The 288,358-nt window shown below is 37.7% G+C and overlaps 1 protein-coding gene across 6 annotated transcripts; it reads left to right on the top strand.

Moving 5' to 3' along the window:
* Nucleotides 1–58,117: 58,117 nt before the first annotated feature.
* Nucleotides 58,118–199,447, top strand: CCDC91 (coiled-coil domain containing 91). Of its 6 annotated transcripts, none has more exons than XM_052690544.1 (14): nt 58,118–58,174; nt 79,681–79,730; nt 86,336–86,397; nt 86,991–87,069; nt 90,237–90,406; nt 92,531–92,719; nt 95,257–95,361; nt 124,080–124,157; nt 136,669–136,776; nt 149,999–150,091; nt 150,271–150,339; nt 151,514–151,690; nt 166,526–166,639; nt 197,952–199,447. In XM_052690544.1, the coding sequence occupies exons 3-14, from the start codon at nt 86,368–86,370 to the stop codon at nt 198,072–198,074; spliced, it is 1,335 nt and encodes a 444-aa protein (XP_052546504.1). In that variant the 5' UTR covers nt 58,118–58,174; nt 79,681–79,730; nt 86,336–86,367; the 3' UTR covers nt 198,075–199,447. The 6 variants fall into 6 exon arrangements, with proteins under 6 accessions (XP_052546504.1, XP_052546509.1, XP_052546505.1 ...); XM_052690545.1 differs by lacking the exon at nt 58,118–58,174 and adding an exon at nt 58,199–62,331; XM_052690546.1 differs by lacking the exon at nt 58,118–58,174 and adding an exon at nt 73,480–78,451.
* Nucleotides 199,448–288,358: the final 88,911 nt, after the last annotated feature.

Below are 288,358 nucleotides of genomic sequence, written 5' to 3'. Positions count from 1 at the left end.
AGTTTGCTGGGTAATCAATGGCTATTTGATTGTGCTTTCACCAGTCAAAGAAGATTTTCAAAGGCCTAGGTGTGCTAGATATCTATGTATGAAATCCAGTTTTGATTTGTCTCTATAAACATCTCAATGTATCTCCGGTTAGTCCTTAGGGCATTGATGCCTGAGGTAATGTCTGGATTTGATGCCCCTCCTCTTTATTGCTGCCTCACACAAAAGATTCTTGGCTCAGTAGGGAGTCTAGTCCCTCACCTTCATAATTTTTTTTATTCTTGAGCAAGCATAATGAACACCACCAACATACATGCACAAGGAGCTGATGTAAATATTTCTGAGGTGATCTTCTGGCACCTCAGAGAAGAAAGAGCCTTTGGGTACCTCACAAAATTCCAGTGTTCTAAGAAGTAGCATGCTGCTTAGACTACCCTGTAACTGTGTTTAAAACATGTTTCACATCCATAAAGGACTTAATCAGCTCTCTGAAAACAGTAAAAACATGTTGATTTGTATTAATGTGTGAGATATTTCACAGTAGAAATCACAGCGAGACAGTGGAGCAAATTTTATCTGTCTAGTCTAAGACAGCTCTGAAGTAGTGTCTCTTGGTAAATACTGGGTAAATTTTGAAAAACCATCACTGAGCACAGTACAGTTGATTTGATGCTACCAGCCTTCTGTAGGATCCTGTGAAGGGTAAGGAAGACCAGTATTCTCTAACCCATTCACATATATAATTTCAGCTGAAATACAATTCAGTTTTTTTTTTCTTTCTCTTGTTTTGTTCTCTTGTTCTCAAAGGCAAATATATGGACAGACAAATTTTCCTTCCAGGTGATGAGAAAGGTTAAATAACTATCATCATATGGTACCAAATCTTTCCTTTTTTGGTCAATATACAGGTTGGATTGCTTTGTTACATCAGCAACTTGCAAGCCTGGCTCTTTAATTTGTGCTGTACCTCCATAAGCATCAGGCTCTGTAAATCTACAAGGTGGTGACTGACACTTGGGCATGTCATGCTAATTAAGTGATTGTTCTTCTAGTAGGGAGAGGTTTGATTGTTTCTGAAGAATCTAGTCAGTCCTTCTGTTGTAACAAACAGTGCCCAGTCTTGCACACTTATGTTGTAATATCTTATCATCACCCTCTCATTAATGCATAAAAATCACAGAACGTAGTAAGTTTTACTGGGCTTCTGTTGTGTAACTAAACATTGACAAGCAGAAGAAGGGCATTTCATCACCATTCCTTAAGGAGAGTAGCAGAGAGGAAATGCTATTGAGATAGTTGAATTTGAGCCATCTCTCCAGACAAAGTCTCCTCTGTTTTACATAAGGTAGAATATAAAAGTTTAACTACTTCAGTGAATAAGTGAATGTTAGATATGTAAAAGACAAAGTGTAGTGTTTAATAACCAACAGTTAGCTGCTATCTAATCTCATAACAAAAGTCTCAAGACTACATTGTGAGCCACAGAAATGTTGAAATTTGCTTCAGCACTAAAAAAATAGCAAAGAAGCTTACTGGACATCCTCAAGTCCAGTGCAGTAGTGTTTCCTGCTTGACAGAGATTAGGAAAGCTGCAAGTTTGCTTAAGTGTATAACTGAAAGGGATGATATTTGAGGAGTTAAAATGCACAGAGTACATTCACAGCTGATGAAAGATCTGATCTCTTTCTTCTTGAAGTCTGTAGAATTCCCCATTGTTCTGAGTGTAAGCAGAATTTGGCCATAACTATTAAAGCAATATGGAGACATTTAGGAGCCACAAGATATCTTGGTGTAAGACATTCTTTATTATCATAATTATTGTATTGCTTAAATGGCTTAAACTAAATAGTATTTGCTCTTACAAAATGTGTTTTTCTTTGGAAATGTTTATATTGTCATCTAGATAGGGATTTGCAACAAAGATCTGTCCCACAACTGGTAATGTTTCTTAGACTTAACAATACTTCATTGTGCAGTGTCAGTAGATAAAGCTGATCATAACTGTATGCATAATGAAGTAAGAAATACTGTATGTTGAACTGTACATTATTGAAATACATTGTAGCCACTTTCATCGTGCATTATTTCAAATAAATAAAGTACTGTTAGTTTCAGCTGTAAGCCCACAGTGTGTTTCCACAAATGAAGCAAGAATTTTCAGAATGCAAATGACTAAACCTGAACCCCCTAGTTGCAGTCTACAATGGCTGTGTCAATAAAGAGTCCTTGGCACCTCTATATTGGGTGTTGACCTGCAACAGAAACTGAACAAGATTTAATATAGTATATGACTGGCCTACAAGCAAATTATTAATCTGTTCTAATTTTACTAGATTCTGTTCTAATTTAACTAGAAAATATGTTTTCATGAAAGAGAATTTTGTGGAACACATGACATTGCCTTTGTAGCAGTTTCATAAGATCAGATTAATTCCAATTATTTGTGGAACTGCTTACCTGTAACTCATCAAAGAGTTGATGTGAACCTGTGAATTTCTGCAATTATACAGGGAATGCTGTTAAAACTGGTCTTGACTGAATTTACAGAAACTTTGTAGGCTTTCTTAAAAACTCTAGTGAGATGTCCAAATTAAAAGAATGGTAATCTGAATTGCTGAATTCATAGCAGTCTCTTTCACTATATGCTACATGCTAGCTCTACTGAGAATTAAATTATTCTGAAAGTCTGAAGAAACTTCCTTTGCACATGTCATTTAAGCTGTGGACATTCTCATAGGTAACTATTAAGTCTGATGCAGTCTCTCCACTTACCTATTATATTAGAGCTGAGAAGAAGGAGTAGCCCCTTTGCTGTTTGAATTTGCAGAGTACATGAAAACTAGGATCTTGGAAGTGCAGAAGCTGCCTCCAGCTCTTTTGAAACTCACTGAAGAAATGGAAGAGGTAGCTGTGCCTGTCACTAGTGGTTGTTCATTTCAGAAAAGAAGGACCTGCCAAGCAGGGAATGCTTCTAGGATCATCCACTCTTAAGGGAAATAATTTGATATTGATGAATTTATGAATTTCAGTTTTCCAATATTAAACAAACAAAAAATACAAACAAACAAAAGAAAAAAAAACAAAGAAAACCTCACCCAAACCAAAATGCAAGCAAAATTACAGTTCTAACTGCACAATAGAAAATTCATGTTTAAAACTTTCAAATAAGACATAAATTCCTTAATATTCATACTCTACGTAAGTAAGAAGTAGAAAGCAGATAAATAAGTTTTTATCCACCTTTCAGCAAGTTGAACACACAGCTGAACCATGGATCTTCCTTCCATTACACATGATTAGGACTTGCAGGAAGGTATATCTAAAAAAATCTCAGTGACAATATACCCAACAGTTTTGTGTGTGGCAGTGTGATGTGCTGTCAAGCATGTTTTCTGAGCTGGAGAAGGCAGTGAGAAGCAAATTCTTTTGTCCTGTTTTATTAAAGTACAATTCAATTCACTGCAAAGGTTTTTTGAAACAGGAGAAATTTCGATGGAGGAAGCATGAAACTCTAGCAAGAGTAGTGCAGTTCACCTATGTAGCACTGTTATGGCAGTGGAGGAGGAATACAGAGAAGGCTTGGGGAAATTTGGTGAAGAGGAAGAGAAGTAGGACAAAAATATAAAGACTCCAGAAGTTAGGCAGAACCTGCCAGCCTAAGACCAGAGATACTCACATAATAATTACAGTAAAATGGGCTGGCAATGCTCAGCTACAATGCCTCTGGTGTGAGTGTACCTCTGGATTTATATCCATATCTGCAAAAAATTGAATCATAACCACTAAAGACACAGTGAACACCAGCTTTTTGGTAGCATCATGAACAAACTAACTTCTCTTTTTGCGTGCAAAAGGGTGGAGTCCTCAGAAGAAACCATAGCAGCACAGCATCTGAGATTCTTATATCTCTTTTTGGACTTCTGTAAAACTTTAAGCTTCTTTGGTGTGCTTTCTTAGATCAAGTATCCTTTTGCAGTATCCTGAGACAAAAAGAACACTGCAAATACTGCAAGATGGGTACCCAGTGGGACTTCTTACAAAGGGCTATTCGGCTTTTCTAGCAGTTGAAGACAAGGTAGACTACTGAGTATGAATGCTAGGTGGTCTTTGTTTTGTGTATTGCCAGGACTTACAGGACATCAGGTATTCATAGGAGCGACTCAACTCTGATGCAGTGATGTTGTGCCTGAGGCTCTCTGAAAGACAGAAGTCGCCCAAGGCAGTCTAAAAACATTTAAACAGGCAATTCTAGCAGATCAAGTCAGATACTGACACAATATTCAGGCCAGAAATCAAAACCATGCCAACAAATTAGATGGTTCAGAGTACAGCAAGGAGAACAATGAATGTTAAATAGAAAGGATCTCACATTGCTCAGTTTAACAAAAAGAATAATAGAGACTTTGTTAGCAGGTTATATGTATCTGCACAAAGACAGTTTCTAATAAAGAAATCATGCTCCTGAAGATAACATTTTAATTTGATGTATGTTAATATGATTTCAGACTAGAAATAGATCATGAATTTTAGGAAGACTGTATCAAAGACTTTTGTGGATGGAATTATGTATATCATCCAAGTAAGTCAAAAGTCCTTAAGTTAAAAAACAGAGAGATGAATATTACTGTCTCATTCCTCATTTCACTTGACTATTTGAAATACCAAGACTGTAACATTTCTTTCTCATTATCCTCTGAAGTTCAATACAAATAAGTGAAATATGTTTGCTAAACTTGTCTGAATACATACATTCACATAAGTATTGCTACTAATGGGAAGAGAATGCCTTTTCCTTAAAAGTTTCCTTCACTATACCCTCTGTTGGGAATTTAAGACCCTACCAAAAAAAAAAAAAAAAAAAAAAAAAAGTCTGATTTATAAGAGAAGATGATTGCTTTACAGTATGAAGCTGAAAGCTACAGTTCAGTAAAACAAGTTGGTCATTCTCGGAATAAGACTGTTACAGTTACAAACTGTAAAAAACTCCAGTAGCACTGGTCTTACAGTTATTAGTTTTTACAGGTATTATTCACCAGTGATCAAAAGAGATACTTACATGATGCCAACATTTCCACTAATTTGAAGGTTAACACAAAATTTTTGGTTATTAGGAATTATTTCAAAGGGCTTGCATTTTGCAACAGTGAAATATTATGCTCCTAGATGACTTACGATAGCTTTTTCTGTCAGTGGTTATTAATTTTAAGAAAGTTACAAAGTCAAAATATATTTTGTCCCATATATTTTTTCAGTGCATACTGAGATAAAATACTGAAGCATTTTGAAGTACTGTATTTCTTTCTTGGAGGAGATCTGATAGCATAATAGTATTTTTTATCAAATACTCTCTTTGTCTGGAAACTCCTGTTAACTTTTGTCTCTGTACTTTCTCCGTGGAGCCATATGAAGAACATTTGACTGCCAGCATAGATCTTGTTGTAGGACTGGGATCTTGATTTAGCTACTTGCATTGACTTTTTCACTAAAATTGAGGATTACTATTTCAAGTTTTGGAGTTTTCGAATTCCTCTCCAGTGTAAGACCAATTAATTGGTATATTAGTTTGTAATCAGTTCAGATAAGTTAGTTACAAGATTTCCCCAGAAGAAAGATTGTAAGCAGAAGCAAAAAAATATCTTTACCATTCCTTTACAGCTTTTGAAGACTTATCATGTGGAATATAATGAAAACTAAACAGTAGTTTTCTCTCTGAGCATCTAAACTGATTACGCTGACATACAGAATCAAATGTTGTGACTGTTACTGCTTTGAAGGCAACCCTACCTACAGCAAGGGAGTTGGAACTAGATGGTTTTTAAGGACCTTTCCAGGCTAAATCATTCCATAAGTCTATGAATCAATGACATGGAGATGACTATATATTGTATAGAATATAGGACGCTGTTATATAACAGTTGTTCTCTATGTGCTTGTAGCTGGAGAACGAACCATAGCCTTTGCAAGTAGTTAACTGATGCCAGGCAAGCTGGTGATCTTTCAATCTATATAATCTCTTTTAGTAAAAATAAGTAGAATTACCAGACTGAATTTTCACTGGTATAGATGACAGTTAATGCACACTGAGTTTAGTATAAAGAATAAACATGCAGATGAAAAGTAGTGCCAAAATAACTCAACCTAGGAAATGAACAAATAAATAATACGCAATATATTTCCTTTAATCTAATTCTGATTCAGATTGCCTTCCTATGAGAGACAAGTCCCAAATAAGCAAAATCCATGCCATATACAATAAACACGTGGAAGAAAAATCTATCTCAACTGAAGAAATCTCACTCTATGCTGAAGGCTGAATAAATAATGTCTCAATTATACCTATTAGCGAAAAAGGAGAAAGCAAATTGCCAGACAATTTTAAAAATTATCCTCACACCTTAAATTATTTTGTTGTTTTAGCTCTACAAAGGAGAAATTAGCTTAGAAATTTTGTGTGTAGTGAAATACAATGAAAAAATTTAAAGTGACTTTTTCAGACATCTTATGGCATGCTGTAAAACTGTGTGGCAATACAATTTGAGACAATTTCTATTGTTTTATATACGAAAATGAAATCTAGTGGTTCTTCATCTGTTAAGTCACAATAAGAATAGTAAGATCTTCGTAGAGGTGCATACAATCCTTGAAGACTTATGTATTTCCACTGCATTAACCAAAGATATTTTGGATCTGTGATATTTTGTGATTCCTACAAAAATACAGCTTAGTAAACAACATTGCAGAATTATGAATTCTGCTTTGACCTCTTTATTCTATCCATCTTCCTATTACTTGTGTATACCCTGTCTCTCTCTCTTTTTTTTATTTTTAATTTTCTGAGGTATATGCAAGATCCACTGCAATTTAAATAGATTAGGGGGGTTGGGAATTGTACCTCTTCAAAAGAGCTGAATGTTTTCTAGCAAGATTAAGGAACCTTCCTTACCCCATGAGGGTATATCAAAGAAACATAAGAATGGCCATGTAGTCAAGATTTCAAGCCAGAAGCTTCTGAAATGCTAAGATGAAAAAAAGCAGAGTTCAGTGTCAGAGCTGCTGTCACTGGAGAGGCTATTTGGCATTTGTTTCATTGCATTTTTTTACTAGAAGAATGGTATTTATTGTTCTATCTTCATCCATGCAAGAACAAATAAACTCTCACATTTTTTTTAAAAAAACAACAACATCCTAATGCTTCTATTATTCAGAGTATGATTGAAAATTGTCCGCAAGGATAAATCTGGACTTAGAGAGGTGCTTTCTGTGGGTTCCAAAAATGGCAATTTACATATGATTGATTTATAATTGTGGAACAGGCATTTTTCAGCCAATGGTTTGAATAGTAGTTTTTTGTTTTTTGTTTCTTTGTTTGTTTCGGGGCGGGGGGGGGAGGGGGGGGGGAGGAGCTGGAAACATAGAATCATAGAATCTAAAGTCACCAAGGTTGGACAAGACTTCCAGTATCATCCAATCCAACCATTTACTTACCACTCTATGTAACAGTACTAAATTATGTCCTTTAGTACCACATCTAAATGTTTCTTGAGCACTTTCAGGAACAGTGACTCAATCACCTCCCTGGGCAGCCCATTCTAGTGTCTGATCACTCTTTCAGAGCAGAAATTTTTCCTAATAACCAATCTGAACCTCCCCTGGTGCAACTTGAGGCCATTCCCTCCCATCCTTACTGCTAGCTATCCAGGAAAAGATGCCGAACCCTCACCTTGCCACAGTTTTTCTTCAGGTAGTTGTAGAGAGCTGTAGTATCTTCTCTGAATCTTTTTCACACTAAACAATCCCAGTTTCCTCATCAATTCTTCATAAGACTTGTGCACCAGACCCCTCACCAGCTTTACTACCCTTCTCTGGACATGTTTCACAGCCATGATGACTTTCTTGCAGTGAGGGGTCCAAAACTGAACACAGTACTTGAGGTGTAGCCTTGTCAAAGCTGAGTACAGGGGAACTATCACTTCCCTGCTCCTAGTGGCAACACTATTTCTGATTCAGGATGCCACTGGCCTTCTTGGCTATCTGGGCACACTGCTGGCTCATTTTTAGCCAAGTGTTGACCAACACCCCCAAGTTCTTCTGTCTTAAATTCAGTAGCTCTAAGCTCTTTGCCTTGTTTCAGAACACCATGTTAGCACAGCCCAGACACTGGCTACAGGAAAAATGACCCCTCCATTTCCTTATGTATGTAAGCATTGCAGAGTTCTGACAAATATTCAAAAGTAAAGATGACACTGAGTTTCCATCTTGGTGTACAGGTAGAAGAGTAAAGAGAAAAGTAGACTGTACTGGCACTTGGCTTCAGAAAACTCAAGATGCTGGTGGAGTTGCCTGCCTACCTCATCACAAAGAGTTGAAGGCAAGAAAGAATTTCACAGATGTATCTAGGGATAAAAAAAATCATTTTTATTGCAGTACATTGTCCAGAGAAAAAAGAACAGCTGTTTGAAAGTGATGAGAACTAAGGAATGGTAGAAATAGTCCCAGAAGAGGTAGCTTAGTAGAGAAAGGCCAGGCGAGGTATTCACAAGCACATCATAAATTGTGAAGCCATGTAACAAATATTATTTAGTGCAAGGTTCTGCATTTTACCTTATGATTTTAAGCTTATTGTAAGGATAACACCATCCATACATTTATACATATGCCATATATAATATTTACACAGACATAAAATATTTCTGTAAATAGGGCCATATTTATACATTAAATATCCTGCTGTGTTTTGAAATACTCCTGACTTTTTTTGGTATTATTAGTATAAAGGTAACTGCGGAATGAATAAATGTTTCTTGGCACTGGAATATCTTTTTCTGTTTACAACTTTTGCACATTTGTACAAGCCAGCTGGTATAAAGTTTAAAAGGAAATTGTATCAATGACTGGTAAAATCAAAACAGATGGTCATTACATTTATCCAAGATAAAATTAACTGAATCTGTCATATTTTGTGGTCAGATCTTCTAACATCTGCAGAACAAAGCAAATGCACTTAATTTATTACAGCCTTTGGTTTATAGGTCAGATATGACCTCTCAGGGCTAATGTGTTTGTATTCAGAAAGCTTTGAGTAAGTTTGAAAACAAAAAAGGTGAAAATGTTTACTTTTCTGTTCTGAGATAATCATCCTTCCTGAGTTTCAGTTATTCTCATTTAAGGTATACTTGGATGGTATACGCAGACTCAGCACAAAGAAATCATATACAGCTGGAGGGGGGAAAGGGAGCTCATGCAGGCAGTTAATGAATTTAACTGTTACTTTCTGAGACTGAAGAGGAACTTCTGTCTTGAACAGAACTGTCTCACAAGAAAGACATGATTATGATTGTCCAGTTCAAAAGGGGTGTCTGTCTTTATCACTGTACAGTTTGGCTTAATTGAAGAAATTGATTTTCCTGCCATACAAGAGAAAAGTATGCTAGTAGGTCTATAGGAATGACTACTCCTAGTTACTCTTCACGTCTCAATTAAAGAGGCTGTTTTTTGGCCAGTTTAGGTCAGCTGTCCTATTACTGTCCCCTCCCAGCTCCTTTGGCCCTCCCAGCCTCCTTACTGACAGGTCAGTATGAGAAACTGAAAACTGATAATTCATTGGCTCTGTATAGCCCTGCTCAGCAACAACTAGAATATCTGTGTGCTATCAACGTTGCTTTTCTTCTAAGGCCAAAACGTGTAATCATAACAGACACTATGAAAACAGTCAACTCTGTCCCAGCTAAAACCAGGACAGAGGCTTTCCATACAGCCACAACAGCTTTATTAGTAAACTGCAGCAGAAAAGACTGGATATATACATCAAGGCAGGTAAAAATCTACCTGGATTGCTATGCTCAAAGGCCAGCAGTGAGAGGTTTCAAGATTCAGCTTGTGATTGGTCCCCGAACTGAAACTCTTCAACACCTTTAATCAACTACCAGGTTGACAGAAAGTCCACTAGTGACTCCAAACTAGAGGGATGGGTAGCCTGGGTCAGCAGTGTGTCCTTATGATGATGAAAGCTAAAGACATTCATGGTTGTACTAGCAGTAGCGCAGCCAGTCAATCAATTGAGGTGATTCCTCCCATCTACCTAGCAGTTATGGGGTGGCTTCAGCAGTTTAGTTTCATGTTATGGACTTCCCATGCAAGAAGGGTGTTGACACACTGAAGTGACTCGATGGAGCATGTTATAGATGAGAGAGGCTATGACAACTGGATTTGTTCAATTTGCAGAGGAAAAGGCAAAGTGAGGGATGGGAGAGAATCTTATTATCTTAAAATCCCAAAAGGAATATAGAGAAAATGGAACTATACTTCTCTCAAATTTGCACAGTGAAATGAACACAAGCAACAAATAGAAGTTGAAACAATAGGGATTCTGGTTAGACTTAAAGCAAATATTTGCACATACAAGTGAAGCAACAGTGGAAAAGGTACTCAAAGAGTCTGCTGAGAACTTTTAGAGACTTTCTTTATTACTGCTTTCACAGTTCAAACATCATCACTTTTGGATAGGGCAAATGGAAGTCATGAGATTAGAAGTCATGCACCATCAGCATCCTAGAAATTGAAGACATGACTCCTTTATTCAGAGGTTTCTGACTAAGTAAAGATTGTAACTATACCAACACTTTAGCAGTCTTACAGTTTACATAGGTTTTGCCATACAGAGAAAACAAGACAGTTCAAGCACGGGGCCCAGGAAAACCTCATGAGGTTCATGAAAACCAAATGTGAAGTCTTGTACCTGGGATGTGGCAATTCCCACTGTCAATAAAAACTGGGGATGAAAGGGTAGAACACAGCCCTGCCAAAAAGGACTAGAGTGTACTGGTGGATGGCAAGCTGGACATGAGCCAGCAGTGTGCCCTTGCATTCCAGAAAGTCAGTCATATCCTGAGCTGCATCAAAAGGAACCTGGCCAGCAGGTTGAAAGAGGTGATCCTGCCCCTCTATTCTGCTCTGATGATCCTTTTATTTATGATACAGACTATCTTGAACTAGAACTTGAACAGTCTCTTGCAGGCTAATAAATGGTTGTGAAGCAGTGAATGGTATAAGAATGGAAATATTCAAAGCAGAGCTGAAAGATCTCTGCCATTCTAATAACTGTAATAATTCATCATTTTCTAGTAGGAACCTTTAAAAGCTGGTTTTAGATTCATTCCCTCCATTCCCATCTTAAGTGGGATCCAGTGATCCCACTGATGGTTTCTAAAAATTACATTACTTTTTTGTACCAGGCTGTCCAAATTTAAATACTTCAGATCTCTTCTTTAGGGGTGCAGTGCTCAATGCTTTTTTCACAAGCTTCTAGAAAGCTTACTCCAGCCAAATGTCTGTATTTATTTACCTGCCTTAGTAAAGAAGAGTCAATTGTAATCTTTCATAAAGTAATTCCTTCAAATGTCACATAGACCAGATTGATTTAGCTGTTTTAGGGGAAGTTATGAGGTTGCTGTAGGAGGTTTAATCATTGGATCATAGAATCCTTAAAGCTGGAGGGACTTTTAAAGTTTATCTAGTCCAAATCCCCTGCAATGAACAGGACAGTCATGGCTAGATCAGATTGCTCTGAGCCTGGTCTAACTTGGCCTTGAAAGTCTCCAGGGATAAGACATTTACCACATCTCTGGGCAACCTGTTCTGGAGCCTCACCTGCATTAAAAAATACTTATTCTTTATGTTCAAAATAAATATATCCTCTTAAAGTTTGAAACCAATTTCATTTGTCTTATCGTCACAGACCTCGCTAAATAGTCTGTCCCCTTCTTTCATTCTCTTCTCCAGGCTGTCCTCACAATGGAGGTCTTCTATCCCTTGGATCATTTTTCTGGCCCTCCTCTGGTTGTGATCCAGCAGGTCCATGTGTCTCCTGTTCTGAGAACTCCACATCTGGATGCAGTACTCCAGATGAGGCTTCATCAGCACAAAGTAGAGGGACAAGATCACCTCCTTTGACCTGCTGGCCACACATCTTCTGATGTAGCCAGCACATTGCTGGCTCATGTCCAGCTTGCCACCCACTAGTACCCCCAAGTCCTTGCGGCAGGGCTGTGCTCAATCCTTTCACGCCCCAGCTTGTATTGCTAGTGGGGGGTTCTCTTGACCCAGGTGAAAGACTGTGCACTTGAATCTGTTGAAACTCGTGAGGTTCACCAGGGGCCACTGTTAAAGCCTGTCTAGATCCTTCTGGATGGCATCCTCTCCCTCAGGGATGTCAACTACATCCTGTCCCTCAGGGGCATGACTGCTTGGTGTCATCTGTAAACTTGCTGAGGGTGCGCTCAACCTTCTGTCAGTGTCATTGTTGAAGATATTAAAGAGCATCAGTCCCAGTACTGACCCCTCAGAACACCACTCATTACCAGTCTCCATCCAGAAATTGATCCACTAACCATCACTCTCTGGATTTGATCCTGCAGACAGTTCTTCATCTACTGAACAGTCTACCCATCAAATCTATATATTTTCAATTTGGAGAGAAGGATCTTGTGGATTAACATTTCAAAGACCTTACTGAAGTCCAGGTAGATGACATCAGTGGCTCTTCCCTTGTCCATTGACATAGTTACACCATCATAGAAGGCCACTAGTTTTGTCAAGCAGAATATACCCTTGGTGAAACCATGCTGGTTCTCCTATATCACTTTCCTATAATCATTGTAAGGCTGTTTTTTGGGGAGTTCATCTCTCAGGAGAAAGACAGAGAGAGTCAGAAGAAAGGTCCCTCTGACCATGTGCACCTTTTGAGTCAGTTTGCAGAACTAGTTCCATTACATTTTGGCAAATATAAATCCTGCCCAGAAAAGGTAGATCATTCTACCAGTAATTCCTGTCTCTGCCTGAAAACTTGGGAAGAAATCTCCTCGTAAGGCAGCCTGGCTCTACTGGAATCATCTGAGCAGCTTTTGCTACTATTGTGCATTTTTGCTTTGTCATCATGTGCAGGAATTTTGAGAAATAAAATGTTTGTTTATAATATGGAACTTAGTGATTTAACTGTACTACCAGGTCTGCTTAAGGTTATTTAACCTCATTCAAACTCTGTGATTAAATAGCATCAAACTAACCACAGAGATTTTCAGGACCAAGATCCAGGCATAAATATTTAACATGTATCCAATTTTTTGTCTTGCCTTGTGTTAATTTAAATCTATAAAATATCTTTCTTGAGGTAACAGTTGCTAAATGGGTAGTACAGTTTACCTTTGTGGCTGGCATGAGGTTTTGAAGCATTACAAACCATTTTATTTTAGGATGCATAAACTACAAACTACTGTCAATAGTGCAAAAACAATTATAACTAGATTTGCATGTTCATGTTAATATCATTATAGCATGACTTCAGATTAAATCTAAAAGTACTGATATATATAAATTCATTTTATACAGAATCCTTAATAGATACTTCCATAAAATTAACTGCCAAGAGTCAATGGAGTGATTTAATTAAAGGTAATTTTATTGTGTCAAGAATGCTATATGCTACAGTTTGAGAAGGAATGGAAGAGTATCATTTGTTGCATGAGAAGAAAGAACATCTTCTGTTTGCAAAGCTGTAGTTACTCCTACAAGATGAAAAGCTGGACTTCTACCACAGTTTCTGGAGGTATTATATCTCAATCCTGGCTTCCCCCAGTTGGAATGAACATAAAATTTTTTGGATATGAGTGTGCCTCATTTCTCCCTAAGTCTATGTGGTTAGAAGATCACATTTCAAGATACAGTAAGGAAAATTTTCCAGTGTTGCCTTTTGAACTGGCATTTTTATAAACTCTGGACTGTACCTTGAAACTGGCAATGCTCCAGTTCACCCCACATCCAGGTACAGAAAGTCATGCTTACTAAGTTGTTGCAGTCAAGTTATATAAGTGCTTGACTGATATGTACTTACTGTAAACAATTTGACTCTACTAAGGCAGGTAAATATTAGAAAATGATGAATTATTACAGTTGTCAGAATGGCAGAAAGCTTTGAATATTTCCATTCTCATATTATTCACTGCTTCACAACCATTTGTGAGCCTGCAAGAGATTGTTCAAGTTCTAGTTCAAGATAGTGTATACCATAAATAAAAGGATCCTTGCCAAAGTCAGACTGTTTATCCACAGGCAACCTTAGAGAAAACGGCAATTTAATGAGCAAAGGGAACAAATGATCCTTTACTCATCGGGTGTGGTCTGTCATAGCATTTCACTTGCAGTGTGAAAGTAACAGTATGCTGCTACTCTGTGTCACAGCTCCTGGGAACAAATTTATACACTCACTAGGAATTCATTAGGAATTCTCAGATTTTTATATTTCACTGGAGCTCAGCTTTGTTTATGTTTAGAAGAAATGCTGGAAATATTAGCATTTGAGTTGCCACTCACTCCTCCATGGAAAGGGTAGCTCTGCTGAAGGATTCTCCCTAAGGCACACTGAGGCACAATTGCACTGTTCTTCTACTCAGAGGGCATTTGCCATGCAAGAAAAATGTAACCTGAGCCACGAGCCTCTGCTGTGCCAGACTTGTTCAGCCCAGTGTTAACGAAACTGCTTCTATCACTGCAAATAGAGTGCTCTCCCAAGCTTCCTGGCAAACACACAGTAGTGGTTTGAAATACTAAAGCCATTGTGTGCTGGTGTCATCAGAAAAGAGGGAATGAGAAATAAGTCACGAAAGGAAGAAGAACCATTACTTCACAATATTTAGGTTCAGAGTCAAGGCAGAAATGGGAAATGTAGCAACTGAAGCAGGAATCAGAGAGTAAAGAAGTCTGGTGTAAAATGACAGTCTGACAGTCTCAAAGTAGAGGAGGAGCAAAGAGCTCCAGATGGAGGCTCAAAGCATCAGCTAGCTAGGGAACAATGTGGACTGCTCCAGAGATTACCTGTGGTTAGGCTGTGGTTACCATAGCTCACGCCGTTCTTTGATCCTGTCTAATGAGCCCCAGCTAGTGAGAACTGATGCCAAACTCAAAATACTTGAAAATAAACCAGAGTAGAGCAGACTCCTCGTTTAAGGACAGATCTTAATCCAGCAATTGAGGTAAAATGCAGAATCTGAGAGATTGGATCAATAACTAGAAAGTTGCAGTGTGCTCTAGCACAGTATTCTGTGCAAGTATTTTGCTATTCTTTTTCTCCAGTAAGATCATATATTGAAGAGAATGTTAATACTCGTTCAATACTCTCTATCCAGGAGGTCATGGAGAGGATTTTGTTTCTTTCTATGGATGTTGGATTTGGCTCATAAAATCTCTAGGTTCTTGGTTTGATAGATTAATGTGAATTCTGGGTTATGATGTATGCTAGCTTTTGTGAAAAGAAATGCAGTATCATAAGACATCTCACTTACTTAGGAGGACTCATTGCCTTACTTATCCTGCGGGTACATCTTCTACTCTGGCACACTAACTGCTGTTGTTTTCCCTTTGGAAGTCTTCAGAAATGGAATGAAAGGAAATTAGCCTGTCTAAACAGGGTGAATTACACTGTCTAAACAGGGTAGTTTTATTGTGATGAATTAGGGTGGGGCCTTAATTTTTCCTTTGAGAAATCTTTGATCTGGTTTTAAATCTTAGCTGTCCTTAAAGGAAACATAAAGAGAAATGGAGTCTTTGCCAGGTATTTGGGAGTGGGATAATACCTGTGCTTTAAGTTGCTTGCTTACTTCCAGTAAGCTTAGTGATGAGTTATTGTCTTCAGGCTCCTGAGAACTTTTGTAACATTCCATGAGGGGGAAGAAAAGGGAGTAAAAATAGTACAGATCAGCACTTTAGGCCATGTTGTAAACTCTGTAGTAACTTGGACTGTTGCATTTACAATTAAGTTCTACCAGATGGCACATACAGAATGAATCATATGCCTGAGTCAGGATATCCTTCTGACTGCAGTGAGCTCAGGGCAAGAAGAGGCAAAGGGATTGAGTGCTCTGTTGATTCCTTCACCAGGAAGTCAAATCAAAGACCTGCCTACTGCTTACCTTTTCTCCATTTTGCCACAGCTCACTCCAATCTAAAAGCTTAGTATCTCTTTGTATATATATACTTCAAAGTGTATAATGAGTATGATATATACTTAGGTAACAATATGCAAACATAAGCATATACTTACATATACAATAGATACACACTAAATTACACGGTTTCAACGCTGTTCGTGTATGTCAGATGTGTGACTTATGTTATAAGGCACATCAATCGCCATATGACTGCAAGGGGATGAATTGTCATCACTGCAAGTCAGTTGCAGGTGAAAGCTACCCCTTCCATCTCTCAAAATCATATGTCACAAGATGGTAGCAAGGAAAACAAGGTTCAGCAAGATTTTATGAAAACACATTGTCAACCTTCTGCTGACATTCTTGTTATACTCCAGTGACTAGCATCACTGATGAGTCATTAAGAAATAGGGTGTACACACTATGTATAAACATCCATCTATCATGGCTTTGTAGGAGGAAAATATACTTCTGCCTTTGATTCTGCTGTCTTGGAACAGTACCTCTCCCTGTTTACTTCTTTGACATCTGCAGAGTCTAGCTGCATGTAGAGTTTAGCAAATCACAGAACCACAGAATCACCCGGGTTGGAAGGGACCTCAAGGATCATGAAGCTCCAACCCCCCTGCCTAGCAGGGCCACCAAAAAAGCAAAAAAACAATGCACAGTTCAGTCTAGTGCTTTTCCCATGGGTTCTTTTCACTTTTTCTCTTTATGAATTATAACTGACAACTTCTTCCATGACTAAATGTTTTTAGCATTCCAGCCATCTCATTCAGCTTATTCCTATAGGTCTTGTTGAGACAAGAGTGTGAAGAAAAACACACTTCTTATGGGTGAGTGAATGCTTCAGAAATAAGTAGTAGAATGTAAGAAATATTTTTTAATTCTTCCCTGTTTTCTGTCCTGATTAGAGAGTTCTGTTGCATAGACAGCAGTTATCTCCTACCAAAGGATAGTACATTAATGTTCAAGAGTAAGGTTTTTTTTGTTTTGTTTTGGTTTGTTATGTTGTTTTTTTTTTTTTTTTTTTTTTCTGCTGGTAGATTACATGTGAAATATTATTTTGAAAACACAAACTTCTAAAGTTCACATCAAACTTAAAAGAAATAATGGGGACAGTGAGACTTTTTGTCTCTAGCTGAGAAAAAAGCACTGGGGTGAAAAACTGAGGCTGTGTTCTTAGCAAAAGTACATCATAAGTCCTCTGAAAGGGTTCTGCCTCTTCTCCTCTCCTACTACCAGCTGCTGTAGGATGATGGTAGCAATGGGCAGAGATGTTTTCACATGGAAAATGAAAAAGTAGTTCAGAGAATTCAGTGAGCTCAGCTTATACTCTGGTATACTCTCAGTAAGATGTGTGTGATGCCATTTTGTAATTTTGCAAAGTTAGTCTAGCCTAGTGACAACTGTTTCTTTTATTATATATATGCAATGTTTCTATTCAGCATTGCTCTCTGTCAGATATAATCACTCTTTCCTTTTGAGGGACTGCTTTCTGAAAGAACCTGAAGTATTTATTCTCCAGGCTAAGAAATATCGCTGCACTGAAAGAGATCTAGGATAAGTGTTTTACTCTGAAAGAAAAATTCATTTGAACATTAATACCTGGAACTAGGCTAGCAGAAATGGAGGTAAACAGCATACTGGAATTATTTATCAACATCTTCACTTCCTGTCTTACAAGAAGACAGAAAGCTTGACGCACGTCCCTCGCTGCAATTGCAGTGCTGGGTTGGGGATTCCCTCTCATATAATCACATAATTATCATTACCTAATCCATTTTAATTAGCCTTTGGACATTCATTTTAAAACCTTGTTTCTTTCCAATGCAATGAGGTCATGCAAGTGACACTGTTCTTTCTCTTTTGTGTCCCTCTGAAGGCTCACCAACTCCCACACTGAGGATTATCAACTACTGAGGATGGAATAATTCTCAAAAAAACCAAGCCAAAACAAAAGAAAACAACAACAACAACAAAAAACCAACCCCGAAGTGGTTAACAATAATATCTTGTACACTAACTTCTAAAATAAAAAAATTATCCCAAAATTGGAAGTCAGTGCTTGAGTGGATTAGATTCAGATGCAAGTCTTTATAGAAGCTCAATAATATTCAGTTCTGTAGCAATGGAAATAATATTAAATTTCTGTACCAACAGAAAAACAGGACAGTTAAGGAGAAAAACAAGAAGGCAGGAAATCTTCTGAGGGTAGAAGTCAGTAGGGGTGAAGGTAGCAAACAAGATAAGAATCTAGGGCAAGGTTTTGCTAAGGTTTGATATATTGGTTTTATTTGTACAGACACTCTGATTTTGTGTCAGAATGACCTAGGATTACAGAGACTTTTCCATCTATGTACTAAGGGGCTATATTTCATGCAATTTTTATGCATCAGGATTCTTATACCTCATTTCTCTACCTCCTTCCACATAAATTTAGCCTTATGCAAATAATCCTTGATATTTCTGGATTGCTCTGTATTTTCAAAGGTCTGACAATCAACTAATCATAAAAATAAAGTAATTACCTTTCGTAGTTTTTCTAGAGCCTTGGTCAGAAGAATATCCTAGTAAATTTCATGTATCTGGCATAATTAAATCCAGCATCAAACACATTCCTTTTCAGTTTTGATTCAAAAATCAAATCAGATTCTGATTTCTGAATATGAATAAGAAGTTGATTCCATAATCTTGGAGCACAAATTTGAAAGGCTCCAGCCTTCAAATGTTTTCAATTTATTTTTAGAGTAAGCTAATAAATTGGACTCTGACCTCGAAGTATAACTGAAAACACAAAATGGAAGTTAACTGTGAGGATGTTGTGGAGTAATGTGAATAACCAGGTAGGTAAATGAAATAACTCAAAAAATGATCAGTGCACAATAAAACTGTTACACAGTGAAAAGTTTTTTGCTTCTGTTTTGATAAAGGAACATGTGAGAACAAGTTTCAAGATTGATGAAAAAATTATCAGTATATTGGTATATTTGTGATTTTGGTACATTTGTGATTTCATTTTCAGTCAGTATAAATATATTACCTGTGAATTTTCAAATGGAATATGTAGAGTTGCAATCAGACATTCAACTCAAAACTTCAATCGTGTCTATTTACCACACTTATATAACCCTTACCTTACCAGAGCAAAATATCTCTCTCTTCACAATGTCATTGCTTTTTGGCAGTACGCATATTTTTGAATGAATATTTTCAAGGATAAAGGACAGGAATAGTAAAAATTCATCAAAAATACCTGATGAACACCTTGACAACTCACTAAGAATTGCCATCAAACCAGGATGATGCTTTAGTCTAGTTAGTTTCACAGAAACAGGATTGAATATCCCTCTAGTTCTATATTTTGCTGCTCTGTTTCTTTTGTGTTTTGGTAAAAAATATATATGTATTAGAAGTTTTGTTACTTATATGTGTTAACTATATTATATATATGAAGAGGCCAGGACATTCCTTTCCACTTAATGAAGCCTAGGCAAGCCGAAAGCTTGGATACCCACGGGCTGTAGTATTGTATCAGTAAAAGAGACAAAATGTTGCAGGATGTCAGTTGCAAGAATTTCCTTAAATTAACACACAAATACATGAGCTTGAACTCTAAATGCTACTGATAACGTCTTTGTCAAGTGGTCACAAACAATGGAAAAGGATTGTCTGGCAACTGCTCTTCACATACATCTTCACATACATGAGCAGATCGTTCAGAAGGTAGGGACTGATAAGGTAATGTTCACAATGCTGTAAGCAAAGAGCAAGTTCGCAACAGCCTGAATAGCCTCAACGTCCATAAGTCTTGTGCGTTGTGATGAGATGGATCCCAGAGTCCTGAGAGAATTGGCTGATGTAGTTAAAAATCCACTCTCAAAGACATTTTGAAATATCGAATCATGGTAGTCAGGTGAAGTACCTTCTAACTAGAAAAAAGGCAATGTCACACTCATTTTTAAGAAAGATAGAAAAGGTGACCCAGGGAACTACTGACTTGTCAGCCCCGCATCTGTTCAAGGAAAGACTGCGGAGCAGTCCTGTTCCTGTTCATTTCAGGGCAGTGGGATTAAATGACCTTTAAAGGTCCCTTCCAACTCAAATGATTCTATGATTCTATTAATAGCTTTTTGTTTAGCCTTTTTGCAAACATCTGGTACACAAACAAAACATAGGAAGGGCAAAAAAACTTCTACCAGTAGTTTTAACTATTTGGATAGATGTGTGCTACCATTTCCATAACTTCTGGGGTTTGTACTTGTTCAATTTCCAGAGGAGCTGAGCTTTGTAGAACCAGATGTCAGGGTTTGTATGCATTTCAAAAATTTCTAGGAAAACACACACCTTCATGCAAAGCTCTTGTGTACTTCATAACCCCATTTCCTCTAAAATGATCTAGGATGACAGGTATTCAGGATAACTCAAAGCTCTGTTGAGATTAGGCAAGCAACAGCTGGGCACACGGAACACAGAACAATTCATTTTACATAGGTCACAGAATCACAATCCAAATGACAGCAAGCATTAAAAAAAGTGCAGCAAAAAAGTAGCAACACGAGTAAAACAGGTATATGGTTTGTGCGTGGTTTTGCTTTATAATGCAAGAAAGGACCACCTGAGAAGATATGGGTGGTATTTGACTCTTCTGTGAAATCAAGTGTATCTGTCAGTTAAAATTATGATGCTCTAGCAAAGCCATTTGAGGATTAAAATTTAAACCTGTATCTGTGCTTGACCACCTGGTCTTCCTGATCAGGCGGCCTGTAGCAGACCCCTACTATGATGTCTCCTTCTCCTGCCTTTCCTTTAACAACAAGCCATAACCTGTCTTTCAGCTATCCCAGGTGGAGCTCCATAGACTCCAGGTAGTCCCCTGCCAGGGTGGGGGCAACAGCTCCTCCTCTTCTTCCCTGCCTGTCTTTCCAAAAGAGTTTATAACCATCTATTCCTACATTCTAGTCATGAGAATCATCCCCCATGTCTCAGTAAAGCCAGTGACATCATAGTCCTGTGGGCATACACATGCTTGCAACTTCTCCTGCTTGTTCCCCATGCTACATGAATTGGTGTACAGGCACTTGAATTGGGCTCCCATTGAGGATGATTTACCTTAAGTGCTGTCTTACTGGTCTGTGATCATATTCCATGGCCATGAAGTTGGATGGTTTGAGGATCCCCTCCTTTGGCAATTCTAGTTTAAAAGCCCTTATGATTTCATTGGAAAGCTTGCTGTCAAAGATAGTCTTCTCCTTGTCTGACAGATGAACTCCATCCTCCCCCAGAAGACCAGTTTTTTCAAAATTATTTCCATGACAGAAGTAGTCAAAGCCCTGTTCCCAACACCACTTCCTTAGTCATTTGTTGATTTTTTAAAATTCTGTCTGTCCTTTCCCTCCCTATTCCCCTAATCTGGAGGATTGATGAGAAGACCACTACTATCCTTCAACATAGTCACCACCAATTCATGCAGATGAGCTGATCAAGATGCTATTCATTTTGTGGTGTGACAGCTGTGCATGGTCATTCAGAATATGGCTTGTCTTTCACATTATTGCCACCATTGCTGGAATGAAACATGCACCACCTCACTATACTAATATTCACTGTTTGGTCTCCCTAAACATTCAGCAAGTATTAATGAATATCAACGGATGCCATTTTTTCCGCATTTTCAGTTTCACAGCTTTGCTTCATACACTCTTCCATGCCCACCTAGGAATTTGAGTCACCATCCCTGAGGGTATCCAGGAGACGCTTAAGTGTTGTATTAAGGGATGTGATTTAGTTGGGAAATATTAGTGGCAGGTGGTCAGTTGGACCAGATGATCTTGCAGGTTTTTTCTAACCTTGGTGATTCAATGATTCTATATCAGATGCCATTTTGTCAGATTGCCCCTCTGCTGTCATCTGTCATACAGCAAAAAAATGTAATGGAATACTGGTAGGAAGGTTCTACCTCTACTTCCATACCACCAACATCCACCTCTGACATCATGGGCCAATATAGTAACATAGGACACTTACTTTTGGAGCATCTATCATAGAATATGTATTTAGAGTACTGATTTTAGTTTTCTTAGTTTATTCAAACGAATTACTGTTACTGTTATTACGAGCAGAGCTTTTCAGTCTCTGTGATCAGTATTAAGAAGTACCTAGTGTGCAGATTAATACTGTCGTGTATCTATTCATTAACTGAAATAGAGAGCACACAGACTAGATGAAGTACTTCTGTAGCTGACACATACTTGAAGCTGTGTTGAGGTTAAAAGGTTTCAGTTTAAGAAGTGAGGAAACAAAACAGAATGAGAAAAAATCTCAGTATTTCCGCTAACCTCTTTACTACCTTTAAAACTAGGTTGAGAACTCTTTTACAGTTATCATTGCCATTTTGGCATGCAGATACATACCAGAAAGAAGTGGATTTCTGAGGATAAGGGGTCTACAAAAGCTGTATTTTTTTTTCCCTTCCTTTTTTTATCTTTAACATATCAGTAGCTGCAGATCTGCAAAATACAAAACCTAAAGGTAAAAGGCAGTAATATTTCAAGAGTCTGAATAGTACAGTAACGTTTGCATTTTTTTTTTTCTCTTTTATAAGATCCTAATCTCCTGAAAGATGCCATAGAACCAAATCATCAGTGGAAATTAGCCTAGTTTTTCTACTCTCATTTATAAGATTTCCTACAATTCGACCACCCAGTTAGAAGGAGACTACTTTCTGTACTGTAATCCCTGATTCCAGAACAGTATAATGTCTCTGCTTTTTAAAACCATTGCTTCCATCTACTCCTCACATATGTTAATAAAACACTTCTTGACATAGAAATTCATTCCTCACTTCTGACACTAAAACAGAAAAGCAAAAAAAGCTCAGTAACTAACAATTTTCCTTACCTCATTTATTTTTAAAGCATTTTATAGAAGCTAATAGAGTGTTATGTGTTTTATCCAAATTTCAGTGACTTAAGTGAAAAAACTCCCATCATTTCAATGACTTCAATGAGTTTTTTGGACGTTACATGAATAACATAAATCTGGACTGCTTTCATTCAGAGAGTGTTTTCAGACTTTATACTTTACTTTTTCCAATATCTCTTCTGTTATTTGTTTCTCTTTCATATCGAATTTTCAAATTTACATTCTGATCCAAATCAGAATGAAGTTAAACAGCTTTGTTCATTTAATAGAACAGTCAGTTTGTTTAAATAGATGTCTAAATCTTGGACTACCTTTATTTCTAGCTCTGTAATCTACACATCAGATGTTGGCAGAATAAAAGTTATTGCTCTGCAATTTCCCTGTTTTTGTAAGATGTACTTCATGCATGAATGAAAATCAGATTTTTTATATTGTGTATGTATATAATTTTTATATAGAAATGTGTGTGTGTATGATTACATTAAAAAAATAAACACTTACACTGAGAATAAGTGTAGCCTTCTACCGAGACCGTATATGAGCAGCCCACAGTGAGCTGGAACCCAAACCTCCATCACTTGAACTGGCTCCCTTTCACCTGCATGGAGTATCTATGTAGTCAAGCTGTCAGTAGATAAAATTGCACTTTCAACAGAACGCTAATTCAAAATCATATCCTTTCCATGTTGTCTTTTGATTTTTAAACATGGGCAGTCTGATAGTAGTGAAATGCTTTCAATTTCAGCTCTACTTGTATAGGAGAACATGTACAAAAGATCCCTAAATCTTGAGGTGCACAATATGCCCACACTTATCCATCAGAGAATATAAGTGCACGATCATGATTTGCTTGTACACATTAAAATTTAGTCAATTCTCAATAATCTGTTAGAGCAGAGTCATTAACTAAAATATTAGCTGAGACACAACCAAATAACTGACATCATCTTTGTTACGTAACTGAGAAAAATCAGAAATAGAAATAAAAATACATTTCTGATATCAGCTGATGAAAAACGCTTTTATTTGTTTGTTTGTTTGTTTGTATTTAAATGGAAACTATTCAGCTATTACATAACCTGATATAGGTGCCTACTTCAGGATAGATCAGATGGAAATAACACTGGTTGACTGCAGACAACATGCTCTGAATTGAAGTCTTGAAAGAACCACAGAAACACAGAATCACAGAGTGGCCCGGATTGGAATGGACCTCAAGGATCATGAAGCTCCAACTTTCCCACCACAGGCAGGATCACCAATCTCCACATTTAATACTGGACCAGGCTGTCCAGGGCCCCATCTAGGCCTTGAACACTTCCAGGGACAGGGCATCCACAGCCTCTCTGGGCAGCCTATTCCAGCACCTCACCACTCTCATAGTAAAGAACTTCCCCCTGACATCCAACCTAAATCTTCCCTCCTTCAACTTAAAATCTTTTCCCCTTTTCCTGCTGTTATCTACCCTTTCAGGGAGTTACTCCCCTCCTGTTTACAGGCTCTCTTTAGGTACTGAAAGGCTGCAATGATGTCACCCTGCAGCCTTCTCTTATCCAGAGATAACAAGCCCAGCTCCCTCAGTCTGTCTTTGTAGGGGAGGTGCTCCAGCCTCTGATCATCTTTGTGGCCCTCTTCTTGACTCTCTGTAACAGCCCTCTGTTATTTTTGTACTGGGGGCTCCAGACCTGGACGCAGGACTCCAGATGGGGCCTCACAAGAGCAGAGTAGAGGGGAACAATCACCTCCCTGTCCCTGCTGGCCACCCCTCTTCTGATGGAGCCCAGGATACCATTTGCTTTCCAAGCTGCAAGAGCACACTGCTGGTTCATGTTAAGTTTTTCATCCATCAAGACCCCCAGGTCCTTCTCTGCAGGGCTGCTCTCAAGATCTGCTTCTACCAGTCTGTATGGATGCCTGGGATTCCTCCTGCCCAAGTGCAAAACCTTGCACATTGCTGTGTTGAACCTCATTAGATTCACCTGGGCCCACCTTTCAAGTCTGTTGAGGACCCTCTGAATGGCATCCTTTCCTTTCACTGGGTCAACCACACCACTATGGGAGTACAGAATCAAAATATATTATATGTTGTATATATCATCTGAAGCTGCTACAGTACTGACACTAGAAAAACCTCTAAGAGCCTCCAGTGGATTGGGTCCCTGAGAACAGCTTCAGTGCATTGGAGAAATCCAGTAACAAAAGGCTCTTACACAAATGTTATTATTATCTTCTCCATGCTCTTATTTGATTACTTTCTGGCGACAGTTTTCTCCTTTCCAGCACTTATCACTTTACCTTCCAGTCTTTACAACCTGCTTGCCTTTTGGCAGTGGCAGAGGCTGCTGTAGATGAAAAACAGGCATTGGAAATACTTAGCCGTATATGGTATCCTTTGTGTGATGGTCATGATGTTTACTATACCTCTGATGTAGCTGTGCAGAACTGATGTAAATGCAGTCACTCCTGGTTTATCTGATTGTTTGTGAAGCTTGTGTAAGTATCTGTGAAAGTGAATGGTCATAAAAGAATAAGGTGAACAGGATTTATTTCCCTGCTTCAGTATTATACCAGTATAATACCTCTGAAATCAGTGGCAGAACTGTAGCATGAAGCTGTAATAAGCTGTGGGGAATGAAATCCGGTTTTGTTGCCTCTGAGGATTTTCTGAGTCTGTCTGATATAGCATGAGTCAAAAATATTTTGCTATTCACTGCTTTTTCTAATTATCAGATTTGTCTACAGTCCATTTTGTGGTGTTGGCCAGGCATTTGATCTGAGTCAAATTTTCCATACAACCCACAATGCTTTATGTTTCAGTATTTTTTTTCCTGCCATAAAACCAGAACAGAAAAGCAGGCTAAGCATGTGCAAACCTGCCTGAAGAAAAGCCTTGTTTTTCCTTTCCTTTACCACTTTTTTTTTTTCCCCATTTATAAGTAGCATAGAATTAGTATTCGTTTTTATAAGAAGGTGCTCATCTGATATTGTTTTGAGAGCACTAGTTCCGGCATCCCTATACTGCTGGGATACGTCTATGAAGAGATTTAGGGTTGAAAATGATCTCTTCTTGCATGAAAGCATAAGAAACTGGAATGAATAAATAACAAATCCTCCAACTTCATCACTAAGTGGTATCAACACTTGGCCTACTTGCATTCTTCCCTTAACGTACTTGTTGCTGGCATTGTTTCCCTGCACATCCAAGTGCTCTGAGGGAGCATGTTCAGTACTAACATTTATGTGATGTTTCACATGCAAACTGCCAATCACTGCCAAACTGCCAAAACATAAATCTGAATTTGTCAGAAGAAGGGAGTTGCCTGGTCAGGTCGACAAGGCAATTTCACTGAATTTTCTGAGAAGAGTGTATATGTAAGATGCATCATTACAAGCATTGATTTGGACAAGACTATTTCTCACTGAAGAGTATAGCTCTAACTATGTAGCTTCTACACTTGCTATGTTCTCTTGCTTGCTGAAGGCACATAACAAAAACTTACTTTGGTTTGCAAGTCATGGTTGAAGAAACTTCATCAGTTAAACTAGCTTTTGGAGGAAAAAAGTAAAATAAAATAAAAGAGAATGATCTGTTCTCTATATATTATGTGAAAGAATTATTTGCCTTACCAGATAATTCCCATTGGCACTGGATTTGAACATCAGAAATTACTAGCAGTTTAGCTTCACATCCACTCTTCAAAACTGTATTTTCCTGCAATTTCAAACTCATAATGAACAAAAGAATCCAGCAGCTGCTGTTTGCTCATCAGTTACTTTTATTTTTTTCGCGTATGTGTTATATTGTGTGTCTTCATTTTCTTATCCATAGTCAATGACAGCAAAATAAACCCAACGTTTCTGAAATCGAAAAAAAACATTAAGCTTCTTGTTCAGGTGGAACATCATTTGAGTGTTATATCTGACCTTAAATGCTCTGTTTTAGTTTTACACTTTTGAACTAAAATCTTTTTTTTTTTTTTTTTTTTCCCTGACTGATGTCAGCCGAAAGAAAGCTCCAAGTAAAACACCCTTTACAGTGTGCTATTTTAGGGCTGAGGCCATTCTTTCTCTCTTCATCTTTCCGTTTTCCTGATGCAAACATCAGTCTGGCCTTGGACTCACCTCAGAGACATTATAAAACAAAAAACAAAACAAAACAAAGTCAAAACAGAGGGACTCCTCAAACGTCAAAACTTTGCCTGCAGACTAGGATCAGAACCCGTCCTCTGAAATAGCTATTCTGATTCCCAAGCTTTGAAAAATTGGAATCAGCTAAAGTCTGGTGGCAGATACATATATCTTTTTATTATTATTATTTTTTAAATTGTGCTTATAACTCAGTCTGGCAGGGAAGAACGCTAGAAAAGTAGCACTGCAGGAAGTAGCTCAGTAAGTTTTGGCAAATGCCTTCAAAGAATAACTGTTCTTCCAAGTTTGATCTCTACATACACAAGCAAACACTTATTAGTGCATTGCTTTATCTAGGACATTTCTGATGAGCACAGAATGTATTTTGGGGCTTCTATCAAACTCTGTGGGTTTTTTTGTGTATTGCAACATGTAATCTCCCATGCTAGGTTTTTACACTACTTTACAGTTGGCTTCATCAAAATGCCAGAAGGTCATATTACTTGTCCAAGATCATCAAATGACTAAATGGAAGAAGTGAAAACTGAACTCAGAGGACCGCCCTTCTTTCTAGCTATTGTTTTAGGGATTTAGCCTACACAGTTTCCCTAGTATTCTGCATGTTCCTTTAAGCTTGCTAGGAGCCTTACCTGATAGGGATATTGGAGAAGGATTCAATACATGTATATGTAAATGTAAATGTTTACAGTGATATATAATGTCAAGATAGAAAAAACATTGAAAAGCATGATTTAGTACCTTTGTATTAAAAATTCACTTTGGGCCTGTTGTTCAGAAATAAGAGGATGTGAGAATACTCTTCTTTTTTTGTCTGCTTTTACAAGATTAATAAAACTAATCTTCCATCTAATTTCACACTTGTACTGGACACATGTATTAAAAGTTCAATGAGCTCGATATTTTTGACTGTTTTGCTGGTGTCCTCTGGATACAGAGGAAATCCAAATTTCGTGAGCAGGTATTTATTTACCACTTTCTTATTCATGAAGACTGAGAGTTTGAGATGTCATGAAGCGCTCAGTCCATCACAGAACAAGCAAGAAAAGCTTTCATCTAAAATTTCATTGAAACTTGTTCTCTATCTAATTGTGAAAGCCATGTAAAAATGAGAAATTACCTCATTCTAAAGAACACAATAATCTAGGGTAACAGTTTGGAAATGAAGAGTTAAGAAGCAGCTATTTATTGTTATATTTCATTAATGAACAATAATAGTCACTGACACATGAGAAACTGTGCAATAGAACAAAACTGTAGCAAGGTCTACAAGGACATCCATTTTGAGGTGGCTAACTAGCAAGAAAACAAGATTTTTACAGCACTGCAAGTTGCTACTATAATTTCATTTCTTATAATGGCACACTTGGAATTCTTCTCAATGTAATCACTAAGTATCTCCCTGGCTTGCCAATTTGCATAAACTATCCTAATAGTCATTATGTCATGTGGTTTAGAGAACTATGTCTCCTGTCTGAGGTTCTGCCTATTTCATTTCAGACATCCCTCTGCAAAATCAAGTCCATCTATTACAATAAGCCTCTTCCTTGTGGAAACCTCAGTGAGAATCTTGTAAGACTGGGCTTTCCACTGCCATTTCCAGAACTTCAAGTTTTTTTTGCCTTGGCTTCTTTTTAGTTTCTGAAAAAGGTATGGATCAGTTTTCTGAGCCATTTTACTCCTTCATTTACTTCCATAAGAAGTACTCTCATCTGCCAATGGTGGTAATCAACTTCTGAAGACCTAATCAGCATTTTTGTTACCTTAGGCTCTCCTTGTTGTACAGTGAGAGATAGAGGAAGACTGTACAAAGAGCATTTCAAAATATTTTGTGGAATTAAGGTGCTTACTTGTCAGCCAGGAAAGGGATTTGCTGCACGTTGTGTGAGTACTCTAGTTCTATGAAAATACAATAGGTAAGTTGCCAGTAGCTTGTGTTTAGAATTTTATAGTACCATTAAAATGTACATAAATTGTTTCCTTCAATATATGTCAGTTCTTAGTACATAACATGCCCTTTCAGCAGCACCCTGCTTCCCACATTTCCATACAGAATCTCTACCATTTCCTCTTCACTGAAAATCTCCACAAAAACTCTTCCAGCTTCATCTGTAAATCAGATATGCCTAAAGGGCTATACGCAAAGCATCAGTGAAGATAAGACTTGCAGAAAATTGTGTTGTAAATTATTTGATCCGCATTGCCTATGGATCAAAATATGTGTCCGGAAATTGTGCATGAATACAGTGTGCAAAGTCTCACTGTCAAAAATGAACAGGATCACAGGTGGCTCTACCAGGCAACACTGTACTCGCTGATGGCTCTTTGTCAGAGTCACAGGGTACAGCCTGTTATGTGATGTCAGTCCATGAAAGAGAAAAAAAATGAGGGTACTTGCTGTCATGGACGCTTAGCTAGGGAGCAGCCCCTCAGCCTTCAGTAATACAGATCCTGATTTTTTGTTCATTCACTCTGCCACTTTTTAATCCTTCTGTCTTTTTAGCAGGTGGGTGGACTGAGAGACACTTGACTGACTGTCTGCTTGGTACAAATATTTATTTTTAAATGAGACTTTGGTAAACTCAAAAGATGCATTCAATTGATCTTCTTGAGTACATGAAAGTGAAAGTAACTCTTGTTTAGAGATGGTATTCCCAGGACAATCAAGTAAGAGGTTGTTAGAGTAGCCGAAAAACAGCTAATATGGAAGAGCTGGGCTGACTTCCTTGCAGAGGTTTCCAAGGTTTACTGTCAGACAGCGCAACAGTATTTATCCATTCATGGCTTTATTTCACTTGTTTAGGTTCTACATCTTGATAGTTCTGGAAAAATGTTTTGGTAGCCAAAAGTCTGTACTTAATTAGACATGCAATAATAGCAGACAGAAAGTCTGTTTCCTCACAGAGATACTATGGTTTATATGTACATTCAGCCCTAATATGAGCAAGTCTACTATTATTTTCTAATCCCTCATGTTTGAGATGCTTTGAGTAACATGAACGCTTTTTTTTTTTTTTTAAATAGTTTATTTCTGATTTTATTCTGTTTAAAAGTATATAAACATTACAATGTTTACTGCATGCAGACTTCAGAACAAAATCTGATAATAACTCCATAGCAGTGCTCCCACCCTAAATTTCATCAGTATTCCAAGTGGTAGTTTTATTTCTTTGCTACTTGGGGTTAGTCCAAATGTTAAATAGTTGGAAGTACTATTTCTTGTATCACCTAAGCTTCCAGAAGCCAACTTTGAGATATCTGAGCCAAAAGGAGGCTAGGTCTGGAAAGAGATGTTGATTCTCCTCACTAATTGAAAAGTTGTGTGGGAATAGTAAAATTTGTACCTTAAAAAAGAATTTTAGATTACATTAGGACTCCAAATAAGTGTCAAAAAAACTGAAATTTATAAAGGACTTCATAATTGCTTTTTCAGCTGTCCAAAAGCATTTAAATCCTAGGTGATGGGTGGGCATAAAACATTCACCTCTTCCAAAACAAAGGAGAAAATTGCAGTGGGTTATAAACTAGCACTACTTAATACAAATTTAATGTTACTTAAGGTATACAGCATGACAACTATAAATTACTCACTCACCCTTGTGTTATTGATACGTACTTTTTTTTTTTTTTTCCCCCTGAATAGGAACGTTTACCTTTGGCTAATTATTAGAATATATTTTGTTATGTATTTGAATATTCCAAACTAGTTTAAAAACGTTTCTTCTTATTCCAAAGTCTCTGCACTCTTCTGTGAATGTTTTCCGCATGTAACATTCCCTCTCCTTTTAGTCTTTACTCTGATACTATATCACTTCATTTTCTACTGTTCCAATTTCATGCTTTCTGCTACAAAATTGAGATACAGCAAGTAACATATTCCATGATCATAATGAAGGGAAACAAGGGCTTAATGAAAACTTTGAAGATGAGTCCAGTCTTGACAGTATTGGAGCAGGAACTATTGAAAACCTGATCTGTGCCAGGTGTTGTGGAAAGAAAGATGAGTCTTTTATCCAGTTGTCATACCACATCACTCCTATAAACATATCTGAATTAGATCTGCATGTTAAAAAGAAAGAAACAACCCTCTGAAATCATTGCACTGCATTGCTTGTAGTTTATATTAACAACAATTTCCAAGCCTTCCTCAAGCTAAAATCTCCTATGCAGTATTTTCTACCTGATATCTTTCCCTCGGGTATGTCCAAAAGAAATTGTGCGAAATATATGAAACTGCTTTCTTCATTCCATGTATAAATAAACCAGTATGTTCATTTGCCAGCAGGCATGGGCTGGCTGGATCTGGTGTATTCATATGGCTCTAAAGCAGCCAGGACCCAGAGAAGGCGTGTTCTTGGCTGCTCCTCAAGTCATCCTTTTCATTAGGATAGCCAGTTAGACTAGACAAATAGTTAGTGAAAGAGATATAACCTTGTTTCTCTTTTCATCTTATGACTGCCTGATGTGGCTAAGGGGAAATCTAAATCAGATATGGAGTGGAAAGGGATATAAAGGATCTGTATAAGAATAAGTTCAAGTTTCATCTCATCTGTCAGGGGATATTTTTCTTATCAAACTCTCTTGAAGTGAGTGCCACAAAATTCTCAGAGAGAATTCTTGTGCTAAAAATACATTTCTTTAGTAAGGGAAAAAATAATTAAGCTGATTTGCTAAGTTGTATTCATGTATAATGGCAACTAGTGCTTTAAGTAGTGAAGTACTCACTGATGGTGAGCTAGCTCTCTACTGGGCTGCAGATAGTTTGGCAATGTTTGCGATGAGTAAAGCTTTTTCTTCATATTCATTTTGGCTCCAGTAGGGGGGTCTAAGGATACTTTCAGTATTACAGAAAGCATGGGAATTTTCTTGACTGTTCCTACTTTCAGACTTTCTTTTTCCAGAAAAAAAGAGCTGATTTTTGTTGATGGCACATAAAAATATAATCACTACCATGTCTGACCACCCTTGATGCCCTTCTATTCTTTCATAATAAAAAAGGAAGGATAGGAGAAAAGCGGGATTTTCAGTCAAATTGATTTTCATAAAGAAAAAATGTAGATATCAAAACACCAATGGGTTCTGAGGTTTTTGATAATGATAACAGATTGATGATTCTTTTCTCCCAAAATAGGCATGCTCTAAAGATTATTTTTTCATTTTGCGTATCATAAGCTGCTCTGAGAGACCTACCTCTGTGGTATGTGTAAATTCTAGTCTGTTCTTTGCTACAGGGGAGAAAGGTAACATGAAAAAAAGCAAACCTAGTGGTAAGGTTATTGGAAAGCAGATTCCTGTTTAAACAGGCTAGAGATTAATAAGATAGATTTCTAGTGACTAGATTCATCCCTGGCTTTTGTCTCCCTTTAGTGTAAAATAGAACACAGATAGTTTGATAGGAGAAACTCTGGCAAAGGTGAATTCTAATGATGAAACGATGGAGTCAGAACAGTCTTCTACCATAGACTGGATGCCTGAGTAGTGAAGTACAGAAGAGTGTTGATTAAGATGACTCTCAAACTTCCCAAAGGCTGGCAACAACAGCTAGAGTATCATTCCAAAAACATACAACAGAATCAGGACAGATATTTCTCTTTTCTGCACAAACTTCTTCAAAACATAATCATCCTCTCTGATACAGGAATATTCCACTTTAATTCTTCTTTGTTAGGTTATATGAATGTCACATGCTTGCTATGTTTGCAAAGCAGAAGACTTAAACTATCGATTACACATATTTCTTAAGATTGATTTTTTTTTTTCTAGAAATTTCCACATTTCACAGACCTGGGAAATTGAAAACTTTCTTTTAACAAAAATGCCATTACAAACAATTTACAAAAGTAATTACTACCTGTCAGCATCTGTTCTTTAAAAAAAGAAAAAAAATCTGGCAAAGTTGGTTACGTCTTTTTTAAAAAAATAAGATGTAGATTGATTCTTTCCAATTAAATATAATATACAGTAATTGCAGGAATGCAAGAACGCAGACTGCACAATAGTCTTTCCTAAGGATACTTTCAGGTTCCAAGGTAAAGCACTAATATGTTCAAAGCACTAGCTTGCAGCATTTCAAAGCCAAATCGTTATGCAATTTTTAAAGCTATAAGTAAAAGGGATTTAAAATGCATTAATGTATTTTATGGAGAAAAAAACCCATACATTTATTATAGATAGTGTGCCAAAGCAATGTAAGGAGAGGTAATTATCAAGTAACTCAGAATCCATTTTCACTGGGGAAAAGAGTACACATGGAATGCTTTGGCTTAACTGTCAAGTGACATATTAGGTAAAATTTTTTTTTGTTGATAGATATTTTTAATGTGAAGGGGAGGATATTACTCTAACCAAGACACTTCTGTGAGCAAAAGAGCCATCTTGTGCTGTGGATCAAAATGATTCAGCATTGATATGGAGTACAGAAGACATTTCTTCCTTGTTCTGTATGCATGAGTTTTTGCCTGAGTACATGGCAAAAATATATACCACACCAAACCCTAAGATTTCCATTAGCCTTCTTTAAAGTTGTTTAGTTACCCAAATATTCATAGAGACATGCCGGGGAGTACCAAGATATCTAACTCCCATTGAACTGAAGAGTTGGAATTCCCCTTAAAGAGCAGTGGAAATGAGAAACTTCCTAATGCCCTTTTATTCACACTGAGCTATATTTTATTTTGTAGTAGTTTGCTGGACTTCTTAGCATAAGGTTTATAGAACATAGTCTAGAAAAGGAAGAATGAATAATTAGTAAAGATCTTTCCTGCTCCTTGACCTATAATATTAAGCTCTGTAAGAACATTTATTCTACTGCATGATTCTCATATATTATCACAATTGGTAAGTATTAGACAGGTTAATAGCTAAGGAATATATTTTAAGAAGTACAAATTTCTCAAATTTCTTGGGAATGCAGATGTGAAATTTTAGTGGAAAATAGTTTTTGCATAATTATTTCCAAACAAACCTGTATGACTGTCTTTGAGATATTTCTGTATTTCTGCTTCTAATATTAGATGAAACCAGAAAGCAGACATGTTCACAAAAATAGGGATTAACAAGAAAAATATGGAAATTAATTGCTCAGAGTTCATGAGAGAGATGAGGTTATGTTCAAATCTCAGGACTATTGGTTGATATTCAAATTACAAGTCAAATTTAACGCATGTGACTCTCAGAATTTTTAATAATTGAGTAAAAATATTAGTTTGCTCAGAGGAAAGCTGTAAATTTTTATGCCATTAAGAGAAAGCTATTGATTTCAAAAAAATCTGAGCAATTTGTATGAGTTACAGCTCAAAATTTCACAAAGTTTACAACTTTTTGGGCTCAGATTTCAGTCACTAGCATGGTTTTTTTTATAGACGTGCATCCAGTAGCTTGCTACTGTAATGTAATCAGAGACTTCTGTTTTCATAAAATATAGTGAAAATATCATCTGAAACAGATACACAAGTTGTAACAGACTCCCTTAGGAAGATAAAACTTGTACGCTTAAAGCAAAAGCTAACTTAAAGTGATGTCCAATTTGCCTATTTATTGCAAGGATGTTTTTTGGGCTAGTATTAAACAGCCCTGACTGATGACCTGTCTAATTCATTTGGTGCAAACACTTTCTTTCAACATCAGATGTGGAATTTTTTAACCATCCACTTACTTGAGAGACAATTTTTTTGTGGCCTGTACAGACAACCCTGCTTTTTAATTATGCTAAAGTTTTTCTGCATCTGCAAGACAATGCATAACAGCATATGATGATGAGAGCACTGATTAAACTTGAAACAAATAATGTTCTCAGAATTGGTTCTAAGGGCTTTTTGGCTCTCCTTTCAAGCCTAATTTGCCAAAAAGCAATTACCAGGGAGCTGCAAAAAACTCACCTTCTGGATTTTAACTTTGTTTTCTTCTCTAATATGTTAGGAATCTGAGCATGCTGCCTCCTGCATCTTATTGGTTAAATATATGCTGGGATATCAGAAAAAGAGACCATGAATGATACAAATCTTACTCACTAGAAGTTGTATGTGAAACTTCTACAGAACCAAATGGTGCCAAAGCTGAATTTATTAATTGCCTTATTTATATCTCACACACTAGGAAAAATACTGTAATTGGGATGGATTATGTAGAACATGAGGAATTAAATAATGAATGCAATAATTAAGGAAAACATCTGTCACAGGTTGTGAGGACCTGCCTCAGTGGCTTACTTGCCACAGGCATCCAGAACATGAACACTATCATTCACACACTGCACCACAATATCTTAAAAACATTTGTGAGTATTTGTGCAGATAAGCAGGAAAGGAGACTGGTGACTTCAGTTCCACAGTTCATCCTGTCTGAGTTTTGCATGTTAAGAGGATTTCTGTGTCCCTGTCAGTGAGCCATCTTTTGTCAGCACTAATCAGACCTGGAAACAATGAAAAGTATATAAGTATGTCAAGACTTGCCTAGGTATCTGATGCAATCTAAATTTGAGACAGTAACGTAGCATTACCTAATGTGTCTAAACAAATGTCCCATAACCCGCATTTTTATGCTGGGGAACTGCTGATTTCAGTACCCATGCATTACATACACCTATTTGTTTCCAGGTGATTGATACTCCAGAAAATGAAGGGCTTTTTAAACTGATGTATTTAATATACAGCATCTTTCTACTGAGATTATTTTCTTGAATGTTTAGTGGTGTTCCAGCAAAAGTGAACATGCTCTGAAGTTCAAAGCATGAACTTAAGCAGAGTGGGGATGAAACTTGCACTGGTGTGATCCTTTGCATTGCAAAAGTTCTCTTTCAGGTTTTAGCATATGTAAGAATCTAATCTTTATTTTGAGTATTGGTTGAGAAAAGTTCAAGATGTCTGAAAACAGAATAAAAGTAATAAAGTATGTTACATCTTTTGATTACTTTAAAAATTGATATTTTAATTTTATTTTAAATGGGAGTCTTGATTAGCAGATTAAAAACAATAACAAAAAACCACCACTGATAACAACACCAAAAAAAGCCCCAACAAAAACAAACACTGGAGATACATGGCTGTTCAAATGAAATACTTCAGCTTTTACCGACCCTTTTTTAAAATGCTTATTAAAGACCTACATTTTGTAACATTCCTAACTGGAACACAGGTGCAGTATTAAAAATGAAACAAATAAGAACAACAATAAAAAATCCCTGACAAATTAGATTTTTGGTCAGAGAGACAAGAAGCAGAGAAAATAGTGTGTGCGCATATTGCAATTATATTATCAAGGTTTTCTGTAATGTTGTTATAGGCTGTTCCAAGTTGCCATGTATAAAAACAAACCAGGCTCATTTCAAGCTCAAAAATGAGAGAATGTAGGGAAATACAATCAGTGCAGCTGTAGCAACAATACTATTGTTAAAGTACCGGGAAATTTCAGAAACAGTGAGTAAGAACTTGAGAAGGAAATAGTCATAGACAAAAACATTGCTAGAAAACATGAAAGAAACTCTTTTTTTCCCATCCCACCTTGTCCCATCCCATCCCCTCCCTGCCCTCTGAAAAGATTATTCATGGAAGGGGAAAAAAGGGTGAGGCTGTGGGTGGTGTCCTACATAAGGCCATAACACAGTAAAAAAAATATGCATTCTTTTTTCTTTTGGAAGAAGATGAGGAAAAAAAGTGAGTCTAGAATTTCTTTTGGAACAGATACTGTACTTTCAGGTGCTATCTGTGTGTTGTTTGAAAGAAGACTGTGCTAAACAAAAATAAAAGAGAAAGGAGAGTCATCAATCTCTGTAGTCATTGATTACAGATTACATAGGTGTTCCCAAGCTAATTTTAAACTATCTAGCTGTAAGAACTACACGCATTTTTGTTGCTGTGTAACATGAGGCAACAAAAATTACAACAAATGCTAATGTATTCTGCTTCTCAATGACTAAGCTACAGATGCCTTATTCAAAAAATAAAAAAGGCCACTGAGTCAACACCTGTATTCTACAGTAGTTTTCATTCACTTTGCTTTGACTCTAACAACTTCAGAGGGATTGCTCCTTCTGGATATCACTGTAAAAGATCAGATTCAAAGTCTGTTCCCCTGCCAAAAGCATTCTCAAAATAAATTAATAGTGCAGCTTCCCTCAGCATAGCAGAGGCTAGGCTCACATGTATTAAACAGCTTCCACGAGTAACTCAGTGATGACCTAGATGAAATCAAAGGAGACGAAGCTTGACTGGTGTATTATCTAGATTTACGTAAAATAAAAGACTATTTTCCCTTTTCAGGGAGATTTACATAACATGAATAGTGAGCACATGAAATGTGAGAGGCAGATGTTTCTTGATATGATCAAAACTACAGGCATACGAAAAGATTTTCAGTCTTGCCAGTTAAATTGGTTGGATTGTACACTTTGGTTTAAAACATTTCTAGATTGTTGCTCAAAAAAAAAGGCAGTGTTGCTATCCTGCTCTGCCAAGACAAGAGAGAGATATTTTATCATTTCCTCAGAAGTTTGGACTTAATTAAACAGCACAGTAACTCTCACATTTTTTTGGGAAAAAAAAATGGTTACTGTGAACTGGCAGTAAATATATGATGTACTGGTAATTATTTGTATGACATTAGGTTATTCTCTATGTGATTTACTTATAAAGTAAGTATAGCTATCAAAGTTATTGAGCAAATGTGCATACTGATGACTGACAATGAAATTTTATGAGAAAAAAATTGACTGTTTCTTCAGACCATTTTAATACAATGCTGGACAATGCTAGACAGACTTTTGAGTTGAGATGTGCAATGTACTGGAAGCTAAAAGACTGGAAATAGCTGAGTGATGTAGGAAGGAAAATGAATTCTCCATACAGAGTAATCTGTCTCTTAGCATTTAAGAACCTACCATCAAACTTTTCTAGCATTACACCTTTTGGAAGATCAGGTTACCTTCCCCTGTTCCCACCAGCAGTTAATTTACAAAATCCATTAAAATAATCAGCCCTTTGTGATCATGCTTTCTTTTAACTACCTTCATTATGTTCTCTGTCTTCTCCCTGCCAACAATATTTCCCAGCCCCCAGACTTACAAAACTGGCAGCAGAGAGGCTAGGTCAGCTGTGAGAGGATTTCCACAGAATCAATTAAAGTCTTTCTGGCAGCAGGAAGGTAGACTCTGTGGGATGTAGTAGGACTCACTTCACACAGAGCTTTGACCTCATCCAATTGCTAAAAGTGTTCGTTAACCTCCAGCCCATCAGCTCCACTGCTGCTACCACCCAGAACTTCTGGACAAACCAATCCCAGATAGACCAGGTGTGCAGCAAGGGTTTTTATCTTCCCTTCAATCCCAGAAACTGGTCAGGGTTCAGTGGGATTCTAAAGCAACAATTAATGTTATTAATTTTTCTGACATGAATACATGTGGCAAAGGCCAAACATTGCATCAGTACAGTTATTGCCAACTACTAAAAGGAAATAAATCAAGTGCAAATTACTAGCGTCCCAAAATTTTTTCTGAATTAAATTTGTGCATTTTGGGAGTTCTGAGAAAGCACTTGAGAGAAGTCAGATGGATTTTGAACAAGGATATTTTAGTTGATATACTTTATTTGGACTTATAAAAGTGCTATTGACTGCATTCCTTACAAGAGGCTAGGAAGGAAACTAACAAGTTGTCAAGAGGCAGGTGCAGTTGTTTTGTGGATCACCAGATGGCTAAGAAAATACAGAATGGTCAGTTTTCAACATGGCGGTGGTTAGCAGGAGAACACTGTAAGACTTTAAGAACTTCCCTGCATTTATTAATGTTTTAGGAAGGGCTTAAACAGTGTGATGACAAATTTGCTATGGAACTATTTTATTAATGAGGAACTATTTATTTAACTGAGCAATAATTTAAGTTAGTCAAGATAAACTTAGGTAATTAGGCAGCACAATGGCAGAGGAAGTTCATAATGGAAAGATCAAAATAAGGTGTGTTTGAAGGATATTACTAATACACATTGTTGGTTTTAGAATAAACAGTAACCACCCAAGAAAATGACCCGTGTGACACTGTGGAAGACTTAATAAAAACATCTGCTTTGTGGAAAATAAAAAATGAACAAAATATTACAGTGAATAAAGGAAGGGGTAGGGTACTGCTGAACTCGCTCTGACCAGGCCTGACCAGGATGTACAGTAAATCAGTGCACTTTCCCACCATTCCTGGGATGAGCTGGCTGATTCCTCGGTAGGGAGATAGGGAGGTAGGGAAAGTGTCAATTACCTCTGACACTGCTTTCCATTATCCTCAGCTTTCTTCAGTAGGCCTTCTTGTTGCAGAGAATTAGCTACTGAAGCACTTCTGCTGCTCAAAAGAAACTGAGTACCACTGAAGCCCAATAACATGTAGCAGTTTAACAATATATAGCATTTCAAAACTAATGATTGACACTACATACAATAATCAAAGGAAATCAAGTAAGAAGAACTGTTCAGTTAAACAGTGTTGAAGTTGGTGTAAATAAAATAACTATTGCTCCTAATAATAGAGTCCAACGTTTCCTTTGTGTTTAACTTATTGAATGAAACTGTGATTAAAAACTATTTAGGCTCTAGAGCTAGGACAATGTATTATTTTGTAATGAATAAAGATTTACCATGGGGCGGCATAGCTTCCTTGTTTCTAAAAGTCTGCATAAAATACCATCAAGCACCCACAATAATTAATCACCGGGTTTTATGTGTGGGAGTTCTTTCCAACTCTGTATAAACATAATCGCATAACAGCAAAATATGCCATTGACTCCAATGTAGCACACTATTATTCAGAATGTAACATCTTATTCTCTTTGCAGTAAAATGATACAGGGTGGAGACTTGAAGAACTAATAGAACCAGCTTTGCTCAAACTTATAGCATGAGGCAGAAATCAAGCTTTTCTTTATCTATCCAGATTATATCTAGTTGAGAATGCATTCTTATTACATTATATAATCTGCTTCACAGTGCTGAAATGTAGTAAAACAAGAAAGCAGATGATGAAAATGAATAATGGTAATAATAAAACTCTAAGATTATCTATTTACAGATCTTCTGGAATATATATATGAGTTGCACTGGAAAGTAAACCAATGGCCAGATTTTTGTAATGTCCTGCGACCACTAGTCACACAAATCAGGTTCAGGTACTTGAAGAGAGAGAGTAAGATGTTTGGAAATATTTTCTCCTTTAAGGAAGGAAAAACAGAGAGAAGACCGGAGGATGTTTGAATACATCTGGTGGAGAAGAACAGGGATAAAATTGTAAAAGCTTGGAGCAGGAAGAAGAATTGAGTTGGTCTTTGACGGGAAGAGATACTGGGATATATATTGGTGAAGTCCAGAGAAGCAATTGCTAGGAAGCCATTTGTGTCAACTTGGAACTGTAGCTGCCTGCATTTACAATGAAAGTACATAGCAGGAGGACTTTGCTCCCAGACTGCAGCAGGCAGATAAGCAAGAGTGAAGGGAAAGACAACAAGGCAACTGTCAGGTAAATATCAGCTAAATCTTTCAGTAGCCATACAAAGAAACTAAGTTCAGAATAAAGAATTCCAGGAGAAGATAAAGAGACTGGGACTAGAAATGCAGAATGCAGTTCTGAATGGAAGTAAAAATTACTGGTATCATGTTATTCCTTTGCTATAAAAATGTATTATTTATGGTTGTGCTGATTTACCTAGACAATGGCCAGTTTCTATACAATCAGTCAGTGTCAGCATACATAGGACAATGAGGTGGAGTGGATTTTGATACTGACATTTCACATTTTGCCAGAATATAGCACCTTTCTCTTTCCAATTCATGTCTTAAAACATGGAAAATAAAAACACAAAACATTACATTAGAATTAGGAATTATGATTCATTAAGTCAAATGTTAATAGCTTTGGAAATTCAAAACTAGAATTTTTTATGCAACCTTAGTTTGGCCACGCATACAGGCATAATATCTTCTTTTAACTACATGGTCACAGAGTAATTTATAAACAAGATCCCAATTTTTTCAGTACAATGAAGGAAATCTTAGCTGTAGCAGAAGTCCAAGACAAAAGAAGTCATAAGGCTGTGAATACAAAGTAAGAGAAAGAATGTTCTTCACAACTAACAGATCCTGACCCATAGGATTCCATTCTGGACTCCACTACTCTGTAAGAGAGATCTGAGAACAGAACAATAACTTGAACCAGTCTTTTCCTAGAGAATCAGTAAGAACATGCTCAATTTTCTAGGTGTCTGCTTTAGACCTGATTTACAGAAATGGCTACAACTCAGAGCACTGTTTGATATGTAAGGGAATTGTGCTTTGACCACATGAAATGATAGATAATTCCATACATTCTGAAAAGATCTGCTTCAAGGTATATAAAGTCTGACTCATGATTGGTGAAAACTTTTGTCCTCACTATCTTTATATTTCTGTTGCCTAACTATAATACAGTGTTCTCTGAAATTATTTTTTTGAAATAGTATCACTAACATTTGTGATGCATTCATAAACTGTAGACATGAATATCAATGAAAAAGCCAGAGAGTAAAGGACAGTTCTGCTTCTGTACCACAGGCTGAGAAGCCTGCATTAAAAAGGATGTGTTTGTTAACTGAAGATTGTTCACATGGTGTATCCACCGGGGCAGAGATTTCCCTGGAGAAATTGAAAAAATAATATGGTCTCTAATAACACGATCTCAAAAAATCCAGAAAAGGTAAACCACAATTGTCACATTCCTAACTTTGAATTCTGGATGATTTTGCAATCCTACATGATCTTTTAAACCTTTTAACTCCGTCTGTGTGGGATATATGTAATAGCTGGTTTGGTAACAAAGAGCAATGCCATTTGATGCTAACTGACTTGATTATCAACTGATAATAATATTCTGTGTTTCATTACAATCACACAGGCACATGTGATAGAAATAGTTCTTGAAGATTTAGTTATCTCTGAGCTCCTTGGCCCTCCTCAGTCTTTCTATTTACATGGTTATGGAACTGAAATTGCAGTGTTTCCACTGATATGAAAATGTGCCATGACTTCTCTTCCAAGCTTTCACATCACATAGCAGTGATTATTACCTTTGAATCGCTACTTTCTGTCTTAATTTGCTTTTCCCAGAGTGTCGTGTGAGAAATTTTCTTCATTCTCCTTTAGGCACTGTGATAAACAATGACACTGGAGATATGTCTTGTCTCCTTCCCTGTTCGGTGTGTGAGATTACTGGGTGAGTGGGAGTAATATGATTCACGTATTGTTTCCAGGATGGTATCATACTTCTATCACTCTTCTAACAATCAGTGCAGTAGTATCTTGCCAAAAATCAGGGGAAACTGAAGAAGGATGAAATCTTGCTGATTCATCCATTGCAACTGGGATTAAACTGATGATGGCCTGATTGGGGATGATCACTGAATTGTAAAACCACTAAATCCTTCATTGTTACACTATTTCTCATGTTAGCAAATCTGTGCTTACATTAGATATCAGCTGTTCTCCTATCATGTAGAAGAAGCTACTGAATGTGCTATTTGTACTGTGCTTGAAGGATTACCTTGACATTTTTCCTGTTTCCTGTTTCTTGTACTTTGAGACTGGGTTAACTGAAAGTGAATTATGCAGTTTACAATCCAAATTCCTACAAAACACAGTAAGCCAAAAGAGTGGCTCTTCTCAGTAGCAGTCACAGCCCCTGCTGTTCCTTGCCTGTTGAATGACTCCTAACTTGAATATAAGAAATCAGATTTTGCTGTAAGATACTATCAGTAGTGAGTTCTGAGTGACTAGCTTCTTGTGGTCTTTCTTTGTGCCAAGACACCAAATACAGTGTCAGTGAAAAGAATCAAATTAATTCCTTCTTGAAAGACAGAAGATTAACCTCAGAGTCTCCTCTAATAGCATGCTTCAGCTTTGGAATGACCCATTTTCTCTTCCACTGACTTACACTGAAAGGTAGAAGTAATATTTAGCTGGCTGCTACAGGAGTGAAATTTTGAATGAGATTTGGAACTAGACTTTTATTTGTATGATATATGGCAGGAATATTCAGATACTTCAAAATTTTTGTCTTCTGCTTTCCTGTAAGTCTTATTAAAAACAAATGTTAAAGATACTTATGACACAAAAACTTCTGGCCTCTGTAACGGTATGAGAATCTTCAGGCAATGGAAAGTGCAAAAACATTTTCATATTCCAACTCCATGTGGGAAAAAAAAAGGAAAGATCCAATGCAGGTTTTTTTTTTTTTTTTTTTTTTTTCTCTCTCTCTTGTCATTTCTTCCTTTGGGTCAACAAAACCATATAGAGAGAATGAGAACCTCCAGTTTTCATTTCACCACTTTAGGGGCAATGTACTGATTTTTATAAAACTGTTACATCCCTTCAATGTCGGTTTCCAAAATATTGGAGAACTAGATTTATCATGGCTGACTAGTGCAGCATGGTAATTTTAATCAGGATTAAAGTCTCTATTGAATATATAGTTTTGATGATCTGCTCTGAAATTTTGGACTAATACAAGGAAGGCTAGCAGGTAATAATACAGTTTTGGCTTACAGCTGATGAAACTGCATATCATTTTGAACTTAGCAATGTTCATTACACTTAATGAGCACAATATTTAATTATCTAAACATTTAATCATCCTTCCTATCCTTTTTTTTTTCTTTTCTTTTTTTTTTTTTTTTAGTATTTTTTTCCACTGTGATTATAAGGTGAGAATATATTTTATTGTTCCTGAATAAGCTGTCTCAGCTGTATTTCCTTTAATGACATGAATTAGTTATTATAAACCTAAAGTTAACCTGATACAAAGAGGTAAGTACAGATTTGTCACTTCCTGTATGTGTTGTATAAATGAACAGAGACTAGATGATCTGAGGTAAACTGAACAAGTTTGATCATGTAAGACTTTATGCAACTGAGAGTTAAAAGAAAAAACATGATTTTATTTCTAAAAATCTTCAGAAATTGCACTAGTCTTAGAATTGATTTTTCACTACCTAAGTTCATATAATGTGAAACAGTATGAAATGATCTGCTATGCGGTTAGACTTGATGAGCCTTAAGATCTTTTCCAACCTATAGCATAGCAATGCTATAATTCTATGTTAGAAATTTAAATAGTACTTATCTAGATCTCTCAAAAAATCACTGGAAAAAGCGAAAGAAGAGCCAGAATGAAAGGAGATTTTACGAACAAGTCATGCTTGATAAACAGTTTGCAATTAGTTACCAGACAATTCTTAATTTAGAATCATAGAATCATAGATTTTTTTTTAATTGGAAGAGACCTTTAGCAGTCATCTAGTCCAACTCCCCTGCAATGGACAAGGAAATCTACAGTTAGATCAGGTTGCTCAGAGCCTGATCCATCCTGACCTTGAATGTCTCCACGCATGGGGCTTCCACTGCCTCTCCAGGTAATCTGTTTCAGTGCCATACCACCCTTATTGTAAAAAATACCTTCCTTATATCCAGTCAGAAGTCTCCCCCTCTTTGAGTTTGAAGGCATTTTCCCATTATATATCACAATAGACCCGGCTAAAGAGTCGCAGAACCATACTAATTGGAAGGGAGCCTGTCCCGTTTTTTCTTATATAATCCCTTTAGATACTGAAAGGCCACTTACAGGTCTCCCGAAGGACTTCTCCGTTGTGAACAGCCACAGCTCCCTCAGCCTATCCTCACACAGAACGTTTCATCCCTTGGATCATTTTTGTGGCTTTCCTCTGGATACATTGCAAAAGATCAGTGTCTCTCATGTACTGAGGACACCACATATGAACACAGTACTCCAGGTGAGGTCTTACCAGTGCAGAGTAAAGATGCAGGATCACCTGCTAGACATTCTGGCCACACTTTTTTTGATGCAGTCCAGGATATGGTTGGCATTCTAGGCTGCAAGGGTACATTGCTGGCACATTCAGCTTGCCGTCTACCATTTTCAGGATCCATATAGATAAAAAAAATGTCTAATAGAACTACCATTTTGATTGTTGTTCTCCCTTAAACTCACATGTGAATACTCCTGTCTGAGCTAATGTGTAGACCATGTCCATATCTGACCACAGCAATGAATTATTTTCAACAAAGCACACATGATCAGAGGTTAAAGTTTTACTAAGGAATCCATCTGTGCATAGAATAAATACATTAAAGGAAATGTAGATTTGTAAACTCATTCTTCAGTTATGCTAAAACCTAACAAGTCAGCATTCTAGTATATAGGAATCTTAACTCTTCATCTGAAAATTACTGACTGCAGTTTCTTAACTTGCAGGAGGTTTTGAGAACAGTTTTAAAAAGGATCAGATTCTGTCGTGGTGAACTTTATTGAAGAAAAAATCTGCAATCTGTATCTAAGCAATTTCCTGTTATTATCATAATCCTACTTAATTCATATCTCAAATGTACTAGCATGAATATTTTCTGATCAACAAGTGGTTTATCAGAGATTATCATGTATCAAATTAAACTGGAAGACTCAGGAATAGAGAAACTACATTAAGCCAACAATACTTGGTTTCCTTTTTCAACAAGATTTTCAATCATTCATTCCTGATCAGCAGCTAATACTCCCAGCTGCTCCAAACCTTCACATTTGTCTGTTTAGAAATCACAGAACTGATACCTAGATCATTGACATTGCTGGCTTTTGGATCACGTCCTACATATGAAGGAAGTATGTTTAAACAGTTGCTAGTACTATTAACAGGACTGGATAATGCCTGTATGATAGGCAAAGAAGTTTAATTGACATGCTATTAAATGTTGACTTCTATATAATACTTAATACTTAATGGCTGCTTCCACCATTTTCAATTCTGTATCAACCTTTTCTCCTTTTAATGTTCTGTTATTTGACATACAGAATAAAGTCCACATAGTGTTCATACAAGACTCAAACAGATTTTCTGCTGCTTCTGTTTTCATTTTATTTGGATTTATTTTTCTAAACCACGTTACTGTATACCTTGCCAGTGTAACTCATCAGGAAATAATGTATTAATTCAAACAGTGTTTGTTTGGAGGAAAACTCTGATAGCTTTCAGCTGGCTAAACACTCTTAGATAGCATCCTGTTGGTTTCTAAAACAGAAGTGAAATACTGGTATGCTTAGAAAATGACAGCTTTGAAGCAATATCCTTAGAACCTACAAATACTTACAGTCCAATAGTACTTACTGTTAGCTTTTTCTCAGAAGTTGTCAAGTGCTAGAGTTCATGCAGTTCATGTATATAGTTCAATTAAAACCTAAACTATTGCAGACAAATCTTGCATTCTTGAGCTCTGTAGAATCCATTCAAACACATCTTCTACATGATAACAAGATGGGCAAACTAGATAGTTCTGTGGCAAACTAAATCTATCAGTGTTTATTTTTGCAGAAATTCGTTGCCAAAAGTTGTTTCTTCACACATCAAAAATACATGGAATTTGATAACAAAACTATGAAAGATTGTACAGAAAAGGAAAATGCAAATCAGATTTGTTTTTACAGCATTTTTAAAAAGCCTGATTACTTTGTTTTCCAAGGGAAATAAATAGCTAACTGTGCCATATCTAAATATGAATGAAATTTATTGTGCTTCTAAAATGAACTTGAAATCTTAGTGGTCAAATGTAATGATTCATAACCATGCTTTCATAGTCTTTTTCTCTTTTAATACTCCCTGAAAGACTTACACAAGCAATCAAGGAAATTAATTACATACATATGAATGTTAAATGCATTATAAGTACAAGAATGCCTCTGTAGTGTAATGGCCTTTCACTTCCCTTTAAAAAAAATTACTTTCATTCTCTCTGAAAGTAATGTCAGCTATTTATTTCCATGGAAACTACAGCACTACTTGATAGAACAAATTCTGAGCCATAAAACATGATTTTTTGACATAACTACCACAATTAGCTATGCATTTTTGCCAGCAGTGCTGCACTTGTAAAAATCTGCCTGGCCATCCAGAATGTGGCTTGTTTTTCATATTTTGTCACTGCTGCTGAAGTGCACCATCCACCACCTCAGTACGCTAGCATACAGTCTGGTCTCCATAAACATTCAGCAAGCACCAATGAATGTCAGTGGGTGCCATTTTTTCTGCATGGAGGAATTCAATTACACACCTTTGTTTCATACATATTTCTATGCTAGACAACACTTTGTCAGACTGCCTCTCTGCTGCCATCTGTTGTATGGCAAGAAAATGCAATGGAATATTGATGGCAAGGTTCAATCTCTACTGCCATGTCATCAACATCCATAAAACCTTCCCTCCAATATTCCCTTATATTTTGCTGCCATGTGACTGATGGCAGCAGAGGAGTGGTCTGACAAAATGGTGTCTGACATGGAAGTGTGTGTGAAGCAAAAGGATATTTGAATTCCTCCACACAGAAAAAATGGCATCCACTGATATTCACTGACACTTGCTGAATGTTTATGGAGACCAAACCATGTATGCTAGCACAATGAGGTGGAAGATGATGCACTAACCCACTACATGAAATGGGTTAGTAAATAACAATATATGCAGAAGGGATCTATATGGGCCTAAGTGAAAAGTAGAATGTCTGGAAATAATTAAAGGAAGAAAGTCTTTTCCTCTAGCCAGTTAACCAACACAGAAGGAAGGCCACAGAGGGAATATGACTCTGAGCTGGATGCAACAGGAGAATACAACTAGATGTTTGAAAAATGAAGAATTTGTCGGCAAACGTACAAAATCTCAACCAGCCCTGCAGGGACACACTAGCCTGTTTCATGAGGAATAGACTGGATGTGATCTATGTGATGTAATCCTTGAACACTTTTGATTCAGTTCCACAACTGCAAGTGAAATAGGCAAGTTAGGCCACAGCTGTCATTATACATTCAATGTGTGAGGCCATTGGGCAGGGGCCTTAGCCTGCCAGCCAGGAAACTGATTTTGGAAATTCCCTTCCCACAGATGTGTATACATATTCCAGTTGCAGACTATTACTGAAAAAGTTGTATATCACCTCTATAAAATCTGGCTGACTACGCAGGCATAGTGTAGTAAATTTGCAATGTTAGGTGGAGGATAGGTGGAGGGTCTGTCATGAAAAAGTACAGCACATACAGGAAATCCAATCTCTTACAGTGAAAATTCTCTAACTGCTTAACCCTAGGATGAGTATAAAGATAAGATAGTAAGGCAGCCTTTACACACTTTCAGAGGTTGTACTTGTCCAGATCTGTAAGATCTCTGAGGAACAATCAAAATTTGAACATATTAGAAGGGTAAAGTACAGGAGAGCAGATACCATATTACAGAAAATAAATTTATTAAAACTATCTGACGAAAATTCCTCTCACATGTTTTTGTTAATTTTCTTGACATGTACCAGAAAATTAAAATAAATCAGTCAATGGGGAATAAAGAATTAATAAAAATAGGAATGAAATTTTGTTTTATAGAAAAGAAGTTATACAGTATAGAAAAATGCTAATAAAGTTATCAGAATTTTAACATATACTTATTTGTTAGTTCAAATTAGATTTATCCACTCCATACCTATGGAATGTGGAAATGTAGGTAGTGGCAAGTCTTACAGCGTGTGAGGTCAGTCTTGCCCCCAGACACTTTTGTATGTGTCATTTATCTGTTAAAATGCTAGCCAACACTTGCTGATTTTAGAAAGTATGTGCGTACAGCTGTGGACAAGATTGAACAGAGACTTTTCAGCTTGAAATTTCTTCATACAAATGCAAATACTTTTTGCAATCTGATACTAGTTAACAATAGAGTCATTCATTCATTCTCACTATAACAAATGAGTAAAAATCCCCTTCTTTTAGCAATACACAGACATTTGATAGTAACTAAATATCTGTGGTGATTATGTGTTACAAGATCTGATTCTGTTGTACTTAAGTTCTGTTTTCATCTCAGCTATAGGCTACAAAACAACTATGTTCTATTACTCGCTTAGGGGCATTGGAAGAAGAAATCTTCCATCCACAACTGCAATAAAAAAGGTGAATTTGATTTGAGGAAATGAAGAAAACTTCAGGGTTGGCCTTACTTAGCTCATGTTTATTATTAAAAGAAAAGTATCTACTAAATGTCAGTAGTGGCAGATATCTTAATCTTGTTATTGTTGGAGTTCACTATTATATGAAACTTTCCAATTATTTCATTAATCTGAATTAATTCAATCAAAATTGTATAAAAGTCTCTATTAGTCTGCTGGCTATATTCTTGATAATGCAGCCCAGTATGATAGGCCTTCTATTTCACAATAACGTACTTATTGAAGACTTATGTCAAGAAGTAAGAGATGCAAAAATATGTTATTGGTTTTATTAATTATTATTCTATTCCTTTCAGACAACTAGCTGTTTATAGTCCCTATCAAATATTAGACATCTTGAGAAAAAAAAAAAACCTCGGAAGATCTTGAAAGGATTTAAAACTATCAGTCATAAACTCTGCTATAATCTTTAAATTACTTTCTGAAAATTCTCAGCACAAGTTGCAAAGATATTTTGTCGAGCTGTTTAAGGACCTATCTGCAACATCCACAGAAGTGCGGTTTGGCAAAACCACATCCGTTAGTGCTGATATTTCAGGGATTTTATTTTGGACTAGCTATATATGGTCTTATAGATTGAACACCCCTTAACAGCTGGTGTATATTATGTGCACTCCTGACAGCATCTTCCAATTTAGTTCCTTTCAAAAGGAATTTAGCTCATGTATTCCAAGACTATTCCGTGATCTGAAGCTTTTTTTAAGTGAAGACAATTGAGAGATTCACTTCAAAAGCACATACCTGATCTAAACTAAAATACTAATGCGGACACACCTATGGTATCCTTAGATACATGAGGAAATGGAAGACACATAATCATGATCAGTGTTGGAAGCAAACCCCATATCTTGAAATATGTTCCATGAGACTCATTAGGGCCTAAAACATATGAATAGGGGCTCAGATGTTTGTATGGAAGATCATAACGACTTTTGTCCCCAGGAAAGGACTGCTTTTTGTTGACATAAGAACTCTAAAATTCTATCTCAGAGAGGGTGCAGGAAGAAAGAAATTGTGGACATCAGTGATCCAAATAGGAATGTGGTGAATCTAAATGTGTTTAAATATAAAGTACCATGACTACTGAACAAGATGCCAAAAGGATCAGTATTTCAGCCAGTTAATATACAATCCGCAAATGTTGGCAGAATGATTGTTGACAGAAGTATTAGTATTCTAGAAGTGTCTTGCATATACTAGCACTAAAGTTAAGAGCACTGACTCCCTTGAAGCAATCTGACATTGGGTAGCCTTAGATGTGGTTTTGTACAAGATACAGAAGCACTTCAATATTTATGCGAACACAAGGAGAGTCTTACTGAGGTTCTCAGCCTGCTTTAGCATTCTAGAATTCTGGAGGGTGTCAGTGTTTTTGCTATTACTTGTGCCTCATGCATTTATATAGTTTATTAGCTAGCCAATACAGAAGCATACTTCTCTGGAAATATCTGGTTATGGAGATAAAAAATGTTGATTAAGAGTGAAATCAAACAACAAAAAAGAGCACAGATCCTAAATGAGCTGTAAGCAATTAAAAGAATCATGAAACCCAAGGAAAATTGAGGAGCTGCTGTTCCATATGTGTATGAGAAATAACGGGGGAAAAGCACAGCAAACAAGTTTGCCCCTAGATTCCAACTGTTGTGTAGTATGAAGAAAACTGCATAGATGTTGCCAATCAATTTCGCTGTTTCAGAAAGTGATTACTGTCCTTGAACAATGTTCCACTTGCCTTTCTCTCTGATCCCTGCGCAGCAATATCCTCTCTCCCTTCCCGCTGCTTCCGTCCTATCTTGCTTCTCTATACTTCATTAGGAAGAACATTCCACAACAACCACAGATGGAAAAATCTTTGGTTATGTGGCAATCCTGTAAAATTACTGTGATTTGACAAAAGACGTTTCAGATGGGTCTCTCTTTGTTCTCCTTGGTAACTAGTAGATTGTATTGGTCTTAGATTATATTAGCAGAACTGTGAGAATGCAGTTCAGTTCATTATGCTTGCTGCAGTGCTCTACCTCAGTTGCTTTATGAATTTTATCTCCTCTGATGCATCTGTTTTAACAGCTTGTCTGATTTCTGCTCTTTGAGACTATAAAGCTGGTGGTTATAAAAGGCCTGCCAGTCTGACTTAGGTGCCACGGAAGATTATGGGGGTTTATTTTGACTGCCATCAACACAGCATGTACAGGACAAGTAGTGGATGACTAACTTGATATCTTCCTATGATGACCTGCAAGATGACCTGCCCAGTGGACAAAGAAAAGGCTGGGATGTTGTTTAGTCAGACTTCAGCAAGGCATTTGATAATGTTTTCTTTACCATTCTCCTGGAGAAACTGGTGCTCATGGCTTGGATGGATGTACTGTTTGTCAAGTAGAAAACTGGCTGGATGGCTGGGCCCAAAGTGTTGTTGTGAATGGAGTTAAATCTAGATGGCAGTTAGTGCTCCGCAGGGCTCAGTACTGGGACCAGTTTTGCTTAATATCTTTACTATAAATATTGATGAGAAGATTAAGTGTACCCTTGGTAAGATTGCAGATAACACCAAGTTGTTAGGGGTGATGATCTATTTGAGGGTAGGAAGGCTTTGCAGAAGGATCTGGATAGTCTCGATTGATGGGTTGCATCCAAGTGTATGGCATTCAATGAGGCTAAGTGCTAGGTGCTGCACTTGTGTCACAATAACTTCATGCAGTGGTAAAAGACGGGAGGAGTGGTTAGAAAACTGCATGGTGGAAAAGGACCTGGAAGTGATGGTTGGCAGCTGGCCAAACATGAGCCAGAAGCGTGCCCAGGTGGTCAAGAAGACCAAGAGCATGTTGACCTGCATCAGAAATAGTGTGGACAGCAGGACAAGTAAAGTGATTGTTGCCTTGTGAATCAAAATAGTGAGGCCAAACAAGTATTGGTGCTTAATACTATGCTCGGTTTTGGGTCACTCACTACAAGAAAGATACCGAATTCCTGGAACATATTCAGAGAAAACCAACAAAGCTGGTGAAGGGATGAGAATGCAGGATATTTCAGGACTGGCTGAAGGAATTGAGGTTATTTGGTCTAGAGAATAGGATGCTCGCAAAAAGGAAGTTTATTTCACAATGGGAATACTATCACTGGGCTGTAAGATCTTTAGAAGGGATAGGCAGAACAGGAATTGTGGGGAGTTACTCTCTATGTTAAGAAGAGGAGACACTGTGAAGAGCAGCCTCTAAAAACAGCCATAATTAGGCTGAGAGTTTCTGGGTAAAAATTAGGGACTGGATAAGTTAATAATATCTGGTGGTGGTTGCGATCTATTCCATGGTGCCCAATTAAGGGGAGCTTGTTGACAAGGCATTCTTGCTTCTGCTACAAGTGGTGTTATTCTTGCAAGCTCTCATCGTGATGGGGGATTTCAACCATCCAGTTGTCTGTTGGAAAAAAAAAAAAAAAAAAAAAAAAAACGCGATGGGCTGCAAGAAATCCAGGAAACTACAAGACTCTGTCGAGGATAAATTCCTGATCCTGGTATTGGACAAATCAAACAGCAGTGAAGTATTACTGGACCAAGAGTTCACAAATGAAGAAGAGCTCATTCAAGAAGTTAAAATTGGAGGCAGTTTGGACTGTAGGAACCATGCCCCGTCTGAGTTTATGATCTCAAGGAACATGGCCCAAGCAAAAATCAGTCCCTGAAATTCAGAGGAGAGAAATTCCACCTGTTTAAGGACTTACGGGATGAGGTCTCCCAGGAAAACATCCTTATGGACATACGAACAGAACAGAACTGACAGCTCCTTAAGGACATCTTTCTGAGATCACCAGAGCTTTCTATCCCACAGCACAAGAAATCAGAGGCAGGAAACCAGCATGACTGAACAAGGACCTGATGGTTAAACCAGTAGATAAAAAGAAAATACACAGATAGCAGAAGCAGGGATGACTGTCCTGGGAAAAATACAGGGATGCTATTCAGACATGCAGAGATGGGATCGGGAAAGCAAAAACAGAGATGGAATTGAATTTGGTGAGGGATGTGAAAAATAACAACGGTTCTACAGGTGCATTGGTCAGAAGAGAAAAGCAAGGAAGAGAGTATTCTAGACCATCTAGTATTATCTGGCTCTTCTCTGTTACTTGGAAGTACACACTCTTCCCCCATCATGTCTATTTTAAAGCACTGGTTATCAGCCAAGGTAAAGCCCTACCTTTCAAATATTGGTGGCCTGTGTAGAGGTACTAGAAGGAAATTATTCAGTAATTCAGTATCACTAAATAAATCATTAATATTTAACTGCTCTCCAGTTCCTAGAGAAGCCTCTACAAGACCTAATTAATGAGATAAATCCAGTAGTACTTAAAAATCTGTGTCCTTTTGCATGTATTTATTAAATACTGAAATAAACGTATGAAACCAACCACAAAGCAAAACGTTAGGAAGGTGACCTAAAAACCTTCAGAAGACTACTGTATGATTGAATTTACCTTCAAAAAGATTGACTTCAAGAAATCAGGGTTTAGTGCTTAACTTTATAAATTTTAGCAATGTTGTTGAGATGGTACTGATTATTTTAGAAATGAAATGATGTTTCGGAATGACCCATAGATGTTTTGAATACTGATGTTCGAAGAAATCCAAGTGGAAAAACAGAATTATTTTCAAACGGCTACAATTTTGTCCTCAGAAACTATTTGTTTTGGACACAGTTCAGCGTTCTTGAACTTGGTGTGGAGAAAATTTATAGTTCTTGTTTGTTCACTCTTAAATCCTAGAAAGATGTATGTACATTAGCCACCATCAGATGAACACAGACATAGTTCTTGTTGACAATATCTGACTGGTTTAAAATGCTTGCAAGTATGGTTGTAATGGCTTTAAAAATGACTTGGACATTTCCCTCAGAGCTTAAACAAACTCCCAGCACTTGTGCAGTTTACCATGATTAACTAGGTGATTTCTTTGTGCAACATTGTTTTCTCTAGAATCTGTATGAACTCAAATATTTATTCATTTTAACATTAAATGAGGGAAAATAAAATACAGTAGGAAAATATCACTTCAACTGAGAGTACTGAACATAAATTGCTCTCACAAATGTAGGCAAAAAGTGATTTTAAAAGACCAGTATGAGAATCAAAAATCCGTCTGCAATACTTTAAAGGATTTCACAAAGAAGTCTCCAGCATAGCACTGCTGCATATATGAAGGCTTTTAACATACACATAAACGTGGGAAAAGGTAGTTGAAAAATAGATCACCAACTCTAAATTCAAAAAGACGATTTACAACGCAGTATGGATAAATATTTACCCCACCCTCCAAAACAAAAATAAAACAAAACAACCTTCCCTCTTCACCCCCCTAAAAAAATCCATCCTACACGTAGCACATTTGTAGAAACATTTCATATTTCATAAAACTCTAGGGGGAAATGCAGTTTGAAGTTGAAAACAGATATCAAATACAACCAGTCTTTTAATAACTGCTATCTTCAATCAGTTGAAAATATAAGCCTCCTGTATAGCTCCTATATTTTTATTAGTTTAAAAAGTTTTAATAAGTATATAGCTTGCAGTGTATTTTGTTTCCAGTTTCTTCTTTCCTTGATTAATTTAGATTTACTATGTTATTCTGTTCAGGCTTAGTGAATGAGTCTGAAAGTGAGGCAACTCAAGTTTCTCATTTCATTTTTGTCTCGTAGTCTGTTAGTTTCCCAAAGCTTTTGAAGAATGTCAACAAATTTTGCTGAAGATCTGTCTGAATCAGGATATCCAACAAATGGTAGAGTTACATACCAAGAAAAAAACTGTTCTATTTCCTTGGAGTACATTAGGGTAGGAAACATTCTTAAACTATACAGGACATTAATATCTCAGGAGATTTTAAAAGTTAACTTGGAACAGGTCAGCTGAATTAAAGGCTGAAATAAATTCACCAATAGCAGTGTATTTCCATGGCTAGTGTGGCAACACAGCAAGGAAGAGGATAATCAGAACAAAACCACATCAGACCCCATGAAAACCATAAAATACAGGCATTTGGAAAATTATAGACTTAAAGGACTTTCCCACTTTACTTGGGGAGGGAAAAAAAAAACAACAACAACAATCCAACAAACAATAAAATACAGAGGCTTGTGTTACACTAAGCTAAACTGCACAGAATTGATATTGAAATTGATTTTTGTATAGTGTAAACATTATTGTACATGAAAAAAAACAACACTTTAACATTTGATTTACTTTTTGAGCTGTTTTAGAGTACTGGGAATGCTTTCTTCTTCTGCGATAATGATACATAAATTAAGAATAGAAGACTTGCATACTGTTTAAAGAAACCATTGAGCATTTTAAATCAAGGAAAGACGAATTCAATAGTTTATTAATTTGTTTTCTAGATTAATATAGTTTACTATGCATACTCAAGTTTTATGGAAATTAAAACAGTCTCAGAATATTAGGCACTATTTGCATTGTAAGCTTTTAGGAACTCCACAAGATACCATGATCTTAATGAGCATCTACCTAATGAAATTAAAATCTTATTTTAGTTATCTTCTTCAGTTACTTAGAAAATGGCAAGAGTGGCGTCATTATCTCAGCACTGAGAAAATTCAGTAAATGTCATGTTTAATTGATACATTTTAGATCATTAAAACATTATTGAAAAATACTGTGCTGACAACACAATTTCTCCTCAAAACAGCGAAGAAATAATGGGAGCAAATTAGCAGAAGTGTGTAAGTAATCTGGTATAAACACCAGATCATGGTCCATGCCGGAATGGAAGATAAATTTTCAGACTCTCAGTCAGCCAACAATAAATGAATTATGAAGGCTAACAAACCATCCTGTTTCAAATGCCTGTACGTAGCTAGTAAGCTTTGCAACAGTGAGTTTATATTCATGTGATGAGGAATATAAAGAAAGGTAGAACTAGAAGGACAAAAACTTCTTTTGCCAAACACCTCTTACTTCCCTTTCTTTGAGAGGTTCCTGATCTTTTCCAGTCTTCTTTAAGAGCAACTGCTTGAGTCTGACATCACAGAAACCAATGGTGAAAATAAAATAATTGCAGTGTAAGCAGAGAAGACTTGCCTTGGCCTCTGTTCAAGGCCTCGAGAAGCCTAATTCTGGCTGTAATAATTTTGCCTTCCATCTTCCAGTGGTGTATACTTCCAGTGGCCAGCAGGTCAAAGGAGATGATCCTCCCCCTCTGCTCTGTCTAGGTGAGGCCACATCTGGAATACTGGGTGCAGTTCTGAGTTCTTCAGTTCAAGAAAGACAGGAAATTTCTAGAGAGAGTCCAGTGAAAGGCCCCGAAGATGCTGAAGGGCCTGAAGCATCTCCTGTATGAGAAAAGGCTGAGAGACCTGCATTTGTTCAGCCTGCAAAAGAGAAAGCTGAAAGAGGATCTTATCATGCTTATAACTATTTATAAGTTAAAAAAATTAAATACGTGAAGGGCAGAAGTGGATGTGGGTAGCTTTTTCAGTAGTGCCTAGTGATAGGACAAGGAGCAACACGTACAAACTGGAACACAGGAAGTTCCAAGAGAACATGAGAAAAAACTTCTTTACTGTGAAAGTGACAACAGAGCACTGGAACAGGCTGCCCAAGGAGGCTGTGTGGTCTCCTTCTATGAAGATATTCAAAACCTGCCTGAATGCTTTCCTGTGCAACCTGCTTTAGAGATCTAGTTTTAGCAGGGGGTTGGCATAGATGATCTCTAGATGTCCCTTCCAACTCCTACAATTCTGTGATTATCTAATATTAATAATTGCTTTAATCCTAATAATAATAGAAAATCAAAATAAATTTGATTTTTTTCTCTTCTAATAAACACTGATACTGAAAATATAAGAGACATCTGCTAATGTTTACTATTTTTTAAACTTGGAAAAAGTAATAACGATAAAAATACAATTAGCACTTCTACAAATTTTCAAAGTAGATAAAATAGGCTAATTTTGAAGGGATTTTTTCCCTTACATAAAAAGTATAAGGTATATTATACATTAATTCTCACAACCCAAAAGATACAGCTTTACTATAAAAACACAGGGAAAATGCAATTAACTAATTTGACTTGGTAAGAGCTAACATCTCATTGCTTTTTGTCCAGAACATTCAAAAACAGTATGGCAAATACTAAAAACGAAAAGGAACATGTCACAGAGAGGCAAGATAGAATATCTAAGCTTTTCTGCATAAGAGTCATTAATGGAATTTGGCATTAATCCATACAAAGAGAATAATACCTTGACAATCAAAAAAGTGCGATTTTCAATTTACTGAGAAAGTATGAGTAGGTGTTCTGTCCCAAAAAGAGCATATTTGAACACCATTTCAGAAAGAATGTCCTGAAGCCCTAGGAACCTGATTTTGCACATTTAGTGCTGTAGAAATCAGTAAGATGACTACTCAAGAACTTCTTGAACACCCAAATACTAGTGTAGACTATTCAGCTCCAGCTGTGGTGTCCCTGTTTATTGCAGGGGAGTTAGACTAGATAGCCCTCAGAGATCCCTTCCAACCCCAAGAATTCTATGATCCTATAATTCTATGAAAAGATTCTTTTATGAATTTTTCTCTCCTACTTTCATGAACAAACTCTACAATTTGATTTATATTTGCATTGATCTTTAGCTGGGGACAATACTGTATTGGAAGATTAACTAATGCAGACAACAAGAATCCTTAGAACTGCTGATTTATTCCGTTGAAGACAAACGATACTAACTTGGTACTAAAACTTGAGATCACCTCACAGGGTGAGCAAACATGCTGCAACTAAAGAATCAAAAGCCAAGAGTAAAGAATATATCCGGGAGCCAGGAATACCCTGTGAGCACAGTTCCCAGCACAAGTATATTTCCACACCACATACACGCGCCGGCAAAGGACCACCACGCACACAACTGATCTCACGGCCCATCGCGCCCTTTATAGCCGCCGTGCCCCGCCCCGGCAGTGCGCTGACTTCCCCGCGTGCTCGCTCCGGCACCCAATCACAGACCGTCGGCGCCGAGCACGCGCGCTTATGTGCGCGATGCGGAGAAGGGGGCGGGCTGGAGAGGCGGGCCGGGGGCGAGCGTGAAATCCGTATCCGGGTGAGGCCGCGGCGTGTGGGGCTGGTGTATGGGGATGGATTTTACGAGTAGAGAGCGGTGTGACTGACTTTGTGTGCACGCTCTGCGCGGGAGCGTTAGGGATGTCAGCGACCCTAAGAGCTGCCGGTATCTGACGGGGGCGGTCGCTGAAACGTCTGAGGCGGGATGTGGAAGCTCTGCTCTGAGGGCAGCTTGCCCGCGTTGGCTGAGGCTAACAGAAAGGAGCAGCCATTAATTCCACCACCCTCACCTTCTTCCCTGGCTGTTTAGCTACTGCCTAGGGTAGTGGAACCGTGAGGGCTGCTGTAGGTGCTGCTGAAGATGCTTATCTCCTGAGGCCTACCTTTATTTGCTGTGCTGCAGACTGGTTGCTTCTCCGTGCTGCCCGAGGGCCGTGCCCACTTGTGCACCTGTCATAACGCTGGTGGTGGCTGTGCTCTGTGAGCATGTGGCTATGGGGATGCTCATATAGGGTTATAACAGTACTTCAGTGGAGCTGTTGCCTTCAATCTCTGCAGTAGAAAACTGATGGCAGTGGAGAGTCTTGTAGGTAGTTCTCTAACCTGGTAATTTGGAAATGGCCTCTGTCCATTTGCTTCTGAGGGAGGGGTGTTTGTGACCAAGGTTTCTGATGCTGTCATAAATCTTACATAGTGGGGAAACATCTAGTAAGATTTTCAGTGCTGTCTATGTACTTAATATCTGTTTATGTAAAGGGTGTTAGGCATCAAAGTATTTCTGAATAGCTATCTGAATCCTTGTGCATCTAAAAACTTTTCTATAAATCTAGTCTTTAGGCATTTTAGTACTCTAGACTTCTCATTTTTATAATAGATCTGACTGTTTTCCAGTTGGTATCTCAGCATCTGAGTTTTACCTTTTGCTCTAAGATGGTTCCTTCGTGAGCTCCATATGCAGATTTAGCTCTTCTCAGAAGGCTATAATTTATTCCAGAAGCAATTATCCTTTGTTGTCTGAGTAATTAATTTTGCCCATCAACTGCACGCTATGGGTGTTTTTCTTGCCATTTTATTGCAGCAATTTAGCAGACACTTTGACTGTTTTTTTCTGTCATGGTACTTGAAGACTTCTTGTTGCAGAGTTGTATAACTTCTCATTTCTTTGTAGCTATTTTGTTTTCTTTTGCTCTTTGTATTTTGCTCTACTACATATGTTTCTTCATTGCATTATTTTGTTCTGACTCCATATGCCTAGTTTAGGTGTCTGAGTAAGTGTCGCTGCAAGTGTGCTGGTATTTCATGTTTTTTTTTCTTTTTAGGATGTCAATTTTTCTGCCACTAATACATGAAGTAGACTGCTGATTATTTTCAAGGAGTGTTTGTAGGATAGATGATATCTTCTAACAAGTGCAGTAGTGACCTTTGTACTGAGAGCACTTGAAAGGAGTAGGAAAAAAAAAATCACAGCAGCGTTCAAATGAGATGCCTGAATGCACAATTAATAGAATACAGCCTTTCTTGGAACCTCTTAAAAACATGCTTGAAAATATGATGCACATTTATTTTACACTATTCTGAAAAGAAAGCCACGAAGTGTGGGAGACCAACTTACATGCATTTGTGCATAGTCTCAGTAATGCTTTCTACTATTAGCAGAGATCGTGTTGGGACATCATAACGCACTAGACTGATTTATTCTACCTTGAAGCTGAGGTGATATGTTATTGTAGCTCACCTGAGGAGGTGTGTGGATTTTCTCCACACCAAGTTGAGACAGTGGACATGAAAATAGTCGCTTTTGAATATGTTTTCTTCAAAATCCTTATTCTGACCATTGCTATAATTAAGTTGAAGGATTCCCTACTGTTTTTTTCTACCTGGATATAGCAACAACTGGAAACTGATTATACTTGGTGATCTGTTCATATCTGTGATGTTCACATTGATTTTTGAGATGCTGATTGGTCTTTACTAGAACCTGGAGTGCAGTTTAAGCACTTCCGTACTCAGTTACTCCTCAGTTGTTGTCTGGTTGTCTTTGAAAGCTGTAGATCAGCTCCTTTATATTTCTTGTGACAGAATCAGGTGATAGTGCCACAGCTAGAGGTCAGTGATGAAAAATGTTCTCTAGACTGTTAACAGCTTATGTGGTGTAAGCCTGTTGTTCAGGATGATACCTACATAGATTTCTGAGTGCCAAAATACAATTATGCTGTAATGAGTGCTTCTGATCCAGAGGATCAAATGGATAGCAGTCCTAATGGCAATAACTGGCGTTCTCCAAATGTTTATAGAACTGCTAAGACACCTAAGTATGATGCATGTCTGAGCAGTTGGCTTGGCTCCTCCTGGCTTCCTGAAAGCCAACTTCCAGGAAGGCTTGCAACACCAAATGGGAAAACTTTGTGGTATGGTGGAAACAAGTTTTCTGTCAGTCTTCAGAGCTCTCAATACCTTTCTTTCTCGTGCTATTTGAGTCCACATAGATTAATAAGGTGGTTGTTTCATTCTGCAATGATCTGGTATGCTTGTGTTCTGTAATCTACTACTGTCAATCTGTGCAACTTTTGATTCCTCTAAATGCCTGTGTAAGAAAGATCTTTCTACTTAAATAAAAGTAATTTGGTCAGTAATAATGGAGGAGAAAAACCTCTTGTTAAACCAGACTTGATATTATTTTTTCAGCTATATTTTTTCTTTTGCCTAGAGCTTTTTCACTAGTATGGGGGCTTAGGGTTGAAGACAGTAAATTTTAAGTCCTGCAAATTAAATCTGCCTTTAAGTGTACTGTAATTAATAGACTATTTAGAATGTGCTGCAAGTGGGTTTTCAGGCAGTGTAACTCTTGTTACATTTAATCTCTTTTACTTATATATTTATCATAAGAATGCATCAGAATTGAAGGCGAGAGTTATTTTTCTCTTTTATAAAATTTATGTTTAATGTGCAAATAACCATCATTTGTACTAATAAAAAGAAATAGTTTTAGGCTTTAGCATTTTTTATAATGCCTGCTGCAGCCATAATCTCTTTCCTTTATTCCCTGTATATTGCTGAAGCAATGGTACCCACTTTCCAGACTTGAGTCTCCAGAAGTGGTGCAATTTTAAGATAAAGGAGTTAAATTATTTGTAAATTTCTTAATGTAGAATAACACAAAATGTAGAATTTCTTAGCATACAGTGAGAATTGTATTCTTTTCTCCTAAAGAGTTTGGAATGAATTTTGCTTTTATGAAAAGATAGCTGGCTTTTGCCCTTTATATTGTTCAGCTGACAGGCTTATTTTTGGAATGAATAAAATGAATTTTCAGGCTTCTACTCATTGCTTCAGTGAAGTCTTAAAAAGGAAAATTTGGTCTTAGGGTGTGTAGACTATGTTTGAAGCAATAGAATCAAGTTATCCATGAACTTTTTTATTTAAGCAACCTTCTGAAGTAAAACTAATTAAATGAACTTCATTGATTTACATTTACTTTTTCAAGTCACGATGACCATCCCCAAATAGATTATAAGGCTGGTGTTGTTATAAAACTCTTCTCAAGTTTTTCATAAGCTGGTTGTGGGAAATATCAGTCTTAGCTTGTTTGCATATATAAAGCTAATGTTTCATGTTGATGGTGTTGTTACAGGTATTGTCTAGTAAACTTTTCTAGCCTTTGAAACAGGAATGGACATGATAATTATAAAAGTTCTTAGAATCTGGATTCTTAGAAAGAAAAACATATTTCTAATGCCTGTATAAGTTTGAGCACATTTTTATACTCACTGCTATGTTCTGAACATTTTGAAGAAAAATCAGTTTAGTTTTTATTACTTGTCATTGAAGTGATCACAATTCATTGTTTATATGTATTTCAGCTAAGAATATGGAAATGACTATAGTTTAAGTGGCTAACTTTAGTCTTTATGAAATAAATCTTCTATTACATTTTCATGAAGTTCTAAATTTCATGTAACAAAAACACACTTGCTCAAATCATTGTGCTTGTTTAGAATGAAAAAATCTGTTCTCAGCTAGTTTATGGAACACTGAGACAGTATTATTATTATAGGGTAACACTGCTATATAGCTTCAATAACACTTCTAAGGTATAGTTTTCATTTATTCAGTGCTTTCTTGATCAAATAACCAAATTTTAATCTTTTAGCTATTTTCTGACACCATATGACATCCTAACGCTTTAATATTAATTAGGTAAGTTTTCAGATACAGCGGAATATAAGTTGGGCCTTGTCCAATTCTCTTACCTTTAAGCTCTTGGGAATGTTAGTACTTTTACTTTAGTACAGATCTTCTGGAAAAGGTGGAAATTCTTTGTGCACAGTTGTAAACTAATCTTATTTGATTCTGCTACAGTGTGGTGGGTTTTTTGTTTTATTGTTAGTTTTTGCTTTTCTTCAGGAAAACATAATTAAAATAGTTATGCTGGTAGCAAGGATGTTTCCAAATTGTGATTCTTCTATTTATCTTCCCTTTGAAGTATAAATGAAAACAACTTGTACTGGAGACCTTATTGCTTGTAGTCTGTAAATACAATTAGAAATTAGCACTCAAGACTGATAGTGTTAAAAACTAATTTATTTGTAAACAAAGAATACAAGGTTCTTGAGCTTATATTAGAGCACAAAACATTCAAAAATTATTCCAACTGGGAAAACTGCTAATTTTGAGACTGACCCAGAATGTGTTAGTGAACTATTGCTTTTACATCAGCCAATAACTTCAAAAGGGACTTAATGGAATTTAATGGCACACCTTTGCTTCATATGCACTTCTATGTCAGACTGCCCCTCTGCTGCTATTTGTTATGTGGTTTAAAAAACAAAACAAAACAAAACAAAACAAAACAAAACCAAACACAAATCAACAATGGAATATAGAAATGGAAAGTTCAATGTCTACATGCATACCACCACTGATATCTGTCCCTGTTGTTGTGGGACAACATAATAAAATAGGAAACAGCCCTCTTAGTAATGTAGTTGTAGGACTTTGGTCCTGACTTTTATGGACTGTAAGTTCTGTCCTCTCCTTGCACATGTGACACTTCCTGGGACTAAAACAGCATTGATTATTTCTAGACATGGGCGGTATCACTGGTGGGGGGGATGCCAGAATTTCAGAAGAACAGTATGACTTAAAATTTATACTATGGATTTCATACTTACTTCAAATGAGTATGCTGAGCACTTGAGAGAAGATATGCAACTCTCGGTGAGGATACTAAATGTGAGCTGATGGGTGTGACAAGTATTTGCTATAAGCTATGGATGTTCCTAGAAAATAACTGTCATAGAGACTGTCTTTTGCATGTGTTGTTTTGTGTACTGTCAGCAAGGTTAGAATTAACCTGTAAGTTAGAAATGCTACATCTATACGTATCCAGAATAAGTGTTGCTTTCTTGGAAAGTCTCATCACTAATCCTTGCTGAAGTTGGGATACATGTTTTCCTTATACTGTTTGGGGCTTTCCAAAATGTAAAGGTTTCTCTGGCAGGAGTTAGCTGCTAAACCTGGTTGCAAAGGTATATGGTAGTAATACTGTTATTCTGGGAAGAACATACTTAAAGTAGTGGAAATTATGCTGAGATTGCCATGTGCTTTCACTGAGTGTAGTATATTCTTATGGATTATGGTGTACAGGTGCACATAGTGAGGGAGGTACTGGGCTTCTGAATTTTCTGATGGTCCTCATAATTTCATGGGACAGATCTTCCTTAATGTTCTACAAAGGTTAAGATTTTTGGAAGCGTACAGGTGAGGTTTCCTCTGGCTTTAGATCAGCATGTAAGAGGAACTGTAACATCAGGGTAACATGACAGCGCTCTGTATGAAACTCTGTAAGTTTGTCCCAGTTGTTTCAATGCTCTTTGACAAAACATTAGAGAAACTGGAAAGAAAAAAAAAAAAAAAAAGTGTTTCAGTATATTCTTGCCCCTGTGCTAATTGAGGTGAGCTGACTCCATTTTCAGAATAGATTTTGTCCCACAATGTCAGTAGTTGTTATGTAAGAAAGAATGGTGGAGTACCATTTTCAGATTGTTTTGGTAGAATTTGTACCTTTTGTTACTGCTCCCTGTGAAAAGCTTTGTAAATTTTTGATTTCATTAATGCTGTTAATAGTGATTTCAGGAAGTATGAAAATATTTTTAATTCTATCTGTTATTTTAATTTTTTAATTGCATGTAAAAACAAACAAACAAGCAAACAAAACAAACAAAACAAAACAAAAAAAAAAACCATAAGGTTATGAATAAGCTAATAATTGGCATTTTCTTTAATTCTTTTGAGAACACTTATCTTAGAAAAGCGTTTGCAGAATATGGGCTAAGATTTACCTTTTAAAATCTGTAGAGGTGTTGGAAAGCATCGTAGTGTGATGTAGTAACTCCACTTGTCCATATCCTGTTCAGAAAAATGATTAAGAAACTCAAGGCCTTTTGAGACGTTGAATGTTTTTTTGTTTTTATTTCTGATGATTGTTAATTTTTTATTAAAAAAATTATTTATTATTAAAATATTATTATTAAAATATTCTCAATGTTAAAAAATGGCAGACGTTTTGAAATGTAAATTGCTAGAAAACAGAATACTAATATCATAGGATTTTTAAGTAAGTAGTTCTAGAAATGTTTTGCTAGAAGATAGTTTTTCCCCTATTCTGCTAAGAAATAATACATAAAGACAAAGGATTATGTTAATTTACAAAGATGTTCCTGACTGTTCTGTTTAATATTCTGTATATAGTATTAATCTGTATGTATTTTTAAACTGCAATCTATTTTAAAATGGTAACAATAATTTCAACATTCCTTGAATCAATTCCTCCATAGACTTGAATAACTTTTAATAAACTTATTCATCTAAATCTCTTGCTATTCTCCAAATCTGATCTTTTTTTAGTTGAGTGAAATGAATAACTTTATTGTTATTTTGTAGTAGTATATTATAGTGAGATTTCCAAAATGAGTTGTCTGTTGTTGAGAATGGTGTCTTTCTTCTTGTATGAATATCTTTTGCTTTGTTTGGTAAAGCAGCTCTTGTTTGAAATGTCTGGATTTTAAAAAGGCAGTGTTTTCACCTGATTTCTTTGAAAGTTTTATTTCCTCTCCACATCACATTTAAAATTACTGTATGAGTTGCAGTAAGCAAATGGAAAGGATTTGATCTGTGGTGACCCATGATGGTCCTGTTTTGGTGAGGAACTGGCTACACCTCATGTAGGACTGAACAGATTTGGTTGCTTCTATGTTCTAACAACAACAAAAAGGAGGACAGAAGGAATTATTACTTTTTTTTTTTTTTTTTGGGGGGGGGGGGAGGGGGAGAGTGAAGGGGGAGGTGGGGAAGATTGTTCCCAAAATGTTGTTCCCATACAGCTTGAGATAAGAAAGAAGTACACTGTGTAGTCTTCGGAGATCAGAGAAAACTAAGAGGGCAGCTGGTATCCCTTTGAAATCATAGAATCACAAAATCACCAAAGTTGGAAAAGTTGCCCAAGATCATCCAGTCCAACCATTCAGCCATCACCACTATTTCCCCACTAAGCCTGTTTCTCAGTACAACATCCAAATGGTTCTTAAACACCTCCAGAGACAATGATTCCCCTACCTCCCTAGGCAGCTTGTTCCAGCACCTAAAATCTCTTTTGGAGATTAATTTTTTCTTTATGTCCAACCTGAATCTCTCCTGGCACAAGTTGAGTGCCAGGAGATTCCCTCCAGTTCAGTTGGTACTTATATGGGCAAAGAGGCTGACTCCCACCTTATCACAACCTCCCATTGTAGTTGTGGAGACTGAGATGGTGTCACCTGAGCAGCATCTAAACAATCCCAGTTCCTTCAGTTGTTCCTCATAAGACTTGTGCTCCATACTCCTCACCAACTTTGTTGCCCTTCTCTGAACATGCTCCAGCTCCCCAGTGTCTTTCCTGTAGTGAGGGGCCCAAACCTGAACACAGTACTGAAAATGTAGTCTTGAGCAAGGAATTAAAAGGTTGCTGATTTAATATGCGTGACTGAGTGATTGTTGAGCTGCACAGTGCAGGCATGTATTGTCCTGCTTTTGATTGTCAGATGTGTTACCTGCAAAATAAGGTTGCTAATAGCCTATGAAAAGCAGCATAACTAATTTGAGTTAGTGTGTATCATGTTTCATCAGCTGTTTCCTGTAGATGTTGTCTGATCAGCCTCCAGTGAAAGTTAAATGAAAGCTGTGCTATTAAACAGGTGTAGTTTGTGCTTAAAAGACACACATGATTTATAGTTTTTAGGTGTCAAGGGACAAGCACTGAAGTTTAGGTATTTCTTAGAAGACATCACCTGATGTAATAATTGATGAGATTTATATTCAGAGTACCACCTAGATGAGAAAAGTAAGTTTGTATGTTAAAGAAGCATATCTATGTGAATTAATGTGTATAAGAGAAGAGGTAATAATAGCGCTAGATGGCATTGATTATATGGGCAAGGCTGCCTATGTGGCCTGAAGGTGGAATTGGAGATTCAAAATAGTTTCAAAGACTTGAAAATTGGTTTGTGATTCCAGGCTGTTACAAGTAGCTGAGGGAGAAAACTAATTCTTAATTCAAATAGGTGACACAGAATAGCGCTGGTTTGTTGCTAGTTAATCTGCTTCTAGGCCATAAAGGGAAACTTTTTCCATCAGGAAGCGTAGGCATGGCTGTGCTTTTCTGTTAATGTTTAGGAAAGTCTTCCAAGGTGGTTTGTACCTAGAAGTTCTTTAGTGACATGACAATGAGTCCTTTAGCTCAGCTTGTAGTGATAGTGGCAAGCTAAGCCAGATTGAGATACAAAACTGCTAAATAAAAGTGAAATGCTTTGAGTATTGACTTACATTACATGCTACCAGTTTACTTCTGAAGTAGTGTTGATATCTGGTTAAATAGTTACTGGTTTCGTTGACAAGTTAAAGACAAATGACAGATTCACTCCTATATCAGAAAGCAGAAGAGTAGTATGTGTCCTGTCAAGTAATTTATTTTCAGATCTTTGAGATCCAGAAAACCCAACGTACTACTTACTTCCTGTGCTTGTTCTTGATTATAATGTCTTTAGTTTTTACTGCAGTATAATTTCTTGCGTGGAACTGACTGACTGGTAAATAGGGTGGTGTTGGACCATACTGCTGATACAAGAGCCTACTTTAAATTAAATCTTAAGATGTACAATGGTAAAATCATTAAGGCTGGAAAAGAACACTAAGGTCATCTAGTCCAACCATCAACTAATCACCACCATACACACTGACTCATGTCGCTCAGTGCCACATCTGCATGTGTCTTGAACATCTCCAGGGACAGTGACTCCACTACCATCCTGGGCAGCCTGTTCCAATACCTCACCACTCATCCTGAGAATAAAGTTTTCTTAATATCCAACTTGAACCTCTCCTGAGACAACTCAAAGATATTACCTTTTGCCCTGTTGCTAGCTGTCTGGGAAAAGAGGCCCACACTCACCTCACCACAACCTCCTTTCAGGTAGAGAGCAGTAAGGTTTCCCCTGAGCCTTCTCTTCCCCAGACTAAACAGTCCCAGTTCTCTCCACCACTCATCATAAGACTTGTGTTCCAGATCCTTCACCAGCTTTATTGCCCTTCTTGGGATATACTCTAGGGCCTCAATATCTTTATAGCGATTAGGGGCACAAAACTGAACACTGTACTCAAGGTGCAGCCTCAGCAGTGCCAAGGACAGAGGGATGACAGCTTCCCTGGTCCTGATGACTATGTTACTTCTGATACAAGCTTGGATTCCATTGGCCTTCATGGCTACCTGGGTACACTGCTGGTTCATATTCAGTTAGCTGTTAACTAATGTCCCCAGATTCTTTAATACCCCACAGCTTTCCAGGCACTGTGCCTCAAGCCTGTAGTGTTTTCTGGGGTTGTGACCAAAGTTTAGGATCTGGCATTTGATCTTGTAAAAGCTCATAAAGTCAGCCTCAGCCCATGGATCCAGTCTGTCCACGTAGCTCTGCAGGGCCTTCCTACTGCCTTGCAGATAAACACTTCCTCCCGACTTGGTGTCATCTGCAAACTTCCTGAGAGTACATTCAATCCTCTGTCGAGATCATTGGTAAAGATATTAAGTAGGGCTCAGACTGCCCTCTGAACCAGTCACCAGCTGGATTTAACTGTTTACTACCACTCTCTGAGCCTGTCTGTCCAGCCATTTTTTTTTTACCCAGCAAAGATACCCCAATGCTGAGTTCTGGCTGACAGGCCTGTAATTCCCCAGGTCCTCCTTACAACCTTTCTTGTATTTGGGAGTCATATTAATAACAAGTCTCCACTCATCCAGGATGTCCTCAGTTGACCATGATTGCCGATAAATAATGAAAAGTGTCTTGGCAGTCACTCCCACCATGTCCCTCAGGTGAAACCCAACTTTTCCTGGGGACTTGTGACAATCCAGGTGGCATAACAGTAGTTTCTCTGTAAACTGGTTTTGAACTTAAAGAACTGTATGAAGAAGAATAAGAACAAAACCTCTTTCATTACTGTAATGACAGCGAAAATATTCATAGAATAGGGGACACCAAGAAATATATATCAATTTAGAAAAATATCGGTTATAGAGTGATTTATTTGACACCTATTATTCAGTACTGTGTAGAGCTTCTGTTGCTTAAAGAACTTTCAGTAAAGGCTATAGCTTTTCAAGTTCTGCTAGCTTGCAAATAAATATGATGTGGTACACACTGATTTTAAATTCATTTTGTTCCTTTTCAAGATTTTTGAAGAAGATGAACGTAGGTAAAAGATATCCATATTTCTGTGTACAGTTGCCAAACTGTTACAGAATCACAGAATTGTAGGGGTTGGAAGGGGCCTCCAGAGATCATCGAGTCCAACCCCCCTGCCAAAGTAGGTTCTCTGCACCAGGTCGCACAGGTAGGCATCCAGGCAGGTCTTGAACATCTCCAGAAAAAGAGACTCCACCACCTCCCTGGGCAGCCTGTTCCAGTGCTCCGTCACCTCACTGTAAAGAAGTTCTTGCGCACATTTGTGCAGAACTTCCTATGCTGCAGTTTCCGGCCGTTTCCCCTTGTCCTGTCACCATTGACTACTGAAAAGAGTCCATCCTCGCCATTCTGCCCCCCACACCTTAGATACTTGTAGACCTGGATTAGGCCCCCTCTCAGTCTTCTTTTCTCAAGGCTGAACAGATCCAGTTCACTCAGCCTTCCCTCATAGGAGAGATGCTCCAGGCCCTTCACCATCTTCGTGGCCCTCCACTGGACTCTGTCCAAGAGATCCCTGTCTTTTTTGTACTGGGGAGCCCAGAACTGCACGCAGTGCTCCAGATGAGGCCTTACCAGGACACAGTAGAGGGGGAGGATCACCTCCCTCGACCAGCTGGCCATGCTCTTTTTAATGCACCCCAGGATGCTGTTGGCCCTCTTGGCCACAAGGGCACACTGCTGGCTCATGGCCAACCTGTCATCCACCAGGACACCCAGGTCCCTCTCAGCAGAGCTGCTCTCCAGCAGGTCATTCCCCAACCTGTACTGGTGCATGGAATTATTCCTGCCCAGATGCAAGACTCTACACTTGCTTTTGTTAAACCTCATCTGTTTTTTTTCTGCCCAGCTCTCCAGCCTGTCCAGGTCTCGCTGAATGGCAGCACAGCCTTCAGGCGTGTCAGCCAATCCTCCCAACTTTGTATCATCAGCAAACTTGCTGAGGGTGGCCATTATCCCCTCATCAAGGTCATTGATGAAGATGTTGAACAAGACCGGACCCAGCACAGACCCCTGAGGAACACCGCTGGTTACAGGCCTCCAACCGGACTCTGCACCACCAACGATGACCCTCTGCGCTCTGCCAGTCAGCCAGTTCTCAACCCACCTCATTGTCCACTCATCTATCCCACACTTCCTCAGCTTTGTTATAAGGATGTCGTGGGGGACAGTATCAAATGCCTTGCTGAAATCAAGGTAGACTATATCCACTGCTCTCCCCCCATCCATCCAGCCAGAGACAACATCATAGAAGGCTACCAGATTGGTCAAGCACGATCTCCCCCTTGTGAACCCGTGCTGACTACTCTTGATAACCTCCTCTTCTTCCAGTTGTCTGGAGATGACATCCAGCACAAGCTGTTCCATCACCTTTCCAGGGACAGAGGTGAGGCTGACTGGCCTATAATTGCCTGGATCTTCCTTCTTGCCCTTTTTGAAGACTGGAGTGACATTGGCTATCCTCCAGTCTTCAGGCACCTCCCCTGTCCTCAACGACCTCTCAAAGATGACAGAAAGCGGTTCAGCAATCACCTCTGCCAGCTCCCTCAGCTCCCGTGGATGCATCCCATCGGGTCCCATGGATTTGTGAACATTGGTGTTGCCTAGGCACTCTCGGACTACCTCTTCCGTGACTGTAGAGAGGTCTTCCATTCCCCATATCCTCTCACTAACCTCCAGGGTCTCGGATTCCTGAGGGGGAGCTTTTTCACTGAAGGCAGAAGCAAAGAAGGCATTCAGTATCTCCGCCTTCTCAGCATCCCCCATTACCAGAACACCTCCGTCACCTAGCAGGGAAGCCACATTCTCCCTAGTCTTCCTTTTACTGTTAACGTACTTAAAAAGCCTTTTTTATTATCCTTTATCCCCTTCGCCTGATTTAATTCCAGGTGGGCTTTAGCCTTCCTTGTCACATCCCTGCAGGCCCTGACAACATTCCTATATTCTTCCCAAGTAGTCAGACCCTTTTTCCACATTTCATGGGCCTTCTTCTTTCCTTTGAGTTTGCGCACGAGCTCCTTGCTCATCCACACAGGTTTCCTGCCATCCTTTCCCGATTTCTTCCTCACAGGGACACACCAATCCTGAGCTTGGAAGAAGAGCTGCTTAAATGCCGACCAGCTCTCACAGGCCCCCTTCCCTTCTAACACCCTAGCCCACAGGATAGCTCCAAGTAGGTCCCGGAAGAGATCAAAGTTGGCTCTCCTGAAGTCCAGGGTAGCAATCCTACTTTTTGCTTTACTTCTTCCACTTAGGATCTTGAACTCCACCATCTTGTGGTCACTACAACCCAAGCTGCCCCCGACCTTTACTTCCCTGACAAGCCCTTCTCTATTAGTGAGAATAAGGTCCAGCAGTACCCCTCTCCTCGTCGATTCCTCAACCACCTGCATCAGGAAGTTGTCTTCAACACATTGCAGGAACCGTCTGGACCGCGCATGCCTGGCCACATTGCTTTTCCAGCAAATATCTGGATAATTGAAGTCCCCCATAAGCACCAGCGCCTGGGATCGTGACGCTGCTTCCAATTGCTTGTGGAAGGCCTCATCAACCTCCTCCTCCTGATCAGGGGGCCTGTAGCACACTCCCACAACAGTGTCAGCCATACCAGCCCGCCCCTTGATTCTTACCCACAAGCTCTCCACTGCTACACTGCTCTCCCCAGGTGGAGTTCAATACATTCTAGCTGCTCTCTCACATAAAGAGCAACTCCACCACCCCGCCTCGCCGTCCAATCTTTCCTAAAAAGCACATAGCCCTCCATGACAACATTCCAGTCATGCGAGCTGTTCCACCACATCTCCGTGATCACAATTAGATGGTAGCCGTGCGACCACACGCAGATCTCCAACTCTTCCTGTTTATTTCCCATACTGCGTGCATTAGTGTATAGACACTTCAGGGAAGCAGCATTCCCCTGCCACACTCCATCCCTTCGAACTCCACCCTCATCACCCATCAAGCTCACTTTTGAACCTCAAACTACCTGAACCTCAGCAGCCCTCATTTTGTCCCCTTCCCCCTTCTTACCTAGCTTAAAGACCTTTCGATGAGGCCCACCAGCTCCTGGGCTAGGATACTTTTACCCCTTGCAGACAGGTGAGCTCCATCTGCAGCTGTCATGCCAGGAGCCAAGTAAATTGCCCCATGGTCAAAAAAACCAAAGTTCTTGTGCCTGCACCAGCCTCTAAGCTATTTATTGATGTGGAGGGTTTTTTTGATCCTCTCTGTGTCCTTCCCTGCCACTGAAGGGATAGAAGAGAAGACCACCTGCACTCCCGTACCATCCAGTACCCTCCCCAGACCTTTGAAGTCATTCTTGATAGCCCTTAGGCTTCTCTTGGCAGCATCATCACTACCAACCTGAACTACCAATAAGGGGTAGTAGTCAGATGGGCGAATTAGCCCAGGCAGCTTTCTAGAGATGTCCCTGACCTGTGCCCTAGGGAGGCAGCACACTTCCCTCTGGGTGGGGTCAGGTCGACATATCGGGCCCTCAGTTCCTTTTAGAAGGGAATCACCTACAACTATCACCTTTCGTTCTTTACCGAAGAGGCGGTCTTCAAGCGTGGAGCTGACTGCCTCTCCTTAGGAAATCTCAGAGGCTGTTCCACCCCCTCATTCTCAGCCTCCTCACCCTCCAGTTCCAGGGTTCCAAACCTATTACTTAGAAGCACCTGAGGAACCGAGGTAGGTCGGGAAGGGCACCGCCTGCGTCGCTGAGGTGGGACCTGCTGCCATTCCTCTTCTCCCAAGTCAGCTCTCTCAGTTTGACTACGGCAAGGGAGAGAGTCCACTACAGGCTGGGGGTTGCAATCTCTGCTTGTTTCTCACAGAGAGTTACACCACCAGTCTATCTCGCTCTCACAGTCTCTAATGGATCTTAACCTCTCCACCTCTTCCCTAAGCTCCACCACAAGGCTGAGCAGCTCATCCACCTACTCGCACCTTGCACAGGTGGCATCCCTCCCATCACCCCCCAGCAGCAGCAGACTCAGGCACTCCCTGCAGCCAGAGACTTGAACTGCTGCAGTTCTGGGCAGTCCCTCTGTCTGGGGAACAGTCCCTCTGTTGCTCTTTCCAGTTAAGCATTTCCTCATTAAATACTTAGCCAAACTGCGCTACTAGAATTGATTTCATTTATTTTGTGGTGGGACTAGAATGAAGGATTGGAATTGCATGACTTCAAATTTTAGTACTAAATACACTACATACCTAAATTTTCTCTTACATAATTTTTTTGTTTATTGTATAGTATAGTATAGATAGTACAGTGTTTCTTTTGTTTTTTCTTTTTTTAAAAATTTCTGAGACCTAAAGTCAGCTTCTTTTAATTGGCTTCCTTTTTTTTTTTTTTTTTAAACAATACTTTCCTAGGCTACAATATTTGAGGTCAGTGTGTATGTACAGAGAGAAGTAAACTGGGAATCCTGTCTCTGAGGATAGGAATCCAATATAGTTCTAGATGGAAAGCAAAATATTTCAGTACATAATATTTTAGCTTGCCAGTTAAGCTTTAAACAGAACTTTATATGCGTACAATTTCCAAAATGGAAGTAATGTAGAATTTCTAAAGACTTTTGCATGTGATATACATGCTGTAGTTGACTTGCCTTCAGTTCTGTAAGCTGCTTGAGTGAAAAATCAGCGTTTTGTTCTGACAGATTACAAATTGAAGAAGAATTGTGTCTGATTTGAAGGACTGGTTTTCAGTGAAAATTTGTGGCCTGTTATGCTGTCTGCTGATGGGGGCTCAAGTTTTTGTCCTTTTTCTGTCTGTTATGTGGGAAACTTTAAAAAGTTTGATGTGAATCTTTTTTCTTCTGGATGAGTTCTTGCTGACATGGTTAGAACTAATGTACTGTTAAAATAACTGCAGAAAGCTTCTCAGAAATTGTCAGTATAAATACTTGTGTTTAAAAATTACTGTCAACCTAGAAAATCCATATGGAAATTGAATAAGAATTGCTGGGTGGTGAATAACAAGACGAGGTATTAGTAGTCTAGGATCAGGTTCATTTTATTGCTAAAAGATAAATAATCTGTTTTAAGATTTTTGTGAGTAGTTTTCTCTTGTTAATGAATGCTTAAAAAGTTTGTAATATTTTTATGTGACTTTACTGATTTTTCAGGTACATGAGATTTGATGAATTGATAAATACATGTCTGAACTGCTTGTAAGGTACATAGAGGCCTGACTTATTCTTTGCTGGAATGGAAAAAAAAGCAGTACTAGTTCAAGAACCATTTCCTTTGAAAGGAGAAAATACAGGAATTAATATGCTTGAAAATTTCAGAAACAGAGTCAAGTTACATTTAATTTTGGAAACAGTTCCATTTAAATTGTCTGTCTCCTTGAAGAGAACCCATTTCAACCCCCTCCTCTCCAACTCCTCCTCAACACACATTGCCCCAGTGGTAAGGTGAATTTATACACAGGCTAAGATGCAGTTATAGTTTTTTTTTTTTTTTTTCTTAATTGCCATAGGAAGCATAAAAAATGTATTTTTTTTAATACTTTTAGAGCACAGTTTTAAAAATCAGTCACATTTGAAAGAGGCCAAGGCAAAACTGTAAACTCACAGTTTCAAATTGTTTTTACAATTTTAAAGATATTGATCTGCCAGTCTGCTTAATGAATTGCAGTGTGTTTAAGATGGATTCGAGATGTTTATTTTTTCTATTAGCAATTTTTTTTTTTAATTAAGAAGAATATTGCAAAAATATAATGTGCTTTTATTTTGGAGACTCTTCAGCAGGTAGCAGCTATGTTTAAATTATTCAGATATATTACCTTTCTTTTAATGTAAAATACACTGTGATCTGATTACAGTTTCCAGGTTAGCAGACTAGATGATAAATGACAATTTACATTAAAAAATGAAGGTATGTTTAATTATGTCAATTTCTAAGGAGAGAAAGGAAATAGCTCTGATTTTTATGCTTTTTTCTGAGAAATATCATGTTCTCAAATGTGAATTTGTTTATTTACAATAATGCTTTTGCTAAAATCTGCAAAAAAACACCCACAGAAACAGTCTGAAGTTTCAAGCTGTGAAATACCTTTGTTTTTGATATTATAGAGTGTAAGTGTAGAGTATGAATTGCAGTTCTTCAAGTAGTCGGAATTTTTCCTGCTGACTTCAGTGAAACAAAAGTGGGCTTCGTTGGTGAGTTGGTAGACTAAACCAGTGTAATTGCCCAGTAAATAATGAAGTTAAAAGATACGAGACTGCATATAGTTCACTCTTTGAAACCTGAATTTCTGTCATCTCAGTCTTCATAGAATCAGGTTTGGGCTAGATGGGACTTTTAAGATCATCTAGTCCCAACTCCACCTGCTATAGGTAGGGACACCTCCTTCTAGACCGAATTACTCAAAGCCCCATACAGCCTGGCTTTGAATGTTTCTAAGAAGGGGCCATACGCAGCCTCTCTGGATAACCAGTTCAAGTGTCTCACCGCCTTCACTGTAAAGAATTTTTTCCTAATATCTAGTCTAAACCTACCTTCTTTTGGTTTAAAACCCTTTCCCCCTTTCCTTTCACTGTATGCCCTTCTAAAAAATCCCAACCCAGCTTTCCTGTAGGCTCTCTTCAGTTATTGGAAGTAATTGAAGTACCCCCAGAGCCTTCTCTTCTGAAACATAGGAAAAATAAGGAAAAACACTATTTCTTTCGTAATGTTTAACTATTATATTTAAAAGTGTTCTTTATTTTGATCTTTACTGTTCCATGTTTTGATGAAAAGCTTCATTTTTAAATACAAATCAAGGGGATCTATTTAATTTTGAAGCTCACATTTTTAGATGATTTTTTTTTCCCATAGCACTAGTTTAAAAATAAAAAGTAAGAAAAAGCAAAAAAAATATCTCAAATTCTCCTATCTTATTATTTAATTTGAAGAGAATTAATATTATTAGTTTGTTCAAGCTACCCCATGTTCTTTTGAGTATGTATGTATATTCATAGCCTATGTTTTAGTTTGGGATGTTGGCATAGTAAATTTTTTCTGTGATGCTCTGTTACTGAGACTGTGTGAAAAACTATATTTTTAGATATTTAAATCAGTGTCAAAGTTCTCTTGTGTTGATATTTTAGAGTTTTTATGCTTGGAAAGCTTCTCACTTCATCATAAGACTCTTCTTTTTAAGTTCTTGTAAAAATACATTTTCTGATAGTAAAAATATTTGATGGCATTCAGGTAGGCTGGTTGTTAAGCTCCTCTATTGTTTTAACTATTTCAATGAAGTTGTTGAAACTTAATAACTTAAGTAGAAATGCCTTTGAAATATGACCATTCTATTGTACTTTCAAAGCCTCAATTTCTTAGGTTTGTCTTATGTTATGGAAGAACCTGTGTGTCCTTGTATTCCAAAATCTTTAACTGTAGATGCTTTAGTACCAGTTATTTATTTCCTTCCAAGTAAAAAGGTTGTGTCACCTGAGTAAGCAATTTACAAAAAGTAAACGTACAGTCGAAGTGTCCAATTGCATGAACTCTTTACTGTCTGGTTTTGAAATACAGCTCTTCTTTTAGGAGAAACATGAAATAACAAAGCACTGTGTCTGTGAAGACCAAGAGTAAAACATAGATAGAGATTGCTGAATCTTAAAATTAGTTTTTTTTTCGAGCCAAATTGTTATGAAATGTGAACTTTAAAAAAATAATAATTAAAAAAAAAAGAATTGCTATTTGTAGATGTGCTTCCTTGTTCACAGTTGAATTGTGCAACTTAATGAACTTTTTTGAGAGTTTTGAACTAATCACAGTTCAAATTGAAAGATTTTGAGCAAATTAATCAATAAACCAAGTTTTCTATTACCTCCAGATAATAAATATTCGCTATGCACTTTTACTTGTAAAACATTTTTTCGTGCTAGCATCACCTCATCCTTCCTCAGGAAATATCTTTGTTTTAAGAGATTTACTCAAGATTGTTTTATGAAGTCACGATAAAAATATTTCACTCGGATTTTGCTGTTTGTGGCCCCGTCTGTGTCTGTGGAGACTTGTAGATATACTTTCCCTTCCATTCTTCTCTGGATGTTTGTTCACTTGTCATTAACAAACCCAATTCTAAAATGCTCTTGAACAGATATTGGTTGTTAATAGTATAATTTAACTGGAGAATGATCTCTTTTAATTTTAATTTTTATTTTTTACAGCCTTTGCTTCTGTGATTCAATACAAAATTTCCTAGCTGTACTGTTCTTAATAAAACTGAAAGTATTGATTCTTAGATCATACATGGAAGTAGAGGTTTCCTAGTCCAAAACTTTGCTTAAAGGAGGACAAAGCGTAGGTTGTTCAGAGACTTGTTCAATTCTGAGTATGTCAAGGAATGAAGAGCCAACACTGTTTATGGGCTACCCAGTCCAATAGTAGGTCAGAATTTTCACTATTTATCCTGTGCATCTTGTCCTGTTCCTGTGTAAGTCTGATACCAGTCCATCTCTAAGAGAACTCTGTAAAATTTTATGGTCCCTAGTATGGTTTGAGTGTGAGTCATTAGAACCTAGTGTGGTCACTTTTGCTCAAGTGTTTACAGGGCAATTACTGACTGATTTGTGCTACCTAGTTAATAGTAGACAAGTCAAGCTTTTCTTAGCTATTTATAGAATACAGACATATTTCCAGGATTCAAATTGTCAGTCATCTGAAGCAAGGTTACAGATTGTTGGTCTGGACTTGATTAATTATAGGTATATGCCTGGCTGTGAAAAACAGAAATGCTCTTTAATTCTAACAATGTCTCGTGCTGGTGTTAGCGTTCCTTTCCTTCAGAAAACACAACATATTTTCATTATATCAGCTTTACTGAACTTAACACAGAAGTTTGTGTATATTTTATAAATTCTGTGTCTTTTGAAGATGAAAGATGTTTGTGGTGCAGAAGGCTTATAGGGGACATTAAATAGTTTTAAAAATTATTCAAGTGGTTGATTATTTTATGATAAAACCAAAGTTTGTGGTCTGGTCACAGAAACTGATCATGGTGAAGACTGGAAACCTTTGAAGGCCTTTCTATAACGTCTTGAATGGTTAGAATTCAGTATTCTGAGAAAGTTACCATTATTTGTTGAGATGAATGGCAGTACTATACAGATCCTTTCTCTGGAGTTAAAATGGTTTTCATTTGTATCCAGATACTGCAATGAAATGGGTTTTTTTGCTTGTTTGTTTTTAAAGCACTAAGTTCTTAAAGTTGGGAATAGCTGACCAAGACTCACGGCAGGTAAAATCCTCAGTGATTAAGTAAATATGGTCACTAAAATTGCTTTTGTCAGGAGGTAACCCTCTGGAGTTAAGCCTGTCCTTGTCTTGTTAGTTAGTTATGTTTTTTTGTTTTGTTTTGTTTTCTGTTTTTTTCCTGACGTAGATCTCGGTGACAAAGGCATTTAGAAGCCAAACTATACAGACCTTCTCTTCATTCAACCTCTTAATTTGAAGTATCACTGTGGTATGATATAATCCTGAGTACTTAAGATTGGGCAAGGAGTTCCCATGTGGTCCATGGATTGTGGTCTAATACAGAGTCAAAAATGGTACATCTGTGTGGTAGATCTCTAACTCAGGAAATACTCTGAAGTAAAGCTTTGCAACTATTTTTGAATCACAAATAGAGTATTATTTTAGACATTGGCCTAGAGTTGACACCTGCTTATTGATCCAGGAGAAAATGAGAAAATGCTTCAGTTTCAATTTATATTTGGTCTTTCCTGTACTTAAATGCACACCACATATGTGGTAGTTTTACATTTACAGTAGCTTTTTGGGTAGCTTTGCATTTAGTTTTACATATACAGTTGGGCATCTAGGGAAAGCTGTTTACCCCCGCTAGTAATTTCCTTTTGCTCCCAGTTGATTTTAGAAAGACCTACAAAGAAAAGTCCAGTTTCCTGACCACTTCATGGCTAACCAAAAGTTAAAGCATATTAATGAGGGCATTATCTAAATGCCTCCTGAAAGCTAAGTGGCATGGTACATCAACACTTCACTAGGAAGCCTATTCCAATAGTTTACCGCCTCCACAGTAAAGGCATTTTTCCTAATGCCTGGTCTGAGTCTCTCCTGGAACAGTTTTGTGCTATTCCCACACATGTGGCCATCAGTTCTCAGGAGTAGGAGTAGCCTGGTACCTCTGCTTTCTCCAGTCAGGGAAGCTGCAGCAAGCAATGAGATCTTCTTTCAGCTTCTCCAGACTGAACAGCCCAAGTATCCTCACAGGACATACATGCTGGTAACCCTCTTACCAGCTTTGATGCTCTCTTTTGGGTACTTTCAAGAACTTCAACAGTCTTTTTTGTATTGTGGGGACCAGAAGTGCAGAGAGTGCTCAGAGTGATGCCACAGAACTGAGTAGAATATGATTCATGAATAAAAGTTTTATTTTAATTTCTTCAATAAGAACTATATCCAAGGAAAGAGTAAAAAAAGTTTTTGTTCAGTTAATGATTGTATATAGTTACTAATATTTTTGTCCACCCTTATCATGCTTATAAAGGTGTATATTTTAGTGTTTAATCCTATGCTGTGCTTCGTTGTTCTGAAAATGTTTCTTAAAGTAAAATTGTGAAAGGTAGTTATAGAAGTCCTCAAGATTACACAAGATGTTCTTCTTACATGAAACTGATGTAAATGCAACTTCTGCATCTTTTATTTTATTACATACTGCACTGAGTTGTTCAAAAGTAGTGTTATTTCAAAATGAGTTGTGAAGCTAGATATGAAATAATCACATCACACATATAACGTAGACTCTTGTTTCTTACAGGCTCTGCACCTTTTGTTCAGGGATTGACTCCCGACTAAAAGACCTAGGAGGTATAATGTTTTTTTGTTATTGGCTGTTTGTTATGAATTTTAAATTTGCTCTTGGAATAGATTAACAAATACTTTGCATATGTTATTTGATGCAGATTAATGTTTGCCTGTTACTGTCACATTCCTTAATGTGCTGATTTTATCTGAGAACAATAAGACCCCCTGCATTCTTAACAGTAGAAAACTTAATTGAATTTCTAGGTTTGTTTGGACACTTTGTTCTCTGAAATTACAAAAACTTGTATTTCTTTTTTAAAATATCATCCTAATGTTCTAGCCAGCAGTCTATAGATCTCATAAAAAAAACTCTAGCATATCCAAGATTGATTAATGAGTACTGAAATTGAAGTACCTAATAGTAGAAGCATTTTGAGAATATCGGATGAAATAATCATCCTAATTTCCTATCATATTACTAATTTATTAGTTATGCTTTAGTCATGAACTGTTAATTTCTCATGGAAGTCCAGTGTAATTTTTGATAAAGATTCTCATTCCTTAAACACTGCATTTACTATATTTGGAATGCAGTAAAATTTCCCAAATTGTTATTCCTCATGGTCTTGTTGAAGTTTGCCTCTGGTCAGATACATACTTTACTTCCCAGAAACAAGTGATAAAACTGATACTAAAATTTTAATGCAGAATGTACATTTTATCTTTGTAAGAATTTTTTCCAGTTCATTTTTATTGTATCTGGTTAGGTGATTTTAAAGTTTGCAAAAGCTTTTCATGACCCAAAGCAACACTAAAAGTTGCAAGCTTTCTAAGTTGTTCCTTTGAAGTGTACAAAATTATGCAACTAAGAGAGCTGCTTTCTCAAAATTATGGTCCAGTTAATGGTGGCTCGTAGAATGTACCTGGCAAAATTAGTTGTTTCTGTTATCAAAGCAAATTTAAATTTGACTTAAAGATCAGGACTCGATTCATTTGAATTCTTATAGAGTTAGACAAATTAAAAATTTTTAAATTCAACATTTGAATCTCTATTAATCTTGATTTCTGGATTTGAAGAATACCAGGATTTATGGAGGGATTACAACATTCCTTCTCCTCCAAACAGTTGGACTGGGAAGGAGGGGGCTTTTTCTCCCATCTTACTTTTTTTCCTTTCTGTCTTATTCTTTGTGAAAGTCTACACATCTTCCTGTGTATAAAAACATGACTTTGATTTCACCAAGTTCTCATGATGAGTGTTAAGCTGATGATTGAGTGCTGGTGGCTGTGTTTTGTGTGCCTGTGAGCATCTCAGATATGTACACGTTTGTATTTCATAGAATCATAGAACCATTAAAGTTGGAGAACCACTAAGGATATCTAGACCAGCCATCAATCTATTATCACCATACCCACTAAACCATGTCACTCAGTGCCACATCTACCCTTTTCTTTCTGTCCCTCCAGGGAAAGTGAAACCACCCTCCCAGGCAGCCTGTTCCAATACCTTAGCACAGTGAGAGGTAGTATTTCCTAATATCCCACCTGAAGATCTCCTGGCACAACTTAAAGCCAATACTCTTGTTCTATTGCTAGTTATCTGGGAAAAGAGGCTAACTCCTGCCTTGCTGCATCCTCCTTTAGCTAGCTGTAGGGAGCAATAAGGTGTCCTCTGAGCTTCCTCCAGTCCCAGTTCCCTCGGCTACTCCTTGTAACACTTGTGTTACAGATCCTTCAAATTTGAATACTTGCATCATGCACTGTTAGCAGTCGTAGAGAATGTCCTGAGCAAACTTATCATTGTTGACCATGCTTTTTTGCAAGCAGTTGGACTAGATGACCTGCTGAGATCCCTTCTAGTCTGAATTATTGTATGATTTGCTTCATACAAACTTGATAATAAAATCCACTATTTAATGAAAATGCAGGGGCTTACATCTCTGTAATCCTTGAAAAGCTTTCTTTTCACAGAAGTGTGACTCTGGGAGTAATTTCTGAAGCCCTTGTAGGACGTGACTGTCTGGAGAGCTAATGTTTTGGAAATTGCATGGGTTACCTCCTGTGTCTTTTCCAACCATAATTTCTGTAAGTCTGCATTTTGGAGGTTGATTCCTTATTACCTAATTTTACAGGTACTTAATTCCAGTAACAGGCATGTTTTGAGAGATCACATTTAGTCATGGTAAGACTGTGTGTTGTTGTTTCAGGTTTGTTGTTTGTTTTGGTTTATTGTCTTTTTTTTTAATCGTTCTGTGGTTGTCAGCACTTAATGTAATCTTTTCAATTCTGATGCCACAAAACCTTTTTTTGCCTTAGTCTTCACTGGCAGCTGCTCTTCATATACTCCCTGAGTGGATCATTCAAAAGGTGGGAACTCTGGAAGTGATGTCTCTCCTGCTGAGAGCAAAGATCAAGTTTGCAACCAGTTAAGGAACTTAAGCATCCATAAATCTATGGATTCTGATGAGATGCATCCGAGAGTCCTGAGGGAATTGGCTGAGGTAGTTGCCAGACCACTTTCAGTGGTAGTTGTGGCAGTCAAGTGAGGTCCCTGGTGACTGTGGAAAAGACAATGTCACACTCATTTTTTAGAAGGGTAGAAAGAATGACTCGGGGAACTACCAATCTGTAAGCCTCACCACAGTGCCAGGGAAGGTCATTGAGCGTATCTTTCTGGAAGCTGTGCTAAGACACTTGGAAGACAGGGAGGTGATAATGGGCAAGAAGTTCTTATCAATAAAGATAATGAAGCTCTGGAACAGGTTGCCCAGAGAGGTGATGGAAGGCCCATCCTTGGGGATGTTTGAGATTAGACTGTATGTAGGGGACTCAGAGCAACTTGATCTAGCAGTAGATGCCCTTCCAGTTGCAGGGGAGTTGGAGTAGGTGACATTTAAAGGTCTCTTTCAATTCAAATGATTCTATGATTCTATGAAATATTGTTCCCAGTCTATAAGGAAAGAAAAGTTTTATGCAAGAAGTAATATCCGTTTGGAAAGACAGTGTCTTGTAATAATAATTCTTATACTAAGACTTTAACAAAAGTGAACTCGTCAACCACTGAATTTCTGAAATGTCTTTTGTCCAAGTTCATTAGGGCTTGGTCTATACATTGCTTACTCATATACCTGCTAAATTTGCAGTTACATTCTGATTTTTCTTTTTTTTTTTTGTCTTCATTAAACAAAATATGTAGGCAGGCTAGTGTTTCTTTTTTTACAGACCAGAAGCTTAGCCTTTTGTTCAAAAGCAGAGGTGCCTTTAAGCATATTAATGCATTTTCTGTATAGCAAGGGATCCTTCCTAGCTGGTTGACCATTTAGACTACAATTCATATGGAATCTCTGAAGACTTGGAAATCAGTGGATTAGCAGTTGAACGTGGAAAACACCATTGATACTTCTTGGATTTCTTTGGGAGTTTTTTTCCTGTGTTCCATTTAGATTATATGAGGCATGATTCAAAATTGTGCTAGCCAAACAGCCAAGAAATGCCTGCTAAAATTTGTGAAGCAAGGTAGTGTTAAGTCAAGACAAGTCTGATAATGATCTCAAAATTATGAATACTATATGTAAAACGTAATGTAAAGATGATGGACCCAATAAGAATAAGTGTGTGTGTGAAAAGTAACTTCTATTTTATGTATCTCTAAGTTCTTAGAAGTGTTCTTGTTGTGGTTTGTTGTTGCCTTTTTGGAAATTCTTGCTAATGTTTAATACATGTTTTTCCTACAGAGACATCTGTTCTTACTGCACAGAAGTGGTGCATGTGATGATAAATTAAATTAATTGATCAGTGTTGTTCTTTGAATATTATCTTTCATATTTTATAGATTATTGTTTGTCTTCCCTCAGCCCGACTTCTCTAATTCAGTGTGCCTTTCCAAAATTTCTCTGAATTTCTTCCAGTTTGTGTTATAAAACATGGTACTAAATGTGGAATGTATTTTATCCCGTTGAGATTTAACAACTGGTTCTGAGAAAAAGAGAGTATCTCTTGCTCTGTGGTGAGAAAATCTTCTATTTGGAATGTGGTACTTTGAAGCAACTTCTAGTATGGCCTATCGCACCTGAAGCCATGACATGCATAGTGTAGATAAAATATCTTTTGCCTTTCTAAAGATTTTTAGCTTTGATTGCTACAAGAATGCTGTTTCTTTGAATAGGTTTAGAACGTTGCTATTACGTAGCTTTATAAGCCCTTGTTAAGGTACTAAGCCACACTGAAGCAGAAGGGCAAAATCTTGCTTGATCTTGATTTTCAGTACGAATACAGACCGTGAAAGCGGGGCCTCACAATCCTTCTGAAAGTATGTCACTCACTGAAAGTATTAGATATATTTCAGGAACATGTTTTTAGACTGAGTTTATTCTACAGCACTTAGTTTGGACTTTTCCAAGCACATCAACAAAAGTAAGAGTTAAAAAAGCTGTTTCACCTTTTCACAGAAACATTTTTGTTAGCTGAATCAACAGTGTTAAGTATATTAAAAAAAATTTCTGTTGCAAAGTAGATCAGGCTGTATAGAGGGTTAAATGAAACTAGAAGTACTTCAGTAATCATTAATGCCAAAAAACCTATTACTATTGTACATTTTAATTCAAATTAAACAGAATGCAATTATTGAGTGTTCTTATGATTTTATATATGTAGAAATTTACATTCTTTTCCACAATGAAGCTCTTTTTAAATCAAGAGGAGGGCTCATTTAACATAGCAGCCTTCTATAGTAAAAATAATTCATCCAGAATTTTCAGATTCCTTTCAGTACCTCAGATTAAAGATCAGGTTAAATTTTATAGTTGCCAACTTGTCTTGGAATGCCACTTATTACTGTATGTTCACTTTCTCATTTATACATGGCTGCCTTGATTTTGCAGTGCTGTTCCAATTTCTCTTTTGTTGCTGTGATTTATCTTTGCATATTTCATATTTTTCAGTAGCATATTGAAGTTCTGAATGTTAACAGAATGCGTGAATGTTGGACCAGTTAAGATTAATACTGACTGGAAAAATACCCAATCACCTTCTCCCTCAGAAGCAAACTAAACATTTGCAGTCCCTAAAAGATGTGTAGTTCTGAAAATCAAAAGTAAATATTGGATCATGCTCTTTTTTAGTTCAACCAGATCTACTTACATTTCAATAGTGATTTAATTGAAATTTATCAATAAGAACTTGGAAATAAATATGTTGAAGTTCAGAAGATGTTTATTTAAGCTTTTCCTGGTAGTGGTTTTTTTTCAACAGAGGATATAAACTGAATGTATCCAATTTGACAGAAATCTGGAGATGTCCTCCAAACCTTTTGAATTCTTCTGTTTCTGAAGATGTGCTTTCGTAGTATTAAGTTTCACCATCCTATAAACTGAAGTCAATTAACTTTACAAGTGTTTTGACATTAAAAAAAAGTCTTTTTGTATCCTTCATTTGCACATCATGGTGAGTTTTTTTTCACTGTATAATACCCTTCCATGAACAGCCATGTATATCTTACTTTGCTAATGAAAGTAACCCAACTTATCTTGCAGTTTTGTAAAAGGAATGTCAGCTTAACTATAAATATTTCAAAATACCACAGAATTTAGGGCTACAACTCAAAAATGCTGATCAGTTTGTAAAATCTAAATCAACCCCTGCATGAAACCTAGAGAAGGACCTCTGTGGTAGCAAAAAGATTTCCAGAAATTCACTGCAAGATTTTTCTGAACTGCAGTTTGTGCTGACAGCTAAGAATAAATAGGAAAAGCAGGAAACATATTTGATTTAATTACAGTACTGATTTGGAAAAGCAACTTAAGAGTAGACAGTTTTTTATATTTTAATTCCTGATCACAGAGCTGTAAATTATACTGCATATTTTTCTGTATCATTAAATTGAGTTGTGTTCATTATTAAGAAAATAATTTATTTCAGAATCTAATGGTCTGAAATTTTTTTTTTTATATATTGAGATCAACTGGATTGTGTTGCTGTTAGTATCATTTACGTAGGTACTAGAGAATTGACTGCTATGTTTCAGAGCAATAGACATAACTTTAAAATTAATTTTTCCCATTTTTCCATCTTAAAAAGCATTTGTTACTGTCTTATTTTGAGAAGTTCAGTATTATGCTTATCTTTTCTCTTGAAGATTTTCATATTTCAACTTTAAAAGTTCAAACTTTTTTTTACTTGTATCAATAAAAATTTGCTTCTTAAAGGAAATTTGCAGCTGTAGCACTTGTAACCTCTGTGTGAATTTTTTTTTAATTTCTTTTTTATAGGACTCTTGATGTCTTGTGTAATTTGTACATTGGGGTGATTGCAGATAGCTTGTGGAGTTGGAGTTGAGCATTGAATGACTGAATCCTCTTTTCTGAATGTGAAGGTGATAAGGTTAGGAAGAGCGCAATAGATAAGCTAGGAATTTATATCCAAGTATTTATCCATCTGTCATTTAACTGAGTTATTATACATAACAGTACAGTATATTAACTGAGTTATTATACATAACAATATAGGAGTCAGGTTTCTTTCTTTTGACTCCTAGTTGATCATAAAATTAGTTGATTGCGAGACATTTGTCTTATGAAACTGACCAATGAAGTGTATTCATTTTCCTGCAGTGTATTTCGTTGTAAACAGGATGTAAATAATTGGTGATTTTGGTTTTGTTTTTAAATCAGGATTTCTACCATACTGTAGTACTTGTTGAAAAATGGATGATGATGATTTTGGGGGATTTGAGGTATGTTGATTTAATTTTGAAACCTAATTGTTTATGTGAAAACAGTTCTGACAGTATTATTTTCAAGAAATATATTACACCTGTGCTTCTGTTAATTTTGTTAACTTCATGAAAATGTCAAATTAATAGTTACATACTTTAGTAATGCAAACTAATATTTTATTCTGGAGTTGTGCTGAAGTCAGGGATGACAAATAGATTTTATTTAACTTCCTAAGCAGTGTATTCTCAAGTGTCATCAATCTTCTTAAACTAAATTTCTGTTTGTTAAACATAGCTCATATTTGTTCAACGATAAACATGTCTCTCATACTTCTATACATACCATGTATCTGCTCTATTATACTACTACATTTATATTGCTTCATTGCTCAGACATTTTTATGTTGCTGACTGAGAGTTTTTAGTTCTCTGGTTCTAACACGCTCTCCTTGTACGTGCTCCATAGATTATTTATATTTGATTCAACTCTATAGTTTTCTGACAGTAAGATGCATGCTCAGTGCAATTAGAAAAATTACTTAGAAACTTACTTTCCTGTCTATATGTATAGCATTTTATAAAACGTGTAATTTTTATTTCTGTGTTTGTAGGCAGCAGAGAGCTATGAGTGTGGAAATGGTGACAAGCAGACTACATCTCCTGCTATTCCATGGGCAGCATTTCCTACAGGTATTGATTTTGAAAAACAATAAATAGGAAGCCCAGGGTTGAAATTGTTAATAATGTATTACTGTTCTCTGTTCATTGTAAGTGCTAGTGCATGAGTGTATATATGCAATAAAATAGAGGATGAGAGTGAAAGATTGGCGTAAGAATGTTTCTGAGTAATTATTTTCAGAAGTTGTACTTCTCAAAGTTGCACTTTATTGAGGAATACAAGTGAGAAAGATAAGTATAGTTTATCCAATTAAAATTCTGATTGGCCCTTAAGTCAATCATGGATTTAAAACAACAACAACAACAAAACAAAAAAAGGAACTGCTTTACTCAAAGAAAACTCTCAATTTTGAGTATGGAGGGTTTGTTGCAAGGGCTGAGAATGAAGGCTGATCTAAATGTAATGCCTCCCATTTTATTATATTGGCTCACAATGTCAGAGGCAGATATTGGTGGTATGGTAGTAGAGATTTAAACTTCCCACCAGTATTCCATTACATTTTTCTGCTATGCAACAGGTGACAGCAGAGGATCAGTTTGATGAAATGATGTTTGATGTGATAGTGCGTATGAAGCAAAGCTGTGTCACTGAATTCCTCCATGCAGAAAAATGGCACCCACTGGCATTCATTGATGTTTGCTGAATGTTTATGGAGGCCAAACAGAGAATGTGAGCACAGTGAGGTGATGAGTGATGGGTTTCAGAGGTGGTGCATTTCAGCTGTAATGACAGCAATGTGAAAGATAAACCACCTTCTGGACAGCCATGTAGATTTTTATAAACACAGTGTACAGACTCTTTGTACAGGCTGTTGTTCATCGTTGACAAAAACATGTATCTAATGTTGGTGAAACAGCTGAGAAACAGTTACAAAGTTTGTTAGTTCCATCAAACAGTGCTCTTTGTATCTGTTGCAATTTCCATGAACACAAATAAGGCTTATTACTCTCAGAGCAATGTATGTAGACTGTTATGAACCAATCTGTTTTCCTTTTGTAAGTCTTAATTTTGTTACTCTGAAAGAAAAACCCTGTTTGTACCTGTATGCAGGTGAATTATCAGATGATATAAGTGAAAGTTTAGTTTTAATCTGTAATGCAGGCTGTATTCTGAACCGATATGGCGTAAATTCTTTTTCATGTTTGTTAACAGTAATATGTGAAGCTGAAAAAAATAAAAGCAAAACAAGTTCATGAAATTTTAAACTAGGAGATGGGGAGGAGTGACTATGTGAGGAAATGGTGAACAGAGTGACAAGCAGAGGGTCTGAGTAGATGGAAATAGAAAAGATGTTGAACTGGGATCACCCCAGGTATGCACACATAATGCGTGTAGTTATTAGCAGAGCTCTCATTTCTCTTTTGAGAAATCAGTACTAACGGGGCCTCTCTGAAGTGTCTGCTACACTGAAACACAGTATGTGATGATCAAACTGGAGCAATTAGAAGGCTGTGCGCAGAACTATGATCTCGTTGGGATCACAGACAAAATGGAGATAGCTCGAATGACTAAAATGTTGGAATGGATGAAGAGTAGGCCCTTTAAGAATCGAAAGCTGGGGCAGGGAGTATCCTTTTCTGTAAGAGAGTAGCTGGAAGGCACAGAACTCTGTTTTGGGGTAGGCAATCAGTCATGAATTTATGAGTCTGAATTAATGGGCAGACCAACACAGCTGACATTGCTGCTTTTGCCTGCTGTAACTGAGGCCTTCTTCAGCTTACTTCACCCCTCTGAGGGATGTTAAACACTTCAGGATCTCTTGGAGAGAAAACACAGCAAGACACTCACAATCTAGGAGTACAAAACATAAGCATAATAATTTAAGAAACATAAGCATAATATTATTCAGGATTGAAGGGTGATCTTCATAAGGATGTTTTAAGCTGAACTAAAAAAAAAAAAGTGTTGAGAGCTTGAATTACAGACATAGCTAATATTAATTAGGTTTTCCTAGAATGATGAGTCCATGCTGCTGAAAGCAAAAGCTTTGTTGGGAGGGAAAAAAATAAAAAAGATACCTCAGAGGTTTTTCCTTGTCCTTTTTCCTTTATTCCTTGTCTTCTGCAAGATCACGTGGATCATGTGTTTTAGTTGAAACCATAGTGTTCAGAGTTGGTATCATTTGTTGCTCCTTGTTTTCCAGGCTTTGTTTTGACAGTTGAGGAATTGAGAATATTTTGAATTTATTTATTTATTTATTTTCTTTCTCCTCAAAATTTGAAACTTTTATTATTTAAAGTCACTGAAAGCTCAACTTGATTATAAAAGTTCCACAAAAAAACCACTGTGTGATTTGAAAAGCTGTCTTATGTGTCCCAGTCTCATGTTTTTTACTTTTGTGATAAATTATTTGTTTGAACAGTGGCTGTATTCTAGTAATCATAACCAAAGCATGGATGGTAACAACATGGGAATCAGTGTTGCACTAGGTTTTTGTGTTTGTGCTAACAGTTTTAATCACAGAAACATCGTGTATGGGCAGAATTGTGAAAATAAAAGATCATAGGATTTTGTTGTTAAATTAAGAAAGTAAACAAGGATTTCTTTTTACGTAACGTGTATCTGAATCTGTCGTAAAAGCACTCTAGTTTCTGTAGTGCAGGGTTGGTAAATATCCTCTCTTCCTTTTCTTGCAGCATAAATGGCAATTGCTACGAAAGAACTCGCACCAATATTTAATTACATTTTTGCTTTACTAGCTGTAAAATTACCAACTTGTTATCAAAAGATAACTATATTGTTATTTTTTTGATCTGTTCTAAAATGAATACTTGCTTTTATCAAGTGTCTTGGTAAAAATTTATGAAAGTTAAGAACTAGCAAATATGTTTTTACAGTTGAATTAAAGTGATTTGAGATCATGCTAAAACTAAAATGCTCTGAGAAGAGACAATAGATAAGGATGGCAGTTGCCTCCTGAAACCTCTTTGTAAATTACAAGTCTAAATTTAGTGTGACTGTATAAATTTGCATATTGTTAACATGGTAGTACTTAAAAATAAACAAACTTTGTATGGAGTTACATTTCAGCACAATTAGTTTGTGAAAGTTACATAGTCTTATTTGACTATGAATCCTTAAACTTTTTGCTATTGTGAAATTTTAGATTTCAGAAACATAATTTTTGAATGCATCTTCAAGTTGTTTGTTGTTTTTCTGTTTCTATTTCTTGCATTAGAGTTTGAAGTCCATATAGCTCAGAATGTTTCTCCTGATGTTCTTCTGGAGCACTGTGTGCCTTCATCCTTCCTGGATCCTTCTGACTCATTCACTTCATCAAGTGATAATGTGGCAACATCTATTCAAACAGCCAACAATGTGATAAACTCAGCTGTTCTTGAAGAACAGGTAAAACAGCAATCGCAATCTGTATTTCAACAGGATAACTTGATGTATTAAATATCTGAGCATTACATTTTTTTCTATACAAATTTAGTTTGTGCTTTAAGAGCAAATGCTGGCCCTTTGATTTTTGTGATTTAGATTCTCAAGTAAACTTTTGATTCCGTAGGAGTTTGGGACATAGGAGAATAGTGTGTAAGTCTTCCAATTGGGAGATTTCATACTGGTTTGGTATGGACTGCAAGATTGATAGGTATATTAAAGGCCTGTTTATAGTACTAGAAATGAAAATAGGAACTGGTTGCAAAAATTTCTGTACATATATATGTGTGTGTGCATATATATATATTACTGTTAAATCTGTAAAGATATACTTCTGTTTAATTCTTAAGTGATATTACAGTTAGAGAATTAATATTTATTTTTCCCCTTAATTAGAATGAATTTTATTTTTTTCTCTTAAATTCAGAGAATCAAAGAGTGACAGAATTATTTGGTTTGGAAGGGACCTTAAAGATCATCTAATTTCAGCCCTACCCAACCTGGGCAGGAGCACTTCCCACTGGATCAGGTTGCCCAAACCCCATACATCCCGGCCTTGAACACTTCCAAGGGGTGAGGTATATTCATAGCTTCTCTGGGCGTCATGTGCCAGTGCTCCACCACCCTCTGAGTAAATAATTCATTCTAGTTTGAAACTATTACCCCTTGTCCTATCACTACACTTCTTGTTAAGAGAGTCCCTCCCCATCTTTCCTGTAGGTCCCCATTAAATACTTCCAGGCTGTCTCATTGGATCCTTCTTTTCTCCAGCCTGCACAAGCTCAGTTCTCTCAGCCTGACTCCATTGGAGAGGTGCTCCAGCCCTTTCATCATGGTTTTGGCCTTCTCTTGACTTTGGATAACAGGTCCTTGTCCTTATTTCGGGGGTCTCAGGCCAAATCTAGATCCTCTTTGTTTCTGACAGAAAGTGAATTGAGAGAACAAACTGCAGATTTCTTTCTGCCTGTTGTATATTCTGGATTCTTACACATTCTTGTACAGTCAAGGTCTCTGCTATTTTTGCTTGTTTTTCATTGAATCTAGTAATGAAAAAGTCAGTTGATTACTTTAGTGATTGCTTTAATAAAATGTGTTAGGGGAATGGACTACATCATACCATTCAGTCCTCTCCTAAAAAACATACTGAGATGTTCCTTTGCTACCCCCCCTAAATCTCAAGTGCTGTTAGCTTTCAAAAAGTTGTTAGAAAACAAATGGTAGCTGAAGTTAATGTACTAGCTTTTTCCTTTGAAATTCCTCTGCAGCTATACAAACAAGTAAGGTGTTTGGTGTTTTTTTTTCAATCGGGAAAAAAAAATGAAGCTGTATCTTCTGTTAGTTGTACCATGAAACATTTAAAATTTTGCCTAATTTATTTTTATGCTTTGCTGAAAGTATGATATCGTTAATGTACTCTCTGTCTTATGTAGTACATTCAAGAGGCCTCTGTTTCAGTTCTTGCACTTGTGCAGTTTACAGAAATAGCATTAGCTAACTGTTGCAGACGTCTCAGTTACTCTTATTCTGTTGGTGTACTCTCAGTATTTTTATTTTGGCTAAAAAAATGTATTCTGATTTTAATTAAAACCTATTTAATCACTTCACTTTCTATGGCTACTGTTTGTATTCTTCATTGGATGAAAAACAAGGAGTGACTAATCCATGGAGAGTTCTTCTCTGCAAGCCTGATGCTTTGAGACCAATGATTTTTGTTTCACTCTTGTCCCCTTTTCACATATTTTTAGTATTTTGACCTCATTCAGAACGGAAGTATCTGATGTCAGCCTCCTTCTTAAAAGCATTCTACAAAGTATTTCTTGAAAAAGAAATGGAGATGTGAAGAACTGATCTGAATGCGTGTAGAATTTCTAGCTACTGTGCCATTGTTGGAGCTTCCTTTTTGGCTAGCACATTATTCATGCACCCTCTCATATGTATGATGTCAACAAAGTATGATTACAAATAAATAACCTCTTTGTTTACATTTATTAAGATCTGTAATTTCAATTGGAAATGAAATTTAACTTGACTGGAATATTAAATTCTCTTTGCTATCTCTTTTACCATTTTGTTTTCCTTCTAAATTAGATTCAAGTAGATATTCCAGTTGCCTCTTTGAATTTAACAGAAGATAAGTCTTTAGTCACATCATCCATTGCTACGGATGATGCTCAGACACAGAGAACAAACGAATCAAAGAGCTGCCTTCAACAAACTCTAGCAAATCTAGAAATCAATCTTTGTGCTGCTGAAGAAGAAAAATTAAAAATTAAAAAGGTATGTTTCTTTTTTTTGTAACAAACAAACAAACAAACAAACAAACAAATAAATAATCTTACATTTACAAAGCTCTCTAAGAGAAAATAACCAAACTGAGCCAGTTTTTAGAAAGACAAAATGTCACAGTGTAAAATCATATGGTACGAAGTCTTAACAATGTTGTGGGAGTGTGTGTGGTCTATGAAGTTGGAAGTGCCTTTGGCTGTCTATACAAATATAATGCTTTTTTTTTTTTTAAATTCCTCTTGGGAGATGTGGTAACTAAATTCCTGTTGCTTCCACACTGAGTGTTGTACAGTTGTTGTGTATCTGAGTAAATCAAAGGTCACGCTAGAGAGTAAGTGCCCTATACTCTTGGTGGGCTAGGGTGAGATTACCTTTTTAATTCTCTGGTAACCAGGACTAATGACTATTACTTGAGATAAATCACAAATTTACTTATGACTCAACAGAATTACAACAGTGAAAGAAAAGTGAAAAGGAGAAAAAGTGGATCCAGCTATGGTCTCCGCTGACAGTTGTGGTCATCCAGTGGTGTTTATACGTTTTATTACGTGGTTCACATATACTCAGTCTGTTGTTCTAGGATCTTCCAGGGGAGAGGCTGGGCAACACCTCAGCCTCTCACAGGTGATCCTGCAGTTGACTGCAACATCTTCTTTTCTTGCCTAGTTTTCGAGACATTAACTCAGACCAAATCTCTTACCACAAGAAAGTTAAATTTGTTGTATACTTAATACTATCCATCAATAGGAACCAAGGTGTGCTAGGGAAGAAGGGAGTGATTTGTTGGAAATAAAAATGAAGGTGGAAATGGGTAATTAAGACAGGATTGGGAAGATCTACTGTGAATTGATATTCCTGGAAGTTAAGAGCATACCAAAAGGGAAGTAAGAATAGCATGAGTACACATAAGAGAGACATACAAAGAAATAAACATTATTTGTTATATAATTTTATATATATTTATATATAATATTTATATTATATTATATTATATTAATACTTATATAATATTTATATTATATATAAATTTTTATATAATATTATTTTATATAAGGGTGTCCAACCTCTTGGCATCTCTGGGCCTCATTGAGTGATGAGGAATTATCTTGGGCCACTTTAACAACATTGTATAACTAACAAACCTTGTTCACTGGCATTGAAAGTGTTTGCACTTCTTAGTGAGCTCTCAAGGTGTTTGTTCATCAAAGAGTTTCACTCTTGTCCTTTACCCTTAAAAACAGCTGTTCATAAATACACGTACTGCCAAAAAAAAAAGTGATGGCATGAATAAGGTGTGATTGTGAAGCAAGGGATATTTTTCTCTCATCAGAAAGGTCTTATTAAAGTCTAGTAGAGAGACATTATCAGATTTTTCTTCGAGTTGAATGTCTAATTGCAACTCCATATATTCTTATATATTTGAAAACTTGCAAGTAATGCATTTATGTCAACTGAAAATGTAGTTTTAAATATATGAAAAAAGATGGTGATTTTTCTAAGCAATCTTTAAACCTTTTGACAAATTCCTTTGTCAGAATAGAAATCAAGGTTGCATATTGTTCACTGTTCAAAGGACTGCATATAGCCAATTACCAAAATGCATATAATTCTTTGCCTTAATGCTGCACTATGCACTCCACTGTCTCCCTCCACCCCACCTTGTGCTGATTTGAGCTTCAAAAGTGCCCATTGCACACTGATTGTGTGATTGTGACTGAGTGATGGGCGCACACTTGGGGCTAGGCTGGGCCACACAGTGGGGAAGAGCCACCACCATGATGGTGTCAGGGAGGAGGGAGCAGGCCACAGAACGAGTTTGGGCCAGGCTATATGTGGCCCGTGGGCTGTGGGTTGGACATGCCTGCTATACATACAGAAGTGTTGCAAAGTCTGTTTCTCTATGCTTGAAATCAGACTCTGAATCTCAGATGCTGTCCTTTTTTCATCCAGGAATGAGCTAAGCCTACCTGCTCCTTTTGTCCTCCTTTTGACTTTCTCAGTTGCACTTTTTTTTTTTAATAGCTATCCAGTGGTTTGGCTGCTCATTTGTTTCTAAATTGGCTTCTTCAGTGGTTGAGAAAATAGTTGTTCTTGAGCAACTGAAAGGTGTCCACAGCTTACTTATAGAGAAGCATATGGTAGCAGCAACAGCTACATGGAAAAAAAAAAAAAAAAGGTCTTTAGCTTTTTGTACAGCAAATAATTTTGGAAATTAGTAGTCAGTAGTGCCATTTTCCTTCCATTTATTTGGATCATGTTGGGAATTGGTTACATTAAGGTTCTAGTCATTTTGGAGATGGAGGTGCCTTTTAGTAAACCATTTTCTAAAAGTACTTAAGGTTTTCAACTGTAGAAAGACAGAAACCACTTGAAATATGGAAATGCTTGACTTTAAGTATCTTCTGATGTTATGATACAAAATGTTATTGTCTTCAGAACTGAAGCTAGTTGGAACAATGACCTAAATCTATATTTTCACAGCTCACAAACATTTTTACTGCTTTTATTATATTTTGTAATCTTTACAGGAATTAGAATATTTACTGGAAAAACATAGTGTTCAAGAAATGAATTTCTTGAAGGAGAAAAAAGAAAAAGCTATTTCACATCAAGATCATTACAAGATACTTCAGGTAATTTCATTTCATTTCTTGCAGTATGCTTGCATTTTCAAGTGTTCTGTATGAAGTGTGTTTATGTTGTACAAATCCTCTCAGTATCTACAGGCCTGCTCCAAAATTTGAAGAATTTTTAGGGTCTTCAAATCAAAACCTGATTTTTACATTAGCAGGTTTAACAGTCTGCATCATCCATTTCTCTGCTGTTTTCAAGAGCAACAGATAAAAAGTCATAACCTTTAACTTGTTAGAAAAACTCATATATTTTGTCTTCTGGATATGATCAAATCAAATTAGAGAACAAAAGTGAGTCGCGCTTCTAAAAGCTGCAAGATGAGATTAATTTCTTGAAGCTTGTACTGCTTGTAATGCCAATTGTTTCTGTCTTCTTTGTACGACACAAAGGACAATATCTGTGGCACACACTGTGCAAGTTTGTCTGATACAGAGTACAGATGTCAGTGAACATTTTTTTTTAATGGTAGAAACAGCCAGTTATTAGTTCTATTGACTTGAAAATCTGAGTGTAGTGATGATTCTGGGATAGTTTTGTGAGTTTTCAGGTTAAGACTTTTAACTGAAATTATTCTTGAGTTCTGTGCTATGAATGTGCATAAACTTGGAGACCTGGAGTATTGCATCATCCAGTTTTGGGGCCTCTAGCACAGGAAAGACATGCGGAGTTGGTCCAGAAAAGTACCACGAAGGTGGTCACAGGGCTGGAGCACCTGCCCTGCAGGGACAGACGGAGAGAGTTGGGGCTCTACAGCCTGGAGAAGGCTGTGGAGAAACCTTATAGTGACCTCCCAGTACCTGAAGAGAGCCTACAGAAAAACTGGGGAGGGACATTTTAGAAGGGCATGCATCAACAGGATGAGGGGAAGTGGTTTTAAACTCGAAGAATATAGTTTTAGACTAGATATTAGGAAGAAATTCTTTACTCTGAGGGTGGTGAGACACTAGAACAGGTTACACCGTGAGGCTGTGATACTCCCACCCTGGAGGCATTTAAGGCCAGGCTGGATGGAGCTTTGAGCAACCTGGTCTAGAGGGAGGTGTTCCTGCCTATAGCAGGGGGGTTGGAACTAGATGATCTTAAAGGTCCCTTCCAACCAAACCATTCTATGATTCTGTGACTTAATTCTTTGTATATGTTTATTCTAGCATTTGATGGTAACAATTGTTGTATATGATAGATCTAGCATGTAATACATCTGAAAGAGCATTACTTCATGCTGTTTTATACTTCCTAAATTAACTGACTGTTAATCACAGATGACAGAAGTTTCAATATATTTCGTATTTGCAAAGGCTGGTTGGGAGGTAATAGAGCCAAACAGGTGGTCAGATCTTTAAAGTAGGTAATGTTTAGATGAGACTCTATTATTATTATTGTCATTGTGAGTTTGTTTTATTTAGTTCTGAGAAGATTTCATTAGTCTGACTTTGACAACTTAGCCAGTTATTTTTCTTGTGATTTCATAGGCTTTATTGGCTTTTCAGGTCTGCATTGGAGTGATTTCATTGAACGATCACAGGAGATATTTTCCAGTATTAGTCTCAGCTTAAGTTTTCCCTACTGCCCCACTGATTGAGGTGTTGCCTTTTGTTTTAAAGACTTTCCAATCATAGACTGCTTCTATACATTGGCAGAAGTGTGGGGGTAGGACTTAAAGGTAAGCTTTAATGTTGTTAGAAAGGGTCTTAACTTAGACATATATTTTTGCCTTCTCTCTTGCAAATAAATATAAAATACTAGGTTTTTGTGAGAAGCTTTGTCAGTCATCTTGTCATTTCATGTTCTATGAAAATACGGGAAGCTCCCATGACTTTTTTTTTTAAATGCATCTGTGTTTCTCAGAGAACACAAAATACCAAGATGTAAATACGGAGTTTTACAGTTTTAAGATAAGTAGCAGAACCGGAATACAGACTTTGTTGTTCAATAAGTTTTTCCACTTCATTCTCTGAACTCTTTTTAGTTCTATAGATAATGGATGTTTGAAGCTCTGAAGTTCATTAGTCACTTGATCATGTTTTTCTTCAATTGCAGATATTCATTAAAGAAAAACTAGTAATTGTAGTCATAGTTTAGAACTATCTTGCAGCTATCTGTACCATATGAAAGCAATTGAATAGGAAGATAGAATCATCAAATCCTTAGAGTTCGAGGGGACCTTTAAATGCCATCTAGTCTAACTCTGCAGAGAACAGGGACATCACAGCTAGATCAGTTTGCCCAGGGCCTTATCCAGCCTTACCTTGAAAGTGCCCAGGGATGGGGCATCAACCACAACACTAGGTAACTTGTTCCAGTGCTTCACCACTCTCACTGTAAAAGACTTTTTCCTTATATCTAACTTAAATCTACCTTCTTTGAGCTTGAAGCCAGTTCCCCCTGTTCTATTGCCACAGACCCTGCCAAGGAGTCTGTTCCTTCTTTCCTGTATTTTTCCCTTTAGATACTGAAAGGCTGCTATCAGGTCTTCTTTCAGATTTCTCTTCTCCAGGCTGTACAGCCACAGCTCGCTCAGCTTGTCCTCATAGGAGAGCTGTTCCATTCTACGCATCATTTTAATGTGCTCCAATAGGTCCATGTCTCTCCTGTACTGAGGACTCCACATCTGGATGCAGTACTCCTGGTGGGGCCTGACCACTGAATAGTAGAGCGGCTGGAACACCTCCCTTGCCTTACTGGCCTATCTTTTTCGGATGCAGTCCAGGATGCAAGGGCACATTGCTGGCTCATGTCTGGCTTCCCATTCACCAGTATCCCCAAGTTTTTTTTCGGCAGGGCTGAGCTCAGTCTTTATATCCCCCCAGTTTGTGTTGGTAGTGAGGGTTGCATTGACTCAGGTGCAAGACCTTGCACTTAGATTTGTTGAACTTCATGAGGTTCACCTGGGCCCACTGCTCAAGCCTTCTAGGTCCCTCTGAATGGCATCCCATCCCTCTGGTGTGTCAACTGCACTCCACAGCTTGGTGTGTTATCAGAAAACTTGCAGTCAATGTCATTGATGATTATAAGAATTTCGGCTCCAGCACTGATCCATAGAGGACACCGCTCATCACTGTTCTCCATCCAGACATTAAGCCATTGACCACCACTCTCTGGACTCGATCCTGCAGCCAGCTCTTTGTCTACTGAACAGTCTGCTTATCAAATCCATTTCTTTCCAGTTTGGAGAGAAGGATACTGTGTCAAAAGCCTTATTGAAGTCCAGATAGATGATATCAGTAGCTCTTCCCTTGTCCATTGATTGAGTGACACCATCATAGAAGGTGACTAGATTGGTTGAGAGGGATTTGCCCTTGGTGAAGACATACTAGTTCTTCTGTATCATGTCTCTGCCTTCCATGTGCCTTAGCATAGCTTCCAGAAGGATCTGCTCCGTTATCATCCCTGGCACAGAGATGAGACTGATAGGTTGGCAGTTCTTAGGGGGGTCATCTTTTTTACTCTTTTTAAAAATGGGTATGGTGTTACCTTTTTTCCAGTCACCAGGGGATTCACCTGATTGCTACAGCTTTTCAGATGTCATAGGGAGCGACAAGGATATAAGCAGGTTTTTGGGAGATGAGTTTTTATTATTGCAGGTTTCTTTATAAATACCTGGAAAATGTGTATGCAAACATAAAAGTAATTCTGGTAGATTCACAATGTATACTGAAAGTCTTTATAATACATTTCAAATCTGTCATGTGAACAGGAAAATCAGAAAGGTGTTAATAAGATTAATGTAGTACGTAGTGGTTCACTTGAGCTTTAATATGATACTTTAGATTAAAAGAATCTCTCAGTTTTTATTATCCATATTCTGTTTTTCGATGCAGATTATCTGTTTTGTCTTAATAATTCTGTTAGTAAGTGGCATTCTCTAACTTACAAATCATAAAAGGAACACTTGGTTCTAGAAGAGAAAATAGTGCTTGAGTTCTAGCCTTCTAAGTGGGAACTTAATTATTTGGATAGATTGTTTAGCTGATAAGACTTACGATCTTTGGTCTAGTGGCAGACAGCAGTTTTTGATGATTCACTAAGAACTGGATCATATTTTTCCTCTGCTATTTCTTTAATTTACCACACAGTTTTGAGTACAGCATTGTAGTTGGAAAACTCCAGTTGTGGTTATGCACATTTTTTCCCATCGTCAACAGTTTCTGGAAATTAAGCAGGCTCTTTTTTTTTTTTTTCACAGCACAATGTACTTGATATAGTGTGATCTTTCTTTTTGAAATAGACTTGCTTTTGGCAACTAACTTCTATTCTTCTAACTTAATAAATCCATAGTTTTTTTTTGAACGGACTGAAAATGTTTTTGTTTGAAATCTTTTGTTTCTGTTCCCCATTTTTGTTTAGGGAACATCTCTGCAATTTTTATTGTGACAGTGACTTCAGTTTAATAATATTTCTGCTGCTGCAAAAAATCATGATTAAAAAATTAACTAGTTCAATACTACTATTTCATTTTGAGTATTGGTCTTGTGTGTAAAGAAGCAGATCAGGTAGAAAGCTTATTTAAGTAACGTTTTAGAAAGGTAAGAAAGCTTATGCTGAAGAAAATGTTGACAAATTAGTACATAATTAGGCAAAGATTGTGCATTAATTCTTAGCTGGAATTAAACTGCATGGTAATATAAGTACAGTCGTTTTTGTTAGATGATGTTTCATCTGCTTATTTCTGAAGCTGTTGATTTTTGGGATTCTTTTCATTGAGTTTCCATTATAGCTGTCATTTAAATTATAAAGCCTAATATTATGAGGGAAAAAATAGTACAGACTTAGAATGACTTAGATTGGAAGGTACCTTAAACACCATTTAGTGAAAGACCGATTGGTGGCCATCTTGGCCATAGTGGCCATGAAGTGGTTGTATTTAAAGTAAGTGATAGGAGGAAAACTGCCACCAAAACCTCAATGCTGGATATAGGGAGAGTAGATTTCAGGCTATTCAGGGAAGTTGTTAATAAGATCCCCTGGGAAACTAATTTTGGAAGCATTGGGCTCCATCAGTGCTGGTCACTTTTTAAATTCCACTTTCTGCTCTTGAGAGGACAGACACAGGCAATTCCAAAATGCTGGAAGTCAAACAGGGAGGGCAGAAGGACAGTTTGGCTAAACAGGTATCTTCTTTCAGAGCTTAGGTGGAGGGGAAAAAAGCTGGAAGCAAGGTCAGGCAAAATGGGGAAGGCTGCAGGAATTCTCTTCACAGTTATAAGGAGAAAATAAGTGCGAAGGAGAAAATAAGCTATCCAGTACTGTGGGGAACAGTAATAAGGTTTTATTTTTGAATTTGTTAACAACAAAATGAGGACCAAAGAGAGCATGGCTTCTTTACTTGATGAAAACAGTAATCTTACAAATAGAGACATAGACGAAGTAGAGATGTTTAATGACTTCTTCACCTTTGTCTTCAACACTGATGATGGGCTCTGGCACTCCAGATGGCCTGAGTTAGACTGTGACTGAGGTAACAAACAATTCCCAGACAACACTGAACTTGTGTGGGATTTGCTGCTCCATGTGCGTGTGTATAAATCTATGGGATTCACCCAAAGGGATTCATCCCAGGGTAATCGGAGGGCTGGCCAGTGTCAGCGTGAGACCTCTCTCAATTATTTTTCAACAGTCTTGGGAATGTGGATAGGTCCCATTTGACTGGAAGCTGGCAAACATTGTTCCAGTTATCAAGTTATCCAGGTATCATGGGTTCATGAGGGGAAGGTCCTGTTCAATTAAGTTAATTTTGTATTATGGCAAGGTCACCCATCTATTTAACCAAAGGAAGCCAGTTGATGTTATCCCCTTGGATTTCAGTAAAACTTTCATTACTGTTTCTCACAGTATCCTTCTGGACAAAAGGCATACGGCTAGACAAAAATCTAATGTGCTGGGTGAGCAATTGGTTGATGGTTTAGACCCAAAGATGCATAGTAAATGGTTGGCAGCTGGTCACTAGTGGGGTTCCCCACGACTCCATTTGAGGGCTAGTTCTAAATAATCTTTTAGTAAATGACTTGGATATAGAACTGGAAGTTATTTTAAATGAAGTCTGCTGACAGTACTAAATTGGGAGGAGCAGTTGACTCTATCAAGAATGGAGAGGCCTTGCAGAGAGATTTAGACAAATTAGAGAACTGGCCAATCACCAACTGCATGAAATTTAACAACTTTCTTCCCCTCTGAAAGAGGTTTGGGGATCTTGAGTGACAATAAGTTCAACATGAGTAGACAGTATGCCCAGGCATACAGGAAGACCAATTGTATCCTGAGGTGCATCAAGTATAGCATTGCTAGCCAGTCAAGGGAAGTAATTGTCCTATTTTATGCTGTACTGGTATGGCCTCACCTTGAGTACTGTGTGCAGTTTTGTACACCACAGTACAAAAAGGATATAAAACTATTGGAGAGTATCCAAAGGAGGCCTGCAAAGATGTGAAGATCTATCAAAAGCCTTGCTTTGGTTGGTGAAGGGTCTAGAGGGGAAGATGTGTGAGGAGCAGATAAAGTCTCTTGGTTTGTACAGCCTAGAGAATAAGAGACTGATGGGAGACCCCACTGTGGCTATGGCTTCTTCATGAGGATGAACAGAGGGGCAGGTGCTGATCCTCTGGTGACCCAGCAATAGCACCTGAGGGAATGGCATGAAGCTGCAACAACGAAGGTTCAAGTTGGATATCAGGAAAAGGTTCTTTACTGAGAGGGTTGTCAGACACTGTAACAAGCTCCCGAGGGAAATGATAATTGCACGGAGTTTGCCAGAGTTAAACAAGCATCTGGACAATGCTCTCACACATATGGTCTCATTTTTGGGTGGTCCTGTGTGGACAGGAGTTGGACTTGATAATCCTTATGGGTCTCTTCCAACTTGGAATATTCTGTGCTTCTATGACAGTGTATAATAATGCTAAAAAGCAAAAAAAGCATAACTGTAGCCTGTTTTGTGTTAAAGTTTCATTCAATTTTAAATAACTCCACCTTAACTTCAGTTCATATTAGAAAAGGAGGATAGAAAATACTCTTAGCTGTAATTAAACTGGACAGCTGAATTCTGAATATACAGATTCTTCTGTTACTGGGAAGTTAAGCTGTAAAACAGAGTTACTCTTCTTGAGCTGGCTCTGGAGGTTTAGGGATGACTGGCATACCTACATCATGTACACATGGAAAATACCATACAATTTTGCTGTCTTTTCTATTTCTGTATTATTAAACATAAATATTTCTGTACTTGCACACTAGCTGTGTTGAGCCACTAGAATTAACTTAGGCAATTTTAATATAACACACCTTTGATTTTAGATGGAAATTGAGTATCTAATTTACATTACATTCTTCATAAATATCCCAAATTTGAAAATATTAATGTTTTTGTACATAGGTCACTCTGAAAGTAATACCTCCTCTTTATTTCCACTGAAACTACAACAGCTACAAGAGCACAGTAACACCATGTGATAGAGCAAATTCTCAGTTACAAAACACTGGCTTTCAACACAATGACCACCATTATTGTTGGCATTTTCACGAGTGATGAATAAGAGCCTGTAGGCTTTGTTTCTAAAAATCTGCACCAGTGGAGGTGACCTACTGTTGCTGTCACCACTGCTGAAACATGCAATTTCTGCCTTGCTGTGCTCACATCTACTGTTTGGTCTCCACAAACATTCAGCAAGCATCAGTAAATGTCAGTAGGTGTAGTTCTCTCCCCTTGGAGGAATTCAGTGACAAATCTTTTCTTCACAGACACTTCCATGTCAGATGCCATTCTGTCACTGTCCCTCTGCTGCCATGTGTTGCGTGGCAACAGAATGTAACAGAATATTATTGGAAAGGTTTGACTTCTACTGCTACACACTACCAACATCCACCTCTGATATCATGGGTCAACATAATAAAATGGGAAGCATTACTTTCAGAGCAGTCCTCAGTAAGTTACAAATGACACCAAGCTAGGAAGAAGTGTTGATCTGCAGGAGGGTAGGAAGACCCTGCAAAGGAATCTAGACAGGTTTGATTCATGGGCTGAGGCCAATTGTATGAAGCTTGACAAGGCCCATTGCCATGCCCAGCACTGTGGTATTGACAACCTTATGCATTGCTACAGGCTTGAGGCAGAGTAGCTGGAAAAAGGATCTGGGGATGTTAGCTGACAGCCAGCTGAATAGGAGCCAGTAGTATGCCAAGATGGCCAAAACGGTTGATGGCATCCTGGCTTATGTCAGAAACAGGGTAGTCAGCAGGACTGTATTTAGCCCTGATGAGGCTGTACTACAAGTACTGCATTTGATTTCGAGTCTCTCAATATGGGAAAGACATTGAGGCATTGGAGTATGTCCTAGGAAGGGCAACAAAGCTGATGGAGGATCTGGAGCACAAATTTTACGAAAAGAGGCTGAGGGAACTGGGATTGTTTAAGCTGGAGAAGAGAAAGCTTGGGGAAACCTTACTGCTCTCTACAACTACCTGAAAGGAGGTTGTAGTGAGTGGGAGTTGGTCTCTTCTACCAGTTAAATGTTGATAGGATGAGAGGTAATGGCTCTAAGTTGTACCATGGGATGTTCAGGTTTGAGGTTAGGAACAAAAATTTCTTACAGTGGTGAGATATTGGAATAAGCGCCTCAGGGAGGTGGTGGACTCACCAATCCTGGAAGTGTTCAAGGAACATGTAGGTGTGGTACTTAGGGACATGGTTTACTGGGCGTGATGGTAATGGCTTGAAGGTTGGACTGGATAATGAGTGTCCAACCTTTTGGTTTGCCTGGGCTGCACTGAGTGAAGATAAATAGTCCTGGGCTACGTATAATTTATAGATCATAGATCTATATTGCTCATGTTGGAAAAGACCTTCAAGATCATCAAGTCTATATAATACTTTTAATATATGTAAATAACAAAACTTTTTTTTTTTCCCCGTCAAAACATAAAAGAGAACAACAAAAAACAAAACTAGCAACTCTAGAACTCTGTGTCAGTTTGAATCCTGTTTGTACTCAATGCGAAGTATCAGACAGTGTTAATATAATTGTGAATACTTGACCGTCTCTCATTTGAATGCACTCTAATAGGTTCACATCTCTCCTACACGGAGGGCTCTGCATCTGGACAGTTCTCCAGGTAAGACCTCATCAGCACAGAATAGAGGGACAGGATCACCTCTCTTGACCTTCTGGCTATGCTGCTTTTGATGCAGCCCAGGATACAGTTGGCTTTCTGCGCTGCAGGGGCACATTGATGGCTTATTTGCCATCCATCAGGATAGCAGGGATTGCCATGTCCCAGGTGCAAGACCTTGCACTTGGCTTTGTTTGCCCAAGCCTATCTAGATCTGTCCAGATGGCATCCTCTCCCTCCAGCATGTCAACCATACAACACAGCTTGGTGTCATCCACAAACTTGCTGAGGGTGCACTCAATCCCAGTGTTGACGCCATTGATGAAGATGTTAAAGTGATCCCAGTACTGACTCCCTGAGGGACACCACTCATCACTGATCTCCATTCAGAGATTGAGCTACTGACTACCGCTATCCGGGTTCCATCTCATAACCAGTTCCTCATCCTCTGAAGAGTTCACCCATCAAATCCATAACTTCCCACTTTGGAGAAAAGGATGTTGTGGAGGACTGTGTTAAAGACTGTTACTGACTGCCTCCCAAAAAGTGTGCGTTAACATAAAGGCACTTCAGCAGGGCAGTTCATCTTGTTACCTTCTTTGAAGATAACTTCTTCATTCCTTTGAAATATTTACTTTTAGTTTACCTGTTGCCTTCATCACCATAAGATGCAGCAGATTGCTCCTTGTCTCTTTAACCTAACTATGCTATGCCACACATTACGGACAGGCTTGCTATCACCCTCCTCCCTCTTCAAACATACTTTAAATCCCTGTTAATGAGTCTAACTCCTGGGTCAAATTCCCCCTCTCTCCCCTTTCGACCCAGGTGGACCCCATTAGCAGATATCAGACCAGATGCCAAGTAAACTGCCCCATGGTTGAAAAAGCCAAAATTCCTACACTATTCTCTTAGCCAAATTTTTATGAGATAGATTTTCCTGGTTCTCTCAGTACCTCTTGCTGCCACCTGTATTCCTGCACTGTCCATTAATTCCCCAGTCTCCAGACTCTCTTTTTATAACCCTAAGGCTTCTCTTGGTAACTATCGCTGTCAATCTGAATTACCAGTAAAGGGTAATAATCAGAGGGGCAAACCAGACTAGGGAATCTCTTAGTCATGTCCCTTACCCAGGTCCCAGAGAGGCAGCACAGTTTCCTATGGATAGGGTCTGGTTGACATATGGGGCTCTCCATTCCTCTCAGAAGGAGTCACCCATGACAATTACCCTTTTTTCCTTTTTGATGGAGGCAGTCTGGAGGCACGGAGTTGACCTCGTTGCCCTAGATGGCCTCCTTGGTTGACCTACCACATTCCACTTACCTTTCCCTCAGGTTTTAAAGCCTTAAACCTGTTCCATAAGGGCACCTGGAAAGAGGGTGGGTAAAGAGGGGTGGGGGGAGATTCTTGAAATGTTGAGTGGGGACCTGCTTTTATTCCTCTGCATCTCTTAGGTCTTCTCTCCCTTCCTGGCAGCAACAGGGCAGGGGATCCACCACTGCTTGGAGTGTATCACTCAGTCAAGGTGATACCCACCTTTCTCATACCTATGACAGGGAGTTGCTCCTCCAGTCTATTTCTTGCTTGTGCTTCTTGATACTCCTTCATCTTTCCATCTCCTCTTTGAGCTCTGCCACGAGGCTGAGCAGATCATCTGACTGCTCACACCTCACACAGGTGGTGTCTTTGCCATCTTCTGGTGTCAGCAGCAGGCTCAGGCACTCCCTGCAGCCAGAGACCTGAAAAGAGGCACATGATCTGAGTAGCTACATTCTTTTTTGCAAGGGCTTTCTGCTTAGTGGAAATGATTAGATTATTTGTGTGGGAGGCAGCCAATCAGTGAGCCAGACCTCCAACTGGAGAGGGGTGCTCACTCTGCCTGCACAGACTGTTGCACCATGCTTTCAGTGACATACCACATTCTGTTTGTGTTGCTCCTGTAGAAGCCACTGCTCCTGTCTCCGCCCAGCCATGTCAGAGCCATTACCATGGGGAAGGCAATGGCAGCAGCAGCTGCTTGCTGAGAGGAATTGTTTCCTTGCGTAGGCGATTCCTTGCTTCAATCTGGAATGCGACTCCACCAGAGCTGTCTGTTTGCAGAGAACTTAGTCAAACTTGTTAAATACTTTTAACAGCATTTTGGTTTTTCATGCTTACATAGTTGGAGAAATGAAGACGCATAACAAATTTTAGAATGATAGTTTGGAAACAACTTTGAATGACTGTTCCTTCCTTTCCCTTTAATTGCTAAATCTTCATATTTGCTGCATAGCTTTTCAGTAAGTTCAAAAGAGTCACAGAATGCATCTTAATATATTTCAATCTAAAATTCATATACTGGAGCATTAGAGGTTATTTACTGTGTAACTAACAAGTCAAGTTCATATAATACTTTTTACTTTTATGTAGCAGTTTCAATTTTCATTTAAACTGTCTTTTTTTTTTTTTTTTTTTTTGGAGTGACTTATGATAAATTATTCAGATTGAGCATGCAAGAAATTCCTTACTAGAATACAGTGAAATTACCTGCTTCTGGAGAGATTTGGCTCTTTTTCCTTCCTTCTTCCTTTCCAACATATTTTTTGTGTTCGATATTGTTATCATTTACTGTGACTATGTTGTCTAAGAGAAATTATTTAGACCTATATGGGATTTAGTCAGAAATGCAGTGAACATTTCACGTGCAGGAAGAGAATATGGTAGCTATCCTGTAAAAAAAGAAAAAAGTTCTGAATATATTTCATGAAAAAATGCAAAAACTCTCAACAGTCTAGTCACATTTGCCCCTCTTCTTATATCAAAGTACTCTGTCTTTACTTGCAAATTCTTTTGAGAGCAAAATGTTTATTAAATAAAAATAGCAGCCCTTAGTCCTTTTAGATGTTGTAATTCCTACAATGGTATTTCAAAAACTGTCAACACATTCCTATTCTGTCATCACCAGATACATTATCTTGATAGATACCAATCACTGACATAGCTGATTAATCTTTCATTGCACAATAGATACCCAGTAGTATTTTTGAGGGAAGAAACAATTTTCAATTTGATTTTTATATGTATAAGTATATGTAATATATATTTGCGACTGTTCAGGTTTTTAAATATGGTCTCAAATCTTTTAAGTAGCTTTACATGTGCTTAGTTATTCTGCATACATCCAGTTGAGGATGGCTGTATTTTAAAAGTATTTACTTACACTTTCTGAAATACTTCTAGCCAAGAGCCTTACTGTAAGCAGTGTCTGTGCCCCCCTATATGTTTCAAGCATATAGTATGCTAAAGCTTTAAATAAAATTCAATCCCAGTGCTACAGTCTTTAAAAGCCTATGTACGTTTTGTTTCATCTTTGTACAGTGAGCAAATCATGAGCTTGTTTCTTCATCCCCCCAGCTGACTTGTAGAAGGGAACTGAGGTATTCTTGAGTTCACAAAGACAACATATGTATGGTCTTAGTTTGTAGAAGTAGAGGAAGTGATATGTGCATCCAAATTAAAATCTCTGTGCCTCTCCTTGTCACTTTTTAGCAGAAGGAGGACTCTCACTGATGCTCTTTTGTCCATTTTGTCCTCTTGATTTCACTTGGAAATAGAGTGATTTCTTTTACTTTTCATTTTTTTAATTTTACTTTACTTTCCTGAAAGTGCATTAGATTAAGTTGAACTGTGAAGATGGTTATTGTTTTCCAAATGAAGAATTTCAGAGCTAAAGCGTGGATTTGTTATGGTTACAGGAAAGAAGAGTGTGAGATGAAAGCGTATAACATAGAAAAAATACAATGGCAAAGTAATAATGATCTGAAGAGTGAGGGAATGCTAGGTACAGAAATGAAAAAGTCATTTACTGTCTCAGTTATGTGTACACAAGCCTTTGAGGAAAGCACATTTTTCAGTGGGAGATGGTGAGAAAAGGAAAGACAAATTAGATTGTACTCATATGAATTCTGTTTATGTCACTTTGCCTGTCTTTGTTGGTACAGGAGGAAAATTTGTTGGCGGTTTTCTTTCAGATCTTTCTTTAAGAAAGTCTATCCGTAAAAGGACCGACACTTGTCGCTATTGAAACTCATACGGTTTGCCTTGGCTTGATCCAGTCTGTTCAGGTCCCTGTGTATTGCCTTTCTACCCTCTGACTAATCAGCATTCTCTCCCAACTTGGTGTCATCTGCAAACTTACTAAGGCTACATTCAATCCCCTCATCAAGATCATTAATAAAGATGTGAAATAGGAGTGGCCCCAGTACTGAGCATAAGATGGCCTAGACCATATAGTTTAATAATATGTCATTGTTAAAATGTCACAGGTCTGTGTGTTTTTAAAAAGCTAACATTGTAATAGCTTTTGGCTATCTGTGAGTAACTTAATGCAGTATTGATAATTGCTGTCTTTTTCACAATATACAATATATTTGATATATCTGATATGTTTTTGTTTAACTAAAATTTTATTTTTGATTATTTAAAGACTTTCCTTAGAGGAAGAAAATAGATAAATATATCATCCATTTAATAGGAGAAAGATTAAAATCAAGCTCTATTTCCCCTCTTCCTTGGGGAAAGGGAGAAAATTCTCTTGAGAAAGGAGTTTTGTTTTTGCTTAATTATGTTAGTGTTTAACAGAAAGTATAATAGAGGATTCCCTATAGACTTGTGTCTGTTTCTATCAGGTCACAACCAAAAAATATAAGTGAGTACATTTTACAGTTTTCACATAGGAATACTCTTCAGGTGTCCAGGTTAATATGTTAGGCTCCAAATAATGTGTTGTTTTTTTTTTTTTTTTCTCCAAATGCTCAAACTTCATTGATGATAAAGGAACTAGAGGTAACTGTAGCAATCGCTAAATAAGCCAAATTTCCTAAAAACGGGTTAAAGAACTGAATACTGCTGTTCCTTCGTGGATGTTTTATGTATTGCTTTCCCATCTGAGTTCAGCATCGCTATACATTTTTAAATGGGATTATAGCTGTTCACTGTTGAGAAGTGGTAAAAGAGATAACTGAATAACCAGACTTCCTCTCATCAAGCAACATGAGAATTAAATCAGTTTTCAGGGATCCATGCTGAATGGCCATATGCAAGTACATGCAACCTAAGAAACATGCAAGAGGAGCTGTATACAGCGGTTAAACTAATGTTTAAGTAACTCTGAGGTTTTGGGATTCTTCGTGTGGCTAGATCTATGTTATGGATAGTGAATATTAACTCATTAGAAAGGCAGTCTAGAAGAGGAGGTGAGGTTGTCATTTATAAAGAATTAGCAGCTCAGAATACAGAGTATTTGAGAGGACAGCCCATAGAATTTGAGAGCAGAATTTGGTGTAGGCCATAACCTGACTGATGTTACTCTGGGAAGATCTGTATCATCTGGGAAGATCCTCAGGAAAGTCTGATTACTGGAGGAAGATTAAAAGGATGATTTACAAATGTACTGGTTTACCAGCCTTTTGGACCTTGGGAAATGCATGGAAGAAATGCCATTGGCAGCCATTTGGGGCACATGAAGAAAGTGACTGGGAATAGCCAGTATAGGTTTATCAAAAGGTATTTGTGCCTGATCAACCTGGATTGCCTTCTGTGATGAACCAACTGGATTGTGAATGAGGGGAATGCAGTGAATGCTTTATGTTGACCTCAAGGTGGAGAAGGGAGGGCTTAGAGGAAGCCTTCTGGCAGATTGTAGAGTCATAGTGTGGCTTGGATTGGAAGGGACCTTAAGGATTGTCTACTTCTAACCCCCCTGGGGGTTGCCACAGATGTCCAACAGCTGTGATGTCAGAAGGATGAAGCAAGACAGGTTCTACTAAGGCACACAGCAGGAGGGTGAGTGATAATGTTTGTAAATAGAAATATAGGAAGTTAGAACTTGGTGTAAGGAAAAAAAAAATGTGATGAAGGTAAGCATTAGAATATTTTAACCAGTGATGTAGAACTTCCATCCTTGGACATTTTCAAGGTCCAGCTGAACAAAGTAGTTTGCAGTCAGTGTTTATGCTGCTTTCAGTAGGAAGATCAACTTGATGACCTCAAGAGATCCTTTCCAACCGGAATGATCGTGTGATGTTGTGATTTAATACTTTGATCATAAACCAAGAAAAATAAATGTCTATTCCGATTCAGGAAGGTCATAACTGAAATCCAGGGGATACTCCCTGGACTAAATTGTTTGGAATATTTTACTGCAGTCTGACCTAGCTCATTGCCAGAAAACAGACATTAGTAATTATGGGCAGGGCCAGGAATGTCTGAACCAAAAATCTGATTAATTCAGTATTTGAAATTTTATACTAATCAGAATATCAGTTACTGTAAACTTAAATTTCAGTTGCATAAAATGTAACACTTTTGGTCTTTAGAAACGTTTGTCTTGTTAAAATAGGAACACATACAATGTGATGTATTTATGTTCTGTGAGATTTTACAGTAAATGAAACACAGTAATTCAGAATGTAGAACTGCAAGAGTAGTTCACTGAGTTACACAACAAAAAACAAGAGAGACTTATTGTAAAATCTGTGAATCTGTGGCTTGGAGTTCTTTTTTGGGACTGTAAGAGATGCTTCCTTCCACATTGGATTTTACTGAAGTTAAGTAACAAACGCTTTTCTTTGGTTTCTGAAGTACTCTTTCTGTATTTTAAAATAGATTAATTCTGCTTTTTTAATTTACTTCTTGTTGTCTCTTGTGAAGGTGTAACTTGTATTTTGTCTTTTTTTCCTACATGGCTTTGGTTATTTAGGAATTTGTTAGGTATGTATAGCAAATAACTAACGACTTAAATCTCAGAGTTGATATTTTGCTAGCAATTAACTGTGTGCAAGGTTAAATGTTGGAGTTAATTGTAGATGCAGTTTGCATTCTGGTTTGAGCAGTCCGATCTAAGTGTTGAGTGTTCTATTTCATTTCTTGACCCTTTCCTCTTTTGAACTATAGAGTTAAGAGAAGCTTATCTTATCTTGCAAATCATGAGCTGAACAAATCTTTACAAAGCCTTGCTGTCTTCTTGACATTATCCCAAACTCCTTGGATCAATGCTTAGATTCCTAAGCTGTTCTTCATTTTGTCTTCTGATCTACACAATTCTTGTCACCTTTCTAATGGAACAAATGCAACAGCTTGATGAAAAGATGATTGTCTCTTGGTTGATCTGCAAGCTCTGTTAATTTGTTTGACTTGCCCATCAATCTTATTTTTCGTCAGCTGTCCTCAGATTTTTACACAAGTTTTGTTTTTGAGGATGCTAGAGAATTGGTATAGTTCAATATCAAATCTCTAATGCATTCATTTCTTAACAAAAAGAACGGAGGAGATAATCTGCTTTTTTTTTTCTACAGATATTATTTGAGATCTCTAGAAGCAACTCTCTCTATATATTGTTGTCTTTTAACTTTCATGGTAGAAATTGATCTTCATTCAGTGTTGTCTTTAGCTCATTCTTTTGAATAATAGTATTTGTCTGGGCAATTAACTAGACATTTGATTAGACAGTATTATTCTTACTGAAATAAATTGTGGAAGGATGTTGGGGATTAGCAGGATGGAGGGTCTTGCAGCACTTAATAAATATGGCAGGCACTTTGTGTTGGAGCAGTTTTGCTGCACAGCTGTTGTCTGGCTGGTTTTCAGAGAGCATGTCTGATTTGTAAATAGATTTGGAACACTAAAAACATTTCATGATGGAAAAAGAGTTAAGATTGGCAGAAGAAGTAGTATTCACTTTCTGAACTTTGTATTGAGATGACTGTGGTGCTGTCCTATTCCCTTAACACTTTTGAGTACCTCGAGTTAGAGTTCATGTATGTCCAGTTTACTGAAGAATTCCCTGGTTCAATCCCCTTCCTCAGAGATGAGACTTCCTTTCTCCACTGCAGACTTTCCTCTTGGGGATTCCTTAAGGCTGGTCTTACAAGTAAAGTAAGGCTCTTTAAGAGCCTTAAGAGTAAGTACCTCTGCCTTTTCCATGTCCTGTGTGACATTGTCTCCTTCAGCAGGTGCATTTCAGCAGTGATAACAGTGATGTGAAAGACAAGCCACATTTTGGATGGCCGTGCAGATTTTGACAAGCACAGTGTGCAAACTGTTTTTCTTTGTTGGTAAAAATGCATAGGTAATGTTGATGACTATGATGAAAAATAGTGTTTTGTAGCTGAGAATTTTCTCTATTAAATAGTGTTATTGTGCTCTTTGTATATGTTGTAGTTTCCATTGAAATAAGTAAGAAGCATTATTTTTGGAGCAACATCTATACTTGCAAGAGATATTCCTGTCTTTGATACTCCTTGTTAGATTCAATTCCAGTTTAGTTTTGGCTTTCCTAATTTCAGACAGTATTGATGTATTCCTTCCAGGTTATCTGTCCTTGATTCTGCCCTCTATATGCTCCCTATTTTCTGTTTCCATGCTTTATGCATGCATGGCCAACCTTACTAGCGATAACTGAGGCAAAGGTGGTGTTAAGTACCTCAGCCTTTTCTTTGTACTGTCCAGCTTAACCAGTATTTTCTTCTGACAGTATTCCTGGGTTTGTTGTCTTGTGTGCTCTTTCTCCTTGGCTTTCCCTTGGTATTAAGTCCCATCATCTTGATTATATTGGGAATTACATAAACATCACTGGCATAAGATGCCCTCGCACAGCTCTAGCTCTATTCCTAAGAATTATCTACCTATATTGTATTTTAGAAGCCTTATGGCAGTCAGAAAGGCTTCCTGAACCAATTGTATTTTGCCATTTACTGTGTCAAACAGTTTTGCCAACAAAATGGTTATTAATGCTAAGAACATGTAGTTTACAGATTGTTTAATAAATTCTGCTTCTTTCTTAGGTCTTTTCTCAATTAACATCCTCAGTGGACAATCTCTCTCCTGTAGAATATATGAGCAGATATAAACTGTAGTTGTTTTTTCACACAATATTCATGTCTTAAATGTAAAAAAATTTCAGTATATATGGCACATGCTTGAAGAGTTTTTGCAGTTTCTTGGGGGACTACAATTTTCAGTTTTGAGTATGTACAGGCACTTGCATACTATTCCTTTTACATAGTCTTTCACATATAATAATTCATATTGTCTCCCAGAAAAGTGGTCCATTTATAATCACTCATCTCTAGCTCAGCCCAGTTTTAAGTAAGTAGCAAATGTCTTCACTATAATAGGCAATTGCTCATGAAAATTTGCTCGGTAACTTGCTCCATTATTTACTTCAAAGAGTTCTGTCATTGTATCTGCCAGGTAGCAATGTTTTTTGTATAAAATATAGTATCTCTTTGATTCCTGTGGTGAGCTTTAAGTTGTGCCTACTACATGTTCTGTTGGTTATATAATGGAATCTGAAATGTGCTTTTTTTTTCCTTCCAGTAACAGTATTTGTTCTTAGATTGTTAGGCTTCTAGCTGCTTCTTTCACTAGCATCCTGACAGTGTGATCAAAGTGAAGATCTTGTAGACCTGAAGGCAATCTTGTATCTTTCTTTAGGAAAGCTTACATTATTTAATCAAGCAATCTTTATCTTATATACAATAGCACACTCTAGTGTGTATATAATTAGACATTATGGATTTATTCTCATCATGTTTAACTCAATTTTTTTGTGATTTTGTTCTATTGTGTTCAAAAGATTTTTTTCCCTATATTTGAGTTATAGAAATATTAACAGAATCATGACATTAAATATTACTTGTTAGTTTTAAAATTGATACTTAGGAAGAAAAATAGAGTTGATAACTGTTGTGAAAAAAGAAAAGACATAAAGGAGTAATTGAGTCTAATATGACGATTCTTAGTGATTTAATAGTATACAGAAAAACTGTATGTGGAAAATAGGAAAACACCTTGTAATTTATTTGTCTACAGTTTGCTGTTTTAAATTACTACAGAAATTAGGAGGAAAGAGAGACTATCACTTTTGAAGGTATTGACTTGGACTTGCAAATAGTTCTGGAGATGCATAGCCTTACAGGAGCTAGCAGTCAGGAATGGGCTTGCACATAGAATCATAACAATTGGAAAAGACCATTAAAATCAACTATTATAATCATGAGCCCCTCACCACTATGCCTACTAATTTGCATCACTCAGTGCAACATCTGCACACTTCTTGATAATCTCCAAGGATGGTGACTCCACTGCTTCCATGGGCAGCCTGTTCCAATGCATTACTACTATATCTGAGAAGAAATTTTTTCATAATAACCTGAACTTCCTCTGGAGCAGCTTGAGGCCATTCCCTCTCATCCTATTGCTAGTTACCTGGTAGAAGAAGCCAACCCTCAACTTCACTACAACCTCCTTTCAGGTAGTTGTAGAGAGCAGTAAGGTCTCCCCTGAGCCTCTTCTTCAGACTGAACAGTCCCTCAGCTTCCCCTCATAACTTGTGCTCCAGATCTTCACCATCTTTGCTGTCTTTCCTAGGGCATGCTCCAAAGCACAGTTTCTTTTGTAGTGAGAGCCCCCAAAATGAACACAGCACTCAAAATGCTGCTTCACCAAGGCTGAGTACAGAAGGTTGACCACCTTCCTAGTCCTGCTGACTACCGTATTTCTGATACTAGTCAGGATGCCACTTATCTGTTTGACCACCTTCACATACTGCTGGGTCCTGTTCAGCTGTCTGTCAGCAAACATCAGCATCCTTTTTCAGCTCACAGTTTTTCAGCCATTCTGCCCGAAGCTGTATCCATGCATAAGGTTGTTATGACCAAAATGCCAGTTATGGCACTTGAACCTCATACAGGTGGCTTCAGCCCATGGATCCAGCCTGTCCAGATCTCTGTGTAAGGCTTTCCTACCCTTCAGCAGATCAGCATTTCTTCCCAACTTGTCATCTGTAAACTTACTGAGGATGCACTCAGTCCCCTCCTCCAGATCATCAATAGAGATGTTAAACAGGACTGGCCATAGTACTCCTCTTTGAGGAACACCCCTAGAGATCAGTTGTTAGCTGAATTTAACTGCATTCACCGGTCTCTTGGACCTGGCTGTCCAGCATGTTTTTTACCCAGCAAAGAGTACCTCCTATCCAAGTCATGTGCTGCCAGAATCTCCAGGAGAATGCTGTGGGATAGTGTCAGATGTTTTACTAAATTCTAGGCAGATTATGTCCCTAGTCTGTCCCTCATCCACTAGGTGGATCACCTGGTCGTAGGAGATCATTGTATTTGTAATAAATAATACTCTCTGCAAACTGTCATAGACGTTGGTTGATACATCTGAATGAAGCAAAGCTGATTTCTTACTATTAGTTCTTTCATATCAATTAATTTCATTTACTTTGGGAAGCATGTAAAGAAAGTCAGTACTCTCAAAATATGTTAAATGGAATCTTTGTGTTCGTTTAAGTATATCTTGGCGTTGCTGCTCTAGCTTCTTTTGTCACTTCCTATTTGGCATGTGCTTTGCATCTTGATTTGCCTAGCAGTGCTAGTAAGGGTAAATATATTTATGATGGGAGCAGCCATAAAGGTGACTAGAAGGAATGGCTTCGAGCTGCGCCACGGGAGATTCAGGCTGAATGTTAGGAATTACTACTTCCCTGAAAGAGTGGTCAGGCAGTGGAATGGGCTGCCCAGGGAGGTGGTGGAGTCACCGACCCTGGAGGTGTTCAAGGAATGTTTGGACATTGTGTTGAGGGACATGGTTTAGTGAGAACTATTGCTGATAGGTGGATGGTTGGACTGGATGATCTTGTAGGTCCTTTCCAACCTTGGCGTTTCTGTGATTCTGACTTGGCCCTGGAATCACAATCAGCAGGAAATAGCTGCTAAAACACTCGCAGGAGAAAATACCTTCCAGGCTGAGAACTGCTAGGTTGGGAACCTGACCTGTGAACCAGGAGCAAATGCTTTTTGATCTAAAAATTTTCTTTCCAAAGTGGAGCCTTTGTCTCAGAATTCCCCATGTTGCAAACTTTTCTTCAAGATTTTCTAGACAAACTGAGCCTTTGTTGTGGAGGCCTATGTGATTGCAAACTCTGTGATACTGGTAGTCTTCAAAATGCAATTTTGTTATTTATTTAGTAGTAGGCATCAGTTTCTTCTGAGATCCTTTTTCATACTTAGACTATTTTGAGGTCAGTTTTCTTAGTTAGGCCCCTTTGAAGCTGTTTTTGGCACTGCGCACTTATACCTCCCCTCAACTCCCCCCCCACATATCTGGGATTACTTTGATGCAGTTGATACCAGTAGTTTTATTAAATTTATATTTATTATTTATATTTGTCTGCATAATCTGTCAGAAGTAGTTTTGACAAATCTAATCTGTCATAAGTGTAGTTGTTGTTATAATACCAGTAACTTTATAATAAAGTACGTTAATAGAGTAGTATTGATAACTTGATGAATTTGTTATATATCTTTGCTGTTTTTTTATTATAACTAATTTTCTTTTAAAATCTGTTTGTTGTGACTATTCTTTAGTTCTGTTCCCTCAATATCTACTACATGCATCAATTTGCTTCCTGGTAATATCTGTAATGGCTTGTTGTTGATGTAAATATTTGCCTTTTAATTGTAGTATATTTACCAGAGGTATGTAGTAATCCATAATAAATAAAAGATAAATCTTCATTGTCCTTGTAGCTGTGGAATCTTAGAGATCTCTGTATACCCATAGCCTAGGTAGCCCTTTAGATCATGATAAATTTTATTGGAACTAAATATCTTGCTTTGTTGGTGAGCGCACTTGCTCCACTGTGTTTTACTGTTAATTTAAAGTACTTTAGACAGATTTTTCAGTTGAAATCTTACTGTTCTAGTAAGAACACTAAGAATCCTACTATTCTAGTTTGAAGGTCTTTTTCGATAAGGAATGCTTTCTCTCTTTTTTTTTTTTCTTCTTTTTCCTGTTAGAATAAGTATTGAAAGTGAACTTCCTCATTCTATAGATTTCTTTTTATCTAATATTTGAATCCTTGTTATGGTACTATAGTAGTTACAGCTTACTTGTTCTTTTTGTTCACTTGTCACAGTGAACTAATTTAAATTTGACTTGCAGAATTAAGCATTAAATCATATTTTTTTTCTTTATGCCAGTTCTGTAGTATTGTGCTGTAAAAATTTGACTAGCTCAGCCCTTTCTACATGAAATGTCTGAGATGAGCTAGTTTCTGATGTTTGCACGTCAGTGTAATTCAACAGATATGTACAGAGATTGCTGTGTACTGTTACTGGAAGTAGGAGTTATTTACTCTTCAAAATGTTTCCATCTTCAGCTTTTCTGGTTCATTTCATTTGTTCTTGCAGGGCTTTGTAAAAAGAAATTCTGTTCAAGTTAATCTGAATCTAATTATGTTTGGGTCAATAATTAGTACATATAACTACGATTTCAGACTCTATTTGGTAAGATGGAACCAAATGGCTTAGCAGAATTTTCTAATCAAATTTAATGGAGTTATAGACTGATCAATTTTTTTTCAATGATAATGTATGACTTTCATAATTGAACATGCTTTGTTTTATTTATTTACTTCTTTGATCATACAGCTACTTGCTATGTGTGTTCCCTGTGGCACTGTTAACAGTTTCCAGAGGATAAATTAAGGTTATCATTTTTCTGTATGGTGTAATGCTGGTCAGGAAGCTTATTTGGTATTTTTATTTCATATTGTAGCCATGTTCATATTTTGGCACCCGTATATTGGAAATTATTAGTAATTTCACTCTACTTTGTTTGCTTAGGGAACCGGGCTATGGGGAGACGAGAGAATGTTCAAACCAGCATGTTACTCTGGTCTACTCATTATGCTTCAGGTTTTGTTCAAGGTTAAACTACTATTTACAAATACCTCCCAGGGATTAGCCCTGAGACTGGATAGTTGTGAGTGGCAGGGAGTGTTGAATGGTATGAGCAGATACCTAGAATAGTGGGCTTCCCCAGTGTTTTGCAGCTTAACCTCTGAGCAGCTTCAGAATCCTGAAAAACTAGTGAAATATTTGGAAAGTTGTGCTGTTACCTTAGCAATTCTAAAGACACACATATCACTGCAATCTGACAGGACCTGGCCCACCTACCTAGCCAAGCTCAACACTGTTCAGCACCCTAAAGAGCAAGAAATATCTAGATTTGATGGCAATGAAACAGGCCATGTGATTGTTTTGACACCTGCAACAGGCCTTGCAGTTCAGAGAACCAATCTGAGCCAGTATCAATCACTCCCATACACAAGAGAAAAAAATGTTCACAGAAAGTCAGCTTTTTTAGTAAGGACATAATCTATATTAAAACAAGGATGGAAGAAAAAGATGAGGATGAGTCACGGCCATCACAAGGATAGGAGGAGGAAGACTCAGAGTTCATAGCTGTCCGATCGCTAACAAAGAATGAGCTGCAAGATATGCAAAAAGAAACTGTCAGCCAAGTGAGCATATATTCATCTGGTTGATCCAATGGATCCTCACGAATCAGTGCTGGGACCAGTGCTATTTAATATCTTTGTAGGTGATGTGGACAGTGGGGCTGAGTGTACCCTCAACAGGTTTGCAGATGACACCAAGCTGAGTAGTGCAATTGACATGCTAGAAGGAAGGGATGCTATACAGAGAGACCTGGACAGGCTTGAGAGGTGGATCTATGCCAGCCTCATGAAGTTCAGCAAGGCCAAGTACAAGGTCCTGTATCTGGGTTAGGGCAATGCCAAGTACAAAGACTGATTGGAGAATGGCTTGAAAGCAGCCCTGAGGAGAAGGATTTGAGAGTATCAGTTGATAAAAGACTCAACATTAGCTGGCAATGTGTGCTTGCAACCCAGAAGGCCAACTGTATCCTGGGTTGCATCAATTAAAACGTGACCAGCAGGTCAAGGGAAATGCTTCTGCCCCTTTACTCTGTCTTGTGAGACCTTGCCTGGAGTACTGCATTCTTTGCTGGAGCCCCCAACACAAAAAAAGACATGAAATAGTTGGAACAGGTCCAGAGGAGGGCCACAAAAGATGATCAGAGGACTGGAGCACCTCTGCTATGATACCACACCGAGAGAGTTGAGCCTTTTCAGCTTGGAGAAGTCTCCTGCAGGACCTTATAGCAGCCTTCCAGTATCTGAAGGAGGCCTACAAGAAAACTGTGGTGAGACTTGAAATAATGCTACATAGTGACAGGACAAGGGGAGAAGATTATAACCTGAAAAAGAGTAGAATTAAACTAGATATAAGGAAGAAATTCTTTACTGTGAGGGTAGTGAGACACTTGAACAGGTTGCCCAGAGAGGCTCTTGATGTTCCAGTCCTGGCCTCCATCCAGGCCTGGCTGGATGGAGCTTTGAGCAACCTGGTCTAGAGGGAGGTGTTCCTGCCTATAGCAGGGGGGTTGGAACTAGATGATCTTAAAGGTCTCTTCCAACCCAAACCATTCTATGATTCTATGAAAGCAATTGGGAAAAGGTACACAAGCTTTCACCCTGCAGAGATGACTTTTATCAGCCGTGAAAGGAAGATGTCCCTTCAGAGAAGACCTGATACTTTACCTAGGCAAGTGAATCACCGGGATAAAGTTATTCAGCACATAATGGAATTGGCTGTGTCGGAGGTATGTATGACCTCAAGGGTGATCGGTTATCCCAAGATACAGACAACACCAAGTTCCAAGATCTGTATGGTAGAAATTTGTACAGAGCACACCATCTTGTATGCAAGCAGCGGCAGTAGTGGTTTGGAAAGATAATGAAAATCCAGCAATAGATGAAGTGGCTAGTCTACTTTGGCAATATGAAGGAAATCTCCCTTTCTCATCTGTAGAGAAACAGACCTGGGAACTCCAGCAATTCAGAGAAGTATCTCTTATTCCCTATCTATATGGTATCCAGTATCGCAGCCATTAGAATTAAGCATTCCTGTTCTCAAGGGAGAGGATATAGTGGGTATATACCGCATGCCACCTTCTAGTTTTACCTGCATGACTATGGAAAGGATATGAGAAAGTGGGATATCAAATCCACCTTGACCCTAGAGGCAGGTATACAAGAGTTGTGAGGAAGAGCAGTTCAAATAGGGGATTCTTCAAGGAAAATGGCTGCTCTAATTTCCAGTGCACAGTCTCCTAGACAAAGAAGGTGATTTGATCCTATTTCTGAGTTGGGTAACAAGTCTTTGGTTTGCATTCATGAATACAATAACCAGAACCAGAGGGGCCCTATTTTCTAGTCATGTGGAGGAACGGGATAATCGGGTTTATTGGAATGTATGGATTTTATGGCCTGGCATATTAGAAGCATGGGAGTATAAGACTTTAGTGGATGCTAGTGCAGTTTACTCTAATGCCATCAAGTTATAAGGGAGTAGAACCCATCTGTATTTCTGGAGTAACAGGATCTCAAGCACTAAGTGCATTGGAGGCTGAAATAAGCCTAACTGGGAATGAGTGGCAAAAGCACCCCATTTTGTCCAGCTCAGAGACTGCATGCATCCTTGATACAGATTACCTCAGAGTAGGATACTTCAGGAATCCAAAAGGATACTGTTGGCCTTCAGTATGTAGTTCTTGCAGATGGAGGACATTTATTAGCTGTTCTTGACTTGCCCAGTCTTTCAGAGGATACTTTGCCTAGGGATTGTGAGAAGCAGGTGCAAGTTGTTACAGTGACAGTGCACTGATGGCAGTGTTGCACCGACTGGGACTGATTCCCATCAGTATGCTGATTCATCAACTGGAGAGACAAAGAGTAATCAGAGCTCACCTTTAACAATACTGTATGGCCAGTGCGAAAGTCCAGTGGAGAGTGAGGCTAACAATGGACTATCATGGCCTGAATGAAGTCACACCACCATTAAGTGCTTCTGTGCCAGGCATGTTAGAACTTCAGTATGAACTGGAGCTAAAGGCAAGTAAGTAGTATTCTATAATTGATATCGCCTATGCATTTTTCTCAATCCCTTTGGCAGCAGAATGCAGGGCACAGTTTTGTTTCAATTGGAGGGGCATCTAGTGCCTGGAGTCGACTACCTCAGGGGTGGAAACAGAGTTGCTATGGTCTGATCCAGATTGCACTGGAACAGGGTAAGTTCCTGAACACCTGCAGTATGTTGATGACATCATAGTGTGGGGCAACACAGCAGAAGTTTTGAGAAAATAAACCAAATCCTTCCAAAGCTGGTTTTGACATGAAGCAAAGTAAGGGACCTGCACAGGAAACCCAGTTCTTAGGAATAAAATGGCAAGATAGATGTAATCAGATCCCTATGGATTTGATCAACAAAATAACTTAATCCACACCAACTAGAAAAAGGGAAACACAAGCTTTCCTAGGTGTTGTGGGTTTTTGGAAAATGTATATTCTGGATTACAGTTTGACTGTAAATCGTCTCTTTCAAGTGACCCAGACGAAGAATGATTTTACATGAAGTCCTGAGCTACAACAAGCCTTTGAACAAATTTAACAGGAGGTAGTTCATGCTGCAGCCATTGGACCGCTCCAGACAGGACAAGATGTAAAAAATGTGCACTACACTGCAGCTGGGGAGAATGGCCCCACTTGTAGCCTCTGGCAGAAATCACGAGGGGAGACTCAAGTTTGATCCCTAAAGGTTTCAAAGTCAGCGATAGAGGATCCAAATCCTGTTACAGTGAACACAAAAAACACACTGAGCAATACAGTCTGGGTTATTTCTGCACTGGGGAAAGGCATGGTTGTCCAACCTTTTGGCTTGCATGGACTGCAGTGAGTGAAGAGGAATCATCTTGAGCCTCATATACGATATTGTTAAAGTATATACCTGACAAACCTTTTTTTATTTATTTGTATTTTTATGGAAGCATTTAAAACTAGAGCAACTAAAACATAAAACTAGTCAGATATTTAACTGTGTTTTTGTGAAACTAATGCATCTGGTTCATTGGAAGTATTTCAGTTCTTAGTGAGTTCTCCAGGTATTTTTCTTATTAGAGATTTTTTGATGAAATTCTTCTCTCCCTGTCCTTCACCCTTGAAAACAGTTTAGTAGGGGACATTTTTCTCTGATCACATAGGTCTTATAAAAGTCTAGTAGAGAAAGATGATCAGATTTTTCATTGAGTTGAATCTCTGATTGCTGTCCTATATGTTCAGTTTGAAAATTCAGAAGTAATGTATTTATGTCACCTGAAAGTGGGGTGGTTGGCAGGAAAGAGCTGCTGCCACAAAGGCGTGGATCAGGGGCTGGATCATAGTATGAGCAGGGACAAGCCACATGTGGCCCATGGGCTACGAGTGTCTTGGGCATGTCTGGGCAAGCGCACACATGGTCCTGGATTCACTTGTGGGTTATGTGTAAGGATGGTGAAATCTGATATGTACCTTAAAGGAATTTGATGTTTGTTGAGAAGAGCCAGCAACCAGTAGTAGTACAGTAAGAATCAACTAAATCGAAGAAAAATGGATTCTAACCCTTTTCTCAAAACCATAACTGGCTTCAGCATGCAATAATTCAGCACCATGCATCATCTGTCGTGCCCTGAAGGACTGTTACGATAGATGGAGCCCAAAGTCAGGGACTAAATGAACAACTCAGAGGGCTTGCCCATAGATTACTGGAATGATTCCCATGTGATTAATCAGGATGTATGGGAAAGTGTTGGACCTGAGCATGATGTGAATTTTACAGAATAAGGGTGGATGTTGTTGTGGTTTCTGATGAGAATGTATTAATAGCACATCAGTATGCTATTGTTTCTGAGTGATTGGAGTGTGCGGAAGACTTGACCAGACCACTCAGTGGAACAGCAGCTGCCATTATGGCATGGCACCAGGCAACAAGGCTGCTAGCTTGAGTTAGGCAAGAGATTATTCCATTCCATGTGACGTTATGCAGAAAGGCTATCAAACTGTAAGGAATTGTTTGGGGGTGGGCTGCTGCTTAGGGTTTGGCTGGACATTGGTCAGTGGGCTGTGAGACGTTGCATTGCAAGCTGGCTGTTGGTTGGTGGGCATTTGTTTTGTTAGCTGGGCATCAATTGGCAGGTGAGTAATTACGTTGTGGATAAGTGTGTGTGTACTGGCGGATTTTAAAAACAGATAACTGAAACTGATGAGGGAGGAGGGGTAAGTTTTTCATGTTTCTTACCAACTTATTATTTGAAAAGATGATGCTGCTCATTGGTAAGTGTGAAATGCTGATGAGTGTCTAATGAAGTATTCACATTTCAGACACTGTAAACCACATGCAAGTGTTTTTGCCTTTTTGAAGGCAAAAGAAAAATTAATGTTTCTGTACATTAGAAAAAGAATTATATCAGGTATTGCTGTTCTGAGGAAGCCAAATCTAATAATAAAAGTGTTAAAATGGGTTAATAAAATAGTCAGTAAATAAAATTCCCACAACGTTGTAAAGTTATAGTTGTGGTTTTTTTCACTAACAGTCATTCAGAAGTCTAGCCATCCACAAGTGCATCAAGAAACCAGAAAAATCAGAGAAACAAAACAACAGAAAAAAACCATAAAGAACTATTCAGAATTTTACTAGAGTAAATTTAATAAATAAACTAAGTTTAACTTTTGGAAAAGCTTGCATTTTGAGTACATATATAATAAAAAATCCAAGAGATGTATGCTTTTTCATGAAAGATAGAAAAAATGAGGAAAATAGTTGTCATTTCCTCTCTTAATTAATATTATGTGCTTATATTGTATATAATCTTTCCTCTTTTTTTTGTATAGGAAAAGCATAAGCAGGAGTTAGAAGATATGAGAAAAGCTGGACATGAAGCCTTGAGTATTATTGTTGAAGAGTTCAAGGTAAATGAGTTAAGATGGCACATTTTCCATTGTCATATTATATAATAAATACGCATTACAGATGGTCTTGTTTATTACTTACTTTTGGTTGCTCAGCCTCTTTTTGTTGGTTGCTTCCAGTTTAGACTGGAAGTTTGGCCTGAAATTGTACATAGCGTGTTTTCTCTCCCTGCATTTCAGTTAAAGGGGAAACTTCAGATAAAATACGTTAGCCATTTTCATTAGTGAAAATTAAATCTGGAATGAAAGAAAAATGCTTAGTCAATTGTGTTAAACTTTGATTTTGATTTTTAGCGTGCATCTACGTTTTGGACCTCCTTGGCTATGACAAACTTCAAACTATCACCTCACAGGGCAATTGAGCAGGTTTTTTAAGTATTTTATTTATTTATGTTCACAGCACTAAGAGGAGGAGTTCGGGATAAAATAAGGTTCAATCTGTAACTCTTTTCATGTTGTTCCTATTTGCAGTGAGCCAGTAAGATACAGGAACACAACATTATTGTACAGGATCAATCTGTATCTTTTGTACTGCTATGAAAACATACTAATAAGAAATGCACAAAACTAAGGATTCTAATTAGACTTAATTGAGGTAAACAAGGTGTGACTGGAAAAAACTGATTGTAGGAAAAGGAAAATAGAGTTGTTGCTGGAAATGAGAAGGGAAATATGAGACAGCTGTCAGTAGGGAGCACCAATCTAGTAATGTCATTACTGAGATTTGGTTTGGAACTGGCAAAGCAAAAAAGGACGGGACTGAGACTATCATTTTATTCAGGTAGTAAACTGAAAGCTTAAGTGTAGATCCTGCTGGTCAAGAAACCTGCAGTGTTGCTGGGGAGGTTAGGCTGACTTGTTTGTTTTAAGGAAATATCAATCTCTTACTTTATAAAGTATTTATCTCTCTGGAAGTGTCAGGACCTGCAGCTTCAGGAGAGCCATCTGTACCAGCTTTCAAGTCTACTGCAAAATCTGAAACTAAATGCTATGCAAAAACTTTTTTTTGTTTAATTAGATTTTGTGGGCCTTGTAGTTTCTCTTCCTTATGTGTAGGTTAGGCTTAACAAGTTTCAATCTTGAGAAAGGACCACTGTGTAGGGTACCTGATGATGCTTTTAGGAATAACTGCTTGAAAGAGGTCTGGTGCTCTATGCTTTTCTGAAGCCTAATACATAGACATGTTTGCAACAACTTATAAAAAGTTTTCCTTTTAACATATTTGCTGTTAATTGATAGCAGTGTTCTAGTCAACACTGAAGCTGAACTATTTGAAAAAATGTGTCTGTTTTCTTTGATACAATTTATACTAATTTCATCAAAAGGGAACTTATTCTGAAAAAAGCTTCTGAAGTTTCCATTCCTAAGAGAAGCTAAGCATGTACAGTGATGTTGTACCACTTCCCCAGACATTTTTCATTTCACTTTAAGAGAAATGTTGCATTTCTTTTCCCTCTTACACTTCTGGGGTTTGCCTCACAATGGAATGACAAAATTGCAGGATGGCTGAGGTCAGCCATCTGAGAACTCTCTGTCCTGCTCCAACTCCTGCTTAAGCAGGGCCAACCAAAGCAGGGTGCCCAGGCATGTGTCCCAGCAACTTTTGAAGAGAGACTCTGTGGACAACCTGTGCCAGTGCTTCATCACCCACACAACACAGAAGTGCTTCCTGATGTTCAGAGGGAACCTTCTGTGCTCAAGTTTGTGCTCATTGCCTCTTGTCCTTGCACTGGGCACCACTGAAAAGAGCCTGGCTCTGTCTTTTTTGCACTCTCCCTTCAGGTATTTATAGACATCACTCAGAGCCTCAAGTCTTCTCCAGGCCGAATAGGCCCATCTCTGTCAGCCTTTTTTTATGGGAGGGAAGAATGAGCATGTTCTTCGGGCTGACTGCTTTGGATGGGTCAATGAACACGTGCCATATTCTCAGCATTTTTCATTTCTGTTTTGACTAGCTGTGTATAAAATCTGTTTCCATGTGGCCTTACAGTTTGAAAAAAAGAAATTGGTGATCTATTGGTATTTGCTACATTTATGTTTCTTCCTCTTTATTTCTGAAAATGTAAGCAAGTTGCGAAATGCATCTATTCTATTGTAGTGAATGAATAGATACCATTTTCCACCCTTTCAATGCCTCTGTGTGAGCTAAAGAAGAGTTTTGCATGGATGACAGGAAGAATTATTTAAGGAATATCTCTTCATGTTTAGCTGGGTAAAATGATACACAGACGTATAATTTTTTGAGAATTATTTTACAAGTCCAAAGCAACTGTGAAACTCTAATATACCATCTTGAAAAAAGGATTTAAATTTTTCAGTTTCTATGATTTGGCACAAAAGATTAGGTGTTTAATTCAATACAGTGATTCTTAGCAATGTTTAGCATGCTATTTCTCACAGACTGTTAGTCTTCAAGTTATATAAATATATTCTAATCATCATAGAATGGCCTGGGTTGAAAAGGACTGAAAGATCATCTAGTTTTAAGCCCCCTGGCATGGGCAGGGTCGCCAACCACTTGACCAAGCTCTCCAGAGCCTCATCCAGCCTGGGCTTGAATGCCTCCAGGGTTGGGGCTTTCACAACCTCCTCGGGCAACTTGTTCCAGTGCTTCACAACCCTCTGAGTGAAAAACTTCCTCCTAGTATCTAACCTAAATCTCTTCTGTCTCAGTTTAAAACCATTCCCCTTTGTTCTATCACTGTTCACTCTTATAACTGCCTTCACTTCATGTAGTGGAAGGCCACAATGAGCTCTTCCCTGAGCCTTCTCTTTTCCAAGCTAAACAAGCCCTATTTCCTCAACTTTTCCTCATAGGAAAAGTGCTTCAGCCCTGTAATCATCTTTGTGGCCCTCCTCTGGACTTGTTCCAAGAGCTCTGTGTCTCTCTTGTACTGGGGGCCCCAGGCCTAGATGCAGTACTCCAGATGGGGCCTCACAAGAGCCAAGTTGAGGGGGACAATCACTTCCCTCTCTCTGCTGGCCACCTCTTTTTTTAATGCAACCGAGAACACAGTTGGCCTTCGGGGCTGCAAGAGCACACTGCTGGCTTATGTCCAGCTTCTTGTCCACCAGGACTCCCTGGACCTTCTCTGCATGGCTGCTCTCAAGGAGTTCTTCCCTCAGTTTGTATAAACTTCTGGGATTGCCCCAGCCCAAGTGTAACACCTTGCTCTTGGCCTTGTGGAACCTCATTATGTTCACATTGGCCTACTTCTCCAGCCTGTCTAGGTCCCTCTGGATGGTTTCCCTTCCCTCCAGTATATCGACTGCACTGCTCAGCTTGGTGTCATCCGCAGACTTGCTGAGGGTGCACTCGATTCCATCATGTCGTTATAAAAATGTTGAAGAGCACTGGTCCCAAAACAGAGCCTTGGAGGACACTGCTTGTGACTGGCCTCCACCCTTACACAGAACCACTGATCACAACCCTTTGGATGCGACCAGCCAACCAATTCTTAATCCACTGAGCAGTCCATCCTTAAATCCATGCCTCTCCAATTTAGAGAGAAGGATGTGGTGAGGGACCATGTCAAAGGCTTTGCAGAAGTCCAGGTAGATGACATCCGTCGTCCTTCCCCTATCCACTGATGCCACCACTCCATCATAGATGGCCATCAGATTGGTCAGGCAAACATTCCCTTGGTGAAGCCATGCTGGCTGACTTGAATCATCTCTTTGTCTCGTATGTGCCTCAACATAGCTTCTAGGAGGATCTGTTCTATGATCTTCTCAGGCACAGAGGTGACACTCACCAGCCTATAGTTCCTGGGTCATCCTTTCTCCCTTTCTAAAAATGGGAGCAATGTTTCCCTTTCTTCAGTCACTGAGGACTTCACCGGACAGCCTTAAATTTTTCAAATATGGTGGATAGCAACTCAGCAGCCACATCAGCTATCTCGCTCAGAGCCCTAGGATGGATATCATTCAGACCCATGGACTTGCATACATTCAGATTCCTGAAGAGGTCTCGGACTTGTTCCACTGTTATAGTGGGATGGAATCTGCTCCTCTCACCCACATCTAGAGCTTCAGGGTCCTGGTGGATATGGGGAGGAGCCTGACCACTAGTGAAAACTGAAGCAAAGCACTTTTTGAGCACCTCAGCTTTTTCCATGTCTGAGAAAGCCAGCTCTCCGTCCTCATTTATCAGAGAGGGAACACTCTCCTTGATATGTCTCCTCCTGCTTATGTACCTGTAGAACCCCTTCTTGTTATTTTTCATGTCCCTTGCCAAGTTCAGCTTTATCTGTGCCTTGGCTTTCCTGATCTTATTTCTACACATGTGGATGATGTCCCTATATTCTTCCCAGGCTATGCAACCACTGTACATATCTCTGTTTTCCCTCACCTGAAGCTGCAGGTCCTTGCTTAGCCGCCGCCTCTGCTCAATTTCTTCTGCTTTGGGATGGAGAGCTCTTGTGATCTCTGGTGTGTCCTTAAAGAGATGCCAGCTCTGTTCTGTTCCTTTGCCCTCAAAGACACTTTCCTAGGAAATTCCATCCAGCAGTTCCTTGACCAGCCAGAAGTTTGCTCTCCTGAAGCACAGGGTTCTGATGCTACTTTTTGCCAGGCCTGCATTCCTCCAGATCGCCAACTCCTCCTGGGCATGATCACTGCAGCCCAGGCTGCCTCCAGTCTTAACTTCTCTGATGCTTTCCTCCACATTAGTGGGCACCAATGTGTATGCACCACTAAGGCTTCACCTTAGGTCTTTCCGTCTAATACCTGGGCCAGGAAGTAATCCTCACCAGACTCCAGGAATCTGGATTGTCTGCCACCCACTGTGCTGCTATCCCAGCAGATATCCAGTGGTTGATATCCCCCAGCAGGACAAGAGCCCACAAGTTTGACATCTCCCGCAGTTGAAGCGAAAAAGCTTCGTCAACAGGCTCTGCCTGATCAGGTGGCTTGTAGCAGACCCCAACCACTGGATGCCCTTTATTGGACCAGTCCCTCATTTTCACCCATAAACTCTCAACCTGTTCATGGCTCAGACACAGCTCTTTACAATCTATCCACTTCCTAAGATAAAGGGCTTTCTGGCATTAAAAGGACTCCTCTGCTGCTTCCTGGAGAGACACGAGAAGGTTTTAGATGGGGAGGGGGGAGGTCAGCAACATTGCCTCCCTCTTCTGAGGAGTTCCCACAGGATCCTACAGGACAGTTCAGAAGCTTTTCCCCATTATCTCCTACAGTGACAACATTCCCAAGCCCTTTTCTCTCCCGTTGACCACTTCCCCTGTCAAATCTGATTGAAATTTCTGAACTACACACTGCACCATACCTAGTTTAAAGCTCTGTCAGTGATCCCTGCTAGCTCCTCGGCTAGGATCCCCTTGGAGAAAGGTGAGACCTGCCCGCAGCTGTCAGGCCAGGTGCCAAATAAACTGCCTCATGGTCAAAGAACCCAACCTTTCAGCCTTATTCAAACTTATTCAAAGCCTGGATTTTCCTAGACCGCTCCGTATCCCTTAGTACCCCAGAAAGGAGAGAGGAAAATACCACTTGCACACCCACTCCTTCAACCATTCGCCCTAAACTCCTGTAATCTTAAGATGAGATTTCATAGTCATAACATTTGTATTAAAAAACACGGAAAAATAATTAAAAATGAACTTAGTTTTCTGAGTAAGGCTGTTTCCCCTTTCTGCATTTGCTTCATTTGATTTAATTTCTGTGTTTCATGTTTCAACGTGACTAATTAAATATTACATTTTATTTAGCCTATCATTTGAGTTTGTTTCACATTTTTAAATAGTACTACATCTGAGAAATCTTTTTTTTTTTTTTTTTGCAGAGATTAGATTTACTTTAATACTGTTTTTCAGAAGGCGTGAAGGAGGATAATAAACTTTTTTTTTCTTTTTTTTTTTTTTTTTTTTTTTTCCCCTGCTAGCTTTTTTTCCATTTTTTTCCCCTCATAGCAAAAGAAAGAGATTGGAAGAGAGAGATCTGGCAGAGATTATTTCTGGTTGGGTTGAATTTGGGGATAACAGGTATTTTGACTAGGTAAACCAAGAAGGATTTTCGTAAACTTTAGCTTCTGTCTGTACAATAAATCCCAATTTGGGTAAGCAGTTATGATTTCTACTGTTGCTGTAATTAAGGCAGTATGCACTGGTGTTGGGTAAATAGATTTATATTAAACATGTGTGTATATTAAAAATGTAAGTCTAATTATTGCACTTTTGTCTTAGTTTGAATAAAAAATTGAGGTCCTGTTTTAGAAAGCAATCCATACTCTATATCTAAAAGAACTTGGAGAAGTACAAGAAAAATTTTTTTGATCATTTGTATGCTACTGGCAGAGCTATACTGTGTCTACTTTATTAGATGTGGCTGTTTATGTTAGTCCTTTGTCTGTTTGTACATTAACTCTGTGATTTTTTTGTTGTTGTTTTGTTTTAAAACATCCCCATCTGTTCATGTACTTATGGCTGGAAACAACTAACAACTATTTGGAAATGTAGAACAGTTTGGTGATGGAGTATGATCTACATCAGTCATGTGAATGATTTCCAAGTGGCAAAGTAGAAAGTAGAAGATAGAACTTCTCCCAGATTAATTCTTAGATCTAAACTGCATTATAGTATGCTTAAAACATATATTTTGCAGACACTGAAACTCCATCCCACTGAAGATAAGAGTACCCAGTGTTCTAGCACATTCTCCTATCTCTGATCTTTCACACTGTAAAGGTGCATTACTGCTAAAGATTCCAGACATACAAGTGTTAGAATAACAAGAACTCTCTTTAAGAACCTTAAACATTTTAGAACTTAAAATATATACATATATATGCGTGTGTGTATGATATAAGAGCAGCAAACTTGCTTTTTAGGAAAAGAAAATGAGAACTGAGGTGGAGTGTAGAATCCTAATTTTCCTTTGTGGTTAAAATCCATTGGTTTTAGTGAAAAAGCATGATATGTATATTAAGCAGCTGCCCACAGTATGGCTCCTATTGTACAAAAACAATGCTGGAACTCAGACCAAGCCATGATCTCAGTGCAGAGATAAGAAGCAGCCTGGAGCAAAGCTCCTTGCAGATACACAACTTCACTGCTAGTAACATGATACAGCATCTAATGGTTTCTTTTGTTTGTTTCTGAAAGGATGAAGATTAGAATATATGTCAAGCCATAATACATCTGATACCTGATAGATATTGGAACGAGACCTAAAGATTTGCTTTCTTTATCCAGCGCTGGTAGTTCCTTATAACTTATTTGCATTATCTTAAATTCCTGTACTGAAACTCAGGATAATAAGCAAAATGAATTATAAAATTACGAAATATTTTATCTTGTTGATGGTGGTTTTTTGATTTTTTTTGTTGTTGTTGTTTGCTTGTTTTTTTAAACTAAAGAAAACCCAGTGGGTATCTTAAAATAGTGCAGTCTGGGAAATTAGTTCTAGATTTAAAAGAGCTAAATACTGATGTGTTGATTTGGCAGCTTTTTCTTCTACTATTAACTTTTTCAGTTGTACTTTCTCTGATCCAGGAGTTGGTTTGCTTTTAAAACCTTTGTGGACAGGTTGAGGAACGAAATAAGCAATGCTGTAACAACTCTGCTGCCAGCTTGTCATATAAATGTTTTCTCCACGTGGCTTTAATTTATACAAAATGCGTATTGTAATTCAGAGCAGTGTGTGCATCAGTACTTAGTATTTCCTCTTTATACTCATGCAGATGAACTGGGATATATATTGAAAATAACAATAATCTCACTTTTCTAGTGAGAATAATGTAGAGAGTTTGGAAGGATAACATTAGCAGTCATGGACTAGTGTTTCAAATATTGAAATGTTGCTCATCTTTCGGTGACTTTCTTATCCAGAACATCTGACTGATTTTCTTAACAGAAAAAGAGTATGTTATTTTTGTTAGGCTTTTTTTTTTTTTTCTTTATCATTTGATGAGGCCATGTATTTTTATCTCATATAGCAGCATTATTTGTAAAGGTTCTAGAATTTTCAGCTCACAGTCAGTGCCAAACTCTTCTTAGAAGAGACTTTTACATGAAAAAAATGTATTTAACTTACAGATCTTATTATGTCTAACTTGGTGTTTTTTTTTTTTTTCTAACTTGGTGTTGTATTTGATGTTTCTCATCAAATACAAAAACTAAAAACTTAACTAAGTCGTACTTTTAAGTAGTTAAAAAGATTATGCCAAGTTGAAAATAAATTATAGATCAAGCAAACTTATTAAAATAATGTCAACGTAGATGATGTTTCTTTGTTTTCTCTTTCAGAGTTTTTTGTCCATTTCAGTCATGGTAAAAAAAAAGTAATATGGTATTGTGAATAAGGAAATATGAAACAAGTGGGAGATTTGATCTTGTTCTTGTGAAACTAGTGCATGAGTCTGGGTAAATGGAGGTAGTTGCAATTCCTAGTGAGTTTTGAAGGTGTTTATGAGAGATTTTTAGTGAAATGTTTTTTCTTCCTGTATTTCATCCTTGAAAATAGTTGTTCACAAATGTCTGTACTGACAGAAAGCAATGACATGAATAAGGCATGATTGTGAAGTGAGAGGTTTCTTTCTCTGGTAAGATTAATCTTCTTAAAGTCTAGTAGAGAAACCTGGTCAGATTTTTTTGAGTTGAATATCTGATTGTAACTCTATACATTCCATTTGAAAATCCGCAGTATACTTGTAGTATATTTACATTGATTGAAAATGGAGTTGCAAATTTAACGAAAAAATGATATTTTCAGTAGCCTTGAAACTTAGTCTCAAATTCTTTTATGAAAACAAAAAGCAAGGCTGAATATTCTTCACTGTACCCAAGACCAAGTTTAGTCAATGTATCAAAACACATAAAATTATTTGTGTAAGATGGATTAGCACTGCACTTCGCCCTTGCCATATCCTATGTACTACATGTTATGAGGGCTGCTTTGAAAGTAGTGCCTCCTATTTTGCAGTGTCAGCCCACAACATCAGAAGTGGATGCTGGTGACATGGCATTAAGCATTGAACCTTCCTGCCAATATTCCTTTACATTTTGTTGTTGTGCAACAGATGGTAACAGAACAGTCTTACAAAATGGCGTTTTACATGGAAGTGCATATGAAGCAAAAGAGTGGAATTAAATTCTTCCATGTGGAGAAAATGGCACCTGTTGACATTCACTGATGCTTGCTGAGCATTTATGGAGACCAAATAGTGAATATGAACACAGTGAAGTGGTGGGTGGTGCATTTCAGAAGTGGTGACAGTGTGTCACTCCTGCTGTTTCATATTTTTATGACCACAGCATGCAGGCTCTTGTTCATCACTGGTGAAAATTCATAGCTAATGGTGATAACTATTTTGAAAAATAGTATTTTGTAGCTGAGAATATACTCTATTAAATAGTGTTATTGTGCTCTTTGTATCTGTTGTTGTTTCTATGTAAACAATTAGGAGGCATTACTTTCAGAGCAGCCTTTGTGGCCCAAAGGTTGCCAAAAGGTTGAACTCTCATGGACCAGTTGATTAATGATCCTTAAAATCTGAAGTCAACACTTTCTCTAGAAAGTGTCACAAGATGACCATTGCTACGCAGGATCAAGGAAGTTCATTACGCAGTATGTAGAAGTAGAAATGAATCACCAAGAGCACCTGTATGGAAAGCCTACCCTTTGACTTCATGCTACAGATATAATAGGCTACTGTGATCATTCCATGAGCTGTTGAAAGACTACTTCAAGAACAGCAGCTTGATGCTAGGTCAGGAGCTGCTAATTTATGGAACATCAGCTCTCCAGAATAACAGTGTAATAAATTCAGGAAGAAAGTAGTGTTTCAGCAGTGGTGAAGAGTTGCCCAGTTGTTAGCAGTTAGCAGTTGTTCAAGTGTTTAGTGGTATTGTACTGACAGAAGTGTGTAGCTATTAGAGTTAGGCACCTATTATCATCAGATAGCCAAATGTATTATTTAACATAAACTAATCAATTAATTAGTTTTGTTCATTAGTAAATTAAGTATTTTGTTATCAGAAAGGTTGCATATAATATATTTAGATGTAAATAATCTCAGCTATATTTACCCCATCAGACAGACACTAAGTGGTTTTTTTTGTTTGTTTTCTTTTGTTTTATCTGCTGGTTTGTTTGTTTGCTTGTTTATATGCTTTTTTTTTTAAATTTATTTAACATTGGGTCTTGACGTCTTTATGCTCTTCTCTATGTTTTATTGGAAGGAGCCAGGCAAATGTAGGGTGTCAGCAAGGAATATAGTACTTTTCTAGACAACACGTGCCTGTTAAATTTCAATTAAAGGAAATTATGCTAAATCTGTCCTTTATTTTGTTTTTAATATTGATTTCTTTCTGATAATTTATTAAATACAGAACATGCATTTTGTATGACTTGCCTCATTTTCTTTTAAATGACTTGAAAAGATTTGGGCCAAAATGAACATTCTGTTCTGTATTTTAAGACCTATTGGCTGGAGTGCTCTATTTCTCCATAGAAAAAAGATTTTCTCTGAACAGTTATGGCACAACATGAAAGCTATCTCTGAAATGCCATGTCATGCAGGATCATGGCATTTCAGTGTCTGTGCCTTCTCACTCGAACAACTAGTCAAAGACATGCAACTTTTAGTTGCAGTTTAAACTCTATTCGTAATGTACATGAGAGAAAAGGGAAGCTTTAATTCCTAAATGTGGAATTTTATGTACAGAAAATAATAGTAAGAAAAATTTAGAAAATCTTAATGATCTCTTTATGCCATTTAATTTTTTCCTCTGAAAAAAACTGTACATTCTGGGTATGGCTTAATTATTATCAGTCAAGTTTACACAGTAAAGTCCATAAGGTGACTCAACCTTTAGCATGAATAAGAATAAACTGAGAAATGGCATTGCATTTTAATGGCCATTCTGTTACTGTTTTCCATGTGAACAGAATTTTATTCCTTTTTCTTCTTTCAAGTCATTTATATAAAATAATTATCGTCACAGCAGTGTAGGGGAAAAAAAATAACTCAAAAATCTACAAGCAAAGTACAAACTTCATTTTTCCAGTAATATGTGACAATTCCAGTTTATACACAGTAGGATTTAGCATATAAAGTTTCCTATACTGAGCTATGTTTTTGTGATGCCTGAATTTATGCCAATACAAGAACTGAATGTAGTTGGAAAGAAATTTGCTTTCATGAACGTAAACTTATGACTAGCTAAGTCCTCTGCAAATATCCTCTAATGTTGCTTTACACTTTAATCAAAATGTGTGTCAAGCATAATCAACCATTTGTTGCCTTTTAGATCTTTCTGAACTTTTGCTGAAAGGTACTGTGGTCTTACTGATATCCTGAAGAACATGATTTTGGCATTAAAGGCGAATCAGTAGAAATATAGATTAAAAAAATTGTCAGGGTTTTTGAGAATAAAATGTTTTTATTGGTTTGGAGTTTCTTGCAAAAACTTTTCAAAATATCTTTCAAGTGTGTTTTGTATTCCATGAAGTAAATATATCTCTAAAGTAAAAATCATTTGAAAGATATACATTTTTTTCCTTTTTGTTTGTCTGCATTTGGGCCAAAGATCTGTTTTCTGTAGCACCTATGTCTTCTTTAACTTATGCATTAATTTCTCTGTATTGACTGTCAGTTAAAAATAGCTTCCTTTAATGTGTATAAGTACCCCAATGAATATTCAGAAAGTCATACTAATATTTTATAATATTAGAGGAAAAAAACTTGGGTAGCATATGAGTATATCCTGAGTAAAAATAAGGAAGTAAGAGTGTGGTTCTTTCAAATGATGATTTGCTTTTCCATATATGCAAAATGTTTTTAATTTTGCATTCTGTTGCTGGAAATTCTGTAGAGTTCAGTCAAGTGCACGTGAATGTACATGCACACAGGTGCACACACACAGATTTCCTGATGTTATTATTTTTTTGTTAATGTCTCTGTACTTTGACTGACTTCCACTGCTACACATTTGAGTGTGTGTTTCCTGGGGGGTGTTCTTTTATGTTTAAAATTACACAAAATTTCCATCTGCTTTTATTTGATTTGTGGTTGCAAAGATCATGCTTGGCCCATGGAATCTTACACTGTGCCGAGAGGATGTGGAGTTCTGTCAGCCAGTGAAATATGTCTGGCTTTTTTTTTTTTACTTTTCTTCAGCAGGTTTCATGTGCTTCTCTTCTTGTGTGGTCTCACTATTCTGAATATATTTAACAGAAATACTTGCCCTCTCTATCTTCTGTGTGCTGCCCTCTTTTAAGCAGCCTATGTATAAGAAATCTGAGATCCAAAAAAATTTCAGTCCTGACTGAAAATAAGGTAGTGTTACATAGAAAAGTACTTCAATAGTTGCACATTCCAAAATTAATAACAGCATTCTGCGTTCTGGTTATACAGAAGTACTAGTTGACGTGCAGTTAATAATATACATCCCTCTTTATATATATATATGTGTGTATATTTATATGTACATATGTAGTGTATATACATGTGTAGTGTATATATATATAATTTTTTTATATTTCTTTTTTGCAGTCATTGCTACAGTGTACTGTTCAACAGCAAGAAGCAGCTACTGAAAAACAGTATATACTAGCAATTGAAAAACATTCTTACAAATGTCAAGAGCTTCTTGATGCTCAGGTACGTATATGCATTTACAAAAACTTTTATGATTGTCTTTCAGTTTCAGCTCTTTTTTTTTTTTTTTTTTTTGAAAGAATTGTGCCTTTTGGAGCAAAGAGGATGACCAGTCTTTCATTTTGCATCCTCAATGTAGGAGTAAACACAGTTACTCAAAAATGCTGAGTGCATGATAACTCTGCATCTGTTGTGTTTGAAAGTATTTTATAACATTTTAATCTCCTTAGAACAGATGCAAGAACAGCAAAAGTATTGTTCCTATAATCTGTTACATCTCAAACCAAAAGGCAGGGACAGAAATGTTCAAGAAGTTCAAATTTATCTGGGGATCTAAGTGAGATAGGTGTTAACTGATGTTGTTTTTTTGTTGTTGTTTGTTTGTTTTCAGTAGAATCCAACAACATAAGAGTTACAGTGTACATAAGACATAATGCCCTGTTCACAGTTCAAATAATGTCTGCATTTAATGCAGCTTACTCTTGGATCTCTGAAGAGATTTTGTTCACAAACTTAAAAGTAACTTCATTCACCTGAGTCAAAGTTTGCCATCGTTATTTGTTATACATGACTGGAATTTTGAAGCCTAATCAAGCAGACAAAAGGGCAGAGAGTGCTCTGTGGTAGAACTACCAGACTTAATAAACAAGAATTTATTCTGACTATAAATTTGTTGAAAGAGTTCTGAAAAATGTTTACTGTATTTTTATTTGTTAACAGATCGGTTCTTAAATGTATATTTCTTTTACCATTTCCTTCTGTTCAAATGATTTTATTCTAACACTTACTGAAGATTACTAAAATTACTAAGATTACTGAAATGATTACTTATGATTATACACCAAGTTGTTTACAATTCTATGTTATGGCATTGTGCATACATATTTATATGTAAAATTATGAGTATCCATATCACTTCAAAGAATTTGAAACACAACTTCTTTTTCTGGTTTCTTTTTCTGGTAAAATATTTTTGTCTTAAAAGCAATATTTGGCTTTCAAATTTTAAGGACGCTTAATTCCCTCTTAAATTTTCTGCTGTTTTATTTCCAGTTCCATAAAGTCAAGGTTGTCTACCTTAGTGTATTGACTCTTATATTTTCTCCTAATTCTTTGCCTTAACATTCCTACCTCTCCTCCTTTAGTAAGGAAGAATGACTCTTGTTTGTTTTAAACCTGTCATTGTTTCAGTTTCTTTCAGTTTCAGATTTAAAGCTGTCTTCTATCAGAATGCCTGTAATGGAGATGCATGTTGTATGTCTGTAGAAGTACTGATAACTGCTTCTGATACTTGCATACTATTGTATGTTTCAGTCTAGAGGAAAATATGAAAGGTCTAGTTGTATCTCAGTTTCCTCCTAGACAAATTCATCTTAAATTCTGACATGCAAGATTTTTCAACATACTGACTAGCTGGAGCTACCGTTATCATCACCTTCTCCAGGAGGAGCCATCAGCTCCTCGACAAAAAACATCCTTGGTTCTGAATCTTCTTTCAGCAGTCTTTTTCTCTGCATTCCTCTTCCAGTTCTGTATCCATAGGACTTCAATTTTAAGACCTTGCTAAAATTGTAAGAAATTCTTCAGGGTAAAATACTCCTGCTATTTTCTGTTGTGGTCCTTCTTATGGGTGCCTTCTCCACATGTTCTAAAGTCAGAAAGTTCTTGTCTGTTTTCTAGTTTAGTTTCATCTGCTTGAAGTTTCTACATGTGTGTTACATAGTATTCTTTCTTCTCTCAGTCTGGAAAAGCCTCGGATTTTGGATATTAACATTTTCAAAACCTCCTGGGATAGTTTGCACTGTTGCTAAAAAATCTGCTTGAGTTAGTTTAATCAGTGCACTTTCCAACTGTACTAAACTGTCTTTCATTGAAGAGTCCATTTATATAGATATTATGACTACCCATTGCTCTTGAAACAACTACTGGAGATATGAGTTGTCAGCATCACTTACTATCCAATTACTGTCAACAGATGCTGGGTAGTTACGCATCTACCCTTTTTCTTAGTTCATTAATGTCAGTCACTTGTCTATAATGTCCTTTATCACACGTTCCTTAGGTGTGGAGGTTAATGGTCCTCACTTTAAATCCCATGCTAGAATGTGTTGAAAGAAGCAGTTCCCTCAAATTCACTGATGAACACTGTGATGGGTGCTTCCTGAGGCACAGTCTCAAGTGTTGCTGTTTATTTTCCAAGGGAGTGTGCTCTCAGATCTACATATCAAGCAGCAAAGCAAGTATTTCCATGGCATTTTAAGATTTGTGATGGCATTGGTCAGCAAACAGGACAGTAAGAAATTATTTTTGCCAAAAAGCAATCTGATTAGATAATAAACATTTAGGAAAGCAGTGCATGTCAGTTGTATACATATAGTGTTTGAAGATTACAGAGGAAATGTCATTGGCAAGCGTCAACTTTAAGTGGGAAAATCACAAATTTCGTGTTTTTCTGAAGCATGCATTTGATGTTGCCTCCTGAAAATGAATGCCAGTTCTGATCTTTTGTTTGCACTGGTGTTTTACAAAAATGAAAATCTTTATTAGTCTTTCAACTTTATTTGAATCTGCCCACTATCTCAAGCTAATTAAAAGGTAATTTTTTTCAGTCTCTTTCATTGTTAATTTAGCTGAGATACTGTCAGTCTCAACAAAAAATCTTATTTGGATATTGCACTTGCTAATCCAAGTTTTCAGATCTTCCTTGGATTTGTGAAGTTTCAGATGAAAGCAGCTATTTAGTGTGATTTTTTTTCTCTCCAACTTTTGCTTAAGTAACAGAATCTCCACTTCTTACTATGAATTAGTCATCTATTCTTGCCAATACTGTGTGATTTTTGCTATCCTCCATTAGTGAACATTTTGATTTTATAAAGGTTTTATTTTAGGAATCCATTTTGACTTATTTTTCCTGGTGCAATGGAGCAATTGTGAATAACTCGTACAGTGTACAAAATGAATTGAATCACAAAACCAGAAGAGCTAGTTAACACTTTTCATTCATGTTTTTACTACGGTCTCTTATCTCTGTATTCTTAGGGCAGTTTGGGGACTATTTTAATAGTCTTTATTACCACCTATGCACACTTTCTGAGAAAACCGTTTTTAATGTTAGACAACTGAATACTTCTTATTCTATTTATAAGCAATAATACACAGTTGCAGCGAAAAATTTGAAGCTTGATACTGTTGTTTTGCATTAATAATAGCCTCCAGTGTGCATCAAGTTATTCAGATTATTCTGCACACTGCTGAATTGAGTATTAAGCTTAGTTGTTTTATTACCACTACTGTAGTTTTCCTTTGTATTGTATTGTTTTAACTTCTCTTTTTAGTAATGTTTTGCTGGTTTCTGAGATTCCTTTTAGAAACATTTTGCTGCTTTGTTAGCCACTTGGCCGACATACTGGCAAAAAAAGATACAGTTAAACCATGGAATAATAGGTTATAATTTGAGGAAGTGGAAATATGTAACAGATGTTGGAATTTTTAGACAGATTTTCCACCTTGCACTGCCAAATGCTCAGATGCCACTGATAGTAAGGTCAATGTAAGAAGCTAGTTATGATTACCAGATCTTGACATTTGATTTGCACTTAGTTCAGCAGAAGTGAAGAAAAGTATAAAAGAATATGCAGGTAAATGTAGCTAGCCATTTTACAGGAGCAGAAAACTATTATTTTTTTTTTATAAGACTGCCTTTTTCCTCAGGATAATGTTTTGAATTGGTAGCAATGGACATGTTTTGCTAACTTTACAAAGTCCTTCTGTTATAGCTCTGTATTTTTGTCATCTCTCTCTCAAATGGAGATAAAGGGATTTTTCCTACAACGTGAGTTATTTCTTCTTACTGTTGGATCCCTTCATGAGACTGAAATAAAAGTAGTGGGCTAAGGTTTCTCGTTAAAATAGATGAACAAATTTTTGAGTCACTGAATTCTTAAAAAGCCCAGTCCATTAGATTCTGATTTCTTCAGTGCTTGCTAACTTTTTCTGTAGATGACTTTTCCCAGGTTTAGAGGGCCAGGGGTTGTTCCATGTCCTATGTAATGAAGGCAAAAAAGTTTTCTTTATATTGGAGATGAGAGATTAAGTCTTATTATCACTGTGGGTTTTTTTGTAACTCCTCACTAGAATGCAGTTTCATGAGATGAAAAATTTTGTTAGAATTTTTTCATGAGAAAAACTGGTCATTCACTTGTAGTATAGCTTAGAAATACAGAAAATTATGCCTTAATATACTTAATATATTTTTCGGAATGATGTTATGAAAGGAAGATTCCAAGCATCATTTCATTACTGTGAGAATTTTTTTTCCACAAATTAGAAAAATATGTAAAGATGCAGGTTTAGTTGACACGTTAGAAGGAAAGGGCACCATCCTGAGAAACCACAACAAACTCAAAAGGTGGGCCTGTATGAACCTAATGAGGTTCAGCATAACAAAGTGCAAGGTGCTGCACTTGGGTCAGGGTAATCCCAAATACGTACAGACTGAGAGAAGAAATCCTTGAGAGGAGCTCTGCAGAGAAGGACTTGCGAGTCTTGGGGTCACTAAACATGAGCCAGCAGTGTGTGCTTACAGCTCTGAAGGCCAATGGTATCGTGGGCTCCATCAGAAGAGGGGTGGCCAGCAGGGGCAGGGAGGGGATTGTACCTCTCTGCTCTGTCTTCAGGAGGCCCCATCTGGAGTACTGCGTCCAGGTTTTGGGCCCCCAGTACAGGAAAGATGTGAAGCTGTTGGAGAGTCCAGAGGAAGGTCACAAAGATGACCAGGGGACTGAAGCACCTTCCCTACGAAGACAGGCTGAAAAGAGCTGGGCTTGTTCAGCTTGGAGAAGAGAAAGCCGTGAGGAGTACTCACTGCAGCCTTCCAATATTGAAAAGGGGATTATAAAAAGGAGAGGTATCAACTTTTTACCCAGGCAGATAGTGATGGAACAGGGGGGAATGGCTTTAAGCTCAAGGAGGGAAGGTATAGACTGGATGTCAAGGGGAAGTTCTTCCCTGAGTAGTGAGGTGCTGGAACAGGCTGGCCAGAGAGGCTGTGAATGCCCCATCCCTGTAGGTGTTCAAGACTACTTTGGATGGAGCCGTGGGCAACTTGTTCTTTTACCAGATCTGGAGGATGGTGGCTCTGCCTATAGCAGGGGAGTTGGAACTTGATGATCCTTGGGGTTTCTTCCAATCCAAGCCATTCTATGGTTCTATGAATATAATTACATTCTGCAGGGTACAGCAAATAGCACAACTTTGTGCTGTGATGTTGTTTTTCAGTGGTTACCTTCCATAATTGAATTGCTCAGGTGGGATACTCAGGAACAGTAGTAAGGTATTAGAACAGGCTGCCCAGGAAAGTGTTGGAGTTCCCATCCCTGGAGGTTTTCAAAAGAAGTAAACCTGGCAATTAGGTTTAATGAGCATGTTGGTCAGAGGTTGGACTAGATGATCTTAGAGGTCTTTTCCAACCTCAATGATTCTGTGATTCCATTTGGGCAAATCATGATGCACAGATCACCAAGTTCAGTGTAGATAAATTTGTTAGCTGCTATTCATAGTTTATGTAGTAGTAGTCAGTAAAATAACCAATCTGCGGAAGCATAAATTGGATTATACCAGTTATAGTAAAATAATTATAACATTGTTGGATGAAATCTTTTTCTCACATCTTTTTCCACGAAACTGTACAGGACTAAGAAAGGAACTGTTGACATTTTTAAAAAGCATTCCAGTAAAAGCGAGACACCCTATTTTCCATTTTTCTTTAAAGTTGCAATTTAGGATGAATGGGACTATGTAATGGTTATAGCTGTACTAAATTGGATTTAGTTATTAATTATTTTAATAGTAAAACAAGTCAAACAAGTCATGCCTGCTTTGGCAGAGAGTTTGGACTCAATGATCTCTAGAGGTCCCTTCCAACCCCTACAATTCTGTGATTCTGTGATTTCATTCATACAACATATTTATCATAATATATACTGTGTCACCCTTCAATAGATATATATTGAAGGAACATGTCATGACTCTTCAGAAATGAATATAACATATAAAAATAACAAAAATCCTTGACTCTTGCTGCCATGATTAAATCTGTTTACAATGTGTTCTGTGACTCACATTTCAGAAAAAAAAAAAAAGATTTTTTAAATTTCTTTTTTACAGGAATCAAGAAAAACCACAGGACCTCTGTATTTATATTTGAATCTACATCAAACAATTTTCGTTTGGAACCATTGCATAGAAAACTTCTTTCAGGGTGGAAAATGTAACCTATTTTTGAATGCCTTTTGTTTTGAGTTGTTACTTTGCTTTAAGTTGCTGTCCTGACTGCTTTTTGGAGAATGGGGCAGATGTGATAGTACATGTATCTATCCAGTTTGGAATATCACTTTTCAGAAATATAAGTCTTTTCTTTTGTTGGAAAATGCTGTTATATGTTTTATGGGCCTTCATGACCCACTACAGTTTTACTCTTCAGAATTTTTACACATCAGTATTTTGCAGTCTGCACTCAATAACTCTCCAACCAAGGAATAAGAAGATGCAAATGATAACTTTGTAAGAAAGTAGGACAGAAAGGTGACTAAGCTAGTTAGTTCGACAAAGTGGTATGTGAATTTAAAATTTTAGAGCTGGCTCAGTATCTCTCCGTAATATGCCAAATAGCTTACATGCATTATATGTATGTTTAACCTAGCAAACTTAGACTGTTAGAAACAGTGTGTTTCAATATTCTACTAACAGGGACTAATTCACCCACTGTATTCCTACCTTCAGATAACATGTAGCTGTACCTTCATCAATTTCTATTTCTGCAATTTAGTAGGAGAATTAATATGGTATTTTTCTAGAATAATGGATAATTAGATTGAAAATTCAGGCATATTTAGACTTCTTTTTTCCTATTTTCTGATCCGCGAATTGTTGATAAAGAAAAACCTTACCTCAGGTTCCAATTAAAAAGCTTTATAGGCAGTCTTACAGTCTAGACAGGTTAGGTACATTTTCCAAACACAAGATTCCATAAATAAGTATCCATCATAATTTTCTTAGAAAAATTGGAATAGAAATGGTTGCTTTTGTATGGATACTATTTCCAATGAACTCATTAGCCCACTGACAGGAAACTGATGACTGTTACTTGAACAGCTTTATTAATTTTTGTTGTTGTTGTTGGAGAATGGACAGTTAACAAGTACAATTACCATGAGGTCACAAACTTGACAAGCAGATTATACTTAAAAGAAAGTTACTTTTTCAATGCCTGGAAATCCATAGATTGTATAGATAGTTCATATCAGTGCCTTACCTTTCTGTGCTCTTTCTTTATTCCTCTAATTGTAAAATGTCATTACCTGTGGAAAGAAGGAAATGTTAAATGAGAGCAGTGAGTTATGAGACAGGTTTGCTTAGCTATAGGCATTTAAGTCTGTGATCTTTCAAACACTGATGGTCTTTATAGATAACAAGACTTTGCTGTAGTTGAACAAAACTGTACAAGCCCCGTAAACCAATGCAGAACATTCTATTACTTCTAGTTAGTCAAAAAATACAAGAGTGTGTAAAGGCTCTCAACAGAAGAAGATTTAGGTTGGATATCAGGGGAAGTTCTTTACCAAGATAATGGTGAGGTGTTGGAATAGGCTGCCCAGAGAGGTTGTGTATGAAGATACATTTCAGTAAAAAAAAGTAAATAAAAATCTAGTTGTCCAAATAAAAATTTTGAGGCCAAGTAAGCAATTATTCAAAATGTTTCTACAGTACAAGAGAATTTGCTTTTCTGGGTTGCATGGGTAGGTTTTGCAACATTTGTGATGGTATATGAACTGCTGGAAATTGAGATGTGAAGGTACCTGTTTATTAATCCACAAGGATTAATCCACGTGAATAAAATTGTACATATGTACATTTTTACAATGTAAAAATGTAATAGGAAAGGACTGCCAAGCTATTCAAAAAAGTTTATAATCTCAATGAAATTATAATCTTCGTACTCCCTCGACATACAGGGAAGCTTTGTAATGAAAAGAAGCTGTAACGAAATATGCCAGAAGTCATTAGCTTATAGCATTCTAGATGTACTTAGAAATAGATAATTTTAACATCTTGAAAAATCATGAGTGTGTATTTATACACATACAGTTCTTAAAAAATTTCTGTGGATTCCACAAAATACAAAATGCTACACCGTGTAGATTTTCTAATGTATCTTGGAAATACGAGAATCTAAACCAAATTAAAGTGATCATACTTGAAATGACAGTAACAGCAGACTTCATGTTTTTTGTAACCTTACTCAATAGGCAACTTGTTTTGTGCTCATCGGTGAGCAAAAGCAGTGGCTGTCTGGTGTAACTTTTTCCTATTTTGTTGCAGCTGTTTATCTTTGTTGTTGCAGCAATGGAGGTTTTTTGTTTTGTTTTGTTTTGTTTTCTGCAGAACTTTATTAAATATTAGAACATTTGAAATTTTCATATAATAAAAATCAGTCAATACCAATTTCTGTATTTTCAGGATTGCAGTCTACTACAGTACTTCTAAAGAAGTAAAATGCTATGTAAGTGAGGTTGCTGTTGTACATAAGGCTGTAATCATGAATGTCTCTACTCCACTGCTAGGATAAAAGATATAAGTTGTTTCCATGGTCCGTACAGATGTGTTCTGTTTTGTATCAGTGCAAATCTCTGTATTGTTTCAGGACTTGGGATGAGCCTGTATGTTTTGTTGGCAAAATTTTCTTGACATTATTTTATTAAGTAACCTACAGGTCTTCTATTCTATTCTACAAATACAATAATTTTTTTCCAAAAATAGTGTTGCATTTTGGAAATGTATTTCTAACTGTTGTTAGAGGTAATTCTAACTAAACAATAATAAAATTCATGAAAGATCAATGGCAGTTTTTTGGAAATGCTGATGAAAGGATTGTTTGTATTTGTGTAAAAGTGCTGAAGTGTGCAAAATGTTGCGCTTTTTATGTTTACATTTTAAGGTTATAATATATCAACTTCATATCTAACTGATATATTAATCTAATCAAGTATACTGATTTGCTAATAATTGTCAATAAGCAATAATAATCTACCTTCACATTTTTTAGCTTTGGAGAACAACTTAGTTCTTGCAAACAAAACCCCTATATTTCAGATGCTTAGAATCATAGAATCATAGCATCATATGGTTGGAAAGAACCTACAAGATCACCTAGTCCAACAGTCCTCCCATTACCATTGCTACCATAAGCTACTAAACCATATCTCGTAGCTCCTCATCCAGATGCCTCTTGTACACTTCAAGGGACAGCAACTCCACCACCTCCCTGGGCAGGCCGTTCTAGTGCCTGACCACCCTCTCAGAGAGAAAGTTTTTCCTTAATTCTGATCTAACTCTCCTCCGGCACAACTTGTGGCCATTTTCTCGGATCCTATTTGTTGCCTGGGAGAAGAGGCCAAACCCCTCCTCATCCCAACTTCCCTTCAGGAAGTTGTAGAGTGCAATAAAGTCTCCCTTGATCCTCCTCTTCTCCAGACTAAACAATCCCAGCTCCCTCAGCTGCTCTTCGTAAGACTTGTGCTCCAGACCCCTCACCAGTTTCTTTGCCCTTCTCTGGACACGTTCCAGGGCCTCAATGTCTTGTAGTGAGAGGCCCAAAACTGAACAAAATATTCAAGGTGCGGCCTCACCACTGCTGAGTACAGGGGGATGCTGAGTAAGGGTTCCTGCTCCTGGTGACCACACTATTTCTAATGCAGACTTGGTTTATTGAAAAATAGATAAATAGATCATGATTAGAAATTGTAAAAGATTATAAAACCACATGTAGACTACTGGGTTGCTCTAGAATCATAGAATCACCAAGGTTGGAAAAGATCTCCAAGATCATCAAAACCATCCACCTACCACCAATATTTCCACAATAAACTTTTCCTTTAGTACAACATCTAAACATATCTTGAACACCTTCAGATATAGTGATTCAGTCACCACCCTGGGCAGCCCATTCCAGTGCCTGACCACTCTTTCAGAGAATAAATTTTTCCTAATATCTGATGTGAATGTGGCCATTCCCTTATGTCTTGTTGCTAGATACACAGGAGAAGAGGCTGACACCCACCTCCTTACAACCACCTTCCAGGTAGTTGCAGAGAGCTATAAGGTCCTCCCCTGGGCCTTCTCTTTTCCAGAATAAACAATCCCAGTTCCCTCAGTCACTCCTCGTAAATCTTGTGCTCCAGACCCCTCACCAGCTTCGCTGTCCTTCTCTGGACACACTCAAGGGCCTCTTTGTCTTTCTTCTAGGGACGGGCCCCAAGCTGAACACAGTAGTTGAGGTGTGACCTCACCAGATCTGAATATGGGAGGATTATCATCTCTCTGCTCCTGCTGATTTCTGATATATACACTACTTCTGATATAAGCCAGGATAGCATTGGCCTTCTTGGCTGCCTGGACACACTGCTGGCTCATGTTTAGCTGAGCAATGACCAACACCCCCAGGTCCATATCTTACACACAGTCTTCCAGTCTCTCTGCCTCAAGCCTGTAGTATTGCATGGAATTGTTGTGACCAAAGTGTTGGACCTAGCACTTCTTGTTGAAGTTCATACAGCTGGGGCCTCAGCCCATGGACCCAGCTTATCCAGATCCCTCCTACCCTCTTCCTACCCTCATGCAGATCAACATTTCCTCCCAGCTTGTTTTCATCTGCAAACTTACTGAGGATGCACTCAGTCCCCTCATCCAGATCATCAATAAAGACATTAAACAGGACTGGCTCTAATACCAATCCTTGGAAAACACAACTTGTGACCCGTCACTGGCTGCATTTAACTCCATTCACCATCAGTATTTGGGCTTGACCCTCTAACTCATTCTTTACCCAGCAAAGTTTGTACTTATGCAAGCTACTGGCTGCTGTCTTCCCCAACAGAATACTGTGAGAGATGGTGTCAAAGGTTTTGCTCGAGGTATAAGTTGACTATGTCAACCATCCATTACTTCATCCATTAGGTGGGTCACTTGATCACAGAAGATCAGTTGGCTAACCAGGACTTGCCTTTCATGAATACATGCTGGCTGTGCCTGATCTCCTGCTGATCACACATGCTGTGTAATCTCACTCAGGACAATCTGTCACATAGCTTTCCCTGACACCAAGGCTGATATGTCTGTAGTTCTCCAGATCCTCCTTATGACCATATTTGTATATGACAGTCACGCTGGCAAGCCTCCAGTCCTCTGGGACCGCTCTGGTTGACAAGGACTGTTGATAGGTGTTGAAAAGTGGCAATCACCTCTGCCAGCTCTCTCAGAACCCTTGGGTGTATCCTATTTGGTCCCGAACTCGTGACAGTCCAGGTAGAGTAGAAGGTCTCTGACTGTTTCCACCTGAATCATGAGGGGTATATTCTGCTCCCCATCCCAAGCTTCCAGGTCAGGGGGTAGGAGTACTCTGAAGATAGGTGGTCTGACATTTAAAGACGGATTTAAAGAAGGCATTGAGAACTGCAGCCTCTTTCTTATCTTCAGTGGTCCCCACAGCATCCAGCGAAGTCTGGAGATTCTCCTTAGCCCTCCACTTAATGTTAAGAGAAAACATGTTTGTAAAAGAGTTTTTTGTTGTCTTTTACTACAGCAGCCAGCTTGAGTTCAAGTTTGGTTTTTGCCTAATTTTCTCCCTACATATCCTTGCAACTTCCTCAAGTTGCCTTCCACAAGGTAAGAGGTAGAGGTAGACTCTTTTTCTCCTCGAGTCTCAGAAGAAGTTCCCTGTTTTTCCTCACAGTTTTCTTATCTGCTGGCTCATCTTACTCACAGGGGGACAGCCTGCTCCTGCACCTCTAAAACTTCTTTCTTGACAGATGTCCAGCCTTACTAAACCCGTTATCCTTCAGGACTGAATCCCAAAGGACCCTGCCCACCAGTGTCCTGAACAGTTTAAAGTCTGACCTCCAGAAGTCCAAGGTCGTAGTTTTGTTGACCGCTCTCCTGACTTCACAAAGAATCGAGAACTTTACCATTTCATGGTTGCTCTGCCCAAGGCAGCTCTTGACCTCCCCATCTCCCGCCAATCCTTTGTGAAGAGCAGGACTGTGATCTGCTAGAGCAGGGCACCTCCCCTGGGTGGCTCTCTTACCAGCTGCATCAGGAAGTTGCCTTCCAGGCACACTCTAGAAATCTCCTAGACTGCTTCTTCTGTACTGTATTGCATTTCCAGCATATATCAGGAAAGTTGGAAGTTCTCCATGAGAACAAGGGCTAGTGATCTCACTACTTCTGTCAGCTACTCATAGAATGCCTCATCCGTCTCTTCATCCTCATTAGGCAGTCTATAGCAGTCCTCTTCCAGAATGTCAGCCTTGTTGGCTGTCCCTCTGATCCTTACCCATATAGTCTGAACCTTATCATTCCCAGTTCCATGCTCAACAACATCAAAACACTAAGATAGAGAGCTGTGCCACCAGCTTTCCTTCTTTGCCTGCCCTTCTGAAGAGCTTATAGCCATCCATTGCAGCACACCAGTCATGGGAGCAGTCCCACCGTGTTTCAGTATCAGCAAGTAAGCCACAGTTTGCCTGCTGCAAGATGGTTTCCAGCTCCTCCTGTTTCTTGCCACTGCTGCGTGCTTTGAAGTACTACACCTTTACCCAACGTGCCCAATTTAAAGCCCTCTATATGAACCCTGACAGCTCCAGGACTTCATTTCAATATTCTTTCACTTGCTGAAAAAATGTTTCAGATTACAAGAAAACTTGCTACAATGTTCTCATTGCTATAATTTTCTGGCTTTTGAAGTGAATGATAACACAAGGGGCTAAAAGTGAATACAGATGTGTTCTACTGTATGTTTAACTGGGAGGTAGTGCAAATATAATTTATGCAGTTGTTTAAATGAACTGTTTAAAATGTATGATTATTTGTATTATTGTTATAAATTTTATAAGAAATATTGCTATATATAGTGTTATTTTCAACTTCTTTTCTAGTATAGTTCAGACTGAGAGGAAATATCAGATAATCGGGAATTAAAGCATTTCTTCTTATTGTGTGTTTCTGTTGTCAGTGAACTAGTTTAAGATGCATTGTATATTTCCTTTAACCAAATCTAAATTTTGAGTTGCTTTATAAGCAGCCAACAACCCTACGTCTCTTGGATGAGTTGTTTTTGTCTATTTTTTTTGCAAACTGCTGTTAAAATAATATAAATATTTTCTCCCAATAGCATCAGAGGCTTCTTGACATTTTAGAAGCAGAGAAGGCAGTCTTGTCAGAAAAGATAGAAGAAGCTCTGATGCAACAGTCACAGAAACATAAGGTATTGCTTTTATTTATAAAAGAAAAATGATTCCAGTGCACACTATAGATTTCATAGGCAATGATTATGTCACAATTATTGACAGGAAAATGGATTTTTCCTTTTCAGCAGTTGACTGAAATTATTTTTAGCCACTCCTCTATTGAATATTGTTGTTGAATTTTTCATGATATTTACAGGAAGTGCTGGACAAATGTTTGGATGAAGAAAGGAAAAGAAGTAAGGAGGCTATTGCAGCTGCTGCAAAGGTATCTCTTGCTTAGCAACTCATTTCATAACCAAATTTGTCAAATGTTATATTCTCATCTGTGTTTAAAGGAAAGTCTGAGCGTAGAAATAAGCAAATTAATAGATCTATTTTATCGTATGTTTTCATAGAGATAGTCTATGTAAGCTGTCTTCTATTTAAGCTAACCTCTGAACTAGATTATTACAAGAAGTTCGAAAATTGCAGTTCAATGTGTTTCTATTGTCTTTCAATTAGCATCAGTATCTCTCAACTTGAAGAGCTGGGTAGCAAGGTCAATTGATCTTAAGACAGTTAGCATTGTATCTTACTTAATTTTTGTTAAAAATGGTGATTTGCACTGAGGACAGGACAGTGAAATCATGTGAAAATACAAAAATTTCAACAAACTATGTAATTTCTAATTCTGGTACAGAATGCAGTACAACATTTCAGTTGCTTGTAATGATCTGAGAAAACTAGTAAAAAAAAACTAGTAGAAAACACAAGAAAAACAGCTTTATTTTTAAATAAATGAATTTGAGGAACCCAATATTTATGGCCTTTTATAATTTTTTTTTTTACTTGTTGCAGTATTATCATCAAGGATACTGCACTGACTTATAAGCTTATTAAAATAAGGAGGAGTGAGCTGCCAGCCAGTGTTTGTTTTGAACTTCAGCATGACATTATTTGTAGATGTTGTGTAATGATAGATCGTCTTGCTGATAAATATATTTGTGGATGGTTCAGCTCGTATAGATCTGTGCGTTGTCCCTTTTACTTCAAATTCAGTGTGTTTCTTCTGATGATTTCATGTAATGGTTGAATTTTTTTATTAAAATTCAAAAAAGATGGAATTAAACTTCTTTTAGTATGTGCAGCTAAAGAGTTTGGGGATGGAAGACACATTTGTTTTAAGTACGCATTGGCTACTTTGCCAAAGGTAGTGTTTATACTGTTCTTGGACTTCATTAAATTCTTGAAGATTAGAGCCTCCCATAGGAAGTCCCACAATCATAGAATCATAGAATGCTTTGGGATGGAAGGAATCTCAAAGATCATCTCACTGATATAGCTCAGTGAGATGATGACACAGTGACATAGCTCACTGATCTCATTAGGAAGAGTAAAATGTGTTCTTACAGCACCCACACTGGCTATTTTCTTCATTTACTTTTCGATTTGTTTTGAAGGCTGAAAAAGAAATAGTACAGGAGGTTGTTCTGAAAGCTGTAGAGGAGGAAAGGAGAAATATGGAAAAGATTCATGAAGAAGAAAGAAATATGTGGAAAGCAGAACATGAGAGACATAACAAGAAGATTGCCCAAGCTGTTTGGGAAGCAACGCAAGAGCAAAGAAAACATAATGAAGTTAGTATATTTTATTCTTCTATGGACTTGCTTTGTTTGTTTTATATTTAATTTTTAAGATCTTTCTAATTATGATAGATTTTCTTATGATACGTTGTTTTTCACTGCTTGTTGATATGCACTGCATTCATAAGTTATTTCCTTTTAGACTGGAAAGAATTTGGCAGTTTCAGAACATAGCTCCTGTGACTTTTTGAGGCATGTGTATTGAAATGAGGTAATTGTGCACTGTAAATGCCTGGTTTTCTTCACTAACTTCCAAAAGAGCCCAAGAGAAATTGTTCAGATAGTGGCATTATGTTGTACATTATTTATGCAACTTTTTCCTTTTTATACCTATGGAAGAAAAGTTACATTTATTCCTTATTATGCTGGAATTCCATTGTCTCTCTTAGTAAAAGGATGCTTTACTAAGATAAAATATAGAGTAGGTACAAAATAAAGAGGATTATTAAAATCAGAAACCTAAAACATTAACAAACCAATGTTTTTAGAGTTACATCTTAGACAAATGCTTCTGTAGGGATAGTTGTATGTAATAAGAGGAACATTCCCAGCACAGTACTTAACAAGACAGTAGGGATCTCAAATTAAGTAGCTCTTCCAAAAAAAAAAGTTCAATTTTGTAGTCTCTACTGGTCAAAATATCTGAAGGAACAGTCTGTTCCTTCCTTTTTTTGGTGGCCTAGTTGTTTAAAATTCTTTGCACTATGAGATTCAAGATGTATTTCATTCAAATGTTGGAATTTTATGTTGCTGTTTTTTTAACACGCTGAACAATAAAAAAAGAAAAAGAAAACAAAAATAAAAACAACTACGCAGCTTTAAAATTTAAAGAATAGGATAAAATATCATATATGTTTAAAACCCATCTCCTTGCAAACAGATGCCATTACCCTTTCCAGTGTTTAAAAGAAATATTCATCTCACAGCTAACCAAATTTACAAAGTTATTTTTTGATGCAAACCCATTATTATAATCTGCATCTGTTTTGTGTACATTTCTAAATGTAAATTAGAAGTTGTGTAAATTTCTAAACAAAATCATTTTGTTTTGTATGTAGCAGGCTTAATTTTCTTGAATTTAAAGATATCAACTGATAGGATGTCAGTTTTCAAAGTAGTAATTTTACTGTGATGAGCATTGCTGTGATAAATTTTTCATGATCAAAGGATTATCCAGTGACTTCAAAGCTAAATCTAAGCTAAGAACACTACTCGAGGTTTAGCTACGGTAGAAATCTTTTAGACTACCCTAATGACTATTGGTACCAGTGGTACAGAGGAGCTATTAACAGCAGAAAGAACAATAACGTAGTTGCGTACTACAGTGAAGAAAGATGATAGCTTTATACCATGTGGAACATGAAGAGATTAGTAGCAGGAGGAAATAGAAATGAATGTGTCATTAAATTAATGTGCAGTTTAGTGATATTTCTAAGGCAGATAGTTCTGTTCTTCTGTGGAAACCTGTGCGTCTTGGACAAAATGTGCTGTCTGTCAAATGAGAAGATTAAGGTTGGTTTTGTGTTTTAAACGTTCGTCAGGGAATGGGTCTCATAGTTGAGTGTATGAGGTCAGGCAGGATTCTATTCTTATGTACTTGGGTTGCACATAAAATATATTCAAGTGACTCAAGGTAGGTGTTTTTTTTCCTGGAACATACTACTGGAGTTTCTTATTACTTTGGAAATAATCATGGGCAGCATAATATTAGTAGTTTAGTATTGATTAATATATTTTCAGACAAAATCTTAAATACTGAGATGTCAGTGCTTTTCCAAGGAAGAAATTCAGGACTTCAAGAGGACTTTTCAGCTTGGGATGCTAGCTAATCAAGCAGTTGATTATGTTAGATTATTCAGTTATGTACTGCAATGCTGAGTAGTACTCTGTTATCGGAGAATGTTTTTAGTACGTCTCCCATACATTTCTTGCTTTTGATCTAGTTATGGAGCATTCATTAATTCTTTTTTTCTAATACTGAATAGCTCTGACAACTTTGATGTTAAGAGGAAGAATTTATCTAACAATAAATTGTGATTTCTCGTTTGAATTAGGCTCCTTTTTTCAAATATTTAATTTGTTTTCACTCAAGTAAAATGCAGATTTTTCTTGAGATTTCTAGAGTTCTCTCATATAAATATGTATAACATATTTGATGTTTTGTTTTTTGTGAGGATGCAAGTTCTTTGGGAAGGATCGACTTTCATATGGAATGCTTTTCTTTGCATAAATTTTCATTTTTTATTTCTACTATGAAATTACTTACTTCCGTAAGCCTCTTATAAACATTCTACAGCTACTAAAATTTTCTCAATCTGGCAACAAAGAAAGCCGTATAAAGCTGATAAGCCCAATTGGAAGTTATCAGAAATGACTTTGATTTAGAGCTGAAAAATAGTTGGAACTACTGTCAAGCAGTTTGTCAGTTGACAGTGGTTTTATAGGGCTTTCTACTTAGTTTCTTATTTGCATTTTTTCTTTAAGATTTTTCTTGCAAGAGGTATAAAAACTATTCACTTACCTGCAGTTGTTGTTCAGACAGCATAGTCAACATGTCAAGTCAGCCCTGTAATGGCCATTAGACATAGTCTAATATTTTGGACAACTAAATGTAAAACTGTGGTAACATAATGCCTCTTTTAATTCCTCATATCTTGTTGTATAATTCTTTATGCTTCTTGCTTCAGAATTGTCATTTGATAATATTATTATGTTTAGCACCAAGTAATGAAACAAGTGTGGATGCGTGTAAGTGAACATGCAAAATATCTTTTAGTGTCAGGCATATAAAAACAGCACTACAGGGAATACTGTTATTACAATAGAACTAACTTTTAAACCAATGCATAAGTTTGGATCTTAATACTAAGAAAGAGAAGCCTTGTTCTCAAAAAACTCTGTATCCTTTTCAAATTCTCACAAACAGGAAAAATATGTGTTTGAGATAGAAACAATATTTTTATGTTTAAAATTGTCTTTCTTTTACCTCATTAGTGATTTTGTCATAGAAACTTAGATTACAATTGAATTTTACCATGCTGCAAATTAATTTTAAGAGATTGATTTTAATGATTTGAACAACAAAGTATTATGTCAAGCATAGTATTAAATAGAAGCAATTTTCCTTTGCTAATGCTATACGTCTGCAAAATTGAAAGACTGGAAAGGCTCATGTACACTACTGCAAATAGTTGAGGCAGAATGGCTTGCAGTCATGAAACACATAGGTAAATCTAGCAAAGAAGAATGAAAAAGTCTGAACATATGCTAAATTTTATGATCTTCTTTGAGATGAACTTCCACATTATAATCTGTGATTGACACATTATCAGTATTAACACATTATCAGTATTAAAAATATTGTTAACAAATATGCAAAGTAAAGATAAACTGACGGTGAAAATAATCCTAAAAAATTCTAAGTTAAAGCTTCCTTTTTTAAAAGTAATTAAAACAAGAAGATATCATAAATATGACGCTTAGATGGGGGGAGAATAAGCTCTCCTTGAAGTAAGCAAGCTTTTAATTAAAGAAAATGTACATTTGCAAAGTAACTACGTAATCTTTTTGCAGCACATTGAAAAGTTATTATAGGTGAGGATGTTTACCCTGCTAAATGTGGACTGGCATGTCTCCAGCATTTTATCTTTTATTTTGGTATACTCGATTGGTTTTTTTTCAGTAGCAACTTCCCTGCAAAGAGGATTTAATAGGCCAAGTAGTCCTCAATGTTGTGTGGAATGAGGAATGACTGAAATAGAAAATTATCCCACTAGAATATTTTATCTAAAGTTTGTTTGTTTGTTTGTTTGGCTTTGATTTAGCAGAGGTTGCCCAGTGCATACAGAGATCTATAAACTTAGCTAAAGCTGAACCCTTCCATGTAGAACTCAAAATGGCATTTAAGAACCTAGTATAAATGTAAGTGGAAAAGACAATGAACAGTGCTTTCTGCTGTTAAAGATTATTTTCTTCCCTCTTTTACTCTTTGGAAAAAAAAGGTAAATCTGGGTAATAGAAAAGAGTGAAAAATTGGGGATATAGGGCAAATTGAGCAATAAAAATTTCAGTAAAATAGAAATAACTAAACAGTAGGTCGCTCTAAAAGTAATGCCTCCTGTTTATTGCCACAGAACTTAAAAGCACAATAACAGAATTTGATAGAGCAAATTCTCTGCTACAAAACACTATTTTTCAACACAGTCACCACCATTATCTATGCTTTTATGTCGGTGATGAACAAGAGCTTGTGTGCTGCACCCATAAGAATCTGCACCTGTGGAAGTGACCCACTGTCACTGTCACCACTGCTGAAACACCACCCACCACCTCACTGTGCTCACTGTTTGGTCTCCATAACCATTCAGCAAGTGTTGATAAATGTCAGAGAGTGCCATTTTTTCCACATGGAGGAATTCAGTTACAAGCCTTTGCTTCATATATACTTCCACATTAGACTTCATACTGTCAGATTGACCTCTGCTTTCATCTCTCACATGACAACAATATGTAATGGAATAGTGGTGGGAAAGTCCAACCTCTGTTGTCATACCACTAACATCTGTCTCTGGTGTCATGGGCTAGCATAATAAGATAGGAGGCATTACTTTTGGAGCAAGCCTCGTATAGTTACTAGTCAATGCAAAGTAGATATACCATTAGCTAGAGCAAACATAACACTATAATGCAGAGAGATGTATGCAGCTATTTTAGCTCTCTGCATGCAGTGTTATAATTTCACAAAACTAAATACTTATTTTTTATTTTTTTTCCTTCCCATTTATGTAATTAAGACATCAAAGACAATTTATGCCTGACAATTTTAGTTTTTTAAAAAAATCTTTAAAATTGAAATGATAGCAAGCATCTGAAGAGTGAGCCCCGGATTTTCAGTTCTATGCCGTAACTTGAAGGCTTGTATTTAAAGTATCATATAGAATCTACTGCATTTTATCCTGATTCTCAGGGGAAAAGGAGCCTGAATTCATAATTGCCATAATCCACATGTGCTTTATGCAAGACTCTAAAGAAGACTGCAAATAATTAGAGGGAAAAAAAACAACAACCCAAAGCTATTTTACTAAAAGAACTAACAAAAAATCTGTTCTTCTTGGACAGGAGCAGAAGCACTAAGGCAAAATTATGTCCAATGGGTAAGTTGTAGAAAAACTGAGGCTGTAATGTTGCATTCTGCAAATCCACAACTAGGGTATGCAAGATGTAACAAGATAAACAAAGAAAAAATACTTTTGCAAGAAAAGTTAACTAAAAGCCTTATGAGGGAAAGAAAAAAAAAAAAAAAGTGAGCTTCCTAGTAGTCTTTGCTGAGTAAGACTCCAAAAATTCAATACAATACAGTTATAGTATCCTCATGCACCAGAAGGCTTATATCTTATAGCTATTACATGCAGAACTGTTATTTCTGGTTTATCATCTTGGAATGACTAATATAATTGTAACAGAAAACATCTAAATGGCTTAAAAAACTTGATTAATTAAAATTATTTGGCATTGTCTGGGTTTCAAAGTGTTTTTAATGTTTTGTAGCGAGTTTAAAAATACTAGATGTAATTTCTCAGAAGTATGAAATCTAGAACATAGTGCTTAATTCTGAAAAATTAATGGCTGCTTACCTGATATGTTATTAAAACTTCCTAAGTATTCTTAAAGGGAGTTACAGAATCACAGAATCACACAGAAACACCAAGTTTGGAAAAGACCTACAGTCCAACCATCTACCTATCACCAATAGTTCTCCCTGAACCATGTCCCTCAACACAAAATCCAAACATTCCTTGAACGCCTCCAGGGTTGGTGACTCCACCACCTCCCTGGGCAGCCCATTCCAGTGCATGACCACTCTTTCAGAAAAGTAGTATTTCCTAACATCCAGCCTGAATCTCCCCTGGTGCAGCCATTCCCTCTAGTTCTATCACTAGTTACATGAGAGAAGAGGCCGACCCCCAGCTCACTACAGCCTCCCAATGAGGTCTCCCCTGAGCCTCCTCTTCCCCAGACTGAACATTCTCAGCTCCTTCAGCCTCTCCTCATATGGCCTGTGCTCCAGACCCCTCACCAGCTTTGTAGCCCTTCTTTGAACCTGCTCCAGGGCCTCAATGTCTTTCTTGTAGTGAGGGGCCCAGAACTCGAGTACTCGAGGTGCAGCCTCACCAGAGCTGAGTACAGGGGGACAATCTCTTCCCTGCTCCTGCTGGTAACACTGTTCCTGATGCAAGACGGGATGCCATTGGCCTTGTTGGCCACCCAGGCACAGTGCTGGCTCATGTTCAACCAAGCATCAATCAATATCCCCAGGTCCATTTCCTCTACAGGAGTTCTTACAGTATGCTTAAGGGAGTTCTTAGCTTTGGCAAGTCAGAATCAATTTTGTGTAAAATATCTTAAGGATTTCCACACCCAGTCTTTTATAAATGAAAACATGGAGGTGCTGGATCCATACTTACAGAACTAGCTTACTTTTCTACTGCTGCCTGACTGTTAAATTTTAGTTGAAATTGTTTTCTGCCTAAATATTTTTTCCTCATTGCTCTGCATTTGGGAAGGGTGGAAAAAAATAATAAACTGTTTTGCCTATGTGAGTTATTTCCCACTCTGGTTTTTCTTTTTAAATCAGTTTAATTAGCTGTAGAATGCTCTTTTCTTAGCTGTGTAATCTTAAAAACAATAATCACAAACAAATAAATAGATGACATGGAGTCAAGAGATTTATAATAAATATTTTGAAGAAAATATGTGGTGATTATGTATTTATTGTCAAGGCATTTTTGTGTATAGATTCATTAATACATCTTTTGTAAGTATCAAACCTACAGGATTTTTTTCATTGGCACCACCAATTTTTAAATACAGTTGTTATCGAATTATCTGAAGTTTGCATCTTGTTTCCCTGCAATTGTGATAGTTTCACCCTGTTGGACAGCTAAAATCCAACACACCCCTCACTCACTCCTCTCTTCAAAAGATGAAGTGGAAAAAATACAATGGAAAAGTGTTCAAGGTTTGAGATAAGGAAAGAGATATCACTCACCAATTAATGTCACATCTCACATCTCATCTAGTGAGGTGTGCAGGCTCCCTTCCGACCCAAGGCATGTTCCTACAGGGACTCTCCATGGCCTGCAGTTTCCTTTAGTCCACATCCACTGCTGCACCACGTGCTCCTCAATTGCTACCCCATGCAGAAATATGCTTGTTTGGTGCCCATTGACTGCAGAATGATAGCTTCTCAATGGGCTGCAGAAGAGCTGTTCCATGCTCGAAGCACCTCCCGCCCTCCTTCTGCACTGGCCGTGTCTGCAGGGCTTTTTGTCTTACATTTCTTATTCCTCTCTACCAGCTACCCTTGCACAGCAGATTTCCTCTTTCTGAAATCTCCTATCCCAGAGTCACACTCAGTGTTGCTCATGGCTCAGCTCTGGTCAGCGCTGAGTCCCTTTTGAAGCTGGAGCTGGCTGTTGATCAAACACGGGGCAGTCACTGGGCTCTGCTCACAGAGGCCACCCTTGCAGTCCCACAGCTATGCTAAACCTTGCCACCTAAGCCAAATACACTGACAAAACAGCCAATCTGGTAACTTAGTCAATGGGAATGAGAACCTCTGTGTTGTGCAGTTGGTTGTCAGTTATTTTCTGTGATATTTGGCGCTTATGCTTCTTCTGTATGACTGGGAACTGTTTCCTTCCCAGGTTTAGGTAGCTGGTCTGTGCTGTCTCTTGGCTTGTATTTAATTTGGAAGCCTAAGGTACTTTTTGGTACGTGCTTGAGCATTTTTTTCTGTCTATACTAAAAACATATCTCTATTTGGTACCACCTTCTGAATGCGTCACTATCACTTTAAACTGAGTAAATATTTTAATGTTTTCTTTCTGACTATCCAAATACTAATTATTACCTTCAATATGCACATTGTTGCTTGTTTTTCTGGACTGTATATTGGTTTTGTTTGAGATCTGATTTTAAATATAATTGTTTAGATGTTGCTGGTCATTTATGCAGCAGATCTGCAATATATGACATTTCTAGCCACATAGATACAATCTTTATTCCTTTAATATTACATCTTTATTTTCCCTGACTCAATTGTTGTTCGCAGATTTAGAGTACTACTTTAAAGGCCTTTTTCTAGCCCTTTAGTTTGGTCTCTCCATTGGTCTTTCTCTGATAAATAGGTTATGTACTACTTTCTATCTCTGCATCAGAGATTACTTTCAACTTTCTTTTCATTTTTTCATTCTAATTATATTTTTTTAATTTTTTATTTTAACAAAAGTTTCAGTTTTTCTTTCTTCTTAATTTTCCACTTTGTTGCAGAAATAATAATGAGTCAAATGTTTATGGACAACATTGGTTTTGCAAGTCTTTATGGAAACAACTTTTTAAATGAAATGTTTTGTGAGTTTGTGAGCATGAGGATGCACACAGCAACACTGAGTGGCGAGAGATTCCAGCTATTAGATCCGTTTATTTTCAGTATACTGGTAAAGTCTGGAAAAGGGGAAGTCCACTGCATGCTGACTTTAACCACTTCCAACTTCAGAAGTACTAGTTAATACTAAGTATTAGTTAAAAGCACAAACATTATAATTTGAAGGTTACTGTTTTCTGAAAAAACATTGACATTGTAGTCTGTGGTTGTATTTCCTAGATAAAATTTATTACTGCCACCTCATCCTTGCGTGGAAACAGAAGAATGTTCCTATAAATCTGCCAACAATCATATCACAGAATCACAGAATCACAGAATCACAGAATGGCCAGGGTTGGAAGGGACCTCAAGAATCTTGAATCTCCAACCCCCCCTGCCACATGTAGGGCCACCAACCTCCACATTTAATACTAGACCAGGCTGTCCAGGGCCCCATCCAATCTGGCTTTGAACACCTCTAGGGACACAGCCTCTCTGGGCAGCCTGTTCTCAGCACCTCACCACTCTTGTAAAGAATGGAAGTTCTGACATCCAACCTAAATCTTCTCTCCTTCAACTTAAAATAATTTCCCCTTGTTCTGCTGTTATCTACCTTTTCAGAGAGTTGACTCCTCTTCTGTTTATAGGCTCCTTTTAGGTACTGAAAGGCTGCAGTTAGATCACCCCACAGCCTTCTTTTCTCCAGGCTGAACAAGCCCAGCTCCCTCAGCCTGTCTTCGTAGGGTGTGTGCTCCAGCACCCTGATCATCTTTGTGTCTGTCCTCTGGACCCTCTCCAACAGCTTCCTGTCTTTCTTGTACTGGGGGCTCCAGACCTGGACGCAGTACTCCAGATGGGGCCTCACAAAAGCGGAGTAGAGGGGGACAATCACCTCCCTGTCCCTGCTGGCCACCCCTCTTCTGATGGAGCCCAGGATACCATCTGCTTTCTGAGCTGCAAGAGCACACTGCTGGCTCATGATAAGTTTTTCATCCATCAAGACCCCCAGGTCATTCTCCGCAGGGCTGCTCCCAAGGATTGCTTCTCCCAGTCTGTATGGATGCCTGGGATTCCTCCGGCCCAAGTGCAAAAACGTTGCTGTGTTGAACCTCATTAGGTTCACCTGGGCCCACCTTTCAAGCCTGTTGAAGACCCTCTGATGGGATCCCTTCCTTCTACTATGTCAACTGTACCACTATCTTAGTGTCATCAGCAAACTTGCTGAGGGTGCACATGATTCCATCATCGATGTCATTGATAAAGATGTTAAAGTGCACCAGTCCCAAGACCAGTCCCAAGTACTGGCTTCCACCTGGACATAAAACCATTAATCACCACCCTCTGTCTGTGGCCTTTCAACCAGTTTCTTATCCATCGAGTGGTCCACCCATCAAGTCCACATCCCTCCAATTTGGAGATAAGGATTTGGTGGGGGACCATGTCAAAGGCCTTGCTCAAGTCCAGGTAAATAACATCAGTTGTCTTTCCCTTGTCCACCAAAGCTATCACTCCATCATAGAAGGCCACTAGATTGGTCAAGCAATGGGGATGAAGCCGTGCCGGCTGTCTTGGATCATACACTTGGATCACATTCCTCGTGTGATCAAGCATGTCGTCCAGGATGATCTGTTCCATGATCTTCCTAGGCACAGAGTTGAGACTCACTGGCCTATAGTTCCCCGGGTCCTCCTTGCTCCCTTTCTTGTAAATGGGAGTGACATGACCCTTCCTCCAGTCATCCAGGACCTTACCTGACAGCCACGACTTTTCAAATATGATGGAGCGTGGCTCAGCAAGCACCTTAGCCAGCTCCTTCAGGACCCTGGGATGCACGCCATCCAACCCCATAGACTTGTACACATTCAGTCTCATGAGGCAGTCTTGGACTTGCTCTGTCTTACAGTGGGGGGGGGGATTTACCATCCTGGTCCCCACCTAGAGGTTTAGGGGTGCAGGGCTCAGGGACGTGAGAAATACTGCAATCCTGGCTGCCAGTGAAGACCGAGGTAAAGAACTCATTAAGTACTTCAGCCTTCTCTTCATCCATTGAAGCCAGTTCTCCTTTTACATTTACTAAAGGAGGTACACTCGCTTTGGCCTGTCTCTTCTGGCCAATGTACTTGTAGAAAGTCTTCTATTGGTTTTCACATCCCTCGCCAAGTTCAGTTCTGCCTGCGCCTTGGCTTGCCTGATCCCATCTCTGCAAGTCCAAGTGGGTGGTTGTTGTTTTTTTTTTTGTTGTTGTTGTTTTGTTTGAGTATTGATTGGCATGCTCTGTTACATAAAGTACATTTTTTTCTTTTTGTTTTTCTGTGGAGATGCACACGTACGCACTCTGGTGATGCAGTTGTGATATATAAGTCATATATATTCAAACATAGGTTTGAATATGATTTATCAAATTAATTTTTATTAGCTACTCTAGTCTTCTAATTGATGTATAGATACATAATACATATATATTCCTCCTGTAGAAAAGCTGCTTTTGGCTATAATTAGTCATATGGTGTCTGAGTAGATATTAAGAAAGAAAGAGCGAATCGCACCTGAAATGCAATTTGTCCCTCACCTTTTTCTGAGAAACCAGGCTTTCAAATTTTCTTGAATTAATTAAAATAACACTAAAACCCTCAAATAGTGCAATACTCTTTTAAAGATGAAATACAGGCCAATTTTCACCTTGGCAATCAAAATCTAATTTAAAAAAAACTTTGAAGATGGATGTAGCATTATAGGAAAGGACAAATATGAGTATGAAGTAAGTATATACACTGAGAAGATGTACATGCAGTTAGGACTTTGATGAACAGTAGTAATAGGCAGGGTCAGAATTTGAATAATCATTGTGTATGTTGATAATTTACTGTAATAACTGACAGAAAAAGACAGAAGAAAGATAGTGGCTTTGAGAGCCTGGACTGAGCTTTTTGTGGAAAATTGTGTAGGACAGACTAATACCTGTGATTAGCTCAAAGGGCAGGGCAAAAATATGTGTGTTAGCTAGGTGATTGGATGTTGCTTGAATTATTTCAAATATATTTGTTTGAAATAATTTGTTGTTTGAATATTTTCAAACATATTTGACTCGTATATGCTTAAATTCTCCCCCTCCAAATGTGTTGAACAACATATATATAACATATATGCTGTATTCATCTGAGGTAGAGGAGTAGAGGAAAGAAATGGTGTATTGCCAACTTTGGTGCCCACTATCTGACATCATCTTACAAAAAGGATGGGATTTGTATTGCACATACTGCTAATGACAGTATATATCCTCCATTTGTCTTTGTTGAATATTTGCTGAATACCTATGTGTTTTTTTTCCCAATTTTCAATATCTCTCATTAATAAATAAACTATAAATAAACTTCATTATTGAAGCCCACTGCTGAAAACTAAACAGAAAGGACAAAAGGATTTTTTTCTGTTTGTCAATCCAACAGCAAATCTCTCTTCTGATAGCTTTGAGCAGCCTACTGGTTTTACAGAGGCCTATGTATGTTTGCTTTGGTGAGCTGCAACTAACAGACAGTATAATTATAGTATGCTCTGCTTATTACTTCAACAGGACTTTATGCAACTTTGTTTTCATATTTATTCAAAACTTCGTATTCATCAGAGCTTGTTCTTAATTAAGTGAAGTTGTAAATGGAAGACAAGTCATTTAAGTTTCATTTTTTGTATTAACTGTTAAAATAGCCTGTAATAAATGTATTGGTAGTAAGTTTCGTTTAGCAGTAATTTTTAGTAGAACCTTGGAATTTGATTGTATTTTTATTTGAATCTTTATTCATGTAGGGCTTTCGTTTTAAGTATCAAGTAGCATGATCTCAAGGAAAATTTATATGTTTGTTGTTTTTAAACATTTTATTAATACAGGATTTTCTGTGCTTTAATATATGGCACCGTATCAGTTTTGTAATTTGCCTTTAAGAATTTAATTGAGTAAATAAATTCATTATTTTCCATTCTAATATGAAACAAAGTATTTGGGAAACTTTTGACTAATTTAGCTGGCATGAGAATATGAGAACAGCATATTTCTATAATGTGTAACTTTCTGCTACTTTTTCTGTTAGTCTTGCTAGAGTTCATAAATGAAAGAGGCCTTTGTCTCAGGATTTTTCTTTGGTAATCTGAATTAATATTTGTTTGAAATGACATAAATTGCTAGAGGTAAGAAATAGTACTTTTTTCACTTGAAACTCTTCAACTGAAGAGTTTCAAAGATCTAGTCCAATTAGTCCAATCCAGTGATATTATTCATTTTGTACACTAAAAGTATATGGTAAATTCACTCTGATGTGCGTAGATGGCTTATGTAATTTTGTAAATATCTGATACCTCTGAAGCCTTAGCCTTCCACCTGTTCTGTGGAGTGTATACATTCAGTACAACTGAGTTCCTGCAAAAATATTCTATTTGAAGAATAATAAAGCACTAAGAACGCATGTTAGTGTTCTGAGATTCTGTATTCAAAAATGGTGTCACTTCTCAGTTTGACAAATGTTCCTTAAACCATTAAACAAGGCAATAAAATGGTTGTCATCTGAGCTCCCAAACACTTGTGAAATTATGGATTTGTCCTTATGCTAATCATAATCCTTTTATAAATATCATATTTTAACTGAATATTTTTATTTGAATACTCAAAGTTCTGCAGTAAAGTTAATTGTCTTCTTTTAAGCCTGACGATTATGTAACAATGAATACTTATTTTGACAAAAGCCTGAATGTCTGTTTATAATTAAATCTTTAAAAAATTCCATTGCTGATTTTTTTTTTTTTAAATTGATGAAAAATGTGGATTTTTTGTTTTTAGTTTTACTTTCTGTCTACAAGATGTGTTGCTTAGTAAGCACTATTCTGGTATAATATTTATTTGATAATGGATCGTATCTGTTGATGTAGCATATAATAAAAGGTCTTTGAACACCATTTAGATCAGTAGTCCTTGGTCAGTAGAGTTCTGACAAAAAAGGAAAAAACAAAAAATCCAACCTCCACTACTTCAGATATGTATTATAAAATGTCAGCATTATTCTGCACTCAAGCAAACTTATGGACAGACAAACCTTTTCAGCACCTACTAATTATGTAGTGCTATGTCCAAACAGTAAACAGTAGTGAGGAAGAAGATGGTTCCTGAGCATTTATTTTTCATTTTAAAAATAAATGTATTTAAAACTTAAAAAAAAGAGAGTGAAAAATCTGCACATATCCATAAATAAATACACCAAACCGATGTGTTGAACCATTGTTTTTTTTTTTCCCAGAGTATTTTCCTTAGTTGCACTGCTTTTAGTTTTGTGCAGGAAGGAAATCAAGATTCTTCTTTCCCATGTACTGCAGCATTGCCTCAGTGGTCATCTTTTTTCATAATCAATTACTTTATTACGTACTGGATTCTTAGTTGCCTTACAGGATCTGTAATGCATGGCTGTGGCACAGTAACAGGGAATATGAATTTTGGCCCATAGAAGGAAATAGTGCAATGATATTTTTTTGTAATTGCTGTGAGTATTTGAAACAGTTTTCATGGTTTTTAGCCAATTTTTATCCCTATATTTTTAGGACTGGAAATTCTCACACACACACACAAAAAAAAAAAAAAAAAAAAAAAAAAAAAAAAAAAAGTAGTATTTCTAATCAGCTATATGATATCTTTGTGTTCTTCAAAAGAAAAAAAAATGCTATTAAATTTCGATTAAATCTTAGTATTCGTGCTAAATGTGTATGTGGTAAACAAGCTTAGATCTAGTGATATTAAGCAGCAGAAGTACATTCCACTCCTCCTTCATTCTGAAGGCACACTGCTACTATTTTTGCTGCATCTGCTTTTGAATATCCAGAATGAAGATAGAGATGAAGACAGTTCATGGTAAATTCAGTGATGTCTTCTGATTAGTCCTAAAAATAAATAAGTAAATAAATAATCCACTATTTCCCTTTTTCCTTTCCCCTCTTTCTTCATCTAAATCATTTAACATACACTGATTATTTTGACTGGCTATTACGTAATCTTTTGTATGTTTCAGGAATCTTTTTTGTCACCTCATGTTCCTGAACTTTGAAAATGGAAATCTTAGCTAATTAATATTGTTATGTATTTAATGAGTGACTTTGGATGCTGGAACTTAAGCATTAGGACAGTCTGTTTGGTTCAGAAAGATGTTTCCTGGGCAAATTACTTATGTTGTTAAGATGATAGAGGTGTTTTAATTTGAACCTGGCTTTCTTTAGTACAGTGTACTTCTATTACCAAATCAGATTTGATTTAGGGTCATGCTAATTTGGGGCAGAATATGATCATGATAAACTTCTAGGAAGGAAAAGGGTGAGAAGTGTTACATTTATGAAATATTTTTAATACTTACACTAAACGTTTTCATTTTACAAAGGAAATTATCAAGAAAGCGTTAATGGAGGAGCAAAAACGAAGTGAAAAGGCAATCGAAGAAGCTGTTAAAAGGACAAGAGAGGAACTAATGGAATATATTAAGGAGCAGAAAAGGGTGAGTTACCAGAGGCTAAAGAGTTTTATTTCCTGGAGTGAAAAATCTTGAAATCTGTCTTGACATTCACGAAAAGACAGAATCAGGAGTAATATCTTTAAATTTGTCTAACAGTTTCTTGTAGTATAACATAGTTCTACATGTCAATTTATAGAATTTTAGGTTTTTTGCAAATCAAAAGGCAGAATAATAAAATGAATAAATTAGCTAGTTTATTACTTTTTTCTTTAGGAAATTCTATAACAATCTGTCCTTAATTTCTTAGATTTCTGCTATCTTCAGGAGTGGAGACCTCCATTTTCTTTCCACCTACACCCACAGTTAGAGCTCCTTGCCTTTATTCCATTTTCTGATTGCTGTCAATCTTTCTTGTCCTTCTGAAGCCTTCACAAATAAGAGAAACAAAATACCATCTTCATAGAAACAAAATTGTTTTCTATTTATCTAGTAGGAATAGCATTTCCACTTGTTTCATAGAGTTCTTGAATATCAAGTTATTGCAATAATTTTTTTTTCCTTTATTACTCAATTGCTACATATTTCTATTCAATAAAAAATTTCCTATCTGAGGACAGTTAGCTTTTCTGGCATAAGATCTATAAAATTACTGTATTTAAGATCAGATGGGAGGATATTTTTATCTTCAAATCCTGACACATGGTAGCTTTTTTATTTTATATAAGAGATATGATAAATAGGCCTTGATCAAAGGCAATGTACCTGTCAGAGTTAAAAAAAAAAAAAAAAAAAAAAAAACAACTTTATTAACTACACTAAAAAACAGCCTGTGGAAAGAATTTTTTAAAATAGTTTAGTGAAAACTGGTAGCTTTCGTATGTTTTTTTTCCTTGAATTATTTAGAGAGTTCCAGCTATGCCTTTACAAAAGTAGCATACCTTTCATCATTGCTTTGAAAATAAGTTTTAGAATCCTTCAAGCAAGGCTACTACAATATCTGTACGTGGTTAGGAGTGGTTAAGCACTTTAAGAAAAGAGCAAATTCTTATCCAGAAACTTCATCTTATTTTGTGATAGCGTAAGATACTTTTTATTTTTTTAATGGTAAATGCAGTATTGTGTAGGAACTGTTGAGTAATGACCTGAACCACTGATTGAGCACCTGGGGAAAGCATCCGGTCAGCCCTGAGAGCACGATCAGCTGTGTGAATAGAAGGGGCGGAGTCTGGCTCCACTGCTCTTAGACCTCATTTGAGATAAACATTAAGAGGGGGAAATGAAAAATTAAGCAACAATATCATAAAGGTAAAATGCCCAAGGCAAGGATAGTGTTACTATTTACTATGCATTCAAGCCAAAATGTTTAAATCAAATGGGGAATGTCATCAGTTTTTCACCTTTAAAGATTAAAGGACATTGCAAACTAAAACAGAAAATGAAAATCCAATTGGTAATGTGTCATTTGAGAAAATAAATGAAAAGTAGACAATGTGATCTCATTATGATCTTTTAATACTCCAAATATAATCCCAGGTTTTTTTAATAGCACTAATTTGGCAGTAGCTCAATATATATACTTCAGTTTTCTTTTATTTGTTGCATTTTCAAGGAATAATTTTTTACTAGAAAATTGTGTATGTTGCTGTGAGAATCTACATATCTAAGTTATGAAGGATGTTTTGTGGAAATTTGACCCATTATTATTTTGTAATTACTTCGTAACTACTACTGTTCCCAGTGTTCTTCAAAGCTGAAATATAGAATAATACTGCTATATCTGGTGAAAGAAATCTTCAAAAGCTATCAGATTTGTAGAGGTTTATATAAATCTTCATGATACCTTAAAGAACTTTTCCAAGTCAAATTTTAATATACTTGCTACAGGCAATAACCAGACATTATTTTTTCATCAGAGGTACACCCATGCTAGGTTCAGAAAATATCTTTATTAATTTTCTGAAATTTTGTTTGACTCTGTAGTATTGGTAGGTCATTGTTTGAACAGAAGTACTGAAAGCAAAACTATGCTTTACTGTCTTGCTAGAGTAAGGCAGAAATGAGTAGAGGGCAGTGAATTCTAACACAGATGAAAGAAGAAGGCAGGTATTAAAGTAGGATTAAATGACAAGCCACGACTTTCACTTTAATTTATCATAAAAATAAATGTTATTTCTAGTTTATATCCAGTGCATAGATATAACACAGTATTGAGTGCCTCATATATTAATGAGACTTGGATATAGAGGGAAGCACTTTGGTTAAAAACAATAAAGAAGAACTTTTCTGTGAGCATCCACATTTGTCTTTTCTGACATAAGCTCAAGATTTACTAACTCATTTGCTAGTGTTGTCTTTTGTGGTTTGAAACTCATAATCCTATAACCTCAGGACTTGCATTTCTGACTGCTGTGAAAATAGTGAGAACTATGACAGACTCCAGTGTTTTGAGTCCCCCAAGATGCAGTAAATCACGTAGGCCAGCCATTCAGACCCTTGTGCATGTGTTACTAATTGAATGGAGAATGCTCTTCCAGTTTTTGCATTGTTTCTAAAAATTCTGGTGTTTGTTTTCAAATTGAATGTATCTGAAAGGGTTCCCTGGTACTAGGTGTAATAGCTGTTAGTTTCTTTTTTCCTCAGTCTGTTATGCAAAATGCTGATGTAGTAGTATATACTTATATGTTGGTATGTAGGCCTTTTATACCTATACGTAATAGGTATACGTATTACTAGGAGAACATGGCAAGGAGTTTAATAGCATGTAAACTATAACCTTTTATTACAACTCCCGAACTGACATCCATGGACTATGAGATAAAGACACAGCAGGTGACTTACCTCAGACCTGTACAACTGTATTACTTTTGTAATACATTTTTTTAATACAAATTTTTGATTGAAAATTTGATTAATGTGGTACTTTTCTAGGAATATAATAAAAGGCTTCTTATGTGGTCTTAATTTGACACTTTAGCTCATTCTGTGAGCACTTTTTGTTTTAGTATTGGAGTAATGAATTAAGTGAACAGAAGCATAACTTTGTTCTAAAGTGCTGACTTTTGCAAGCAGTTTCAAGGAATTTTCACATCTGTTGTTTGCTCCCACGTGCAATGTAATTAATTACAAGATTGATTTAAATTCTGTAGATACGTTATAAGTATTCCAAGTCTGTGGTTAGAAGAATAAAAGAAGCTTGTTAGCTTCCTGTGTAAAGTAATGCTTGGACAACACCTTCGCCATAGCATTTTGTTTACGTTCTGACTCCTTTCAATGATGCAAGATGTAAAGAAAGCAAAGTGCAGTCTAAAAAATATGCAACAGTTCATGGAAATGTAGAGTAGGACATACTACAGGGAGACAATCCAAGTCACCTGATTAACAGGAATAAGAATTGATTTACAAACCAGGAACAAACTTGAAAACAAATTGTAAAATAACAGGAAAGCAGTATCTGAAAACAAAATCAATATTGATATTGGATTGTACTAAGTTCCCATGCTTCTTAATTTTACTTTGAAGTAGTGAAACCATTCATAAAGGCCATGTTTTGTCTTATTTGTATTCATAATGTGGAATTGCAGATTTTTCTTTGTATGCAAGAAGTTTGGTGCCTTCTGTTCCACAAAGGAAATTTCTGAATGTTATGTTTTACATGACTAGTTGAAATTATTTTTTTATTAAATTGCAGGCAAAAAGCAAGAAGAGAAGCTTAATAAATATTAAAGTTAAGCTATGCAAAGCAATATTAAAATAATTCAAACGTCTTAAATGATTGAAATAAATGAACTTTATTTACTGCTTTCAACTGAAATAGTTGGTGTTTTCATTTACAAAAACTACTAAATTAGTTTATGGGAATTTGGGTAAATACTGTAGCTGGGTAGTCACACAGCATTTTCTGTTTCTAGCAGATGAAACTGTGTAGAGATCCAGGTGGATTCTAGCAGTAACACATAAATATTTTAAAATAAATTATGCATTCCTTTAGTAATTTTTTATTACTAAAGGAATTATATACTTAAATACTTGTATACTTGTTGTATACTTGCCTTATATACTTGTTTTGCCAGTGGACAGGGTCAGCACAAAGGTCACAGAGACCAAGATAAAGAAGTATATTTATCTTTTCTTAAGTTTAAGTTTTTCTTAAGTTTTCTTAAGCAACGAGATAAGAAGTGAAATGATACAAGAAGAATAAAAGAGAGCAAGGCAATGCACCTAAGCACTATTTCATGAGGATAGCAATGGTGATCAGGAAGGATACATCATCAGTTGTCCTAACATTTTACCATAATCCAACTCCACTCTTGCTAGGGAGATCCTGTTGCAGTGAGGACTTGGAGAGCCTTTCCTAGTAATTGCAAAGTCCTACATAGTGTGTCCACTTGTAGATGAGTTCTCTAACTTTGCTAAAAGAGGGTTCAGCTATTGTATTGTCCAGTAAATAAGTTTATGTGACAATTAGGCGGAAACATCTGCTTTCATTATCTACCTCAAACCTGGCCAGGTCCTAAGGAGGAACCAAAGAAGTTTGTGTACCAGTAACGCCTTGACACTATGCTTCTAAACAAGGAAAGGTTAATATATACTCATGACACTTTATCTAAGCTACATCTCTTGGGCATTTTGTCCAAGATGCATATTTTGCTAATGATCAGATACTGATGATCCCCAATGTTTGGTTGTGAGAGTCATCTTGAGGTCAACTTTGGTTTGAGGCCTACTTGTTCAGGCCTTAGTATCTCAATACTGCATGTAGAACGGAGAAAAAAATAGGAATTGAATATATTATTAGCATTATAATTAATTAGCTTTTATTAACTTCTCGGTTTTCTTTCCTGTTCATTATGTATCCTAGCACCACTAAACTTATAAGCAAAAAGACTGTGCTACAGTAGTTAGCAAAAAAAAACTTGTATTCTTGTATTCAGTTCACTGCTGTATCTTTAATGTTCACTTCTGTGAACTTTAGACTCTAGAGCACTAGAGTGAGTCTCAAACTATACATACGAATTTGGTGAATTCAATTAAAAGTTCATTTTTTTCGTATGCAGGAATGTTGTAATTATTTTTAAATTTATTAATTTCAAGGAACGTGTACCTCATAGTTGAAATGCATGTGCATATCACTTTTTTTGGCACTATTTCATACTTAACAAATAAAAAATCTGTTATTCAGTTTAAATTAAATTAAATTAACGAAATCAATTTAATCAATTTAATCAATTGATTTAATTAAATCAGTTTTAATGTCAAATTCAAACCTTCATTTTTCTGACAGTTATAAATTACGTGTTCTGAAACTTGCTGCATCTCAGGATTCAAAAGAGACCTTAGTTACCAGTGAAAACTGAAGCAAGAGTACATTGCTTAGCGATACGCCACAAAAATTAGTTTAACAATTCAGTGATTGCTAACTAAAATGTGATACTTCACAAGTCCACAGATTGTTTAAAAACTTGCAGTAATAGTTGTGTGGGTTCTTCATTCTGGGTCAAATCTGTTTTTGTATTTGCATTGACATAAGAAAGTATTTCTAACCAGTTTCTGGTGATAAAGCTGGAATGGATTTCCAAACTAGTATTTTGCCATCATATATGAATACTTTCCATAGTAGTAACTATGTCATATTGAAACACCACAGTTCTTTTCTAGTTCATTACATGGTCAGTATTAGGAAACAGCTTATGAATTTATAATTCAAATAGGGATGTTTGATGTCAGGCTGATTCTTGGTAGAGTGTGCTTTATTTTTGCTTAACTTTTTTTATCTAATCATTTGGTCACAAGATCAAATAACTGCATCCCACTTCTGTTTTCACAGTTTTCTTCAGTAAAGGGTCATCAAGACCTAGCAGTACAGTTACTACATTCCCAGTAGTCGGTTGTATGTATCAGTGAAAGTATCAAGAAAAAAAAATAGTACTGTAGTAATAATTTTCTGTTAGTTATTCATCTGTATGAAACTATCAAAAATATTGTAAAGAAGTAGTGAGATTTTTGGCATTCAACGCCTTGACCTCTTCTGCAGTGGCACATTAGTGCAACACTTTATTATTTTTTCCATATGGATTTTTTGAGGGTGAAATTCTGTTTCATAATCACTGAAGGGTTTTGTTATCCTTTTTATATAAGGAGCTTTATCCACTATGCTCCCTTTAAAAATAAATGATAGAAGTTCAATTTTATTTTAGTGTGAATATAAAGGCCTAAAAAATATCTGCCCTCTAATGGAATACAGGACTTTTAACTGAATTTTCCTAGTCATTTTACAGGAATTCTTACTCTTTCAGTTTATCCATCCTAGGGTTTTGACTGTGGGCACACTTGACATTTTAAATAATTACTTGGATTATTTTCTCTTTATGCTTGTTGATACAAGACTTTGTGTGAGACATTTATGCACTGTTCTCCCTTTGTGCTTAATTTCTTTTTCCATTCCTGTGGTTGAGTTTTTAATGATTACAGTACTTGTGTTATGCATTCTAAAATAATTATTTCCAGGAGTATCAAATACATAATTGAACTGAGTTCTGAAAGGGTGACTTGCAGTAATTTAAAGTACATTAGGTCAAATGTTTCAATAATGTGAAATATCTTTGTGCAGATTTTTTTTATAGTTTTCAAATTTCTTCATTGCTGCCTTTTCAACTTTTCATGTGAGCCTAAAACATGTTCTTAAGTTTTATTTTCTAAATTCAGGCACAGGGAAGAGAGGAGTCTGACTATGTGCTGTCTACATTCAAAAGTAGAAAACTGTTGAAAAATATATTAGCCTAGAATTTTGTTTCAGTATGTGCATTTTGTAGTAGTTTTGCTTGAGAGAACTTTGGCTTATTAGAATAGCTATATTGTTTTGCTGTCTTTGGAAACTAAAGACTGAAATATGTGCAGGTATATGAGCTTAAATATGTGTGCCATTGAGTATCTAGCAATCACACCTAGATTTTGTTAATATGGAAGATAAATGAAGTCATGTCCTTCAATTTTTGGTATTTCTATATGTACCTCTTTACTCTGTCTTAATTATTTTATGTTTAAAAAATTCCTTTCAATAGGAACCAACTAGGTTTCTGTAAGGTAACTTTGATTCATCACTTCTCTTACAGCACTTTTGATCGATAAGCTATTGTTCACAGCTAAGCTGTAGAACACAAATAATTCATCTTGTTCATATATCAATTTTTTCCAGAACCATAAAGATCTAGTTTCATAAACACTGCACTATTCACTAGGAAAACAGTGCTAAATAACTACAGCCAATATGAAAAATATTTGTAGAACCCCTTCTTCAATTCATTTTATTCCCCAACATTTTAATTCTCAACATAGTTTAGTCTCAGTTGTAGTCTCCAACTTAATGGATAAAGCTACTTCTCAGGGAATACTCAAGTAGAAAATTAATGGTATTACATTTTAGAAGTTAACCATGAGCCATGTTTTTAACTTTTCTCTGATTTCAGCATACTAATTGTCTATTAAGAAATGTAAGTAGCATAATTTGTGAAATTGCAACTTGTTTTTGTTTTGGATATTTTGTTCTATTTCCTCTTGTCATAGAAAACTTGACATAGTTATATTTAGTAGTTGACCTACTTCGTTTCTCACTTTATTTTTGTACCTATTGAATCATTTAAATTGACATGGGACAATAGAAGAAGGCAATGGGGAAAATCAAGGGAAATATTTAAAATAAATTAAGCATTTCACCTTTAAGGAGGTGACAGGACTGGCTTCCCAGCTGAAGTGCCTCCACACTAATGCATGCAGCTTGGGAAACAAAAGGAGGAGCTAGACGCTACTGCGCTACTAGAAAGCTGGGATATATTGCCATCACTGAAATCTTTTGGGATGATTCCCATGACTGGAGTGTGGCTGTTGGTGGCTACAAGCTGTTCAGAAAGGACAGGTAAGGAAGGAGGGGAGGGGCTGCTGCCATCTACATCAGTAAAGGAAAACAATGTGAAGAGCTGTCCTTAAAGAATAGTCATGAGCAAGTCAAAAGCATATAGGTGACAGAGACCAAGGCAGCAAAGGGAGCCTTGTGATCAGTGTATTCAAGCAGAGCCTATTGATGAGGCCTTCTCCCTCTAGCTACAGGAGTTGTCACGATTTCAAGCACTCATCCCGCTGGGAGGGACTTCAACCACCCAGACATCTGCTGGAAAAGTAGCATGGCGAGCTGTTGGTAATCCAAGAGACTCTTGGAATGCATTGAGGATAACTTTCTGAATCAAGTAATTGAAGGCCCCACCGAAGAGGATGCAACACTGGACCTGTTCACCAATGCAAATGAATTGATTGGTGATACCAGAATTGGAGACTGTCTTTGCTGTACTGACCATGCTATGGTGAAGTTCATGATCTGAGGGATATGAGACAGGAAAAGAGTAAAATTAGGATGCTAACTTTCAGCTCTTCAGGGAGTTAGTCAACAAAACACCTTGGGAAACTGTCCACGTAAGCAAGAGTGCAGAGCAGAACAGGCAGATCTTTAAGGAAGCTTTCCTTATCAAGAAACCGACAGGGCTGGACCAGGACCTGCTGGTCCAACTGAAAAGCAAGAAGAAAATGCACAGGCAGTGGAGATGGGCAGGTACTGTGGGAAGATGTCATGGAGGTAACTAGATCAATCTATGCCCGTGACAGGCGGGGCTGTAGGCCCCTGCCTCCCCCCCTCTGACCCCACAAAATGGGAAGGAATGAAGGAAAAAAAAAAGCAGTGGCAATGATCTATGGAGGAAAACTTATTTTATTAACTATGATATTGGAATGCAAGATAACACAATATAATACAATCTAATTGAAATTGAGACTAATAAATCAAGTAAGATAGGAGAGAGAGAGTTTCTGAGACTGAGTCAAAACAGCTTAGAACAGCTAGGAAAGCACCCTCCAGCACCCACTGCAAGGCAGTAAGAGCTGCCCCACCCAGAAGGGTCAGATCCCATGATTTCCATAATGTATAGGGATAGGTACCTGGAGTTGGAGCATTAACACTTTAACTCCCAGTGCACTACATGATGTTATGATGCAGTATACTGGAAACCAAAAAACATAAAACCATGACAGAAGAGTATAAGGAATCTGATTGGCTGTAGAGGGATGTGGTGAGGAAGGTCAAGGCTCAGCTTGAACTAAACTTGGCAGGGAGTACCAAAGAAGAACAAGAGAGGCTTCTACAGACACCTCAACCAGAGAAGGAAAGTCCAGCAGGGCACACCTCCCCTAGTGAGTGACATAGGCAGGCTGGTAACAGCAGACTAGGAGAAGGTTGAGGTACTTAACAACATTTTTACCTTGTTCTTCTCTGATAACTACCAGCCATGCAATCCTCAACTGTTTGGTAGTGGGCCACTGGGAAAGTAATGTCTCTCCTACTGTAAGCAGAGATCAGATTCATGACCACCTGAGGAATCTGAACATTCAGAAATCGATATAGTTGCCAAGCTACTCTCTGTGATATTAAAAAAGTTGTAGCAATCAGGTGAAGTCCTGGTGACCGGAAAAAAGACAGGCAGAATTACACCCATTTCTTTTTAGGAGTAAAAAGGATAATTTCATGAACTACTGTCCTATTAGATTCTCCTCTGTGCTGAGGAAGGTCATGGAGCAGATTCTCATGGAGCTATGCTTAGGCACAAGGAAAATAGGGAGGTGATACAGCGATAATGTTCTTGCAACAGTGTTGATACTTTCAGTAGGTTTATAACTTTTTCTCAGTTGAATTTTTTTAAAATACACGAGAAGGGATTTCTCTCAAATAGATGCTATGCGGTTGCAAAAGTACAATATGATATTTTCCATTAATTGTAATTTTCTTGGATTTCTACACTTAATGTGTTTTATGCTTCTGTCTTTTCCACGTTTCATGAAGAAGTACTTATTACAAGAGCATGTCTGGAATTTACTCACAATTTTGTATTTGATCTGATTATCTTTGGTTATACATTTTATACTTGTGGATGACTGAATTTTCTTTCACTTTTTAAAATGTATTTGTTAAAAAAAAAAAAAGAAAAAAGATTCTTTATTAAAATAGGGAAAAATACAAACATTCAGAAATGGTTGTCTTCTTAGTTATATGCTGTATATTAGACATACGTCAGTTCCAAGATGTCTGTGACCTTATCTACCAGAAGCCTCAAAATTGCTATCTTCTAACTAAGTAGTTGCAGAAGGGTCTTGTGATGAAACAGTTCATTCTGATAAAGGCTTGCCTTTGAAAGCTAGTCATGAAACCTTGTAAATAATGATACTTATAATATGAGACTACTGTTTATGAGATTGTCAGATAATGCAGTTAAAGATACCAGCTGAAAAATAAGCAGGAGCACATGGTTCTTCCCATAGTATGGAACTCCTTGCCACCAAATGTTGCAGATGTTTAAACTTTTTTTTGCTTTTTTTTTTGTTTTGTTTTAAATTGACTGGAAATTCATTGGGATGAAGTACTGCCAAGAACTGTTAAAAATATTTTGCTCTGGCTCAGGTAGTAACTGAGGTAGTACATGCTTTTCCAGCTCTACTTTTTGCTAGGTAGTTGCTGTTTGCCTCTGGTAAACATTGATTCTGGGCTAGTTGGACATTGGTCTAAATTGTACTGAAATGTTGAGTACAGTCTATCGTTTGTTTTTGTTATGTAAACAAAGTGAATAGAAACTAAAAATAATACTACCATTTACTGGGTTTTTTTGTTTGTTTTTTTGTTGTTTTTTGTTTTTTAAATACAAGGCAATATGTCTGCATGCTACATCATAGGGAATGTAGGAGAAAGCACTTACCTTGATAGTTGCTGCTGCTACCACATTTGTAGGACCTACTTGTGGATTATATATCATTTATTGCCTCACTACTAAATATGGACATTTTTTATTTGAGTTCTTATTTTTGAAAGCTATTTTTTGTGTCTAAAAAGGTGGAAAAAGTACAACAAAACAAACTTACATAAAGTAGTAAGATGCTAAAAATGAAATTGCGATTTAAGGTCTAATTCAATACTAGTTTAATACTTCTGCTTCTAATTGTCTCTGGAACCTTGGTGAATAAGTGCATAATAAATCCATTTTGCTTTCATATAATGAAATAATACATATATGTACTTCATTAAAACTTTATTTCCATGAAATTATTCAACTATAACCTCATACTTAAAAGTAAGAACTAGTAGTTTGCCTTCAACCCATCACCAAGGCCAGGAGAGTCGAATATTACTTTAAAGCATTTCTGTAAGCATTTTAGGGATGAAGGCAAACTATATCAAAAGCTGATCAGTTTGACAACTTTTTTTAGATACTCTATTTGCTTGGAACATATTTTAAATGAAACATACGTCCTGATAGGCAATGTAAACGAGATTTACTTTGAAACAGAAAATAGCATCTTTGGCCATCTTTATGAACCAGTGTTGAGTAGAATTATTACAAGTGTTTCTATCTATATATTCAGTATTTTGACTCTGCATGTACTCTTTGTGTTTTTGATGTGAAATACAGAGCCATAGAAAGACTAGATGAACAAATGGAGCTGGTGTTATTCCAAGCTATTGGCCTCACCTCTCTTCTTGTATGTCTTTCTTTTTTTGGTCAGTGACTGCAGCAGCAAGTAGAGCTTTGTTGTAGTAATCCCTGTTTGGTTCCCTGTCCATTCTACCCATGCTGTGGATCCCACAAACTATGAAGCTGTAATGTGTTTACAACAGTTTTATTAGTGGAAAATAGTGAGGATGTTTTCAGGGTAAAAAAAACCCAACACCCTCCCTTTCAAAATTATTTTCATTCGAAGATCAGTGGCACTACTGACAAAATAGTTTTCCCTTTCTGAGATGTATAAGTTGCACGAAAGAGCCTTACTCAGACAAAGGCATACAGTGCTGCATCAAGCTTTCCTTAAAAAGGAACATCAACAAAGCATTCAAATTATTTTTTTAAGCAGCGGGAGATTGATTTGAGAGAATACTGTAACACTTATGCTCCCATAAGAATAAGAAATATTCTGTCTGGAGAGTGGTATTCCATGCAGTCACTTGCTCGAAGGCTGTTCTTCTAGTCTCCTAGCTGGGACATCAGATCACTTTAATGTTTTCAATTTCAATTTGCATTGTATTATCAACTTAAGCAAGTATGTGTGTGTCTGTTTAAAGGGGACACCAGTGCAGACTAGAACGGCGCCCACAGTTCAGGCTGAGTTTTCATTCTTCCTGATATCTTCTGCTCTTGTACAGAATTCAAGAAAGTCACTATCACTTTTACTTCCTACTGGCTTGGGGTATCTTGGTCTATCTGCCAGTGACCTCCTCAAAGTAAATAAGGCCTCACAACTTCTAAAACACTCGTCTCATCAATGAATGCATAGGGCAGGGAGAGGTGTAATTTAACTTACCAATTGTGCAAGTTAACCCTCTTTTGATTCACACTGAGCGGGGGCAGCTTTGTCTCTTGTAATTCCTTTATCCATGTTTAGAAAATAGCAAATACACAAACAGGAAAAACAAAAGTGTTTTGGAGTTCACTTTTCTTTTTTAGTCACTGTGGGGTTTACTTATTAGTAGATACAAAATTTTCAGATAGCAGTGTGGTTTTTCCTGCTGATGTCTGGGTAAGCTGTCCAGAAACTGAGTCAATCTGAATTCAATTAAAAAAATATATATATCTGAATGTCTTAGAAAAACTTGAATCATCAAAGTAGCTAATTGGTCACTACTGTGCTTCAAACTAAACTCTGCTTCCAATTGTTTCTTGCTAGAAAAGTCAGGAAATTCTTTGCTTCATGTTTTTTTTTAAAAGACATGGAAAGTGTTCAGATTTCTTCTACATAATCTACTTAAATGTTATTTGCCTTTTGTCCATAACCAGGTATTTTCAACTCTGAACATTCCTCAAATGCAAGTGAGTTTTATGAAAAGGGGAGGTACAAAATTATTCTGTTGTTCAGTTCCAGTATTTTTATCGTAAGCCACTAATTTCAAGTTACTTATGAATCTCATAGTTAAGTAATTTACTGCTTATTTATTGCTATTGAGTGCTTCATAAAGTTCTCATTCAGTGTTATCATTTGCATGTTTATAGCAGGAAAAAATGCAGTACTCGAATATTTTACCTATGTAAACCGTTATGTAATTCTTAGTTTTAGTGACCACTAGCTGTGCAAAGAGAAAAAGGAATTCTTGTAGTTGACATACATAGGGAAAAGCAAGCTGGGAGAGAGTTTTCTACCAAGTAAATGTTCTTGTACTGAGCATTTGTACTGAACACATTACTGAAAAAAATGTTCTAAATGACAAAGATGTACTTTGTGAAGCAAATACATATAGTAACCATTTTCTGTGTTTGTATGTGTTGCTAAACTACTACCCCACATAGACAGCAAGCAAATTTTAATGTTTGGCATTGATCTTCCTTCAGGAAAGTTTACTGGAAACCAAACAAATTACATGTATCAGACAACTGCTTAATGTATGCAGCTTTTATAGACTTCAAAGGGCGTATTTTGGCTTACAGAGGTTAAGAAATAAGTTTACATGAAGGGACTTGAGTAATCACTTGAATAACAGACTTGCATTTGTTCAGTCTGCAGATGCTTGTCTGCCATCCCATCTCTATTTACATCGCAGAAGCTGAGAGCAAGGATATAACCATTGTAAGAGAAATTCACTGTACTGCTGTGTGTTCCGATGTGAATTGTGACGTTTTGCCTCATAATTTTTAGAAGATACATAGTTAAATGCTGTATTTATGACCAATATTTACCAAAATGTAAATACACACTTAATAATTGGAGATATTAAAATGAGATTTTTTTGCGGGGAGGAGGTGGGGTTAGTATTAGCTTGTTTTTTTTTTTTTTTCAGTGTTGTAGAAACTAAGAAACTGTACTATATTTGTATTTAAGAATCACTGGCAAGCTGGTATAAACCACATCTATCTTACTGCAAAACAGTGAAAGCTAAGCTGTAAAGTTTCTTTTCTGGCATTGTGTAAAGAAATTTTTACTTTAACTTGGTAGTGCTGTGATTACTTTTAGGTGCTGGAATCCTAGTTGTGCTTTGTAGTTTCCTTGACAAGATGCTTTCTGTACAGTTTTGCCCAGACAAAAAGATGTGTGGGAGTTTGCTTTTCTGGTAAATCTGATATGTGCTAGGACAGTCAGCTTAGGTATCTACGGTACGACTAGAAGAACTAGAGATATTTTTACTCTCTGGTGAAGAAGACTGAGAATGTTTGGAAAACACTAGAGTTTCCCTTAATACATGTTTACAGCAGTTCCTAAGGTGCAAGTTATCCTAAAATGCATTGGCCATAAGGTCTGTTTGTCTAAGATTCATCATTCTTTAAAATCCTAGAATGGTTTTTTTGTGAAAACTAATGTCTCGCATTTAAACTACTCAAGGTGAAGACTACAGGAGAATGCTTACATGTCAATGTAAATGTTCACGTGAATTAGGCTTTCTACCCTGTTGAGTAAAGGTCAGAAGTTTCTCCTGGTCATTGAAATTCTGAGGAAGTGTCTGTAATTTACTTTTGAGTGCTAGCCAGGTGAGACTTACCTATATGTCTATATAGTTGCTGTTGTTCATCAATCAAAATCATCACAAAATCATGTTAAGTTCTTCTTAAGCAAACTGGACTATAATTTCCCATTAGTAAAATTCAGTACTACAATTAGAATGATAGTTCTTTACATTATTTGTATGAATATGAAAAATACCTTAGCATGGAAAAGGTAGCCTACCTTGTAGTTTATAGCACTTTTTATTTTGAATTGAATCAAGTTAAGGGGGAAATCAGCAGACAAGAGATGATGTCTTTGATTGGATATCACACAGTTTGAGATATAGTTATTTGAAAACAAAATTATTGTAAGTAAATCTACAAAATCAGAAATGTCCTATTGGACTCAATTTTCAGATATACGTGTGATTTTTTTCTCACATTCAAGATTTTTAAATATCTATTTTAGAAAATTACATTTTCTCTGTAGAAAAATCTGTGTAATCGATGTCTCTACTTCTGAGGAAATGTTATGAGGTTTGGAACCATTTTCATTTTACTCATACATTAGTCTTTAGCTTTATTATCATATTTTTGGCACATAGTAATTAAAGAAATTTTTGTAGCATTTTGGCTTTCTGTCCAACCAAAAGTTGGCATAAAGTTCTACTATTATGTTGTTGTTTTGTCTACATTTTGTTGTTTCTGAAATGACTGAATGGTTGCTTTCTAGGTATTTGCTGTGTAGTTAACCTCTTTCAATTACATTTGACTGAATTGCTTCAACTTCTCCCATTGACTGCATCTTTGCTTTACTGCCTGTGCTTCTCTACAGGATGTATCCACTTCTGTGATACATCTATTGGCAGTAACCACTGCTGTTAAGCAAAATCTCCTCAAACTTGATTCTTAATATAACTTCAAATCCACAAAAATTACATTGTAAGAATATGCATTCTTAGGGTGAAGAAAAAAATATACATTTAGATTATATATCCTTCTCATTTATTTATTTATTTAATTTTTTGTCAGTCCATCTCATTGTGCAACTAAAGAGGGCTCCTGCTACAACCTCAGGGGAGAGAGAGGAAAAGGCAACACCTGCAGCAGCACATTATCACCTTGTAGGCAGTTTATTTAGGAAAAGGAGCTGAGAATATGAGTCAGAATTTAAGCATAGCTAGGTCTAAAATGATTTTTAAGATTTATGGTAATAGTACATCCCATTGCTGTGAATGGGTAGGAAGTACTTGTGTTATAGTTAGGTAACTTTCATTTACTAATCCATTTGTTTTGTCACTTACAAAATCTTGCATCAGAAGCAGAGAATTCATTTTGTCTATGTAAAAATCATGCTTTTCAGTGATAGTGATTATCAAAATTTTGATTTGCATTCTTTTTAAGCGTGCTTGACTTCAAGAATCAAGCACAGCTTTCACCTGAAGGCTTATTATTTGAAGGCAAAGGCAAGTGAGAAAGTCTGTAAATCAGTTTCTCCTAAACTATTAGTCTCAAATTAGTGATTTTTTATTTTATTTTATTTTATTTTGAATAAATTTGCTTTATTTTAATGCAACTTAGAACAAAGTACGGAGTTGTTATTCTTGTTTGTGAATGTTGTAGTGGGCAAACCCAAAGCTTAATTTCAGAATTTCAGAAAAAGTGTTTATGTTTTCCCTCAGGCCACATTAAAGGGAGCCTAAACCCTACATGTTACCACCAACACGTTTTAACAGACTAGTTTCCTAGGTTTTAAAATCTGGTATCACCTTGAACATTTTTCTTTTAAATTCCATCCCCCTATCTTTCAACTTTAAAAGAAAAGCAATAAAGCTGTATAATTTGAGGTTGAATTCATTGATTTGCTTTGGCAGCACGAAATTCAGTGTAAACAACAAACTTGTATGTGAAACTATTTAATCACATAATCTATTTTGGTATCTATATTTTGTATAGTTTTGTGTCAACTATTTTAATAATTTAGCTACAAGTTACCAGTGCAAAATTTCATGTTACTACAAAGCATGTCACCATCAGATAGGCACATATTTGTTACCAGGATTCACATATTGGTGCTTTAAATTAGCCTGATGTTTGAACATCTGTGCCCCACCCAGGATGAACTTGCGACCGACAGATCAGTGCCAAGAGAGACAGTAGTATGATAGGGTCATTGAGAGTTCTTCAGCTCAGTTTCCTGCTCATTCAGCTGGGCCTGTTTTTTGGCCTTTAAAAGGATTAAAGAAACATTTACACTGGGGCTCTAGAAGCATTTTCACACTGCTCCTTTACCCAAATCAAAAAGCCGTATAAATCCAAAGAATTAAGAAAGGGTCATGTAAAATTGTACTGTAAGATGAGTTGGTACACCTGCTCTCCATTTTCTCTTCTGTGAATTACGTGATTAAGCAGTGTCCTGCATGTGGTACAGAAATTAGATGTGTGTTTTTCCTCAACTTTTGATCTCTCTAATATTTTGAAGTATCATTTCTAGACATTAAAATGATGTAGGAATATTACATTCTATTGATCCTATTAGACAGTCTCCTTAAGAGCGATTTATGACATTTTCTGCCACTTCTCAGTAACGAATGAAGAGAATTTTTAATTTCCTAGAAATTATAGTACTGTGTTTAAATGTTTAAAAATGCATTGGGGAAAAATACAACTCTCTGCCACTTACTTATGTTCATTAAAATCTAAAGGAAAATATAAAATAAGCAAAATTATAGTTTTGACTCTCCTTAATCATGTATGTTGATGAAAGTGATTTAGTTGAAACACATAACCTATCGTATGTATTTTGCAATTATTCTGTAGTAAAATTATAAGAGTTTGAAATTCTTTCCTTAAGTTGAAACTGTTTCACATATCCTTTTGTGCTTCACTGTCTAAGTCTTCAAAGACCGAAGTTATGCCTGTATTCTTTATCCAGGCAAAATTCCAGTTTAAACCAAAGTCAAGTGGTATTATAGATGAGAAAAACTGTGATATCTAAGCCAAAAGGAAAAAAAAATGTCAGGATGAATTATCACATTCAACAGTGAGAAGGCCAGTTGTTACAATATTTCAGAAGTGCTTAGATATATTGCTTTTAATCCAACATACATAAATAATTATATATACAAATGGTAAGATATATACCAACTTTGGATTTTGTCTGCAATCACATAATTGTTAAAATTTCTCTGTGGAGTACTCTGTTCACATGAACAAAGGTTTGCAGTATTAACATCACCCAGATGTATCCATTACTGGACAGTGTTTTTTTCTGTGTCGTTAGGTGATTAAGCAATACCTGAGGAATACACAAAGTCTGACATGCATGGTCCTTTTATTATGCAAGAATTTGACAAGAAAATAAGAGTTCCTTATTTCTTTCTATTGTTTATCAGGAAAGCTCTGTGTGATGAGAGGAAGTGAGGCATCCTTACATTCCTCCTGTCCTCTGTAAATGAGGCTCTTCTGTGTTACTCCTGATCCATCCTTCTTGTACTATAATTGTGCAAACTTTAAAATAATATTTTTGGAAATCAGAATTATAACCAGATCATATCTTTTGAGATTGCTTCTTATGTGTACTGTACACTTACTCAAAATAAGTTTTGAAGTTAAGTACAGATAAAATTAATTCTTAACTAGATAAGTAGAATTAGGCATTTTTAGTGCAACATGTGGCTCTTCTCCTTAAGCTTTCAGAAGAGAATTTAAGATTGACTAAGAATAGCTGATAAAAATAAAAATAATTAAAACAAACAAAACCCCACTAACAAAGGCTGTACATCTTTGTGTGAATGAACATAAGTACTCCTAAGTACTATATTACTATGTTGTAAGTACTATAGCATCCTAATGAGAAAATGACAAAGGACAAATGTATTATGGAGTTTAACCATTTAATACTTCATTAGAATGAATTAAGTGGATGTTTAGAGTACTTGGTGAAGTTATTCTTAATGAAATATATACACTATTCATTTGTTGCCTTTTTCTTTTGAACTCATCTGTGCCTTTGTGGACAAGTTTGTACTACAATTATTTGTATTCCATGGGTGTTTCTTAATTCAGAATTTTTGTGTATGTGTAATTGGAATCATAGAATGGCATGAGTTGAAAGGGACCCCAGGAATCATCACGTTCCAGCCTCCCTCCCACAGGCAGGGGCATCAGTGTCCAGATCTAGTACTAGATCTAGTATAGGACCCCATCCAACCTGCTCTTGAACATCTACAGGGACAGAGCATCCACAGCCCTCCCTGGGCAGCCTGTTTCAGCACCTCATCACTCTCTCTGTGAAGAACTTCCCCCTGACATCCAATCTAAACCGTCACTCATTGAGCTTAGAACCATTCCCCCTGTCCTTTCACTGCCTACCCAAATAAAAAAGATTCTCCTTTTTATAATCCCCTTTTAAATACTGGAAGGTTGCAGTGAAGTCTCCTTGCAGGCATCTCTTCTTCAGGCTGAACAAGCCCAGCTCTTTCAGCCTGTCTTTGCAGGAGTGGTGCTCCACCCTCTGATCATCTTTGTGACCTTCCTCTGGAGTCTCTCCAGCAGCTTCACATCTTTCCTGTACTGGGGGCCCAAAACCTGGACGCAGTACTCCAGATGGGGCCTCCTGAAGACAGAGTAGAGAGCGACAATCACCTCCCTGTTCCTGCTGGCCACCCCTCTTCAGATGGAGCCCAGTATACACTTGACCTTTTGTGCTGCAGAAGCACACTGCTGGCTCATATTTAGTTTTTCATCCACCAGGAACCCCAGGTCCTTCTCCACACGGTTACTCTCAAGGGCTTCTTCCAGTATCTAGGATTACTCCATTCCAAGTGCAAAACCTCTCATTAGGTTCACACAGGCCCACGTTTCAAGTTTGTTGAGGGCCCTCTGGATGGCTTCACTTCTTTCTATCATGTCAGCTGCACCACTCATCTTGGTGTCATCAGCAAACTTGCTGAGGGTGCACTCCAGCCCATCATCGATGTCATTGATGAAGATGTTGAAGAGCTCTGGTCCCAAGACAGACCACTGGAGGACACTGCTTGTCACCAGCCTTTACCTGGACGTAGTGCCATTCAACACAACCCTCTGTCTATGGCCTTCCAACCAATTCCTTATCCACTGAATAGTCTATCCCTCAAATCCATATCATTCCAGCTTTGAGATGAGGATGCTGTGGGAGACCAAGTCAAAGACCCTGTACAAGTCCAGATAGATGACATTGGTCACCTTGCCTTTTTCCACTGATGATGTCACTCCATCATAGAAAGCCATTAGATTGATCAGGCACAACCTTCCCTTGAGAAAGCCTTGCTGGCTGTCTCGGATCACCTGCTCATCCCTCATGTGCCTTAACACATCTTTTAGGAGAATGGGTTCCATGATCTTCCCGGCACAGAGGTGAGGCTCACTGGCCTGTTGTTCCCTCAGTCCTCCTTCCTTCCTTTGATGTAAATGAGAGTGATGTTTCCTTTTTTCCGGTCTCCATGAATGTGAGAAATACAAGAATCCTGACTGCCAGTGAAGGCTGTGGCAAAAAATTCATTTAGTACCTCAGCCTTCTCCATATCTGTCGTAGCTAGTTCTCCTTTCTCATTTACCAAAGGAGGTATGCTCTCTTTGGCCTGCCTCTTTTGGCCAATGTACTTATAGAATCTCTTCTTGTTTTTAACATCCCTCACCAAGTTCAGTTCTTGTCCATGTCTTTGCTTTTCTAATCTCCTCTCTGCAAATTCAGACAGCATCCCTGTTTTCTCCCCAGGTGCCATGCCCTGGTTTCCACAGTGGTACAGTCTCTTCTTTTCCCTCAGACTGACTTGCCAAGTCCTGTCAGTTTCCTGCTTCCCCTGCCCACTTTCTTGTTTGGAGAGATGGAGAGCTCATGTGCTCTCAGAAAGGCATCCCTGAAGAGTAGCCAACTTTCTTCCACTCTTTTGCCTCTATGGACAGCTTCCCAGGAGATCTCACCCAACAATTCCTTAACCAGCCTGAAATTTGCTCTCCCTAAGTTCAGAGTCGTGACCCCACTCTTTTCCAGGCCCATGTTCCTTGAGATCCCAACCTCAATCAGGGCATGACTGCTGCAGCCTAGGCTGCCTTCAGACTGAATGCCTTTAATGATCTCCTCTGCACTGGTGTGCATCACATCCAGCCACACTTCACCTCTTGTTGGTCTATCCAATACTTGAACCGGAAAGTTATCATCCACGCACTCAGGAGATTTCTCATGGATTCTTATGGATGCCCCATTGCCAGAGGCATTCAAAGCCAGCTGAACGTGGCTCTGGGCAGCCTGGGCTAGTGGTTAGTGACCCTGCCCACAGCTGGGGGGTTGAAACTAGGTGATCTTTATGGTCCTTTTCATGGCCATTCTATGACTCTATGATTCCTGGAACTCTTGCAGCTTGCTGTGTGATTTTCACTGCAGTTATCCAGATGATTGAAATCTCCCATTAGGAGTAGTGCCTTCAAACACGCCACCTCCTGAAGCTAAATGAAGAATGGCTCATCAGCAGGCTACCCTTGATCAGGTGGCCTGTAGTAGAGCCCCTACTACCAGATGTCCTTTATTAATTCTGTCCCTAATTCTAACCCACAGGCTCTCAACCTGCTCCATTTCTTAGAGGGAGCTCACAGTCTATCCAGTCTTTAATGTAGAGGGCAACTCTCCACCCTTCCTACCTAGCCTCTCTCTGCTATAAAGGTGATAGCCCTCTAGAGTGGTATTCTGGTTTTGTGAGTCATTCCACCATATTTCCATGACAGCAACCCGATCATAATTTTCCAAGCACATCATGATTTCCAACTTCTTATGCTTATTTCCCATGCTGCTTGCTTTAGTGTAAAGGCACTTCTATTGGCCTTTCTGACACACCACCTTTCTGTAGGGACCCTCAAATCTCCGGAAGAAATTTTTCCCCCACTGCTTCCTGAGGAGTTTTCAGACAACGGGTCAGCAATATATCCTCCTCTGAGGAGTTCCCACAGAATCCTATAGGACAGTTCAGAGGTTTTTCTCCGCAATCTCCTGGCCTGACAACAACCCCAGTCCTTTCTCTGTCCCATCACACTCAACAGTCTTCACTCATTTGATCAAGTATAAAGCTCCAGACTACTCACTCTACCCTAGGAAGTTTCATTGCACCCCCTTCCTACCTAGTTTAAAGCCTTCTCAGTGAGCCCCACTAGCTGTTGGGCTAGGATCTGTTTCTTAGATCTTAGAGATAAGTGACACCCATCTGCAGCCATTAAGACCAGGTGCTGAGTAAATTCCTCCATGGTCAAAAAACCCCAAAGTTCCTGTGGCAGCACCAGTCTCTCAGCTGCTCATTTATTACCTGGGTTTTCCTAGTCCACTCTGTGTCCGTCACTGCCCCTGAAGTGATAGGAGAACATATCAGTTGTGCTCCCACTCCCTCACAAACTGCCCTAAAGCCCTGAAGTCTTTTTTGATCATTCGCAGGCTTATCTGAGCTACTGCCTGCCTGAACTATCAGTAATGGGTAGTAATGAGAGGGGTGAATCAGAGCTGGGAGTTATGTCCTTGACTCATGCCCCAGGGAGGCAGCACACTTCCCTGCAAATCAGGTCCAGTCTGCATATGGTGCCGTCTGTTCCCATGAGGAAGGAATCAACTGCAACAATGACCCTTCTTTCTTTCTTGGCAGAGGAGATGCAGTTGACTGCCCTGCCCTCAGTGATGTCTCAGGCAAACCTTTCCACACCTCCTTGCTCACCTCCCTTTCAATTTCCAGTGCCTGAAGCCTATTTCTCAGGGAGCACCTGGGGAAGTGAGGTTGGTTGGAAAGGGGTTCACCCGTGAGTCCAAGCTGGGACTGTCTTCCAACTCTCCCCATCTCTCAGGCCCGCCCTCCCTGTGTCAGACAGTGACAGGGCAGGGGGTCCATCATTTTCAAGGGGATATCTCTATCCCCCTACAGCCTTTTTCTCTGGTATGCCAGGGAGTTACTTCACCAGTCAATCTCTCAATATTAGGTATACTGATAGCGTAGGAACAGTTAAAAATTTTGTGAAGTTGATGTTATCCACCTTAGTTTTTACTAGATGGGAAAATTAATCAGGTCAATATGATCAACTTGGATTAACTGAAACTAAAATAATCTGCAATTTTGTTTTTGTTGTTATAGGCCAACTCCTTGTCCTTTTACAAGTCTCTATTGGCAACAAGAGGATCCTTAGGAATCTTGAAGTAAAAAACATGGCTAGTGATATCTTTTTGAGCAGGCATATACAAGGCTGTCAAACTGCAAGGGAGACGTTCCACAGTGATCAACTTTATTGTAATTCTCAGGAGATGGAATTATCAGCAAAAAATCAGTAGATTGGCCAAGATCTCTTACATCTTTAGATTTTATGGTATCATTTCTTTTCTTTGATTACACTGTTGCATCAGCAGCTTTTTAAGGTGCTTCTGCAGCAGCTGCTCTGAATTTTGCTGCAGAAGTTTGGCTTCAACTTCCAAATGGAAATATTCAGTAAAATGGATCTGACCGTGAAAACATGAGCAATCCAATCAGTACTGAAGAAGTCCTTCAAGTGTGGCCTCAGAAATGCCTGTCTGGGTAGTAGAAAATTAGTTTTCTATTCCCTAAACCTTAATGATAATTACTTATTTCAATGCATAGGTGATTACTGCTGAATTAATTTACCAGATTTACTGCAGCCTGATTCCTTGTTGAGTTTCTTTTTGAGAATCTATCTACAATGGTAATATAATTTTAGATAGAGATATAGGTAATTTTAGATATAGGTATAGTTTTAGATCTGCCTTCAAGTATGTATGTTTTCATCCCATCACATCTTATAATCTGTGGTTATAATGTTTCACAGAAGCCCTGTGTAGTTTCTAGCAAGTCTTTAGCAGCCATATTAAAACATCATTTTACAGTGCCTAAAACTAACTTGGGTACTTACAACAGTAAGGACCCAGGATCTGGCAAGCCTGGATAGAAACCTGTCAGATTGTTTAGGTATCCATGGTTTAGGTGCTATTATATGTTTCCAGTTCCTACTTCCGTATCAGAGAAGGTGATCTGATGAAGATGGCCCGTAGTTACATTCTGATTTGTCTTCTGCTTTGCACCTGCCCAGCTCTCCAGCCTGTCCAGGTCTTGCTGAATGGCAGCAGAGCCTTCAGGCATGTCAGCCAATCCTCCCAACTTCGTATCATCAGCAAACTTGTTGAGGGTGGCCACTATCCCCTCATCAAGGTCACTGATGAAGATTTTGAGCAGGTACTGTACATATCAGGGACTATGTAGCAGAAACAAATGCTAACCATTTTTCTTTCAGAGATTTTGCGGACACTGCTGAGTTCCATGCTGGATAGAATCAAATGTAGCTCAGGAGTGGATACAGCATAGATTCACTCTCATAGCTCCATTTGTAACATAGTTGTAGTAACGTTCACAGAGTTATCAAATTGAGTTAAGGTGCCGAGTATTGACAGGGATAACAAAGTTATCTAGAGGATGATTGGTATCCACTGCAAATAATTTTTTTTTTCCCCCCAAATTAAACAAAATCTAGTGCCCAAAGGAAAATAAGAATTGGTCCTGTGTGACATAACATGTGGGAAGTTGAGTTTTATTTGAAACCTGCCCAGTCTAAGTGAGCATTACTAAACCCATAAGTCTATAAAACATTGAAAACAGCCTTCAAAGTAACTCCCTATTATGCTTTTCCATTAATTGAAATAAATACGGTTTTCACATAATATACAGGTGCCAAATTTAATTGCTTTGTTATTTTATTAGTGGAACTGATCTGTGCATTTCTGCTGCTCTTCAGTAATTCTACAAGAGAAGAACGGTGGGATATGACAGCATTAGGATATTTTTGCTTTAAAAATAGAAAACTATAAAAAAAGAGATCTGACTTCACTTACTTAATGAGCATTTTCATGCTTTGGATATTATGCTGTAAGGAAGACACTTGTTTTCTACAAAATCAACAAGTTTTTCCAAAAGCTTTTCTTTTGGAAGCCTTTAAAAATTAATGAGGTGCATGTCTACATGACACACGTGAGTGACTTTAATAGTGGGAGAGTCAGTAGTGTATTGAAGATTTTATAGGCATCTGAAATCAGTTTGCAGAGTCAGGACCTCAGACTTTAAGGTTATACAAGGGCATTTGATTGTATAATATATCTAGATACTTAAATACTGCTTAAATATATTTCCATATGTTTGTCTTAAGTATGTTGTATCTGAGTGCTATACGCATCAGCAATTACAGTAGCAGTACAGTAACTCTATATACTTAGCATATGGCAATAACCTGTAAATAGTTTAGTAAAGGAATCCTATGTTGCTAAGCTATTCAATAGATAGATCTACCCAGCTACACGTAAATATTTCCATTATTATTTTTGTTCTCCTAAATAATGCCCTTTTTTCACCTCTTACAGTAGTCTGAGCAGGTGCTGCAATGATTTTTAGCTCCTTTATGCATTCCTTGATTGAGAGTAAATTTTCTTCTTTTATTTATGTGAAGGAAAGTTGGCATTTTCTTACAATCTTATGTCCAACTGGGAGAGAGTAGAGATTCTGAGAGTTTTCACAGGGTGTTTTCTCACCACTTTCAGCAGACTAGGCAAATCTGTTTTAAAGATGTCTCCAACATATGGGATTATTTTAATGGTTTCACTGATCAAATTTGGAGCCTAAATTCCTTAAGGATTAGAAGTTGCAGCATTATTTATTATAAGGAGAAAAAACATTTTCACATTTCAGACTCTTTCTAGAGATTCTGTCTTGAACACTGATGACCTTCTAATGAGTAGCAGATACTCTATAAATTATAGCCATGAAGAACCTCATTTTTGTATACTTAGTAAGTGTTATCAATAGTAGAAATTCACAGGTGAACAGACAAAAATGTCCTGTCCTGGGATTAACTTGAAAATAGGCTCTGCTTCCCATATGTACCATATGGATCTGTTTTCCTTCTCATCCTTTAAAGGAATGAGAGGAACTAGTTCATTGTTTCCTCATCCAACTCACAGATTTGCAGGTTCCACTGAGTAATTTTTTGTGTGTTATATTTAATGCACTAGGGAAATTTTTAAAGCCTTCCGTTCAATCTACGGAGAGAAGGTCATGTTAGTTCACTACAAAAACTTTCTGAAACCATAGTTTTATTAGAAAATATGACTACATTGCTGAACTTCTCTAGCTGTGGAATTTTTCAGAATCATGTCTGTGGCTCATGTGTGGATTAGCTGTGAAAGAAAAAAAAAAAAAGAAAAAAGACCACAAAACATAAATCATAAAAATTGTACCAAAAATTGTACCCTCATTTTTTATTTTTCCTCAAAGAGGAATGTCTACGAATCAGACTGTGAGAAGACACCTATGAGTCTTATAATTACACTGCAATATTCTGTTGAACACTTGAGTTTGTAAGCCAATATGCAGCACAGTATATACAACGAATTTTGCACTAAGTTGCAGTAGTACATTTGAATGGATTATTCCATACTGTGAATGGGAGCAGGAAAATTCTGCAAAAGCTGAGGTAATTACACAAGAAAACTCAGTGTTTCAGAAAGAATTATGTTATTCATAAAAAGTGACTGCAGTTAAAAATTTATGTAAGATTTAAAATGCAGTCATTTCATTCACTTAGGACTGAAGTGCAGGTCATTCTTTAGAAAGACCATTTTTTTGTCTGTATTTCATAATGCAGAGTGATGTTATATGATGTTTTAGTGAACTTTTTACAAGTTATTAAAGATTTACATACAATTACAGGTACAGATTTACATACAATTAGAACAGAAATGCCTAAGTTTGAATTTGATCACAGCAATGATTGACAACAACAAAGAAGTTGTTTTACATCTAGAGTAATTGCTCCATGAACAACCCAGTGTACTTTTAATATTATATCAAGTGTGTAGAATGAGCCATTAAATAATGTTCTGTTTCTAGTGGGTCTTTAAGATTTTTTTTTTTCCTTTAGTCCTTAATTTTTAAGGACATAAGTGTTTAGGAGAAGCAGTTTTCATCATGAACACATTTGACTAATATTGTGTTCTCCATGGAGATACTTTTCAAAGTGTGGAGGAACTCGGTTAAAATGGAATTATAACCAAGATTAATTATAGTTATACACCAAATTAAATATAAAAGAAGATAAATTTACAAGAAATACAATAAAATCATCTTGATTACTTTTACCTACAGTACTGAAATGTCTTTTTTCTACTGAGGAGGACTTGGAGGACAAGAAGATGGTGAAATATGTAGGATTGTTCATATTACTAGTCACTTGGAAAATATGTGTAATGACATCATAACAGTGTCTATAAATAATTCCTTGTGGCTAATCACTATTGAATTTAAAGGAATTACCTTGGAATTAAATTCTATTCAACAGCTAACAAGCAGCTACTTGTAAGCACGAAATAGGTGAAAAGCCTTTTTATCAACTCCACTAATCTAGACGTACTAAGCTCAATCTTCAGAACACATTCTGCTACACATCAATCTAAGTGTTTTCAATTACGTGAAGTATTGATTTTACGTTTGAAATTTCCTGTCTCTTCATGAACTTGATTTTCTTTGAATGGCAAGGGTACTTTTCAGGATTTGAAGTTTTTAATTCTCTTCTAAGGATAAATAAAAACACGTATATGAATGTATTAAAATGATTTATTGATGTATTCAGTACTTTGCATCATTGTTTTGCGTAAAGAATTCGCAGGAGAGAAAACCTGATTTCTGATTTCATGATGTTTAAGAGAAGATGCTCTGCTTCATTAGATAGTAATGCCATGTTTATTCTTTATTTTTATAACATGCGTGATTGAGATCAACTTTGAAAAATTCCAGTTAAAAAGTAACAACAGTACTCAATATCTTCACTCATTTTTAGTCTCAAGTCATTGTAAACATTAAAACCTTTTAGAATTACAGAGACAGAAGAGTGAGTGGAATTGCATTTGGCTACACTAATCATCAGATTATCATTTGAAGTACTGATAAATTGTTCAGTGTACATTTTTAGAAATGTATTTGCCATTTTCTACAGCTTGAAATCTGTTGCTACTGGAAAATAATGTTGTCTGACAAATAGTTTTCAAAGATATTCATGTAAACACCTTAATAATTACACAACAGGGAAAAGTAAAGGATCTTTATGTAACAATTTTGCTTTCTTTACATCTCTGACTGAACTTTAAGCCACTGTGAGGTTAATAATAAAATGTATCTTTACTATGATTAGATCCTAATTTCGTCCTTATAACTTCATACCTGAACCTAAATTTGAGTTTTCTGTAAAATATTTTAGCATTTACTAGTAAGAGATAAAATAATTGATATATAGTAAATACTTAAAGAGTTCTGACTGCATTTCTACTTTAGCCATTTGAAATTTTTAGATGTTTGAGAAATAGTTGGTGGAGGAAGAACTAAGAATTTATGCCCTGAAAATGTGTCTATTTGTGAGTAGTTATGCTAGAAAGGGAAAACGTGAAGGATGTGAATGCTTCTAGGTCATGACATACAGAATTGGGAGCACTGAACTGGATAAATTTAATATGATTGAAAAACTTAATACTAAATACAGTGATGGTGGGATGTAGAAAATCTCCTCTCTTGTGGTAGATCAAGACCAATACAGTACATTTTTCAGTATCTGCAGGATTAAAACAGCTAACTTAATTTGGTTATATGAATACTCCATCCCTAATATGCTATTCATACTGATTATGTCTGCATATGAGTCACATTCAGTTTGAATTTACCAGATTTCCATGAATGTTTGCTTAAGTAATGACATCATTCCACGAAGTGAACAGGGCCTTCTAAATACAAAGGGACGACTGTTTAGAAAAACAAGGTTTAAATAAACCTGCTCGTTTAATTATATATTATGCAAGGAGCAACACAGTAATGTTGCGGCAGTCTTAAAAAAATCTGGCTGTTCCAAACACTTCATTAAATAATCTGTTATATAATGAAGCTTCACTGGATTTCTTTCTGTTTCCAAGTTAACTTATCCATTAATGACAATGCTCTCTTTTTGAACAGCCATTTCAATGTACTATTTTCAAAATCAGTATCATTTCACTATTGTTTTGTTTTGTGTCATGCGAAAATCCTAAGTCTTTTCTGACTGTTTAGTCAGCTACTTCAGCATGGAAAAATTTTAAAATGTACCTTTCAAGGTGAAGCTTAACTGACGAGTTCTGAACTTTTATGTTATTGAACTTACATAAACTTTTAACAATCAAGTGGCTTTATTTACAAAGGGAGACTTCCAACTAACTACTTGAGCCTCAACAAAGGTTCCTCAAATTTGTTATTAATTCATGAAGTGTAAAGTCTATCTCAAGCTTGAATAAATTCATACTGCAGCCAATAGCTGCACACATTGACCATTTACTTAGTTCTGAGTGAAATAAACTTACAGTGTACAATTGGAGTTCACTGTCTTGATACAATTAACAGCACAATATCAGAGCACACATTTGGTAAGCTACTTTAAAGAAGTACCTATTTCTGAAGAATCTGCAAGGAAAAGTTGCAAAAAAAAAAAAAAAACAATAAAAAAGAGCTTAGTCAAAGCTCTTTATCAAAGCTCAATAAAGGACTCTCTTAGTAAGAGAGTCAAGACGATGCAATATGCCATAAAAGGAAAACCACTGAAAATCAGTTTCACGTTCCAATTTCATCCAACATATCTACCAAAAGCAATAGGATTTGATGACATAATAATATTTAGAGAAATTGGATTCTCGAGAACTTTCTTAAGACGTAACATATGATTTTATATGAATTGGACTGTATCTATCCATTCCCCAGAGGGAATGGTCAAGTCAGAAGCAGAAAAACATCTGCAAGTTTCTTCATACAAAGTGTTCTTTATATTTTGGAGTAGAGAATCAAGATACCTTTCATATCAGGAGAAATCCATCATCACAGCAACAGTGTGCCCATTTTGTTCTTTGTTCTCGACTGTCTTTTATGTAGATACGGGTTCTTTAGAGCTTGGTTTAGCGTTTCCAAGTCTTTCAATTTCTTGTCAGTAGCAGCTGTTATTTAAATGAGAGGGCTGCTCTGAAAGTTATACCTCCTATTTTATTATGTTGGCCCACAATGTCAGAGGCAGATGTTGGTGGTATGGCAGTAGAGGTTGAACCTACCCAGCTAGTATTCCATTCCATTTTGTTGCTGTGTGACAGATGGCAGCAAAGTGGGGTCTGACAAAATGGCATATGAAACAAAAGTGTTTCAGAGAATTCCTCTATGCAGAAAAAAATGGAGCTCACTGACATTCGCTGATGCTTGTTGAACATTTCTGGAGACCAAACAGTGAAAGGCCGCAGACAGAGGGTGGTGGTCAATGGCTCTATGTCCAGGTGGAGGCCGGTAACAAGTGGTGTCCCCCAAGGGTCTGTCTTGGGACTGGTGCTCTTTAACATCTTTATTAATGACATCGATGAGGGAATTGAGTGCACTCTCAGCAAGTTTGCTGACGACACCAAGCTGAGTGGTGCGGTTGATACGGTGGAAGGAAGGGATGCCATTCAGAGGGACCTCGACAGGCTGGAGGGCTGGGCTCGGGTGAACCTAATGAGGTTCAACACGGCAAAGTGCAAGGTTTTGCATTTGGGCCGGAAGAACCCCAGGCACCCGTACAGGCTGGGAGGAGTGGGCCTTGAGAGCAGCTCGGCAGAGAAGGACCCCGGGGTCCTGATGGACGAGAGACTTAACATGAGCCAGCAGTGCGCTCTGGCAGCTCGAAAGGCAAATGGGATCCTGGGCTCCATCAGGAGAGGGGTGGTCAGCAGGGAGAGGGAGGTGATTGTCCCTCTCTACTCGGCTCTTGTGAGGCCCCATCTGGAGTACTGTGTCCAGGTGTGGAGCCCTCAGTGCAAGAAAGACATTGAGATTTTAGAAAGGGTCCAGAGGAGGGCGACTAAGATGATCAGAGGGCTGGAGCACCTCCCCTATGAGGACAGGCTGAGGGAGTTGGGCTTGTTCAGGCTGGAGAAGAGAAGGCTGCGGGGTGACCTCATTGCAGCCTATCAATACCTGAAGGGAACCTACACCCAGGAGGGGAGTAAACTCTTCAAAAGGGCTGACAACAGCAGGACTAGGGGAAATGGATCCAAGTTGAAGGAGGGAAGATTTAGGTTGGATGTTAGGGGGAAGTTCTTTACAAGGAGAGTAGTTAGGCCCTGGAACGGGCTGCCCAGGGAGGTTGTGGATGCCCCGTCCTTGGACGTGTTCAATGCCAGGTTGGACGGGGTCCTGGGCAACCTGATCTGAATGTGTACGTTTGGTGGCCCTGCTAGGCAGAGGGGTTGGAACTACATGATCCTTGAGGTCCCTTCCAACCCGGGTGATTCTGTGATTCTGTGATTCTGTGAATGTAAGCACAGTGAGACAGTAGGTAGTACATTTCAGTAGTGACAACAGTGACAGTGGGGCACATCTGCTGGTGCAGAATTTTATGAGCACAACATGCAGGCTCTTGTTCATCATAGGCAAAAATGCATAGCTAATGTTGGTCAGTATGTTGAAAAATAGTGTTTTGTAGCTGAGACTTTGCTCTATCAAATAGTGTTATATGTTCTTCCTGTCTGTTGTAGTTTCCATGGAAATAAATAGAAGGCATTGCTTTTGAAGTGACCTACATACATTTTATTTTGGAAAGAAATAATTGTTTAAAAGCTGATACTAAACTGTGTGTATTAAAAATTCTTTTTGTGGGTGGTTGCTGAATTTGGAGTTGGAATTTTTGTTGGTGAGTATGTATGAATTTTTGCTAATTAAATCCTAACATTTATTTCTATGTTCTCTTATTCTTTCTTTCTTTCCTTATTTCAACAGCTTGATCAAGTTATTCGTCAGAGAAATCTGTCTAGTTTGGAACTTTTCCTCTCATGTGCACAGAAACAATTAAGCAGTTTATTAAATGAAGACCCAACCGCATCACAGGAAAAGAGAGACTGACATTCTCTATACCACTGCTACAGTATGATTTGTGAACTTGCAAATAAGTTTAAAAAATGGCAAATGTCTTCATTTGGGAGTGTATCCTTGGTTCAAGATTTCTCTGAAACTATACTTGAGAGAAGTATCTGTGTATTCAGTTTGTTCTTTTAACAGGAAAAATAGTTTTTATTTAAGATTTAATTTTATTGTCTTTTCTAGTAGCCTGTGATTGAAGCTCTAGGCAACTACAGCAATGATGAAAAAATTCCCTTTCATTTCTGGTTTAAAGGTGTTATCATATCTTGATGTAATTTTTTAGTATTTCTAATTTTAAAAGAAACTGAAAAAAAATTAAATATACACACAAGTCTATCTTTATTTCTCAAGTATATGCCCAAATGCATTGACTGAAAGGAGTGTGAGAAGCTTATTAGCTCTTATCATTTTGGATGCATAAGGGAAGAATCCGTGCTGAAAGATAAGAGCTTTGACAGTCATTTCTTCAGACATTTGTAAACAACTCCAGCTCTACTGACAGAAAAAAATTAAAAACCATGCAGTGCATCATGTTAGAATAGTTCCAAACATTACTGTAACCAATGTCTGGTATGTATAAATAGAATACATTCTGTTTTACAAAGCTCAGAGACCTCAGTTTCAGGAATAAGATATACGTAATTATGTGAATATGCATACTGCACTGCTGCAGTGGAATTTCTGACAGAATAAGGAGAGCGTCATGCTGACCTCAGATGTCATTTTTAAGCCCATTGAAGGAAGTAGCAATAATGCCAGCTGACAATGGGCTTTGGATCAAGTCTGTGAATGGGAAACTCCGTGCCTATACTCTATTGATTGTAGACCTGGAACCTTAGTTTTAAAGTTCTGAATGAAATGATGCCTAGAAATATAAATAAACTGAGAATTATACCTCTGATGATGAGCTTGTCATCCAGTGGGGACCCATGGGCAATTCTTGTTATTTTTTGGTGGTTGTGATGTTTTATTCCACTTTTTTTTTTGTTTTTCCACTGGCAGTCACTTTTCATAAATTGCTTCTTTATAGCTGTAAATTCCAAATAGTTTCCTATGTGTTTGTTAATATGAAATGTGTATTGCAGACAGTTTGTTTTTATTTAAATCTTTTTCCGTGCTTACTTTTTGTAATCAAACAAAAGTTTTTGCCTTCTGTATGGCCGTGGGGTTTCACTGAATAAGTAAATGATGCAGATTTTATTAGCTAATGATCTCTCCCTCCAAATGTATGAAAATCCAGATCTTTTTGATTGACTGACCAGTTTCCTTTTCATCTGGTAAGCCAAAAGATATTTGAGTGTTGATGAGTCCAAACTATCTTGTTTACCTAGGTGGAATAAAGTATGGTAGAATTTGCTCGCACTTTGTTCTTACCATTTGTCTTCATCAGTTTTGCTACAGAAGAGTTTTATTGTGTTTCAGCAAGACGTGGTCATGGAGAAGTGGGAGAAGCTTATTGTCAGTAAGATGTTACTGATAACTATCTTCCCTAGTGGAACATCATGTGTTAGTCTCCACTCTTGGATATTGTGATTATCACATAGAACAGCAGGGATTTTTTTTCCTTACCTTTGGCACTTCTAGTGCTTTAGGTGTTCTCTCTACCCTGTGAGAAAAAATGCAGAATTAGATGACAGACATACAAAAACAGACTGGGAGCACTGACTGCTTTCAAAATTGCAAGTCTCAGAGAAGAAATTCAGATATGCAGCAGGAAAAAAAAAGAGCGAAGTAGTATACAAACTTTTAATTATGTGTTAAACTCCACCTCCTCCTTGTCATGCACAAGAGATTATTTTTAGTTTTCATTATTTCTGCCTAATCATAGTGTCACTGAGTTATCTCTAGATCTGTCTGTGTCCATGACAGGCCCACAAGCCCACTGGCTCAGAAAAAGGGAGAGTGTTGATGGCTTACAGGCCAGTTTGTCCCAGTACAGTGACTAATGGGGCAGGGCACATACAGATCCATGCCCTGGGAAAGGGAAAAGGAATGGGGGAAGGGTAGGGAGATGGGCCTAAAAACAGAACAGTGGCAGTGATCTGAGGAGGAAAGTTAATTTACTACATATTATATCAGAATGCAAGATAACACACTATAATGCAATATATAATTGGAATCGAGGCTAATACATCAAAATGAGAGAGAGAGTGTCCGATACCAATGGCTGGGGAGCATACCCATACACTGCCAGGCAGCAAGAGAGAGTGAGTCCTGTGACTTGCCAGCTTTGTCTTCCCCTCTGAACACAATGTCCTCTGTAGTGTGTAGTTCTCTTCTGAGAGCCAGGTATATTCAGAAAATTGTCGGTCCATGGAAGTGGGGCATTAACTCTTTAACTCTCAGTGCTTTACATGATGCTGTGATGTGGAATACCAATAATGAAAATCATAAAACCATGACATCATAGGAAAATAATTTGTGGAAACTTTGGTAGAGGAATGTCAGGGGAAAGTTTGCAAAACCATTCTAATTCATGGCAGGTGATATCACAGGTATTTTTTTTTTAATCACATTATATAAATAAATTTATGATATCCTGAAAAATAGCATTTTAGATAAGTTGAAAGCCTAAAGGTTCAAACTTTATCTGCCTCCAAGGCATGACTGCTAGTGCAATTAAGTTTCTATAATAAATAATCCATATTCTTTGTATCCAAGATAACATAAATAATTTTGACAAGAATTATGTGCAGTGGGAGAAGCAAGAAGCCCTAGAACTCATGCGTAGGTTCAACAAAATCTAAAATGCTCAAGCTCTTCAGTCTGCAGTCGTATAATATGCATACTATATGCATGTATATGATTATTGGCTTTATATTAGAAATTAGCTATAAACTTGTTTATATTAGAATGTGTCTAAAAGCTAAGTAAAACAGTAATCATAGATCTAGTGTATCTAATGGTGTCTTTATTAGCATCAGTCAGGCTCATCCTATTTGATAATTTTTACTTGATGATCTAGACCAGGGAAAATCAGAAAAGTGAGATTTCTAGCCAATAATTTAATGTTGCTAATGACTATTTTGATACCATACAGACCTATGCATCTGTGTTGTATTTCTGCACATTTATTTTGGCTTTCAATCTGCTTCCTTTACAGAATTATAGTTTAGCTCTGAGATTATGTATATATAAGTAATTAACAAAGAAGTCATTTTCCACTCTTGTTTTGTACAGTGTCTATATCTGAGGTAAGTGAAGGAATATTTTAATTTTGCCTTGCTCAAGAAATAACTTTGTTAAATAAAAGTCATTTTTACAAAGCATTTATTTCCTTCACTGTATCACAACACAGCTGAACAAAGAAAAAGCAGTAATCATTTTGAAGGCTGAGTTTGCACTAGCATTTTAAGATTTTTTGTGCATCATTACACTGGCTTCTGCTCAAAAGTTGCCTCATCTCCTGCCAGCTCAGTAAATGGCAATATTAGTTCCTGACTGTCTGAAACTAGTGGTGTAGGCATGACCTTAAAGGGCCTGTTTCCTATTCAATACTGAAGTTCCTATATAAAATGGTGGAGCCTCCTCTTCCACTGCATTGATGTCCACACACTTGAGCTTGCAGAATTTTTCCTCCCCCTTGGATGCAGAGATTTCATTTTGTTTCCTAACAGGTAATAGCCACTGATTAAAAATTACTCAACACATACAATTTATGCTTACTTTCAGATAATGGACAGTATTGATGCAGTATCAAATGGACATTTTTCTGTTTCCCATCATTTACTTCAACTGGTTTAGGTACTGTAAATGCTGATGCAGGAGTGACTAACTTGTTGACAAGATTGTCCTGAAATTTTTTACATGGCCATTCTCAATATTGTCTGGAAAGGCTTCTTAACTCCTGTGTCATTCCTGTTTCATCAGTGGATTTTAAACATGCCAAAGAAAGCTCAGTGTGGAAAACACCTTATTCATGGGTATAATTTGGATCTTCAGGAATAGGCTAAACAAATCTTTTTCTGTGATGTGTGCAAAAACATTGTCCTAAGGCTTCAAGAATCAATTGTCTATTTTAGAGTATTTCTTGTAGAGCCTCCATAAAACTAATAGTGATGCTGATCAATCAGGGTCATATTTGGATGGCTGAACATTAAGGGGAAACCAAGGAACTTGTGGAGTTGATCGGAGTTTGTGTTTGGTTTGTTAGTTAAAGGAAAGGACAGAGATGTGTACACTTCTCATTGCAGACATTACCTAAGCAGTTCGCTTGTCATGGTGATGCAGTAGCTAAAAATATCCTCACCAAGCTCTATTGCATGCAGAGCAAAAGGTCAGGCTTGTTTTATACTATCTAAAGCAGGTTTGTAGATTATGATTATTACATATCTGTGGGAAGCACTTCATTATAGTATTTCATTATAAAGGTATATTGTAATGTTGTGAAAGATTAAGTAGGTGCTGGTGACAGTAAGTATTTAGCAACACCAAAAAAAGATTGATCTTTTTTCTTTTGAAGTCATTTATTGTAGAGTATAAATTTTAAATTTTTTCTGTCATCTTTCTGAACAGTCATCTCCTGTGATGAGTGTGATCAGAATATCTTTCACAGTAATTGTAACTGTTTTAATGTGTCAGAGATTCAAAGTTGTTTATATCGCCTTCAATTCCTTGCATTTCAAAGTTAAAACTAGGCATTTTTCTGATGCTTTCCATTGTCCAGCATGAATAATGTGATAAACAAAGAAGGTGCTATTGAATAAAAACTTCTACTGTCTTTCTAATGGTATTTTTAAACAGTTCGACATCAAAAACTAGCAAAATGGAAGAAAAGTAGAAGTTAGTTAATAAACATATCCAGAAATAAAATTATCAACAAAATGCTATAAATTTCTTTTTTTTTTTTACTGGACTTGGTAGCAAGTCTGTATCAGTAGATAAAGATCACCATCAGATGGATAGTTATTTTCATTCATTCTCTTTCATCAATTTAAAATACTTTGTCTTTTCACAAAGTTCAAAGGGTTTGCACTTCTGAGTTTAAAAGCAAGTTCCTCTCTACACTATGATGGTATGAAGCCCTTTGGTGAAAGGAGATTTGTTTTTTCTAAGTGAACGCTGAAGGATGTTTGAACGCTGAAGTTCTTGTACTGCTACCAAATTAGGTCATCAGCTGGAACTACACATCAATCTTTCTACATAAATTTTCTGAAAGATAGCTGATTACCATGATAAATATCCAGGCTCTATTTCTATGACAATAATTTTAAAAATTCCATTATTTAAACCTCCAGTTCTTTTATCATGACCAGAGATTACATATTTAAAGAGTGATCGTGAAGTTCTGGCTCCCAGGAATTCAGCAAGAATTGTTGGCTGCTTGCAGCTCAGAATATTGTTCTTCCTCACATTTTTTGCAATTGTGTCTGAGTAATAAAATGTAAACAGCTTTCTGTGGGCTGTTCCTCTGAAAGTGTTCTGAGAAATGTATTTCAAAAGCACATTTCACAATCTTTTTTCCTAAAGTAAGTATCAGCACTTGTTCTGTTTGTTGTGTATCAAGGAGGTGGGAGCTACTGGCTGAGACCTTGGAGAGGGGCTACATTTCACAATACTGTAATGTTGCTAAAAATAATGTATTTCTATATTCTTCTTGAAATAAGTTTTTTCTCATTTGATTCATCAGAACTAATAGCAACTCCAGTTTTCCCTACTGAAAACCTTGTAAAAAATACATACTATGAGGTGTATCAGCAAAGTGACTATCACAAAGATATAAACCACACTATTCTGTCATGAGGGTTGATGGAAGTAGAAAACATGAAGGTAAGTATAATGTGTTACTATTTGTTATATATTCCTTCTGTTACTACTTTTACGTGATAGAGAAAATCGAGTCTTTCTGAAATGCTGTATCTGTGGCAAATGTAACCAGACTAGAGTTCATTACTCGTTCACTGAATGGTCATTGGAATAAATGACCTTTAAAGGTCCCTGCCAATTCAAACAATTCTATGATGCTATGATTCTAACTTTACAGCTGGATGGTATTTTGATTTAAAAAGTCCCAGTTGAAACAGGATGAGTCTTACTAGTTTTCTCAGGGTCAAAGAGTCATACAAATGAGAACATTTTGCTTTAGTTTTGGATTATTGTTAGAATGGGTCCAAATCTGTCCTGGAGTGTCAGCATCCAAGAATTTCAGCAGGTGCTTTGGCTAAAGACAATAAACACGCTTTTGGTCTGTCTGAAACACTAACATTGACATTGGAAAGCATGATTATTTCAGAAACCAATCTGTAATGCAATTTTCCTCTCTTGTGTCTTTATGGTTTTTTGTGTATTAGTCACGATTCACACTCTAGGGCAAAAGAAGCTGTATTTTCGCAAATGTTTTTGAAAATGATGGTGGATCAAAAAGAGTAGTTGTAAGCTAGGGGAACTTACATAAGTCACTCTGAAAGTAATGCCTCCTATTTATTTCATAGAATCATTAATGTTGGAAACGATCTCTTAGATAGTCTAGTCCACATGTCAACCATTCACCACTATACCCAGTAAACCATGTCCATAACTGCTGCATTTGTCCTTTTGCTGAAAGACTTCAGGGACAGTGACTCCACCACATCCCTGCAGAGCCTGTTCCAATGCATTACCACTATATCTGAGGTGAAATTTTTCCTGATATCCAAGCTGAACCTCCCCTGATACAACTTGAGGCCATTCCCTCTCATCCTATCACTAAGTACCTAGAAAAAGAGGCCCATCCCCACCTTTCCACAATCTTATTTCACCTAGAGAGAGGATAAGGTCCCCCCTGAGCCTCCTCTTCTCCAGATTAAACATTGCCAGTTCTCTTAACGGTTCCTCATAAGGCTTGTGTTCCAGACCCTTCACCAGCTTTGTTGCCCTTCCTGTGACAAGCTCCAAGACCTCAGTGTCTTTCTTGTAGTGAGGGGCCCCAAAACTGAATGCATAACTTGAGTTGCAGCCTCACCAGTGCTGAGAACAAAGATGGATGACCACTTCACTAATCCTGCTGACTACACTATTAGTGATACAAGCCAGGATGCCACTAGCTGTCTTGGCCACCTGAGCACATTGCTGGCTGATGTTCAGCTGGCTGTCAACCCAGATCCTTTTCTTCTGCACAACTTTCCAGCCGCTGTGCCTTAAGCCTGTAGCAATGCATGGGGTTGTTGTAACCAAAATGCAGGACCTGGCACTTGGTCTCACTGAACCTCACACAACTGGGCTCAGCCCATGGATCCAGACCATCCAGATCCCTCTAGATGTAGGGCCTTCTTATCTTCAGGCAGATTGATACTTTCTCCCAAGTTGTTGTCATTTGCAAACTTACTAAGGGGGCACTCAATCCTCTTTTCCAGATCATCAGTAAGCATATTAAACAGCTCTGTCCCCATTATAGACCACTCATAGCCAGTTGGCAGCTGGATTTAACTGCATCCACCACCACTCTCTGGGCCCAGCTGTTCAGCCAGTTTTTAGCCTGCAAAGAGGACACCTGTCCAAAATATAGACTGACAGCTTCTCCAGGAGAATGCTGTGGTAAACAGACCAAGGCTTTTTTGAAGTCTAGGTAAATTACATCCGCAGCATTTCCCTAATGCATTAGGCAGGTTACCTGGTCATAGAAGAAGATCAGATTGACCAAGCAGGACATGTCTTTCATGAACCCATGCTAGATAGGCCTAATCTCCTGTTGTCCTACATACACTGTGTGATCACACTCAAGACAATTTGCTCCATGGCTTTCCCTAATAACAAGGTCATTCTGACAGGTCTGTAGTTGCTTGGATTGTCCTTCTGACCATTCTTGTAGATAGATGTCACATTAGCAAGTCTCTAGTCATCTGGAACCACCCTGGTTGACCAGAACTGCTTATAGATATGTTTTGGCAAGCACTTCCACCAGCTCCCTCAATGCTCTTAGGTGAATCCCATCCATCCCCATAGACTTTATATGAAGTAACAGGTGGCTAACTGCTTCCTCCTATATTATGGGAGGTTTATTCTGCTCTGCATTCTGGTCTTACAGCTCAGGGGGCTGAGTACCACAAGGATAACTGGTCTGACTATTGAAGACAGAAGCAAAGAAAGCTTTGAAAACCTCAGTCCCTTCCTCATTCTCGGTTATAAGATTCACTGCTGCATCCAATAAAGGATGGAGATTCTCCTTGCATCTCCTCTTGCATTTTTCATTATCTTAAACAGTGGTGGCCAGATTAAGTTCTTGCTTGACTTTCAGTTTTCTACATTACCCTCTGTGTATCCTAGCAACATCCTTGTACTCTTCCTGAGTTCTCAAACCTTTTCTTCCAAAGGGTCTTTGGAGACACGTTTTTTCCCAGAGTCTGAGCAACATCACCCTGTTTATCCAGGCTGGTCTTCATCCCTGTCGACACATCTCTGCCCGTTCCACTGCCCTATAAGACTTCATTCTCAAGGAATGCCCAGCCTTACTCGACCTCTTTGCCCTTCTGGACTGAATCCCAAGGGATTCTCCCAACCAATGCCCTAAACAGTTTAAAGTCTGCCCCCCAAAACTCCAAGGTAAAACTCCAGTTTTGCTGACTCCCTTCATAACTTCATCAGGAATAGAGAACTCTTTTTGTGATAACTATGCCCAAGACAGTTTTCAACTAGCTTGTGCCCCATCAATCCTCTGTTTGTAGGTAACAGGTGTAGCAGGGTGCTTCCCATGGTAGACTCTCATAGCAGCTATGTCAGGAAGTTATCTTCCACACACTCCAGGAACTCTCTAGATTGCTTTCTCTTTGCTGTATTGTATTTCCAGTGAAAGTCAGGTAAGATGAAGTCCCTCATGAAAACAAGGGCTAGCGATTCTATGACTTCTGACAGCTGTGTATAGAGTCTGCTTCTTCATCCTAGTTGAGCAGCCTATAAGAGACTTCCACCAGGATGTCAGCCTTGTTGGCCTTTCCCCTGATCCTTACCCATGAAGACTTGGCCTTATCATTCCTAGCATTGAGCTCTACATCATCAAAACACTCCCTAAAACAGAGAGCCACCCCACCATCTCTCCTTCCTTACCTATCCCTTTTGAAGACTTCATAGTGTTTATATGCAGCACTCCAGGAGAATGATCCCACCACGTTTTGGTGATGGCAACTTATGTCATAGTTTTACTGGTGCACAATGGCTTCTAATTCCTCCTTTTTGTGGACCACGATGCATGCATTGATATAGATGCACTTCAATTGGGCTATTTGTCTCACTCCAAGTCCTGGCATGTGCCCCTACACTTTTCTCCTTTACCTCTTCAAACCTAGTTTAAAGTCTTCTAAATGAAACCTGTCAACTCTTGACTGGAATCCTTTTTCCTCTTTGACCCAGGTGGACTCCATCTGTAGTTTCCACTTTAACAGATTTAACAGATACAAAGAGCAGAATAACACTATTTCATAGGGCAAATTCTCAGCTACAAAACACATTTTTTCAAGATAGTAACCGCAATGAGCTAAGCCAGTGATGAGCAAGAGCCTGCATGCTGCACTCTTATAAATCTACACCAGTGAAGGTGACCCGCAGTTTCACAGCTGCTATGACAGCATCCCACTGCCTCACTGTGCTCACATCCACTGTCTGGTCTCCAGAAATGTTCAGCAAGAATAAATTAATGTCAATAGGTGCAATTTTTTCCACATGGAGTAATTCAGTGACACAGCTTTGCTTCATACATACTTCCATGTCAGTTGTCCATTTTGTCAGACCATCCCTCTGCTGCCAACTGTCAACATAATAAAGTGGAAGGCATTACTTTCAGAACAATCCTTGTATTCTCTCTGTACTCTTTTGAGACTGAGGAGAAGAATATTTGCAACAGAAGGTCTCTAGAAGGAGGATAGAAGTTAATAATAGTACTGTGATTTGACAAGCATTTCATGAAGAAAAAAAGATGAAATGGTGTTCTTTGATGCTATCATTTTTGTAGTATATTAAGGAAAGAACTTATTTCACAGAATAGAGAGGGATGTCAGAGTCAAATGAGAAGTGCAGAAAGAAGGTTCTGGATCTGTAATAAAGTACCCATCTAAACCTGCAAACTTCTCTGATACACTCTGCAATGTGAGTAAAGAAAAAAGAAAGGGGAAGATTCACTATTTCCTATGTAGTTTAGATAGATAGCAGCTTGTTTCAGAACTTCTCAGATTTAGCAGTGGTTTCTACCAGAAAACACTTTTAGATGTAAGCCTAAATGTGTCTCATTCTGGGGCCCCCAGCACAAGAAGGACATCAAGCTGCTGCAGCAGGTCCAGAGGAGGGCCACAAAGACGATCAAAGCTGCAACACCTCTCCTGTGAGGACAGGCTGAGAGAGTGGAGCTTTTCAGCCTGGAGAAGAGAAGGTCCATATACCTTATACCTTCTAGAACCTGAAGAGAGCCTACAAAAAGCTGGGGAGGGACTTTTTATAAGGGCAGGTAGAGACAGAATGAAGGAAAATGGCTTTAAACTGGAAGAGAGGAGATTTAGACTAGGTATTAGGAAAAAATTCTTTCCTGTGAAGGAACAGGTTGCCCAGTGAGATTGAGAATGCTCCTCCCTGGAAGCATTCAAGGCCAGGCTGGATGGGGCTTTGAGCAACCTGGTTTAGTGGGAGGTGTCCCCGCCAATAGCAGGGGGGTTGGAGCTAGATGATCTTAAAGGTCCCTTCTAACTCAAACCAATCTATGATTCTATGGTTCTGTGATTGAAAACATCTAAAAACTCAAAAAATAAAGTAGAACAGCTTATGCTTTGCAAAGCTTAAAAGCCTTTCAGTGCTAATATATTTAAATCCAAGTATGTTAGTCTGAGAAATGTCAAAAGGGATTCCTTAACACCATGTTTTGGAAACTTGTCTAGAGTAATGGTGCTTACTGGGGATATTGGTGCATCAGGATTATTAACAAATTCTTGTTCAACTCTTGTACTAGCATTAAAAACATTATATAAACAAGAGAGAGGTCCTTAAATGTCTGCCAAACAAAATGAAATCCAGCATTATGTTGGAAGATTATATGTCATCTGTTAATCTATTTAGGAATAAGAAATATGCAGATGAAATACTTTTTAATTTGAACATGTTGTAGAAGTTGGAATATAAATTCATTGTAGCTCGGAACAGCAATAGAGAAGGTCTAGAAAAGACTGAGAGCTACATATTTCATGAGTGACAAGACTTCTCTGAAGACTGAAAATAAATGATAGCAAAATCAGAATTAAATTACACTTACTCTGATGTTATCCATATATAATACGTATATTGTATTTTTATATAAGATACTTGTATTAAGAAATACATAATACAAATATCATGGAAAAAATGTGTATGTATAGTTTTTGGAATAATTTTTCCTCAACAAGTTCTCATGTGTACTGGTGCCTCTATGCTACTGCTGCAGTAGTTTCTGTGCTTAAAGAAAGCATATAGTCCTGAAAAGTTCTTGTCTGCCACAGTGAATAAAGTCATGCAGACCCAAAATTAATCACTCCCACATTATTTGGCTTATTACATACCAAACTGACAGACTTGAATTCAAGGCAGCTTGAATACAGATAAGGCAAAAATGTGGACACGAACAACTATGCTTAGTGTGTCAAAATTCCATCAATAATCCTGCTTATGAGAAAGTTTCCTCCCATTAGAGAGTCTGTCTTGCCTAATTTTGATACACAATAAAACTTAATAAAAATATGCAGAGCTGATGCAGTCAAAACACATTTGCAGCACTTGTGATTTATGTCTTGGCAACTGCTTTTTAAATCTGATTGCCAACAGCTAGTGATGATCTTGGTACCAAAGATGGAAGAGAATAATTCTTTTTCCTGTCAAGCTGTATCTAAACTTCCTCTAGCTATATCTAAACTAAAATTAAAAATAAAGAACATAAATAGAAGTGGTGAATCACAGGTTCACAGAAAGATGTAAATACTACAAGTATGTTGGATCCTCATAGATCTAACTAATGAACTATGTAATAGTTCATTAAAGCAAAGACAACACAATGGTCTTAACCCACCTCATAAGCATAATGTATTAAGTGTATTTCACTTATGTGTCTGGAAAGCTAGTAGATGTTCTGGTTTTCATCATTCCCCTTTCTGAGATCTTAGATCATGTCAGAATAATGATCCATTGACATTATAAGAATTCTCATTTAGTGCACTAAAAAAATAAAGATTTAATGCTGAAATAAGACTGAATTGTTTAGTAAGAATGGAGGCTCTTTTTTCCAACCCTAGAATCTTTGATATGTAAGACGTTGCAAAATAATAAGTGTTTACATTGTAGCTTGTCATTTTTATTGCCATTTCAAAGAGCTCTGCTCCTATGAGTTTCCCAAAGGAAGCAGTACGAGGAGATCAGAAGGAAGATGAAGCAAGTAGCCCAGCATCATTAGCTGAAAGAGGAAGGAATTCTGAAAAGAATGAAAACTATGGGTAGTGAGAGAAAGTGTTGAGGAGACTTATCAACTATTCAGATGTACAGCTAAAGCTGAAGGGGATCCAGGAGGGAAGTGCGAACGTCTGTGTAACATTTGTTTCCCCACACGCATGACTGAAGTTGGAGAGTGCTTCTAAAAGAGATTTAAATGGAGTTGATTTCCTGAGCTTGTAATGAGTTCATACACTTTGGGTTTAGCTGATTTTTTTTTTCCTTTTGTTTTGTTTTGCTTTGTTTTCTTGGATCCTTTTTTTTTTTTCTTTTCTTTTCTTTTTTTTTTCCCTTTCTTTCTTCCCACAGGAAGGAGTAACATTTTCAAACTGACTGTAGTTCTGGTCCAAAACAGTTTTAAGATTCTAGTTTGGAAATGGCAGGATCAAATTCTCACAAGCTTTCTCAAGGGATTATGGCCCGGCAAAGATTAAAAAGTTTCTTCTGTCTTGATCCGAATCCAGAAATTCTTTCCACTTTTTAGTCTGCTTTCCAACCAGTGCTGCTAAGGTGCATTTGAATCAAAAAACTAGACTCTAAGCAGTTGTTTTTCTCTCTCTTGTCCTCTTCTCTCCTCCCTTGTCCGAACTCCACCACTCGCCAAAGTTTCACTCCCTTCTGTCTCAACCTCTCTGCCAAAAAATCAAGAAAAACAAAAGCCTCACAATCCTGTTTTTTAATAAGATCAAATTTTGAGGCTTTAGTTTTGACTCATGTTTGTGTGAGGTAAAAACTGCTCAGCTTTTTATCCCCCCTCATCTTAAAAACCTGAAGTTGCTCTCTGTTTCTGTAAATAGGAGATTTATATCTTCTTGTATTCTTAATAACAAGAATTTTTTTTTCTTTTTCGTTTTGCATTGATTCTGACCGCTGACATTTGTTGGACAAAGCCTACTGGTCTACACTGACAGCTGGTCATATGCTAGTATATTTTTTCCTATAAATGTTCCTGATGACTTGTGTTTTCTGACATGTTTTTGGATTGCCATGGTACAGTGCTGTTAAACAGAAATATAGTTGTTTGGTTTTTTTCATCCACAGTCAAAATAATTCACAAGGTGGCCTTCATATTTAATGCAGGAAACACAAATATGCACCCACAGATACGCATCCATCTGTCACATACTGTCTGTTTAGGAAGCTGTTGTGGAAGACAGAGAAGGAGCTTTGCAGATCAGAACTTCATTGCAGAGTAACTTGAGCACTGACTCAGTGAGTAAGCATTGTAAACAAATTAAATAGTGCCTCAGTTTACTGCTCTGTAAAAGTGAGAGTTCACTGAAGCATTTAGGAGTTGAAACAGACTTCAGAGAACACACTGATGTGCTATCTAACTCTGATGATGTTAGCATCATTCTGACCATCTCCCCTGAGAAATCAACTAACGCATGTTTAGAAAGCTGTCACTTCAGAAACAATGCACTTAAGCATTCCTTTTACTCCATCATCTCTGGATGTTTATTGGACTTCCTTGTTGTTTTGTTTACACTATAAAATATGAAGCACAAAACAAGCATAAAGCAAAATAATTTGCTAATTGGTGTTAGGGAATATAAAACTTTCTGATTTACCTTTAAGAAACAATTATTTGATAAAAAATTCAGTGTCTTCTTTTTAAGGAGTTTTGGGGAGTAGGTTGTATATGGATATAATGATTAAATATTTGTTTTTGTTTTTGTTTTTGTTTTTGTTTTTGTTTTTTTACTCATCAGAGTAGCTAGGTAGCATGGGGATATATAAACAAGAAGTGACTGACCGTTCATGTGAAAAGAGGCTTCATGAATCACAGGAAAACAGTAAATTATATGTCAAAGCACATTTCATACTTTCTAGGGGATACAACTATGACAACATGGAATGGTTATAATAATGCACAGATTCTTTTTTATAAGATTTGGGGTTGCATGGGAGAAAGGTTTCTGATAATACTGAAGCTTCTGTCTAGATGTAGGCTTCTGTTTTTAAGGAGCAAAAAAACCTACTTGAGCTGCCTGCTCCAGTATAACTCATTGAAGTATGCGCCAAGTGTGTAAACAAAATCCTGGCAGAACTAGTAAGCCTGCAGAAGGTCAGACCCTGAAGTGAGTTTTGTTTGTGAGCAGCAGCTCTAGCAGAACACCAAGGGAATGGTGTCTGCAGTGCAATTAGTTAGTAGAAGATGAAAAAACTATTTAAGCAGTACTGTATCTCTGTCCACAGAAGTGTGTTTTTGCTTCTTTGGTGTTAGATTGTGAAGGAAAAATTCTTAGTGTAGAGGAGGAAGCTATTCCTAAAAGATAACTTGCAGTGTTTGGAATTTTCCTTGCTTTATGGACCTAATTTCCATCCTTCTGTACTGACATAAATACTCTATCCCTCTTTTGACCTGATCTTGCAATTAGCTCTGCCTGAAGGCAGATTCATACTGAAGTAGTATCCCTTTGGCTTTACTCAGCCCCTAAAATGGCACTTATATCCATGAGCCCTAGTGAAGACAGTAGGGCTGAGAAGTTAATGCTGGCAAATAGCAATTGAAGTCAAATCAACCAAAATCAGCATTTGCCTTCATTGCCCAGTTCTGCTTGGCTTCACAATCTGCTACAGAAACCCAACATCCATTTTGTTCCATGCGTACTTCTAGCAAATAGCAACATGTAACTCCTTGAACTGTGCAGCAAAAGGGAGAGCACAACATCTCTAACACAGTCATAGGTGTTTGGTTTTCAGGTACTTTGCTGGCTTATAGTATTGTGTTAGCCACTGAGACTGCTGTGCCTTCCTGAAATGCTTTTTCACAGAACGCAGTGTCTGAGGAACATTATCGTTCTGCTGCCTGGAAAGCTGAGCAGCAACACTGACACAGCAATTTGTGATTCTGGAAATGTCACTCCTCTGACTCAGTGAGAAAAAGCAGATACCCCATAGCAAGAGCTTTAGTAATACCTTTCCCTGACACCTAGAATCTGTAAGAATGAGGTCAGAGCAGGCATGGAATATATGAGACTTGAACCTCATCACTTGACATGAAGCAGTAAAGAGAAAAGAAATGACTTCAGTCTGAAATCTCAACACCCAATTACTGTCTCTGGAAAAAAAAACTTCTCGTGCAGAGATCAAGGATCAAGAGAACTACATCTAGACAAGTTAGTAAGAAAGTATATGAGGTCTGCTTTAAGCCTGTCTTCAGAGGCTGTACTTCTCTTTCCTCATTGCTTTGTGCATTGAATGGCCCCACTGTTTTGAACAGAAGATACAAAGTTCTTCCTATCAATGAAGATGATTTGTTTTATAGACTGGGATGCAGTGGTTGCACAGGGTGCCTGTGACTAGATGATCAGACCGATGATGTGAGCTACTTTTTCTAGCATTGGTTGATAAGGAGCCCAGGAAGGGGTGGTTCCTGATGAATGGGAGGAGTCCTGCTGCTAAAAACACCCCTCAAGCAGTGAGGCCAGTCACTTCGTCATATTGCAAGCAGGGTGAAAGGCAGTCAAGATACCCATCTGTCCCCATTCTATTTTTTGTTCATTATCATCATTCATCAGGTGTCACGTCACATTTAATATTTTCCATCTGTTATTGGCTGTATGGTCTGGTACCGCTCAGCCATAAAACTTGTTGGCTCTGCACTGCTAACTGCTACTGACTGGCATGCCAAACTAGAGGGTGACTTAACTGTGGTGAAAGACAGACAGAATTGTTTCCACAGTTCACCTTAGGAGGCCCTCAGCAAAGCAAACTGATTTTGGAGTTGTTTTTTTTTATCAATCTGCTGCCAGGAGGCTGTAAATAAGATCCTATATTTTAAACTGTTGATACTAACCCACACTTGATCTCATCAGCAGCCTTTAAGCCAATAGAAGTTTTTGGAAGTTGCTAGAAGGATACATTCCTAACATCGGATGAGCTCCATACCAGTTGTTGCAGACTGGTTAGAATGAGCAAAGGTATGCAGAGAATACTGAAATCCTTGGATGGCCTGTGACTTCTATTTGACCACGTTCATCTTGCTTTTATGGACTATGATAAATCTTATAAGTATGGCTTTCTTTCTGGAGAAACTTGTTTGCTTTATTTATTTGGAAAATTTCTGCAACTGCACTCATTACAATTTCTTTTTGTGCTACTGAACTAGCTATGGCTGAAGCTCATTCAAGAATGCTAAGTTTTAACACTGTGTGATTTCCCCTCATGATTTCTGAACCACATTCTGAATAGATGTGCTGGTACTACAGGATGGTAAACACATTTCCAGATAAACTGTTGGTATCTCAGAAATGAATCACTTCTCTGGAGACAGAATGCCACACTCAGTCTGAAAAGGTTTGGACATCCTATCCCCTCCCCACCCTCCCAGCTTTAAGATCAGAGAAGCATTTAGAACAGAAAACAATCTATTTTTACAAAAATCACACAGTCTCTCAGGATATTATTTATATTTAAATTAAAACCAGCTTTTAAGCCTTCAGCTAACTTGGAGAACTTCTGTTATTTAAGGAGGCCAAAAAAAAAAAAAAAAAAAAAAAACAACCAAAAAAAAAACCAGAAAAGGTTTAAAATGCCTCAATAATTCATTTGAACTTGGCATCACATGCTAAGAGGATACAGCGGCACCCTTCAGTGCCTACTTAATACCAAAAACTGGGGAGAAAAAGGTGAGATGCACTACGCTTTTATTCAGAAGTGACCAGGACATGGTTTACAGAAGAAACATGTATTTTTTGTGGCAGAGCAATAGTTAAGCATTGCTTGGACTGAGTCAAATGCCCAGCGGTGCCTGTTTGGAAGATTTTCCTTTGAGTCACTTTGTTTGAAATGTAATAAGTGGCTGGTCAATCTGTTGTTAGAGCCTCTGTAGTTGTTGCCTGGAATATTATTCCAAAATGTTTACTCCACAGAGGTGTCTCATGAGTGATGCCTCTTACTCATATCTGTCATTTTTTTAAGAGAGGTAATTTGAACTTTCTCTGTTGTTTTGCTCACATCTAGCAGATGTTCAGATGAGCAAGAGTGTTTCATTCAGTCACCCTGTCACTGCATATGCTTCCAAAATGAAGTCGGGGCCAGATTGAATGAGGACTGATGTGAATGGAAAGACAAATTCAAGGCGGAAATATTCAGAATAAAAGAGCTTTTCCAGTATATCCAAAGGACCTGTGAAAAAGTGGAAGAACCTATGTTTCTTCTGTCTGGTCCCAGGAAGGGGTCGGTGAGAGATCCAGTTCTATTGTGGGAGATGCTGTCAAGGAAGTTAGTAAATGAAGGACTGGATATGACAATCCCTGATATTCTGAAAATCCCAAGTTCCTAAGTTTTAAACATGTCTTAGTGGAGTTTTTGGAAAAAAACTGGGACATATTGGAAGCAAAGGAGGCTTAGTATGATTTATCGCTTGCTAGATCTTTACATGACCATACAGCTGTGGTCCTTTAACAGCCAATGTACTCCCAACACAAAGAGGAGTTGGAAGGAAGTCTGGTGTGTTTGACCTAAAATTCCATAGTATCCAAGCTGCCATATCCTTTTGGTTAGTGAATCCTTGATTGATGGTGAAGTGGAGCTTGTGCTGGTGCAAGGTGTCCATTTGAATTGAGCTCCAGCAGCATGAGAGGGATCAAGCTCTGAGATGCATTTTTACATGCACAGAAGGTATCACCCTAAGTCTGCTGGCAGCTGCTTACACTCAACCCCCTTCTAAGTCTAACTTACATGCCTGACTGCCTTCTGGACAGGCTTTATAGCTGAACAGCTCACTCTTGTAATCCTACTAGCACTCCACTACCTCTGCATTCAGAGTAAGTTTGGATTCATGGGATCCTCTTCAAAGTATGGAGTTGAGTGCTGGGAACAAGATTCATTGGCTGTAGAGTTTTGCAGAGGACTCTGAGGACAAGTACTATATTGCTATCTATTATGACACAAATAGTACTTGGTTTTTCTGACTTCTGAGAAAGCTCCTCCAATGCATTCTTTGGAAGACCACCACTCAGAAGGAATGAAGGACCCCATGAAAAAGATATCTATAAGTTCTGTTTGATTAGAAGTTGAATCTGAGTTAACAGTGTGCCCTGACAGACAATAATGTCTACCACATCCTGGGGTGCATCAGGTCCAGCACTGCCAGCTATTTGAGGGAAGGGATTGTCCCACTCTGCTCTGCACTGGTGTGGCTTCACCTTGAGTATTGTGTGCAAGTTTGGGTGCCACAATATAAAAAGGATATAAAACTATTAGTGCTGAAAGGAAAGCTACAAAGAAGGGGAAGGGTCTAGAGGATGAGACTTGATGAGGAGCAACTGAGATCACTTGGTTTGTTCAGTCTAGATAAGTGGGGGCTGTGAGAGAGCTTATGTTGGCCTACAGCTTCCTCATAAGAGGACTGGAGGGTAATGTTCTGATCTCTGCTCTCTGGTGACAGTGACTGGACCGAAGGGAACAGCTTGGAGCTGAGTCAGGGGAGGATCAGGTTGGGGATTAGAGAAAGGTTCTTCACCAGTGCCTAATTGGGCACTAAAACAGGCTTCCCAGGCTCATGAACACACCCCAAGCATGCCAGAATTCAAGGAGCATTTGAACAATGCTCTCAGACATAAGATTTGAATTTCAGGTGGTCCTGTGTGGAGCAAAAAGTTGGACTTGGTGATCGTCCTGAGTTCCTTCCAAATCTGGATTTTCTATGATTCTGTGAAAGATTTTGGACAATTGTGTACTGTGCATGCAAAGAGGTCAGATAGGAAACCTTGTAAGTGCACAATAACATTCCGCAAAATCTGCTCTAGTTGGATTGATTTGGATCACGTGGTCCCCACATTAGTGATTGTTATTTCTATTCACTTGCTGACACACATACTTTGATTAACTGCCATTTTCAGATGATAAAGTACTGTGGAAAGAATCAGCTCATTTTCCAGTGGAAACAGTATAAAACTCTCAAAAGGATTTTTTTTTTATGCTTTTTTTTCTAATCTTGATGGTCTGGATTATTTAAAGGATTCTGACAAGTTTCACAGGTGTAATAGATGCCAATATTGCACTTAACCTGGTCTGTAAGAGTTATGATGTGGATATCAACTGGCAAATGCTCTCCTTGTGCTCATTCCAAGTTATGTTGGAGTTATGAGCTGCTGGTATTACAAGAGATCATGAGTTGGTGTTGGTTTACACAGAGACTCCAGAGAATAAACAGAATCCTTATGTGAAAAGATCCTGGAAAGAATCAGTGGGAAAATTCTGAGATCTTTCCTGCTGTCTACTCTGCAAGTAATAGGGTGCCTCAGCCTCATTGATGGGGAGATATGACAACTGTAGCACTTTCCCAGGACCATACCCTGAGGGCTTACTACCACAACAGGGTTACAGCTTTTCTCTAGTACTTTTTCTCTGCACATGTAGTTGGGAGTTATAGAGAAGTTTGTTATGAGGTGAAGATCTTGTGTGAAGCCTGTATTGTGGGGCAAGGGCTGCCTTGGTGATAAAACATCCTAATGTTTTGATAAACACATCTACATAAACATCTAACATTGAATGGCTTCCTGTTGAAGGGGCTGCATAGAGGACGCAAACCTCTCTTTTCACATGATCAGTGTCCTTCTGTCTTCCTCTCTTCTCTACATGCTTATTTCTTTTTAAATCAAACAAGAAAACAACATAAAACTTATGCTACCCGTTTCTACATTTTAGTAAAACATCTAGCAATTAAAAGGAAGTAGTTGTGACCTCATCTGGCAAAGTATAAAAGCTGGTTCTAAAAGTGGTATTTAAAATCCTGACATTTAATTGGTAGCTGCCAGAGAAGGACACACACAAACTTTGTTTAAGTATAACTTGATTTCCAGCATGAAGGAATCTGGAGATGTTTTGACATATTTACTTTATGTAATGGAAGTATTAAATAGGAAGTGAGAAGTCAGATTTTTTTCTTAAAAAAAAAACACCTATTTCTGTTTATATAACCAGACAAATCTTAACACTACAGTAATGCCCTATTCCTCTTTTCCGCTCCATAGTTTTGTCCAATGTCTCTGCTGCTTACATTCCAGTTAGCTTGGTCTACATGATGTGCAAGTCAATTACCTCGTTGTCCTTTTTGTCTATAAGCAGTGGCGTAACTATAAATTACAGATTTATTCATGAAACATACAATACTTCCAAGAGTCATTAACAGGCAGGATGGAAAGATGTATCCTACACATGCTGCAGGATTGCTTACCATCACAGGATGTATATATTTTGAGAAAAACATCAGAAAATGTGGTTGCACAAATCTGACATTCTGGAAGAATATGCAACGTAGTTAGCAGTTCATGGGTAGACAAAGCTGTTCTTAAGGATTAACTTATCATAGAATCACTAAGGTTGGAAAAGACCTCTAAGATAATCCAGTCCAACATCCACCTATCATGAATATTTCCCACTAACCTGTGTCCGTCAGTACAGCATCTGAATGTTTCTTGAACACCTCCAGGAACAGTGACTCTACCACCTCCCTGGGCAGCCTATTCCAATGCCTGACCACTCCATCATAGAAGAAGTATTTCCTAATATCCAACCTGAGTGTGCCCTGGCTCAACTGAGGCTATTCCCTCTAATCTTATTGCTAATTAAATGGGAGAGGACTCCCATCTTGCCACTAACCTTCATGTAGTTGTAGAAAGCAATACTATCAACCCATGCCTCCTCTTCTCCAGACTAAACAATCTCAGCTCCTTCAGCCACTCCTCATAAGACTTGTGCTCCAGTTCCCTCATCAACTTCATTGCCCTTCCAGAGGGACACACTCCATGGCCTCATTGTCCTTCTTGTATTGAGGGACCCCAAAGTGAACACAGTACTCAAGGCACGGCCTCATCAGTGCTGAGTACAGAGGGATGATCACTTCTCTGCTCCTACTGCCAACACTATTTCTGATACAAGCCAGGATGGCGCTGGCCTTCTTGGCCACCTGTGCACACTGTTAGTTCATGTTCAGCGGAACATTAGTCCATACCCCCAGGTCTGTTTCCTCTATGCAGTCTTCCAACCACTCTGCCTCAAGCCTGTAGCATTGCCTGGGGTTGTGTAACTTAAGATATTAAGGTGGAAATAAGGTGTCCCCCCTGTGCATCTTTATGTCTCCCCCACTATAACTGATACTAACACTGAGGTAAGAATGAGTTTGGATGACAGTCAGAGCCCTTTAGACTATTCTGGCATAAATATTCTTTTGAGCTTGTGTCTTCACTGAGAATAATCAGAAGACAATGTGCTTTAATATCTTTCTAGTCCTATCCACTGCTGTCTCCACCTGAAGAGTCTGAAGAAGCAACTCTGATTGGCTCTCTACTAATATGGGAAGGTCTTAGCTTTCCTGAGAGCAATTGCTCTTCATCTTGTTTCACAAAGGGGAGCGATGAAGGGAGACTGCTCTAGCATGTCATTCAGAGAATATTTCAAGGTCTGATATACCAAGTTTGAAACCAGCAAGGCCAGAGAGCAATAGTAAAGGTTTACTTACATTTCTTAGCTGCATTTCACAGATACCTCTATATCTTATCTATGGCATTTATATTGTTATCGTTGGATATTAAGATGGAAATCTAAACAATGATCTCGTGACCGGAGGATAATTCAGATCTCTGAGCAATGGCTCCCGGACTATTGGCAAGTGTTTATTCAAAGGATCATAGGAAGTGCATGGAACTAACTTGCCCTTATGCTGCAAGGAAGAGGAAAATGAATGGCTGACAGTGGTCCAGAAATTTCAGCAAGAGATGTAGTGGTTGAGGAAACTGCATGGTCAAGGGAGAAAATCCCTGTCTGAAGCACAGAAAAAAATAGTTTACATGCAAGATATTGAGATAGAAAAAAACTGAAGGCAATTGTGCCTCTTAGAAGAAATCAGAAAACTCTAGAAGTAGAAAATATAAGTTGCCAGGGAAAAATTTAATAATAAGTTTGATTCTAAGATATTCTGCTACCATACATGGATTTTTACTCATGTAAAAATGAACAATCAGTGAAAAAAAGTGCAAATATGACAGGTTTATATTGTGGAATGTTGCCCTAAAACTGCTTAACAAAACATCTACCTACTTTGTTTAAACTTATTTTCAGTTTCATACTTCAGCTGAACTTTCCAGTGCTGAACTTAGATTATAAGACAGTTTCTAAAGACACTCACTATTTTGTTCAATCTCTGTTTCTAGATTTTGTCCTAGAATTTGTAACTCTCAGAGACTGTCTTTGGTTGCAACTTTTAAAATATAGTAGATATTTGTCAACAATTGCTATGAAGAGATATTCGAGTAGTTGTGGTGTTGGTTTTTTTACAGAAGCGGGTGGGTATTGACAAAAAAATCATAAATTTACCCTTAACAATAGTGAAGAAATAGTGAAGAAGCATGCAAATTTTTCTTCTTTATTTACAGAGAACTGGAGTCTTTGCTCAGGCCTTTTGAACAGTACTATTACTGAAAGGAGTGAGAATCTCCTAAAATCATCAGCAGAGTGTGGCCCAGTAGCAGCATTACACACACTCGGAAATGAATGCTGCCCACTCTGACCTACAGTTGCCTTCCTACAGAGCTGTTTCATAAAAGTTAGTCATCAATCTGAGACTATTCTATTTCAAGAGACTATTCTGTCCCAGATGCTTATGCTTGTTCTTTCTGAATCTCATGAGTTTTATTGTCAGCTCAGTTCTTCATACCATCTCTGCTATTTCAGTCCCCTTGAATTGCAATCCTGCCTTCCAGGATAAGGACTGCTCCTGCCACTTTGGTGACTTAGCTGGACTTTGCAGTAGTTCTCACAATTCTTAGAGCCCAACAGTTCAGCCAGTTTTCTATCCACTGATCCAACACATCTGTCACCAATATAGTGATTAGGAAATTGTGGGAGACTGTGTCAAAGCCCGTACATAAATCAAGGTATTCAAAATCTGCCACCCTCCTCTTGTCCACAGTTTCATACACACCATCATAGAAAGCGCTGAAATTGTTTGGATATGGTTTTCCTTAGAAAAATCTATGCTGACTCCCCCTAATCACCTTCTTATCTTTGTTGTGTTTAGAAATGGCTTTTAAGATTTGCTCCTCAGCGTTCTCAAGGGTTGAGATTATGTTGACCAAAATGTTGCCTGTATCCTTCTTGCCCTTGGAAAGCAGTACATCTGCTTTTTTTTTTCTTTTTTTTTTTCCAGACATCAGACATCAGGAACCTTTTTTAATAGTTATAGCCTTTCAAAGATTATAAAGTTTATCCTTGCAATGACATCAGCTAGCTCCTTCAGCACCTTTGGATATGCTCTACCTGGTCTGACGGACTTGGGAATGTTGAAGAGGGTAAAGCAATCCCTAACTTTTTTCCTCTCCTGTGGATACTGTTTCACTGGGAGGCCTAAGGATAAGCCTTACGTGTGAAACTTCAGCCACAGCATGCTTTGAATACCTCACCTTTTTCCTTACAGCCTATCCCTTGGCCTGCTGAGTGATTGTCTCCATTCTGTCCTTTATTCCACCAGTGTACAGATAGGAACAGTTACTCATGCACACAGTGCACATGAAATCTTACAATTTTACTATTTAACATCAAAAATTTTTGCTGTGATGTGACCAATGCTATCAGGACACCAAGTCTCTTAAAATAGAGAAAAAAAAATAAAAATAGAGTGGTGTGATTCAGTTAATTAATGGATGCTTAAATTGCAGCTCAGACTGTAAGCTAGTCCTATCAACTTTCATGTCACTTTTAGGAATTCAATTTATTCACCAGCTGAGCTACATAGAGGTTTCTTAAGCTTTTTGATTGGTGGTGAGAAGCAACATGCAGACCCAAGGTGATACTGCCAATGTACTTTAATTCATGCTAGATGCAGGAAAGTATGGCTGTGCTGGTTTGGCCCTGAACCACCTGAGAAGAGCCTGAAGTGGGCCTGAGCATACAGGAGCTGACCACCTTTAACAAAACCCACTCTGTGTCCTGCAGTCCTTAATCCAATGTTGTTGGAAGATCAGTTCTGAGACAACCCAACAATAAATTTTTCCCTTATGTAGTGGAATTCTTGCTTTGAAACATTTCAGTCAGGTCTTACAGAGGGAAAGGTACAGAGTTGGCATAGCATATGGAAGAATTATCATGTCAAGAAGGCAGAGGAGACCCCAAGCAGCTTTGGTTTAGGCTGATCTGTTAATCAAAATTTCTGGGAGAAATCCAAGCCTCCAGAGTTTGAAGAGAAATAGAAAATGCTGCTTCATATTATATACAAGCATATAAAGCTGTCCTAAAGGAGAAATTCAATTGGAAAAGGGCTTTTCTCCCTATGCATCTGGTAGCATATGCTGGAACAGCAAGAGGCAGAATGCTGGTCACTTTTCTGAAATGTATTACATATTAACCTGCAGTGTATACATAAATACAGAAATATTCCATAAATATTCTGCTTGAAAATTGTTTTCCATTATCACCACTTTCTAATGAATTTCTGTCACAGAATCACACAATCACAGAAAGACCAAGGTTGGAAAAAAACATACAAGATCATCCAGTCCAACCATCCACCTACCACCAATAGTTCTCACTAACCCATATGCCTCAACACAAAATCCGAATGTTAGTTCTCACTGACCTATATACCTCAGCACAAAATCCAAACGTTCCTTGAACACCTTCAGGGTCAGTGACTCCACCACATTTCTGGGCAGCTCGTTCCAGTGCCTGATCACTCTTTCAGAACAGTAAAATTTCCTGACATCTAACTGGAATCTCCCCTGGTGCAGTTTGAAGCCATTCCTTCTAGCCCTAGTCCTGTCAATCCTATTCAGCCTGATTTTAGACTTCTTGATATCCACAGGTCTTATCCAAAACCCATCAAAGACAAAGTAAAGATTCTCTTTCACTTTAATGGGCTTTGAAACTAGCCTATAAAACAACCTGACATCTGCAGTTCATACTTAGGCCTTAATGACTCTTCCCAAGGGCTCTAAAACATTCCAACATCTGGGAAGTTGCCCTTTCCTGGTGTTTCCCATTTGATATATGTTTTTGAGCAGATTAAAAAGAGTAAGCTGCAGACCAATTGAATCCTCACTTTTTGGATTAGTTCAGATTCTGTTGCAAATCAGAACAGCAAATAATTCTTTTCAGACCTTACTTTAGTGCAGAGAAACTGCACTAGAGTAAGGACAGACTGTGTACCAGGGATAGTAAGATAGGTCTTTGTAGTGCAAGGGAATGTGGTCCAGAAAACAGAGGAAGAAAGAGAGATATCATTGTCATCTCTCAAAGGATCTGAGCAAGTAAGAAAAAAAGGTCTGTTTCTGAATCAGTGTGCTTGATTCCAACGGAAGAATTGAGATGTTTTGCCTAGCATAAAAATTTCTTGTCTTTTTTACTCTACACTCCAACAACTCCAAGAGTAGGAAACCACCACTTCTGTCCACAAAAGCCTGACCACACATGTTCACCTCAGGAATTTTGCAGGGTTTGTCTTTCAGGGAAGCAGCAAACACTGCTTTCTTATGTAACAGCAGTGGTGAAAGGGAAAAGACTAAACCACTTGGACAAGCCTGGGATGAAGTTCATATATAGAAAGTGATCACTGAAAAATAAAATTTCCACTTGGACAAGAAGACAGGAAGATGATGGTATTGTCAGTAGGAATGGGGAGTCAATAGTGGGAAGGAGATACACAGAAATGCATAGGAGAATTTTCCCAGCCCCCAACAAGGAGTGATTAAGCTGAGGAGAACTGAAAAATGTTGTGGGTAAAGCTCAGTGAAATAATACTTGTATAGCCCTTTCTATTCTTAACACAATGGTCTTTATCTTATGCATCTTCTAGTAAACTGAGATTTACTTGTCTTGAAGGCATGATTTTGCTCTAATAGTGTTCAAGTCTTGAGAAGGAAATGGCTTACAGGTTGGAAAATGGGATCACTATTAGGAAATCACAACTAGCCCCCAAATGATTGGTCCTTATATTTCCATTCATGGCCTCTAAGACAGCATTTAGGCAATGGGAGAGGAAAAAAAAATAAAAGAGAGAGAGAGAGAGAGAGAGATCTAAGGCATGGTTTGCCACAAACATTCGCTGAAATCCCAGCTAGCAATCTGGGACTTTCTCTAGCCCACTTACTTCTGTCTCCAAGCCACTCATTTATCTGCTGATCATGTTAGGCATGAACAGCATCCTGAACTCTCTCCATCTGGAACCTTGCATATGATTTTTAGAAAGACTCCAACACAGAATATGTTTCTTTTCTTTGTTTTTGTTTCTACTTTGTTATTCTTTCCATGTCTAGATTCAGAATTTAGATGTCACTGTGGTTGTCATTCTCACAGTGACAGTCTCATAACTAGTCTCTACATTTTGGAATCATCAATACCTGGCTAAGGATGCATTAAGATCTCAGGCATAGAATATTTAAGTAAAAAACGTGCCTGCAGTTAAGGAGGGAGCATAGAAATCCCTACCCTAAATTTCTCTTTATACAAAGATTTACACAGAGGGCCAAGCCATAAGCAAATGAGGTTTTGTAAGACTTAGATTTTCCCATGTGTTCTGTTGCTGAAAGGTCATGATTTTTTTTAAAGATCTTTGCTGTTTCTGGGCTAGTTTCTTCTCCAGCAACCTCTAGGGAAGTCATAATGTAGTGTTTGTGATGACATCCATTTCGTCCTGTGGAAAGAATTTTAATGTCATGAATTCCAAATAATGACTGGAGAGATGAGCTTGAACTGGAATCTCACAATAACATAACCCCAAACTAGGTGGAATTTGAATCCCCAGTTGAACTTACACATCAGGAGCCATACTCTGTTTTCATCCCCCATCTTGCAGTTTTTGAAAAAATTCACATTTGAAATTCTCTTTCTAAAATGCCTATCTAATGGTGGCTTCAATATCAGAACAAGCGGGAAGGAGAACATAGGAAACATGCTAGAACCCCTAATTGGAACAAGTGGTGAGAAAACCTACTAAATAATAATCAGCAATGGGAGCTCTTTTTTTGTCTTGTCCAATCTGTCCAAGAATCTCTTCTGCAAAGTTCACTAGCTAAAAAGTTGCTTTCTATGTAGACTGTCATTTTACCTGTCCATATGGGTCATTCTTAGTGTCATGTCTTTTAACATACCACCATGACATTTTTAAGGTTCAGAAAAAGCTCTACAGATTAAAGAAGGGGCACTCACTTTATAAATGGGAAAATCACTGTGCAGGGAAATTAAACATCAAACCTAAATCACACTAGAAGGCCATGGCAAAAGAAGGATTCACTCTTCCAGTCCCTCTGTACAAATGTCTGAATGATGATGCCAATTTTAACTGCTAAAATGTGGTATACCAAATGTTCACCTCAAGACAAACACATGACCTGAATGCAGCTCTTTCAGTTTAGGTACAACTTGACAATGTTCAGATTGCCTGGTAATTTTCAGGATTCAGCATCCAGAATTTATTTATATTATAAAACTACTATATTTTAATATAAAATTATAACTTTTTAATTGTAAAATCATAAAATCATACTTCCAAGAGCCAGCAGATTACTGAACAATCCATCTGTAGTCACACTGTTCAGGGTTTAATTATCCGCATCTCTTCCTGTACTGTCTTCCACTGAAGTCCATGGTCAAGTTCTTTATTTCTTCAGTGCTCCAGAAAAGGAAGAGCTATCATGATCTATATCACATTTTAATGCTATTTTGAAAGGTACAGGCCCTGCTACTCTTAGAGAGAGAAGATTTTGCTTTTCACTCCTTGTAGTACCAGGTAATCATGAGAGCAAGTCAAGACTTTTCATAATGGAGAATTATGGTGTACCACACTGAGAAAGAAAATATTTTTCCTGGCTTTAGTCAGTTAAAGGCCAGCTCTTACATCTTAAAGACTGAGACTCCACAGATTTACTACCTTTTCCTTTTTATTTTTGGCTGTTCAGTAACCGCTTATCCTCAATAAGGCACTGACTCCGAATTTCCCAAGGAAATATGTTGCATGTAACAACAAAAGTTTTCATTACAGTGGTTTCAAAAAAGGTTTCAAAACAGTGGATGTTTTCTTGCATCTCTATTCTGAGAAAAGATGAATGTTATTCTTGCCCATTCTGTACATGGGGCCATCCTTTAACAGCCTTCTCTCTAGACTTGCCTCACCCAGAGTCCACCAGAAGCCGTTCCAGGATGTTCTCTCTCCCTGATTATCTTCTGCGCTTCATCCATTATCTGCCTCATCCAACTTGTCAAGTTTGCTGTCGTTGTGGTTTAACCCACCAGGTAGCTAAGCACCACATAGCTGTTCACTCACTCCTTGCTTTCCAGTGGGATGACAGAGAGAACTGAGAAAAAATAATAATGTACAGAATCATGGAATTAATAGTATGGCTTGTGTTGGAGGGGACCTCAAGGATCATCAAGTTCTAACACCCCTGCCAGAGGCAGGGTTGCCAGCCACTAGATCAAGTACTAGATCAGATTGCCCAGGGTCCCATCCAATCTGGCCTTGAGCACCTCCAGGGATGGGGCATCCAGAACCACTCTGGGCAGCCTGTGCCGGCACCTCACCAATCTCTCAGTAAAAAACATTCCCCTGGTTCCTAATCTAAGTGTATTCTCCTTTAGTTTAAAATAATTCTTCCTTGTCCTATTACTATCTACCCTTGCAAAAAGTTATTTTGTCTCATATTTATAAATTCTGCTTTAAACACTGGAAGACCACAGTGAAGTCTCCCCCCAGCCTTCTCTTCCAGACTCAGCTGGCCCGGTCTGTGGGAGCAAAGTGATGTGTTTCTTTCTGGCTCAGACTGCGACAACACTGCAGAACTGTGACATTGTGAATTCTCACTCACTTTCTGATTGGTTAAGTGACAGACTTGCAGCTAACTGCTGACTGGAGACAAAGTTGTACCAATCTTGTGAAGGCCTCAGCGCAAAAACTGTAACACTGCTGTGAAAAATGCAGAACAAACTCAAGTAGTTTGCAAACACAACGAAGAAGCCAGAAGTTAGTTGTCTTGCTAAGGTGGTCTTGGGTCCCTCCCCACCTCCCACCCACAGCCTCCACAGCCACCATGCGAAGGGGAGAAGTACGCAGCATGCACGCAGCACAAGATACCAGATACTCTCTCCACCTGGCAACAACTCCTGGCCGATCAGAAGGGACCATCATATGGCATAAGAGGCACTGCCAACCACACAGCTGGCAGTGCTTGCCCCACCACATCCTCAACCACCCCAGAAGAAAAAGGAGTATGGACCTTCCATCACAGGATCCACAGTGGCGACTTGCTTTTCTTTGCTTTTTCCTTTCTCCCTCCTTTTCTTCTCTTTTCTTTTTTTTCCTTCTCTTGCTCACCTGTCTTTTAGTAAATAAAAGTACACTATTACTTGAACAACACCTTGACTCCATTCCAAGTCTTAATTCAAAGAGATTGGGGTCAGTATCTTGAACCTCAAGCCTCTTTGTCATACGACACAGTTCCTTCAGCCTGTCTCCATAGGAGAGGTGCTCCAGCCCTTTGATCATCTCTTGACCCTTGTCTGGACACTCTCCAAAACCTTGATATCTTCCCTATGTTGGGGGAATACAATATACTCCAGCTAGGGCCTCACAAGGCAGAGTGGAGAGGAACCTCCCTTACCCTTCTTGGGAGGAAAGGGATGGCCACCGTTCTTCTGATGGAACCTGGGATACCATTGGCCATCCAGGCTGTAAGTGCACATTTCTGACTCAAGGTTTTCATCTACCTGGGTTCCTAAGTCTTTCTCAGCAGTGCTACTGTCTAGGAGTTCTCACAGTCTGTCCGTGTATCGGGGAGTACCTCGACTAAGTGCATAACCTTGCACTTTGCTTTGTTGAACCTCATTAGATTCTCAAGGGCCCACCTTTTGAGTTAATCAAGATCCCTCTGAATGCCATCCCTTCCTGCTACTGTATCAACTGCACCACTCAGCTTGGTATAATCAGCAAACTTGCTGAGGGTGCACTCAGTCCTATCATCTATGTCATTGGTAAAGATGTTAAAAAGTACCAGCTCAAAGATGGACCCCTGTAGTATATTGCTTGTCAGCAGCCTCCACCTGCACATTGAGCCATTGACCTCAACCCTCTGGCTGCAACCTTCCAACCAATTCCTTAGCCACTGAGTCATTTGCCCTTCAAATCTATTTCTCCAGTCAGGGTGTCATAGAACTCATGAGTTGAGATAAAACTGCTTACTAAGATTGAAAAAAGGAAAAGGGTAATATTTATGACTACATATGTATATATATGAATGTTTATAACAAGTGATGCATAAGCAATTGCTCTCCACCTCCCAGCTGATGCCCAGCTAGCCTCCCAGGCAGTGGAAGAGAGCCAGATGAACCCCATTCCAAACTCTTTCCACAATGATGTCATATAGTATGGAATATCCCTTTGGCCAGTTTAAGTCAGCTGTACTAATTCTGTTCCCTCCCAGCTCCTTGGGCCTTTTGCTGCAAATGTGCTTGGCTCTGCATAGCACAGCTTTGCATGCAACTATAAACATGTGTGTTATGTTGTTTTTCTTCAAGAACAAAAAATATAGTATCGTAGCAGATACTCTGAACAAAACCAATTCCATCCCTTCTGAAACTAAGAGAGCTATTAATCACCCAGGATTATGCACACCCTTACTTGTTTCAGCTGCCAGCACCACAGGTATACAGGCCTTCTCATCTGTGGTTTGTTCTCAAGTGGCTGGCATGTGGACCTCCATATACAAACATGCTCACAGAATAGAGTGTTATATATAAGTGGAGTTTCATTAAGAAAATAGGACAAACTGTACAGAATGTAGGAAGCAGGGAGGTGATCATCCCTCTGTACTAAGCCCTGGCAAGGCCACACCTTGAGTACTGTGTTCAGTTTGGGGCCCCTCACTACAAGAAAGAAATCAAGGCCATGGACTATGTTCAGTGAAGGACAGTGACAATGGTGAAGGGTCTGGAGCACAAGTCTCATGAGGAGGGTCTGAGTTGACTGGGCTTGTTTAGTCCGGGGAAGAGGAGGCTCAGGGGAGACCTTATAGCTCTTTACAACTACCTAAAAGGAGGTTGTAGTGAAGGAGAGATTCGCCCTGTAACTAACGATAAGATGGGAAGTAATAGCCTCAGGTTCTGCCAGGAGAGGTTCACGCTGGATAACAGGAAAAAATTCTTCTGCATAGGATTGTCAAGTGTTGGAACAGGCTGTCCAAGGAGGTGATTGAGTCACTATTCCTGGAGATGTTCAAGAAACATGTGAATGTGGTACTTAGGGACAGGGTTCAGTGGCTAATATTGGTTGTAGATGGTAGGAGTTCAATGGTCTTTTCCAGCATTAATGATTCTATGATTCTATGGTTAGATACAAGGAATGGCTGAACAATTGTACTGACATGTGGCTGTTACACGAGACTTTTTCTTTTCTTTTTCTTCTGTTTTCCATGCTTCTTCCTATCCAAACCACTTTGACCACTCCCTTTCTCTCGTTTCCTTAATTAAACATTCTACTGTGAGTTTGTACAAGCCTAAGATAGTCCTCCTTTGTATTTGTAACTTGCTCTGCCTTCAGACAGTGACTAAACTCACTCTATGATGTGACCCAGAGAGACGTTTCCACTGAAATATACAGATGAGTATCGATGCTCAACGATGGGGCTGGTCTTTCCTGTGACAGCCCTGGACAAGGCCAGGGTATGGGCTCATTTCTACAGGTTTTTAGAATCAAAGAATCCTTAGAGTTGGAAAAGATCTCTGAAGGCCATCTATTCCAGCTCCCCTGCAATGAACAAGGACATCTACAGCTAGATCAGGTTGAACAGGGCCTTATCCAGCTTCACCTTGAAAGTTTCCTGGGATGGGGCATCAATCATATCTCTGGGCAATCTGTTCCAGTGCCTCAACACCCTCAGTGTAAAAGAAGGTGATATCTAACCTTAATCTACTCTCTTTGAGCTTGAAGCCATTTCCTCTTTTCCTGTCACTGCAGACCCTGCTGAAGAGTCTGTCCCCTTCTTTCCTGTTGCTCTCCTTTAGATGCTTGAAGGCCACTATGAGGTCACCTCTCAGTCTTCTCCAGCCTGAATAGCCTCAGCTCTTTTGGCCTGTCCTCATATGAGAGGTGTTTCATCCCTTGGATCATTTCTGTGGCCTTCCTCTGGACAAGATCCAACAGGTCTCTATCTCTCCTGTACTGAGAAGTCTGCATCTGGATGCAGTACTGCAGGTAAGGCCTCACCAGCACGTAATACAAGGGCAGGATCACCTCTCCTGACCTGCTAGCCATGCTTCTTTTGATGCAGACCCAGATACAATTGTTTTTCTGAGCTGAGTCCAGCTTCCCTCCACTAGTACCCACGGGTCTTTTTCAGCAGGGCTGTGCTCAGTCCTTTCAATCTTTTTGGGGTGTTCCCATGTGCACCTGTGCCCCTCTTCTCCTTCATGTTTGTGGAGATGAGACACTGATGGGCTAATGACTTCTTTTATGGGCCTGGATGTGTCCATATCAGGGTATTAGTTGGATTTCCCCACTTGCCTTTGTCTCTGTTCACCTTCACATGTGTGGAGATTTTATCACACAATCTAACAACAGGAATAAAAACATTTTTAGTGTTACCATGTGTTTCAAAGTATCTAACAGCTGGAATATATGAAGTACTGCTCTGACTTCAGATCCTGATGTGCCTCCCAGGCAACTTTTTCTCTTTGTCCATTGTTATGGAGGCCATTATACTGTACATAGCTGAACGGTTGATATCTTGTGCCAGAAGTAGATCATTACACAAAGACACTGCACTGTCTCTCCTCAGACGTTTCTCTTCTGAAACAAAATGATGGATTCTCAGCCCAGACATTATCAGCAGTGTTATTCTGTGTCTCTGAATCCATCAGTCACAATATGGTGATCCAGCTGGAACAAAGTGAAGTGTATTCAGTGTTTGTACTTCACTCGGTTCTTTGGTGTATGTGCTATATTAAAATCAAATATATTGGTCTAGAGTCTTATTTTAACAATATTGTACTTCATCTCACGATGAAAATATGTTTTGCTATACATTTTTGCCTTATACCATCTAAGTCTTTTACATTGCTGTAAAGTAGCAATTACATTGCTACATATTGCTGTTAATTGCCTAAAGTCTCATACTTTCAATGTCTGCACTGCACTGTACTGTAGCTTTTTAACTCCTGGATATTAATGACAGTTAAAACAGGGGTTAATCTTCTACTTCCCTTTCTGAATTTTCCCTTTTCTGTTTTGTTTTTCTAAAAGATGGAGTTCATATAGTATACAGGACCTTTTTTATTGGGATTTTTTTTTTTTTTCTGTAAAATATCACACACACACATCTGATTCATTCATCTGTATCTGGAAAAGTATATCATCTACTGTGATATCCCTGGCACGTTACATAAATTTCAAATCTGAGCACAGAGATTCAATTTTGCAAAAATAAGTACATTCTCTTTTAACTCACATCTGTGGGATATCCTAAATGTATACGACTGTGTTTACTGTGCACTGATATTATACGTAGTTGTGCAAGTCATAAACATATTAGGAAAGCATTAATGCTTAACACACATAATTGATGTATCAATTAAAGTTGGTCCCTCAAACAGTTGAGTGCTTCCTTTCAAAGAATGTTCCTTGCCTGCATTTAGAGACAGAGGCCAGCCAGAGGAACTTGCTGTTTATTTTTGAACCAATGTAAAAGTAGAACAGCAGCAGACATCTCCTATTATAGGCTAGATCTGACAAGGAGGTCACCTTCCTTGCACATGGATAAGGAATCACATTCCCTGCTGAAAAGCAGGGCTATTTTTAAAAACAGGCTAGAACTATTCATTCTTGAAATTGTTTTAATTTCCATCTGAATAAAGCATCATGTGGAATGGCTAGGGAAGATTAAAAAAATCTGGCAGGCTGCAAGGCCAGTGCAAGCCACAAGTCTGTGTAAAAAGAAACCTGATGAAATTGCTTTTTGTAGTGCTGACAGAATTTTGTCTTGGCATCTACAATGTCCTAATCACTGTAGGCTGATAAAGAGCCATTCACAAGAGCAGTTCATAATGATCACGTAAATTTTACTTGAATATGTGTGATTAAAAGACATAGTCCAAAAATTCAACAAGCATTATGCTGTCCTTTTTATAGAGTAGTATAGATTCACTGGCTAAGTTTTTTTACTATAAATGAAAGCCTTAGGACTTGGGAGATTAAATGGAAAGCAAAGGGAATGTATTTAACTTATTTAAGTGCCTATTGAATAATTTCAGTGTACATCAAGACTTCATTCAGATCAGACACAGATATACTGATATAAACAACCCACTGGGACACCCTCCTCATCTTACTATTTCATATCTCTCAGTCTGCAAACTGCACTTCAGTGGATGGCCATCTCTCTACTGCAAACAGAAGACCTCTGGTCCTTTTTTCTGCAATAAAAAATAATGAATTTTTAATAGGTTACTAAAACTAAAGTCGTAGAATCACTTGAGTTGAAAGGGATCTGTAAAGGTCATCTAGTCCAACTCCCCTACAATGAACTGCATGGGACAATTATAATCTAGTCTGACCATTACATAATGCAAGCTATCACATTTCACCCAGAAATTTCTGCTTCAAGCCTGGATCTCTGGCTGTCTGAGTCCATGTGCACAGATCTGGATGAGCTGCAAGCTCTAACTAAGAGAGAAATCACCTTAATCTCAGTGGAATCTTTCCCTCCCTGGTAAAAGAGGCATGTTTTTCCCATAGTCTGGGTTTTGTTTATCTGCATATTCTAGTCACTGAATCTTATGTTCTGTCTTATTCTATTTGATTAGAAAGCTATCTCTGATATGAAATTACTTTCAGACTGTGATATTTCTAAACCAGACTCACACTCTGAGACGTGTGTTAGTAATCTCAAGTCATTCTCTTAGATCTTTCAGAACACTTTCCAGTTTTTCTATATTATTTTTGCAGAATAGACATGAAATTGGATAGAAGACTCCAGGAAATCTCTCCTTCATGTGAGAGGGATAATATTCCTGTTCTTTCTCTACTTAGAATCATAGAATCCTTCTGGATTTTCTGGAACATTGACAAACCATCAATTCTGTTTGCTACATCATGATACTAACTAAGCTGAAGGCTCAAATCAGGACAAAGAAAAAAAGCTTTTTTTTCTTGCAAAATGATAGTGCCAGCCTCCATATAAGTTTGAAGACCATGGAGCACATTGCCAATCTTGACTAGACTGTCCTATCATACATACTGTATGGTCCGAATTTGGCAACTTTTGATTTCCATCTGTTTGAGTTGATGAAAGATGGATTACATGGGCAACATTTTCTTAGCTATAAAGCCATCATAGCTGCTCTGAAACAGTGAATCACATTCACTGCTGCAGGTTTTCTTCAGTGTAGCATTCAGGTTGTTCATTGCTGGTAAAAATGCATAGTTAATGGTAGTGATTGTTGAAAAACATTTTGTAGCTGAGAATTTGCTCTGTCAAATACTGTTACTCTGCTCTTTGTATCTGTTGCAGTTTCTGTGGAAACAAATAGGGGGCATTACTTTTCAAGTGACCTTTATATATTCATATGCATATATATAAAAATTATATATATTTATATATACTATATGTATATATATGTTTATCTTTATGTATTTTTACTTTCAAGAATACTAAGTATTCTTGAATCCTGCACTTTGACAACAACAATCCCAAGCAATGCTACAGACTGGGGGCAGAGTGACTGGATGATTGTGTAGAAGAAACAGGCCTGAGAGTGTTGATCAATGCTCAGCTGAACATGAGCCAGCAGTATGCCCAGGTGGCCAAGAAGGCCAATGGCATCCTAGCTTGTATCAGAAATAGCATTGCTAGCAGGAGCAAGAAAGTGATCATCCCCCTGTACTCAGCACTGGTGAGGCTGCACCTGGAGTACTGTGTTTTGGGCCCCTCAACAAGAACATTGAGGCCTTCAGAGGCATTCAGAGAAGGGCAATTAAGCTGATGAGAAGACTGGACCACAAGTCTTATGAGGGGAGGCTGAGGGAACTGGAATTTTGTCTGGAGAAGAGGGAGCTCAGGGATGACATTATTGCACTTTAAAACCACCTGAAGAGAGGATGTAGTAAGATGGGAGTCAGCCTCTTCTTCCACGTAACTAGCAATTGGCCAAGAGGTAATGGCCTCAAGTAGCACAAGGGGAGGTTCAGGATGACCATTAGGAGAAGCTTTTTCTCCAAAAGAGTGGCCAGACATTGGAACAGGCTACCATGGTGGTGGAGGTGTTCAAGAAACATTTAGTTGTTGTACTGAGGGACAGAGTTTAGTGGGAAATATTGGTGATAGGTAGATGGTTGGACTGGATGATGTTAGAGATCTTTTGCAAACTTGGTGATAAGAAATTTTCAGCCAGGAAGACGAACCCATTGGACGGCAGTGGATCCACTCTATATGATGAACTCCATCATACAGTTTACCACACTTTTACAGTCAAGTGTGGTAAACACTTAACCTTTGATATATTTAATGTGAATTACACAGATACTCACTTTTACTGCCATTATTTACTAATTTTTCAGCTAAAATTGTAGTTATACAGGACTCTACCAAATGCTTTAGATAGTAGTAAAAATATTATGCCTTCATCAGTGTCTTTAACCATCAAAAGTGTTGTCTTTAAAAGAGAGGAAAAATCTAGAAATCAAACCCAAGTTTTTATGACAGCATATCTTTCATCTTACCATCATAGTTTCTTCATTCATTTTGTATAGTTCCCCATAGCAGCCTGTCTGTGACTCTGCCTAACATTTGCATCAAGCTGTTCTCATACTTGCCATGAATCCCTCCAACCTACTTCATAGCTGTTATCGATGTTTATGTTCTGTCAATCCTCTGCAATTTCCCGGTGTCCTATTTTTTCTTAAAAAACCAGCATTTCTAATGGCTTGGAAATGTTCTCAATATTCTCAGCTGCATTGTTTTTTGTTTGTTTCTACAAGTAAAAAATGCCTTTTCTTTTAAGCACAGTATTTGAATATCTATTGTCTAAACAAAGTAGATGTGTTTAATTTTCATTGAAAAAAGGACTATATCAGCCTGTTTATTTCCTAATGAAGAAAAGACAGATTATATTTATTGTACACATATGATTTCTCTTCAACTGGCTTCCTTTCAATACGGCAATATTTCAGTTTAGTCTCTAAGTGATCCATGGTGCTGCAAGCAAAAGAACCGGGTGTTATTTACCCCATATGACCCCATTACGGAATAAGTGCCTTCATACAGTTGCGTGAACACTATACTGAATTTACAGGAGGTAGATGGGGTCTGGGAGATGGCTAGGACAGGAAAAGCAGGCAGAAGATATGAGCTGGGGCTGAGGTGTGTTGCAAAGGCTGTAGCAAATGATCAAAGTAAAATATAGATTGGCATTAGACAATGAATGTGGAAGGCCAGAGTCCAGGTAGAAATAATTGTACTCTGGCACAGTCCAGGTGAAAATAATTGTCAACAGAAAGCTCTAATCTCTTCATGACTAATTAGACATCTGAGGTTCTTTCACTGGCACAATGTTGACACAGTTAAAAGTGAAACCCCAGACAATCTGTATGTCATCATCTACTATTTTAAGCAAGATTCCTGATTTGTTTTTTGCTCAATGACATGAGTTCTGACACTGCCAATGGGCCTGTGTGGTGGTCAACACTTTGACTAGTGAGGTCATCAGAGGCAGCATAGATAGCCTGAGGGCTTCCAGTATGTTAAGATCGGAAGCTAAAAAAAATACAACCAAACAAAACAAGAAAATCTTAGCAGTATTAAAAACAAAACAAAATAAAATAGATCTCTGTAAAGAAATAGATCAGTGCTACTGGAAAATAAACAATTTGTAGTAAAGAATATGAGAATATGATTACTATACAATTGCACATTTTTTATAAAGAATCAGAGTTTTTTCAATTCTCTCTAGAATTTCAACTAGAAAAGTCCCATTCTTTCTCAGTGCCTTTCAGCACTGCAGAATGGGCTGCAGCAGGCTTTAACTGGATTTTGATGTTGCAAAAGTTAGGTTCTTGTGTTTCAGGAAAAGATATTATGAAGTTGTTTTATTTGCCTGATGTTTATAAACTGCTTATTTTTTTGCTAATGTGGACATGCATGTTGGTGCACTAACTGCATATAGTCACACTCACAGCCTAGTTTTCTTCCATCATATTTGAACCATATGATGATAATTTGATTTAAAAGATTTCTATATCAGGTAAAAACTCTAACTCAGGAGATCTTTTAGTTTCCTGCTGTGATTTTACTAAACAATCTGAAGGTATCACTCAGAAATATCTAGACACTGTTGTGTTAGATTTTAGACAGTGCTATGATAAAATAATCCTCCAATCACTCAGCTGAAAAAAAAAACCTGTTCTGAAATGAAAAATGTCCTAAATGGACAACAAAAAGATGTTGTTGGATAAAAGATGACCTCAGGATAAAATAAATTATTGGAATGATAAAGGAAGTTAACTGCCTCTGATTTCTTTCATTTTTATAACGTGGTTTAAATGAACTCTTTTACATTAGGCAGCAGAAGTTGGACACTGCCCTTGTCACAGAATGCAACATTTGATGTTTCTCTGTATTGTCAAACAGTAGGAAGGAATTTTCAGAAGAGGAAAGATTACACAACAAAGTATCTTTCAAGTTTGACTTCAGTGTTTTTCAGTTGCCTTCATTCTTTGATCGTGTTCTTGGGAGTTGTATGAAGAAATGCAAACGAGCTGCTCAAAATATTTCTTTTTTACCAAGAATTGTGGCTGTGTATAGATTTAAGAAGTGATCTTTATGTACAGGAAAATGTTTGCCTGCAGCGTAGCTTAAAGTCTATAGAAATTCCCTCGTGAACTTTTTTTTTTTTTTTTTTTTTGGTAAATCTTAAGAAATATATGTAGATGTAGAGTAAATCAGGACAAAGGAATAAGAAGATGCCTTAGCTGCTCTGCCTATATGTCTTAGGAAAATCTTTGTAACTAGAACATACCTAAGAGATGTAATATTTGAGTTTTCTCTTAAAACTAGTCATCAGTCATCTATTTACTGTAAGCTCCTGTAAAATCAGTGGAGGGTGGCAGTGGAGGCAGGATCTACTAGAAAACCACTCATCACCTATCTCAGGAAGACTGAGTAAGCATCTAGAAGGGTCTACTTTCTCCCTCTGTAAAGGGAGAAAAAAATATTAATTCGTGTAGAACCAACAGATGATTTCTTGCCAAATCTGTTGTTTGTACTGATTGCTTTGTTTTTCCATCTTCCTTCTTCATTAATTTGATAACAGCTTCTCTTTTCTTTCATTGGCCAGGATCATTTACAAGCACACAAGACACTGTCGCTATTGGCTATTCAGTGTTGTTTTAGAAGGTGTAACAATTATTCTCCAAAAATAAAGAAGATAGACTTTGTAAATCAGAATACCCAAGGGAAATCTACTTTCATTGGAAGGTTTGGCTGGTAAGTTTTCTCTTGACATAGTTACATAAAAAGACCTAATTTATTTTTCCTGAGTCTTCTTCTGACATGGGAGAAAATTTGCAACAACCTTGCCATATATATGGAGCTGGATTCTGAGTGAGATTTGAAATGAACGCAGAAGTTTAATTTCTAACACAAGATTTGTTTTGCAGAAGAGTGGCTAAGATGGTAACCAAGCATTCAGAAGATGTGGATTCATTTCTGTGTTCTGCTGCAAACTATATGATTTTGGAAAAGTCATTTAATCTTTACATTTCAGTTTCTTGTGATAAAACTTATTTTTTTCTAAAGCTAAAAAGATCAAGAGGGATGCTCTAAACCACAGTCCATAGGTTTACTTAAGTAGATAGTTTTTAATCAAATGCTCTTTTCATATTCAAATGTTTGAATTTTAAAAAAATTGTCTGTCCTAAAATCTCACTTGAAGAGTGTTTTCTGCACACCAATTGTTCCAACAGATCACTAGAACCAAATTGACAATTTAGTAAAGCTTATCTCTCCTTCTAAACTTTTTCCCACCAGAGAAAACTCCAACAGAGAAAATTCTCATGTGCATCCAGTGAGAAATGTCCTGTCACCCTTAAAATCTTTCTTAAAGAATGACCCTTGCAATAAATCCAGTTGACAGACAAATACAGAAGAGTCTGAAGAAAAAGTCTTCCCATGGAAAAAGGTTACTGCATAAAATCACACCACTGATTTTATTTCTTCTGAGACAGTAAAGCTTGTGTTCCAAGATTTATTCTAATTTCAACAACGTGAGGATCTAATAGGAAGATATTGTCTCTCACATGGGGAAGTCCAGGGTAGAATAGCATTTGATTACCTCCTTATGTGGTAAAGATAACCTTTGAAGTTGATAAAACGATTTATTCTGGAGGTCATCTCCAAGAATGTGGAAGACAAGAAAGTTATCAGGAGTAGCCAACATGGATTCACCAAAGGGAAATATTAGCTTTATACGATGTCATGAACAGCTGAGTAGGTGAGAAAAGAGCAGTGGATGTAGTGGACTTCAGCAAGACTTTTAACATGATATCCACAAAAGACGACAAAGTTGATTACAAGCCAGGAGCATCTCCCTTATAAACAAAGGATGAGAGATCTGGGTCTGTTCCTCTTTGAGAAAGGAAGACTGAGATGGGATCTTATTAATGTTTATAAATACCTTAAGTGTAGGAGACAAAGGGACATGGCCAACTCTTTTCAGTGGTTTCTTGAGTCAGTCTCTTCTGCTGTGTAACTATCAGTAGGACTGGAGCAAATGGCCTCAAGTTGCACCAGGGGGGATTCACACTAGATATTAGGAAAAATCTATTCTCCAAAAGCTTAGTCAAGTGATGGAACTCAGAGAAGTGGTAGAGTCATTGTCACTGGAAGCGTTCAAGAGTTTAGATGTTGTACTAAGGAACATGTTATAGTGGGAAAATATTGGTGTAGGTGGACTGTTAGACTAAAAGACCTTGGAGTCCTTTTCTAACCTTGTTGGTTCTGTGACTTTAGGGAAATGGAACTGACTACTTCACTTGCAACAGAGCATGGGTAAACTTGAAGCTCAAAACTTGTCTAAAACCTGAGAAACTGAGTTCTGTTACTTCCTTTGGCTCACACTCTATATATAATTTATGAAAAATCCTATTTTTGTTCTACACCATATTATAAATAAATAGAAGTTAGCAATGTTTTCTTACTGTAGAGAGATGTAATGGGCAAAATCAGAAGGGGTCAGAAGGAATAACTAATTCAGATAACAATCATTCTTAAATAAAGGGGATGAAAGGAACTGATATTCCTATATATCAGAAAAAAGAAGGTGTGTCAAGGCATGGTGAACTATTAAATATGACATAGTTCCCAAGAGAAGCAATGAGGATTTTATTAACTAGGAAATTAACTTTTTTCCACCTGGTTTAGAAGCTACATAGTGGGAGAAAATAACTCAAATAGAAAGGCCTGAGATATTTTAGTGTATCCGTACATGTCTTATTTTACTGACCTAATCTTGTAATTTATTAAACATGGAAGAATCGTAGAATCATAGAACTGGTTGCAGTTTTTACAACCAGGTGCTTTTACAAGGTGCTTTTCAAGTTTGCCTAACACCATAAGAATGTCATCTGAGACAGTCTAGCAATGACCCAGTCTCCAGTACAGCCATAAGCAGATGCTAAACTCTGGTCAACCCAAGCTGAGACCGCATTATGCTATATTTTGTCCAAACACTCTCCCAGTTTCTGACTATTTCAGTTTAAGATAGCTCCTGATTCTGGTGTGTTTGGTCCTTTTAGTTTTAGACTCTGCAAGAGCAAGAGTTTGTAAGACAAAATGGGAAAAATGCTAAAAAACAAAAATCTAACTTTGTTTAAGAAATCTACTGATAACTTACCAGGAAATCTAGAGTGCTAAGCCTATATTTCAAGCTACTTGCTGAAGCTGGGTTCCATCTGCCATTCTAGCAGCATCTGATCAGTTGTTCTGCACTGAAATAGCTGGTTTAAGCAAGATGTAGAGCTTTCTTAGAACCTACTCCAAGGCAGTGAGTTAGTCATCAGATAAACTAAAAAGCATTAAATTCACTTCAGAACATTAACTAAACTTGTTATCATCTTCATTGTATTCTAATTCAAGTGCAAAGTCCACTGTTTTCACCTTCCTCATCTAACAGCATTTCTTTATTGATAATAGAAGGATAGAAGGGCTATAAGTAACTTCAGCATTGCCTGCTCCTTGCTAGAGGAACATCAGTTAATGCTCTTCAAGGGATTAAATGAGCCCTTCCCATTACCTTGCATAGAATGATGTCAGCCTCTATTGCATTTTCTTAGAAACCTATGAAGTATATCCTCAGACTTAAGCATCCTCATTCTCTAACTTGTACTTTGGTGGCATAAATAAAAAAGTTCTGCTTTCACACACATTTACTTGGAGTTGTCTGATAGGGATATGTATAGTTGTGATGCTTAACACTTTTAGGCAATGTTACTCTTCCAAGATGCAGAGTAGTTTGAGAAAGTTGTTCAAGGCATTTCTGAGATATTCCTCTTCTGCTGAGGATGTTCTTTCCATGTTCTCACCTCTGTCCTCAGTTCCTCCCTTTTTCATTCACATTCTTTTATGAAGGTAAAAGTATCATGGAGAACTTACACCAGTTTTCTGTGCAATGATTTAATTTTCATTTCTCAGTGCTCTGCGAGTATGGTTCTCGTCCTTGCCCAAAGCTACTTCTCCAGAAGTAGAAATGGTTCAGAACATTGACGCCCAGTCTATCCTTTCATCAATATATTTTTTCCTGGTTGAACATTTTGAAGATTTTCTTGTACTTTAAAAGTCATGTAACATTTTCACTATTCATACTTCTGGACTCAGTTTTCAGCCATCCACAGGAAGCCTTCAACAGGGAAAACACATGACTTACTTGACATCTATAGCACTTCAAAATACATTCACTCTTCTTTTTCCCTTCTCTCCACTACCACCTTGTGTCGGGTCTTGGTGTATATTTGTTTCGTAGTCATGAAGGTTTGCAAATACAGGAAGGATAAGAAGGTATTTGAAAAAGAATTCATAGTCTCATAGAATCATAGAATGGTTTTGGTTGAGAGCAGCATTTGAGATCATTTAGTTCCAGCTCCCCTGCTATAGACAGGGACACCTCCCAGTAGAGCAGGGTGCTCAAGGCCCCATCCAACCAGGCTTTGAATGCTTCCAGGTACAGGACCTCTATATCCTGGTCCAGTGCCTCACCACCCTCACAGTAAAAGATTTCTTCCTAGTGTCTAGTCTGAATCTACCTTCTTCCAGTTTAAAGCCATTCACTTCATCACTGAAAACAGTAGGTTTTAATGAAGTCTATTGAAGTCAATATGAATGCAACATCTGGAAGTATACAGAAAATAACAGCTTATCCAGTTAGAGGCAATCTGTGACGTTGCCTAGATGTCAGGGCAAATACATTTAATGTTGGACTTCAAGGACTAGTAGCTGTAGACTAGGATAGCTGCCTGTAGATAGAGTGATCTACCTTTTGCCAAAGGCAAAACCAAAAAATTAGCTTTTAAAAATAGTGTGCTGTTGAGGTTTTATATTCACGATTTACAGAGGAAGGAAACAGAACCAATTAAACTTGAAGGAAGGAATAATAGGCCTGAATTGGCTTTTATCAGTTCAGTAGTTAGTGGAAAAGGAGGCCAAATTCCTGGCAGACTGTGGCCCTTGAAGAAGCCTTTTCACTCAGGCTGCCAGAACTCTTGAAAGAGAGGAGTAATCTAATTACTTATTATGACTTTATTTGCAGGTTAGATTAGAAAGGGAGACAGAATTTAGAATTATATAATTGTTAAGTTTGGAAAAGACCACTAAGATAACCCAGTCCAACTGTCAACCCATCACCATGCCCACTAAACCATGTCCCTAAGTGCCACATCTACCATTTTCTGGAAAACTTCCAGGGACAGTGACACCACTGCTTTCCTCAGCAGCTTATTCCAATACATTGCTACTCTTTGTGAGAAGAACTTTTTCCTAATATCCAATCAAAACCTCCCCTGGCACAACTGAAGGCCATTAGCTTTTTCTCTTTCCCTAGTTACCTAGGAGAAGAGGCCTACCCCCATCTCTCTACAATCTCCTTTCAAAGAGTTGTAGAGAGTGATAAAGTCTCCCCTGAGCCTCCTCTTCTCCGGACTAAACAAGCCCAATTTCCTCAGCTGCTTCTCGTAAGACTTGTGCTCCACATCCTTCACCAGTTTCACTGCCCTACTGCTAGTAGTCACGATCTCTGTGTCACTTTAAAATGTCAAACATCATGCTTTGTAGGCTGACAGCACCAGGCCTATGAGTGCCATGCCTAAGAGGTGTTGAGGCACAAAAAGTGAGAGAAAGAGTGACACCTGCTGCACTGTTAACCTTACTTCTTGCTTCATCTTGCCTCAGCTGTTTTCTGAAGGTTTTAAGAATTCAAGAATTAATCAAATGCAACTATATCGCCCAGCCTAGATCCCTGCTGAAGTTGTGAAACAAGAGAAGCCTTGTAATTTGTAACAGCTAAGCTCCATACAGAGTAGACAATGGACACAATTTGCTATTGACAGTGGTCAATAGCAGATCTTGGAGATCAGTCACATCTATTCAACTGCAGCATTTGAAATTTCCTGTCTCTGGTCTCTCTGTAGCTATCATTTGTGTAGCGTGGGAGTTCTGTACACTTTGGTGTGCACTGTGTTTGTAACACTCTTTGCAGTAACAACCTAGACGGGAGAGCAAACTACTGTCTTGCTCTTCCAGCACTTCCATGACACTTCTGACAGCTTCCTCCAGGGAAGAGGCTGGCTAAGTAAGTAACGACTACAACAAAAATTAAGCCTAAACTTGCCTGATCCAGCTCCTCATCACTAGCTTTTTTTTTTTTTTTAATTCCTGGACTTATAGTCAGCAGGGGCTTACGACTGAGGGATAAGGTAGAGAGGTTAATTGCTGCAGCAATGACAGGTCCTTCCTGCTTTTTGTTTTGGTTTGGTTTAGATTTTTTGATGCTGCCTAGGGCTTTCTTTTATACTCTGCTTCCTAAAATGTCTGGTGCTGAGAGATGTATTTATCCATAATGATGAACACATGGTGCATGCTGCCTAGGTATTAAATATCCATGCATTTCACAGGGACATATTGTTTTAGGTAAGTAAGTGATGCTGCTTTTAGAAAAACTTTGAGGGAATTTCCTGAATCAAAACCCATGTCCCCAGGGTTTCCACTACATGCGTTAAATGAAGGCCACATATCTGAAAGCATTCCTGGCTATATTCCCTCTAATTATATAATTGTAAGAATTCAAATTGGAATTACACTTTTTATTAATATTTAAGTGAGCCTCACTCTGTGATTTGACCTTCATTCTGAATTCATGTCAGGCTTTTCCTAGTCTGCCCATGGAGCACTTCTGCAAAAATACCAGCCAACATCACACATAATTTTTGGTAGAATATTCTTGATGCAAGAAAACTTATTCCCAAAATAAGCTGTAACCTAGAAAGGCTGGGTTAGAAAGTGAAGGCTAGCCTAGAAAGTGAATCAAATTAATCAGGTGATTTTATATTATCATTATTTGCAGGACTGTAAATATAACAATGATACGAGTAAGGCCTTGAAAGCAAGATTTTTGTTTGACAGGTTTGGTAGTATATTTTTTGAAGAACCCATTAAGGATTTTAGTGAGTTATTTGCTGAACATAAGTGTGTCTTTTAAAACATTTGACATTCTATTAAGGTCTCATCAGCTGAAGTGTAGATTTTGGCGGTGATAAATGGTAGAAAACTAAGAATTTGTAAATGGCAGTATGTGTGTTCTAACCCAGAGAATCAGGAAGTCCCTTCACCTGACTAAGAGGAAGAAAACTGGTGCTTTGGTGAAATTAAATAACTGGTAAATTCAGCCTGTGCAGAATAGTTAAAAGTGAGTGAAAGCTTGACTCTTCTGAGTTGTCAGGTCTGTTCTGAGAAGGTGTTAATAAGGTATCCTACTAAATTACTTGGCAACTGTCAAAAGTATTCTTGAATAATTTGGACTGGTGTCTAAAAGGGAGTGTTTCATTCTGTGTAGCTAAGTGTGGAAAAATAAATGAAAAGCATAACAGTGATACCACAGAGTATATCTCCAAGCCCACATCAGAAGAGAGAAAGAACTGCTAAGGTGGGAAAAAAATCCACTATGGATGTTGCTGACTGTGATTTTTGTCATGTGTTTGAATGGCTTGGAGCTGTAGAACAAGGCTGCAGTTGTCAGGGTATGAGATCCTGCTACTTCAGAGGAGTCAGATTATTGCTCCTCAGCTGTAAGAAACAGAGACACAGTGCCAGAAGCCTGTGGACTTTGGCCTGTGTCTTATCCACTGCTGGCACGTGTTCTTTGCTGTTCCAAGAAAAAAAAAAAAAAAAAGAAAAAAGAGCTATATTTCTGATGTAAGAAGAGAAAGACATTGTTGATGTTGCTAGCATGAAAGAGGTGAAAAACAAATGGGATCAAAAAAATCATGAGAAGGGCCATGATGTAAGGAATGTGTCACATCTTGGCTGCCTGGTTTAAATCTGGTTCAGGTGAGAGCAAATGAAAGGCGTCCCTCTCTGATGAAAGGGAATGTCTTACCATCTTTGAAACTTCTCCATTCGAGTCACCAGTAAAATATGCTGAATCTAGAGATGATTCACACAAGTGTTGTCCCTACTTTGTCAGTTCTGTAGGTAAGAAGAGGACTAGGCTGCCCATTCAACAAGATGTACTTTCGAATGGAAAGATCTTTTCCCAGCTCAGCTCTTCTCAGCTCTGGAATTGTCTCTGTTTTAAGCCTCTGATAAAAGAAAGATGCCTGCACTGAATATTATAATTCCTGAGCTACTCTGAAGTCATGTAGCTGTCCAGCAACAGCCATGTTAATGACAACTCCTGAAATTATTCCTAATCATCCTCAAAAATCCAGCAGCAGATGAACCTCTGCCAAAAATATCCATCTACTGCTAAAGCACTATTCACCTTGTGATTTGTACAATTGGTTTACTATCTAACCTATTCCTAAATCAATATGAGGCCAGATAAACATGGTTTTGCATACCGAACACATTCAGTACCATTAGAAGAATCTTTTATGAATGTTCAGTTTTTGATGGGTTAACTCTGGCTGTCAGGTAGGCCTGCACCTGACTGCTCACACACATCTCCCCATTTGGATGAAGGAGAGAACTGGAAGGGCTAAAATAAGAAGAAGAATTCATGGGTCAAGTTAAGAGCAGTTCAGTAAGGTTGTAGGAAAAAACAGAAGAAAGAAGTAGTGCAAAAGCAATCATACACAACCAGTATCCCACTGCCAGCCACTCTCTCAGCAACAGCTGCTTTGTAGTAACTTAAAAGATTTATTGCTGACTGTGACATAATATGGTATGGGATATTCCTTTGGTCAGTTCTAACTGCCACCACTGGCTATGCACTCTCCTAGGCTCTTGCCCACCACCGTGCTACTTGCTGGGACACAAACACAGGTGTAAGCAACACTGTTCTTTTCTACCAACATAAAACAGAGCACTATATGAACTGCTATGAGGAAATGAGCTCCATCCCATCCAGAATCAATACAAATTTCTAAGAATATGCACAGAAATCACTGGAGAGCACCCTGACCGTCTGGGAAACTTACTGTGTGGCTGTTGTGGTTTCAGCTATGCTGGAGTTAATTTTCTTCACTGTAGTGGATATATTAGTACGTTTTGGATTTAGAATGAGAATAATGTTAATAACATTTTAGTTATTGCAGACCAGTGCTTACACAGAGCTAAAGATTTTTCAGCTTCTCACTGTGACTGCTCTGCCAATGAGGAGCTGGGTGAAAGTAGAACCAGGAACTCTGATCCAGACTGGCCAGAGGGATACCCTGTATCACATGGCGTCACGCTGAACGGTAGAACTGGGGAAGTTGGCTGGGAGGACTGCAATTGCTTAGGGATTGATTGAACAATTAATTACGGGTTGACTGATGGTGATAGATTACATTGTTTTATTTATTACTTGTTTATACTTGGTTTACTTTTTTTTTTTCCTTTTTTGTTGGATTGATGTTGAGTTGGTGTGGATTTTTTTGTTTATTTATTTTCTGTCCTTTTTTTCTTTTCCCTTTCTTATTAAACTATCCTTTATATCAATCTACAAGTTCTTGCATCTTTCAATTATTTCCCCTATCCTTCAGCAGGGCAAGGAAGAGTGAGCAAATGGCTATGTGCTGTTTATCAGCCTGCTTAAGCCACAACTGTGGCTTATGCTCACTGGACTTTCAACATAAAGAACTTTCAAAAAAAGGGATTTATCTGAAAAACTTGAACATTACCTTCTTGCTTCAGTCAGGAAAGTCGGAGATACCATAGCAATATGGAATTTGATTTTTAAGCTAAGATTCAGGCCTACACTTTTCTTAACCAAACTACTTTACTATGAAAGAATAAACTACTTTACTGTGAATAAAATAAGGCAGACTTATTTTAACGAGATGCAAGGTCCAAAAGCAGCAGTGACTCTGTAACATCTTCCCTTTAAGTCTTCCAGGCACATAACTCATTTTAAAAAGTTAGTTTGTCACAGCAGCTGCAGGAAAAGGAGGGAATTCTCCACTGCAATGCATTAGTTTTATTGTAGGAAAGGAAAACAAAATTAAACTTCATTTGTAGTAAATCTGCTAGAATCATACAGGTAATATCGTTTTAATATAGTGGAATTTTTGAGTTTTCCCTCAGTTTTACCCAGTGTGCCCAGTTCCATTTCTTACTGTCCTAGAATTGTCTGCGAGGAACAATATTGCAGGACTGAAGATAAGGAGAATCTCAGTGTTTGATTTCATCTGAGCCAAGGCTGTACTTTGTTTTTCCTTCCTAGGCTTATTTTTAAAAATACTGCATTGATTATGATTTCCCGACTGGGTTCTTGAATCTTTTCTGTCTGGCTTTCATTCTTAATGAGAAAGCAGGTGCTCAGGTCTTACATCCAATTTTCAAATTCAAACTCTGTTTCTGACAGCTATGATTTAATTCCTTTTCACTCGGGAAATTCTTTTCCCCTTCCATTCATTCATTTCTGTCTGAAAACCAGCCAAAAGGATCCCAACTGTTCTCATTGTTGACATTCCACTGTTAAAATATGATTCTGTTTCTTAAGACTGAAAATGGAAGTGGGGAGATTGAAAAGGATGATTCCAGGAATAATCCGTCTCTCCAACATGTAGTAAAATTGTGAGGCTACATGCTGTCTGTAGATGATAGCCAGATTCCTAGGAGATGATAGAATCACAGAATGGTTTGGGTTGGGAGGGACCTTAAAGATTGCATAGTTCCAACCCCCCTGCTCTAGGTAGGGACACCTTGCAGTAGACCAGGTTGGTCAAAGCCCCTTCGAGCCTGGCCTTCCAGGGAAGGGGCATCCACAACCTTTTTGGACAACCTTTTTGTAGACTCAGTGTCTCACCATCCTCACAATAAAGAATTTCTTCCTAATAGCTAGTCTGAATCTACCTTCTTCCAGTTTAAATACATTTCCCCTCAGTACATGCCCTTACAAAAAGTCCCTCCCCAGTTTTCCTGTAGATCATGTTAGATTCTCTAGAATGTACACCTATAGGCTTGACTTTGGTTCTCTAAGCATCCACTTCAAAATAAAAGAGTGCTTGGAAAAAATCAATGCCAATCTCACCAGATTTCATATTTTAAACAATGAGAAAGTGAGAGAAAAATAAATAATCCATTCACTTAACCACACAATCTCAGTTTACTTTTTTGAAGACATTGTATGTCTTCAAACGTCCTATATGAATCTATGCTAGGATTAAAAAATCCTCACACTGAAAATTTTGCCAAGGTATCTGTAACAAAAAATCTTCCCAACCAATAAGGGTATTTCAATATGTCAGTACATAAAGCAATAGAACATTGGGTGTCCTGGTGAATTTCCATATTCTAATGTATTTAAATATCTACAATAAATTCTTATCTTTTTATTTCTTAAGTCCGTAATGCTGAATTTTTGAGGACAACAGCAGCAGCCATCACTTCTAAGGTTAGAACAAAGAAGAATGAGATACAAAGACAAGTATGGCAGATTGCCTAGAGAGCACATGAAATGATTTTTTCACGTGCTCTCTAGGCAATCTATCACACTAGGGATTAGAAGGTAAATACAAGGAAAAGTAGAAGCAAGGTAGAGAAACTGGAGGATGTGGGTGGAAAAAGCAGAACCAGGCTGATGGACACAAGGAGCAGAGGAAGAAACTGAGCAGTAGGATGATGAAGGTGTTTTTACCTATCAGAAGGAATTATAACTACTTTCTTTCTCAATAAATAACTTTATGACATAACTTGTCTTACAATCTAGAATGTTGATTTCTGATTCCAGACACAATTCACTACCCTCACGTCCTTCCAAGATGAAGGTCATGATCTTCAGTGACTACTGTGAGTAAGTCAGAGCTCCTCTCTTACAAACACTTTATGCTGCCCTGATTAAAACTTCTAAGATTTAATAACTAAAGTTCAGTCATAAAGTAAGCTTCCTCTGAAGTTAGAGAACATTGCCATCTATTTTCTTCCCTTTTCTTCCACTCCAAAATAAAATTTGAAAATATCTGTATGTTAAAAAGTAAAACAAAATACCTTTGAATAATTAGGAAAGGAGCACTGAAGGAGCCCAATGTCTTAGTGCTGTGTAAATGATTTTCTTTATCACCCCACAGCAATCAGACTTGTCTTGACATCATGAAATTCACATCTATTAAAGAAAATATGAAAATAGCCAATTTCTAAGATATTCCAGAAATCATGACTTAAATAAAAAGTCCATTCCCATTGCCATTTCACCAACAACACTGGAAATTAGGATTGAATTTTATGGATACATTTCTATTAAATGTTATTGGTCTACTAAACTAACTGTTAGACACCAGGAGTAGCTTGGTCTTACTCCTATTGTTAAAAACACTCTTCCTTTCTATGTTATTCTGGTTTTGCCAAGAAAACCATCATTTTAATGTTATTAGTTTTCTTGATCTACTAAACTCATTAGGTGACCACTGAAACAGCATGTAGCGAAAGAAAAAATTTTCAGGTCAAAAAATGTTTTTAACAAGACATCAGGCAATACCAGACAAGTATCCTGAGGAGGAACTATCTTCTTAGCAAATAGGCTTCTTCTGTAACCATCACTTGTGAGATAATAAGGCTAAGCAGAAGAGTTGGAAGTTCACGTCAGATGTCCAGACCAATACACAACATTAGTTCTTAAAAAGTCTTGTCATCTGGCTCTCAGTATGTTGGTGGTATGTCTCCCTTTGCAAAAAGCTGTGAGACTGAAAGAAGCAGAATTAAAACTGCACATCAGATAGATTTTGCAAGTCCCCTCTTGTTGGTAGCTCAGTGGGAGAAAACACATAGCTCCACAGGCAGATGGGTTCAGATGGCTACACAGAACATATGGATGAACCACCCACGACTGTTCCAGTCTGCAATTTATAGGGCCTGAGCAGGTCCATGGGAATCTCATGAATCATAAAATCATAGAATCATAGAATCATAGAATGTCTTGGATTGGAAGGGACCCCAAGGATCTCCAAGTTCCAATCCCTCTGCCACAGATCTAGTACTAGACCAGGTTGCCCAGGGCCCCATCCAACCTGGTCTTGAACATCTACAGGGACAGAGCATCCAAAGGTCTCCTGGGGCAGCCTGTTTCAGCACCTCACCACTCTCTCTGTGAAGAACTTCCCCCTGACATCCAATCTAAATCGACACTAACAACCGTCCCCCCTGTCCTATCACTGCCTACCCAAGTAAAAAAGATTCTCCTTCTTATAATCCCCTTTTAAATACTGGAAGGTTGCAGTGAAGTCTCCTTGCAGCCATCTCTTCTTCAGGCTGAACAAGCCCAGCTCTTTCAGCCTGTCTTTGCAGAAGTTGTGCTCCACCCTCTGATCATCTTTGTGGTCTTCCCCTGCACTCTCTCCAGCAGCTTCACATCTTTCCTGTACTGGGGGCCCAAAACCTGGACGCAGTACTCCAGATGGGGCCTCCTGAAGACAGAGTAGAGAGCGACAATCACCTCCCTGTTCCTGCTGGCCACCCCTCTTCAGATGGAGCCCAGTATACACTTGACCTTCTGTGCTGCAGAAGCACACTGCTGGCTCATGTTTAGTTTTTCATCTACCAGGAACCCCAGGTCCTTCTCCACAGGGCTACTCTCAAGGACTTCTTCCAGTATCTAGGATTACTCCATTCCAAGTGCAAAACCTCTCATTAGGTTCACACAGGCCCACGTTTCAAGTTTGTTGAGGGCCCTCTGGATGGCTTCACTTCTTTCTATCATGTCAGCTGCACCACTCATCTTGGTGTCATCAGCAAACTTGCTGAGGGTGCACTCCAGCCCATCATCGATGTCATTGATGAAGATGTTGAAGAGCTCTGGTCCCAAGACAGACCACTGGAGGACACTGCTTGTCACCAGCCTTTACCTGGACGTAGTGCCATTCAACACAACCCTCTGTCTATGGCCTTCCAACCAATTCCTTATCCACTGAATAGTCTATCCCTCAAATCCATATCATTCCAGCTTTGAGATGAGGATGCTGTGGGAGACCAAGTCAAAGACCCTGTACAAGTCCAGATAGATGACATTGGTCACCTTACCTTTTTCCACTGATGATGTTGCTCCATCATAGAAAGCCATCAGATTTATCAGGCACAACTTTCCCCTGTGCTGGCTGTTTCGGTTTGCCTGCTTATCCCTCATAGACATTCACGTGTCTTCTAGGAGGATCTGTTCCATGATCTTCCCATGCACAGAGGTGAGGCTCACTGGCCTGTTGCTCCCCAGGTCCTCTTTCCTCCTTTTCATGTAAATGGGAGTGACATTTCCTTTTTTCCAGTCCCCGCGCATTTCACCTAACAGCCACGACTTTTCAAATATGATGCAGAGCAGCTCAGCAACCACATTAGCCAGATCCTTTAGGACCATGCAATGTATGTCATCTGGCCCCATAGACTTGTATACATTCAGTCTCATGAGGAGTCTTGGACTCACTCTGCCCTTACAGAAGGGGCAATTTACTCTCCCAACTCCCACCTAGAGGCCCAGGGATGTGAGCTTCAGAAACATGAGAAATACAAGAATCTTGGCTGCCAGTGAAGGCTGTGGCAAAAAACTCATTTAGTACCTCAGCCTTTTCCATATCAATCATAGCTAGTTCTTTTTTCTCATTTACCAAAGGAGGTATGCTCTCTTTGGCCTGCCTCTTTTGGCCAATGTACTTATAGAATCTCTTGTTTTTTACATCCCTCACCAAGTTCAGTTCTTGTCCATGCCTTTGCTTTTCTAATCTCCTCTCTGCAAATTCAGACAGCATCCCTGTTTTCTCCCCAGGTGCCATGCCCTGGTTTCCACAATGGTACAGTCTCTTCCCTCAAACTGACTTGCAGGTCCTTGCCAAGTCCTGTCAGTTTCCTGCCTCCCCTGCCCACTTTCTTGTTTGGAGAGATGGAGAGCTCTTGTGCTCTCAGAAAGGCATCCCTGAAGAGTAGCCAACTTTCTTCCACTCCTTTGGCACTAAGGACAGCTTCCCAGGAGATCTCACCCAACAATTCCTTAACCAGCCTGAAATTTGCTCTCTCTAAGTTCAAGGTCTTGACCCCACTCTTTTCCAGGCCCATGTTCCTTGAGATCCCAACCTCAATCAGGGCATCACTGCTGCAGCCTAGGCTGCCTTCAGACTGAATGCCTTTAATGATCTCCTCTGCACTGATGAGCACCATAGCCATCAGCATGTCACATCTCTTTGATCTATCAAATACTTGCACTGGAAAGTTATCATCCATGCACCCCAGGTGATTCCTGGATCTCCTGCAGCTTGCTGTGATTTTCCAGCAGATATCCATGTGAAGTTCAACAAATACAAGGTTCTGCACCCAACTGGAGCAATCCCAATCATGAATTAGGGCTGGGTGATGAATTGAGAGGAGCCCTGAAGAGAAGGAACTGGGGATTCTGGTGGACAAATAACTGAACATGAGTGCAGCAGCATGCACTTTGTGGCTCACTGTATCCTGGAGTGCATCAGTAGAAGCATAACATTCAGGTCAAGGGAGGAGTCTCCTTCTGATCTGCCCTCATGAGATCCCATCTGGAGCACTGCATTCAGCTCTGAGGCACAAGAAAGACATGGACCTGTTGGAACAGATGTTCAAGACATCCATGAAGTTGATTGTGAGCCAACATAATAAAATAGAAGGCATTATTTTTGGAACAGACCTTGTAGATTTGTTGTCCAGCTATTTCTTTCCCCTCCACCCCCACCTCCCACCCACTTTTTATCTTGTATTTAAAAACTATTCAGCTCTCTTGGAAAGATGGAAGAAATTAGGGGGAAAGTATTCTTATAAGAGGGAAAAGCAGTAGTAGATGCAAGGCAGATGCAAATATTACAGATGTTTCTGTTTGCTTTGTTGTTTACTGATTTTTACAAGAGTGATTTGCAAAGAAAGAAAACTCCAAAAAAAAAAGCACATTTCATACACTTCCTTGTAAAATTCACAGTATTTCACTAGATATGACAAGAGTCTATGAGCTCTGCCACTAACCAGGATGCTAAAAAAGGCTGGAGCACCACTGTTATTTACTTGGAATCTCATAGACTCAGTTAGTGATTTCCATCACTTCGCAATGCCCCAGAGGCAGATGTTGGTATGACGGTGGAGGTTGAACCTTCATGCCAGTATTCTGTTACATTTTTTTGCTATGTGAGATGATAGCAGAGGGGCCATCTGACAAAATGGCATCTGACATGGAAGTATATGAAACAAAGGTGTGTTATCAAATTGCTCCATGCAGTAAAAATTTTACCCACTGACATTCATTAACACTTGATGTTTACAGAGACCAGACAGTGGATGTGAACACAGTGAGACAATGGGTGCTGGATTTTACCAGTGTCAATAGTAACAGTGGGTCACCTCCTCCAGTATGGATTTTTAAGAGTGTATTATGCAGGATCTTGTTCATTGCTGGGGAAGATGTGTAGCTAATGTTGGTGACTATGTTGAGAAATAGTGTTTTATAGATAAAAATGTGTTCTGTCTAATAGTGTCATTGTGCTCTTTGTATCTGTTGCAGTTTTTGTGGACATAAATAGGAGGCTTTATTTTCGGTGCAAACTATATATAATGCTGTTGACAATCCGAAATTTTATGTACACATATTGGGACCATCACTAGAACTAACTAACATCACTAGACTTAACCTTGAACTGATTCTTACTTTCTTCCTCAAAGAAAACATCTCTGTTTCCCTGAGGCTTCTCATTAGGTTAGACTACTAAGTTATAAATAATCAGCAAACATTTTAATGCATTGAATGTACTCAGCTACTGTACCAACTGAATAGTGATATATAGCTTTGAGTTACAATATTAAGCAGTTTTAAAAGAGATGTGATTTAAACCATAAAATTCAAGAGGTTATGATGGAAATGAAAATTATATTATTTGATTCTATATTTCAGAAATGAAAGTAAAAGAGGATAAAGTAGTCAGTGCTTTAAAATTCCTTGCTGCACCTGCTATATAAATGAGACTTGTGGGTTTTAAACAATGAGGATGAAATATTTGGGACCTAAACTCTGTAGGCAATATCAAGAAAAATAACTGGACAGAATATAAATGTAAACTACTATGGAAAATAGGAGTCCATTTAATGCTTGTTTTTCTTATTCACATTGATGTAAAAATTCAATTTAACCATCACTTTTGCTAAGAAGATGCATCTAAGATCCGTTGAGATCATAGAAGAAGACTTTTTTAATGCAGAGAATTGGTCTAAAATGTAAGTAAAATATATCCTTGACCTTGCTGAGTTGTTACACTTAAAGTCACACTGTGGATGCTGTACGTGTTTCAGTTTGTACACAATTTTTTCTTTTTTCTAGACAAATTATCTATCTTTCTGAAAAATCTGGTAAATAAAGATAACATGGAAAATAAAAGAATGCTATAACTACACAAGGAAATTTGCATTGAATTGCATACAGTAATGATCAGAGTATTCTGCTTTCTAGAATCCAGTTTTCAAAAGCACAATTTCTTTTTTTTCAGTAGTTTTCTATATATATGTTCAGTATTTTCTGTAGAAAATTAAGAAACTTTAGCAAGCTCTTGAAAACTGAACTAAAAGGAAGTTTGTCTATCTGGTCTATACTCTGACATCTATTGTTTACATTTTATTATCTTCCATGGTATAATCACATTAATATGGGTCCTAAAAAGGCTTGTTTTTCTTAAAGTGTGACAAGGCACACATTAATCTCCCTGCCTCATTAACTACAGTAAATAGACAATGTGTAATCATTTATATAGATAATATTTTCTCTTGATGATGAGTATTAAATACAGACTATAGACTACCTATTGCTTTTCATTCAACACTGATTCATTTCATGTGCATAGTGGGCCAGTTTGCAAGGAGAGTGGAAAGTTCATAATGAACCTGGAATCCCTGAGTCCCTACAAACGGGGAATATTCTTTGTATGTTATGCCACTTAAGACATCAGTCAATCCTTTGAAGGAACAGAGATAGAAGTCTCATATAGACTCTTACAATATTTGCTACCAGAGATGAGCAAAGATTTTGGTTACAAGCAGGCTAAATATTTGAAGCTGTTGTTTTGATCTTTAACTGAAAAGCTGAGCCTCCAGTGGTTAAAATATACACTGAAATACTAAAGACATTGAGGCTTGGGCAACTTCAGGAACCTGGCAGTAGTTACTCCGGTCATTATTTTTTTTCTTTTCTGAAATCTGCTTTTGATTTATTTCCAGAATTAAGAGTATTCACAGTGATTTAAGTTTTCTTTCTAGCTAGCTAGCAGGCCTCTGATGGCCTTATAAATACCATGGAAACAAATATTAAAGAAAATGAAACCTGTCTGGCAAGGACAGCCAGCATGACTCTGGTAGGTGGTAGAAAATATTCTAATCACCTCCAGGAGAAAAAAAACTCCATCACATCTCTCCCACTCAAGAACTGTAACACTGCAACCTTTAAATCATGCCTGCTCTTACCTGTGCTTTTACAGAAAAGTATGCGAATACCACGACTTTTCCTCTGGTAACACCTAAGCAGAACATTCCAGCTGGCTGAAGAGAGCTCTACAGGATGGTGAGAGGAAGAAAGAGAATATGGAGGGATTAACTGCCCTCCCAAGAAGCAACCAACCTAATGAATAATTATGACAGACTCTATTGCCTGGAACATGCTTAGAAATACCCAACAGAGAATGAACACTTTCTGACTCCTCAAAGCAGTAATATCTAATTCCCAGGCTTGAGGTCATGCCAGCTCAGAGTTCAGCTTCATAAATTTATCTAAAATGCACATTTTTTTACACCTTGGTTCAGCTCCTCGGAATGATTTGTACTTCTCAAAAAGAAATTTAACTAATATGTGGGGGGTTCATGTATTACTGTGTGTCAGCACAAATGAACACTGAATCAAGCAAATGCAAGGCAACTAACGTCTACCTTGGCCGTAAGCTTCGATAGAAAGAACGTCACCTAAACAAGGTCTCTCCTACATTTTGCACTATTCATGGTTGCATTGTAGTCCAGCGTCAAAAGCATGAATTTTTTTCCCCCATTACTTTGCCAGTGCTCTTTCAATTTCACTAAGAAATCTTGTTCTGAGCATAGGCAGAGACTAGCATTAGATAAAAGTGAACTCCTCCCTTCTGAAACAGCAAGGAATTCAACTGTGACACAAGGCTGCAGGAAACAGGGCTTTCTTTGTTTCCCTCGACACAGAACTACTTTTTTCTTCTTGAACAAATTATTTCTGTTAACTGTTTTATTATTCTTTTGTGAACAATGACTCATAAACTAGTTTATTCTCTCTTAATGTTTATGGTACATCCATGAGAAACTCTGAATGTTCGTCCATTCATTTGATGCTTTGTTAGCCTATAAAGCCACAACCATAAATGGTTAGATAGTTCCTCCCTGACAAAACACAATCTGTTGTTCAGTTTTATCTGTGTGCATATGTCACATGACATTACATAGCCTAGAGAAGTTCTACGCCAAATGAGAAATTTGAATTCATCCTGAATTCGTTTGGCATCTCTGAATTAAGAGTTTACTGCTTATGAATACTATCTTGCAGTGTCTTAAAATTTATTGAGAACATTCCTAGCAGCAAGTTTTTTCACAGTGATGTTCATGTGAAAGAACAAAAATGGGCATCACCACTCCCAACACAAATCCTTTTATCTGCATAAATATTACTTATTTCAGATCTAGATTACCACTCTTTTATTCTGATCCGAATGCCTGTGTTCCCCACTACTGTGCAACATTAAACAATTACAAAGTTCATACCCCAGAGAGGTTTCACTTCAGAGATTTTTGTCAATCTGTTTTATAGCTTTTAGACCATTCAGACTCAGGCTTCACAGTCACACTGTTGTAACACAACAAGGCATCAGACCAAGTCTGAAATAAAGATCTTTGATATACTGCATACTAAAGACATTGTTCTTTCTTACAGAAGTTTTTATCTTCATAGGATACTGGCTGGAATAACAACAGCAGAAAAAAAGTGGTTTTTTTTTTGTTTTTGTTTTTTTTTTGTTTTTGTTTTTGTTTTTGTTTTTTCTGAGCCACTCTGGCTCAGAAGTCTTTCTTTCACATAATTATTCTATTTCTGGGATACAGTGCATTTCATTTCAGAACGATGTCCATTTTATGTTATTATGGTGTCATACAATAATTCATGTCACAATAACTACTTTCCTTCTGTAAATGAGGCTTTGTTTATGTCAAAATTTAGGCTTAAGATTTTAAAACATACATTTTTTTCCTCTTCCTGTAAATAATCTATAATGGTAGATTATCACTGAAAATATTCCTTGAAGAGCTGCATTATGTATTAGAGCTTTGAGAGTTTGGGGAACAGGGAGGTAGAAAGCTCAAATAAGGATCAGATTCCGAAGACAGATCTTCATGCTCTGACACTAAATGTTTCTGTAGAAAAAGCATGTGAGAAATGGCTATAAAACACTACATTCTAGAGACTTAGTGTCCTTTCCTCAAATAAAATACACAGAAATGATAGACTACAATACTGTGTGCTACTTTCCCAAGAAAGATAAAAATGAAAATAATGTGAGTATTGCTTCACTATTTATTTCCTGGATGCATTTCAAGGTTTTTCATCATTATTTCTCAATTTTGCCTAACTCTACAAGCAACACAAGATTATTTCAGTGCAAGCACAGACAAAAGCAAGACATTCATTATTTATTTCAGAGTACAGTCAAAAATATGCTTTGTTCTTATCAATATTCTCTCTTAAAAAGCAGCCAGTTGTCAACTGTAGAATTTAGAACCGAACAGTGAGTAGCAGATAGAACCTTTCTGTCATAGAGAAGGCTTGTACTAAAATCTTTCTAATACTCTTAATTTCCCATATTCTAATTTGATTTCAAACCCTGAAGCCTTTTTAACAAGAGTTTACCATAAAGCCATAAAACCTGTAGTGTGTAAATAATGAAAATTCTAATACAGAGTCCTAAGTAAGTCCATTTCTGAGACCGTGTTATTTACAATCCATCAGAACTCTTTCAGGAGTTTGTTAAAATGCATGAAAGGATTGGCAGACTCATGAAGACAAGGCTAATCCTCCTCTCATTAAGACATAGATCAATTTTGTTATTTTGCAGGCTAGAAGGTTACAATTGACAATTGTACCATGGCCATCAGAAGGAATAAGTTATCTTGGTACTCACCAGGCGGGGCTTTGATCTGCTTATGTGGCAAAAAAAAAAAAAAAAAAAAAGCAAATAGTCATAAGTATCCTTGGATGGAGAGATGAGTGTGATAATCTCAGTTCAAACTACAGAATGCATCAGAAAGCACAGTCATATTTGCTGTTCAAAACTCATTAGAAAGCACTGAAAAACAAACTGAGACTCAGAAGCTAAAATACTCTACTAAAAGCAGTAGGTGCTTCTTTCTTTAGTCTAACGTCTTAAGTACCAGGAATGAGATCTGAATCCCAAGCTTGCATTTTTATTACTGGGTCCTCCACTCTAAAGAGAAGGAAGAAAACGAAGTAAGGAAGAAGTAGCTTAAATTCTTTTATCTTAAATCTATTCATTTCACGTAGCATTTATGCTATAATTCTGCATAAAGAAAACAAAAATTGGAATGAAGAGTCACATGTCAGCATTTGAAATGCAATATTATGCAACAGGGAGAAAAAGGAAAAGAATGAGATCTTCAGGCACAGTTACATTGGGCAAGTTGTTTGACAAAGCTGGGAATTTGGTGGCTTTTTTTGTTCGTGTCATTATCCCACTATTATTTAAATATAAAATAGATATTCTTCATATTGTAGAAAGAAGGATTTTGATTGTCAGGCTTTTCGTGTCAGTATTCAGAACTTGGAAAATTTGTTTTCCTCCTCATTCTGCCAACCTAGTTAAGAAGACAAATTAGGTTATAAGTACTGTATATTTATTGGGAAAATATATAAATAATATTAAATAAAACTGTTAAACTAATTAATTAATTAAACTATTAAATTAAATATTAAATGAATACTAGTCAAGTATTTTGCCTCAGCACATAGAGCTCAGTTTCTCCAGATGAAGGATTATTATAAGCTGGGATGAGCACAGCTGCTAAAATGCTATCAAGTGACACAATCAAATTACTGTATCCAGTTTACTAGCAAAACATGTTTTGCTATCAAATTACACAGCCCAGTGTGAGCAAAATTGTCAATCTTATGCACTCTAAGCCTCATGGGTAACATAATATTTTAACAGTATATCAGGGTTATTTAGATTAATTATCTGCAACCACATCAGTACCATTGGCACAACAATCTGCTTCCATGACAACCTGAAATTCATATGATCTTCCTATATTTTGAAAACATGAGTAATTTAGCTTTTCTCATGCCCCAGACCTAGTGGTGTCAAAACTTTTAGAGATTTTAATTTAAACAAACTGTGAATACCTGTTGAATTATCACCAGAAATCTTGCATTTGGACTGTCATGGCTCTAAAAGCTTTCTCAAATGGTCAAATTATTACTACTTATAATTGTAAGAAATTTTGTTGATTTCTTGTTACTCTGCAGAGCTAGTAATTGACTCTATTCTACTTGAGGAAGAAATAACAGTGTTTTTCAGCTTTGACTTGGCATTTAGCAGAAGTACAAAACTCACCCAGGTGCAGCAACTGACAATGAAGAAGGGCAAATCAGCCTTGGTCATCATGTCTGGAAAGGTCATACCAATACATGTCATATCCATGGAAATGGAAATATTCCAGTTTCACAACAAAGTGAGAAAAAATAATGAAAGGAGTAAATGGAAGTACTAAGTAGAAAGTGGTATTTCTGTCCTGGATATATGCTTGAGATTTCCTAAGTATTCCTAAGAGGGACAAAATCAATTTATTTATTTATTTATTTATTTATTTTTAATTTACATGTGAGAGCACAAAAACTTAGATGTCAAAGGGATAAAGTAATCTAGCAGGAAGTAGATTTCAGATGAAATACTGATTGCACTCTAAAAGCTTCTGCATGGCAGATGTCTTGATCATCATAATCCTGAATGGGCAGGATCTTTCTCAGTCTGCTTGTTTGAGGATAACAAGTTAATTCCCCGTCAGAGGATAAGCCTGCCATCTATCCATGTCATTTATCTAAACAAAAAGATACTGTGCCATAGCATGAAGTTAGTCCTGTCCAGAAACTTTACCATTAGTCTGAGAAATCTTCTCTTCCTAAACTTTGTATGAAAAGGCTCATTTTTTGACAAATCAACAGCTTACAGAGCACTTAAAACTAAAATGCCTATCCATCTGGGGAAGAGGGTGAAAATGAAAAATGCTTCTTTGATTTCAGATCATAGTGTACTTGAATGACAGAAAAAGTATAATTTATCCTAGTCCTGAGCATTTCCTCACCTACTCTCCCCTTCTCACCTAGGTTAGAGAGATTGAGCAAGCAAATTAATGTAGTACACTTATCCCTCACTGTTTTTTGACCAGGTTTGTCCATATTGCAGGATGACTCTGGCAGAGAGAAGTCTTCACCTTCAGCTTCAGCTGAATTTGGAGATTTTCAAATGTCTTCCAAATCATGAAATGCCACTAACCCAGTGCTGTATACAGGCAAATACAAAAGACAAACATCTGACTCATGTAAAATTAAGATGAGGAGTCCTAACATCAAGCTAATTAGCTCTGACCATCAGGATGATAAAAACACTGATCTATTTTCATTGTGTTTTTGTTTGTTTTTGTTTTTTTTTAATGTTTTTTTTTTTTTTTTTTCATCTCCTTATTCTGCTTCCTTCTTAAATTTATTTTTAAGTTGTATCTTCCACAATTTTGTTCCCTTTGTCTCTTCTTTGGATTCATCTTCCCTACATTTTCCGTAAGTAAACTTTTTGTTTGTCACTTTTGTAAACTCCTTTCATCTGTGGCTGTTACTCTCCAAATCCAGTTTACCTGATTCTTTTCCCATTGAAAGTTTACAATATTTGAAATAATTTTACTTTGAGCCTATCAAAGGAATTATTATATCCATCTTCATGTATAAATAACTACATATGCTACTGGCTGAAGTACTAAATCCCTGTAACTCGTACTTCTCTTGTAACACATTGTGTTTTTTCTGTGATTGGCTGTAATACAGTGTAAAAAACAAAAGTGTTGTTATTTCTATTATTTTCCCCTATTATTTTTACTCTATATGAATCTCTTTATTGAATCATAGTGGAATTTGTGTGGGCAGACTTATTCCAAGGAGTGAAATACCCTTTTCCCTTCAATTAGATTTATTTGAAGGAAATGTACCTGTCTTACCTCAAGGGAAACAGAACATCATACCTTGGTGGGGGGGTAGAAAGATCCATTACATTTTCCTTGGAAACAGCCACATCTGTGCTTGTGAGTACTACCATAGGCACATCAGTGCTAGATGCCTATAGGACAAGAGATGTCCTGTGTGGTACAGATTCTTCAATCTGATTTACTTGAGTTCCAAAATGATAAATAAAACTTTGTTTGAAATAACACTAGCTGTTACAACGCATTATAAAAAATAAATCAACGCATTAGTTATATTGATGGACAAAACATCAGTGTCATTGTTTTTCCCAAATCAGTATGGAGAATAGAAGACCTATATGAAATCACCTCAGATTGTTATGTAGAATCACTGGATGTCTAAATATGAGCTTGAAATAAAAGATTTCTAAACTGAAGCAATAGTTTTGGCATGGTCCAGGCATTGGTATTTCAGCTTAAAAACGTCTTTCGTGGGAAAAGAATTTACTCTCTTCGCTGTGTGACAGCAAGGCTTTATGGGAGCTGCTCCCACATTTCATCTGGAAAAGGGGTCCACCCTTAGCTGTGTTGTCACCAGTTCAGCCCTGAACTCTGGCAGAGTAGGACTTAGACATCTACGTCTTTCTGTCCTTGTCAGAAGCAGCAGAGTTGGACAAATAATGATTCTGAAAAATTAGTGGTCCTTCTGGCATTTGATGTAGATTCATATTGGAAGACACTGAAAATCTTTATTTGATTTTATTATATACTTTTTATCTTATTTTATTACTTGGTGACACTTAAGTAAATATAGAAATAGTATAGTATATTTAGTATATCTAGAGGAGGACTCTGTAGTCTGCTGGAGAGAATTACTTCACACTGGTCACAGATTAGCCCAGTTGATTCCCTACTCACTTCTAATTTGGAGGATCTTGATTGACACTGAAAAGTTGGCATTAAGTCTTTGCCTGAAAATAAATCCTGAATTTGGACTTGTCTCCTAAATACAGACTGTTCTTGCTCACTTACTTATTTTGGATAAAAATTATATTACATAACCTTTGAAAGTCTTCATCAAAGCTGGCATGACTTCAGTACATGGCTACCTGTCCCAAAAAAAAAGAAAAAAGAAAAAAAAAAGGACATTTTGTAATCAAATTCCTTGCTTCCTCTGCTCAGTTGTCTCTGAGAGGTGGTTTCGAAGCCTGTATCTCTCCAACAGCAGCAGTTGGTCACTTTCTTTGTAGCCATGACATCAGTGTAACATGTTATGTGATGGCTACAATGTGATGTTTTATATTATGCAGTCACTTGCTGGCAAAGCATCATCCACTCTAGCAAAGTAAAACATTACTCCTTCTGCTGAGTTTGCATTTCCACTCAACATAAAACAAAGACTGCAGGGGCATTTTAAACGTTGGCAACTCTTTTGGTGCTTAGGTCTGAATTTGTGTACTTAGATAGTGTGTCCTGGTTCAAGGAGCTACAAATGGAAGCAAAAACAGCTACTCTTGAGCAAGAATCTTCCAAATTTGTGTGTTGCACAATGGTTTCTGGAAGACAACATGCAGCCTTTCATTCAGCTTTCCTGAGTTATTCTTTCAGTAATTTTATCAATATTATATAGTAATAATAGCTGAGACAGTACATCTCTCCCAGCCCTTCTCTGGAGGGAATATTCCGTTGGAGATGCAGGCTTCATCTCCTCTAGCAGCATACTCCAAATCCTTTTGTATCTTGCTTGGAATCAATAAAATCTGTCCGTCAGCATGACTCAGCATTCTGCCTGTACAATTTCATGAGCAGCTGGGTGGAGGCTGGCATTCCACAAGCCCTCTCTATGTGTAGGGTCCCAGAAAATGCCTTGTTCTTGGGACTTCAGTTAATTCTCAACGCTATCTGGAATTGGTTATTGCTGTTTTTCATTTATTGTGTGCTTGTAGGTTGAGAAATTGCCAAAAAACCACACGTGGCAATCCTTCTGGCTTTTTTCTCATGAGATTTCTGTTTTGCTTTGCTGAGTTCATGCAGTTCCCACTCAGCTTTTCATGCCCAAAAGTTCCTGATAATTTGGACAAATATTGACAGTCTGAACACTTATCCACAATCTCAAGCCAGTATTTTTCATATTTACCCATTTTTTATAATAAATTTATTTAGATTTATAGAACTAAGTGAATAACATTTATCTTTCATATGGCTAGTCATTTAGCTCCAAAAGTGCATTTCAGTTCATTCATTGTATGCTTTTACAGAATATTAGAGCTTAAGAGAATCCTCGTAGAAAATGCTTTCTTCTTACTATAATTTGCATTTTGAACTGCCTTCCAAAAATCTTCAGCCATGTTGTCAAAATCAATGATGATACAAATGTGCGGTTTCTAGTGTGCGCTGCAGCTAATTAGATATTTAAAGATACATGCATTTCATACAGTACTCGAGTAATAGCTTATTGAATGCGCTCACAAATGCTTTGAATTAGAACAGAGACGAAGATTTTGTAAACTATCCTCAGGAATCTTGAAATACAGAAATAGGGTAAGTGATTATTTGAGTTTATTGCAATTTGTGTAGTAAGCTCAAATATGTATATTTACTTCCATGACCAAAAAGAGTAACATTTCCTGTCTTCTTAAGAAAATCATAGAATGATAGAATCACTCAGGTTGGAAAAGTCCTTAAAGTCATCAAGTCCAATTAGAACCTAACCATACTACCCTAACTCTAACAACCCTCCACTAAATCATGTCCCTGAGCAACACATCCAAATGGTTTTTAAACACATCCTGGGATGGTGACTCAACCTTCTCCCTGGGGAGCCTATTTCAGTGCTCAACAACCTTTTCTGTAAAGAAGTTTTTCCTGATATCCTACCTAAAACTCCCCGCCGCAACTTGAGGCCATTTCCCCTCATCCTGTCACCAATGAGAAGAGACCAATCCCACTCTCACTGCAGTCACCTTTGAGATATTTGAAGGGAACAATAAGATCTCCCCTCAGCCTCCTCTTCTCCCTTCATCAGAAAAGAATAAAGTCATTCATCTCTCTTTTTTTCAGTACAAGGGTATAATCAACAGGGACCCTTCCAGCTGCCCAGTTGAGTACCATTCCTCTTTATGATGGCTGGGAAAACAAAAATTTTCACAGTCCTTGGCATACATTCTATGTGGGTCTTGGCACCCAAGGTAATTTCACCCAGAAAACAGTCCTGTGTTTTGGTGTGGTAACCATGCACATTAGACAACGATAATTTTGGAATAGATCTTTAGTCCTTCCTCTTCTAGAAAAAAAACATTAATAATAAAAAGCATAATCCTTTAAAGTGAGAGGGGTTTTTGTTGTTTTTTTTGTTGTTGTTTTGGGTTGGGTTTTCTTTGGGGGGGGGAGGGGCGGAATTAAAAAATCAAGGACACGTACTTATTTGCACTGTAAATTTTTTTGAGAAGCACAGAATTCTAGTTGTTGGGCTGGAAAAAAACAACTGTTTAAGGAACGTAAAAACTCAATTTTATTTCAAGTTTGAAACATAGTGGCTCCCCAAGCCAGGACACGCAGATTTTAGCTTTACCTTCTAGGGTTTGGCATCTCATGTATCCTGGCAATTAGTTTGGCCTGTATAGTAAAATTCTGTGCCTAAGGTTGATTAAACGAACATTTATGAATAACATCCTCAGGAATATTAAGACCATGGCCAGGACCAGGCCAATAAAGTAATGAAGTAGGTATGCTCTATGGCTAAGCTCGTTTGTAAAATAGAAGGACCAGGCAGCACATAACTCTAAACTGATAGCAGTTATCACTATTCTTTCACAATTTGCTAAGTCTAATCAGAAATTCCTGAAATTTTCATTTCATTTTTTCTAGGTACTTTTGTCAATTTCAATGGAAAACACCAGGCATGGTGGTATATTTATGAATATGATGCTACTGACATGACAGATAAATCATGGTTTTGCATGAGGAGGGAAAGATTTTTTTTTTTCTCCTCTTAAAGCAAAATGTAATTTAAGAAGTCTGTTACCTATGGAGGGCAGATGTGGAACTTAGTCTCACTGATATGACTGAGTAGAAGAGACCACCAGTCTGCTAAGCATTTGGATCTTTTCCACTTCTGACAGACATTTACTACAAATGCTTTCTTTTCAGTTACCACTGTTCTTTTTAATCCTTCACAGAAATGTCCTGCGATTAGGCTGGCTCCCGAGCTGATACTTTGAGAGTAGGCAAGTTGAACTGAGGTTGAGGGAGTTGGGGTTGTTTAGCTAGGAGAGGACACTATTCCAGGGAGACTTCATCAAGACCTTCCAGTACTTAAAGGGAGTTTTTAAACAAGAGAGAAACTGACTTTTTACACAGCCTGATAGTGATAGGAAAATGGGGAATGGTTTTACATTATAAGAGGGGAGATTTAGGTTAGATATTTGGCAGAAATTTATCACTCATTGAGGGGATGAGGCACTGAAACAGGTCACCCAGAGAAGTTGTGGATGTCCCATCCCTGGATGCGTTCAAAGCCAGATTTGAGGGGGCCCTGGGCAGTTTGATCTCTTGATCCTGATGCTCGGCAAGCCTGTCCATGGCAGTGGGGTTGGAACTAGATGATTCTTAAGGTCCCTTCCAAACTATTTTATGGCTCTATGATTCTGTGAGGTGTGAGATCAAAGTACATCAATTGTTGCTATCTAAACAAAGACATGCTTTAAAGCAGTTATGTTGTTCTAAATGAAATGGAATATTTGATCTCCTTATTCGTAAGACCAACTATATATGTTGTTTTACACACAAGTTGTGTTTACCAAGGTTTCTTTCAAACTTGAACTTGCACTGACAATGACTCTCTATCAACATAAAACTTGCTAATAAACTGAGTGTTCAAATCACAATGTGTTATAAAAAAAATCCCAGAATTACATAAAATTTACCAGGAAATAAGGAATAAAAGATGAAAGAATAAGGAATTTGTTTTGCTCATTTAATGCAATGATTATGAAAAGCTTCAGTCTCTGAAGACAGTGCACTGTCCTTTGTAGTCCGTTTCAGATGAATAAGGCAAGAGTATTATTTTCCATCAATACCTGCTTTATTTTTTGCATATGAATAGATTAATATGCACTTAATTTTCATCAAGCTTGATAAATTCTGAAAATTTAATTAGAAAAAGGACTATATTTGATCCCCAAACATAATACTAGAAGAATTTCTGAAAGTGGACTTGGACTCAGGCAAGACTGAGACTTAGGAGTCTAGCTCATGATATATATTGCTCATCATATCAGCAATATCAGGGAGTGGCATGACAGTTCCTCACACAGTATCAGATTTATTTGCTCACTAGATAGTTCCTAACCTTGTTTGTTGTTTGAAGATCGATAGTAATTATAAAGCACTGACATTCCCCAAACTGCATTTTGAAATTGGTCAGCAATAAATCATAACTCACCATTATCTAACCTTTGAAAGGCTTGTATGGAATAATATTTGCTTTGGTTAAAGCAATGTTCTCAAAGTGAAATGTCATACTGATATGATTGGAGGAAAAGACTTCCATAAATTGGCATTTATCTGTCATTTTTAGGCTTATCTGCCTTCTTGGATTAAAGGCATACAAAAATTCAGTAAATCAGATCCAGTTCACCTCAGGTTGTTGTTGATGGTAAATGCAACATACTTTGTCATAACTGTCCTTTTCTTTCTGAGATGCATTTACTCTTGCTGTGTCTACATGGGCACAGGTTTAAGTACTCATTTTGAGCTTCATCTTAGCGCTAGGATAAACATCACAAATTTACAATATTGCATATGAAACTCATGCAGATTCCTGATGATGCCCTATCACTAACAATTCAGTTCTCCTCAAGGCAGTCTTTCACAGTAAATTCATCTTAAGTACTGAGATTGTTTGTTTAAGAGGAAGAAAGATAAAGGATATGAAAATACCAGAATATCATACTAAGGGGCTTAAAATAACTGTTAAAATAGTAACCTTCATCAGTATTACAGATAATAAATTACATTGATATGACTCTGACACTTAAAGCATTTTGCTCCTTGCCTGTAGAAGGCAGCTGTGCCTCATACCAGGTTCTGAAGAGCGATCACTTGTAAACACTCACCAGTTGTGACAGTGAAAGAAGGCGTAGAGGATGATGGAGGGGGATGCTTTGCTATTTTCCAGAATTTGAATTTCCCACCTTGGCGATACAAAACCTGTCTCAGACAAAGAGATGGGAAGCTACTATGTGCAAATCCTTTAATTTCCATAGATGATGCATTGACTCAACTACAGAAGAAAAAAAAAAAAAAAGTTATCTTTTTTTCCAGCCTCAGAATAGTTTTTTCCCTTTCCTTAATTTGTGAGTGAAAAGATTTTGAGTTGACCCTCTGGTTACAGCTATGCATCCAGCTTGCAGATATTGGAAGGTACTAGGTCTCCCCATCACCAAACCCAGATTCTTATCTCCAAACTAAATACACTATGTTTTCTGAGTCTCTCCTTATAGCCCTAGTTGATCTCAGCTCTGTGGCTAACTTAGTGGCCTTCAAATAACTTCAAGTTTATAACAATCTTCCTGGTTTGGGAGATTCAGGGATGACATAGGGAAACATAGGACAAATATGGGCGTAGAACTTCAGATGTGGCCAAGCAAGCACTCACTTCTCCGAATTAAATGGCTATGCTCATGTTTTAGCTATTTTATTGTTAGCCTTCTTTTCTGATTGGATGTAATTCTGTTTCCTGTTCAGTCTTCTGTCCATCAGTACCACGTGAATTTATGGTTCTTTTCATCAGAACTTCTATCTGTCTAGTCAAACCTGAGGCATCACAATTACATGGGATAAATTACAATTACATGCAGGATAAAGGACTTTGCAATTGTTTTTCATGAATTTCATAAGGAATCTGCCAGTACATTGCTTCAGCTTCTCTAGATCCCTCTGTATGACGAATATATCAGCTGCCATCCAGCAGCTTGATGAGGCTGCCTTCCCTCTTCTTCTCTGGGTCACTGATAAAATATGAAATAAGATTCTAATACCCATTACTTTATGGAAAAAAATGAGAAATTATACATTGAACAGAACTTCTAAGGGACCTAGACACCTTTAGATGTGCATACATGCCAATTGTAATAAACTTACAGAGAACAAACTGAGATACATGCATAGATGTTTCCTTTATGATATTGAATGTCCTTCATATAAAATTATTTGCCCTGCAGGCATTCTTGTTGAGAATCTTGGGAGACGGAGTGGCATTGTAAATTATATATAAAAAGATACTACTATCTCTAAATTACTGCATAAAGAATGTCAATTCTCTCTAAAGCATTGAGTTTTATCAATAAAGTTTTCTTCAGTGGTAAAAGTTCAGCCGTTTTTAATGTGTCTTGAGTTTTAAACAGTATCAAGATTTCTCCAGAGCTATGAAAGATGGGAAAAAAAGAATCAGGAAAAGGCAAGCCTCCTCAAGACTAAGAGCAAGATAAACATTTTACAGTGAAATTTAGCATAAAATACAAAGATGTGAAATTCTTATTTGTATGTAAATGTGTATGTGTAATTCTTATTTGATATGTAAAATTCTCTGGAAAAGGCAGTTCTTCCTGACTTAAGTTAATCATATTAGTGCCATCTTAAATAGTGCCATGGCACACCTGTACTATGAAGTTCTATTAAAACAACAATAGCAGCAACACCTCTCATTGGCTTGGGGCAATGAGGAAGAGCAGCTACAGTGAGCACTTTGTGTGGATAAGCTTTCTGCCTAGAACTCCACTAGTGATATTTGTAGAGTCACTGCAACTTGAGAAAAACTTAGATCTCTCCAGTGATAAAAAAAAAAAAGGTAATAATTATTTATGATCTCTTTTTCTTTTTTATTACTTTGGACTAAAATTTGAGTTCTTCTTTTGTTTGTTTCCCTGCTTGTGGTAGGGGTTGGAATCTTTCCCAATCCTTTCTACTTTTTCCAATCTTTTCCTATTCTTTCTTCCCTAGTTTGCATACAAGGATTACTAAAGTGCGCAGCTCCAATTGGCACTGTTAAAAATAGAAGTTGAGGCTAATGGAAGAGGAAAACCGTACAGTCAACAAATGCACAGTTGGAAGAATACCATAGTTCAAATGGTACTTTACAGGTGTTTTAGTTGGAAAAATTATCATGATGGAAAAGAGATAATCAAAGAAGATTAAATCCAAAAAACCCGGATCCAAGAATCTATCAGATTCAAGAATTCAAGAATTCTTCAGTGGAAAACTCCAAAAAAGAGGGATCACCAGAAAAAGATCTTTCCCTAGTGGCAGTCAACCCTTAAGGAAGTTCAGAGAGAACCACCCCTTCAGGTCACACAGCTGAATTGCCTTCACCTGTGGTCCTGGAGATGACCCAGTGCTTGACTCATGTGATCAGCTGTTCATGCTGTGACTCAGCAGTTCCCATACAAAAGCATACTCAAAGAACAGTGGTAGGAAGTGGAGCTGGAAGCATGGTTAAGCAAATTCTTCCTAAATTATGAATTCTCATTTTCCAGAAGTTATGGATAAAACAATCAAAAAATTGTCAGCATCAAATCTCTATTGAATATGTTTATATTGAAAACTCTCCCTAAATCCTAATAATTTTAGAGTTTTCAGTAAAGAACAAATTTATAATACATATCGTGTCCCAGCTCACTTTACTTGAACATTTTTGAAGACCAAATATTTAGAGAAGTTATCCACCAATGCATTCCTATCATGTGCCTTAATTCTTCAGACACTATTTTATACAATTTCAGCACTTGATTCTTTGCTGTTGCAGGGGCCTCAGGAAATGGTGGCTATTCAGACTCACCTGTTCTCCACTTGTCTTAGTCAGTCTGATCTCCTGGGAACAGAAATATTTCAACTCAAGTGTCTGGTTTAAGGGGATTTGGTGATGCCTAACAGCAGCATATAGGATGATTTAATGTTTTCTTCTGGGTTTTGAATTTTCTTTATGTGTAAAAATTCACTGATTATCCACCTTTTCTACTTTAAAATATTACCATTAACTATTGTATCAATAAATAATAGTAACAGTTACTCGTATACATACAATTTCAACTTCCCTGTATGTGACTATTTTCCCTTTTCAGAACATCCATGATATCTTATACTCTTCTCTTCATTGCTTGTTACTATCTAAACTGACTAAATCCTTTCTCTTTTTCTAAACCCGGAAGTTAGCTTATATCTTTGATGTAGCAGAACTAACTGTAGTTTAGATTATACTTGGGATGTGTCTATACCATTTTCTTCACTATTTATTCCATGTGTCCTAAGGTTGCCCATCTCTGGTGTTTAACAGCTAAACAATACCCTCTCTTGCATTGATGGAAAAAGTATTTTACATGTACTCATTTAAAAAAAAAAAAAAAAAAAAAAGCAGATAGAATATTTAAATAGCCTAGCCATTATGCTGCAGTATCAGAAATTTGGTTTGTCTTTCATGTGGTGCACTCATAGCTTTAGTGTCCCAAACCATCAGCCTGTAGGCTCATGCCAACCCATAAAGAATGTAACCCATAAAGAATGTGAAGCATTGCTTTTCAAATTTAGTTTGTTTCTTTATTTACAAAGAAACTTTCATTTCCCATCTTCAAAATCTCCAAGATTTTGTAGCTGTTCCCATTTTTATAGCAAGTTGCTTCCCCTCCAGAAGATAGCAGTATAGAAAAAAATACATTCCAGTAGTGCTAATCAGCTTTTGAGGCTTAGAAGCTGACTGACCTTAGAACTAAGCGTCCTTTAAATAGTAGTAGCTAGAGAGGAGATAAGATGTCAAAATCAGCTTAGACATGTTGATTTTTCATGATGATTTAAAGTGTATGTTTGAGTCTAGATCATTTGAAACAATGAATTATAAAACTGTACACTGTGCAAAAAGAAAGTCTATAGGGAGTGGATTCGATAATGAATTACTTGGAAGGATTACAAACAAGTTGTCTGAGCAGCCAGGGATCAGGTAAGGAAAGCTAAAACCCAGATAGAATTAAATCTAGTCAGGGACATAAAGGGGGAACAAGAAAACATTCTACAGGTATATTAGTGATAAAAAGAAGGTCAGGGAGGATGTGGGCCCTCTCTGGAAGGAAAACGGACACCTTGTGATGAAGGATATGGAGGAGACTGAGGTGTTCAATTACTTCCTTGCATCAAACTTCACTGGCGATGGCTCTATCTGCACCACTCAAGTTGCAGATAGATATGATAAGAACTTGGAGAAGAAGATCTGCCTAATATAAATGAAGATCAGGTCCAAGACCACCTACAGAACCTGAAGGAGCACAAGTCCATGGGACTCAACAAGATCCATCCATGGGTTCTGAGAGAACTGGTGGGTAAATTTGCAAAGCAGCTATTCATCATATTTGAAAGGCCATGGCAGTCTGGTGAAGTTCCCACTGACAGGAAAAGGGGAAACATAACCCTCATTTTCAAGAAGGGAAAAAAAGAAGATCCAGGGAACTACAGGACAGTCGGTCTCACTTCTGTTTCTGGCAAGATCATGGAGCAGATCCTCCTGAAGGCCCTATTAAGGCACATGGAAAATAAAGATGAGGTGATTGGTGGTAACCAACATGGCTCCACCAAGGGTAAGTCACTCCTGACAAAGTTGGTAGCCTTTTATAATGAAGTTACTGTGTCAGCGGAAAAAGGAACAGCAATTGACATCACCAACTTGACTTGCACAAAGCACTGTCCCACATCACATCCCGGTCACCAAATTGAAAATAAATGGATTTGATGGATGGGCCATTTGATGGATAAGGAATTGGCTGGATGGTCACACTCAGAGAGTTGTAGTCAACTGGTGAAGACCAGTGACAAGTGGTGTTCCTCAAGGATTAGTGTTGGGGCTGGTGTTATTTAAGATTTTTGTAGGCAACATGGCCAGTGGGATCAAGTGCTTCCTCAGCAAGTTTGTACATGGACACCAAGCTGAGTGGTGCAAGTTGACATGCTAGAGGGAAGGGATGCTCTTAGAGGGACCTGGATGGGCTTGAGAGGTTGTGTCAACCTCCTGAAGTTTAACAAGGCCAAGTGCAAGTTCCTGCACTTGGGTGGGGGCAATCCCAAGTCCAAATACAGGTTGGGTAGAGTATAGCTTCAGAGCAGCCCTGAGGAGAGGGATTTGAGATATTGGTTGATGAAAGGTTCAAGGTGAACCAGCAATACACTGTGCACTTACAGCCCAGAAGGTCAATCGTATACTGGGTTGCATCAAGAAAATTGTGACCAGCAGGTCAAGGGAGGTGATTCTGCTCCTCTACTCTGCTTTTATGAGACTCAACCCGGAGTACTGCATCCAATTCTGGAGCCCCCAGCACAGGAAGGACATGGAATTGTTGGAGCAGATCCAGAGAAGGGCCATGAAAATGATCAGAGGGATAGAGCACCTCCTCTGTGAGGGCAGGCTAAGAGAGTTGGGGCTCTTCAGCCTGGAGAGGAGAAGGCTCCAAGGAGACCTTATAGCATTTCCAGTACCTGAGAAACTTTGCAGTTTCTCAGAACACGTGGATGGATCTTGTTGAGTTCATGGACTTGTGATCCTTCAGGTTCTGTAGGTGGTCTTGAATCTGATCTTCATTTATACTAGGCAGATCTTCTTCTCCAACTTCTTATCATATCCAGGCCTACAGGAAAGCTGGGAAGGAAATTTTTAGAAGAGCAGGTAGCAACAGCATGAGGGGAAATGGCTTTAAGAGGGTAGATTTAAACTAGATATTAGGAAAAAATCCTTTCCTGTGAGGGTGCTGATACACTGGAACAAGTTGCCTAGTGAGGTTGTGAATGCCCCCTCCCTAGAAGCATTCAAAGCCAGGCTGGATGGGACTTGAAACAACCTGGTCTAGAGGGAGATGTCCCTGCCTTTAGCATGGGGGCTGGAACTAGATGATCTTAAAGGTCTCATCCAACTCAAAGCCATCTTATGATTCTATGAATCCTTAGGAAACCAGGCATCCAGAGCTGTTCTGCTCACTTTATTTTTTTCTGTTGTTTTGGGATAGTTGATGTAATTAAACCTCTTTGTGTGAGGGCAAGTGTAAGCAGAGTGATATTAATTGTAATATTGAAAAGCAGAACCAAGACTGAGGCTTGTGCTGCTGAAGGTCCTGGGCAGAAAGAAGTGATGCCTGGAAGCATGTAAGGTAGAGACTAACCTGTCTGGGAGGAGGAGAGATTATATGCTCACAAACCTCATGTTTGGTTTGTAAGGCTTAACATTCCTGCTGTTCATATAGGGCCCACCAAAAAGTAGCCAGTGTTGGCTCTACACTGCTCTATATACTGGTTCTTGTATTTTCCTCAGGGGTGAAATAAGGACAGGCTTTCCTTACCGTGCTTCTCAGCTTTTGTGAATTTTAATTAGCCCCCCTTATTTTAGTGGAGGGGATTTTTTTCACTGCAGTTTCTTAACTTAAGGAATGTACTCTAATGTACCATTGTAATTTCAGTTAGTTTGCCTGTCAGCCTGATTATATAAACCCCCTTGGTCTTGTCTTCTAAATACAGGAAAGTCTATTAGACAGTGTGTAAGATTTACTCACTCCATTACATTTGTAGCCGTAGGGAAGTCAGGGAAAAAAAGCTATTGTGTGAAGAAATAACTGATTCTCAGTCAAATGTAGTGATGCGTGTCACACTGTTGGAGAGAAGCAATAGGACCCCTGGTCTAAAGCACATGAAAATATTTGGATCCAGTGCCAAGCTTCTTCTGTGTCCATTGTTCGTGCAGAAGCCTGCAGTGGCAGCCTCTGCATCTAAGTCTCCAGTCTCCGTGGGGCAGAAAGTCTAGGATATTTTTGAATATACATCGCTTAATACCAGCTGTTTATCTGACTCTGTGAAGATCATCAATCAGCTCTTGAACTGGAGTTCACTCCTCGCTGGTGCTAGCTCTCCACCGTATCTTGTCAGTGTGATTATGTATATGTTCATATTTGACACAAATAGGATCATTACAGTGCAGTGCTCAAGGGCCTGATAGTGTAAATATTTTTGGAGGCAGAACTTGTCTTTGTAATACCAAGACTCCCAAGAAAAGAGTGCAGCTTTAGCAGCTCCCTTGGATTTATGCAGATATACATTTGACCCCCGAACAAATCACTTCCTAGCCCTTTATCCCACTCCATGGTAACACACAGAATACCATTTTTCCAATTTTAGGAAAACACACCAGCAAAGATCCACTTTCTTTACAAAATGAAACAATTGCTTTTCCATTATACTGACATTTTTCTCTGTGGGAACTGCAAGAGAAAGAGCTCTGCTGAATGTACCTTGCTTTTTTGTCTTTTGAATATATGCTGTCTGGAATTAGAGAAAGGTATTCTATGCCTAAATATGATTAAAAACCATGTAAGTTAAGTCGTTTTGAGCTGAGTGCATGTTATAAAAGCCACTGTGAGTCACAGGCAATTTTAAAGTCTCAGTTATGTGTGGTCCTTGTTTGGAGAGTATTAGGCATAAAGTTGTCAGACTGGAGCGCTAATGGGCACACTCAGTAGGTGTGATTTATGGGACTTTTTGCCTTCTGAGGATGAAGTCATGCAGTGTATCAGAGTTGCCTTGAAAATGAAGCAATTAAATTTTGTCATCTTTCTTCCAAAATTGTCCTAAATGGGGGTGAGTGCAAGCATGGAGGAGTGAAGAGAAGGGGGTTGGGAGAGAGAGTTGATTAGATTCCATGTGTTGATCAATGCTTACAATACTTTTTCTAAAGTCTTTAATTGAATTTCTTTTGCTGAAGCCTGGTGCCGTGACTGGAGGCAAAAAGTACATCTTTTACTTGCCAGTTCTATTTATATATCTGTGAAGTAGATTACTGTAATGTGTACAGATGGGCAATAACTACAAAATTATTGCATAATTTTTCAAAATTTTATGATTGCCTTTCCTACTTCCTCTTAGAATAATGGTTCCACTGTACAGCCTGCAGACCATCCACTATATCTTTCATATATTTTACCACTTCAGCAGATTTTAATTTATTGGAGACACACTAGAAGTGGTAGGTAAATAATCTACAGAACAAATCAGATTTATAAGACAAGGAAGACTTGAACCAGTATTAAGTTGCTTTGGAGATCACTTGGTAAATGCAAGTATATATGATTTTTCATCTCTCTAACTTGGCAGAAAAGGGCAGTAAGTGTGTGTGGGGAGGAAGTTAACTGAAAACCACCCACCACCAGCTTTACAGAATAAAGAACAGGTCTGTGATAGGATGTCTAGCTGGATAGAAAGTGTTTTTGTACAATTTGCAGGTTTAAACTTGACTCAGGGAAAGTTTCAGACATTCTGTGAGAAATCCAATCCTCTTTCAAGGGAGTAAAGCAGTCTTGGTGTTGCCACCCGGGTAGTCCTGTCTTGTGTCTGTCACTCTGTATTGTCCCTTCTACAGACCTCTCCATTCTGCTTCCATTTCTGAAATGATGGCGTATTACATGTCTTTTTTTTTCCTGAGTTGTGATTATGAGTAAGTTAATTTGTTGATAAAATGTGTACTGGATATATTCCTAAAACAATTGGCTTTAAATTTGCTAATGGCAAAGAGAAGCTGGAATTTCAACCCCACTTCTACGCATTATCTGGTACATTGTCAAAGATCATCTTCTTCTCCTGAAGGCAGAGCTAAGTGTTTTTGAGCGATATGCAGGTTTCTTAGCCTGACTTCTGAAAACTCTCAAGTCTGCAGTCCTAAGAACCACTAATAAAAAACAGTGTAAGTGCCAGTTTGAACTAAGCGATGAAACTTTTTCTGTTACTGGCTTAGGATTCCAAAGATGGCCCTCAAAACTTCAATCTAAACATCAAGAAATATATACCATTTTGGGAACCCTATTAGAAATCTCTCAGGGACCCTTAATTTTCAAAAGAATTCAAGGAACTAGAGATCTTGACTTACAAAACTGCTTCATGCTGTATAATTAAATATATATAAATACCACAGTCTTATTGGGTAAAACATCCTTTCATTTATGAAATACTTAAACATGACACCCATGGAAGGTAAAACTGTAGAAGTATTCTCTAGAGTTAAATTCCAGTTCATCCTTCTTTGTTTAATCTTTATAAACAAAAATACCTGAATTAATAACTTCTATACCCACATTGGGCCAACAATGGGTTTTTGTCCATGCTGTTATATTTTCATACAAACATGGAATGTGAAAGATCATTTCTCATTTTTTGTTGCATAATTTTGTGATATTTCATGTGTTACATAATATTGTAACAGATTTCATCTCTGATACTCATTTTGAATAAAGGATGTGTGTTATGTTTTGTTCACGTTTCCCCAAAGCATAAGGGTTCTGACTTTGCTGGATGAATAGTCTCATCAAACTGGAACAACATACTTAGTCTCATTTCACTTCTTAACACTGTTATGGACAGACTTAACGTTCTCTAAGGAAAGTTTGTTTGTATTTTTTTCACTGTAATCAGCAGTTTCAGAAGAAGTTGGCAGTTTCTCTCAGGGGCCTCCTGTACCCTGACTGAAATCTCTCAGGTTTTAGACTCAGTTTTCCATAGAACAGTGGAAGGTAAATCTGTCTGATGCAAACACCAAAAAATCATGAAGTTTCCCTTTCACATACAAACAAGTTTCTCTTGTAAGAGGTCAAATTGTCTTAGATTCTCAGTCTCTTTGAAATGTTTACTCTTGCCTTTTCCTCTTTCTGTATTTTTTTAAATACTTCGACATAGTCAGATCTTTCACCATATGGAACCACTTCTACCTTCTTGCTCCCGGAACACACTTTCCCACTCCACATGATGACATGCGACCACTCAACTCATAAACAGGAGTTAGGGAAACAGAGGTTAAACCACGGGCACCAAAAGTGGTTTTGAGAATGCAAATGTGGAAAAAGTGGGATAATCCACAAGCATGTGGTTTGTTACCATCTGCCTCATGGTCTGAATGTATAATAAGCACATTCACCCATAGTTTACAATAGAAGGGATACAATGTTTTTTTTCCTGGTAAAATACTCTGCATCTTGGCTTGAAAAGCATGTTTGCTTCCCTTCCCGTGGTGAGGTTACAGGTGCTGCACGCTGCTATTATGGTCAATCTTTTCAGTAAAGATTCCGCACAGGCAAGGATACTAAACACACAACTCGTCTTGATCATGATGAATTGCCTATATTCTGACTCACTTTTATCTCTTTCCTCCTGCAGCCCCATCTAGTGGCTCACTGCCTCTGTACATGTGTCATATATCCTACCCACATACATATATGAATGACATGTGTAAATAGTTGTACACACCAATGTAGTGTATAAAAAATGCACAGCTTCACCTGCATGCATACACAGTATAGGGCAGAATTTGAAAGGCATTTAGAATCACTCGGGCATTATTTAAGAGCCGGAGAGCTTCTACATGCAAGGAAAATCACCTTGCCTTATGGTGGCAGGGAGCTGAGGTAGCCCAGCCCTCAAGACGCAGGAACAGGTCACCTGCTGGGTGTCTGGGCATAGTCCTGCCACCAGTTGAGCCTGCTTAAAAACCATCTGCACTGCTGCCTCACAGGCTTGCCGCACAAAGGAGCTGACCTCACAAAGCTCATGCCAAGTAGGTCAGGAGTGGCTGTCAAGTACAACTGATAAGAATGATTGGATGTATTTTAGAAGCAGTGAAAAGTAGTATCTTCCAAGACTGTGTAAGCTATGCTAGGAGAGGAAAAGCCAGATTGCTGAAAAAGGAAGTCGCCCCCTGGTTTTTGCACTTATACTTGTCTTTTCTGCAAAAGTCCTTCCCAAATGTAACCATACAAATTTGAATGCTTTGTCAGTTGCCTCCCCAGTTGGCCCAACTTCCACCCTTCGTTTCTTTTCTGACCAGTCTCAGATACATGAGCACTATGGCACAGTTCTGCTTCCTTTCACCATTTACTTCAGGTGAGCCTTTTCTCAGGTGTTCTGAACTCTTAGCCTTTTTTCACACTTATTCTTTCATTCATTTAGAATTTCCATTGAAAACAGGCCTAAGGTGATTAAACAAAGGAAGAAGACCAGCTAAGAGAATAGAAGAATAAGACTAATAGGAGATACAGTGTCTCCAGCAGGAGTCAAGAGCGGATAATGAAACATTAATCATATGAGGAGCTGGTGAAACATCCATAATACCTATGTCCCATTTTTGGGAAATGATGGTCAGCACCTCTTTCCAAAGAGTCACCTTCTGACTTCAGATAACTCCTCCTCTAGCTGTGACTCTAGACTAGCATACGTGGTGTGGGAGGCTCAGCTCCTGGCTAACAGTGCAAGGTTCAGCCAAGATACTTTAATACAGCTGCTTACTAGCAAGGAGAGTCTAATGCTGCAGGAGGACAAAAGCTGTGTGAGACACTTGAACGGGTAAAGCTACTTCAGAGAAATAGTAAACCAAAAAAATTTTCCAGTAGTGTAGAGCTGACTTGAAGGTTGGACTAATTTATAAAATCTCTCACTAAGGATGTTAGCAAGATCCACAGTTATAATTAACCACAGAGGCTGCTGTCAGTCAAGAATTTCTCCAAAGAGTGTGGGACATGGGACACAGTGCCATGTTTATGCATGTTTAGGCAATCACTTCTCCTGCTGTTCCCTCTTATGTTAAGGGTCCCCCCTTTACATGGTTTCTAGATCTGCCATTCAAATTTTCACTTCCTCTCGCCACACTCCTTGAAGTAACCACATCTTTTCACAGTACAAAGGTCTAATAGGACAAGGGCTAGTGAGATGAGGCTTAGAGGTTCAGCTCTCAGGCCTGCTGCTGTCAGACTTAATGCAGTACATTTCACCTTCCTTGTCATAATCTCCCACCTGCAAAAAAAAGCAGAGTTAATAATATTTAACTACATCATGGTACTAAATTTCAGTTTAAATAATGGTTTGCAAAGCACTTTGAAGTGCTCACTTGAAATAGGCAAACAATAATTAACATTGCATATTTATTTAGCGAGCTTTCCTTACCAGGCACAATCTGCCTAAAATTCCCCTTTCAATAACTGTTTGCACTGCTCTAGGAAAAACAAAGTGGTTCATCCAGTATGTTTTCTGTGGGAAGGCTTTTTACTGCATGAATCAGGTAGCTGAAACTTGAATAGATGAGCTGCCAAGACAAGAGGCATACAGACTCCTGAATGGGAGGGAGAGATGAACAGATGCACAAATGTTCATGCTCCCACAGAAGCATATGTCTTGTGCCACTCAGCCTGAACAACACAATGACAAAGCTGATCTTCACTTCTGATCTTGTCCAAAGCCAATCCCTCTGGTGCTCATAAGTATGAGTGAATGTGAAAAACACCAAGATAATTTGTTCAGGAAAAGTCCCAGATCCAGCTAGTTGTTACAGCAAGTTGCACTCTGTTTATGTAATGGTTGTGGCACAAGTGATGCAAGGTGAAATGCAGCCCCCTACAGCAAATGAAACAGTACACAAGAAAACAGTCTATCTGGGAGTCTTTGAGGGATCCTGATTACTAGATGTACCTGCAGAGCTGGATAGAAGGTTGAGTATTAAGTGTGGCTTGAATGATGAACAAATAATTTCTCGGAAAGAAACTGTGTAGTTTTGGATAGGACTGAACAAAATAAATTTAGGTCAAAACTTTGAGTTTTCTATGGGAAAACTTAGTCCAGATTGACTGATATTTTCAAAATGCCGCTCTGTTGCTCTTTTTTCACTTCCTTACCCCCAAGGTAAGATTGGAGGTTCCTAAAGCCTATCCCTGATGTTATAAGTGAGAAGGGGGTGGTTCAAATCAAAGCTCTGTAATCTGAAAAAAGCAAGCAGGCTTTGCCTACTTAATCTGTACAGTATCAAACTTTGAAGATTGTTCTTAAAGCGTGTTGTGAAAACCTGCCTCCTAGTGGAGAGAAAGGCACAGGATAAATTGTAATCACATTTCAGTGGTGTTCTGGGATCAGGAACTCAACTGCATTGGCCAGGCCCTGGAGAACGAAAAATAAGAAAACACACCTGGTGAGCCTCCTCTGCTGATAATGTTACATAACTTTTGAAGAGATCATGTCATTAGGATTTGGGCTTGATGAACTCTTCCAACTCTGGATATTTTGTGATTCTATAAAGAAGACTGAAATGTTTTCATAAAGGTTTTTGGATAAACTAGAGCTATTTAATTACAGTGATAGTTCTTGTTTGCTTATGTCAGCATTTCTAATCTGAAACTTTCATAAAATGTGAGACAGAACCCTCAAAATAAGAAAATTAGTTTTAAAATCATGGCATTTCTAGAATAAATAAGCAAATAAATATCGAGTTTTTACTTTACCTCCAAATGACCTTCTGATATTTAAGGTTTTAGATCTCCTTTTCAAGCTGCCTTCTGTAATCAGTCAGGTTGGAAAGCTGTTTGTTTTTCTTTCAGAGAAAGCAGAGATTATATAATAACCACATGTTTTTGTCAGCTGAAATTGCAAGATTGTTAAATGAAAAAAAACTCAAAATCAATAGAGCTGTCAAACCCATAGCATCTTCCTGCAATAAAGCTTTCACAGCCCCCTAATCCAACATCCCAGCCCTGGGTGAGCCCCTGGGTGAGCACAGGGACAGGGTCGTCAGGGTAAGGGGGTGCAGGAATATGGGATGGGAGGGAAGCCCATGCTCCAGGCCCACCACCCAGGCTGCTGACCTCTGCAGAAAGTACATGTGCCCACCTTGCCCCACAGCAGTTCCAGGAGCAGCTTTAACAAGACTTAAGATGCTGCCTGCGTAATGATCTGAATAAAAATTTGAATGAGGCTGAAAAAGATTTCAAGTTGTTACTGATTTCAAAAACAATTCAAGCACTAAGATCAGACTTGTCCCTTTCTTTGGCTGAAGCTGACTGCAATGCAGAAGTGCCCTCTAATGTTGTTCATGAAAAAGAAAGTCTGCGTGCTCAAGCAAGGCTTCTGATAGCTGCAGGTGTATTTTTCTTGGGAAGCTAAATTTCTAGAGAAACAAAAGTTTTGATTAGTTTTATTTGGCAAGAGAAAAATGCCATCCTAGAGGAAGACTTTTTTTAGAAACTTTATTTTTCCTGTTAACACAGATATTTTGTTGAAAAAAGTTAAAAGGTTCAGAAGTTCATTGGAAAATTTATTGTGTTAGAAGAAAAAAAAGTGTACCATGGTTTGAAATAATTTTCTGTGATACTAATTTGTCTAAAGTAAGAATTTATAGGTTCAGTGTTCAGTGCAAAAGAAAAAGAGAGTTATTGTCTGTTAGCCAAAAACCTTGCTTTGCTAGAATGAGCTATGTAACGTGGAATTCCACTGATGATTTTTATTTTTTAGTGGAATGAGATCTAATGACGTTGGTTGCTGAAGTTTCCTTGCTATAATAGAGAAACACTCTTCACCATTGGGAAGATTCTTCTTCAGACAAAGCCAGGAATATTCAGCAAGCCACAAGATCATCTAATAGGTGACAGCTGGCACTTGAAACTAGGAAATGAAAATAGTGTACAGTCTTCATACATGCCCAGCAGGCAACAAATCTAGATGGTTTTGGTGTGGCAGATAGAGAGGTCACTATGAAATGAAATATTAATCTTTTTTCTACACAGCCAGAGCTCACAAAATAAAACTGCTGTGTGCAGCGTCTTTTAATATCATACTAAAAATAGGACTCCGCTACCGTACATAATATATCACAGTCTGAGTACTTCAGCTTTAGGAAAACTACAGCAAAGATTTTGCTAATGAAGAGAATGTACAAAGGGCAAAAATGGAGTTTCCTAATATCTTAGAAAGGCAAAAAAGACGCAAAGGAAGCATCTTTTAATAACATGGAACTGATTAACAAGAGAGCTTGTAAGAAACAAGAACATAACACAGGATAATTAGAAAAGACCTCCAAATAAGGCCCACTACTCAGATGGAATCAGCATATATTGCACTGTTTGTTGTGTGTGACTGCTGGAACAAGTGGGAACACCACAGACGTTACGTTTCATCTACCATATTTGAATTTACTTCCTCTGACCTTCAAGGGATCTGATCCAGAAGCAAGTTCACAGCACGGGGAATAGCAAGAAAATTTGTTGTAACATCCAAAACCAAACATGAGTAGAAATGTAGCAAGGGCTTCAAGTGACAGTTTCGCAGAGCATTGTATAAGGACTTCTTGCAGAATGCATCTGTGCCTCCTTCTCTGATCACACAAGCAAATGTATTTGCGCAAGGGAAGCAGCTTGCTTGTGACTTGTATGGGTCCCGGAGTCCAAAGCTCATACGGGGAGCCTCAACCTTCAGAAGGCAGCTGGGAGTTATTACTGTGGGTGGCTTCTTAGTTTGCTTTTCCTCAGAGGATCCTCAGACACTTCAAGCAGCTCCAGCCAGATTAGATAACCCCTTTGCAATTCCTGCTTTATAGCAGGTGAAACAATAAAAAAGTATTAAGTCAGGAACATTTATCTGTATTGAGAGATTTTTAATAAATTACAAATAAATATATCTGCTTCAGTCTTTTGAATTCTACCCACTTGTGTTTAGCTATGCATTTTTAGTGGAAACAAAATCTCTTTGAGTTGTAGACCCAATAAAATCATAAGCTATTTTAATAAAAATAAAAATAATCTGATCTGGGATTTAAAGTAAGGTGTGGTGGGACTGTGAGGGTGAAAAGTTTGACTGTGTATCAATAGCCAGTGGGGAGCTATTGGCAATTTCTTTACTTCCCCTTCAGCAAACATAAGATTTCCACAGAGAACATGATGCCACATCTCTGTAACTTTCTGTTTCAGATGTAGTTTGTGCATTTCCCAGTAAGAAATCAAATGCTATCATATGCTGCCTCTTATTTTCTGGACAAATTTTTTCTTTCAGTCACTTTGGCAAAAGTGGGTAGAATGACGCAGAATTTTACATTTGAAACTGAAGTGCTGCCCAAGTATTAGGTTTAACACCTTGTGGGAAAGGGTCTGGGAGGATAGTTCCCAAGTAATTTCTGAGCTGCCTGAAGCACAACCTGGAGGAGACACGTACTCTCAGGAAGGCAAGGAAAAGGTGAAAAGGCATGGGAGATGGAAAGGAAGACTGTTAAAGAAATAGAAAAAGATGAAAGCTTTGGTGATTGAGTAGATTGGAGTGGACAAGAAATAGAAGATAGGAAAAATACAGACAATTTGTCCATCCAGAAAAAGAATCACAAACAGAAAACTAAACAAAAAAGCAATCTCAAAGTGTAGATAATAACTTTTATTTTCTGTTTTCACTAAACTTTGGATGAGTGGAAGAATGAATGCTGTAAGAACTGTATTGAAGAAAATGGGTTTAGCAAAATAGACTGCTTTGCTTATGGTAATTTATGAATAAGTTAAATGCTCAAGACTCCTGCTCTGTCTTCCTAAATACTGCATTAGTGCAGCAAATAAGTATATTCAGTAAAAACATAGATTTTGATATTTTATTTCCTTACAGCCTATCTTCTCTCTCCTTTTCCTTACCCTGTGTCGTATTTATGAGGAAGAGGACTTATAACTCTGCAAGGCAGAAGTACGAAACAGGAAGAGTGATTGATAGATGATATTTTATGAGCAAAAAGTTTATTTAAATGTTAATTTCCTTGTTATTATCATGGGGAAGAATCTAATTATTGTGAAGCGTTTCTAACAAATACAGTGTTTTTCTGTTGGCTATTGTGCTTCAATGAAATCCAATGCTGTTGATTAAAATACTTCAGTTATTTTTTTGATGAACTGGGCATCATTACAGCTTTAGGAAAAAACAAAAAAAAAAAAAAAAGGAAAAAAAGTCACAGTGATCCCAGACAACTATTTGTCCTGAATTCCCTGCAGCAGATTCTTTTTCTCTAGTCAGGAAACTCTAACAACTCTAGGTGAATGAGCCAAAGGAAAGTAGTGGTTTTGTACACTTCCCTAGCATTCATGTGGCTTGGGCCAGTCTAGAGGCTTGGAAGTCTTGCTTGGGGACTCTGAAACTTGCATTTTCAAAGTACCCGATAGACGTTTTGGATAGATGACAACCACCTCTTTTCCCTAAAGTCCTTCATTCTAAGTTTTCCATTAATACTTATTTTTTCCAGACATCCCATCTCAAAGAAGAGTTGGAGATTTTCATTCAATGCTAAAGCTGTCAATCAAAATTGCTGGTTTTTTGTTTGTTCATTTTAAGATTTTTTCTGAAATCTATCCTCTCATCTCCGTACACATGATTAAAATTGATGACAAAGTCCATGTCATTCAAACAGTATAGCTCCAAACATCATGTCTGAAATTAATATCTCCCCTCACAGTAGCCAGGTATATATTTTTTATCTTACTTTCAGCTTTCTTTATGTCTTTTATGTCTAAATGAGATCTTCATTTCCTTTTTCATCCTCCTATGGCAAACAGGTGCTAACACATTTAAATCTGCAGTGAAACAGCAAGAAGCAACAAGAAGTTGCTACATTGGAAGTGAAAGTTCAGGACTAGTAGGGCAGCTTAAAATAAACAGGAAGTCTTGGATACTCTTATTTAATATAACTGAATTCTGTTCCAACTCTCTCTTTTATGAGTTTAATACAAATTTTCCCATGCTCTCTCCTCCTTTTCTCCGTCCAGCAAGAAAAATTTCTTGCTTTTGAACTTTAGATTTATAGAAAATATACTTCAGAGCTGTTTTTTAATGTTTTAAGCCTATTTCTTCAGGCTATCTAGGTTGGGATGTGTTTTTTGTTTTGTTTTGTTTTGTTTTGTGTGTGTGTGTGTGTGTGTGTGTGGATGTGCTTTGTTTATTTTTACTATTTTTATTTTCATGTAGCCATGATGGCCTGTAAGGAACTGCTCTCAGTCTTGCTTGAGATTACCCCAAGAGCACAAGTGCTAAAGATTGAGGCTGTAAGTGAATCATCTATAAATCCGGGACTGCAGAAGGGCTTCAATATTTGGCTAAGTTTTCTCCTACTCTTATTATTCTGATTATTCAGTAGGGCGCTACATTTTTCAGGTAACTATCTCCTCCATCAAACCTCTGTCCACTGTGCATTCTATTAAGGTGCTTTTGAAGTCAAAACAACAACAAAAATCAAATAAAAAGTGTTAACACGCCAAAATCATTAGTCTGGTCCTGTCACATTGCTTTACTCATCTGTACCTCCAAATGTTAGCTGGCACTGTGTAGCTGATGTATACCATGTTTTGCATTCATCTGGGCACTAAAGTTTATCTAGTAGAGGTTTCCACCTTTGCTGAAAACATTAATCCCTGAAAGGCCAAAGGGTAACATAAAACTGGGGAAGAAAAATGATAGTCTTTTCTTAAGATCAACTCACAAAAGTTACATTTGTTTTGTTGAGTGGAGAACATTTCTAAAATTTATTCTAACAGGGGTGTGTGTGAATATTTAAGCCACACGTGGCATCTGTTGAAAATAAAGATTTATTTTGGCTGAACTATCTGTATTAGTAGATAGATACCCTTCTTTGAACTAGATCTTAGTTCATAGCCTTGTGCTGCTATGGGATTAATTTCAGAATTTCTATTTGTTTTTAATATGAAGAAATTACTTGCAGCTGATATTTTAAGGTCTTTGTATTCTTTGAATATGCAAGCTACAGAAAAGTGATAGGAAAGTTAAAAAGGACTGAAAACAACTGTAATTTTAGATAACATTGTCTACAATATTCTCCTTTCTTTTTGAAGGATTATCCTAATCCTGCAGAAGTTACTGGTAGTCTTGCTGTGAAGTGGAGTTCCTTGTGTTTATTGTTGCCAGGCTATATCTTTGCTCTCTTGTTTGTGAACACATTTGAGCTCATCGTTTCCTGCTAGAAAACACAGTTGTGACAATGCACAGACATGCAATCAGTTTTCATATTGCTGTCTCTTGCTGTGACTCTTCCTTCCTGGGATATTTTTTGGGCTGTTGGATCATTCTTCACCTGGCTTTGTCCAGGGAGCAAAATGAATGCTTGCAGACACAGAAACATAGAGAGATTGCTTCATTTCGCTATTGATTCTTGCTGCTTTGTTTTGTTTGTTTTCCAGTGGTGAAATAGCATAGCAGGAAGACATGGGGGTAGCAAATGGATTAATACAGCAAGGGAGGAGGTCAGTGTAGAGGTACTGATTGGTAGAATTCAGATTGGCCAGGTTTCATTGATGTTGAGTGACTTAAGCAAGATTTTCCAACCACTCACTCCAGCCTGTACTTTCCTGACTACCTCTGCAGCTTCTTTCACTTTATGCTGTAAGCTTTTTGTCTTCTCTGTGATTCTCCTACATGTTGCACACAAGTCTGCAAAACAAGAAATAGTCCTCAAAGGAAACTCTCATTTGAGCATGTCAACAGTGAAAGAAGCAAGACTAAAAGGCAACATATCCAAATGGAGTCCAGCAGTAAATCTAACCCAAATGAAGTCTTCCTGCTCCCCTTCTGTCCTTTCAAATATCCAATGCACATCAATGAATTAAAAAAAAATCTTGAAAGCCCTGAGAATGCAATTGTTTTTTGGGAAAACACATGGCTAAACTGAATCTCAAAGTTACTGTTCTCTCAGCACTTGTACTATCATGAACAACTAGCATAGAAAAAAATAATTGTTCCCCTTCCCCACACAGAAAGAGGCAATTGTTTCTGGGCAGATGAGGTGGTCAATGAAAGATGTTTTAGTGCATAGATAGTGAAAGATGAATTTAATGCATACGTAATTGTCCTGGTTTCAGAGTTGCTTTTCTTTGTAGTGTCTGGTGTGATGCTATGTTTTGGCTTTGAGAAAAAAAATAATGTTGATAACACACCAATATTTCAGTTGATGCTGAGCAATGCAGTACAGAGCCAAGGACTTTTCAGTTTCTTGGCTTCTTATACTGTCCTGCCAGCAAGGGGAGTGGGGGGAACCCAAGGAGCTGAGGAAGGACAGAACCAGAACAGCTGACCTAAAAAAGCATTTATAAAACAGAGGGGAGCTGGCTGGGGGGTGGCTGCTGCTCAAAGACTGTCTGTGATGACTGACTGGGCATTGGTCAGGGGTGGTGAGCAATTGCCTTATGCATCTCTTGCTTTGAAAATATAGTTTCCATGGAAATATATATTTCCATGGAAACCACAACAGATATAAAGAGCACAATAACACTATTTGATAGAGCAAATTCTCAGCTACGAAACACTATCTTTCAATGTAGTCAGCACCATTAGTTATGCAATGAACAACAGTCTGCATGCCACAGTCACAAAAATCTTCATGGCTGCCCAGAATGTGATTTGTTTTTCATGTTTCTATTACCACTGCTGAAATGCCACAACTCACCTCCTCACTGTGCTAACAACTGTTTAGTCTCTATAAACTTTTAGCAAGTGTTGATGAATGTCAATGGGAGCAATTTCTTTCACGTGGAGCAATTCAATGACATAACTTTTTCTTCACATACACTTCTATGTCAGAATCTATTTTGTCTGAGCACCACTCTGCTACCATCATACAGCAGCAAATGGCACGTTGGTGGGAAGGTTCAACTTCTACTGCCATACCACCAGCATCCACCTTATGTTGGTCACAGGCCAACATAATAGGATGCAATATTTTCAGAGCATCTCACATGTAGATATGTATATATTTGTATGTAATGACTGTTATTACTATTATTATTCTCTTCCTTTTCTGTCTTAGTAAATAGTTTTTTTCTCAACACATGCATTCAACTTTCTTTCTGATTCTCTCCCACATCCTACTGGGACAGATGGCAAATGAGAGAATTACTGTGTGGTTCGTTACTGCCTGCTGGATTATACTGCAACAAACTTTATATTGCTTTTTTTCTGTGATTCAAATGAAAAATGTCAAAGTAGTTTGTTTTACATCCTTCCTGATCTCTTCAGATCTGACAAACCAGCTAAATATATGTCATCATTTGGCCTCCAAGGCAAACTCCAATACACTGTACTTTACTGCTAACATTAATGCCCAGGAATGTTACTAAAAGACTCAGTAAATCCATC

The sequence above is a fragment of the Tympanuchus pallidicinctus genome, unplaced genomic scaffold, assembly GCF_026119805.1.
Source record: "Tympanuchus pallidicinctus isolate F22 unplaced genomic scaffold, pur_lepc_1.0 scaffold27, whole genome shotgun sequence".
NCBI lineage: Eukaryota > Metazoa > Chordata > Aves > Galliformes > Phasianidae > Tympanuchus > Tympanuchus pallidicinctus.
Note: the sequence above shows the minus strand (reverse complement) of the source record. Positions and strands in the feature narration are given on the sequence as shown.

What these genes read in the sequence shown, in the direction of transcription:
- CCDC91 (XM_052690544.1), top strand. Translation starts at nt 86,368, where the DNA reads ATGGATGATGATGATTTTGGGGGATTTGAG. An exon ending in AACAGTCACAGAAACATAAG is followed by an intron (nt 150,092 to 150,270) that starts GTATTGCTTTTA and finishes TGATATTTACAG; the next exon opens with GAAGTGCTGGACAAATGTTT. An exon ending in CTATTGCAGCTGCTGCAAAG is followed by an intron (nt 150,340 to 151,513) that starts GTATCTCTTGCT and finishes TTTGTTTTGAAG; the next exon opens with GCTGAAAAAGAAATAGTACA.